Raw genomic sequence first — 288,358 nt, 5'->3', positions numbered from 1 at the left:
GGCTGATTTCTTTTCCTGTGATGAATAGCCTTCTCTTTCGACCGCCAAACCTTTCAGGGGAGCATTTGCAACCGTTTGGCACCATTTCTGAGTCAATTGCCGAAAGTCAGAATTTTGATGAAATTGTGACCCCGGGGCTTAGGGATTTATTCAAAAAAATATTTTTCTGCCGGTTAAGTTTTCGAAGGCTGATTTCTTTTCCTGTGATGAAAAGCCTTCTGTTTCGACCGCCAAACCTTTCAGGGGAGCATTTGCAACCGTTTGGCACCATTTTTGAATCAATTGCCGAAAGTCAGATTTTTGATGAAATTGTGACCCCGGGGCTTAGGGATTTTTTCAAAAAAATATTTTTCCGCCGGTTAAGTTGTTGAGGGCTGACTTCTTTTTCTGTGATAAAAAGCCTTCAGTTTAGACCCCCAAACATTTCAGGGGAGCATTTGGAACCCTTTGGCATCATTTTTGAATCAATTGCCGAAAGTCAGATTTTTGAAGAAATTGTGACCCTGGGGCTTAGGGATTTTTTCAAAAAAATATTTTTCTGCCGGTTAAGTTGTCGAAGGCTGATTTATTTTTCTGTGATAAAAAGCCTTCTGTTTCGACCGCCAAACCTTTCAGGGGAGCATTTGCAACCTTTGGGCACCATTTTTGAGTCAATTGGAGAACGTCATATTTTTGAAGAAATTGTGACCCCGGGGCTTAGGGATTTTTTCAAAGAAATATTTTTCTGCCGGTTAGATTGTCAAGGGCTGATTTCTTGTCCCGTGATAAAAAGCCTCTTTCGACTGCCAAACCTTTCAGAGGAGCATTTGCAACCGTTTGGCACCATTTTTGAGTCAAGTGGAGAACGTCAGATTTTTGATGAAATTGTGACCCCGGGGCTTAGGGATTTTTTCAAAAAAATATTTTTCCGCCGGTTAAGTTGTTGAGGGCTGACTTCTTTTTCTGTGATAAAAAGCCTTCAGTTTAGACCCCCAAACATTTCAGGGGAGCATTTGAAACCCTTTGGCATCATTTTTGAATCAATTGTCGAAAGTCAGATTTTTGAAGAAATTGTGACCCCGGGGCTTAGGGATTTTTTCAAAAAAATATTTTTCTGCCGGTTAAGTTGTCAAGGGCTGATTTCTTTTCCTGTGCTGAAAAGCCTTCTCTTTCAACCACCAAACCTTTCAGGGGAGCATTTGGAACCGTTTGGCACCATTTCTGAGTCAATTGCCGAAAGTCAGATTTTTGATGAAATTGTGACCCCGGGGCTTAGGGAATTTTTTAAAAAAATATTTTTCTGCCGGTTAAGTTGTCGAGGGCTGATTTCTTGTCCCGTGATAAGAAGCCTTCTGTTTCGAACGCCAAACCTTTCAGGGAAGCATTTGGAACCGTATGGCACCGTTTCTGAGTCAATTGCCGTAAGTCAGATTTTTGATGAAATTGTGACCCCGGGGCTTAGGGATATTTTCAAAAATATCTTTTTCTGCCGGGTAAGTTGTCGAGAGCTGATTTCTTTTTCTGTGATAAGAAGCCTTCTGTTTTAAACGCCAAACCTTTCAGGGGAGCATTTCAAACCGTTTGGCACCATTTCTGAGTCAATTGGAGAACGTCAGATTTTTGATGAAATTGTGACCCCGGGGCTTAGGGATTTTTTCAAAAAAATATTTTTCTGCCGGTTAAGTTGTCGAGGGCTGATTTCTTTTTCTGTGATAAGAAGCCTTCTGTTTTGAACGCCAAACCTTTCAGGGGAGCATTTGGAACCGTATGGCACCGTTTCTGAGTCAATTGCCGAAAGTCAGATTTTTGATGAAATTGTGACCCCGGGGCTTAGGGATATTTTCAAAAATATCTTTTTCTGCCGGTTAAGTTGTCGAGGGCTGATTTCTTGTACTGTGAAAAAAAGCCTTCTGTTTCGACCGCCAAACCTTTCAGGGGAGCATTTGCAACCGTTTGGCACCATTTCTGAGTCAATTGCCAAAAGTCAGATTTTTGATGAAATTGTGACCCCGGGGCTTAGGGATTTTTTCAAAAAAATATTTTTCTGCCGGTTAAGTTGTCGAGGGCTGATTTCTTTTCCTGTGATGAAAAGCCTTCTCTTTCGACCACCAAACCTTTCAGGGGAGCATTTGGAACCGTTTGGCACCATTTCTGAGTCAATTGCCGAAAGTCAGATTTTTGAAGAAATTGTGACCCAGGGGCTTAGGGATTTTTTCAAAAAAAAATTTTTCTGCTGGTTAAGTTGTCGAAGGCTGATTTCTTTTCCTGTGATGAAAAGCCTTCTGTTTCGACCGCCAAACCTTTCAGGGGAGCATTTGCAACCGTTTGGCACCATTTTTGAATCAATTGCCGAAAGTCAGATTTTTGATGAAATTGTGACCCCGGGGCTTAGGGATTTTTTCAAAAAAATATTTTTCCGCCGGTTAGATTGTCAAGGGCTGATTTCTTGTCCCGTGATAAAAAGCCTCTTTCGACTGCCAAACCTTTCAGAGGAGCATTTGCAACCGTTTGGCACCATTTTTGAATCAATTGCCGAAAGTCAGATTTTTGATGAAATTGTGACCCCGGGGCTTAGGGATTTTTTCAAAAAAATATTTTTCCGCCGGTTAAGTTGTTGAGGGCTGACTTCTTTTTCTGTGATAAAAAGCCTTCAGTTTAGACCCCCAAACATTTCAGGGGAGCATTTGGAACCCTTTGGCATCATTTTTGAATCAATTGCCGAAAGTCAGATTTTTGAAGAAATTGTGACCCCGGGGCTTAGGGATATTTTCAAAAAAATATTTTTCTGCCGGTTAAGTTGTTGAGGGCTGATTTCTTGTACTGTGAAAAAAAGCCTTCTGTTTCGACCGCCAAACCTTTCAGGGGAGCATTTTCAACCTTTTGGCACCATTTTTGAGTCAATTGGAGAACGTCATATTTTTGAAGAAAGTGTGACCCCGGGGCTCAGGGATTTTTTCAAAAAAAATTTTTTCTGCCGGTTAAGTTGTCAAGGGCTGATTTCTTTTCCTGTGATGAATAGCCTTCTCTTTCGACCGCCAAACCTTTCAGGGGAGCATTTGCAACCGTTTGGCACCATTTCTGAGTCAATTGCCGAAAGTCAGAATTTTGATGAAATTGTGACCCCGGGGCTTAGGGATTTATTCAAAAAAATATTTTTCTGCCGGTTAAGTTTTCGAAGGCTGATTTCTTTTCCTGTGATGAAAAGCCTTCTGTTTCGACCGCCAAACCTTTCAGGGGAGCATTTGCAACCGTTTGGCACCATTTTTGAATCAATTGCCGAAAGTCAGATTTTTGATGAAATTGTGACCCCGGGGCTTAGGGATTTTTTCAAAAAAATATTTTTCCGCCGGTTAAGTTGTTGAGGGCTGACTTCTTTTTCTGTGATAAAAAGCCTTCAGTTTAGACCCCCAAACATTTCAGGGGAGCATTTGGAACCCTTTGGCATCATTTTTGAATCAATTGCCGAAAGTCAGATTTTTGAAGAAATTGTGACCCTGGGGCTTAGGGATTTTTTCAAAAAAATATTTTTCTGCCGGTTAAGTTGTCGAAGGCTGATTTATTTTTCTGTGATAAAAAGCCTTCTGTTTCGACCGCCAAACCTTTCAGGGGAGCATTTGCAACCTTTGGGCACCATTTTTGAGTCAATTGGAGAACGTCATATTTTTGAAGAAATTGTGACCCCGGGGCTTAGGGATTTTTTCAAAGAAATATTTTTCTGCCGGTTAGATTGTCAAGGGCTGATTTCTTGTCCCGTGATAAAAAGCCTCTTTCGACTGCCAAACCTTTCAGAGGAGCATTTGCAACCGTTTGGCACCATTTTTGAGTCAAGTGGAGAACGTCAGATTTTTGATGAAATTGTGACCCCGGGGCTTAGGGATTTTTTCAAAAAAATATTTTTCCGCCGGTTAAGTTGTTGAGGGCTGACTTCTTTTTCTGTGATAAAAAGCCTTCAGTTTAGACCCCCAAACATTTCAGGGGAGCATTTGAAACCCTTTGGCATCATTTTTGAATCAATTGTCGAAAGTCAGATTTTTGAAGAAATTGTGACCCCGGGGCTTAGGGATTTTTTCAAAAAAATATTTTTCTGCCGGTTAAGTTGTCGAAGGCTGATTTATTTTTCTGTGATAAAAAGCCTTCTGTTTCGACCGCCAAACCTTTCAGGGGAGCATTTGCAACCTTTTGGCACCATTTTTGAGTCAATTGAAGAACGTCAGATTTTGGATCAAATTGTGACCCCGGGGCTTAGGGATTTTTTCAAAAAAATATTTTTCTGCCGGTTAAGTTGTCGAGGGCTGATTTCTTGTCCTATGATAAAAAGCCTTCTGTTTCGACCGCCAAACCTTTCAGGGGAGCATTTGCAACCGTTTGGCATCATTTTTGAGTGAATTGCCAAAAGTCAGATTTTTGAAGAAATTGCGACCCCGGGGCTTAGGGATTTTTTCAAAGAAATATTTTTCTGCCGGTTAAGTTGTCAAGGGCTGATTACTTGTCCCGTGATAAAAAGCCTCTTTCGACTGCCAAACCTTTCAGAGGAGCATTTGCTACCGTTTGGCACCATTTTTGAGTCAATTGGACAACGTCAGAGTTTTGATTAAATTGTGACCCCGGGGCTTAGGGATTTTTTCAAAAAAACATTTTTTTGCCGGTTAACTTGTCGAGGGCTGATTTATTTTCCTGTTATGAAAAGCCTTCTGTTTCGACCGCCAAACCTTTAAGGGGAGCATTTGGAACCGTTTGGCATCATTTTTGAGTGAATTACCGAAAGTCAGATTTTTGAAGAAATTGCGACCCCGGGGCTTAGGGATTTTTTCAAAAAAATATTTTTCTGCCGGTTAAGTTGTCGAAGGCTGATTTATTTTTCTGTGATAAAAAGCCTTCTGTTTCGACCGCCAAACCTTTCAGGGGAGCATTTGCAACTTTTTGGCACCATTTTTAAGTCAATTGGAGAACGTCAGAGTTTTGATGAAATTGTGACCCCGGGGCTTAGGGAATTTTTCAAAAAAATATTTTTCTGCCGGTTAAGTTGTCGAGGGCTGATTTCTTGTCCAGTGATAAAAAGCCTTCTCTTTCGACTGCCAAACCTTTCAGGGGAGCATTTGCAACCGTTTGGCACCATTTCTGAGTCAATTGGAGAACGTCAGATTTTTGATGAAATTGTGACCCCGGGGCTTAGGGATTTTTTCAAAAAAATATTTTTCTGCCGGTTAAGTTGTCAAGGGCTGATTTCTTTTTCTGTGATAAGAAGCCTTCTGTTTCGAACGCCAAACCTTTCAGGGGAGCATTTGGAACCGTATGGCACCGTTTCTGAGTCAATTGCCGAAAGTCAGATTTTTGATGAAATTGTGACCCCGGGGCTTAGGGATTTTTTCAAAAAAATATTTTTCTGCCGGTTAAGTTGTCGAAGGCTGATTTCTTGTACTGTGAAAAAAAGCCTTCTGTTTCGACCGCCAAACCTTTCAGGGGAGCATTTGCAACCGTTTGGCACCATTTCTGAGTCAATTGCCGAAAGTTAGATTTTTGATTAAATTGTGACCCCGGTGCTTAGGGATTTTTTCAAAAAAATATTTTTCTGCCGGTTAAGTTGTCGAGGGCTGATTTCTTTTCCTGTGATGAAAAGCCTTCTCTTTCGACCACCAAACCTTTCAGGGGAGCATTTGGAACCGTTTGGCACCATTTCTGAGTCAATTGCCGAAAGCCAGATTTTTGAAGAAATTGTGACCCAGGGGCTTAGGGAATTTTTCAAAAAAATATTTTTCTGCTGGTTAAGTTGTCGAAGGCTGATTTATTTTTCTGTGCTAAAAAGCCTTCTGTTTCGACCGCCAAACCTTTCAGGGGAGCATTTGCAACCTTTTGGCACCATTTTTGAGTCAAGTGGAGAACGTCAGATTTTTGAAGAAATTGTGACCCCGGGGCTCAGGGATTTTTTCAAAAAAATATTTTTCTGCCAGTTAAGTTGTCGAGGGCTGATTTCTTTTCCTGTGATGAAAAGCCTTCTCTTTCGACCGCCAAACCTTTCAGAGGAGCATTTGGAACCGTTTGGCACCATTTCTGAGTCAATTGCCGAAAGTCAGAATTTTGATGAAATTGTGACCCCGGGGCTTAGGGATTTATTCAAAAAAATATTTTTCTGCCGGTTAAGTTGTGAAGGGCTGATTTCTTGTACTGTGAAAAAAAGCCTTCTGTTTCGACCGCCAAACCTTTCAGGGGAGCATTTGCAACCGTTTGGCACCATTTCTGAGTCAATTGCCGAAAGTCAGATTTTTGATGAAATTGTGACCCCGGGGCTTAGGGATTTTTTCAAAAAAATATTTTTCCGCCGGTTAAGTTGTTGAGGGCTGACTTCTTTTTCTGTGATAAAAAGCCTTCAGTTTAGACCCCCAAACTTTTCAGGGGAGCATTTGGAACCCTTTGGCATCATTTTTGAATCAATTGCCGAAAGTCAGATTTTTGAAGAAATTGTGACCCCGGGGCTTAGGGATTTTTTCAAAAAAATATTTTTCTGCCGGTTAAGTTGTCGAAGGGTGATTTATTTTTCTGTGCTAAAAAGCCTTCTGTTTCGACCGCCAAACCTTTCAGGGGAGCATTTTCAACCTTTTGGCACCATTTTTGAGTCAATTGGAGAACGTCAGATTTTTGAAGAAATTGTGACCCCGGGGCTTAGGGATTTTTTCAAAAAAATATTTTTCTGCCGGTTAAGTTATCGAAGGCTGATTTATTTTTCTGTGATAAAAAGCCTTCTGTTTCGACCGCCAAACCTTTCAGGGGAGCATTTGCAACCGTTTGGCACCATTTCTGAGTCAATTGCCGAAAGTCAGAGTTTTGATGAAATTGTGACCCCGGGGCTTAGGGATTTTTTCAAAAAAATATTTTTCTGCCGGTTAAGTTGTCGAGGGCTGATTTCTTTTCCTGTGATGAAAAGCCTTCTCTTTCGACCGCCAAACCTTTCAGGGGAGCATTTGGAACCGTTTGGCACCATTTCTGAGTCAATTGCCGAAAGTCAGATTTTTGAAGAAATTGTGACCCCGGGGCTTAGGGATTTTTTCAAAAAAATATTTTTCTGCTGGTTAAGTTGTCGAAGGCTGATTTATTTTTCTGTGCTAAAAAGCCTTCTGTTTCGACCGCCAAAACTTTCAGGGGAGCATTTGCAACTGTTTGGCACCATTTTTGAGTCAAGTGGAGAACGTCAGATTTTTGATGAAATTGTGTCCCCGGGGCTTAGGGATTTTTTCAAAAAAATATTTTTCCGCCGGTTAAGTTGTTGAGGGCTGATTTCTTTTTCTGTGATAAAAAGCCTTCAGTTTAGACCCCCAAACATTTCAGGGGAGCATTTGAAACCCTTTGGCATCATTTTTGAATCAATTGCCGAAAGTCAGATTTTTGAAGAAATTGTGACCCCGGGGCTTAGGGATTTTTTCAAAAAAATATTTTTCTGCCGGTTAAGTTGTCGAGGGCTGATTTCCTGTCCTATGATAAAAAGCCTTCTGTTTCGACCGCCAAACCTTTCAGGGGAGCATTTGCAACCGTTTGGCATCATTTTTGAGTGAATTGCCAAAAGTCAGATTTTTGAAGAAATTGCGACCCCGGGGCTTAGGGATTTTTTCAAAGAAATATTTTTCTGCCGGTTAAGTTGTCAAGGGCTGATTACTTGTCCCGTGATAAAAAGCCTCTTTCGACTGCCAAACCTTTCAGAGGAGCATTTGCTACCGTTTGGCACCATTTTTGAGTCAATTGGACAACGTCAGAGTTTTGATTAAATTGTGACCCCGGGGCTTAGGGATTTTTTCAAAAAAACATTTTTCTGCCGGTTAACTTGTCGAGGGCTGATTTATTTTCCTGTTATGAAAAGCCTTCTGTTTCGACCGCCAAACCTTTAAGGGGAGCATTTGCAACCGTTTGGCATCATTTTTGAGTGAATTGCCGAAAGTCAGATTTTTGAAGAAATTGCGACCCCGGGGCTTAGGGATTTTTTCAAAAAAATATTTTTCTGCCGGTTAAGTTGTCGAAGGCTGATTTATTTTTCTGTGATAAAAAGCCTTCTGTTTCGACCGCCAAACCTTTCAGGGGAGCATTTGCAACTTTTTGGCACCATTTTTAAGTCAATTGGAGAACGTCAGAGTTTTGATGAAATTGTGACCCCGGGGCTTAGGGAATTTTTCAAAAAAATATTTTTCTGCCGGTTAAGTTGTCGAGGGCTGATTTCTTGTCCAGTGATAAAAAGCCTTCTCTTTCGACTGCCAAACCTTTCAGGGGAGCATTTGCAACCGTTTGGCACCATTTCTGAGTCAATTGGAGAACGTCAGATTTTTGATGAAATTGTGACCCCGGGGCTTAGGGATTTTTTCAAAAAAATATTTTTCTGCCGGTTAAGTTGTCAAGGGCTGATTTCTTTTTCTGTGAAAAAAAGCCTTCTGTTTCGACCGCCAAACCTTTCAGGGGAGCATTTGCAACCGTTTGGCACCATTTCTGAGTCAATTGCCGAAAGTTAGATTTTTGATTAAATTGTGACCCCGGGGCTTAGGGATTTTTTCAAAAAAATATTTTTCTGCCGGTTAAGTTGTCGAGGGCTGATTTCTTTTCCTGTGATGAAAAGCCTTCTCTTTCGACCACCAAACCTTTCAGGGGAGCATTTGGAACCGTTTGGCACCATTTCTGAGTCAATTGCCGAAAGTCAGATTTTTGAAGAAATTGTGACCCAGGGGCTTAGGGAATTTTTCAAAAAAATATTTTTCTGCTGGTTAAGTTGTCGAAGGCTGATTTATTTTTCTGTGCTAAAAAGCCTTCTGTTTCGACCGCCAAACCTTTCAGGGGAGCATTTGCAACCTTTTGGCACCATTTTTGAGTCAAGTGGAGAACGTCAGATTTTTGAAGAAATTGTGACCCCGGGGCTCAGGGATTTTTTCAAAAAAATATTTTTCTGCCAGTTAAGTTGTCGAGGGCTGATTTCTTTTCCTGTGATGAAAAGCCTTCTCTTTCGACCGCCAAACCTTTCAGAGGAGCATTTGGAACCGTTTGGCACCATTTCTGAGTCAATTGCCGAAAGTCAGAATTTTGATGAAATTGTGACCCCGGGGCTTAGGGATTTATTCAAAAAAATATTTTTCTGCCGGTTAAGTTGTGAAGGGCTGATTTCTTGTACTGTGAAAAAAAGCCTTCTGTTTCGACCGCCAAACCTTTCAGGGGAGCATTTGCAACCGTTTGGCACCATTTCTGAGTCAATTGCCGAAAGTCAGATTTTTGATGAAATTTTGACCCCGGGGCTTAGGGATTTTTTCAAAAAAATATTTTTCCGCCGGTTAAGTTGTTGAGGGCTGACTTCTTTTTCTGTGATAAAAAGCCTTCAGTTTAGACCCCCAAACATTTCAGGGGAGCATTTGGAACCCTTTGGCATCATTTTTGAATCAATTGCCGAAAGTCAGATTTTTGAAGAAATTGTGACCCCAGGGCTTAGGGATTTTTTCAAAAAAATATTTTTCTGCCGGTTAAGTTGTCGAGGGCTGATTTCTTTTCCTGTGATGAAAAGCCTTCTGTTTCGACCGCCAAACCTTTCAGAGGAGCATTTGCAACCGTTTGGCACCATTTCTGAGTCAATTGCCGAAAGTCAGATTTTTGATGAAATTGTGACCCCGGGGCTTAGGGATTTTTTCAAAAAAATATTTTTCTGCCGGTTAAATTTTCGAGGGCTGATTTCTTTTCCTGTGATGAAAAGCCTTCTCTTTCGATCGCCAAACCTTTCAGAGGAGCATTTGGAACCCTTTGGCACCATTTCTGAGTCAATTGCCGAAAGTCAGATTTTTGATGAAATTGTGACCCGGGGGCTTAGGGATTTTTTCAAAAAAATATTTTTCTGCCGGTTAAGTTGTCGAGGGCTGATTTCTTGTCCTGTGATAAAAAGCCTTCTGTTTCGACCGCCAAACCTTTAAGGGGAGCATTTGCAACCGTTTGGCACCATTTTTTAGTCAATTGGAGAACGTCAGAATTTTGATGAAATTGTGACCCCGGGGCTTAGGGATTTTTTCAAAAAAATATTTTTCTGCCGGATAAGTTCTCGAAGGCTGATTTATGTTTCTGTGATAAAAAGCCTTCTGTTTCGACCACCAAACCTTTCAGGGGAGCATTTGCAACCTTTTGGCACCATTTTTGAGTCAATTGGAGAACGTCAGAGTTTTGAAGAAATTGTGACCCCGGGGCTCAGGGATTTTTTCAAAAAAATATTTTTCTGCCAGTTAAGTTGTCGAGGGCTGATTTATGTTTCTGTGATAAAAAGCCTTCTGTTTCGACCGCCAAACCTTTCAGGGGAGCATTTGCAGCCGTTTGGCACCATTTCTGAGTCAATTGCCGAAAGTCAGAGTTTAGATGAAATTGTGACCCCGGGGCTTAGGGATTTTTTCAAAAAAATATTTTTCTGCCGGTTAAGTTGTCGAGGGCTGATTTCTTTTCCTGTGATGAAAAGCCTTCTCTTTCGACCGCCAAACCTTTCAGGGGAGCATTTGGAACCGTTTGGCACCATTTCTGAGTCAATTGCCGAAAGTCAGATTTTTGAAGAAATTGTGACCCCGGGGCTTAGGGATTTTTTCAAAAAAATATTTTTCTGCTGGTTAAGTTGTCGAAGGCTGATTTTTTTTTCTGTGCTAAAAAGCCTTCTGTTTCGACCGCCAAACCTTTCAGGGGAGCATTTGCAACCGTTTGGCACCATTTTTGAGTCAAGTGGAGAACGTCAGATTTTTGATGAAATTGTGACCCCGGGGCTTAGGGATTTTTTCAAAAAAATATTTTTCCGCCGGTTAAGTTGTTGAGGGCTGACTTCTTTTTCTGTGATCAAAAGCCTTCAGTTTAGACCCCCAAACATTTCAGGGGAGCATTTGAAACCCTTTGGCATCATTTTTGAATCAATTGCCGAAAGTCAGATTTTTGAAGAAATTGTGACCCCGGGGCTTAGGGATTTTTTCAAAAAAATATTTTTCTGCCGGTTAAGTTGTCGAGGGCTGATTTCTTTTCCTGTGATGAAAAGCCTTCTGTTTCGACCGCCAAACCTTTCAGAGGAGCATTTGCAACCGTTTGGCACCATTTCTGAGTCAATTGCCGAAAGTCAGATTTTTGATGAAATTGTGACCCCGGGGCTTAGGGATTTTTTCAAAAAAATATTTTTCTGCCGGTTAAATTTTCGAGGGCTGATTTCTTTTCCTGTGATGAAAAGCCTTCTCTTTCGACCGCCAAACCTTTCAGAGGAGCATTTGGAACCCTTTGGCACCATTTCTGAGTCAATTGCCGAAAGTCAGATTTTTGATGAAATTGTGACCCGGGGGCTTAGGGATTTTTTCAAAAAAATATTTTTCTGCCGGTTAAGTTGTCGAGGGCTGATTTCTTGTCCTGTGATAAAAAGCCTTCTGTTTCGACCACCAAACCTTTAAGGGGAGCATTTGCAACCGTTTGGCACCATTTTTTAGTCAATTGGAGAACGTCAGAATTTTGATGAAATTGTGACCCCGGGGCTTAGGGATTTTTTCAAAAAAATATTTTTCTGCCGGATAAGTTCTCGAAGGCTGATTTATGTTTCTGTGATAAAAAGCCTTCTCTTTCGACCGCCAAACCTTTCAGAGGAGCATTTGGAACCGTTTGGCACCATTTCTGAGTCAATTGCCGAAAGTCAGAATTTTGATGAAATTGTGACCCCGGGGCTTAGGGATTTTTTCAAAAAAATATTTTTCTGCCGGTTAAGTTGTCGAGGGCTGATTTCTTGTACTGTGAAAAAAAGCCTTCTGTTTCGACCGCCAAACCTTTCAGGGGAGCATTTGCAACCGTTTGGCACCATTTCTGAGTCAATTGCCGAAAGTTAGATTTTTGATTAAATTGTGACCCCGGGGCTTAGGGATTTTTTCAAAAAAATATTTTTCTGCCGGTTAAGTTGTCGAGGGCTGATTTCTTTTCCTGTGATGAAAAGCCTTCTCTTTCGACCGCCAAACCTTTCAGGGGAGCATTTGGAACCGTTTGGCACCATTTCTGAGTCAATTGCCGAAAGTCAGATTTTTGAAGAAATTGTGACCCAGGGGCTTAGGGAATTTTTCAAAAAAATATTTTTCTGCTGGTTAAGTTGTCGAAGGCTGATTTATTTTTCTGTGCTAAAAAGCCTTCTGTTTCGACCGCCAAACCTTTCAGGGGAGCATTTGCAACCGTTTGGCACCATTTCTGAATCAATTGCCGAAAGTCAGATTTTTGATGAAATTGTGACCCCGGGGCTTAGGGATTTTTTCAAAAAAATATTTTTCTGCCGGTTAAGTTGTCGAGGGCTGATTTCTTGTCCTGTGATAAAAAGCCTTCTGTTTCGACCGCCAAACCTTTAAGGGGAGCATTTGCAACCGTTTGGCACCATTTTTTAGTCAATTGGAGAACGTCAGAATTTTGATGAAATTGTGACCCCGGGGCTTAGGGATTTTTTCAAAAAAATATTTTTCTGCTGGTTAAGTTATCGAAGGCTGATTTATTTTTCTGTGATAAAAAGCCTTCTGTTTCGACCGCCAAACCTTTCAGGGGAGCATTTGCAACCTTTTGGCACCATTTTTGAGTGAATTGCCAAAAGTCAGATTTTTGATGAAATTGTGACCCGGGGGCTTAGGGATTTTTTCAAAAAAATATTTTTCTGCCGGTTAAGTTGTCGAGGGCTGATTTCTTGTCCTGTGATAAAAAGCCTTCTCTTTTGACCGCCAAACCTTTCAGAGGAGCATTTGGAACCGTTTGGCACCATTTCGGAGTCAATTGCCGAAAGTCAGATTTTTGATGAAATTGTGACCCCGGGGCTTAGGGATTTTTTCAAAAAAATATTTTTCTGCCGGATAATTTCTCGAAGGCTGATTTATGTTTCTGTGATAAAAAGCCTTCTGTTTCGACCACCAAACCTTTCAGGGGAGCATTTGCAACCGTTTGGCACCATTTTTGAGTGAATTGCCAAAAGTCAGATTTTTGATGAAATTGTGACCCCGGGGCTTAGGGATTTTTTCAAAAAAATATTTTTCTGCCGGTTAAGTTATCGAAGGCTGATTTATTTTTCTGTGATAAAAAGCCTTCTGTTTCGACCGCCAAACCTTTCAGGGGAGCATTTGGAACCGTTTGGCACCATTTTTGAGTCAATTGGAGAACGTCAGAGTTTTGATGAAATTGTGACCCCGGGGCTTAGGGAATTTTTCAAAAAAAATATTTTTCTGCCGGTTAAGTTGTCAAGGGCTGATTTCTTGTCCTGTGATAAAAAGCCTTCTGTTTCGACCGCCAAACCTTTCAGAGGAGCATTTGCAACCGTTTGGCACCATTTCTGAGTCAATTGCCGAAAGTCAGATTTTTGATGAAATTGTGACCCCGGGGCTTAGGGATTTTTTCAAAAAAATATTTTTCTGCCGGTTAAGTTGTCGAGGGCTGATTTCTTTTCCTGTGATGAAAAGCCTTCTCTTTCGACCGCCAAACCTTTCAGAGGAGCATTTGGAACCCTTTGGCACCATTTCTGAGTCAATTGCCGAAAGTCAGATTTTTGATGAAATTGTGACCCGGGGGCTTAGGGATTTTTTCAAAAAAATATTTTTCTGCCGGTTAAGTTGTCGAGGGCTGATTTCTTGTCCTGTGATAAAAAGCCTTCTGTTTCGACCGCCAAACCTTTAAGGGGAGCATTTGCAACCGTTTGGCACCATTTTTGAGTCAATTGGAGAACGTCAGAATTTTGATGAAATTGTGACCCCGGGGCTTAGGGATTTTTTCAAAAAAATATTTTTCTGCCGGATAAGTTCTCGAAGGCTGATTTATGTTTCTGTGATAAAAAGCCTTCTGTTTCGACCACCAAACCTTTCAGGGGAGCATTTGGAACCGTTTGGCACCATTTTTGAGTGAATTGCCAAAAGTCAGATTTTTGATGAAATTGTGACCCCGGGGCTTAGGGATTTTTTCAAAAAAATATTTTTCTGCCGGTTAAGTTATCGAAGGCTGATTTATTTTTCTGTGATAAAAAGCCTTCTGTTTCAACCGCCAAACCTTTCAGGGGAGCATTTGCAGCCGTTTGGCACCATTTCTGAGTCAATTGCCGAAAGTCAGAGTTTTGATGAAATTGTGACCCCGGGGCTTAGGGATTTTTTCAAAAAAATATTTTTCTGCCGGTTAAGTTGTCGAGGGCTGATTTCTTTTCCTGTGATGAAAAGCCTTCTCTTTCGACCACCAAACCTTTCAGGGGAGCATTTGGAACCGTTTGGCACCATTTCTGAGTCAATTGCCGAAAGTCAGATTTTTGAAGAAATTGTGACCCCGGGGCTTAGGGATTTTTTCAAAAAAATATTTTTCTGCTGGTTAAGTTGTCGAAGGCTGATTTATTTTTCTGTGCTAAAAAGCCTTCTGTTTCGACCGCCAAACCTTTCAGGGGAGCATTTGCAACCTTTTGGCACCATTTTTGAGTCAAGTGGAGAACGTCAGATTTATGATGAAATTGTGACCCCGGGGCTTAGGGATTTTTTCAAAAAAATATTTTCCCGCCGGTTAAGTTGTCGAGGGCTGATTTCTTGTCCTATGATAAAAAGCCTTCTGTTTCGACCGCCAAACCTTTCAGGGGAGCATTTGCAACCGTTTGGCATCATTTTTGAGTGAATTGCCAAAAGTCAGATTTTTGAAGAAATTGCGACCCCGGGGCTTAGGGATTTTTTCAAAGAAATATTTTTCTGCCGGTTAAGTTGTCAAGGGCTGATTACTTGTCCCGTGATAAAAAGCCTCTTTCGACTGCCAAACCTTTCAGAGGAGCATTTGCTACCGTTTGGCACCATTTTTGAGTCAATTGGACAACGTCAGAGTTTTGATTAAATTGTGACCCCGGGGCTTAGGGATTTTTTCAAAAAAATATTTTTCTGCCGGATAAGTTCTCGAAGGCTGATTTATGTTTCTGTGATAAAAAGCCTTCTGTTTCGACCACCAAACCTTTCAGGGGAGCATTTGCAACCGTTTGGCACCATTTTTGAGTGAATTGCCAAAAGTCAGATTTTTGATGAAATTGTGACCCCGGGGCTTAGGGATTTTTTCAAAAAAATATTTTTCTGCCGGTTAAGTTATCGAAGGCTGATTTATTTTTCTGTGATAAAAAGCCTTCTGTTTCGACCGCCAAACCTTTCAGGGGAGCATTTGGAACCGTTTGGCACCATTTTTGAGTCAATTGGAGAACGTCAGAGTTTTGATGAAATTGTGACCCCGGGGCTTAGGGAATTTTTCAAAAAAAATATTTTTCTGCCGGTTAAGTTGTCAAGGGCTGATTTCTTGTCCTGTGATAAAAAGCCTTCTGTTTCGACCGCCAAACCTTTCAGAGGAGCATTTGCAACCGTTTGGCACCATTTCTGAGTCAATTGCCGAAAGTCAGATTTTTGATGAAATTGTGACCCCGGGGCTTAGGGATTTTTTCAAAAAAATATTTTTCTGCCGGTTAAGTTGTCGAGGGCTGATTTCTTTTCCTGTGATGAAAAGCCTTCTCTTTCGACCGCCAAACCTTTCAGAGGAGCATTTGGAACCCTTTGGCACCATTTCTGAGTCAATTGCCGAAAGTCAGATTTTTGATGAAATTGTGACCCGGGGGCTTAGGGATTTTTTCAAAAAAATATTTTTCTGCCGGTTAAGTTGTCGAGGGCTGATTTCTTGTCCTGTGATAAAAAGCCTTCTGTTTCGACCGCCAAACCTTTAAGGGGAGCATTTGCAACCGTTTGGCACCATTTTTGAGTCAATTGGAGAACGTCAGAGTTTTGATGAAATTGTGACCCCGGGGCTTAGGGAATTTTTCAAAAAAAATATTTTTCTGCCGGTTAAGTTGTCAAGGGCTGATTTCTTGTCCTGTGATAAAAAGCCTTCTGTTTCGACCGCCAAACCTTTCAGGGGAGCATTTGCAGCCGTTTGGCACCATTTCTGAGTCAATTGCCGAAAGTCAGAGTTTTGATGAAATTGTGACCCCGGGGCTTAGGGATTTTTTCAAAAAAATATTTTTCTGCCGGTTAAGTTGTCGAGGGCTGATTTCTTTTCCTGTGATGAAAAGCCTTCTCTTTCGACCACCAAACCTTTCAGGGGAGCATTTGGAACCGTTTGGCACCATTTCTGAGTCAATTGCCGAAAGTCAGATTTTTGAAGAAATTGTGACCCCGGGGCTTAGGGATTTTTTCAAAAAAATATTTTTCTGCTGGTTAAGTTGTCGAAGGCTGATTTATTTTTCTGTGCTAAAAAGCCTTCTGTTTCGACCGCCAAACCTTTCAGGGGAGCATTTGCAACCTTTTGGCACCATTTTTGAGTCAAGTGGAGAACGTCAGATTTATGATGAAATTGTGACCCCGGGGCTTAGGGATTTTTTCAAAAAAATATTTTCCCGCCGGTTAAGTTGTCGAGGGCTGATTTCTTGTCCTATGATAAAAAGCCTTCTGTTTCGACCGCCAAACCTTTCAGGGGAGCATTTGCAACCGTTTGGCATCATTTTTGAGTGAATTGCCAAAAGTCAGATTTTTGAAGAAATTGCGACCCCGGGGCTTAGGGATTTTTTCAAAGAAATATTTTTCTGCCGGTTAAGTTGTCAAGGGCTGATTACTTGTCCCGTGATAAAAAGCCTCTTTCGACTGCCAAACCTTTCAGAGGAGCATTTGCTACCGTTTGGCACCATTTTTGAGTCAATTGGACAACGTCAGAGTTTTGATTAAATTGTGACCCCGGGGCTTAGGGATTTTTTCAAAAAAACATTTTTCTGCCGGTTAACTTGTCGAGGGCTGATTTATTTTCCTGTTATGAAAAGCCTTCTGTTTTGACCGCCAAACCTTTAAGGGGAGCATTTGCAACCGTTTGGCATCATTTTTGAGTGAATTGCCGAAAGTCAGATTTTTGAAGAAATTGCGACCCCGGGGCTTAGGGAATTTTTCAAAAAAATATTTTTCTGCCAGTTAAGTTGTCGAAGGCTGATTTATTTTTCTGTGATAAAAAGCCTTCTGTTTCGACCGCCAAACCTTTCAGGGGAGCATTTGCAACTTTTTGGCACCATTTTTAAGTCAATTGGAGAACGTCAGAGTTTTGATGAAATTGTGACCCCGGGGCTTAGGGAATTTTTCAAAAAAATTTTTTTCTGCCGGTTAAGTTGTCGAGGGCTGATTTCTTGTCCAGTGTCAGGGAACTTCCATCGGAGGGACAGGTGGTGGACAGGCTCCAGGAGAATAGGAGAGAATCTGCAGCAGAGGAAGGAACCAGCAGGGGGAGTGCAGGAGTCACAGCGGAGGGGAGGCTCTGGGATACTTCTAGTGAGAATAGCGAAGAGGTAACAAAACCCCCATTAGGAACTCCCACCCTTCGCCGGAAACTGTCACGCAGAGAGTCACGAAGGCGCATGTCCGTCAAACAGCTTTTATGTTGGCGTAAATTCCGTAGACGCCCACTGTCAGATTCTACCAGCGACTGACGGAGTCATGCTTTGGGGGCTCCGTTAGTGCCTCGGTTTGGATGACCAGCCAAACCCCAGAGGGATCAAGCTTTTACGCACAAGCAGCTCACTATCCCATCATAGCAATCTGACAGTCTTTGAAAGCAGCTTGTGCAAGCAGAGGGCATCATGAGCGAACCAGCCGGAACCGGAGGAGCTGGAGCAGGTCCAAGCCTGGAAGAAAGGTACAGGGCGTTGGAGGTCCAGCTGGCACTGCAAACGGCGAGGCTCGAGGAGAGGAGGGCTCAAGATGCGGATAAAGGGAAAACCACCCCACTTGCCAGACGGGTGCCTGGATTGGTGCAGAAATTTGGGGGGGATCCCAGGAACTATCAAGCCTTTAGGACAGAGATGCAATATGCTCTCAATCTACTGTTTGATGACTTCCCCGATGAGAACTCTAGAGTGGCGTACGTGATTGGCCATCTAGAGGGAGGGGCGAAGGACTGGGTTCGGCCCCTGATGGCAGCCAATAATGAAATCTTAAAGGACACTATGAAGTTTTTTCGCGCCATGGACTTGATGTTTTCCAGCGAGATCGAGCAGGGGGTGGTGCGCAGACAGTTAATGGCGTGTAAACAGGGGAGCCGATCTGTACGTGAGTACTGGACTGAGTTCACCATGCTGATTCATAGACTGGGGTGGAACCTTGCTAGTGAAGCTATTCAAATGCTATTTGAAGAAGGTCTCTCTCCGGCAGTGAAAGATGAACTTTCCCGGGCGCCTAGGGCGGAGTCTATGGATCAGCTGACTAAATCAGCGCTGTCCATAGGAGCACGCCAGGAGGCTAGAGCTATGGAAAAGCGGGAAGGAAAGGGGGAACGTTGGAAGGACTTCCGCATTCCAGAGATTCCGGAGCAGCCTTTCCCGCCAGCAGAGCCGATGGAACTTGGAACAGCGCGCACGCGCGCAGTTTCAAACACCAGTGAAGGGCGGAAGAAGGAGGGAAAGAGCGGCAAGAGATGCTATCTCTGCCAACAGCCAGGTCACTTTGCCAGAGTCTGTCCGCAAAGGAAGGAATGGCAAGGGATGGCGGGAACTGTTGGGGGGAAGGAGGAAGAAGAAATCACGGAGCAAGTAAAAGCCAACGCCTGGTTGCCAACATCAGGGCACAGCAGCCAGGCCAGGGAGTAGTGAATGTGCCCACGCCGGAACCTCCAAGACCAGCGCTTGTGATAGAGGTGTTGCTGGAACTGGCAAACGGACACCCACTGAAGATAAAAGCGCTATTGGATTCAGGTAGCTCATGTAATTTCATGAGTAAGGAGTTTGCAGCTGAACACCAAATACAGACTATCCCATTAAGTAAGCCTTTGCAGGTTACCACGATTGATGGGAGGGAGCTGTTGGGAGGAGAAGTGAACCAACAAACTGTACCAATGATAATGAGGGTGGCAAGACACACAGAACTGATAGCGTTTAACGTAGCCACCTTGGGAGGAGCTCCTATTATCTTGGGAATGAGCTGGCTGGCACTACACGATCCGCTAGTAGGCTGGCATCAGAGAGTGGTTTCCTTTGGATCAGCACATTGCCTAGAACACTGCAAGGAGGGAGAGGCTCAGGCAGGGGCCAGGGCCACTCTAGCAGGGATGGAAGTGATAGACAAGGGGAGGGTGCCACCACAATACGCTGACTTGATTGACGTATTCAGCGAAAAAGAAGCAGATAAACTGCCCCCGCACAGACCCTTTGACTGTCAAATTAACTTACTCCCAGGAGCACAATTGCCAGTGGGCAAGCTGTATGCAATGTCAGACAGTGAGATGCAGGAGTTAAGGGAGTTCATTGACAAGAACCTCAAGCGAGGTTTCATCAGAGAGTCACGAGCGGTGGGGGGCAGCCCAGTGTTCTTTGTGGACAAAAAAAACACGGGCAGGCCCAGGCTTGTATGTGATTTCAGGGCCCTAAATGCAGTGTCAGAACCAGTGACTTTCCCTATGCCTAGAATTGATGACATTCTAACACGGGTGAGAAAAGGGAAAATTTTTACCAAGCTGGACCTTAGGGGGGCATATAACTTGATACGTGTGAGAAAGGGGGATGAGTGGAAGACCACTATGTTCACCCCCTTGGGGGCTTTTGAGTACCGGGTTATGCCTTTCGGATTACAAGCGGGCTCCGCCTGCTTTCAATCATTCATGAATCACGTCCTGGGGCCACTGCTCTACAAGAACTGCGTAGCGTTCTTAGATGACGTCCTGGTGTACTCAGAGAATGAGGAGCAGCATGTGCGAGATGTAAGAGAGGTACTGAGCAAGCTGCGAGAAAACCGGCTGTGGGTGAAACTGGAGAAGTGTCAGTTTCATACCAGGGAGGTGGAATTCCTGGGGTACCAGTTGTCTGACAAGGGATTGGCCATGGATCCCAGCAAGGTTCAAGCGGTACTGGAATGGAAAACACCAAAGACCAAGAAGGACGTGCAAAGGTTCCTGGGCTTCGGAAACTTCTATAGGAAGTTCATCAAAAACTTTGCCCATTTAACAGCGCCCATCACGGATTGTCTTAGTAGCAAAAAGAAATTTGTTTGGACGGAAGAAGCGCAGCGGGCGTTCGAACGTTTAAAGCAGGCGTTTGCGTCGGAAGAGCAACTTTTGCACGTGGATCTACAACAACCAATGAGAGTGGAGACTGACGCGTCAGACCGAGCGGTGGGGGCCGTTCTTCTCCAGCCGGGAAAAGATACGTCTGAATGGAGACCGTGTGCATTCTTCTCGCGGAAGTTGAACAAATCCGAGAGGAACTACACAGTATACGACCGAGAACTGCTCGCCATTCATGAAGCATTCCGGAAATGGCGGCACTTGCTGATTGGGGCGCAGCACAAGGTTCAAGTCCGAACTGACCACAAAAATCTGGAATACTGGAGAACAGCCCGAGTGCTGAACCAGAGACAAGTGCGATGGGCCCAGGAGTTCTCCAAATTCCACTTTGAGATTCGTTACGTGCCCGGCTCCGAGAACGTGAGGGCGGACGCTCTTTCCAGGAAACCTGAGTACTTAGAGGGGGAGGGAGCGCCTGAGGCAAGGCATGTAATCCCTGAAGACCGCTGGGTGTGTGGGGCGGCATTGGTGGGGCAGAGGGAACTGATAGAGGGTACTGAGAACGATGAATACGCCCAAGAGAAACTCAGAGAGCTCAGGAGGACAGAGGAGAACACAGGGGGGTTTGAAGAAAAGAACGGGGCATTGTATTACAAAGGGGCACTGTACATACCCGATGGGGAACTGAGGGGCAGAGTACTCAAGCAGTTGCATGACAGCCCCACAGCGGGACATTTTGGACAGCACAAAACCATGTGGTTGGTTACCAGGGAGTTTTGGTGGCCCAAGGTGAGGGAGGACGTACGGGAATATGTCAGGGGTTGCGACAGGTGCCAGCGAGCGAAAGGAGAGAGGGTGGCGCCAGCGGGGCTATTACAACCCTTACCCACGCCAGAAAGGCCATGGGAGGCAGTATCCATAGATTTTATGACGGACCTGCCAAAATCCAAAGGCAAAACAGCTGTCATGGTGGTGGTAGATCTATTAACCAAGATGTGTCATTTTATAGCTTGTTCACATGCGGTCACAGCGGAGGAAACCGCCAAGTTGTTTGTAGAACATATTTTTAGGTTGCATGGCGCCCCCTTGAGGGTTTTGAGCGACAGAGGGAAACAATTTACTTCCAGGTTCTGGAGGAAACTTATGAGCTTACTGCACGTAGAACTCAATTTCTCAACTGCCCGGCACCCAGAAACAAATGGGCAAGCGGAAAGGGCAAACGGGATTTTACAACAATACCTGAGGTGTTATGTAAAAGACAGAGAAAATGATTGGGTGGATAAGTTACCTCTAGCAGAATTTGCCTACAACAACGCGGAGAACGTGTCCACAGGGATGAGTCCCTTTCTGGCAAATTATGGGTGTCACCCCCGGGCATTCCCAGGAGAGGGAGGGGAGAGGTGGAGCGTGCCGGCGGCGGAATATTTTTTTGAAGAGATGGAAGCGATCCACCGTCAGCTTCAACTTAACTTAGAGAAAGCCAAGGAAGAATATAAGAAGCAAGCAGACAGAAATAGGAGGGAAGGTGAAACTATAAGGGTGGGAGACCGGGTGTGGTTATCCACCCAAGGACTACCGTTCAAGGGCGGGAGTAAGAAATTGAGACCCAAAAGATTGGGACCCTTTGAGGTCATACAGCAGGTCAACCCAGTAGCATTCAAACTCAGGCTGCCCAGTCACATGAAATTACACCCAGTATTTCACAGGTCATTACTGTCGCCATACCGAGAGGGACGTGAGTGGGGGGAGCGTGAGAGAGAGGCCACCCAAACGCCCGTGATAGAAGAGAGAGAGCGCGACATGAACGTGGCAGGAATCATTGATTCCAGGTGGAAGGGGAATCAGGTGGAATATCTGGTAGAATGGGAGGGGGAAGTAGAGTCGGAAAACACTTGGGTACCAGCAGAGGTAGTCAATGACGAGGTCTTAATAGAAACATTTCATCAGCGTTTCCCAAGAAAACCGCAACCCGTAGCACGATTTAGAAGGGAACACTTTGGGACCACCGATGAGGAAGGAGAGTTTGAAGGGTTCCCAGAGTCAGGGGTGGGTGAGGAAGCCGACTCCGACGAAGAAGAGGAAGACGGGGAGAGAGACGGTACGCCGTGGCTAGAAGTGTTTGAATCCTCGGATGACGAGGAGAGTTCCTTCAGGGGCTTTCCACCCTCACCGCCAGTGGGAGAGGAGGCGGGAGGGGGTGAAGGGGGCCCTGGGGGGGAGGTGGATGTCAGGGAACTGCCATCGGAGGGACAGGTGGTGGACAGGCTCCAGGAGAATAGGAGAGAATCTGCAGCAGAGGAAGGAACCAGCAGGGGGAGTGCAGGAGTCACAGCGGAGGGGAGGCTCTGGGATACTTCTAGTGAGAATAGCGAAGAGGTAACAAAACCCCCATTAGGAACTCCCACCCTTCGCCGGAAACTGTCACGCAGAGAGTCACGAAGGCGCATGTCCGTCAAACAGCTTTTATGTTGGCGTAAATTCCGTAGACGCCCACTGTCAGATTCTACCAGCGACTGACGGAGTCATGCTTTGGGGGCTCCGTTAGTGCCTCGGTTTGGATGACCAGCCAAACCCCAGAGGGATCAAGCTTTTACGCACAAGCAGCTCACTATCCCATCATATCCAGTGATAAAAAGCCTTCTCTTTCGACTGCCAAACCTTTCAGGGGAGCATTTGCAACCGTTTGGCACCATTTCTGAGTCAATTGGAGAACGTCAGATTTTTGATGAAATTGTGACCCCGGGGCTTAGGGATTTTTTCAAAAAAATATTTTTCTGCCGGTTAAGTTGTCGAGGGCTGATTTCTTTTTCTGTGATAAGAAGCCTTCTGTTTCGAACGCCAAACCTTTCAGGGGAGCATTTGGAACCGTATGGCACCGTTTCTGAGTCAATTGCCGAAAGTCAGATTTTTGATGAAATTGTGACCCCGGGGCTTAGGGATTTTTTCAAAAAAATATTTTTCTGCCGGTTAAGTTGTCGAGGGCTGATTTCTTGTACTGTGAAAAAAAGCCTTCTGTTTCGACCGCCAAACCTTTCAGGGGAGCATTTGCAACCGTTTGGCACCATTTCTGAGTCAATTGCCGAAAGTCAGATTTTTGATGAAATTGTGACCCCGGGGCTTAGGGATTTTTTCAAAAAAATATTTTTCTGCCGGTTAAGTTGTCGAGGGCTGATTTCTTTTCCTGTGATGAAAAGCCTTCTCTTTCGACCACCAAACCTTTCAGGGGAGCATTTGGAACCGTTTGGCACCATTTCTGAGTCAATTGCCGAAAGTCAGATTTTTGAAGAAATTGTGACCCAGGGGCTTAGGGATTTTTTCAAAAAAAATTTTTTCTGCTGGTTAAGTTGTCGAAGGCTGATTTATTTTTCTGTGCTAAAAAGCCTTCTGTTTCGACCGCCAAACCTTTCAGGGGAGCATTTGCAACCTTTTGGCACCATTTTTGAGTCAAGTGGAGAACGTCAGATTTTTGAAGAAATTGTGACCCCGGGGCTCAGGGATTTTTTCAAAAAAATATTTTTCTGCCAGTTAAGTTGTCGAGGGCTGATTTCTTTTCCTGTGATGAAAAGCCTTCTCTTTCGACCGCCAAACCTTTCAGAGGAGCATTTGGAACCGTTTGGCACCATTTCGGAGTCAATTGCCGAAAGTCAGATTTTTGATGAAATTGTGACCCCGGGGCTTAGGGATTATTTAAAAAAATATTTTTCTGCCGGTTAAGTTGTCGAGGGTTGATTTCTTGTCCTGTGATAAAAAGCCTTCTGTTTCAACCGCCAAACCTTTCAGGGGAGCATTTGCAACCGTTTGGCACCATTTTTGAATCAATTGCCGAAAGTCAGATTTTTGATGAAATTGTGACCCCGGGGCTTAGGGATTTTTTCAAAAAAATATTTTTCCGCCGGTTAAGTTGTTGAGGGCTGACTTCTTTTTCTGTGATAAAAAGCCTTCAGTTTAGACCCCCAAACATTTCAGGGGAGCATTTGGAACCCTTTGGCATCATTTTTGAATCAATTGCCGAAAGTCAGATTTTTGAAGAAATTGTGACCCCGGGGCTTAGGGATTTTTTCAAAAAAATATTTTTCTGCCGGTTAAGTTGTCGAAGGCTGATTTATTTTTCTGTGATAAAAAGCCTTCTGTTTCGACCGCCAAACCTTTCAGGGGAGCATTTGCAACCTTTTGGCACCATTTTTGAATCAATTGGAGAACGTCAGAGTTTTGATGAAATTGTGACCCCGGGGCTTAGGGATATTTTCAAAAATATCTTTTTCTGCCGGTTAAGTTGTCGAAGGCTGATTTATTTTTCTGTGATAAAAAGCCTTCTGTTTCGACCGCCAAACCTTTCAGGGGAGCATTTGCAACCGTTTAGCACCATTTCTGAGTCAATTGCCGAAAGTCAGATTTTTGATGAAATTGTGACCCCGGGGCTTAGGGATTTTTTCAAAAAAATATTTTTCTGCCGGTTAAGTTGTCGAGGGTTGATTTCTTTTCCTGTGATGAAAAGCCTTCTCTTTCGACCACCAAACCTTTCAGGGGAGCATTTGGAACCGTTTGGCACCATTTCTGAGTCAATTGCCGAAAGTCAGATTTTTGAAGAAATTGTGACCCAGGGGCTTAGGGATTTTTTCAAAAAAAAATTTTTCTGCCGGTTAAGTTGTCGAAGGCTGATTTATTTTTCTGTGCTAAAAAGCCTTCTGTTTCGAAAGCCAAACCTTTCAGGGGAGCATTTGCAACCTTTTGGCACCATTTTTGAGTCAAGTGGAGAACGTCAGATTTTTGATGAAATTGTGACCCCGGGGCTTAGGGATTTTTTCAAAAAAATATTTTTCTGCTGGTTAAGTTGTCGAAGGCTGATTTATTTTTCTGTGCTAAAAAGCCTTCTGTTTCGACCGCCAAACCTTTCAGGGGAGCATTTGCAACCTTTTGGCACCATTTTTGAGTCAAGTGGAGAACGTCAGATTTTTAATGAAATTGTGACCCCGGGGCTTAGGGATTTTTTCAAAAATATCTTTTTCTGCCGGTTAAGTTGTCGAGGGCTGATTTCTTGTCTTGTGATAAAAAGCCTTCTGTTTCGACCGCCAAACCTTTAAGGGGAGCATTTGCAACCGTTTGGCACCATTTTTTAGTCAATTGGAGAACGTCAGAATTTTGATGAAATTGTGACCCCGGGGCTTAGGGATTTTTTCAAAAAAATATTTTTCTGCCGGATAAGTTCTCGAAGGCTGATTTATGTTTCTGTGATAAAAAGCCTTCTGTTTCGACCACCAAACCTTTCAGGGGAGCATTTGCAACCGTTTGGCACCATTTTTGAGTGAATTGCCAAAAGTCAGATTTTTGATGAAATTGTGACCCCGGGGCTTAGGGATTTTTTCAAAAAAATATTTTTCTGCCGGTTAAGTTATCGAAGGCTGATTTATTTTTCTGTGATAAAAAGCCTTCTGTTTCGACCGCCAAACCTTTCAGGGGAGCATTTGCAACCTTTTGGCACCATTTTTGAGTCAATTGGAGAACGTCAGAGTTTTGATGAAATTGTGACCCCGGGGCTTAGGGATTTTTTCAAAAAAATATTTTTCTGCCGGTTAAGTTGTCGAGGGCTGATTTCTTTTCCTGTGATGAAAAGCCTTCTCTTTCGACCGCCAAACCTTTCAGAGGAGCATTTGGAACCCTTTGGCACCATTTCTGAGTCAATTGCCGAAAGTCAGATTTTTGATGAAATTGTGACCCGGGGGCTTAGGGATTTTTTCAAAAAAATATTTTTCTGCCGGTTAAGTTGTCGAGGGCTGATTTCTTGTCCTGTGATAAAAAGCCTTCTGTTTCGACCGCCAAACCTTTCAGGGGAGCATTTGCAACCGTTTGGCACCATTTTTGAGTGAATTGCCAAAAGTCAGATTTTTGATGAAATTGTGACCCCGGGGCTTAGGGATTTTTTCAAAAAAATATTTTTCTGCCGGTTAAGTTATCGAAGGCTGATTTATTTTTCTGTGATAAAAAGCCTTCTGTTTCGACCGCCAAACCTTTCAGGGGAGCATTTGCAACCGTTTGGCACCATTTCTGAGTCAATTGCCGAAAGTCAGATTTTTGATGAAATTGTGACCCCGGGGCTTAGGGATTTTTTCAAAAAAATATTTTTCTGCCGGGTAAGTTGTCGAGGGCTGATTTCTTGTACTGTGAAAAAAAGCCTTCTGTTTCGACCGCCAAACCTTTCAGGGGAGCATTTGCAACCGTTTGGCACCATTTCTGAGTCAATTGCCGAAAGTCAGATTTTTGATGAAATTGTGACCCCGGGGCTTAGGGACTTTTTCAAAAAAATATTTTTCTGCCGGTTAAGTTGTCGAGGGCTGATTTCTTTTCCTGTGATGAAAAGCCTTCTCTTTCGACCACCAAACCTTTCAGGGGAGCATTTGGAACCGTTTGGCACCATTTCTGAGTCAATTGCCGAAAGTCAGATTTTTGAAGAAATTGTGACCCAGGGGCTTAGGGATTTTTTCAAAAAAAATTTTTTCTGCCGGTTAAGTTGTCGAAGGCTGATTTATTTTTCTGTGCTAAAAAGCCTTCTGTTTCGACCGCCAAACCTTTCAGGGGAGCATTTGCAACCTTTTGGCACCATTTTTGAGTCAAGTGGAGAACGTCAGATTTTTGATGAAATTGTGACCCCGGGGCTTAGGGATTTTTTCAAAAAAAATATTTTTCTGCCGGTTAAGTTGTCGAGGGCTGATTTCTTGTCCTATGATAAAAAGCCTTCTGTTTCGACCGCCAAACCTTTCAGGGGAGCATTTGCAACCGTTTGGCATCATTTCTGAGTCAATTGCCGAAAGTCAGATTTTTGATGAAATTGTGACCCTGGGGCTTAGGGATTTTTTTAAAAAAATATTTTTCTGCCGGTTAAGTTGTCGAGGGTTGATTTCTTGTCCTGTGATAAAAAGCCTTCTGTTTCGACCGCCAAACCTTTGAGGGGAGCATTTGCAACCGTTTGGCACCATTTTTGAATCAATTGCCGAAAGTCAGATTTTTGATGAAATTGTGACCCCGGGGCTTAGGGATTTTTTCAAAAAAATATTTTTCCGCCGGTTAAGTTGTTGAGGGCTGACTTCTTTTTCTGTGATAAAAAGCCTTCAGTTTAGACCCCCAAACATTTCAGGGGAGCATTTGGAACCCTTTGGCATCATTTTTGAATCAATTGCCGAAAGTCAGATTTTTGAAGAAATTGTGACCCCGGGGCTTAGGGATTTTTTCAAAAAAATATTTTTCTGCCGGTTAAGTTGTCGAGGGCTGATTTCTTGTCCTATGATAAAAAGCCTTCTGTTTCGACCGCCAAACCTTTCAGGGGAGCATTTGCAACCGTTTGGCATCATTTCTGAGTCAATTGCCGAAAGTCAGATTTTTGATGAAATTGTGACCCTGGGGCTTAGGGATTTTTTTAAAAAAATATTTTTCTGCCGGTTAAGTTGTCGAGGGTTGATTTCTTGTCCTGTGATAAAAAGCCTTCTGTTTCGACCGCCAAACCTTTCAGGGGAGCATTTGCAACCGTTTGGCACCATTTTTGAATCAATTGCCGAAAGTCAGATTTTTGATGAAATTGTGACCCCGGGGCTTAGGGATTTTTTCAAAAAAATATTTTTCCGCCGGTTAAGTTGTTGAGGGCTGACTTCTTTTTCTGTGATAAAAAGCCTTCAGTTTAGACCCCCAAACATTTCAGGGGAGCATTTGGAACCCTTTGGCATCATTTTTGAATCAATTGCCGAAAGTCAGATTTTTGAAGAAATTGTGACCCCGGGGCTTAGGGATTTTTTCAAAAAAATATTTTTCTGCCGGTTAAGTTGTCGAAGGCTGATTTATTTTTCTGTGATAAAAAGCATTCTGTTTCGACCGCCAAACCTTTCAGGGGAGCATTTGCAACCTTTTGGCACCATTTTTGAGTCAATTGGAGAACGTCAGAGTTTTGATGAAATTGTGACCCCGGGGCTTAGGGATTTTTTCAAAAAAATATTTTTCTGCCGGTTAAGTTGTCGAGGGCTGATTTCTTGTCCTATGATAAAAAGCCTTCTGTTTCGACCGCCAAACCTTTCAGGGGAGCATTTGGAACCGTATGGCACCGTTTCTGAGTCAATTGCCGAAAGTCAGATTTTTGATGAAATTGTGACCCCGGGGCTTAGGGATATTTTCAAAAATATCTTTTTCTGCCGGTTAAGTTGTCGAGGGCTGATTTCTTGTACTGTGAAAAAAAGCCTTCTGTTTCCACCGCCAAACCTTTCAGGGGAGCATTTGCAACCGTTTGGCACCATTTCTGAGTCAATTGCCGAAAGTCAGATTTTTGATGAAATTGTGACCCCGGGGCTTAGGGATTTTTTCAAAAAAATATTTTTCTGCCGGTTAAGTTGTCGAGGGCTGATTTCTTGTACTGTGAAAAAAAGCCTTCTGTTTCGACCGCCAAACCTTTCAGGGGAGCATTTGCAACCGTTTGGCACCATTTCTGAGTCAATTGCCGAAAGTCAGATTTTTGATGAAATTGTGACCCCGGGGCTTAGGGATTTTTTCAAAAAAATATTTTTCTGCCGGTTAAGTTGTCGAGGGCTGATTTCTTTTCCTGTGATGAAAAGCCTTCTCTTTCGACCACCAAACCTTTCAGGGGAGCATTTGGAACCGTTTGGCACCATTTCTGAGTCAATTGCCGAAAGTCAGATTTTTGATGAAATTGTGACCCCGGGGCTTAGGGAATTTTTCAAAAAAATATTTTTCTGCCGGTTAAGTTGTCGAGGGCTGATTTCTTTTTCTGTGATAAGAAGCCTTCTGTTTCGAACGCCAAACCTTTCAGGGAAGCATTTGGAACCGTTTGGCACCATTTCTGAGTCAATTGGAGAACGTCAGATTTTTGATGAAATTGTGACCCCGGGGCTTAGGGATTTTTTCAAAAAAATATTTTTCTGCCGGTTAAGTTGTCGAGGGCTGATTTCTTTTTCTGTGATAAGAAGCCTTCTGTTTCGAACGCCAAACCTTTCAGGGGAGCATTTGGAACCGTTTGGCACCATTTCTGAGTCAATTGGAGAACGTCAGATTTTTGATGAAATTGTGACCCCGGGGCTTAGGGATTTTTTCAAAAATATCTTTTTCTGCCGGTTAAGTTGTCGAGGGCTGATTTCTTGTCCTGTGATAAAAACCCTTCTGTTTCGACCGCCAAACCTTTCAGGGGAGCATTTGGAACCGTATGGCACCGTTTCTGAGTCAATTGCCGAAAGTCAGATTTTTGAAGAAATTGTGACTCCGGAGCTTAGAGAATTTTTCAAAAAAAATCTTTTTCTGCCAGTTAAGTTGTCGAGGGCTGATTTCTTGTCCTGTGATAAAAAGCCTTGTGTTTCGACCGCCAAACCTTTCAGGGGAGCATTTGCAACCTTTTGGCACCATTTCTGAGTCAATTGGAGAACGTCAGATTTTTGATGAAATTGTGACCCCGGGGCTTAGGGATTTTTTCAAAAATATCTTTTTCTGCCGGTTAAGTTGTCGAGGGCTGATTTCTTGTCCTGTGATAAAAACCCTTCTGTTTCGACCGCCAAACCTTTCAGGGGAGCATTTGGAACCGTATGGCACCGTTTCTGAGTCAACTGCCGAAAGTCAGATTTTTGAAGAAATTGTGACTCCGGAGCTTAGAGAATTTTTCAAAAAAAATCTTTTTCTGCCAGTTAAGTTGTCGAGGGCTGATTTCTTGTCCTGTGATAAAAAGCCTTGTGTTTCGACCGCCAAACCTTTCAGGGGAGCATTTGCAACCGTTTGGCACCATTTTTGAGTCAATTGGAGAACGTCAGAGTTTTGATGAAATTGTGACCCCGGGGCTTAGGGATTTTTTCAAAAAAATATTTTTCTGCCGGTTAAGTTGTCGAGGTCTGATTTCTTTTCCTGTAATAGAAAGCCTCTTGTTTCGACCGCCAAACCTTTCAGGGGAGCATTTGCAATAGTTTAGCACCATTTTTGAATCAATTGCCAAAAGTCATATTTTTGATGAAATTGTGACCCCGGGGCTTAGGGATTTTTTGCAAGAAATATTTTTCTGCCGGTTAAGTTGTCGAGGGCTGATTTCTTTTCCTGTGATAAAAAGACTTCTCTTTCGAGCGCCAAACCTTTCAGGGGAGCATTTGCAACCGTTTCGCACCTTTTTTGAGTGAATTGCCAAAAGTCAGAGTTTTGATGAAATTGTGACCCCCGGGCTTAGGGTTTTTTTTCAAAAGAATCTTTTTCTGCCGGTTAAGTTGTTGAGGGCTGATTTTCTGTCCTGTGTTAAAAAAGCCTTCTGTTTCGACCGCCAAACTTCTCAGGTGAGTATTTGCAACCAGTTGGAAACATTTTTGAGTGAATGGCCGAAAGTCAGATTTTTGATGAAATTGTGACCCCGGGGCTCAGGGATTTTTTCAAAAAAATCTTTTTTGTTGAGAGCTGTTTTCTTGTCCTGTTATAAAAAAGCCTTCTGTTTCAACCGCGAAACCTCTCAGTGGAGCATTTGCAACCGTTTGGAAACATTTCTCTTTTTTTAAATAAAAATTTTATTACATTTTCATTTTACAGAAAAGGAAGAAAGAACAAACCAGAAGAAAGAAAAGAGAAAAATAATCCAACTTTCAAAATGCATTTTTACGTTACTAACTGGACTTCCCCACATCTCCCTCACCCTGCGTTCTTTACAATAAACATATCAGCAAATTATTACCTTGTTTCGTATCTTTTTTATATCTTTCCAAATATTTTACTTCTAAATTTAAAGTACCTTTTGTCAAATATTTATACCTTAAGATAATACATAAAATAACTTAAAATTTCAACTTTTTCTTACTTATAACTTAACTTTCTATTTTCCCAATCTAGTTGCAGGAACTAAAATTTCCAAATCATGCAGATTCTTAACATTCGTGCAACTTATAATGTTTTTGTAAATAGTCCTTAAATTTCTTCCAGTCCTCCTCCATTGTCTCTTCTCCCAAATCTCGGATTCTGCCAGTCATTTCAGCCAGTTCCATATAGTCCAACAACTGCGTCTGCCACTCTTCCAGCGTGGGAAGAGCTTGTATCTTCCAATATTTTGCAATAAGTATTCTTGCTGCTGTAGTTGCATACATAAAAAGTGTTCTATCCTTCTTTAACACCTTTTGGTCCACAATGCCCAGGAGGAAGGCCTCTGGTTTCTTAGGAAAGGTGTACCTAAACACCTTTTTTAACTCATTGTAGATCATTTCCCAGAAGGCCTTCACTTTTGGACAAGTCCACCAAAGGTGAAATAATGTCCCTTCAGCCTCCTTACATTTCCAATATTTATTATCAGACCGATGGTATATTTTTGCAAGTTTGACTGGGGTCATGTACCACCTGTATATCATTTTCATAATATTCTCCTTCAGAGCATTACATGCCGTGAATTTCATTCCAGTGGTCCATAACCTTTCCCAGTCTTCGAACATAATGTTGTACCCAATATCCTGAGCCCATTTTATCATGGCTGATTTGACTATCTCATCCTGAGTGTTCCATTTAAGCAGCAAGTTATACATTCTCGAGAGTACCTTGGTCTTAGGTTCTAACAGTTCTGTCTCTAATTTCGATTTTTCCACCTGGAATCCTATTCTTTTGTCCAACTTAAAAACCTCTTGAATTTGAGCATAATGAAACCAGTCTTGCACCCTATTCTTTAATTTTTCAAAGCTCTGCAGCCTCCAATTGTCTCCAGTTTTATCTATTATTTCCCAATATTTCGGCCATCCAACCTCCATATTGAGTCTTTTTCGAGCCTTGGCCTCCGCTGGTGACAACCACCTCGGGGTCTTACCTTCTAGTAAGTCTTTGTATTTTGTCCAGACCATAAATATAGCTTTTCTGACAATATGGTTTTTGAACATTTTATGAACCTTTACCTTGTCATACCACAAATATGCATGCCATCCAAAAGCGTTATCGTGCCCTTCCAGATCTAGGACATCAGTGTTCTCAAGGAGTAACCAGTCTTTCATCCAGCAGAAAGCCGCAGCTTCATAATATAACCTTAAATCTGGCAGGGCAAACCCCCCTCTCTCTTTTGCATCCGTTAGTATTTTAAATTTTATTCGGGGCTTTTTGCCCTGCCAGACAAACCTAGAAATATCTTTCTGCCACTTCCCAAAACACTCCACTCTGTCCACGATCTGCAGGGTCTGAAACAAAAATAACATATTCGGCAATACATTCATCTTTATAGCTGCAATTCGACCCATCAAGGAAAGTTTCAATCTTGACCAAATCTCTAAATCTTTCTTAATTTCTGACCAGCATTTTTCATAATTATCTTTAAATAGATTCAAATTTTTGGCAGACAAGTTTACCCCTAGGTATTTTACCTTTTTAACAACATTTAACTCTGTCTCTTTCTGAAACCCATCTATTTCCAAAGGTGTCAAGTTTTTCTCCAGAACCTTAGTCTTTTGCTTGTTCAATTTGAACCCCGCTACCCGACCAAATTCATAAATTAGTTCTAACACTCTCTTCGTACTAGATTCTGGCTCCTGTAATGTTAAAACCAAATCATCTGCAAAAGCTTTCAATTTAAATTGTTTCATTCCGACCTGTATTCCTTGTACCAACCGGTCTTCCCTAATCATGTTCAAAAGCACCTCCAGGACAGAAATAAATAACAGAGGGGATAGGGGGCATCCTTGTCGTGTTCCTTTTTCAATTTTAAACTCTTCTGTCACCACATTGTTTACTATCAATTTAGCTTTCTGCTCTGAATAAATTGCCTCTATTCCACTCCCATCCCTTCCAAATTTTTCTTCATAAACCTCCAGGAGATGTTATCAAAGGCCTTCTCCGCATCAACAAAAATTAACACTGATTTTGTATTGATGTTGGTTTGCAAAAGTTCCAAAATGTCAATAATATTCCTAGTATTATCAGACAAATGTCTTCCTGGGAGAAAGCCTGCCTGGTCCTTATGGATTATTTCATTTAATACTTTTTTAAGTCTACTTGCCAAAATGTCTGCAAAGATTTTGTAATCCACATTTAGGAGTGAGATGGGATGGTAGTTCTTTAGTTGAGTCTTTTCAGTTTCCACTTTAGGGATCAATGTGATGAAAGCTTCTTTCCACGATTCCGGTGCCTTCTTCCCCTCCAAAATCTGGTTGCATACCTCCATTAATGGTTGTATCAAATAATCTTTCAATATCTTACAATACTTGGAGGTAAGCCCATCCGGACCTGGAGATTTGCCTAGTTGCATATTCTGGATGGCACCCTCTATTTCTTGTTGTGTTATTTTATGATTCAGGATTGTTCTCTTTTCCTGAGCAAGTTTTGGTAAACCATTTGTTTTCAAAAATTGGTCTATCTCCTTCTCCTCTTGTGGCCCTTGAGTGTAAAACTTTTTGAAATATCTCTGGAAACACTTCCTAATTTCTTCGGGTTTCTGGATATCTTTCCCATCAATCTCTAGGTTGGTGACTATATTCAATTTTTGTCTCTTTTTCAATTGCCATGCTAATAGTTTCCCACACTTATTAGCTGATTCAAATGATCTTTGTTTCATTTGTTTAATTTTCCACTCAACTTCTTGATTTATCAATTTCGCATACTGTGCTTGGTAAAATTTAATTTCTCTCAAGATCTCCTTCGATTTTGGCTTGGATCTCAACTTTTTCTCTCCATCTCTTATCTTCTCTAGAATCTTATCTTTTTTCCCATTCCAGAATCTTTTCTTTATCGTGTTCTGTTGTATCAGAAACCCTCTCATAACTGCTTTGCTTGCGTCCCAGATTGTTCTCCTTTCCACCGTGGTATTCAAATTTATTTCAAAATAATCTTTCAAAGTTTTTTGGGCCTTCTTCACAATCTCCTGATCTCTTAATAGGGTGTCATTCATTTTCCATCTAAAAGAGCCGATTGGAGTAAATCTTAATTCCATTTTCATAGCGTTATGGTCAGAACAAGTTTTTGGGCAGATTTCCACTTTTCTAATCATAGGTGCCAGCCTTCTAGTTGTCCATATTTGGTCTATTCTTGTCCATGACAGATGGGCCTCAGAAAAGAAAGTTCCTTCTCTACCTAAGGGGTTCTTTGTCCTCCAAATATCAATTAAGTCCATATTGTCAGTTAGTTCAAAAAAAGTTTTGGGTAGTCTGCCATCTTTTGTTAGACTTAGGTCTTGTGACTTATCCATATTTGTGGAGACCACTCCGTTCATATCTCCCATCATAATGATGTTGGTGTAGTCCAAATAGTCCAGAATTGTCTCATGCCGTTTCCTATAAAATTCTGATTTCCCCTCGTTCGGTGCATAAATTCCTAATATCAAAAATTTTCCTCCTTGGGCCTGTATTTCAATAGCTAAAATTCTTCCTTGCTCATCCTTGAATAAAAGTTTTGGTGACAGGCTCTCCTTTGCATAAATCACCACTCCTCTTTTCTTTACTTTATCCGATGAGATAAATTCTTGGCCTAATCTTTTATTAATCAAGACTTTTCTATGGAGCCTGGTCACATGTGTTTCCTGCAAGCAAATGATGTCCAATTGTTCTTTTTTCAATATATGAAAAATTCTTCTTTTCTCTGGGGAATTTCCGCCATTTATATTCCAACTAAGAAGCTGCAGAGACATTCTGGATCAATCTATTGGTCCTGTGGTGGCGTCCCTTTCTTTTGGTCCTCTGGTCCCGAGGGTATAGGTGCCGGTATAGGTGTAGGTAGTGGTGGTGGCCAGGCTCCTGTTGTCCCTTTCTGTAGATCCTCTTCGTGGTTGTTCAAAAACTTTTGTTGGTCTTCTGCTGTTCTGATTTTGACTTTCTTTCCTTTAAAATTAAAAGATAGTCCTTGAGGAAACTCCCACCTATAAGGAATTGAATTACCTCTCAATAATTTTGCAAGTTCTGTATACATCGCTCTAAGATCCAAAAGCTGTTTTGGTATGTCTCTGTAAATTTCAGCTCTGTTGCCCTGGATGTCAAGCGATTTTCCAAAATGAAGGCCTAATATTTTATCTCTCTCTTGCTTAGATCTTAAAATGATCAGACAGTCTCTAGGTTTATCCTTCCTCGTCACTCTTCCCAATCTGAAAGCAGTGACAATTTTAAAATCCTTATCCTCTTCAATACCCCAGAACTTTGAAAATTCTAATGTCAGATAACCAATCAAATCTTCCTGCTCAAGTTCTGGAATAGCTCTAAGTTGAAGATTGCTTTCCCGATTTCTCAATTCCGTCATCGACCAGTAGGCCTGCTGCTCACTAATCTGTTTATGCAACGGCTTCACCTCCACCTTTAATGCCTCAACTTTCAAGCTGGCTTCCTCTGCTTTTTGTTTGGCTTCCTCAGCCAGTTTGCGATTCTCTACCGTTACTTCTTGAAGATTCCCAATTGCTTGTGTGTGTTGAGCCACCTGGTCAGTCAATTTATTTATTGAGGATGTGGCTTGAACAATTTTAGTCGAATGTTCATCCGCCTTTTTATTTAGAATTGCCAGTTGTTCTAGGATCTGATTTAAAAAATTTTCAGATCCTCCTGAAGCCATATCCCCTGTAGATGTCTGCTCAACAGCCCCTTCTTGTGTTTCTAGAACAGTTGGGACAGATGATCTGCGTGGTTGGGAAGTCAAAGTTGTTTGTACCAATTGTTTTGCCTTTATTTTAGCCACCCTTGTTTTCCCTGCGTCACTCATTCCAATCCCGTCTATGTATCAAGGTCAGACTGTATGTGTTCCCATGAGAGAGACAGTTCCAAAGTATAAACAACCAGGCAGCAGAGAATCAAAACAAAATGTAGTTCCCAGAGAATTATAAATCCAAAGTCCTCTAGGGGGAGTAATAAAGTTCAACCAAAAGAAAGAGGTTTTTCCTTCTTTGCAGTCCCAGCAATCCAAAAAAGAAACAACTGAAGTTCCAAAAGTCTTTTAGTTTCTTTTTAGCATTGAGCTTTCCCAGATTAATACAAAGTCTCAGAAACATTTGCAACCGTTTGGCACCATTTCTGAGTCAATTGCTGAAAGTCAGATTTTTGATGAAATTGTGACCCCGGGGCTTAGGGAATTTTCAAAAAAATCTTTTTCTGCCGGTTAGGTTGTTGAGAGCTGTTTTCTTGTCCTGTTATAAAAAAGCCTTCTGTTTCGACCGCCAAACCTTTCAGGGGAGCATTTGCAACCATTTGGCACCATTTTTGAGTTAATTGCCGAAAGTCAGATTTTTACTGACATTGTGACCCCGGGGCTTAGGGTTTTTTTCAAAAGAATCTTTTTCTGCCGGTTAAGTTGTTGAGGGCTGATTTCTTATCCTGTGATAAAAAGCCTTCTGTTTCGACCACCAAACCTTTCAGGGGAGCATTTGCAACCGTTAGGCACCATTTTGAGTGAATTCCCGAAAGTCAGATTTTTGATGAAATTGTGACCTTAATGATGAAATTGTGGCTCAGGGATTTTTTCAAAAAAATCATTTTCTGCCGGTTAAGCTGTTGAGGGCTGATTTCTTTTCCTGTGATAAAAAGCCTTGTTTCGAGCACCAAACCTTTCAGGGGAGCATTTGCAACCGTTTGGCACCATTTTTCAGTCAATTGGAGAACGTCACATTTTTTCTGAAATTGTGACCCTGTGTCTTAGGGATTTTTTTCAAAAAAATCTTTTTCTGTATTCCAAGGTAAGCGGGTATAGGATTGTAGCTTAAATTCGTTTTCAAGGGGACTTTCATATCTCTTCTTTGTAATTTCAAATGTACCTTCCCATAATTGGTGTAAAATTGATTGTTAATAGGATAAAACCCACTAGATGCCACTTGCCATGGAAGGTTAAAACCTCTTTAAATTAGGGTGGAAGTGTCTCCTTAAACATCACAAGGAGCCTTCCCCACACTCTCATTATTACATTTGGTTTAGTTTTCTTGGCTATAATGAGATGGAAGAATATTGATGTATTCAGTTCTGGTGCATATGGTGGCTCCAATGCAATGTGCACACTAAGGTACTAAAAGAAAATTCTGTTCGTTTGCAGTAACCTTCCCCTGACAAGGAAGGCCTTTAAAATACAAACGTTTGAGTCCAGGGTCAGTGGCAAGAGCTGGGGACCCAGTACGGGATCCAGTCTTGTCTCACCTGTGCTGTGAAAGAGACCATGGACTGAGCGGGATCTTGGTTGGAGGAGCCAGTTCTTGAAATAAAAGTGGTCTGGCTAAAGCCTAAAGTGTGTCTGAACTGGTAAAGCAACGTGGCAGTGTCTGGGATATTTTTTTTGCTGACCTGAGGACTATGGATGGTCAAATCTGTCACATTTGGTTTTTTCCAGTTTCTCCTGTTTCCAGTCTCCATACATACATTAGCTCATGAATTCTTCTTTTTAAAAAGTCCTTATTGGGGGGGAAAATGAAGCCTCAAAATTCTAGGTTAAATTTATCCACATATACACCATTTCCATGCAAAAGAAACAATTTTGCAAGCCGTATTCACTAATATTGTGCATTATAATTATATTATAATATTTACATTATAATATTGTGTTATCATGAATATATGCCTTTTAATGCAAATTTGTACCTAATGTGTGCATTGTACACATCATGTGAGTGGAGGACTTTATTGCAAAATGGGGAGAAATGCCAATTTTGAAGGACAACCGTGTTCCAGTTCACATAGTGTTTCAGGAAGTGTGGTTTAGGTAGAATTGCCTTTAAATGTGAACTGAACTGAACTTCTTCCCTGGGGTAAATCTGTCTGTTCATTTAAGATGTATAAGTTCAAACAAACAAACAAAATTCGGGAGCATGGGGGACTGACCTTGGCCCTTATTTTTGTGGCAATTATTGGGCGGTGGGGGGGGGGAGCAAGACAAACACACACAAAATGTCCAAACCTTTCCCCCTCTGGTTGCCTAGCAACTGTAGCCCTTGCTTCACCCACTGATTTGAAAATTACTGTTCTTTCCTCCCTTTTCTCCTACTACCAGCTTTGTATGTACCGTATTTTTCCGTGTATAAGACTAGGTTTCCCTCCTAAAAAAGAATGTCAAAAATTTTGGGGCATCTTATACACCTCCCCCCATTTTCTTAAATCCGAGTCTTATACGTTGGGGCATCTTATAGACAGAAAAATACGGTATTTGCACATTACCGTTGTACCTTGATTTGAGGCCTGGATCCGTTCCAGAGCCCCGGCCACTAGCCGGAAAGGATGCAGGGCAAAGCGCCGTGTTTGCGCACGCACAAAGCGTGCTTTAGCGCTTCTGCACATGCGCGAGCGGCAAACCCAGAAGAAACTCATTCCGGTACTTCTGGGTTTGCTGTGGACGTTTGCCGGAATCGACGCTAGACAAGGCGGATGTTTGCGGAGGTATTACTGTACTGTATAAGCAGTGCTGAAGGAAACTTATCTGTGGAAGCTGAGACTTCAGTTGCCAACTAGAAGCCCAGCTCTTCAGGCTAAAGTGTGGCTGCACATGGAAAAGTCAAGTAAGTGACGCTGGAGGTGCCGTTTAAGACTCGGTAAAAGGATGGCTGTCCCTGAATCAACTCCTGAGCTCTGCTCTTGTGGAGTCTGCTGTCTGAGCTATGGACAGGGCTCTCCACTCAAGCCATGCCTTGCCTCTGTTCTGCTGAACAAGTCACTCAAAACAGAACAGGGACAACACTCTTCACAGCACCTGAGGGCTGGCCAGCCACTCTAGCAAGCAACAACCTTCTGCCTCTCTGCACTGGGCACCTTATTCTGCCTAATAGTCAGCATCCTTGGCAGTAGTTGTATTGGCACCACGCCCATCCCTTGTGCCCTTGCCAGGGAGATGTTTGCTGGTCCTGGCTTCTCCACTGGGGAGAGCCTCCTGTGCAACTAGACAGAAGTGGGTTTAGAATTCCTGCTCCGTGATTGCAGTCATGGGATTGTTGTCTATCACATGACGGTGTATGTTTTGACTCCACAGAGTGGGAAATGACGGAGACGGGATGTTTGTGTTACTGTGTTCCATGAGGTGGGACTATTGTCCTTTGTTCTTTCTCTCTGCTGTCTGATGCTAGAGAGAGAGAGCCATGTTGCAGTGCTCTGTGTATGTTTATATGTAAATAAAGCAGATTAGCCAAAATGCTGAGTTCTCTTATGCAAACTGCGAAGACTGTGGATCCCTAAGTGTGCCAATGTCTGTTGGCATCTGTCGCTGTGATGTTTGGGCAGAAGAAAGCTTTTGAAGCTCCTGAACGATTGACCAGGAGGGAGGGAACATGCCAGTCGGGCATGTGTCTCTGCCAGGGTCCTACTCGAGAGTAGGATGAGCTCCTGAGTGGGGTGGGGACAAAAGGAATAAATAGGAAATGGGAAAAGTGAAGAAGATGGGTGTCAGGGAACTGCCATTGGAGGGACAGGTGGTGGACAGGCTCCAGGAGAATAGGAGAGAATCTGCAGCAGAGGAAGGAACCAGCAGGGGGAGTGCAGGAGTCACAGCGGAGGGGAGGCTCTGGGATACTTCTAGTGAGAATAGCGAAGAGGTAACAAGACCCCCGTTAGGAACTCCCACCCTTCGCCGGAAACTGTCACGCAGAGTCACGAAGGCGCATGTCCGTCAAACAGCTTTTATGTTGGCGTAAATTCCGTAGACGCCCACTGTCAGATTCTACCAGCGACTGACGGAGTCATGCTTTGGGGGCTCCGTTAGTGCCTCGGTTTGGATGACCAGCCAAACCCCAGAGGGATCAAGCTTTTACGCACAAGCAGCTCACTATCCCATCACAGCAATCTGACAGTCTTTGAAAGCAGCTTGTGCAAGCAGAGGGCATCATGAGCGAACCAGCCGGAACCGGAGGAGCAGGAGCTGGAGCTGGAGCAGGTCCAAGCCTGGAAGAAAGGTACAGGGCGTTGGAGGTCCAGCTGGCGCTGCAAACGGCGAGGCTCGAGGAGAGGAGGGCTCAAGATGCGGATAAAGGGAAAACCACCCCACTTGCCAGACGGGTGCCTGGATTGGTGCAGAAATTTGGGGGGGATCCCAGGAACTATCAAGCCTTTAGGACAGAGATGCAATATGCTCTCAATCTACTGTTTGATGACTTCCCCGATGAGAACTCTAGAGTGGCGTACGTGATTGGCCATCTAGAGGGAGGGGCGAAGGACTGGGTTCGGCCCCTGATGGCAGCCAATAATGAAATCTTAAAGGACACTATGAAGTTTTTTCGCGCCATGGACTTGATGTTTTCCAGCGAGATCGAGCAGGGGGTGGTGCGCAGACAGTTAATGGCGTGTAAACAGGGGAGCCGATCTGTACGTGAGTACTGGACTGAGTTCACCATGCTGATTCATAGACTAGGGTGGGACCTTGCTAGTGAACCTATTCAAATGCTGTTTGAAGAAGGTCTCTCTCCGGCAGTGAAAGATGAACTTTCCCGGGTGCCTAGGGCGGAGTCTATGGATCAGCTGACTAAATCAGCGCTGTCCATAGGAGCACGCCAGGAGGCTAGAGCTATGGAAAAGCGGGAAGGAAAGGGGGAACGTTGGAAGGACTTCCGCATTCCAGAGATTCCGGAGCAGCCTTTCCCGCCAGCAGAGCCGATGGAACTTGGAACAGCGTGCGCGCGCGCAGTTTCAAACACCAGTGAAGGGCGGAAGAAGGAGGGAAAGAGCGGCAAGAGATGCTATCTCTGCCAACAGCCAGGTCACTTTGCCAGAGTCTGTCCGCAAAGGAAGGAATGGCAAGGGATGGCGGGAACTGTTGGGGGGAAGGAGGAAGAAGAAATCACGGAGCAAGTAAAAGCCAACGCCTGGTTGCCAACATCAGGGCACAGCAGCCAGGCCAGGGAGTAGTGAATGTGCCCACGCCGGAACCTCCAAGACCAGCGCTTGTGATAGAGGTGTTGCTGGAACTGGCAAACGGACACCCACTGAAGATAAAAGCGCTATTGGATTCAGGTAGCTCATGTAATTTCATGAGTAAGGAGTTTGCAGCTGAACACCAGATACAGACTATCCCATTAAGTAAGCCTTTGCAGGTTACCACGATTGATGGGAGGGAGCTGTTGGGAGGAGAAGTGAGCCAACAGACTGTACCAATGATAATGAGGGTGGCAAGACACACAGAACTGATAGCGTTTAACGTAGCCACCTTGGGAGGAGCTCCTATTATCTTGGGTATGAGCTGGCTGGCGCTACACGATCCGCTAGTAGGCTGGCATCAGAGAGTGGTTTCCTTTGGATCAGCACATTGCCTAGAACACTGCAAGGAGGGAGAGGCTCAGGCAGGGGCCAGGGCCACTCTAGCAGGGATGGAAGTGATGGACAAGGGGAAGGTGCCACCACAATACGCTGACTTGATTGACGTCTTTAGCGAAAAGGAAGCAGATAAACTGCCCCCGCACAGACCCTTTGACTGTCAAATTACCTTACTCCCAGGAGCACAATTGCCAGTGGGCAAGCTGTATGCAATGTCAGACAGTGAGATGCAGGAGTTAAGGGAGTTCATTGACAAGAACCTCAAGCGAGGTTTCATCAGAGAGTCACGAGCGGTGGGGGGCAGCCCAGTGTTCTTTGCGGACAAAAAAAAACACGGGCAAGCCCAGGCTTGTATGTGATTTCAGGGCCCTAAATGCAGTGTCAGAACCAGTGACTTTCCCTATGCCTAGAATTGATGACATTCTAACACGGGTGAGAAAAGGGAAAATTTTTACCAAGCTGGACCTTAGGGGGGCATATAACTTGATACGTGTGAGAAAGGGGGATGAGTGGAAGACCACTATGTTCACCCCCTTGGGGGCTTTTGAGTACCGGGTTATGCCTTTCGGATTACAAGCGGGCTCCGCCTGCTTTCAGTCATTCATGAATCACGTCCTGGGGCCACTGCTCTACAAGAACTGCGTAGCGTTCTTAGATGACGTCCTGGTGTACTCAGAGAATGAGGAGCAGCATGTGCGAGATGTAAGAGAGGTACTGAGCAAGCTGCGAGAAAACCGGCTGTGGGTGAAACTGGAGAAGTGTCAGTTTCATACCAGGGAGGTGGAATTCCTGGGGTACCGGTTGTCTGACAAGGGATTGGCCATGGATCCCAGCAAGGTTCAAGCGGTACTGGAATGGAAAACACCAAAGACCAAGAAGGACGTGCAAAGGTTCCTGGGCTTCGGAAACTTCTATAGGAAGTTCATCAAAAACTTTGCCCATTTAACAGCGCCCATCACGGATTGTCTTAGTAGCAAAAAGAAATTTGTTTGGACGGAAGAAGCGCAGCGGGCGTTCGAACGTTTAAAGCAGGCGTTTGCGTCGGAAGAGCAACTTTTGCACGTGGATCTACAACAACCAATGAGAGTGGAGACTGACGCGTCAGACCGAGCGGTGGGGGCCGTTCTTCTCCAGCCGGGAAAAGATAAGAGAGTCTGTGTACTGGTCCAGTAAATGCTTCCGCTGCGCAACCAGCAACAGTTCTCTTTGCAGAGCATTAATTAAATCCAGTGCAGAGATTCTTGTTGCAGTACAAGCTTCAGAGTCTCAGTAGCAAAGGAATAACGACACAGGGAAGCCTGTCTTTCCAAAGACAGGTTTATTGCAGACAGATAACAGAAACACCTCCGGAGCTTTCAGACATTTTTGCTTCACGCCCCGCAGGCAGAGAAAACAAACACTCTTTATATACTGAGCAACTTAACAACTTAACGAGCTTGACTACTTAAAGTCACATGACATTGCTAACTTGCCAGCGTCTTAGGTTTCACACCCTAACACCCCCTCTCGCTGGCAATACAAAAACAAAATTACTTCAGACCCATTTCTTCACAAAAGTTTTCATGCCGCTGAAACCCAAGCGGTTTTGTAAAACCATCAGCTTGATTTTCATGACTGGGACAGTAATTTAATTTAACAATTCCTGCTTTTACCGTTTGACAAACATTTTGAAAGCGGATATCCAAATGTTTTGTACGACCTTTAAACTGCCCATTTTGTGCTAACTTAAGACACGGTTGATTATCACCCCATACAGTGATTGGGGTGATGGCCTTTTCATACATCTCTTGTGCCAAGCATTTGTAAAATTCTAGATCTCTACATAACTCAGATAAGGCACAGAACTCAGCTTCTGTTGACGACAAAGCAATCAGGTTCTGTTTCTTGGATCTCCACCCAATCAGAGAGTTACCAAATTTTATTACACAGCCAGACACTGATTTTCTATCCTTTAAATTTCCCCAATCACTATCTGCCCAACAAGTAATCTGTGCTTGTCCTTCAGCAGATAATTCAAGGCAAAAATCTTTGGTGTATTGTAAATATCTTAACACTCTTTGAATTCCTTTCCATGCATTTACACTAGGTTTTGAAGCTTCTCTGCTGAGTAAGTTAACAGCGTAAGCAATATCTGGTCTACTCCATTGCGAAAGATGAAGTAAGCTTCCCAGTGCTGACTGAAAGATTTCAGCACGCTTGAATTCAGCACTATCCTTGAACTCATTGTCTTTTACAAAACCCATTTCCATTGGTGTTCTAACACCTGCACACTCTGTCATGCCAAACTTTTTCAACATTTGCAATATCTTGCCTTTTTGATTCAGTAGAAAACTGCCATTTTTGGTCCTATCTATCTGAACACCAAGATAGACCTTTACATCACCAAGATTCTTAACTTTGAAGTGTTTATTTAACTCTTTGGCTAGTTTTTTTACTTGTTCTTGTGTCTTTGAAGTATAAATCAGGTCATCTACATAAACAAGCAAAGATTCTTGAGCATCTCCTGAACCTCTGAAATATAAGCAATTGTCAGCCTTGCTCCTGCTAAAACCAATGCCTACCAAAACGTCATTCAAACACTCATTCCAATTATGAGCAGATTGCTTGAGTCCATAAATAGATTTATGTAGTTTCCATACCTGATTTGATTTACCAACTTTCAATCCTGGCGGAAGCTCCATATAGAGCTCTTCAGCCAAGTCTGAATGAAGATAAGCTGTAGAGACATCCAATTGATTCACTTTGAACCCTTTCTGAGCAGCAACTGCTAATAGTGCCCGTAGGGTTTCACTCCTTGAAGTGGGTGCATAGACTTCGGAATAATGTAACCCCTCTCTTTGCGTAAAACCTCGAGCTACAAGCCTTGCTTTGTACTCTGGTTTCCCCATCGCTGTTGTCTTTATCCTGTACACCCACCTACAACTTACTGCCTTGGTACCTTCTGGCAGTTTGGTGATGGAAAACACACCCAGTTCTTTCATAGAATTCAATTCTTTTTGCATGGCCTCACGCCACCTACTGGCCTCCTCCTGGGGTAATTGCTCAACCTCCTCAAAACTTTCAGGTTCGCAATTTGCCAAACCAGCCCAAACACTAATAGCTTGGTACCTTTCAGGAGGTATACCTTTGTTGGCACGCTTGGAACGCCTTAACAGTTCCTGTGATGTTCCTTCAGTTTCCCCCTCTGACCCAGAATCACTAGTCGTCACCTGTTTGTCACTAGTAGTTGAAGAACTTTCTGATTCTGACTTTACACTCTCTTGCTCTACAGGTGAGCTTTTAGAGCTAGAAGATTCTGACTTTACACATCTCTCTTGCTGTACAGGTGAACGAGAAGAGCTAGAAGATTCTGACTTTACAGACTTGGGTGAACTAAACGATTTCTCACCCTTGTCCTCAGACTCAAATTCCTCAGCCTGTTCTGGAACTAATACCTGCCCTGGGGCCTGAGTTTCATTGTTACTGTTCACCACGTCAAATAGTATGTCAGGATTTCCATGAATTTTATTCCAACCATCCTGTTCACAAATTTCCGCACTTCTGCTTATTGTGATTTTCGTTTGATTGCCTTCTACATTCACAAATCTCCAACCTTTTGTGTTTGCTTGATAACCACAGAAAAGCATTTCTTTAGATCTAGGATCGCCTTTCCTACGTTGTGCCCTAGGCACCAGCACATAAGCACGACATCCAAAAACTCTTAGATGATCAATTTTTGGTTTTTTTCCAAATAGCATGAAGTAAGGAGTGTTGCCTACTGTGCTATTGTACACTCTGTTAAAAGTATAATTCGCATACAGTGCAGCCTCAGCCCAAAACCGCTGTGGAAGTCCAGAATCAAACAGCAAAGCAGCAATGGCTTCCTGTAATGTTCGAAATTTTCTTTCAGCAACTGCATTCTCCTGTGGTGAATAGGGATTGGTAAGTCTATGAACTATACCTTTCCTTTTTAACCACGTCTCCAGCGTGTGGTTCACATATTCCCCACCACGATCTGATTGTATTTTACGCACCCTGGTGTCAAATTTACATTCGACTTCTTCAATCCAATCCATCAGGATGGAAGCTGCTTGCGATTTTTCTTTCAGAAAGAAAACCCAACTAGCCCTTGAAAAATCATCCACCAAAATTTGCATAAATCTCGCACCTCCAAGCGATTTGACTGGCATAGGGCCACACACGTCTGTGTGCACAAGTTCAAAGGGTTTCTTGCTTACTCTGTCAGATCTAGGATAGTTACATGTCTTAACCTTAGCATGTTTACAAGCACAACAATCCAGAAAATTTGGACAGGGTTTAATGTTACACTCCTCAGCTAAATCTGGCATCTTGCTTACATACTTAAAGCATATATGAGCTAACCTTCTGTGTAGTAGATGTGCACAACCTGTATGAGGAGCCTTATTTACACACTTAGCTTGCGCTTCACCTGTTGAACATCTACCTGCTGCTAACTGCTCTTCATCCAAAACAAAAAGCCCATCCTCACAGGGAATTTTAACTAGCTCCTTCCCCTGTTTCGAAATGGTGCACACATCATTTTCAAACTCAACCTTAAAACCACTTTTTACCAGGCATGACACACTCAAAAGTCCATTCTTCATTCCTGGAAGAACAAAAACAGGAAGGTTAGTTTGCAAACAATTAACATAAATTGTGCCTTTAAGGCTCATTTCTCGTTTACTATTGTCTGCTATAGTCACAGTTTTTGCAACTGGCAATGTCTTGCAGTTCTTCAAGCTGCCACTAGATGTCGCTGGAACTAAACTGTGACTGGCTCCACTGTCAATTATCCACTTCAAGGTTTGTTGGCTCCTTTTAGGACTCTGTTGTGCTGCCATTGCAGATAGTCCCTTATCAGCACCTGCTCCCCCTCTGGATCGTTGATTCTTGTAGCTCTCACGTCGTCTTCCCCTGTAGCTCCGGAAACTGACCTTGGACTGTTGAAATTCCTGTTGCTTTTCAGGACACTTTGCTATCAAATGAAACCTGCTGCCACATCGAAAACATGACTTGCTGGCCATAGCAGACACTTGTGAGGCTTCCTTACAGCTCTGCCTGCTAGTTCCCCCACGCTCTATGGTGGCTCTATGGTGAATTCGCCTAAGAGCTTCCCAAATTTCAAATGCAGAACTTAAATTTTCCACATGAGGTAATTGGGAATCGTCTATCGATACCATCAACATGCATCTAGCTTTAGTGTCCATTTTATCATGTTCCCTGTTCTGAGCATGTGCAGCAGCCTCTTGCTCTGCTGTGGCATCTGCTGCAACAGCCACAAACGGCTTTCGCCTCTGGACATAGTCAGCCCACACTTCTTTGGCTTCCAACCAGACTTGAGCCCTCTTAGACCACTGCACGTAATTAGCAGAGTTCAACTTTGTAAAGGGAACCTGGAAATTTTCCACTGCCATTCTTGGGGTCTGCTGCTACTCCCTCTGTGTGCCCTTGCTTCTCTTTCCCTTTGGGATTTGTTTTACTCACTTTTCAGACGCCTCCAGCCTCCTCTGAAGCCTTTTAAACTTTTTTCCCTCCGTCTCTTCACTAGCAACCTACCACCGTCCTCTGTTTTTATTAACAAAACAAAAACACAACGGGAGGTCAAGCTAGCCTTTTGCAGCTAATGAAGCTGTAAATCTTCACTTACGCAGCTCTCTCAACTTTCTGCAGCCTCTCAGTTCCTTTAAGAGCTGGATTTACGACCAAGCCGGTCTTCTCTCATCCGAAAGCTGCTTTCACTTTCTCTGCACACAATACAGCTGTAGAAACGTAGAAAGAGCCATAACCTAAGAGAGTCTGTGTACTGGTCCAGTAAATGCTTCCGCTGCGCAACCAGCAACAGTTCTCTTTGCAGAGCATTAATTAAATCCAGTGCAGAGATTCTTGTTGCAGTACAAGCTTCAGAGTCTCAGTAGCAAAGGAATAACGACACAGGGAAGCCTGTCTTTCCAAAGACAGGTTTATTGCAGACAGATAACAGAAACACCTCCGGAGCTTTCAGACATTTTTGCTTCACGCCCCGCAGGCAGAGAAAACAAACACTCTTTATATACTGAGCAACTTAACAACTTAACGAGCTTGACTACTTAAAGTCACATGACATTGCTAACTTGCCAGCGTCTTAGGTTTCACACCCTAACAAAAGATACGTCTGAATGGAGACCGTGTGCATTCTTCTCGCGGAAGTTGAACAAATCCGAGAGGAACTACACAGTATACGACCGAGAACTGCTCGCCATTCATGAAGCATTCCGGAAATGGCGGCACTTGCTGATTGGGGCGCAGCACAAGGTTCAAGTCCGAACTGACCACAAAAATCTGGAATACTGGAGAACAGCCCGAGTGCTGAACCAGAGACAAGTGCGATGGGCCCAGGAGTTCTCCAAATTCCACTTTGAGATTCGTTACGTGCCCGGCTCAGAGAACGTGAGGGCGGACGCTCTTTCCAGGAAACCTGAGTACTTAGAGGGGGAGGGAGCGCCTGAGGCAAGGCATGTAATCCCTGAAGACCGCTGGGTGTGTGGGGCGGCATTGGTGGGGCAGAGGGAACTGATAGAGGGTACTGAGAACGATGAATACGCCCAAGAGAAACTCAGAGAGCTCAGGAGGACAGAGGAGAACACAGGGGGGTTTGAAGAAAAGAACGGGGCGTTGTATTACAAAGGGGCACTGTACATACCCGATGGGGAACTGAGGGGCAGAGTACTCAAGCAGTTGCATGACAGCCCCACAGCGGGACATTTTGGACAGCACAAAACCATGTGGTTGGTTACCAGGGAGTTTTGGTGGCCCAAGGTGAGGGAGGACGTACGGGAATATGTCAGGGGTTGCGACAGGTGCCAGCGAGCGAAAGGAGAGAGGGTGGCGCCAGCGGGGCTATTACAACCCTTACCCACGCCAGAAAGGCCATGGGAGGCAGTATCCATAGATTTTATGACGGACCTGCCAAAATCCAAAGGCAAAACAGCTGTCATGGTGGTGGTAGATCTATTAACCAAGATGTGTCATTTTATAGCTTGTTCACATGCGGTCACAGCGGAGGAAACCGCCAAGTTGTTTGTAGAACATATTTTTAGGTTGCATGGCGCCCCCTTGAGGGTTTTGAGCGACAGAGGGAAACAATTTACTTCCAGGTTCTGGAGGAAACTTATGAGCTTACTGCACGTAGAACTCAATTTCTCAACTGCCCGGCACCCAGAAACAAATGGGCAAGCGGAAAGGGCAAACGGGATTTTACAACAATACCTGAGGTGTTATGTAAAAGACAGAGAAAATGATTGGGTGGATAAGTTACCTCTAGCAGAATTTGCCTACAACAACGCTGAGAACGTGTCCACAGGGATGAGTCCCTTTCTGGAAAATTATGGGTGTCACCCCCGGGCATTCCCAGGAGAGGGAGGGGAGAGGTGGAGCGTGCCGGCGGCGGAATATTTTTTTGAAGAGATGGAAGCGATCCACCGTCAGCTTCAACTTAACTTAGAGAAAGCCAAGGAAGAATATAAGAAGCAAGCAGACAGAAATAGGAGGGAAGGTGAAACTATAAGGATGGGAGACCGGGTGTGGTTATCCACCCAAGGACTACCGTTCAAGGGCGGGAGTAAGAAATTGAGACCCAAAAGATTGGGACCCTTTGAGGTCATACAGCAGGTCAACCCAGTAGCATTCAAACTCAGGCTGCCCAGTCACATGAAATTACACCCAGTATTTCACAGGTCATTACTGTCGCCGTACCGAGAGGGACGTGAGTGGGGGGAGCGTGAGAGAGAGGCCACCCAAACGCCCGTGATAGAAGAGAGAGAGCGCGACATGAACGTGGCAGGAATCATTGATTCCAGGTGGAAGGGGAATCAGGTGGAATATCTGGTAGAATGGGAGGGGGAAGTAGAATCGGAAAACACTTGGGTACCAGCAGAGGTAGTCAATGACGAGGTCTTAATAGAAACATTTCATCAGCGTTTCCCAAGAAAACCGCAACCCGTGGCACGATTTAGAAGGGAACACTTTGGGACCACCGATGAGGAAGGAGAGTTTGAAGGGTTCCCAGAGTCAGGGGTGGGTGAGGAAGCCGACTCCGACGAAGAAGAGGAAGACGGGGAGAGAGACGGTACGCCGTGGCTAGAAGTGTTTGAATCCTCGGACGACGAGGAGAGTTCCTTCAGGGGCTTTCCGCCCTCACCGCCAGTGGGAGAGGAGGCGGGAGGGGGTGAAGGGGGCCCTGGGGGGGAGGTGGATGTCAGGGAACTGCCATCGGAGGGACAGGTGGTGGACAGGCTCCAGGAGAATAGGAGAGAATCTGCAGCAGAGGAAGGAACCAGCAGGGGGAGTGCAGGAGTCACAGCGGAGGGGAGGCTCTGGGATACTTCTAGTGAGAATAGCGAAGAGGTAACAAGACCCCCGTTAGGAACTCCCACCCTTCGCCGGAAACTGTCACGCAGAGAGTCACGAAGGCGCATGTCCGTCAAACAGCTTTTATGTTGGCCTAAATTCCGTAGACGCCCACTGTCAGATTCTACCAGCGACTGACGGAGTCATGCTTTGGGGGCTCCGTTAGTGCCTCGGTTTGGATGACCAGCCAAACCCCAGAGGGATCAAGCTTTTACGCACAAGCAGCTCACTATCCCATCACAATGGGGAAATTGCTTCCCTGGGAATCCAGTACATGCTATTGACTTTTGTTTTGTCAGCCTGGCAGGTGACTAGCTTCTAGCTAGTGTGTTTCTGAAATGGAGTTCTTCGCATTAGGAATATATTTCCCATTAGGCGCTCCACAGGCAGATCTATCCTTCATTTATCAGTGATAGGGCCTCTGAGCGCAGTGTCTTGGAAACATTTTGTGTGAAATACGTATCTTTTCCCCCTTCCCCTCTCAGCCAGGCTGTTTAATTTAGTGAACAAAGCTGTCACAGAGAAAGGGAGAGAACGAGGGAGAGAGGAATCTGCCATTTCCCCAGCACACCCCAGGCAATGGCTCTGTGTGCAGCTAAACAAATAAATAAATAAAATATGCCCATGGTGTGTGGCTGCAAAGAATTATACAAGAAGCCTGTTATCAGGGTATCATTTTTTTAGTGCCCACACAACAAAGTGAGGGACCTCAGACCTGACACACCTGGGGGTGGGGTGGGGTGACAAATGATAGTATAACACCCACCCCCGGAAATTATACAAAAGTATTTGAAGCCCCTCTGTTTTCTGAGATGATGCTTCCCCTGAGGGATAACACTGCCTTTGAATTACTGTGCGCCTTCGGTCTGCTTGCCTGGAATATTGACAAGGGTATGTTTGCACCGTCCAAGAGAGTTCCTCGAGCTTATCTGGTTAGCAGCTTGTGCTGTCTCCACCTAATACCGTGATCTGTATCACTTAGTGCTGAAATTAATTGATCATCTACTTATGTATTAAAAGGCATTTCGATCCCACTGTCCTATCAGAATAGGTGTTTGAAGCAGCTAACCGTTCAACAAACAAATTGTTAACAGCCACAAACACTTCAGCACCATATACTGTACCTACAGACAATCTGACTTTCTGAAAGGCAATCAAGAGACTGAGTGTGTTCCACACCTAGGTTGCAACCACCAAAAGGGCCTTTTTTGTGGGTCTAAGTATACTCTGGGCAGCTCCCAGTCGAGTGTTAAAAACAAAACAGCATTAAATATTAAAAACTTCCCTCAACAGGGCTGCCTTCAGATGTCTTTTAAAAATAGGATAGCTGCTTATTTCCTTGACATCTGATGGGAGGGCGTTCTAGAGGGTGGGTGCCACTACTGAGAAGGCCCTCTGTCTGGTTCCCTGTAACCTCACTTCTCGCAATGAGGGAACCGCCAGAAGGCCCTCGGTGCTGGACCTTAGTGTCTGGGTTGAACGATGGGGGTGGAGACCTACAGGTATACAGACCGAGGCCATTTAGGGCTTTAAAGGTCAGCACCAACACTTTGAATTGTGCTCGGAAACATACTGGGAGCCAATGCAGATCTCTCAGGACTGGTGTTATGTGGTCCTGGCAGCCACTCCTAGTCACCAGTCTAGCTGCCCCATTCTGGATTAATTGCAGTTTCCGGGTCACCTTCAAAGGTAGCACCATGTAGAGCGCATTGCAGTAGTCCAAGTGGGAGATAACTAGAGCATGCACCACTCTGGCAAGACAGCCTACGGGCAGGTAGGGTCTCAGCCTGCATACCAGATGGAGCTGATAAACCCTGGACACAGAATTAACCTGCGCCTCCATGGACAGTTGTGAGTCCAAAATGACTCCCAGGCTGCACACCTGGTCCTTCAGGGGCACAGTTACCCCATTCAGGATCAGGGAGTCTCCCACACCCGCCTGTCCCCCCAAAACAGTACTTCTGTCTTGTTAGGATTCAACCTCAATCTGTTAGCCTTCATCCACCCTCCAACCACCTCCAGGCACTCACACAGGACATTCACTGCCTTCACTGGTTCCGATTTAAAAGATAGAGCTGGCTTTAGGCACAGAGAAAGGCTGTTTCATTTTCTCTGCCCTGATTGTGTTTGCTGTGATTGTGGGCTGTATTTTAGGGGCTCTCCAGATTCCTATTTAATTGCACATTTATAATGATTCGGGCTCACGATGCTGTCAGGGCAGTTATACACAATCCTGATTTCAATACTGCCGGTTCCCGCAAAAGTTCTGGGGCAGTCACACAGCTTCATTTTTAAATCAGTGCATATCCTGTAACTTCCTGCTGAAACGTTCTAACTTTTTTTATTGCCGTATACATTCTGATTTACATATGCCTCATTTTTATTGCACTACAGGCCAGCAATGATGTGGCCGACTTGGGGAAGAATCACAGAACAGCCAATAAAAGCAGGATAAATCCACCACTAATATACTCTTCCTGGCTCAAGAGCATGTTGCACAATGCACCTGCAATAAATCACTAGCTTGGAGAGGCCCTTACTGCTTTATTGTGTTTTAATAGTTACTGCAAACTATCCTAGAGCTTGGTCACGTGATTCTGCGGCAGGCTCTGAAAGAGCAGGTCCCTTGAGTGGCCAGTTGTGTTTCTACACGTGAGCACACTCTCTTGTTCTGTAACGCAGCATTCCGTCCAGGTGGTTCATATCTAGGTGTCTAGATAGTTGAGTAACTTTTTTGGATTTCTCCCCGCAACAGGAATGGAAGGTTCAGGCATAGCCGAAGAGGCAGTACTACAACCTCAAACAGTAAACGTTTTAACTTAAGGATCCTAATTCATCACTGATAGCCAGCCCAGGCTTGTTATTCTGGCCACTGAACGGCCATCTATTTTGTGTCCTGCTGTCATTTATACTACTCAAGTTGATGCTGTGTAGTAGTTCATCAGACACTTGAAAATATTAATTGCTGCGTCCTCTGGCAAGGACTGCAGTTCAGCTACATGTTCTGCCTGATTATAAAGGAACTGCAGTACTGTTTTAGGTTTTTCTTGCTATATACTTTGGCTTGTTGTGTTTCAGAAGTGAGTTGATTAAACAAGTAAAAAAACATTTTTTCTACATACGCCATTGGCTTATCACCTTTGGTTCCCATTGCTAAGTACTCATACTATTATGCTTAGGGTCTGCATATTTGGGAAACTGCTGAGGATCTACACCAGGAGTGGCCAACTCCCGAGGGACTGCAATGTGCTTTCAGAATTAAAATCCGGCAGTGATCTACCACCCTTTTTAGGGGTTCAGGTCAAAGTTGTTGAGCTTTCATTTAGGGAGGGGAAATGCCTCGTTTTATGCCCATTTTGTTGGGGTTCCACTTTGGGGAAAACTTTTAAGGGGGAAGGGCTGTGGAAGCATTTGGCTTCCACCAAAACAGCGCTGTGGAAACATTTTGCATCACAGCAAAAGCTCCGTCTTCTGTTACAGAGATCAGGAGAAAATCCAGGCAGGGGAGACGGGGCAAGGCCGGGTGCTCTTATGCAAAAGCAAAGGGAAATGAGCCCGTGATTGACAGCAATCGGCTGCAACCTTCCGGGGATCGACCAGTCGATCCCAAATGTCCTGTTGGACACTATCAGGGGGCTCACTGCCAAGAGTTCTGTAGATCTCTGCTGCTTCTTCACTGTTCTTTACAGTGAAGAACAATTGATAGTTAAACCACTTTGGGAATGACCGCTCCCCACATTAAATGGGGGGAGCCCTTTGCGTGGTCACACGCAGCCCCCTGGACCTTATGTGGCACCATTAGCACAGGCTCAGCTTCGCCTTCCCCAGGTGGGATGCCTGGAGGTCTCCGCCTACCTCAGCCAGTTGCCCAATCCCGCCTGGGGAGGTGTTGCCAAGGTGATCAGGCCAGGTAGGTCAGGTCCCCACACAATAGGGGGAGGATCTTACCTGGGAATCATCAGTTGGCTCCAGAGCAGAACAGAATAGGTGTCTCTGATGAACTCTCAGCACCCTTAACAAACTACAACTCCCAGAATTCAGTCGGGACTGTTTAGAGGGGTATCATAGTGCTTGTAATGTATGGAATGGATGTAATGTGTCTTTTATCATCCGGCAGACATGAAATAAATATATTCCTTACTGGAATATTTTCGGAGATTAAAAGAGTAATGACCCCACACCGCTAAGCAGTGCTGAAAATGTTCTCCTCTTTTAAACAGCAAATATGTTGATTGCGATGTTGAAAGACTGCTTAATGATGTCAATTTCCAACTCGGCTACATTAAATTTGCTTCTCCAGCAATCTGTCATGCCTTATGTCCTAGTTATGCTGCCACTCTGTGTCTCAAGGGGAAAGGATAACCTTTGTGCCATTACCATCTTTACACAGCTGGAACTACCACTCTGTGCCCACCAGGATTCTCAAACAGATGTCCACACGAATGTCAACACTCCACGCGTTAGATCCAAACAAGCAGATGGGTTATTTAATTGCAATGCTGGAAAGCAAAATACAGTGTTTTATTGCAATAGCCAGATTCACTGCACATTAAGTGCCCCCACACCCAATGGGAATGGCCCAGCTTGGTCTGGATAGTTGTAAGATGTTCAGGGGTTTAGCTAAACATGGGGAGACAGTCTTGGGTGTCCAAAAGACCTTGTATACCTGTCTTCTGAATTGCTCATTGCTCTTTTGCCCACCAGATTAGTATTGCCTGCTTCCTGTTCCTCTCTCTTTTCCTCTTTTGTTTGAACCATGTAACTAACCGCACGCACAAGGCTGGAGCTCGCTAGCCCAGACTCTGTGTTTGAAGATCCTTTTTGTATTTTGTAATGAAGTGGCTTTTGCCTGTGTTGTTTCTGCTGCCTGAGTGAGACCTCCGATTACTTTAAGTAGAGCATTTGTGAAGTTTGTGGTTTTTCAGAGAGAGGCAGAGGCAAGGGGAGCACATTGTAAGCACTTAATTCTGGGACATCTAGCAGATCTAACAACCTATATTTTCCCTGCATTGCAAATACTGTGTTTTAAACTTTACTGGGGGCTGTTTTGGCTAAAGACTGAGTCAAGCCCCACACAGTTTTTCTTTAGTTCAGGCAGTCAGCCGTTTGTTTTTTTCTTTGTAGCTCCCCACACATGTGGGACTTCAGGATTAATTGGTATTCACCGGTTATTTCCCAACAATTTAGCCCCCAAAATAGTTAGTGTAGGAGCCAGGAAGTACCTAGCTCAGACCTTGCCTGAGGCTGCTTACATACACCATACCTTTGAAGGACTTCCCCCACAGAATCATAGGGACTGTATTTGGTTAAGGATTTTGGAAACTGTGGCTTGGGCAGGGCGCATATGCTTAAATGTATGGTGTGTACACAGCCTTAGCTATCCCAGGACCAGCAATCTCTTCCTGCATGCATGAAAGTACATATTCATACAACAGACACACACTCTCACACACACCAAACATACAATAAAATTCCTCTAAAGCAGGGTTTCCTAAGCTTGGGTCTCCAGCAGTTTTTTGACTACAACTCCCATCATCCCTAGGTAGTCAGGGATGATGGGAATTGTAGTCCCAAAACAGCTGCAGACCAAAGTTTGGGAAAGCTTATTCTAAAGAAAGAGGAGTCAGAGGTATGTTTTATCTCTGATCTTTGCACTAAGCATCACAGAACTAAGATCATAGAGCTGCAGAGCTGGAAGGGACCTTGAGGATCATCTATTCCAACCCCCTGCAATACAGGAATATGTAGGTGTCCCATAAGGGGGGGTCAAACCTGCAACCTTGGTGTTATCAGCACCATGCTCTAACCAACTGAGAAAGCACATGCCTCCTTCTTAAAAGGCAGCATTTCTACCCACCCAGCAGTGGGGTAAGGTGAAATAATGCCTTTTCCTGTTGAGCTGGCAGAGGGCCTATCTCTGGTCTAAGATCAGAGAGGCCTTTGCTGCCTTTTCCTTTCGAAGAGGGCTTGTCTTTGGTTTTATGCTGCAGTGGTTAAATCAGAAACCAAAGATCACTTTAACTGTCCTGGGCCTGGCATCATTCAGCAGGTGGGTGTGATTAACTTAAAATGGCCTTGCAGGCCCTGGGGAGGCTAATTAGGCTTATGGGCCACAGGTTCCCAAGCACTGGCAAACCATTTTTATTTTCAGCACAAATTCAGCACAGATTAACGCTGAGACTCAAAACCTGCAAGAAACAACTCCTTTATGGTAAGATGGAAGTTAACTGATGTTTCCTTTCATGTAAGAGAGTAGCTTGAGTATATCTCTTAACCTCCTTTATCTTTGAAAATACACAGAATTTCAGCAAATCGTTTCTTTCATTGTACTTACCTCTGCAGGGATCATTAATAATGTACAGCAACGCTTCTCCTCTTTTGAATCTCTGACCTTATTACAATGCTGTGAAAGTTAAAAATTGGGAGAAAACAGTAATGACCTTCAACGAACTATCTTAAGAGAGAATCAAAATTGGCTGTTGGTATATTCAGGCAGAACATGCCCTCTTTATATACGATTACGTAGGCCTGTTCAGTGGGCTAACACCAAAGGCAAAAGCTACATAATCTGCTTTACAAATAGTTTGAAGATGCCATTTTAGATTCAGCATTATTTTGTCGCTTATCAAGGCTGAAGAATTCTCACTATCTTATCTGCCTTTCCCCCTGTTTTGATGAAAATAAATTTCCTGGATGCTTACATAGCCCCTGCATACAATTGCAACCTCCCCCCCAACTATTTGCATGGTGGTTTACAAACAACAACCACCATCAAGGTATGCTAGGCTTCTGCCCCAGGGGACTTACAAATTATAATGGAACAACACCCCATTAAATTCTCTCCCTCCACCCTCATCCCAGCCAACAGATTTGTCAGAAAATTTAATAGCAAATTATGTAAATAAAGGTAATTTATCTGCATAATTATATTAGTTGCTATTCCCATTGTGGTAAAAATTCCTGCATAATCACTGATGGAAAAAAAAGATAGCAAATAATTTGTCTTGGGTATGTTGCGGAACAGTTGCCTCAGATACTGCTTCCTGTGGTTTCATATGGAGTTAAATGGTGGTAGCTAAACTGAATTTAGCTGGCTATGTAAATTACCCGTCTTCTCCTATGTGTAAAATGCTATGCTGGCCTGGCTGTGAGATACGTGTTGGCTCAGAAGTGGTCAGACAACAAAAAAAGACCTTGTAACATGAGATGACTCTTGTATCCCCAAAATACTGTTGTTACATTAAACTGCTTTAGCGATAGAACTGAATACTGTACTCATAAATATTAATATTTTACCTTTAAATAAATCCCTTAAGAAGGACTTGGACCTGGCTTCCGGCTTACAAAGAATTTAATGGATCATTCGCCATCACGTAATCCTTCATGAGGTCAAATGCTTTTTTGGCACCTATCAGATAGGATTGACATTTGAGGGTTGAGTTATAAAGCCTTGATAATGGAGGCATATAATGGGAAAACTGACAGACCTTTAACTATAGCTGGGTGAATAGCACTGCGGTCTTACAGGGGGAGAGAGAGAATATCCCCCAACCCCCAACCCCCCCAGGCCAAACTAGATAATATGGCAGCATATAAAGTAATAAATGGCAAATCACTGAAGCAAAAGTCCATTTTCCCCCCTAAAATGGAGTGTAACAAATCCTCAGCCTGTAGTCGAAAGACTAAGATTTCCAAAATTTCTGGTGAAAATTGATTGCAGCAGAAGTATGTTTTTGATTGTTAGTACAATGCACTTGGGTTGTCACAGAAAAGTATTACTTGGTTAGCCTGGAAGCTCTGGATGTCTCAGAAATGATAAGCTGCTTTCATGGGCCGTCTTTCTATTAGAGCTAAGGTAGCTTTTTTTAAAAAAAGAAAACACCTTCTCAGGTTGAGAAGGCAGAGGATATTGCCTGCTTCTGATTGGATTTTGTGAGCACTGTCAACCCTCACCGAATCCATTGTGATTTATGACTCTTTCAACCCCTGCACAGAGGAAACCATTTGAGAGCCTGTGAGCTAAAGTGAAATAAATATTTGGGGTGGAGGAGAGTGAACGAATCCAGATGATTCCAGAACAGGATGGGCAATATGTGTGTATGTACTTGTAAAAACAACAACACCAAGCAACCCACTGTTGTGGTAATTTTGAGACTTGATTCTTGGAAGGGATCTATGTTCCTCAGATCACAGAGAAATATGTAGCCACACTGTCATGTGGTAACTTCCACCATTATATATTCATGTGACTTGAAAATCGCTTCGGTGGTTGGTGCTGGTTACAGAGCAATTGCTGTGGTGCATGAGAGAGAGAGACTAGAAAGTTAAAAGAATGACCATTACTGTTGGAGTATCACTGATAGTGCACTTTCTTTTTTAAAAGAAAGTCCTTTTTTCTTCTGTGCCCGTCGAGAGCTAGTGTGGTGTGGCCAATGTGGTGTGTGGCGTTACAGTGGCTATGACCAGGGTCAAATAAATATGTTTTACTGGTTATTTAGGCAGATGATACTACTCTGTGATGCTTATGGGTCCAGCACTATTACCATTGATGTGGTTTCATGTGGCGATGGTAGCATTACTGTGTGGTGGTTTTCTTCTTTTTCTGGATATGGTGCTTGGCTTCACTCTTTTTATTACTGATCTGTTAGCCGCCTTAAATCTTCTCAGAGAATGAGGAGGGCGGGTTGTTTTTTTTTAAAAAAAAATTACAATAAAATTTTTAAAAAGGCCTTTTGGTATAATCAGTGTTTATTTTTATTTATTTATTTTTAAACATAATTTTTAATTGAATTTTTCCATATTTCATTTTAATTCAATACACATATTCACAACATCTTATTTGCTCAAAGTGAGCTTTGACTTCCTTCTACCTCTCTTTCTGACATCTCTATAGCCTATAACATATCTTTCGCATTCCCATAATCACTTCTTTATCTATAATCACCTTAAGAAATCACATTCTTATTTATAAATCAGCATCATAATTTCACATTACAAAACATTTCATGTTAATGCTACAAAGGTTTTTAAATGAGTATAGCTTTCTTTCAAATAATAAATAAATTTGCTCCAGTCCTTTTGATATTTTTCTTCTGGTCGATTCCTGATTCTCCCCTCTCCTTCGCCAACTCCACAAATTCTACCATTTTTATTCTCCAGTCTTCCAATGTAGGGAGTTCTTGCTGCTTCCACAAATTGCCTATGTTTTTGAGGATGGGTTATTAATTTATTGGCTTTGGAGTCGCCTATTATACTATACTACTACTACAATTTGACTTGAAATGTTCTTAATGATAACCAGCTGTATACTGTTCATGTCCTAAAATTGGAAGTACTTCAACCACTTTGAGCACTGATGTTTTCAACCTTCAAGAAAAAGTGTTTTGTTTTGTTTCTAACTCTCAAGTGAACATCCATAATCTCCCCTTAAAATTAACCACTGGTTTATGGAAATCCCACACCATCTTCTAGTTCCACAGAAATTACTACTGTAATCAGAAATTCTCTTTAGAAAGAAATGTCAGAGGAGGAAGGGAATATTTCTCAGACATGCTAAATCAGATACTGCCTATCTCTCAAGCTGCTTGCTTTTGCCCACCAACTTCTAAATTTGCCCTTTCAAAAAACCACATCAGGATTCATTTTTAAAGATCAGGTGAAATGCAATAGTTGGCATCTGTCAGCCTTGAGAGACAATGGGGTGCACCTCCGGAGGTGAAGTCAACCTTCTTAGAAGACCCCACACCAGATTCCTGTAGGGTTTACTTCTTAGCTTTAGCTTTTTCTTCTCTTGAAGATTTCCTGCAAGGCGGTGGAGGTTTAAGATCAGAGTTTTCCTTCTTTTTTTAAAAAATATATTTTTTTATTAATTTTTTAAAATTGTTAAATTCATATGGCCATCCTGACCCAAGCCAAACTGAAGGTAGTGCAAGGTCCCATTCTGAACCAGAATTTGGGACCAACAAGTCTCTGCCTCTGAATGTGGCCTTAACCTTTTATCCTCCTCGGTTAGGTAAAGGTAGAGGGACCCCTGACCATTAGGTCCAGTCGTGACTGACTCTGGGGTTGCGGCGCTCATCTTGCTTTATTGGCCAAGGGAGCCGGCATACAGCTTCCGGGTCATGTGGCCAGCATGACTTAGCCGCTTCTGGCGAACCAGAGCAGCGCACGGAAACACTGTTTACCTTCCTGCCAGAGCGGTACCTATTTATCTACTTGCACTTTGACGTGCTTTCGAACTGCTAGGTTGGCAGGAGCAGGGACCGAGCAACGGGAGCTCACCCCCTTGTGGGGATTCGAACCGCCGACCTTCTGATCAGCAAGTCCTAGGCTCTGTGGTTTAACCCACAGCACCACCTGCATCCCTTATCCTCCTCGGTTATTGTGCCTCAAATATATCTTCCTTCTCACCACTTCCTCTGCTTCTGATGCCAGTGGAGGGTGAAGAACTGATAGGGGAGCAGCAATAGCAGGCAGTGCCCTCTGGGACTAGAATTGCTATCCCTCCCCAGCAAGGCAGCACCTCTGCCCTTAAGAGACCTCAGGGCTCTTGGGTCTTACGCAGCTGTGTAATGAGAAGAGTAAGCACAGTACCAGCTCATGCAGCTGTTGCTTTGAAGCCCTGATGATTCATTACACATCTGACAATTATTCCACATGATGCTTGAAACTGATATATTATTATTTTGCCTCTCTGCATTGCTACTCTTGTCTCCTGATAGCTTCCTGTTTCATTTCCTGAGTGGGACGTTATCAGTTTAATTTCAGCACCGCTTCATCGAAGGGCCCCTTCATGTCTTTTTGGAGTCACTAGAAAACTGATTGCTTCCTGCACTATGAAGGCCATGTCTGAAGGCCTGAACCGGGTAATGGGGTAAAGTGTTTTTCAGTTTGATCTTCCATTTACCGCACAGGAAATAGCCATGCTGTGGCAGCACTGACACCACAGAGTTAATGTGAGAAGGGATTGTACATTTAAGAAGGCCACTGCTGAAAGCTATTATTGAAGGCCTTTCCAAGATGGCTGTGATGCATGCTGGTCACATAAGCTTTGTGCTTCCTTACTATTCTCTGAAATCTATGCTGTCTCCCTGTGGATTCTTAGTGGTCTGTAACTTGGCTTTGGTTATGTACTATCATAGGGTTGCCAGGACACAATTGACTTGCCGCATTTCGGAAATTCCCCCCGGACATCAGCTACGCCTTTGAAATATGGACGTACCTCCCAACATTTCTCTAATGAAAATAGGGACATCATAGGGTTGTGTACTGCTGCAGGAAGCCATATTGACTCATTTCCTTTGTATTGTTCCAGGTGAAAGGAATTTTGGTTAGCAGTACATATACAAGACCTACCTGGATTTTTTTATTATTTAAAAAAGCTTTGGCTATAATTGGGAAAATGTTGGTATACTTTTAAAATAAAACTAGACCTGTATGAGTTTTGGTGGCTTTCCTCTCTTAATTTTCATCTCAACATTTGCATATTTAGGGGCTAAGAAACATAGGAGTTTGGTAACTGTTTCTCAAAATAAATGGTGGTTGATTTAAAACTACTTTCTTGACAGCAGTTTCCATCCTTCTTTGTGTTATCAGACCTTTGGTGCGTGCATAGCACATGATCTGGATTCACTGCCAGTTTGCTCACAGGCTAATTAGATACCATGTAGGAAAAGGGATCACACGCGCACACACACACACACACACACACAATCTGATATCACATAGGGAATAGGAGAACATTGTGTTACAAGGCACGGAATAATTATTTCAGTAGGCTGAGCATAGAAGTGTTCAATCAAAACTTGTGCTTTAAAAGAATGAAATTTGATTGAACTATTTAAAAGTGTCCTCGAAAGGGGAAGAGTGGACCCCTGTGGGGGGAAAAACTTGGAAAATGTGTAATTTTTACTCATCCCTACTTAAAACTCTGGAAATATCAGATCTCGTGACCTAAACCTCCATATTTAAGTATTACACCTAAACTGTTTTTAAGTCTTATATTGTTTGAATGGACTTGCTTTAGCACACATTTTAATTGTAGATATTTATTTTAATGTTTTGATGGAATTCTTTTATTGTGTATTTTAGGTATGTATATTTGTATTTCTTTAGAACTGGTTTTATACCTGTGAACCACTTTGAATCCACCTTGGCAATTAAGCAGGTAATAGTCATAATATGCTTATTATTGTGCTATTTAAGAAACAATGGGATTGACAAAAAAGCATATATCACAGTGATACTGCTCTCTCAGCCACTGCAGGCACTGTAACTATCCAACAGATTCATTTTACCCCTGATGGCACACTCTTCCATTGTCTCTTGAGACAGACGGATGCCAACAACAAATTATATTAATCTAAGATGTAGACATATTTAGAAAGTTGTGCACAGTTCTGATCACCCCACCTCAGCAAGGTCATAAGAGAGTTGGAGAATGTACTGAAAAGGGCAACTAACAGTTCAATCTTCCACATGGTTCCTCGGAAGTAAATCTCCGAGACTAACTCCCAGACAAGTTAGTAGAGGAAGGGTACAATTCTAAATGCACTTACTAGTGGGGAATACACCTGAACACACCTCTGAGTAAACATGAATGGGACTACACTGTAAAATTATAAAGGGACTGAAGTTGCAGAGAACAACTACCAGACTTTTAGAAGACATCTGAAGGCAGCCCTGTTTAGGGAAGCTTTTAATGTTTGATGCATTACTATATTTTAATATTTTGTTGGAAGCCGCCCAGAGTGGCTGGGGAAGCCCAGCCATCTGGGCAGGGTATAAGTAAATTATTATTATTATTATTATAGATGACCCTTGGGGTCCCTTCCAACTCTTAATATTGTGGGATTTTATGATGTTTCATTTATATACAGGTCATGTGTTTGGGATCTTTTATTTTAGAAAAGGAGAATGACTACCTGGTAACTGGGGAGGCAATAGGACTAAAGTTGATCAGATTATAAATGGTATGGAGAGAGAGCATAGACTGAAAATTAGGGCCATCCAATGAAACTGGCCAGCACTCATTTCATAATAAACAAAAGGAAATAGTACCAACATACTTAACTTTCAGAATTCATTGCTACTTGATGCGGCAGTGGCTATTAGTTTGGATACTTTAAAGAAGTTATCACACAAATGGAAGACAGGTCTACCAAATGACTTACTAGGTACTATGACAAGGTAAAAGTCGTCTCTATGATTAAAGGGCAGTGTACCTCTGATTGCTGGGGTTCCACACAAGCCCCACCTGCTACATCAGGGCACACTTCTGGTCTTCCTAAGGCATCTGGGTGGCCATTGTTGGAGATGGAATACTGGACCCATTGTCTGATCCACCATCACACTCTTTGTGGTGCTGGTGTGCCCTCCGGATGCTGTTCAAGCTCCACTAATCTCCAGCTAGCTGAGGCAATGGCCGAGCAGCCAAACAGTCTCGCAACATATTGGGTGGGACACAGATGCCCCATTCCTACAGCGGAGATTCTTGGGAATGGGTTGGCCAATGCATGGTGAAATTTCTGGAACGGGATTGCAGTGCTTTCCTTTCCTTTAGCCACAGCTACCAACAGTATTTACACAAATATATTCCGATCTGTACCAAATTCTGTAAGTCGTTCATAATTTGTTTGTGTGCCACACCTGGTATTTATTAGCCAAATTTCTTTCTCCCTGTACAGTCAGGTTAACTTGGCAAGGTCTGAACTGAGGCAACCAGGGCAGATTGTTACAATGCTTACACAAGGCGAGGATTTGGTTTTTTCCCCACAACGGGTAACTATTTGCATGCCTGTGATCAATTCTTTTAATGTTTTGTACCTTCCCAACACAAAAATAAAAGGGAACCTTCCCCACGACAAAATGTGATGCAATCCACTATTTACTTTGACTGATCATTCTTAGAAGAACATAAGGAGCATCTCTCTTCTGAATGTCCTGCCTTAGAAAGGGCACTTTTTCCCTTATGCAAAATGTATCTCTTGGGGTTCATTAGTTTTCCTTATTTTCTTTTATCAAATGATCATATCAAATGTTCCTTTACTGCAGTCACAGCTCTTTTCGACATAAGGAAAGCAGTTCTTTAATATGCAAATTTAAGTTGGGTTTTTCTTGTATAAACCACAGGCATTCATAAAAAAAGAAAAGAAATCAAGATCACACAGTTTTGTTTTCAGACTGTTTTCTTAACTGAGAGATAGCTGGGAGCCTGGTTTCTTTACAAAGGGCACCTTCACTTTCATGTAATCTAATAAACATTGCCAAAACACAACTCAGTTATAGGAACATTACAGTGAAATTGCAGGCAGTGTGATGAACGTTGTATCAGCTTCTTATGGTCCCATGAAAATGGTGTTAGCAGAATTAATGGATCACTGGTTAGCCAGCATTACCCTGCATATTCAGTTCTTAGCTTGCCTCTTAAGAAATCTCTGAATGTGCATCAATTTCATCCCACTTGTTGGAAAGACTTTTTTAGCTAAGATCTTCTAAATTATTTGAGCAATTAGTTCAGCCTTGTAAATAACCACTTGCCTATTTCCATTAGTAAATAAGAACAGTCACCAGCTGAGAAGTCAGGGAAGCTTTTGTTGAACTAAAAGAGAGTGGGTTCTTATTTTTCATGAAGGTTGTCAGTGAGCCGCAGAATTAGCAGTGTCCCTGACATTCAGCATTCTCTGCCTCACAATGTGAATCTCACAATTTTTAATCTTTGATTGCAGTTTCTGGCAAGAATTTAAGACCCCAGATTTCTTCTCCAGTCTGGGTTGTAATCTGAACCAGAGAAGTACTTAATTTGCTTTCCTATCCTTAAACTTCCTCATCCAACATTTCCTTTTTTTTCTTCCTTGGCTGCAGCAGGTGAGAGGAAACATGGGTCTGCCATTTAATAGATGCCATACTGACACACAATTTGCCTTTGAGCCACTGCTCACATTATGGGGAAACAGGAAGGAAAACCCTTCATGAAATCCACAGCCCCTAACTCACCCCATTTATATCCAAACAGTTTATTCCATAGCCTCCCCAAAAAGCAGTAGGTGAGGTTCCCCGCCCCACAAAAGGTAAAGGTACCAAGTACTGCTTGCCTTTACCCACTGAAATTCAAGAAATACATGCTTATCCTGTGTCATCCGTATCCTGCAACCTACCTTTTTGTTTGATCCTTACCAAGGTCTCTTTAGTTTTCACTAGGGATAGGAAATAAATTAATATTTGTTTTCATTTGCAAGTGAATCTATCAAACCTCCACTTTCTGAAACAATATGAGAACCGAAACAGCTAGCTTTTGAAAATTTCACTTGTCTGAATTTTGCGATGCAGTTCACCAACCAATGTTTATCAAAATACATATAGTTGGGTGAAATGTGCATAAAAATGAATACATTAGTAAAAAAAACCCCGTCATACAAAAATGTGTTGTATTGGGAGGAAATGGCTTGCAAAAATGTGTACTTTAGTCAAAACTGCATACAAAAATGTGTTTATTTAGAGGAGTTTGCACTAAAGCCCATGATGGATAGCTCAGTCAGCCTCTTAAACTGGGTTTGAGCACCACATTGAGTAAAACATTCCTGCATTGCTGGGGCTTGGACCAGATGACCCCCGTTGTGCCTTCTAATTGCATAGTTCTGTGATTCAGAAATGCTGATGAATTTTCATGAGGATTTTTTCAAACGTATTGCTGCAGAACTGATTTTAATATTGGAAAAATAAGAAAGTGGGAGAACCATAATTGACAGCTTCTTTCATCCCTGGTTTTGACTAAGTATCGCTCCTGGTTGTCACAGCCCCTGAATCCTAACTATTCTCTTAAAGACTTCTGTGATGCTATTAGTTCCCAGGTACCCAGAGGTGCAAAAAGCTTTTTTCTGTGCATGCAGAGGTAGCTGATGCTGATGCCTTTCCCTCCCATTGATGGGGTGGTTGATGGGGGCAGGGTCATGCCCACATCATTTTGTTCTATCTGTTTATCTGCTCGTTTAGATACAGCAGTTATTTTGTGTTAAGCCATATCCATTTTGTGTTGTCACACAATCCATGACAGCTATTTTGTGACTAGAACCCATGGCACATTTGCAAGTTTGAGAAAGTCCCAAAAGGACCTGTGTTAGATTTAGCACCTCCACATTTGCTTGCATACTTTCCTTCCTGCAGTTTGAGAAAGGCTGGTGATTTTTGCTTTGCAGGACTTCTCTTCATTGTCACAGTATATGCCTAAAAGCATATTGTATCTGTTGATAGATGTTCTGCAGCAGGAACATTTCCTGACGGGTTAGGCCATACCTTCACAGTTGTGTTGGGTGGTGGGCCAGGTCAAATGTGCTTCCCTTAGACCTAAGTAGAGTGAAAATACCTCCTGCCCCTAATTTTTCCATTCCTTTTCTCCTTGCCACAGGCTGGACTGGAAGCAGCTGGCCAGGAACAGCACCAATTCTCGGGATAAAATTTGCTCAGGGAGCATTGCTGTCCATGCTTCATTTTCAACATCTGCTGGGGAAGAAGCGGCTGGCGTCTTGTGTTCTGCTGTGTGAAACTGGGAGAGGAGCTGGCCTGCAAACACCTTAGCTGGGGGGAGAACAGCTTCCCAGAAGGAGCAAGAGGTAGGATAAAAATCAGGGTGGGTGGGGATAACATGTTTGCACTATAATGGCTGCTAGAGAGAACCCTAAAGTAAATGGAACAGTCTTCGTATCATTCTGACATATTCAGTATCTTGACCAATGATATGCTAGATTTCTGTAGCATTCTTTAGAACGATGGGAGACGTATTGGTGTTAATGGACTATTTAATGAGGTTGCATGAATAAGGGGCCAAGAGTTGATTGCCTAAGACAGGGGTAGTCAATTTACCCCCTCCAGATGAATTTAGATTGTTGTCTGTAGCTGATGGGAGTTCAGAAACATACAGAATGCAGCAAGCTGGCTACTTCTAGGGGACCTAGGAAGATTGGGGGTTTCCTGGATCATACATTTCGCCACTGTGCTACACCAGCATTTTGTGTGTGCATGTGTCCCAAATGTATGGAGAACCGAGGAGGCATGTCTTCTGTATATATTCAACACTGCATATATTCCTTCTTGCTTTTGGCTTTTCACATACTGCACTATGAACAGCAACTCTCCACAATACAGTAGTATTTATTGATAGAAAATCTCAGTTCAAGTTAGCTTTTGTACATGCTACCAACATGTACAATGAAAAAGTATAGTCTGTTGATTCTCATTACTAGTAGTAGTAGTAGTAGTAGTAGTATTTTGCCATTTAACTTGACAACATTTATTTTAACTTTTGGGCGTTTATACATTGCCAAAATGTACTTTCAATATTAATATAGTTTAAATAATATTTTACTTTGAAATGTCCACTTTTTAAGCTTAATATTGCTCATGGTAGTGCAGTTTTGTTAGTATTATAATAGCTCAACCATTCCTTTCAGACCATAAACAGCATCTTAATAAAACAATGAGCTTTTTATATAGAGATCTACACAGTTGATTAGGAGTCTAAAATGAAGTCTGTGTTTAAATCAAACATTTTTACAGTACAACAAATACATTTTATACATTTTTGGAATCCCTCTTTCTATGTGGGTTATTACATTGCTGGGGGGGAGGGGGAAACACAGCCAAGAGTTTGTGGTAACATTTGAAAAAACAACAGACCAACCAACCGACTGACCCACCTACCCATCTGCAAAGCCCCCTAAATACTGGGGAGGTGTGAAGGATTTATGTATGCCTAGCTGGAAAGTGATTTGGTATGTCACTGGAGTTTCAATATTCAAATATTACTCTTAAGTATTTGCTACTGCAGGACAAAAAATGGGCAAGGTGGAGGGAAATCTGAAGCCAATGATAATGCAGCTTTTGGCCTTTGGCAAAAAAAAAAAAATCAGTCAGGGAAACCAATAAAAAGTTTAGGGATTATCTAATCTACCTTGCGTAAGCTGTCCTTTTCCTATGGAGGGAGGGGAAAATCTACCCCTTTCCCTCAATAACTTGTTTAAATGTCCAGCTTTTTTCAGACTTGCACATTTTGTCCAACAGCTACATCTGAACTCTTCGGCTTTCTGCCCTTCCTGCACCAAACAGCTGTTCTCCCATCTCTCATTATTTTAGCATTTTAGTTATAAAAAAATCTTATTACCCACCCCCACCCCCCAGTATTTTATTTAGGGCAGAGGTTCCCCCTGCCCTACATTACTCTCTATTCTGCCTTTATTGTTTTGACTGCAAGGAATGCTTGAACATCTGTTGCACAACAGAACCACTGCATATTGCAGGATTCTGGAGCATGTCCTGCACTCCTTTTGTGTGGAGTGCTAGCTCAGCTCTTGGGCTCATGCAGACGGTGAGAGCAAACTTCTTAGAACGTGCCCAACACTCCTCTGATGGTGTTATACGACATAGGAATGTGGGCAATAGGCAGGTATGCCATCTTCCAAACCATTTGCCAATGTTGTCACCTAAAAGTCCACACCCGGCTTCCCAGAACCTTCAGGATACATAAACTGGGACAGTTTGAAAGTGACTTCTCTTTAGGCTACATTTGCCACGCTCTGTCAAGCTTGTATGTATGCTATGCATTATTAGTAATGATGGAACGAGACATGATGGCAGCATGCCCATTTGTTCAAATGCAAGCTTGTCCCAATCAAATGTTAAGGGTGAATGTGGAAGTCTAGAGCAAAAAGGTCCTAAATTTTATCTCATGGACCAGCAACCTGCATTCAGGTCCTCCATGTGAGATTGGAGAAGGTCCTCTTATTGGCTAGGGAAATGTCAGAGGTCCCTTTACACCCAGAGCCCGGAAATTCTGTTCTCTTGCCAACAGAAAGAGGAACAGCAGCTGAAATATATAACTGCTGCTGTTCTCGACAGTGTTTTTTTTAAAGTCTTTTGTTTATATTACTTAGCTTTTCATTGTAAACCACTTTACTTAATAAGCATTAAGATCTAAGCTTGTTTGAATTGGATGCCAAGCATAACAGCTTGCTTGCGCTATGCACAAAGCAACAGCTCATTGTGGTACATTACTCCTGAAGGGCTTTGGCATGGGAAGCAGCAAGACAGAGGTGGCTGTTGATTCTGGAACAAGTGGGAATCCCATCTTGTTGCACGCATGGCCATCTCAGGCCCTTAGCATTACTGTTTCACGTCTGGACATCAACACACACTCACCATCCAAAGCAAATTTCTTTCCTATGTACAATAGACTCAAGTCAAAATGTGATGCTCAGATCGCTGTATGAAATGTTACCAAAGACACTGCTATGCCGGATGCGAAGTAACATTCCGTTTGCTTTCTAAAACTGGATAATTTTTGATAACTTACATGCTTAAGTGCATGTTTAATTTCCATCCAGTTAATAATAAAGAAAATAGGAACAACTTGTATCTAAAATCATGGTGTGTGAGATATATATATATTTCATATACATATGTCCATTGATCCCTTCCTCCAACTAGATTTCCACATCTCCGCCCCCCCCCCCCAAGTTTACTACAAAAGGAGAGAGGGTTGCTTATTGTACATTGGAAAGGCGTGCCTGGAAAAGTTAACTACAGTGCTAGGATCACTGACAAACCATATCTACATTACAATATATAGCTCTGCATCTGTTTATTTCTGCTCTAATACAGGTAGCCATTCTGAAATATTTTCTTATCTCTGGTGATAAAATATCAGGCAAAGATGAAACAATTATCATTGATTAAGAATACCCAACCAGTCACATGCTTCTTAAACCTGACACCTCAACGGGTAACAAACTCAGGAGGACCCCCTCCTGAAAGTCCTATTACATGACCATCACTTATTAGAAACTCAAAATAATCCTGATTAATTTTATTTTGGCCATGTAGCTTCATGTTATTGTACGTTGTAGCAAATAGTAATGTAGTGTGTTCACTTCAACATCAGATTCTTCCAACTTTTTTGTGTTTTTAAATCCGTTTCAAGCAATTTGACTCAACAAGGATAACTGTATTCCAGTACTCTGGCCAAAGGCCATTTTCCTTCTGCGTTCAGCATTGCAGCCAGTACACTGCTGGTATTAAACGTTAAATTGCAGTAGTTGCGGTATAATTCCAAAAAAGGCTGTGCATTGCATCACTATGTAAATAATGATGAGTACCATACAATGTAAGGGGATGTGGGTGGGGCTGTGATCTATACCACTGAGCCTCTTGGGGATGTCAATCAGAAGGTCGGTGGTTCAAATCCCCGCAATGGGGTGAGCTCCCGTTGCTCAGTCCCTGCTCCTGTCAACCTAGCAGTTCGAAAGCACGCCAACGTGCAAGTAGATAAATAGGTACCACTCCGGCGGGAAGGTAAACAGCGTTTCTGTGCGCTGCTCTGGTTTTGCCAGAAGTGGCATAGTCATGCTGGCCACATGACCTGGAAAAACTGTCTGCGGAAGCGGACAAATGCCGTCTCCCTTGGCCAGTAAAGCGAGATGAGTACCGCAACCCCAGAGTCGTTCGCAACTGGACTTAATTGTCAGAGGTCCCTTTACCTTTACCTTACCATACAATGTAGAACTGCAATATTTTTATACTTACCAACAATTGTCAAATGATGGAGACCCAGGCCCCCCTCTTCCTCTGCTGCACTATTTCAAACATGTTATTTTTCATTAATTATATTACACCAGATTAAACAATGTACAGAAGTGGTCTATATTTTCCATGGGTTGTGATGGTGGATAGGATACTGTTTAGATATCAATTTACTGTTTGCTCTCTGAAATGTTATATACCTTTATTTCCTTTTCAGCCATGCATTCTGTCATATTGGTTGTTGCATTCTGACTTCTTCTGGGGTGGGGAATGAACACGGAACCTCACCTAGCAGATGGCCCAAGAGTGTTAACTCACATTTAGGGCAGTTACATTAATCTTGATGCCTCACAGGAGCGGAATCTGCTCTGTTGATTCAAATGCTTGACAAAGAACTGCTTAGTCATTTTCTCACACTGGAGTTTGTGGATGAATGGCTGAGCTTTCCCTTCTTTCCTTGGGGGAAAAGTAAGCAGCGTACTTGGGGCTGGATAACCACGTGAATCCCCAATGATGGTCAGTCAGCTCTCACTGCAAGGAAGGGGCGATACATACTGGAGTTTCCACTGTAGAGAAAAATTTAATATATACATATATAAATAAAAAAAATAACAGAGGCAATAGCAGATGGAACAGTGTGGCCAGATTATCAGTCCACAGTAGCACAGTCTCAAAACTCTTTGTTTTCTTCTTCTTCTTCAAAAAAGGACAGACCACATGTGGTGGGGAGGGAGGGAGGGAGGAGAGGAAGAACTCTCAGCTTGTAGGGGCAGTGATGCCAGACATTGCTCAGAAATTCCTCACCTCTGGCTATTGGGACCTAAGGATATTGGCTGTCCTTCGCACCTAACCAAAAGCAAAGGAGGATCACGATTTCTCCTCTTCTTGTACAATCCCCCAGTCCCTTACAAGTCCTCAGCAGCACTACTAAAGGGAAACAGCACACAATTTATCTGGATAAATGGGGAAGGAATCCCTTTCTGCTGTAGTCTGCTGCTATAGCTGCACTAGAGATGAAAATGTTGACCTCTAGCATACTCTCCCACTCATACTGTTGTATGAGATGTTGGGAACTGCTTCTGTGCTAACCCCACCCCTTGTTGGTCCGAAGATTACTTCTGCACTTAGCAAGCCTGAAAGTCTATGTATTTGTGTACGAGATTGCAAAAAAGGTCTCGTATCTTGTGGAGAGCCTCCCCCACCCCGAGTTTCGTAGGTAGATGAGAATTCTCTCATGTCTGGCAACACTGCAACAGAACACGCTTTATGCTTCACAAACATACACACAGAATATTATGCACACATGGGGGGGACACATACATACGCGCACAGACATACACACACAAGCAAGAATGTGTATTTAGATGGAGGACTCTTGGAAATAGACATTCTTAGCAAATATGGATGACAGATCAATTGTAATTTATTTTCTTTTTAACACTGTATCATCATAAAGAAAACTGGTATAAATGAAAAAATCTATTTCAAATATCTACATCTAAAATTTTAGGCAGTGAAAAAGCACTTCGTTGACAAGGAGTGTGGAATGATGAATGTTAATTGTCAGAAACTGCTGAATGCCTTTTTTTTTTTTTTTAGTTGCCACAAACAAATTCACATATCAGAACGAACAATACTGCTAAATATTCCGTTGGTTTTTTTGTTTTTTGTTTTGTTAAAACGCACTGGGGAAAAGAAAAGGAAGAAAGAAAGAAAGGAAGAAAGAAAGAAAAAAACCCCTTCCCCCCCCCTGGAAATTCATACATATTTCAAAGTTTTGAAATTGAAGCAATATTTAGAACCATAGATGAAGAAACACTGTGGCATTGGTGTAATATACACAATGCACTTCTCTCTCACTCTCTCTCTCTTTTAAATCTGTAATGTACATCAAATACTTTGCAACAATGCATTAACAAAAGGCAAGAAACATCTTGCTGTACAGAGGAAACCTCAAATGCAACTTGAAGCCTAGATTCACAATGGATGAGGAGAGGAAACAAAAGTGTGAGAAGCTGTCCCCCTTAAGGTTTTGTAAACTATTCGTTTTCTTGTGCTTAACTCTGGTCCTACGTCGGCTGTTGCACCTCCCCTCTTTCCTTCAGCCACATTCAATATACAGCACTATTTGTTTTACACTCTACATACAAGGGCCAACTGTAAAGCTGCCCCCCTCCCCACAATATATTTCTATATCTATATATATAGAGAGAGACGGGATTATATAGATACAGAAATACATATACATTTCCCCCCTTTCTAATGACACTCCCGTGCTTAATGTCCAAATCTTTTAGCCATCTAAAAGCATCTTAAAAGTTTTCCACACTTGGTTATCAGGGCCTTCCTATGGAACAGGCTTTTAACAAACTAAATTTGCAGGAAAAGAATGTCTTGTGGTATGCATGCACATGCACAGTTCCCGGAGCCGTTTTGTTTTTGTTTTTTTCCTTGCCCAAATCTCAAACCCAGGAATCCGGAGATGCAGGATAGTGGCTTGTTTCGTAATTGAGTTCACTGTAGGGCCGAGCAGCCGAGTAGAAGTCGACGTAGTTCCCGGTGGACTTAAGTCCCAGATGCATATTGTACTCGCTTGCAGGAGGACGGTGATGTACTTGGTCCTCAAAGAAGGACTCGTCATAGTTTCTTGTTGAATTCTGAAATGGCTGATATGGTTCATAATCTTTTCTAGTGGGCTCCTGTGGAACTGGCTGTGTTGAGACCTATCAACAGAACAATAAGCCTCAGCTTGTTAGGTATTAGTGCTGCGATGGGAATCAAGCTATCATTTAGGGAGGAAGATAAGATGCTTCCACTTTAACAATGCTTATTAGGGCTGGCAGTATGAATGCTCCCAGCATTTCAGCAGCTGCATTCATAATCTCTTAGGCCCCCACCCCCCCCACCCCAAATTAATTGCACTGTTTTGCTTGATCTTCCTAAATGGACTGCTTTGCACTTGCATTGATTACTGCTCCTAACAGACTTAAAGAGTTTTGCTTAAAGAGACGGTTAAAGAGCAAAGGGTCTGCTACAAGGGTCGCCAAGCTTTTTGGGACTGTGGGAACATTTGCAAACCAGAGAAAAAATGGAAGAAAAAGGCTTCGGAAATGTCTCATGGTACATAGCGTAAAGCTGATTCCCTTTCCCAGGCACTTTTCTGCTGTATCTTCCAAGCTCCAGTTAAAGCAGTATGAGAAATAAACTACCAATAGATAATTTTCAAAGTATTAAATTGGAAGAACACCAGAAGCTCAGCAAGATGACAAGGAGCTAACTTCCTACATTGTGCTTCCTGCCTCCATATTCAGGCAGCAAGCTAATTGAAATTACAATGGTACCTCAGGTTACAAACTTAATTCGTTCCGGAAGTCCGTTCTTAACCCGAAACGTTTTTAACTTGTGGCCCTGGAAGCAGATTATGTTCGTATCCCGGGGCAAAGTTCGCAACCTGGGACACCTACTTCCGGGTTTGTGGAGTTCATAACCCGAAGCGTTCGTAAGCAGGACTGTTTGTAACCCGAGGTACCAATGTATTGAACTTTTCAGTCCTAAGTACTTACTAAAGAACTCTAGAAGCAGGCACACTGACACACAAACATGATCCCTTCTTTTCAGCAGACACTAAAGACACTTTTTTTTTTGCTCTGCTTTTAATGACAACAGATGTATCCCCTGATCTCATGATCCTGCTGATCTATACTGCTGGTATGATTGATGGTATTATCTTGTTTTAATGTATTTTTGTGCAGTTGTAATTTAATTCGTTGCCCTTACGTTTGGGGACTTTAGGAACAAAAAGTGGCATACAAATAAATGTCTAATAATAATAACTATTATTTTTCCCCAGGATTCAATTTTGAGAAGCTCTTTTGATCTAAGATGTTTAGCAGAGTGCAGTCCAGAGGTAAGGATACTTTTTGGTGTTTGACTGGGGTAAAATATAGCTCATTCCACACAGAATGCCGGAAAAACAAATTGGATTGAAAATGTGCACTCTGCTGTGTAAGATGCTGCGAGTCGGATGCAGAAGCTCAGGCAGGAGGAATCATTGGACTGACCTCTGTTGAACTGCGGTGTCACCCATGTAATGGCCAGAGATTGCACTTCAGCCTAGCCAGACCACGGGCTCTCTCTATATAATTGTTGCACAAGCCTTGCTCCCTCAGCCTGAGCAACTTCTTGCTCAAGTAGCCAAGTAGATACTGCTTTGTCCTACTGTCTTCTCTGGAACCCGACCCTTGACCCTGATCACACCCTCCCTTTGGCCCTTTAAACCATAGTCTTTTGCTCCTGTTCAGACCTTACATGTTTGGATTATCTCCTGCATAATCTACTACCTTCAAACCAAGGTTTGCTCAGCAAGGCATGAGGTACCTCACAAACAACTCATAGCTTGCTCCTGCAACTAGTGGTTTGTTTTCCAGTTGCTCTTCTCATGTCTCTGCCAAATGTCTGGGGTGAGGTGGCCTAGCAAACCATGGTTAAGCAAGGTTTTTGAATTCAAAGATAATGCCAAACCATGGTAAAACAAACCATGATCTGTAAGCTATGGGGCTCACACTGTGGTTTGTTGGCAACAACAACAACAACAAAAACCACCCCAGCTAGTTTTCAAACAAATCATGGCTAATTGCCATGTGTCACCTAGACCACAGCTCCTCCCATTAGCAAAGCCCAGTGAAACAGCAGCAGAAGAGAAGCCATCTTCTTTTCCTATATTTTTGTTACAGAAAATGTCAGAACACCATTAACCAGAAATTCTTCAAGTTTTGGCAGGGCATCCTGACATTTACTAATACATCTCAAGACTAAATTATATTGGCCAGATGTAATCCTTTTTCCTTAGCCTTGAGATGACATTTACTTATTGTTTATGATGGCAGATTGGTAAATGCATCATAACACAGATATTTGTGACATTTACTGATGCTGCTCAAAAAGAACATGGTCTTCAGCAACTGCTGAGTTTTACACTCATTTCCATATTTGACCTGTAAATGTTGGCATTTCCCAGGGCTAGATTGGTCTCAACTAGGGCCAGGGCCTTTCAGTACTGGTCCCGACTTGGTGGAACGCTCTGTCACAAGAGACTAGGGCCCTGTGGGACTTGACATCTTTCCGCAGGGCCTGCAAGACAGAGCTGTTCTGCCTGGCCTTTGGTTTGGACTCAGTCTGACCCTTGTGTTTTTCCCCTCCCCTTATGGTTTTGATCTATGGGCTACTTTTAAAATGAGGCTGCATTTTAAATTGCATTTTAACCTGTATTTTAAATCCCCCCCATTATGTTTTTATTGTAATTTTACTGGTGTTAGCCGCCCTGAGCGGGCGGGGAGGGCAGGGTATAAATAAAATTTATTATTATTAGATGGGAATAATTAAGAAATGTGAAGCAGAGAACTGTTCTTCATATATTATGAATCCTATAGAATCCTTGCATGCATATTGTTAATACCCCTCCCCGAAAAGCATTAACAATTAACAATTGCTATCAGATAGTTTTATACAAACTTTGATCGGAAAAAGTGATTATATATTTCCTTCTTGCAGGAACACTGCTGGAGTGGTGGTGATACAGGCAAAGGTAAGAATACCCGAACTTTGCTTTCCTTATCGTTAAAGACTACATCATTATTATGCCCTCATTCCTGTGCTGGAACTAGTATAATACTAAGTTTATTGCATTGATTCTATATTATTTTCAAATGGCTTTGATTCTATATTTTCGAATTACACTGTGTGAAAATCATGAGCATTTAGGCCATCACTTTAATTTGAAAAATAAATAAATTTAATTTGAAAAATAAGTAAACCAAGAGTTTGGCAACAGTTTCACAAAAATGCCCTCCCCACAATTCATATTTTCTTTATGTGTTAGATTCTGTTATGGCTCAAAAACCAATGAATTGCTCTGGCCACATACCTGGTTGTGTTTAATATCTTCAGCAGGTGCACCATAAGAATTTCTGTACAAAGTAGAGATTCCAGTGTTCTGAGCTGAAGATGAGAAGCGGGGGGAGAAAAGGGAATTGTGTTACGAAACAGAAAGCCAGCTAGTAGCAAGTGAAAAGGGTAATTCGTGGTTTAAACAGGCAAGCATCATCATGCATTTCTTAGCAATCAGTTATGCAGGCACATTGAAAACACTGTACACAGTTCTGGTGATGGCCCCATTTCTGTTTAGGTTATTACAGGACTGGAGCAGACACAGAAAAGGCGAATTAAGACGATGAAGGTTTTGGAGCATTTTCCTGTGAAGAAAGGCTAACCATCTTGGGCCTTATTAGTTTAGGAAAAGGGCACTAAAAGGGGAAATGACAGAGATGTATAAAATAACCAATACGCTATGACAGAAGGGATTTTTCTTCCATTGATACACCAGAGCATGGAGTCACTCAATGAATTTGATTGTCAAGAGCTACAGGCCATCTATATTTGTTCACAGAACAGATAATTATAGCATGTGGCATTCATTACCCCCTAATGGCTCATTATCTCCAGTAGGATTGAAACCCAAGAGTCGGGAACATATCATATCATAGTCTAAACTGCAAATTCGCCATTTTGCATGTAAACAAACCACTTGTGGCCATATAGAACTTGGCTTTTAAAACAGCATGTGAATCACTTATAAACACCAAGGTTGCAATTGTTTAGGAAATCATAAGAAGGCAGTAGGAAAGAATGCACTCTTGTAGGCAGCCTCGTTCCAAGTGCTTCAGGGCTTTGTAAGTCAAAACCAAAACCTTGAACATAGTTCAGTAGCTGGCATGCAGTGCAATTTAAAAGTGTTGCAGCATGCATGTAGTAAAGCACCCCGGCACAGCTATTGTTGCATTTTGCAGTAGCTGCGGTTTCCAGACCAATGTCAAGGGCAGCACATTACAGTAGCCCAAGCTTGAGGTTACAAGTGTGGCCAGACTATCCCTTTGCTGAATGGGTCCTGGTTGTTCCTTGTGGCAAAGTCAGACAAGTGTGACATTAGCTGCTTGTTAGGTTTCTGAGCTCTTTATCTGGAAGTCATTCTGGGTTCATTGTTCCTCCTCCTCTGCAAGGCCACTTTATGTGGGTGCTTAGAAATTTGGAGTGAGGTGGCATCAAGCAGCTCAATCAAAAAGCTCTTTTTAAAAAAAATATCGGACACGGGTGTTGTAGTTTTGATTTTTGTAAGGAGGCACTTGATAATAGAGATTGCCAAGTGAAGCTGAATAATAATAAAAGCTCTGGTGACATGGGAGAGGCTGTATATCTGAACACATAATAGATACAGTATTGGAACCAAATCTTGTTACTGGTGGGGATGAAATGGAAAACTTAGGGTTTTTGCCCCACTCTTTAGTCCAGATTCCTTCAAGGGTCAGATCTGGGAGTAATAGGCTCATTCCAACAGGGAATTCTTGCTGCTGCTTTCTTCCATCATCTCCCTTCCCTGCTAGCACTTAAGCACTTATTCAGAGGCAGGATATGTGCACATGTGTTTGATATCTTTATGCTATTGGAAAACAAATATCTGTACCTGCAAAGCAATCTTAAAGAAGACCTGTGTACAATATCTGGCCAGGGGGGAGTTAAAAAAAAGAAAAGGCCCACAAAGCTGCAATTTTGTAGTATGTTTTATTGAACGGTTGTTAAGGTTGGCTGAGCCTGTTTTGTTTTCATGCCTGTTGAGGTTCTTTTTCAAGGTGATGTATACATTTCATACACAAAGAGAATATGTTTTTCTTTCATTTATTCTTCCCTTTCTCTTCAGACGAGGCTTCGTTTGATGTGGTAACGACGTGCCCCAAGCTCAGATGAGGTAACCTGAAAAAGCAAATAAGACTTGTGATCTCTGTTGTCAATCAGATAATGCAAACTGTTGCAGATCAATTATTTTTGGCTTTGTTGTCTAAGCTTATCGCTCATGATATGCTGAATATGACAGGGGAGCAATGAGGATATTACTTGTGTATATTTGTGCCCAATTGAAACAAGCGAGTTAGAGGAGGCATAGAGAAAATTGCAGGCAAAAGGGGGGGGGAGGGAGAGAAGGGGTTGGTGGTCAAATATGTATGAAAAAGCACTGGTGTAGATAAAGTGCAATAAACTTTTTTTGCCTTTACTAGGGCTTGCTTAATATGTTTTTAATAGCATGAAATTTATACACTGTTTGAGTGTAAAAAAAGCCCTTAAAGCAGTTTACAAGATGTAAATTTTTATTGATGCCATTAATACTTTCAAACAGTGAAAAAGTTAAGATTAAAATTCACAATGGCATTTCTAGCAGGCAGCAAAAAGAATACAGTGACGGCGCCTGGTTGATAATCTGTAGGTAGGGAGTTTCAAATAAGCTTGAATGTGCTGCAACTCCTATAAAGTCTTAATATATTTGTATGGCCTTCTGTGTTACCAAATTAGATTGTGACAAGCAAGCATGTCCTCCAAAATCAAGTCATCAACTTTAAGTTTTGGGGAAACATTTTAATGTAAAGTGTGAATGTGCAAAAGTTGCATTATACAGATACTGGAATTGGCCATGAGTAAATGTGTGAAGTGACGACCCTGGTCTCAAACTCTGCAATCCAACACCAAAAGCACAATACCTTGTTAGAATGTGGAAGCTGGTCACGAATTCTTGATGGATCAGAATCTAGCGAGGAGCGAAGGATCCCACGCTGGCTATGACATAGCTTTTGTCCATTTTGTTTCATATTTTGGCTCTGTTAGCTGAAATCCTGGTGAAAACCTGAAGGATTTGGCGATCAGTGGTAGCAAATTGTGTTAGATCCTCAATGTAATAGAATTGCTGTTGAATGAGACGTTTAGAATGGCAGCAGCTCCCGATTCCTGGTACCATTCTTGAATCTCAGCAAGGAAAGGAAGTACCACAGTCTAGAGGTTCTGTAGATTTCAAGTCCAATGCTGTGATGCAGGAATTCTTAGAAAATTAAGAAAGAGCCAGATGGGATCCCTACCACTAGAGTTTGGGATCCTTTCTCACCTCTGGGCTCCACTGTCTAGTTCCTTTTCTGTAATGTAGGGTTTCTCGTATCATCCTATGCTATTTTCCATTCTTTCCTAGGTAGATTGCCATTGGGCTTGCCAACCCAGAATTTATTCTCTTCCCTCTGACTTCCCTTGCAGCCCTCCTCACACTCACTAACAATCCTGTCCCCCCTGCCCTTTGGTCTCTTTCTGCATCTGTGCAGCCTCTCCCGCAAATTCCCTTCGAATTTCCCCCCTGACCCTCCAAGCATCCTGACTTTTTGAAGCTGCAGTAATGCCAGGAGGCAAAGGCATCTTCTTTCCTCCAAGCCTAGTGCTGTGATGGAAGGCCATTTAAAACAGCCTAGTTTGCCTGATATGGCCTGTGGTTTACCACCTCTGGAATTAAATATTACGAATGCTTATTATTTACTTTTGTTAATATTTATACATACAATTTCCCACCTGTTCTCTTGGTAGCTGAGCCTCCCTCCATCTCACCATGCTTGTATGTTTCACACCCAGGGGCCAAATGTTGCCCCCTTGGAAATGAAGGGGGAGAGAGCTTACTTTGACAGCCATTTCAAGAAAGTGAAAAGTGAACAGCTCTAAGTTTAAACAGGTTCTGTGCACAACCAAAAATATCCAGGGAAGCTGCAACAACACATTTCCACCTCTCTGTTGCCTTCTGCTTAAACTTTTGGTTAATATAGGGATTTGCTACAAATATAAAATTGTGCCTGTAGTGGGGAACGGAAGGTGAGCCGCCACCGTGCAAGGTGTCACAACTGGACAGATGCTTCAGCATGATAGCAGCACAAGCCCAGCAAGTGCTTAGCTTGGCAGATGGGTAGGTGCTGAGAGGGGAGATTGTCACCAAGCTGAGGCCAAGGCAGATTGGTCACAGCTACCTTTAGCCACCTGCAGTTGCATGGTTTTAAATGCTCCCAAATTACAGGACTAGTCAACATGCACAAGGCCTCTTAAGATGTCCTCTTCACAAGTGTCCCTGTTCAGGATTCTGTCAAGTCGGCTGATGCCTCCCTCTTGTGTGTGTATTTGGACAATAATTTTTAGCATGTAGTAAGTTTGTTCTCTCTCTAAGCCCAAATCTGAGTTGGATGGGTGGGATAACCAGAATGAGTGGACAAGCCTACAGTCTCTCTCCCTTTCAAGTTATTTATTTTGCCAACCATTTCCCACAACTGGCAGAGCGGGCCAAATTGAGGCAGCAGTTCCCAACAGCAGGCTTGGGTGAGATAGTTTCCCTACAAATCCACTAATGCACTTTATTGCCCCCCGCACAGCCCCCTATGGGCCAGATCCTTCCTGCTCTGCCCAGAATAATCTGGCCTCCGCTTGAGAGGAGTGGCAGCTCTTTCAGAAAGCAACACAAACATCCAGGTCTTAAATATCCAGTAGCTAACACCAATAAATAATTAAGCTGATTCCTCAAAGCTTTGGAGGAATGAGATATTTTTCACTGAGGTGTGCCTAAAGAGAGTAGGAAAAAAATTATAACCCCTTAGGATAAAACAGACAAAAAGATATAAATGAAGTCCTGGTGATTAGAGTACTCATCTGATGCGTGGTTATTCAAATTTCTGCTAAGCCATGTGATATTCATGCAAAAGCTATAGCTAGAGATCACGACACGTGCTCATCTAGGGTTACACCACAAAGCCAAAATGTGTAGTGCAAGTCACGTCTCTGCCCTTCTGTTTGGGTGGGGGGAATGTTGTTATAAAACCAGATAAAACCTCTTTTCCCCATGGAAGAAAAAATACAATTAGAATGCAAGCTTCTCTCCTATACGAAGCTTTATCACTGAATTAAACATTATGCTGCAGGAACAGAAATCATAATTTCCTATCTAACCCAGCAATGCTTTATTGCTTGCAGCTACAATACAGACCTGTTTAAATGTACGACACATACAAAATATACGGGCTCAATTTATGGCCACTAGTAATATCACAAGTACAAGGAAATGTCAGCTGGAGCTCAGATCGCAGCATAATGATAAACAATACAAATACACAGCTACATTTGGGAAGGACTCTAAAGATGCTCCGCAAACCTTAAAGCCTGCAAATGTGTTGCATACAGGTATATGCAATACTTTTGCTTCAATTGTTTTTGAATGTATAACATGCGACAACATCTGCCTCACCTGTCATTGCGTCTTTCCTAGAAGTGTGCTCTCCTTTATTTCCATAAGTAGCATTTGTTCCGGTTGATTCGTAGTCTGTTTTTCTTTCTTTTAAAGTGATCATTTCCCGAGGTGAGGCTGGGGCACTTGCTAGCAAACAAAAACAAATTTGGATTTTTAACCTCTCTCATCGCACAAGTACATAAAAAACCTACCGCTGGTGTAAATACATAAACAGGCACAAATTCTTAGGAATGATGCTACTTCAACCACTTAACAATAACCTTATATGCATCTACATTAAGGGTAATCCGTTTTGACAGAAAGGCTGGAATCGTTTAGCTCATGTGAAGCAACCAGATGTTATTTGAAAACCTGAAGCATCTGGTCAAAAAAAAAAGCAGTTAAATTTAACAATTGTCGTTCAAGGAGTCTGGAATTCAATGTATTCAAATACCTATACATAAGATACCAAAAAAAAGGCTATCTAGACATCGTACAGAAGTTAGTCTTATGCTAGTGGTATCTGTTTGGGAATACCCTCCCCCTTTCTGACCCCTCTGAAAAGGGACCACTAATTACACCAAAAGGCACATGGCTGAAACTTGTAAATGTAATAATAAACAGAACTGGACAGATTCCATCTTCCTGCACTGTAAATAGACATAGATTGACTGCTTTACAGGAGACAAACCCCAAGTCAGACCATTTAGCATGGCTGGAGACATCACAGTTTCCTCTATTACTGAAATTATGAACTCTCTCAGCAATAAAGTAAACGTAAACAGTTACTGCTTGCTGTAGGAATAAATACTTTTAAAATTTCTTTGTTTATCAAGTCATGAAAACAAGTAACATCCCAGTGCAGACTCTCTATTATCCTGTCATACTTAACCCCAAGCCACCCAAATTTCCCAATCTCCAGCTAAATTTGCAAGCTTGCACAAAGCCAATAGGTGTAACACAAAACTAATTAAATTATGAGCTTCCCTCCCTCACTGTCAATCTGGGTCATTTGCTTCACCCATTTGGAAAAGCAATTGTGTTCTTCAATATTTTATCCATTTTTTGACAACGGAGGCTTACTTTAGCCCTATTTGGGGTCCCACCACCTCCATGCAGTGCAAATAGTGTGAGGGACAATGGGAGTGCACATCCAAATCCTGCCCCCATAACACTTCCTCCACGTATCTATCTCTCTCTCTCTCTCTCTCTCTCTCTCTCTCTCTCTCCATGAGCTGAGAAGCTGAGAAGTAAATTTCTGCGTGGGGAGCCTCCTAGACACAAATCCAGCCAACAAATGCATGGCAATGGGGCACCTCTGTAGCACACACATTGAAAGCACAGCATTCTCATGCCTTCAGTGGCAGAGCCAGCAACAACCCAGGTATTGTCAGTCCTTAGGCATTCCTCTAAACAGGGTTTTGGATTTCCTTATGCTCCTCACGAGCACAACAAACAACAGGGAGGGAGGAAAGCCCACACAACACATCCCTTCTGCTCCAAGGGCTCAGAAATCCACCCTTGGGTTCAAAAGAAGCAAGCAACCAAAACCAGCAGAAAGGATTCCAAGCGTACACTAAGGGGGAACTGATGCTTTCACTTACCTTTGGCATCGCTTAAAAATGTGATGTCGGGGGGAAAAGAGAGGATGCTCCTGGGATTCAAACCCACACTGCAAAATGGCACAGAGCTGCTCCCTAACCTCTCAAGCACAGCAGCAAACAATCCTCCCACCCCAAACCCAGAGGCATCAAAGGGCACATATTTCTGTCCCCTGCCCCAACACCCAGACACAATGAACACAGGTATTGCAGAAGGAGACAGCTCACATTTTACACACAGAGGCTCCAGCACCGTATTAGGAAAAGCAGAGAGAGGAGAACACGATGGCTTACCTAAACCAATCAGGAAGGAGCACTACATGGGCCAATAGAATGGCTCCTGCATGAGACCAGCCCTCCCACTGGCAACCCATGTGATCCATCTCCCCTTTTCACCCCAGTATGTTGCCTCACGTCTTACCTGGCAAGCTAGCCACTCAACAAGATTAAATCTCCCTCCCCCTCCTCACGCCCTCAAATACAGCCTTATACACCCTAATAGCAGCACCAACCCCACCTTGTGCACCCCCTTGCAGTCTAGAGTACCTGAACAAATACAGAGAGGAGAGGCTGCTGAGCTCCTCCAACTCCCAGCTCACTGCCTTCAGAGACCCATCTGCCACTCACTAGCAATGAAGAAGCAATACATATGGTAGAGTCAAAGTCTTTATTGAGCAGCACTTGGACGTCAAGAAGAGATCCTGAAACGGAAGGCAGTGTGTACGGTTGCCACCCGGCCCCTCCAGCAGGGCTCCTGTGCTTTGGACAGTGGGCTTTGCAGAGCAGCTGCAGCCGAGTCTCTTAACGGCACCCGAACCACATCAGGAAAGCCACTTGTTGCACTATTGGCCGTTGTGGAGCCTGCGAGGATGAAGGTGGTGAAGGTGCCTCCCTGGAGGAAGCAGGTCAGCAGCCCTACAGGAGAACGGCTGGGAGCATCTTCCTTCCTGCTTTTGGGGAGACTGGGGCTCCCTTTTGGTTCATGTGGATCAGGGTGCAACCTGTACCTGTGGGAGAGCAGCCTGCAGAGAGGACACCAAAAGAGAGAGTGAACAATGAGCAAGAGGCAGCAGCTGGAGCAGGCAGTCCCTCTGGCTGCATGCGCAGAGAGGATTTATGCATTCACAGTGAGAGAGAGGTGTCAACGGAGTACAGTGCTTGTGGTTATGCACCAGTAGCCCACCTGACAGAGACGGCAGAGACACTGAATCCACTCACTTTTTCTCCTTTTGGAGGGGTGTATGTTTGATGATAGCTCTCTCTGCTCCTTGCACCTGGGCTGTGATCCTGTAAGACAAATGTGCGCGTGAGGGTTTGGCCAACTGTGGGAATGGCTGAAGTAGACTTTTGCCAACAAGCAGATTGTAGGCATGTGACGATGAGGACTTCCCCACCATCTGGGGAGCAGTGGAAGAGTTATAGAAAAGACCGTTCATACAAGACAAAGCATTCACATTATTTCAAGGTAGGTTATGGAATGCATGGCAATGAAGTGTTTGAGAGGGAAGACATAGGAACTGCACTTTGAAGAATGAGTTTTCCATTTCCTTTGCTTACCTCTGTGGGGTGCTCTGCCCTGGCAGCCTCAGTTGTTGGACAGAAGTTTGCTGTCGGATGCTTGTTTCTGAAGTCTCAGAAGTGAGGTACCTGTTAGGGATCTAGGTAGACAAGTGTTAGCAACGTGCTCAAGTTCCTACATGTGTGTTGTGAGACCAGGCTGTTTCATGCAAAGTGGGCACAGTGCCTTTTTCACAAAGCCCCCCTCCTGTAAGCTTCCAGTGTGCACAATATGTGGAGCCAGAGACCCATAGCCCAATGTTGTGTGCCTTGTCATCCAAATTATGAACTCTGTGTTTGATTACTTACTACCTGAGATATGCTGTGACTGGGAGCTGAGTTGTACCACATCCTGTGCTTGGTCATGTGACATGGATGGGGTAATCGGCAATGCAAGAGTGGCTATTTTTTAAATTTCCCTCCTCCCTTTGACAGGAGGGAACGGAGGTAAATTATACCTAGGACTGGAGTGGTGTGAAGTTGTGTCATTAAGAATGTATCGTTCAAGACCAACCATATTTCTCTGCTTGATAGTCTGGTAGATCATGGAAATGAATTTCAGCAAACTGTCTGACAAGGTCTCCCATGGTATCCTTGTTGATAAAGTGGTAAAATGTGGGCTGGATGAATCTTAGGATGGGGGCGGGGGGCGGGGAGAGAAACCTGGCTTGGCAGTAATACATGTGAAAAGGATCTAGGCACCTTAGTTGATCGGAAGCCGAATACATGAAGCAGCAGTGCGATGCGGCTACTAAAAATAAATAAAAGCTAATACATTTTTAGGCTGCATCAATAGAAGCACAGGATTCAGATCATGGAAAGTAAATAGCTAAGCTCTATTCCAGGCATAGGCAAACTCTGCCCTCCAGATGTTTTGGGACCACAACTCCCATCATCATAAGCTAACAGGAGCAGTGGTCAGGGATGATGGGAGTTGTTGTCCCAAAACATCTGGAGGGCCAAGTTTGCCTATGCCCGCTCTATTCCATATTCATCAGGTCACATTTGGAATACTGTGTCCAGTTCTGGGCACCATATTTAAAGAGAGAGACTAACAAACTGGGTCATGTGATCTGCAAACAAGGTCCTATCAGGAATGGTTGACTGAGCTTGGCATGTTGAACCTGGAGAAGAGAAGATTAAGGGATGACAGTGACCTTCAAATATCTGAAGGGCTGTCATGCAAAAGACAGAACAAACTTGTTCTCTGTTGTTCCAGAGGGAAAGACTAGAAACTAGGAGACAATTCCTGATGGCAGCAGCTGTCTGACAGTGGAACAGACAACCGTTGGAGGTGGTGACCTCTCTTTCACTGGAGGCTGGACAGCCAGCTATCAGGCATGCTAGAGTTGCACTTCAGATCCTACACTGAGCAGGGAGTTGGGCTCCAAGAATCGTGTGAATTCTATGATAATGAACTGCAACTACAAGCAGGAACAGGGTAGTTGTGGCCTACCAAATGTTGCTGGGATTACAACTCCCATAATTCCCGATTGTTCTTCCGATAAAAGTTGGGGTCAAAAATGTCTGGAGGACCGCAGGTTCTCTATCCATGGTGTAAAGAGAAATTAAGAATTGCAACCCTCATTTCTGCACTAGACTGCCCAGGTGATCATACAACTTTCCTGTTAACCTAATTCACTACACTTGGGTTCATTTTCTTTCTTCTCTGGCCAAGACAGCCATTATATTCTGTTCAAATAACACCCCATTCCTGCTGACACTGCTATAGGACAGCCGTGGTAGCTCAGTGGCCATTATTCACCTCAATATTGTATTGAAGAAATAACTGGTGTGTCTATATTGCTGCATTATGTCTGAATACTATGGAACCTAAGAGAGGAGCAACATAAGCAGTTATCAATGGCAAAGTTGGTGCTCCAACACTGGAATGATAGAACAGCAGTTTCAATTGTGCAAAATACTGGCACTGTGTAGAAAGGTGACTTTTCATAGGCGACAACAACATGAAGGAGCATATATTTAGACACTGAGTGCTTATCCACACATCCCCTTGTCCCGCTGCTTCCCCATCCTGGGGAAAACAACTCTATAGTGCTCAATCAGAGCAAACAGCAATTCCAAGTTTTTCCTAGGCTGCCATTTGTTCCAAATGATCGTTAAAGAGCAGGTTTTCCCTTGGAAAGGAGTAGGGCAAGGGGAAAACAGCTCAGACTCACACCTAGGAAATACAATCAAGTGGAAGGGTACCCGAGCCCCTAGACTCTGTATATGGATGTATTTGTGCGACATGGTATCTGAATGGGCTGGTGTGGAAACAGAACTCAACAGACCTAACAAAAGCTAATTCTCCAGTCTTACTCTGTTCCCACTCCCTACCCCACTCTTCAATAAAGCCCTATGCTTTACAATGTGTTGCTTTTGTTATTTAGACAAGGGAAATTATTAGTATGTTTTGGAACACGGGTGGCGCTGTGATCTAAACCACTGAGCCTAGGGCTTGCTGATCGTAAGGTCGGCGGTTCAAATCCCCGCAACGGGGTGAGCTCCCATTGCTCGGTCCCAGCTCCTGCCAACCTAGCAGTTCGAAAGCATGTCAAAGTGCAAGTAGATAAATAGGTACTGCTACAGCGGGAAGGTAAACGGCGTTTCCGTGTACTGCTCTGGTTTCGCCAGAAGTGGCTTAGTCATGCTGGCCACATGACCCGGAAAAACTTTGCGGCCAAACATCTGCACCCTCCGCCAGTAAAGCGAGATGAGCGCCGCAACCCCAGAGTCGTTTGTAACTGGACTTAACTGTCAGCGGTCCTTTACCTTTTTTTTTAGTATGTTTTAAGAGACTCCATTTATTGCAATGTCAACAAACGTAAGCCACTCTCTTACTATTAATTACTAAGAGGCTATAAATTAGATTGTAGTCACCAATAGACTGGTTATTTCATTTCCTGTAATTTCTGGCAAGATCTCTTAACTCAAGGGATCTGGAATTGTTTCCACAGTTACTGTACCTTCCACTCATCTCTCTAGCTTTGGAAGGACTTTGGGCAATGCATCTCCTTCTCAAATGAGGAGTTCCAGTTGTGTGGTTCTCAAAAACATTCCTACTCTCCCCTAAGCTATGGCCCAGAAGAAGCTAGTATTTAAATCATGCAATTTTTCACTAAGGAAAAACCAGTAATTTCTTTCTCTTACACTGGAAGCTACTTGACAAACAAACACCCTCTACAAAGAGAAAGGAACGTGAATTAAAAAACCCTTTCTATATTAATAAGAACAATGCTTTACCTTGTGCAGTATTTCAGGAAGGACTCCCCTCCCCTTAATTGGCATGGATTATAACAAAATTGTCCTTCCTTTCAACAAGGATGTTTTCCTTAAAAATTATTAAAATCTCTCTCTCTCTTCCCCCACATCTACCCCCACTCCCTTAGGAGACTTGAGAGAATAAAATTGCCTGGAATGAGTAAATTGTTGTAACAAATGTTCATCACAATGAAAAAAATTCTTAAGTGGCACCAAATCTAACCGGAATATGGTAGATAAAGGAAGGTCTCTCAAGGTTAGGTCCTTTATTAAAGGATGCTAAGAACATTTTTCTCCATTGATTCCAGTAACAAGAAAAAAGCTGCCACATTATTGTGGTGGCCTTGGCAATGTCTCTAGTAATAAAAGCCTTTGTGATTGCGAATGAATTCATGGCAAAGCTGTCAGCACCACCATCTACATCATTCTTGTTAAAATGAATTATTACTGAGCAGAAGACCTTCTGCTGTAATAATAAAACTGAGTATCTATGAAGTGCACCAGTTCTCTCAACCAAGTGACACTCACAAATAGCCCCAACAAGTTCCAACATGTTACTTTTTAAAATTGTTGTTATTTAGTCGTTTAGTCGTGTCTGACTCTATGGACCAGAGCCCGCCAGGCACTCCTGTCTTCCACTGCCTCCCACAGTTTGGTCAAACTCATGCTGGTAGCTTTGAGAACACTGTCCAACCATCTGGTCCTCTGTCGTCACCTTTTCCTTCTGCCCTCCATCTTTCCCAACATCGGGGTCTTTTCCAGGGAGTCTTCTCTTCTCATGAGGTGGTCAAAGTATTGGATCCTCAGCTTCAGGATCTGTCCTTCCAGTGAGCACTCAGGGCTGATTTCCTTCAGAATGGATAGGTTTGATCTTCTTGCAGTCCATGGGACTCTCAAGAGTCTCCTCCAGCACCATAATTCAAAAGCATCAATTCTTCGGCAATCAGCCTTCTTTATGGTCCAGCTCTCACTTCCATACATCAGTACTGGGAAAACCATAGCTTTAACTATACGGACCTTTGTTGGCAAGTGATGTCTCTGCTTTTTAAGATGCTGTCTAGGTTTGTCATTGCTTTTCTCCCAAGAAGCAGGTGTCTTTTAATTTCATGACTGCTGTCACCATCTGCAGTGATCATGGAACCCAAGAAAGTAAAATCTCTCACTGCCTCCGTTTCTTCCCCTTCTATTTGCCAGGAGGTGATGGGCCCAGTGGCCATGATCTTCAGTTTTTTTAAATGTTGAGCTTCAAACCATAGTTTGCGCTCTCCTCTTTCACCCTCATTAAAAGGTTCTTTAATTCCTCCTTACTTTCTGCCATCAAGGTTGTGTCATCTGCATATCTGAGGTTGTTGATATTTCTTCCGGCAATCTTAATTTTGGCTTGGGATTCATCCAGTCCAGCCTTTCACATTATGAATTCTGTATATAAGTTAAATAAGCAGGGAGAAAATATACAGCCTTGTTGTACTCCTTTCCCAATTTTGAACCAATCAGTTGTTCCATATCCAGTTCTAACTGTAGCTTCTTGTCCCACATAGGAGACAGATGAGGTGATCAGGCACTCCCATTTCTTTAAGAACTTGCCATAGTTTGCTGCGGTCGACACAGTCAAATGCTTTTGCGCAGCCAATGAAGCAGAAGTAGATGTTTTTCTGGAACTCTCAAGCTTTCTCCATAATCCAGTGCATGTTTGCAATTTGGTCTCTGGTTCCTCTGCCCCTTCAAAATCCAGCTTGCACTTCTGGGAGTTCTTGGTCCACATACTGCTTAAGCCTGCCTTGTAGAATTTTAAGCATAACCTTGCTAGTGTGTGAAATGAGTGCAATTGTACGGTAGTTGGAGCATTCTTTGGCACTGCCCTTTTTTGGCAGGCTTTTTAAAATTGAGAGTTGGAAAACATTTGAAACTCATATCCCTTTATACCTGCTGACTGTCTATCTTTATGGGCAACCAGAGAGCTCCTGGGGGCACCCAGTATTTCAGGGTTATCTTTCTTGTGAAGCTGTGGAGAGATGGTGGCTCTTCATTTCCTCTTATCTATCATCTATCATCTCTCTCTCCATCTAGCTACACCTAATTATTGACTTCCTTGCTCTGCTCACAATTAGATCCTATTTGCAAGCAAGTCTTTATTCATGAGTAGGACATCCCTTCTGGAGCAGATCTTGCTCAAAGTCATGGGAATAATTTCAGGCTCCCCACAGTGGTCATAACCAACTCCTGGGGACATCTGAGAGTGCTGTTATTCCAGACCTCCCCGGGGGGCTGGCATGCCCACTAGCTTCAGCAGTGATGAGCTGGGTAGGACACAGATGAAGCTGCCATGCCTATCATTCACAGTTAAGTAACATGGAAAATTGTAATTATTACTGATAATTACGTAGACAGAATTTCTTTAAAAGCATGTTGCTTCCGATGTTACTCTGTAGGGTATGGCTTGATTATCAACAATTTACAGTGGTACCTTAGGTTACATACGCTTCAGGTTACAGACTCCGCTAACCCAGAAATACTACCTCGGGTTAAGAACTTTGCTTCAGGATGAGAACAGAAATCGCGCGGCGGTGGTGCGGCGACAGCGGGAGACCCCAACAGCTAAAATGGTACCTCAGGTTAAGAACAGTTTCAGGTTAAGAACAGACCTCCAGAACAAATTAAGTTCTTAACCAGAGGTACTACTGTACAACTATCTAACCAAGCACATGGCTAAGTAGAGATTTAAAGCAAAGTTACTAAGGTTGAAGTCAAATTATCTATTGGCTCAACTACTTTCCTGTGTTGAATCAAAGCTTAACTTTTCCAGAAGCTCTGCAAATGCCATCTTGGTAGTCAAGATAACCCCACAATTAATTGGTAGTTGTAACAATGAGCTCATATATGTTTACATTCACTCACTCTGATATATGATAATTGGCTTGTTTTGATGTTATCCTTATCTTTGGGGGCTTGGGGTGCTGGGCTCTGAGCTCTGAGCTCAGAAAGGGGAATTACCTGTAAGACTTGCGTATTTGCCACCAATTCCCTCATCTGCTCAGGGAAGTTTCGGCCGAAGTGACACATACTGCTTTGTATATCTCTATCTATCTATCTATCTATCTATCTATAATGCATGAATGCTTGCTCGGGTGCGGACAAGTCATGATGACCTATCACTGTTGTGATGTCCATCTGGTGTCTGTGTTACAAGTTTATACCGTTTTTTAAGAAAGCACTAGAACTGGCCGTTCTGGAGTTTTTGACATCCTTCTTTGGTATCCCTGTATCAAAGCACTCTCTCAGGCCCTCACTTCGGCCTGTGGTTCAGAACACACAAACCCCCCAAAAGAAAAAAAGAAAACCCTCTTAGTACTAATCCTAAAGACAACTGTGACCCACTTTTGTGGTTTATCCTGATTGTTTTGCTGTCAGAAGAGATGGAACATCCGCAGAAAGTTAACATATACAGACTGGAAATATCTTCTCTTATGATGGGTTACTTCCCAGCTTATTAATAAATTTGGGCTTACCTGAACGGTTGTTGGGAGACATGCGCACAGGAGAGATGGAGGGCGTACGCGATGAGGAGTACGGCCTTTGCCGATCCCTCTCTATCGTTGAAGATGAGGCTACAAAGTGATACTGTGACCATCCATCCTGCACAGGGATAACATATGGGGGGGGGAATGACAAAATCAGCAAAAAAATATACTCACGTTCAATGTTTGAGAATAAAACTTAAGTAAGCCAAGTTAGGAATAAATAGTTTAATATGCTATCTTTTACAGACTGGTCTTGCTCCTCATCAACAGACAGATCTCTCGCACGATCCTTTTTAATATATCCTCTTTTTTAAAAAATAATGTTCGATTTCATGTATTATTTATCGCAAAATTCATATCCTGTCTTTCGTTGCCAAGCGATCCCAGAGCAGGTCACAATGATTAAAAACACATCATAAAGTCAGTCAAAAACCTTGCACCAGAATGACAATTACCATTCACAGATAGGTAGCCGTGTTGGTCTGCCATAGTCAAAACAAAAAAAATTCCTTCCAGTAGCACCTTAAAGACCAACTGAGTTAGTTCTTGGTATGAGCTTTCGTGTGCATGCACACGAAAGCTCATACCAAGAACTAACTTAGTTGGTCTTTAAGGTGCTACTGGAAGGAATTTTTTTTGAATTACCATTCAGTTTGTAAGTGTGAGCGCACTATTATGGGATTAACGACAACGCTCGCCCCTCCTGACCAATGTACACACATGCGGTGGTGGAATGAGTGTGTGTCGTAAGGCCTGCCACTCACACTTAGAATGCTGGAAAATATTACTCAGAGATGGGAAAATGTAATCTATCATTAAAAATAGCTTGGTGATCTTTCTTGGATTTTCAGTATATGAATGAGTATGAACAAGATTTTCTGTGTTTCCTATTTTAACTACTGAGTAGTATCCAGCTATGTCACACGCTCAGAGGAGAAATCAATGGACTTAAATGCCTATTATGTTCATTGATTTCAGTGGGTCTACTCTAGGTATGACTTTATTGGATATCACTCGGGGCCTTACCACTTTTTTTGTTCTGCCGCTGCTCCAGTATTTTTGTTGAAGGAATATTTTCTAAATTGGAACACCTACATCCAATTATGAATAAAAGGTTATGGGATGAACCTGTCTGAATTTCTAAAATTTTTAGTGGGAGAGTTAAGTACTTTCTTAAATCTCTGCCAGTGATATTAATGAGAGTAACAAGTACTTGATTGGATTGTGCACTTATTTTTCTGTACTCAATGTTGATTTTCCTTTCAAGAATAATGATTGCTAATTTGCAAAATATTCACATATATAAGTAGAGCAAAAGTGAAAATCTGTCTTTTCCCTTCACCAAAGTCAAATAGTGTAAATTGACTAGTATAAGAAATAAAAACAAAACTTTATAAGTGAAATCTAACATCCTTAAGGCTCAAGCAACTCAAACAATCTAATCTATATGTCCTTAGACTGTTGAGGGTTAGATAAGAAATTGCAAGAAAAGAAAACGGCTAATAGAAAAGAAATAACTAGTAATGACCATTAGTCCTTAATACTACTGATAAGATTGTTTAAACCCACACATTCTCTCTCAGGAGCCAGATAATTTGTCTAAAATCAGACAAAAGGTAATGCCAAAAATATTATCTTCAGCCACACAACTATTGATGTTTATTAAGTATTAACTGAGGTAAGAACATTTCATGGCCAGCAGAACTAAATACAATACTTCAAAGTCCTTGAAAAATCGTTATTTCTCTCACTTATCCATATTGAAAGCTAGATTCTACATGGCTTTTCAAATCAAACCTCATTCTTAATCCTTCATCAAATATACACTATAGCTCAGATTAATTTGGCAAGCAATAGATTGTCAACATAGTGGGTGGAATTCAACATCACACTAAGACAATAATTCAATCAGTGTGAGCATTCTTCCTGCCAGATGGAACAACCACTCCTTTCTTCTCCCCCCCCCCAATGCTGTTCTGGGTGTTCTCCTGATCCCCCCAAGAGTGGATGGAGCGGGGAGCCCCATTGGCTAGCACTGGATTATGCTAGACTGGATCTAGCTGAATCCAGCACTCTTTATTCCAAAGTACTCTATTTGACGTATGTATGGCTACTGGGCAGGGACAATATTTTGTAAAATCAGGATAACAAACCCATTTATATTTTTTATAAATAATATAATAAGCAGAGTTCTTTTGATTTTCAGCCACATTCAGGGGTTTTGATTAAACTGCAAAACTCAAGGGGGAATTGAGAAAGATACCTAATTCAGGGCCCTCTAGGGATCTAGACAGAGAACTTCCCCAGCTAAAATCCATTTGTCTAGGATGTTGTCCACAAAGAAAATGATTCCTTGTTCAAAGAAGGATGTTTAGCAATGTCTTATGGTGGAACACAGCCAGATTAACAAGCTTAGGTGTGAAAAGTCAATGTATATCTGATGGCTGCAGCTAAAGAAAATAAAACAAGCCCTAAGATAGCCTATTCTCAAATATAATAGAATGAACATGTCTTGAGCATCAACTTACTCCCCAGAGCTTCACATATCAACCTACAAAACCTAGTGACCATATGTCAGCTGCAGAGATTATTCTCCAACTTAGATATGAAATGGCCCTAAAATTTAGATGAAATTAAACAGAGGAATTGAGCTACAACAGCTGGCATTTATACAACTGTTTTTGATAGACACAGCAATTTTACGTGGCTAGATAAGATATAAAACACTAAGTATCAAGCTGTTTCAGTGCCGGAAGTAATTAATAGATTAAAAATTAAAAGGTGTGCATTTTTAATTACACGCAGTAATATATACCATCTATTTTAAATTAATAAGGCTACAATCCTCGAACTGCCAAGACAGTACAACTGAACTCGGTATGAGTGTTCTTAAATTAATGGCTTGAGGAATGAAAGCTTAACAACACTCGAATCACCTGATCACTTTGAAGTCAATGGAAGTCAATGGAGTTTCCCCCCTATGAATCTAGGCTTGTCCCAAAGGGCTCTTAAAAGCTTAGAGTCAGCTGCAAAGCAGCTCACTTTGTTTAATGCTGATCTCAAAATATCTTTGCTCCAAAGCATACACAGCTCTGTGGAAATGGCTGCTGCATGGTTAGAGTGAGAAAGGCAGACTTTCCCCACTTTGCTTAGAAGATTTCACACAATATTTTGACCTCTCTTTTTAAATGAATTGTTGGAATCCCAGTGGAATGTGAGTCCTACCTCTGACCATCCCTAGATAATCCAACATCTCAGAAACCAGCCAATACAATCAATGCTATAAGGAGCCTGAACCCCAAATGGGAACTTTACATCATACTTGAGACCCCAGAGGCAGCAAGGGATGGGACAGAGCAACTGCACCCTCTCTTTTAACCATTTGGAACTTTGGTGCTCTGACCCAGACCCCAATGCCATTACAAAATGAACTGGAATTTTTGGAAGAACCAGACACATTCAGTACATCTGAGAAGTCTCAGGTTGCATGCACACACTTTGACAGATGAGAGTATGTAAGACCGTGGAGGGGGGCATGATCCCACTGTTGCTTCAACTGCTCTGACAGGCACGAACCCGGAAAAGTTAGTGTCAGCTACCTAAATGCTAGAGGTGTGTTTCTGGTGCATCTTAGAAGCTGCTGTAAATGTGTGCATTCATCAATAAAGAATTAACTATCAGCCATTTGCCTTCCTTGGCTAGGTGTGTGCAGGGCAATGCCTTGCCAGAAAGGTCAGCTATGCAAGGTAAAACAAATAATCTACACAAATTGACTCTTAATATCATAGGAATTTACTGTAGGAAGTCATATGTCTACAGCTGGCGTTGATTCCTTGATTATATTATGTTTCAATCTACTCAATATGCAGTTGTACCTTGGATGACGAACGGCTCAGTTGCTGAACGCTTTGGCTCCCAAAGAATTGAAAACCGGAAGTGAGTGTTCCGGTTTTCAAACGTTCTTTGGAACCCGAACGTCTGGGGCAACTTCCAATTGGCTACAGGACCTTCCTGCAGCCAATCAGAAGCCGTGCCTTGGTTTCCTAATGTTTTGGAAGTTGAACAGACTTCCAGAACGGATTCCATTCCGACTTCCAAGGTATGTCTCTATTCTGTTTTAGCTATAATTTGGTTTTGCCCCATCACTATAATCTCACATCATGCAAAACAAGTTACCACATAAGCAACAGAAAGTTCTCTTTGGGCCAGTCTGTAATTTGATTTCACGCCACATGTAAATTTGACTCATCTGAAATAGTGCTTTGTCAGACCAAAGCAAGAAATAAGAAATAAATTTCACATTGCACTGATTCTTCATGGGCATGTCCAGTAAGACCATCACAATATTTTCTAATGTGAGTAATCAAAATATAACATTAGCCTGTCTCGGTTCCAAGAAAACAAGCACATTTTCCATTTTAAAGGTAAACTGTCAGTAACAAATTCATTAGCCCTACTTCATCAACAATTCCAAAAGCTATTAGTGTTAAATATTTAAACTAATTTTTAGAAGCCAAAAGGGAGTATTTCTAATTTAATGCAGAAATAAATACCACCTGATGTGCTGGCTGCTTTCATTAGTTTCTTTCAGCTCTAGTGCTTCTAATGAAATTTAATTAAATTGATTTGGATACTTAAAAGGTACTGTATATAACGGTCTCCTGCACAGAAAAAAGTAATCTCTCCAAAAGCAAGAGATGTACAAGTGCATTTCTGAACTCAATTTACCTGCCTACATCCTACTCTCGTTGAGCAAAATTAAGACAGAAATACTTGATATATTTAGAGAGACGTCACATTATGGGAGTTATGGCATGGTTGACTACTTCCAGTTAACAGTTAAGAACTGCATACCAAAAGGGGAAAAGGAGGTACTTATTTAATTTTAGTAGCATCTCCTGAAACATTTATTCACAACTATATTCTTGGCTACATCTGCTTAACAACTATCTCACCCCCCCCCCCCAAAGCAATTCTATAGAAAGATCTAAGAGAAATTGGTGGTGGTTGTTGTTTTGCTAGATCATTATGTGCACCTCTCTGATAAGTAGCCAGAGATGAAGTGGGGAATAGATTTTGAGATGGAAAGATATACATGGAGGAGGAAAAGCTAGACTTTCAGGCTTTTAAGACTTCAGCCACTCCTTCTTTGCTCTCCTTAATGCACACATCTCATACCATGTCATGTTTCCTTGAAATACCACAGGAGGTGTGGGCTGGATTTTAGGTGTAAATGTTAAGAAAGCAGTCCCAATAAATCTAAAACTTGTTGCAGTTCTTAAGTATAGATCATTCAGCTGCTGCTAAAAATAAAAAAGTAAAGCTGAAAGGAATTGGGCCATTTAGTTTTGATTAGAGAACTGTGGGTGTCCACTAATATTCTAACATCCCCATCCTGTTATTTATTCGTAGTTTTGCTGAACAGTACCTCAAGGGACGCAGGTGGCGCTGTGGGTAAAACCTCAGCGCCTAGGGCTTGCCGATTGAAAGGTCGGCGGTTCGAATCCCTGCGGCGGGGTGTGCTCCCGCTGCTCGGTCCCAGCGCCTGCCAACCTAGCAGTTCGAAAGCACCCCTGGGTGCAAGTAGATAAATAGGGACCGCTTACCAGCGGGAAGGTAAACGGCGTTTCCGTGTGCGGCTCTGGCTCTGGCTCTGGCCAGAGCAGCGATGTCACGCTGGCCACGTGACCCGGAAGTGTCTCCGGACAGCGCTGGCCCCTGGCCTCTTGAGTGAGATGGGCGCACAACCCCAGAGTCTGTCAAGACTGGCCCGTACGGGCAGGGGTACCTTTACCTTTACCTTTTACCTCAAGGACACTGCAAAAGTGATTACTTATTAATTAAGTTACTTATTATCATGCCTACAAGTACTAATCTCCAAAATTAGGTCATACCAACATGTATTTTGGTAGACATGCTTAGCATTCAATGATGGTTAATAAATATTGTCAAGACTATTTATTTAAAGAACTGTGGTCTTCAAAATCAGTAGTTCGATCCTTTCACCCTTATAGAAAATGCACTGATTATCTGTTAGAGATATTCTGAAAACCAAAATCCAACCCCCAAATTATTGAATAATCTGCCTGCTTTTCTTGATGAAAACTATTTCTTAAGAACTACTTAGAATGTTTTCCAAGTTGAAGACACACTTCTGCTCCCAGACTTTTTGCTAGTGCTTGATTCCAACCTATGGTACCATGTTTTAAATCACCACCACCACCACCACTTTATTTGTTGCTGATGATATAAATTTATCTCAAAGCAACGTAGAATTTTAAAAAACGCATATAATACCCATTTAAAACGCATAAGAAAACATTATTAAGCAAAAACTAAATGTACAACATCTTCATTGCTTTGTGGACTTCTCCTGATTTGTACTGTTAATTTGCTATACCTTTGCACATCACCTTGGGTTGCCACATGAAAGGAATCTTACAGGATTTGTTTTACTTTCAAAATCTGCTGATTAGGTGAGTCATAAGGCAAGAGAAACCTTCTTTCACCTATAAGCTTCTTAAACCTCCAGTTTTAGTTTTAAGGAGAAAGAAATTCAGGGCTACTTTGCAGAAAGTTAAGGCATATGTTGAGCTTTTTTAAAAAATAAAAATTGCCAAGGCTTACAACCTAGTTTCATGTGTTCTTGAGCAAAGTAATTGCATGAGCAGTGTATTAAGACAAAGAGCCATAGAACCAATTTGCCAGAGATACACATGAATTCCAGCTGTCAGCTTGGACAGAAAAAAACTGAGCCCATCACACTTCTATTGATTGTGCAGAATCGACAATCCAACACAAGTCAATTGCAAAGCCAAGCTCCTTAGGGTTTGGATGGCTAAGAATGACCTTGCAAGGTGTGAAGAGAATGGGCTTCGGTTTGCATGCTTGTGTTTTAGGGACAAGGATGAAAGATGAAGACCACATGATTAGAGACCACCTGGTAGGTCAGTGCAATAATAATCCCTGACCAATGGACATGATGGCTGGAGCTGATGGAGCACAGGAACATCTGGGGTAGACCCATAGGTTCTCCACCTTTGCTGTAGAGACTGTGGTTATGGGCAAGTCAGCACTGACCAATGCAGCAAGCTGTCAAGAGATTGATAGCTGAGATGGGCTGCAGGGCATATACAGAATTCAGGTCAATATAAGATTAGCTTTTAGCCACCAGCTGTTGAGCACAGTACTGTTCAGGATGCCAAGGGGAGACCAGGGCTTGGTGGAGGGCATCACCCTGCTCTGAATGCAGTTACTTATGGCAAGTCAATTAAGTGAAAACTTCTAGAGAGCAATACCCAATAATTTATTTCTAATGTGTGTCTACGGAGGTCTCAAAAGCAAGTCAGGCATTGCTTTACCTATCCATAATTAATTATTGATTTCCTGTGTTGTGAATGCAAGAATGACAAGACCTAATCTAATGAATAACAGAGCTGTAAGAACAGGGAGCAGTGTGTGAGACAAAGCATGAAGGACAGAACCTCAGACATAACAGGCCTCATTATTCATATTGTTGATGTTATACAGGGAACTAAATAATAAGCCCTATAAAAGCACCGCCATCAAATCATGTAGGCATTTTTTCAAAATAGTTCATTTCATGCAGGTGGCTTGTAAACCCATTCAGAGCGTTGTGGAACCTTGTGACCTGTTTCAAGTCTTTTCTGGGAGAAAATGTGGCTCGGAGGAGTGTGCAAATTTTGTGTAATTGTGGAATTACGATTAGACATAACATGCAAGGGAATTGCATGGTGCAAACTATGCTGTGATATCTTGTTTATGGGGTTGGCATCCAAAGAAATTATTGGGCATGCCAGAAGTATGACTACAGTCATTAGAGCAAATTGCCAGTTTCAGCAAAGTATACCGTGACTAGAAGCTGTTAGGATGTTATGAAAAAGGGGTTACGAAAAGGTTTTGAGGAGGGTATACGAGATTTCAGAATGGGAGGGTTCACTGCGAATGTCAAAGGCTTTTTCTTGGATATACTGAAGGTTAAATGGCAAAAGAGAGCAGTTTTGTGGTGTTTTTTTTTAAAAAAATCTTAGATGTACAATGGTACCTCAGGTTACATACGCTTCAGGTTACATACGCTTCAAGTTACAGACTCCACTAACCCAGAAATAGTGCTTCAGGTTAAGAACTTTGCTTCAGGATGAGAACAGAAATCGTTCTCCGGCGGCACAGCGGCAGCAGGAGGCCCCATTAGCTAAAGTGGTGCTTCAGGTTAAGAACAGTTTCAGGTTAAAAACGGACCTCCGGAACGAATTAAGTACTTAACCCGAGGTACCACTGTAGAAGTACCTGAGATATAACCACAACTAGTGACTGCCCCTTTCCTGCTTTCCCTACATGGCACCGCAAAGGAGAGATTGAAGCAATGAACATGCACAAGCAGGTCTAACCTAGATAACGCTAGTAGATGGAGGAAATGCAATGAATAGCTTTAATCAAGGCAAGAGAAATAAGACAAACGAGCATTGAAAAATGATACAATTATACCTCACTTCCTCCTGCCAAAACACATGACCGTACACCACACCCTGCCATTGACAATCCAAGTTTAAACTAGAACTATAAAACTAAAGTGACTCCATCCAAGACTTCCGTTGTGTAGTAAAATGCTTTAGTGTCTGTGGAAAACAGCCTGAATTCAAGTTATAATCATATGGATCTGGTATTTCTGTGCTTAATCTCATGGGCAACAGACCCAGAGAGGAGGAGGAAAGGCTGTAACTGAGCTTCTCATGGATACAGGGAACAGCCTCAGTCACCTCAATGATAACCTCAGTGATGGACTGTCCAGGATGTAACATAATGTGTTGACTGAGAACTTCATAAACTTTCCTCTTCACAGGTAGTGTTCAAGATTTAGCATTGTAGCTACTAATTCTAGATAGGTGTAAATATGAAATTATGGCTAGCCACAGCATTTGAGAGAGATCTTGGGAGAGATTTGAGAGAGGCAGCGTGCTGAGAGCAAATTATACTTCCATCACTTTCTGGTCAGTTTATGGTGGTATGATGCAACGTATTTTTACAGGCTCCAGAGGAATGAAATCTATCCCAAAAAATAACTTTCAGTTATCATGTCCTTAGGTGGTCCTGAGAAAGCCTGTATCACTTTGTTCCCCATTGATAAAATGGGAGTAGAAGGGAAATATCTCATAGAAGGACAAGAAAAAGATTATAATGAACCTTGCACAAGAAAAGCACTGTGTAAGTACAATCTCTATGAGGAGTTTAGAACTATGAACAAGAGAGGAAATATAGACATTGGATGAATGTAAAGACTGTAATAATAATAATAATAATAATAATAATAATAATAATAATAATAATAATAATAAAGTGTTACAGCTAAGTGAACTTGTTCCAGTTCTTTTTCAAGGTTCCAAATGTAGGATTATGCTATGTATGGAAGCTATGAATATTAGGCATAGACTGAGAGCAGCTTATCACATATAGAGATGACCAGGGTTGGAGTAAAGATTGACCTTCTGTGAATAGAAGGGCTCTTTTCTTTCTAGGAACTTTGATCTAGCAGAGGCTCCAGCTGGAGGAAGAAGGTTTTCACAGACTCCAACATCCTCCTGCAACCCCTACATCATTTTCCACAGAGGAATTGAGGGCATCTTGACCTTTCAAGTGTACACTTGGCATTCTGAGCAAGTAGTGAAAGGATTTCATTTAATGGTATCGCAACTGTCACAGATGCGCCTAATAAAATTTAAATTCTGTTCTACGTCAGAGGGAACAAAGCAGGGCTGCCAACCAGTTAGATATGTTTTAGTTGACTAACCAATTAAGTAAATTAAAGCTAGAGGGTGAGTTAATGCAAGTTTAATAAGTGTGCATGTTATCCAATGGCACAGGTGCATCTTTTGTGTATCTAGAGAACAAAGACCCATTTCTGTTAAGTGTTAGATAGCCTTTGTTTATTAATCTGATTATCACTCATTTTTGGAAGGAAAGCCCTTTTTATTATTAATCTTGGTACACAAAAAAGAGAGAGCGTGTGTTTTTGTGTAGCCTGCTCAGCTATGTGCAAGTCCACCTCCCCACAGTTTAATTCAAGGGCACAAGTTTAATCTGTGATTAAAATTTTAGTTGATTCACCTCTGATTAAATGAACTAAAGCAGCAGCCATAAAAACAGGATCACAAAAAAAAACTTCTGTATCTGTATTCAGGTAACAGCAGCCAGCTCCCCCCTCCCCCAAATTGTGAGCAAGAAAACCAATAAGCCATTATTCCCAGAGCTATTTCTTGAACAAGTGAGTAACTAGATTACACTGAATATGAAAGAACTGAAACTAGCAGCTTATCATTGACTCACTCAGATGGTTCTGGCAGAATTCACGTTCTCCAGCTACATGCACTGGTCACTTTGTTTAATTTCCCTTAAGAGCAGGAAATAACTAGGCATTATGCCTGGCTTTATTGTACCGTGGTAGGGGAATATCAGCAAAGGGAGCTGGAAATGATATCATGACAGCAATGCAACTTCACGTCTCTGAGTTAAGAGTACGACTTGAATGGCAATACAAGATATCTCCTCTGCTCCTACTGTGGGCACAGCCTTCTGCCAACTAAGGGGCTCTGCTTTTGTACCTGGGGCTGGCTCACAGGTCCATTACATGCAAAACCTTTTACAAGGGTCAGTGCATAAGGGCATATTGAGGATTCGCTTGTGTGATCCACTTTCGTGAGATAAAAAGGGGGGGCACAAGATAGCCCTCTGATGATCAGCTTTGGGAAATGGCCACAGCTGAGTAGCAGAGCCCTGGTATCTCCTGGCTTTCCAACTCCTGGGAAAGACTCCTGGCTGAAACCTTGGAGAAGTACTGTGAGTCAGTGGAGGCCATACAAAATTCACCATTTGCCCAGAGGGGGAAGCATTGTGGTGCAAGATGTTATTTGTACTGTGAAACCTTTGGAAAGGTTTGAGCTGGTGGGTTATGAAGGAATCATCGTAATTTGAAGGTACTGGCTGAAAAACATTAGAAATCTTTTCCAAAGGCACTGTACTTCTGAATGGACTAGAAAGTTAGAGCAGCCTTGACCTACACAAGCCCTTCAGAAACCTCTGACTCTCTCTCTCTCGTGCCTGGAGCAAGTTTTGAGACTTAGTTAAATAACGAACTTCAAAAGGAAGGTTGTCAGTCAGTTACTCAGACTGAGGTGCTGTGCTGTACAGAGAATTGTCTGTCTTTCTTTACAGAAAGATCAAAAGCTACACTACTGTCTGCAAAGATAGGACCTTTTTAATAACTAAAGCTGTGAAAAGCTCCCTGAAATTTGTTGTGGTCCTAAATCTGCATGTCAGCAGGCAGAATAAATGATGTGGCTTTCAGTATAGAAGTCACTGGAGATTATGCAAGTGAATTAGAAAATGTTCACTACAACTGGAGGTTTTTAAATAATACAATTTTTGGTAGTTGTTTGTTTTTTTTAAAGCAGCCTTAAAACACACTCGTAGCTTAGTTATTTAAATGTTCATTCTGAAGATAATATGCTATGCTATGTTAAGATAAGAAAAATAAATAGACATAATTATTAGGCTTGAATTTTCCAGCGTTTGTTTGTGAAAGAGCCTTTGATTAGTGATTTTGCATTCAAAGCAGAAAGAAATGTCTATGCATTCACTAGGTCAGATCACCCACTCCTTTATACTGTCAACATTTGTGTGTTGACTCACATTTGGGACAATCCGTAAAACCTGTCTCCAGGAAAAGGACTTCAATGAGATCTGTATGCCAGTAGCATTTTGTGGATTCTACCCATAATCACAATGAGAACCTATTCTGTTTTTAAGGGCACCCATACTAAATTGGTATGTGAAAGCAAGACACAGGGCTAATTCACGACAGTATGAGCACCACTTCCTCATCACCCAGCACCTGATGACTCACAACTTAATGTGTGACCCAACTCAACTGGAAAGCCCTGTGTCACAGTGAGGGTATGAAAATCCTGCTTTGGATGTTTCACCTGTGACGGCTCAATGGCATATGCAAGTAAATGGTGCAATTATTAAGCGATGAAGCTGCCCATAGATAATGCAATTCACATGGTTTTTGATAAGTGACAAGTCTAATTAAATGCCACCCTAGTGTGCTGATCTTTACTATATATGCAGCTCCTTTCTCAACACTGCCGCAACCTAGTTAGGCAGCAGAACAGTGTTGGGAAGGTAGGTGGGACTCTGTAAGCTTGACTCTGGCATAAACAGCCCACTCTAGTTGAGCCCCAAGTTTCCACTCTCAGTGAAACTAGGGCAGTCAGCCTGCAGGTTGGCCACCCACAGTATGGCATAACTTTTTAATTCACCTGGTGCAGGTGAAACCAGCTTTAGTCCAATAAATGGCATACAGGAGACACAAAGGGAAGTCTCCAGTTTTGCACTGTAAATCTTTTAAGTTGTGATAAATGTTCAAAAAGTGACAGTATAGTGTATCAGTTTTAAAGATTCATTTGTAGTGTTGTCATCCAGAATAAAAGATTCAAGGAGGCTGGCAGAATTATCACTTGGAAAGACCAACGAGTAATTGCTTATGCTATGTTTTAACATTCAGATAGAAAAATTTAGAGAGATGATCAGCCTAAATCATAATCTAGTTAAACTGAAGTACTGGGATTTAGGTTAACATGGTCTGAGTGAACTGGATTTTCAGAATGGAGACCTACAGAATATTTCCCTTATGTTATCCACTGTGGAGCATTTTTTTTAAAAGGGATCCCAAACAGTGACAGAGTTGGAGCTTTTGAATTTCAGTGGCACCCTGTGTGATGCCAAAATTCAGGTCCCCTCGTCTCTCACTCAAAGTCACTGTTGTAGTGCTCCCTGCAGTGGTCTCTTGGCTTGGAGTCCAGCGTGGGCGAACCAGTTGCTCTCCCCTAAATCGACCTCTGCCCCAAGAAAGCACCCTCTGCAAAAACTGAGGTTATCAATTTCTAGATACACTTTTCAAATGTGCAGTCACACAGAGTTGGTATTTGTGTAGTCACTTGCACCTGCTATTCTGAATATATTGGTTTCAATCAGTTATTTGCATTGCAAGCTTTGTGATATTCTGCCTACTGAGCTGTATGTTTAGAGACAAATCAGGGTCTGTTCTGCTTAATGTTGGTGTCACCGTTGCAAAGGCTGATTTACAAGAACACGATGCTGAAGATGAAACCAGGCTAACTACATACTTCTCCCCTGCCGAGTTATGATACAAGATGATTAAAATTGCTGTATTACAATATAGCTCCAGCAAACAAAGAAAATAATTAACTGTCGTGAAATGACGATAGAAATATAGGGTTCATATCTCTAAAAATTTAAAAGGCGTATCAATACACAATGAATGCTCTTTTTACTGAAAAATATATATCTTTGCTGCAGCAGAAAAAGTGTTCATAGTGCACTTATGGCAGTGTTCCATTCTGAATACATTATGTACACTGTGATGTAGACTTTACAACTGATAATTTAACACAAAACCACTGAGAGCTGTTCTCATTACAGCCAAATCAATGGAAGCATTCTTTGGTGAGGGCTGAATGTGTCTCATAATGAATAAAATAAATCAGACTTGCAACTTCTATTAAAAACAGAGTACTAATTAGCAGGACTAACTGGAAGCAAGAGAATTTAGTTTTTTGGGGAGGAAACTCAGTGGTTTTACTTTTCTTTAATATTGTGTGTGTTGTTGTTATTTACTATAAGAAATAGTACCTGCAGCTTTTCTGTAAGATGCTAGGAGAGTCTAACCAGGGACTCTGGGAGCAGAATCTGGCCCCTTATTCCTTGCAGTCCTATGGCAGCTCTCTGGCTGCTAGTTGGATCTTTGCTGCATTGTAAAATGTGTCCCTTCCACCTGCATTGAAGCTAATAGCCAAAGTGGAGTACTGTGTCACATCAGCCAGACCAGAGCTAATTAAGGGCTGGCATTAGGTTTGACTCATGGTTGAGCAACTCAAAGAGAGTAGCCATGGTCTACTTTTGAAACCTGGCTGCCTGCCTGACATTGAAGTGTTCCAATGCCCAGAATGGACAATGTCCAGGGATGACAGGGAGCCGCAGGTTCCTCAAAACTGACCAGGGTCTTCATGTTTGTAAATATCTATGTACAAGTTAGCTTCTTTCAGACTAGTCCTGATCACATGTTGCTGCCATGCATTCTAACTGAATGCTTGAAGAGGACAAGAGTGCCTGAGGTGACAAATACTACAGTTGCTGGCATCCTGTAGAGGGCCTTCTCGGTGGTAGTGCCCGCTCTGTGGAACGCCCTCCCATCAGATATCAAGGAAATAAACAACTCTCTGACTTTTAGAAGGCATCTGAAGGCAGCCCTGTTTAGGGAAGTTTTTAATGTTTGGTGTTTTTAATATTCTGTTGGGAACTGCCCAGAGTGACTGGGGACGCCAGGCCAGATGAGCGGGGTATAAGTAATTAATACTAATACTAATAACCACCTATCTGCCTTCCTGCTCTATTTGCCACATCACTGCTAATAGTGTATGTCCACTCACCTTTTTCGGTGGGCAGTGTTGCGGCTGGGCATCCAAGGGGCCTGCAGTGATCCGGCATGGGGGGGGAGTTGACGACCCTCTTGTGCCATCCTGGTTGCATGACTGGCACTGGGGTGGGGCCACCCACTGTGGCCCCGCTAGCCAATCAGCATTGATAGGGGCGTGGCCATGGAAATTTAACCACGGCCAGGGAGCCCTCTTCGCTCACCCTTTCGCCGGATCTCCCAGCCCACCCACTCTCTCTTCATGCTTTGCTCTGACACAATCTTACTATGGACAAATGTTGGCTGCCATATTGTTGGGGCTGGGTAGACATTTTTTCCACTTGGCAAATTGGCACCAGCCATTTGGTTTTCACCTTGTAGCTATCGTCACAACTTTGTGAGATTAGGCATTGGGTAAGCCTTTGGAGGGGAGGTTATAGCTTTCGCCTGCCTTTCCTCATTAAGGGTATCCTGCTAAAGGGATCGGGGTGTGTGGATCTTATCTGTCTGGACGTGGGCTGGGGCCATGCCACGACCCCAAAGGGGACCCCTCGGGGTGCCACTATTTGATGTAAGCAATAGGGCTCCCCCTATTGGTGGTTTAATCTTAGATGGACTCCCTGCAGATGGGTGGGAGTTGAGATATAGCCTGGCTTCACCCAATGCCAGGGGTGATATGATAGCCATGTTCAAATATATAGAGGAGGGAGAAAGGTTGTTTTCTGCTGCTCCAGAGAAGCGGACACGGAGCAATGGTTCCAAACTACAAGAAAGAAGATTCCACCTAAACATTAGGAAGAACTTCCTGACAGTAAGAGCTGTTCGACAGTGGAATTTGCTGCCAAGGAGTGTGGTGGAGTCTCCTTCTTTGGAGGTCTTTAAGCAGAGGCTTGACAACCATATGTCAGGAGTGCTCTGATGGTGTTTCCTGCTTGGCAGGGCGTTGGACTTGATGGCCCTTGTGGTCTCTTCCAACTCTATGATTCTATAATGCCTAAGCCAAACCGCTCACATCTGTAACCAATAAAGTTGTGACCTATTTGAGCTCATAAACCTAAATACTCCTGTCGGTGTGTTTATTAACCACTGGGGAACTGCGGTTCATGGGGCCTTGGCACGCAAGTCACTATTTATAACCCTGCCCCATGTTTTAGTCTTTATTGTATGTCTCAAGGATCAGATTAGACAAGGAAACTTTCTGCTCATACCATATTATCAAAAGGAAGAAAAATTCTAGTTCACAAAACAAAATGCTTGACTAAAATAATTTTCTCTGCTAACTAATAAAGCATTGAGTTATGAGGAAATTTCAGAATACAGATATACACAAATAACATGGATGGATTTCTTAGAAAAAGGATCTATCCCACCCTCTTTTTGTACTGTCTTCCTTTATAGTTAAATTTGCCTCACTGTCAGTAAACAATAGCATGAGAGTGGAAAATGCCACCGCCCACATGCATGAGATGCAAAAAAAATGGCCAGTGTTGCAAATGATGTTAAAAAATATTCTACACAATGCTTTCTGTATTTGCACTCAGGTTCATACTATTTAAATAAACTCTTCAGTGCTCTTTCAGATGCAAATCTAGGTATGCATTCAACATCATTTAATGTTTTAATTGTGTTAATAATTTATTTGTTAGACACTATGTGAGGCATTGTTGGTGGCATTTAAATTTTAGAATAAATAAATAAGTAAATAAAATAAGTACTTAAATTAAAAAAAAATCACAATTCAAGACTGGTCAGCTGACAGCCAGAATACCTGGGTTTGGGAATAGATTCTGGTTTCTTGATTCTGGGAGAGGGTTTGCTGAGCGTGCCATGACTCAGAATGATTGGTAGGTGAAAATCCTCTGTCCTCAGCCACTCTGAAGTCTGGGGCCACCCGCTGCCATAAATCAATCAGTCAGTCAATCAATCATTTATTTCAATGAGATTTTTTTTTTTTTACAGTGATATAGAAATATGGGATCTAGGCCACATTTTTTTTCCTTGCACAATTATAACACTTTTAAATTACAAACAGAAATAGATCCCATTGCTGCAGATGCACTTTTATGGCAGAAAAAAATTCAGTGCAGCCTACTCTAAAACATTATATATTCCAAGGTGCACAATCCAAACAATATATGCCTAAGGAATATTAGTCTTTTATCATAGGAATAAAATAGTTCTTTCTAGGCCTAAAATTGGATTGCTGTCATCTCTGCTCCTGGTCCACAAGAACTACATGCAAAGCTTTCTTCCCTTGTAGTTCTTCAATGAACATGACTACCATACCACAGAAGTAATGTATTAGCCATACATCTCATGGGTAATATTGTAAACGTGCCCACTGATGAAGTACATAGGTGAAAGACTTCACATGCTATGCTGCAAGTGTGATTTAAAAACCTGTGGGAAACAACTGAGATGATACCTGAGCTAAAATATCCCTGGTGTGTGAATGACGCAATTTTATCCCTACTTTTCAGTGGAACCAGGTGAGGCAACCACGGTTCTGGACGGTTCTGGGCTTAGTGATGGGCTTGATTAGGATGAATAAACTTAAGACCAGTCCAGACTAGAGAGAGATGCTGTTGGTGAGAAGGTCTGATTGACACAGTTGGTGGCTATACTGTTCTAAACAAGTGAGCACTGATCCCTGGATCAGCTGAACAGTCCTGGGTTGCTCCTATACCCAGCTGTGCTCCTTAAATCCCAAAAGGGAGTCAGTTAGGGATGCTTTCCCCCAACTTAGCTTGGAACGCTAGCCATGGCTGCTCCTGGAGAATGATGACCTTGCCACTAATGAACGCCATGGTAATGTCCAGGCTGAATTTCTGCAAAATATTCTACAGGACATAGCTTTTTTGAAGGTTGTTTGGAAACTTGAACTGGTTCAGAATGTGACCGTCCACCTATTAGCAGGTAGGACCTGTTGAGAGAGTGCATTACCTCTGAGCTGAAAGAACTGCAGCGTGTGGGGCAAATAAGGCCAAGCACCGTGAGGGAGGGGGGAAATGAGAAGAAAATTGTGCAGAGAAGCAGAAGCCAGGGGAACAAAAGAGCATCGAGCACCTTGAAAATCATATGAATGTTTGGCCAGGTAATTTTTCAGTATTCAACGGCATCAAATGTGCTACTTTTGAAGTGAATGTTCAAATTAGAAAATATTCAGTACATTCCCTTTTTTTAAAAAAAGAAACTATTAAAACATCTCTAACTTGGTCAGAGCTGACGACAATTAATGATATGACCCACATGAATAAATGGTATTCATCCAGCCTTACAGTCCAAATTATTTCCAATCCCCACAGAGGTATGCTAAGGGCACTACCCTGCCCAACCACCCATCCATATCTGAAGATACCAGGCATAACTCTTGGAAACAACCCCTGCTTCATTCTCACTCTGGGAGGCAGGAATTTATTCATCCTTATTTAATGAACTCTTAACAATATAGGGATCAACTTGAAGCAAAGGTAGTATTCTAATGCAAAGGGAACACACTGTCACTTCCAAGAACAACTGACCTGCTGGGTTAAACTTGCAGAGCAATCCTGTGCATGCCTACTCAGAAGGAAGTCCCACCGTGTTCAATGGGGCTTACTCCCAGGTGGGTATAGGTAAGGTAAAGGGACCCCTGACCATTAGGTCTAGTCATGACCGACTCTGGGGTTGCGGCGCTCATCTTGCTTTACTGGCCGAGGGAGCTGGCGTACAGCTTCCGGGTCATGTGGCCAGCATGACTAAGCTGCTTCTGGCGAACCAGAGCAGCGCACGGAAACGCAGTTTACCTTCCTGCCAGAGTGGTACCTATTTATCTACTTGCACTTTGATGTGCTTTCGAACTGCTAGGTTGGCAGGAGCAATGGGCGCTTACCCCGTCGCGGGGATTTGAACCGCTGACCTTCTGATCGGCAAGCCCTAGGCTCTGTGGCTTAACCCCCAGCGCCACTCATGTCCCAAAGTCAGAATCCTGACCCTGGTGTGATATGAACACACAGCCTTCTGATCAGTGGGTATAGGACTAAAGCTTAAATTTGGAGCCATCCCCTGCTTCTCCCCAGCACCTTACAATTGGAGCTGTCCCATCCCTGAGCATGAAGTTTTCTTGTAGCTATCTAGGCCAATAGTGGTACATAAGTCCATTACATTCCCAACCCTTTTTAAAAGCCACCACATATTCTGGCCGTGAATCCCACAAGGTAATTATGCATTGTCTGAAGAAATAATTTTTTGAGTTTACCCTGAACCTATTTGTTTTGTTCGATGAACCTGTATTACGGAAGAGCACTAATTTCCCTCTCTTCATTCTCCCCATGCCAATTATAATTTGAAAAGCCTCTATCATATTCTCTCAGTTAGAAATGTGACTTTTCCTTATAAGAATGCTTCACCTCTTGACTATTTTAGCTGCCTTTTCCCGCTTAGGTATGGTATCCTTTTTTAAAAAAATGGGATGACCAATATATTCATTCTACAATGAATGTATGCATCAGCAATAGGTTGCGGTTTTCTTTTCAACCCCTTTCATTTTAACTTCTGACACTGCCTTCTCTCCTCCTCCTCCTGCTGCTATAATGCAGTGAGTTTTCATTGAGGTTTCAACGAAAGCTGCAATTGTGAAGCTGCAATTGTGTTAACAAGCAAACCTGTAAATGTGCCTTTTGCACTTATTAACATGGAGTCTGCAAGAAGAAGAAGAGTTTGGATTTGATATCCCGCCTTTCACTCCCTTTAAGGAGTCTCAAAGCGGCTAACATTCTCCTTTCCCTTCCTCCCCCACAACAAACACTCTGTGAGGTGAGTGGGGCTGAGAGACTTCAAAGAAGTGTGACTGGCCCAAGGTCACCCAGCAGCTGCATGTGGAGGAGCGGAGACGCGAACCCGGTTCCCCAGATTACGAGACTACCGCTCTTAACCACTACACCACACTGGCTCTCAATTCTGCTGCTCATTTCCCTGGCTTGCATAAATAATTTTGGCCACTTGGATGCAATCCTATACCCACTTACATGGGAGTAATTCCCACTGAACTCTGAGTAGTCAGGTATAGGACTGTGCTATTAGCTGCCTTTAAAGTTTTCTTTTGACTGGTAGGATACCAGTTGTTGGGTTTTTAAAAAACTGGTATCATTGTGCCACTGTTATTCCCCTTGCATCGTTTTCTCATCTCTGGTAGTATTGGCCTCTTTGTTCCTAGCTTAATCCAATCTTGCCTTGGGAGAATGGAGGGCATCAGTAAACACAGAGGGTGAGCTTCCTCTCCAGTATATACATGTACACTGGAGAAAATATTGTACTGATTATGTTACTTTTGTGTTAAAGATCTTTTAAGGAAACTCATTGGTTGTTTGTTTATGCCCTTCTAATAGTGCATATTTATGAAACCAGGCAATCTCGCATTACAGTTCAGCATCTTATAAATGTGCTAATATAGAACAGAAGCAAAGCCCCTCTCTCTTCAAGTGCAAAAGTAATCCTTTCAAGCTGTGGATAATTGTTTTCAAAATCCCTTTTGTTTACCAACACTACTAGCACAACACACATTTTATTAAAGAAAAGCATTACTCTCTTGTGCAGATTATTAGACAACTGCTTGGTCTTATTTAGAGATGGGAAGAATGCTTGACTCCAGTCACCTCTGATGGACTTGGTAAGAAATTGAACTATTAAGAAAAAGCCCTGTAAACAATTCTTACCATTTTCTGAGCCAATCTGAGGCTCTAAAAACAGCCTGCCGGCAAAACAGTCAGTGGAGACATTTTCATAGCTTGCCTCCTCCCACCCCGGAAACTGGGGTGGCAGACAAAAGAGGGTCCTACAGGGGACCCTCCTCCACTTCTGAATGGTCTTAAAGAAATGCCTGTAGGCAAAATATGTAAAGGAGCATAGCACTTAAAACTGTTAGAAGTTGCTAATGGATGATGCCTCCCCCCAAATGGCTTGCTGCTGCTTCTGATTGAACTACCTGTAGCATGTGCTTTATGAATTTATTCCGAGCAAATATATGAGTTCTAAGCCACTTAGGACAATAATATGTACCGTATTTTTCGCTCCATAAGACGCACCCGACCATAAGGTGCACCTAGTTTTTAGAGGGGGAAAGCAAGAAAAAATATATTCTGTGCATAGCTTCTCTCTTGCTTTACGCAGCTTTCACTTTGCTTGCACATCCCTCCTTCCACCTTACTGTAAAGCGCAGCAACGCCAGAGCAAGAAGAGGAGGAGGAGACACTGGGACAGGTGCTTTGCTTGCTTTACAGCGAGGCGGGAGGAGGGGGGGCAAGCAAAGTGAGAGCTGTGCAGAGCGGGACAGAAGCCATGTAAGCAGCTCTTGCTTTGCTTGTTCCCGTCTGTCCCTCATCCCGCTTCACTGTGAAGCCAGCAGAGCAAGAGCGATAGCTGCGCAGCGCCTCTTGCTTTGATGGCTTCACAGCAAGCGATGGATGGGAGTCATGGCTCCGGCCACGGAGGCATCCCTCAGCTCGCGACTGCAGTGGTAGCTGGGGGATCCCTCTGCCGCCCAGTGCATTCGCTCCATAAGATGCACAGACATTTCCCCTTACTTTTTAGGAGGAAAAAAGTGCATCTTATGGAGCAAAAAATACGGTATTTGTCTCTCAGGAGTGCCCACACCTGGCCAACTCACTGGTTGTACAGACTGACAACAGAATCGCAGAATTGTAGAGTTGGAAGGGACCCTGGGGGGGGGGTCCCATCTACTCCAACCCCCTGCAATGTTTGAATCTTTTGCCCAACGTGGACCCATGACCTTAAGAGTCTCATGCTCTACTGACTGAGCTATCCATGGCTCGGTCCCTGACTGTATGATACTTATTTATTAAATGGGCCTGTGCACTAGGCAGGTACAGCAAAGGCTCTTTCCTCCTTGACCTCTCTTTTCTACAAGAGTGACAGTTCTGTGATTATAACATTCCTGCAGTTATTATGAACCGTAAGAATGTAGGACCATAAGGATAGCCTAACTGGATCAGACCTAAAATCCCATCTGTAGTGGAATATGTGATGCCCAGAAGCAGGACCCGAATGCAAGGGCACTCTCCCCTCCAAAAGTAGAGGCTGAACACAGCCACTGTGGCTAGCAAAATAAATGATTTAAAGATATGCTGCTTCTCATATAACTGATCTTCAAATGTATCGGAGAACCAGTCTTCGGACCTTAGAGAAATATCCTTCCCCTACTGGAAATGTTTTGCCCCACATCCCCCAGTGAAATTTGAAATGGTGCCTCTTGCATGATCAGCTACACACGGTGTGCAAAAGTAGGCAGAAACTTGTATTTACGCCAACATTTCCAATATTTGGCTCATTGCTGATTTTGCTCTAAAACGCAAACCCACCCCACCCCAAGAGATACTAATTTTAAGAATTTAAATAACTCTTACCTTCTTGTAGAGACTTCTCAGGTCTCTGTACTGCCACATGCTATTTAAGACCTGAGATGCTGCCTTCACTACTTTTGGTGAGTGCCTGTTGAAAAAAAGAAAGAAAAGGGAAGAGGAAACATACTTAGGAGTAACTGGAATCTCAAGGAAGCAGCTGATAATCGTAAATTCAGTCAGCACTTTATGAGAGGTATGGTGGACTTGGGTCTTTCAAATTTCATCTGAAAATAACCTACGCTTTCCCATTCCTGGGATTTGTACCTGACTCCAGTACCTGGCATAACCCTCTTTTCTCTTTTATAATCTATGGTGGGAGTGCGCTCTTGAGGAACAACAACTGCAATTAATTGAGAATGTACTTTCTAAACAATAAATTTGTTCCCATACTAGCACTTATAATCAGTTCATGTAATACTAGTGAGTGCAGATATAGGCTAAACTGTAAGCTACTTTTGATAAATAACATGCCTCAGATGACAACAGTCAGCTGCTTTGATATGAAATTATCCACCTACTACCCCCACCCTTTCCTCATCAACTGTCAAGCTTACCAACACATGATAAACGACAGTTCTCCAGGAAATCATTAGTGTAGACAAGCACTAATTAAATTATAGCTAATAGGCACGAGATGATTTGCAAAACGTACTTGTCTCCTTTACTCTTGGAAATGCCAACAAGCTTCTCGATTCCTCCTGCGTCCCGTAAGGCCTTGGCATTCTCCATGTTTTTCGTGATGACTTCATGCAAGGTGCAACAAATAGCAGTGACAGTATCATCAGACATGGCCTTGCTTCCTGAACTGTTGCTGTTGTTACCTCCTGGAAGCCGGTGAACCAGGTCCCGCATAGCATACTTCCCTTTTGGAAAGAAATTAAATGGAGGGAGGAGTCACATATCGGAAGCAAAGAAAGGAGGGGCAAATAGAAAAGAAAATCTGCAGTACAGGGTTAAAGGTAAAGTAAAGGTAAAGGGACCCCTGACCACTAGGTCCAGTCGTGACTGACTCTGGGGTTGCGGTGCTCATTTCGCTTTATTGGCTGAGAGAGCCGGCGTACAGCTTCCGGGTCATGTGACCAGCATGACTAAGACGCTTCTGGCGAACCAGAGCAGCGCACAGAAACGCTGTTTACCTTCCCGCCGGAGCGGTACCTATTTATCTACTTGCACTTTGACATGCTTTCGAACTGCTAGGTTGGCAGGAGCAGGGACCAAGCAACGGGAGGTCACCCCGTCATGGGGATTCGAACCTTCAACCTTCTGATCGGCAAGTACTAGGCTCTGTAGTTTAACCCCCAGCGCCACCCACGTCCCGCAGCACAGGGTAAGGGTTAATAATTCCATGACTTCTCCTGAGCTATGTGCTTTGCCTTGCAAGCTAGCATGAGTTCAGGTGACTGTCCCGTCCAGCCCTGTATCTATATTAGCAGCTGTTAGCAACCATATTTTAGCCTACATGCTCATTAGTCCTGCAAATCCCATTCACACACAATATATTGTCTATATATAAAGGATGGAGGAGGGCTAGACCCCTATGGATGAGGCTACATGAGCCATTTTGTGCAGGAGTCACACACAATATGTCATTAAAGTGTTAAAAACAAACACACAAAATTTTAAAAACCACAAAGTAATAGTAGGGTGAGAGAGAGGGACAATGTAGGTCACATGACAGACAATATCCTCATAACTGTATCTCACACATCACAAAGGATGAATATGCCATCTGTGGAAATAATTGCTTTCCCCCAGTTATGAAATACAGGTTATCCAGGGTTGGTAAAATGAATATTTATTTTACTTCAAATATTTATAAGCCACAGATTCCTATTGCAAGTATCAGAAGCAGCGGCATACCAATTTATCCCTGCAGCAGAAGTACACCTTTGAAAGACTACATCTGAAGTGCACGAAACAGAATGTGACTCGTAATAAACCGAACAATATTACTAAAAACAGATAATCCGTTAAACCCCCAATAACCTGCTAATCCCCAGTTTCAAGAAATGCCCCCTACAGTATTCACACATTTATTACAATTATATACTACCTTTCTGCCAATATACTCCTCTTGCCTTACAATTTGAAATGCTAAAGCAATATTTTTTATATATACTGTATTTTTCGCCCTATAGGACGCACCGTCCCATAAGGCGCACCTAGTTTTTTTGGGGGGGGGGGGGAAATAAAGGGAAAAGAATTATTTCCCTCCCAAGCACGGGGCTGGGGCGGGGGAAGCCCAGCCCCCAGAACAGGCAACTCTCCGCAAGCCGTGGGAGCCCAGTGCAGGGCTCCTGCGCCTTGCCGAGAGCTGCGCAAAGTCTGGGCGTGCTGAGCTCAAAACAGTAACAAAGAGGAATTATTGAAGGAACTTTCCAGGGGCTGATGGTTTAACCTGGGTTTATCCAATATTGCTGTCCCTTTAGAATATGCAATCTGTAGCCCCTAGAAAGGCAAGAATGGATTCCACAGCTCATAGCTCTCTGTACCACTAGCCTAGCACTTTTTAGTGGTAAAAAAACATTTTAAAAGCTATGGCTTGATCCAGCTCTGGCTATTTGCAATTGGTCTTATGCAACAATGAGCAAGCTCAGATGGAGATACACATCCATTTTAAATATCCCAACAGTTCAATTGGTCTTGAATTATAATTGCAAGGCAGATGTGGTCTGATGTCTGTCTTTATGCTCATCTGCAGTACAAGTGAGAGTCTGCTTCTGCAAATGGGTCTTCCTTGCTGGACTGGGGCAGATATGGGAAAGAAGCACAATTAATTTAGCATGTGGGAGATTCCAAACATGTTTTGCTTTGGCTAGTGCAGAGCTTTCCAAATTGTGTGCCGTGACACGCTAGTGTGTGGGCTGCAGTGTGTAGTTGTCTCATGCGAACACTTCCCAAAAGAAGGAATGAAGGGCTGAGGGGTGCGAGAAACTACCTTAGGAGGAAAGCTGGTTTTAGCAGGGACATAGCGCACAGAACATGTGTGTGGTTCAGTCCACTAGAGATATTGTAAAACCTTGATATAGGGAGGATTCCAAGATTAGATGAACTGTAATCTCAGTCCTCATGAGAAGAGAAGACTCGCTGGAAAAGACCCTGATGTTGGGAAAGATGGAGGGCACAAGGAGAAGGGGACGACAGAGGACGAGTTGGTTGGACAGTGTTCTTGAAGCTACCAACATGAGTTTGACTAAGCTGTGGAAGCCAGTGGAAGACAGGAGTGCCTGGCATGCTCTGGTCCATGGGCTCATGAAGAGTCGGACATGACTAAACAACTAAACAACAACAACATCTCAGTCCTGAGTGCTGAGCTCACCAGGAACATGTGAAGATATAAGAGACTTCTTGCCATTCTGGGGTCCTGGGTGATATGGCTTAGAAAAGCTCAAAACTGCTTTAAGCAATGACGAAGGAACAGATTTCCTTAAATTTGTGGAACTGCAGTAGAGTTACATTGGAGAAATTACGTAAGCTAACACATGGCCTCTATTCAGTAAGAAGAATTGGAATTAAAAATGGCCACTGCAGAAGAGGGTCACATTGCATCCTAGATGTAAGGATCATACACTGGAACCTTGCACAGCCAATCAAACCACCTGCATTATCAGGTCTGACAACCTGTGGCTGGATGATGACATGACTGGGAGGGAGGGTACTCAGACATCACCTTCATCGTTCTTTCCCCTGATGGGCCGTATTTTTCCGTCAAGAGCTGACAGCACTGTTTATTATTTTGGCCAGGCAGGGATGGGTATTGAGCACTGCATGAATCAAAGCCATAGTTAATTTTTAGGTAAATATTCCTGTCCTCTGCAAACAAATGCATACTTTCAGCAATTTAGGGCCCGATGACTCAACACATTCCAGAAGGATTTGTTTAAATTTAAGTCTGGGTGACATTCAGGAAAGCTCCTTTATCTGCATAGGTTTAATGGGGAAAAAAGCAAGGAGGAATTAGAAATGTAACCCCAGGGTAGCATTTACAGGACAGAATGCAGTTGGAGAGATGGGGATTTCTGATGGTAGAAAATGAAGTTATCCAACACTACCATTATTTCACTGTATTTCGGGGAGGGGGTCAGCATCAGCCTTCTATTGTCTCTCAGTTCTTGTTTCTTAAGTCACTAAAATCTGTTGCACTTTGTAGGAAAAGGTGAACCAAAAGTAATTGCATGTATGGATTAGAATCTGCAGTACATTTTCCAGGACACTGTCTCTCCCACGGCTATCGTTCTGATACCCACTCACTCAGATTATAACTTTTTTTTTAAAGCAAGAACTGAAGGTGACACTGACTTACAGCTGCCTTTGGGAGAAGAATACTAGAGAAAAGTTCTATTTCCTGTTAAAGAGGTGGGGGGAAACAAGTTGGCAGTTTTTACAAATTATGGTCCAACTAGAAAGTAAGTGACCTTTAGAATATAAGTGTCTACTGAACGAGGCCAATGGCCCATTGAGTCCAGCACTCTGATCTCACACTATCAGCCTGCCAGATGTCAATGGGAAGTCCCAGAGCAGCAATTGGGCACAGCGGCTCTCTCACCCCTGGTGATTCACAGGAGCTGGCATTCAGAGGCTTCAGACAGGGAAGGTAGAACCCAGCCACCCTAGTTAGTAGGCATTGATGGTGACATCCTTCATGAATCTGTCTAAATCCTCTTTTTAAAGCTACCCAATGTGGTGGTCATCATTGCCTCCTGATGGAGCCAATTCCATAGTTCGACTATGTTTGACGTATTTTTCACTCTATAAGACACACCCGGCCATAAGACGCACCTAGTTCTAGAAGAGGAGAACAAGAAAAAAAATGTTCTCTCTCTCTCTGCGCAGAGCCTCTCCAGCAAAGTGGGAGGAGAAATGGAAGGGGCTCTGTTTCTCCTGCGCAGAGGCTCTCCAGCGAAGCGAAGCCAGGAGAGCAAGAGGGATCGGTTCGCACCAATCCCTCTTGCTCTCCTGGCTTCAGCGAAAGCTGCGCAGCCTGCATTCGCTCCATAAGACGCACACACATTTCCCCTTACTTTTTAGGAGGGGGAAAGTGCATCTTACAGAGAGAAAAATACAGTATTTGCTTCATGAAGAAGTACTTTTCATGCATTACATGCAAGGGGAAATAGAGAATGAATGAATGAATGAATGAATGAATGAATGAATGAATAGGAAATATGTGAAAGGGCCATAGATACAGAGAAGCAATTACATACCAAAAAAAAAAACCCTGTGCTTTTACAAGGCTCTTATCAAAGTGCCTACTAGTGTTCTCATAGCTAAGTTGGCTACAATACTGGTAGCATAAATTCTGCTAGCATCATCTTGCTGGTCGATCCTTGCTTGTGTCTATAGAATGCTTCCTTATTCTAGTTCAAAATAATAATGACATTTCAGAGCCTGATTGGGAATGCACAGTATTTTAAATGGCTTTTGCTTTTAATTATTGGTACGGTCGTAATGTAGGAAAGCCACCCCACCCCCTTAATGGTTCTTGATCAGACAACATTTAATTTCAGCTGAAATGTCAGTATAGCAAACAATGTTTTAAATGCACTGTAATTTCCAACCAGCTTCTTCTATGTTCTATTTTGGCTGGTTAAAAGCCCACAAAAAATACAGTGCAGAAGGCCTTTATTATCTCTCCCGGTACATATCTCTCTCTTTCTAGATACAATCTGTATTACGGTAACAAATTGAGGCTATGAAGAAAGATCACATACCTATTTCGGCTCTGCAGATGTGTCAACAGGTGGGAAGAAAAGGTATTGCAAAATCGTTATGTTCGTATCACAGACAGTGACCTCCAGACACTAATTAGCTAGTATTGAATGTTTTGTATGGATCAGGGTATACAGGTGATTCCTGATGTGCATTTGAAATATAATAATGCATAAGTTCTAAAGAAATGTGTAAGCAGCTCTTCTGCTATATATGAGGCAAGCAGGGAGAAATCACAAAGTTGGCTGTGGTTCTAGGTAAGAGGGCAGAGACTGGGAAAGGGCAGAGACTGGGAAATAATGTTGCACAAAAAGTGAAGGGGATTCATAAATGGTCTCAAAGAGGAACTAAGTGGTTTTACTCTTAAAATGTGGACACAGCTCTAATGGATTATATCTCTGGTTTCAGAAGTAAACTTGCTATTCTGGTAATGTGGGATTGATGTGGCTCTTTTTTCTACACTGTGAATAAATGCAGGTAATATTGCAATATAGAAACATTACTGACATTCTATTTGTATGGACTTCTGTAAACCTTTTCTTCTCAGTTTGTCGCATTTTCCAATAATCTCAACAGAGAATCAATTTAAAAACAAACAACTGGTTGAATGCTACAAGAGCTGATAGCAAGATGATTAGGTAATATTCCCCAAAGTTTCATGACTTAATATGTTGATCTAGCTTGTCTTGTCATATCCTGACCTTGACACGAGTCCCATTAAAGAAAGGCAAGCTGGTAGTTTCAGCACCATGGAAAGCTCTAAGCGAACCACTTGATCTGACAAAGATTGGGGCTGGATTGAAGTCATTAACTGGATGGAAGATTTGTACATTTCCTTCCCACCAAAGCTTGCTTGCTTGAAAGAAACACCTATTATTTTGAATTGCACTTAATTTCCATGCAGGTTAGCTAAGGATTGTGGTCCTTAGACCTACTTGGTGACAAAATACCTTCAGTAAATCTGTCTGGTACAAATCAAAGAGAGTTTTTTTTAAAAAAATGTGTCAATGGCCACTGGATGATTTCACAAGCATCATTGAGCATCACAATTCCACTGACCAACTTTTTATCAAAAAATAAATGCATTCCCTGAAGTACAGGGAGAAGCTTCAATCTCCAACAGCTTCTGTAGATGTGCCACAGAGAGCCTATTATCTCATGAACTTCTCAGGCAGCTACAGATTTAAATCAATCCATGCCTATTTTTGGCCACGGTGTGATGCGATGAGCTAGTTGAGGGCATGCTGATGCCACATGCAGTACTCTCTGTGGGCTTTTAGCATGGCACTACTAATTCTCCAGAAACTACTCTTGCAGTAGCATGGAAAAAGCCAATTGGCTTTGAGTTCTATACATGGCACCGCAACAGCTGCAGCTGGTAATCGGCACAAACTAAATGAAAATATATCTGTCACATGCTGGGAAGGGCAAGAGAGGAAGCCATGCGCCTGCAACATCCACAGACTGATTAATCAGAGCTGAAAAGCTTCAATCTCTGCAGCATTATCTCAGAAGTGAGTAAAAATTTACAAGTGTTTGCCAGTACATGGGCTATTTAGCAGCAGGCAGAACGTGGGGCAGTAATGGGACCTCCTTAAACCAAAGAGAGTGGCTGGTGGCCTTATGGTCTTTTCGGATGATGGGGATTCTGAAGAAGCAGGGGACATCAAGAACCACTTCAGAAATGAAATCATCTTCCTTGCCTGGGGCAGACTCATCTGAGCCCTGGGTGACGACACAACCCTAATGTTATAGTAAGAGATGAAAAGCTTCCTGCTTTTTAAAAACATATGTTTTGGCATGTACGAATTCCCAATTCACAGAGGAGGAAACATAAAAAAACCACAACTTATAATAAGATGAAAACATTTGCTTATAAAAGCAAATCTCAATGCAGAAATATCTTTTTAAGCCAAGCCTCTGAAGACTTGGGGAGGGAAGGTGGGAGCGGGTTACAAGATAAGGCCATGGTATAGTGATCACACATTTCTTAATTTGCTTCCATGGAAATTATGCGTGGGACCATTAGCATGATTAATTTGTCTTTGGTGGAAAACAACTGTGCACGGAGACCACGTTGCAGTTTTATGCTGCTTGGCTGTCTTGCATAAATTAAAATCAAAACCATTTTGGGCTTGATACAGTCCTAGTACAGGTGTTGTGCTCCTGGAGGATTCCTTGGGACTCAGTAAAATCTTGCTTTCCTCAGCCCTTTGCTGATGGATTGCATGCTGAATGCCCAGATAACGGAAGGGATGGGAAGCCCATGTAGACCTCCTCCATCCTGCACAATTTAAAGATTTCATTTAGGTAATCTCCCTCGTATACAGATATCCTGAAAATGGAAAAGGCTTTTGACAGGTTAATGTAATGACACCTACAGTTAGTGTTTTGCTAAAGAATATAGGTTGGTGATTCATTTTCCCTAACGGACCAGCCAACACTGCCTAAGGATCTGTATTAGGACTGGTGCAATTTAACTTAACTTAACCTAACTTAACTTAACTTAATTTAACTTAAAAAAAATTCCTTCCAGTAGCACCTTAAAGACCAACTAAGTTAGTTCTTGGTATGAGCTTTCGCGTGCATGCACACGAAAGCTCATACCAAGAATTAACTTAGTTGGTCTTTAAGGTGCTACTGGAAGGAATTTTTTTTGTTTTGACTATGGCAGACCAACACGGCTACCTATCTGTAACTTAATTTAACTTAATTTTCCAGGATGCTGAACACCCAAGCAGGCTGGGAAGGGCCCCCAAACCAACTCTTCAAAGTGGGGGAATGCAGCCAAGGCAGCACAAAACTGAAAAGCTCCATAATTGAGAAGCTCCATTTGGGGGCGCTAAATATTGGCCTTGCACAGGGCTCCATATGACAAGCCCACCCTTGGGAAATGGCAATCAAGCAAACAGCAATAAAGTAGCAACTGAGAATTAGTGTAAGTGCTATGTTATGCATACATTTTGTGTTGTGTGCTAACTTCCCATATGCAACTCTGAATGGGCTGTGACTGCCCTGGAAAAATGTCTTAGACTATGGTGGACAACTCCCTGTAAATGCCAACTTGTTATACATGGGGGGGGGGGGGGTGAGCAAATCCAATGTTAGGAGTTATTTGAAGGGAGATGGGGAGCGAAACAGCCTATCTCATAATGCCAAGTGATGATGAAGCAACATTTGGAATATTGCATACAGGTCTGGAAAAGGTACAGGAAAGCACAACTAAAGCGATTCAATGGGTTGGAGTAACTTCCTTGCAAGGCAGGACTTTTAATTTTTCTTGAAGGGCTATGATAATAGGGCTATAAAATTATGAATAATTTGAGAATGTCAGAGAGATCGCCCTTCTCCAATCAAGCTGATGAGCAGCAGGTTCAGAAAAAAACAAAAGGAAGGCCTGCATAAAAATTTAACTAAGGGCTTACCCTAACTTCCATAAAAAACCCACTCTTTACAGCTGAATTGGAGAAAATAGCAATCTGCCACTTCAGGAAAACATGAATTGCTGTTTGTTCCGATTCTGTTTTAAAGAGTGGGGTTTCCTGGGGAGAGTAGCGGGGAAAACAAAGAAAGCGCTCAGACGCAGAACTTTAAAGTGCAGAGCTGTGCCTAGAAAGCACAGGGCAAAAGTTAAGCATGGATAAGTCCTGATGTTATGGAATTGAGCATGGCCACTAGATTTAGATGTCCTTAAAAACAAATCCCACAGGGTTCCTAAGTGGATACATCTAAAAATATATTTGGGAACTCCTTACTGATAGTATTTGGACAGTAATTACTTATGACTTGGTATTGAAATAAATGTTATAATAATAAAATAAGGCATGGGGAACAAGAAATGCCTAATTGTAATGTGGAGCAGATCAAAAACTAAGCTAATCTCCCATTCTTAATCAATTTTCTCCCTCTCATTTGAAGTGTGAACTCAAGGTGCAGTTCTTTTTCTCTCTCTCTCTCCCTGTAATCATTTTTCCTTTGCCTTTGAAGTTTATGGAAGCTGAGGGCAGCTTATCAGAGAAGTCCTGGTGAATGTGAGATGCTTAGACTGGGGGGTGGATGCGGGGAGTGAATAAGAGGAATTTCAATATCCCTAGGAAGAGGCTGAGCTCTTTAGTAAAAAAAAACAACAAAGCAAATACCTATTCAGTCCCACAGCAACAGAAAGCATTTCACTACAGTGGATAAAGTACTGAAATCCATCCTTAGAACCATCATCTCAAAAGGCTTTGCTTAAGATGTACTTTGTACTTCGAATTCTTAGTGACTCACAAGAGAGACTGAGATATCCCACCCACCCCTCCTGCCCCCCTTGGAACTCTGTATAACATATGATAATAGCTTTAACACCAGGAGACTTAATACCTATAGAGAGTTTATGCAGTGGCTCAACAACACATTTTATTGTATTGTACTCCTAAGATGTTGCATTTAGAATCGCAGGTCACTCGAAGCAGCTGTTCTTGACTATTGGTGCTTATATTTATATTTACCATAAAGGGTTCGCTAGGCTTTAGATGCAATGACGTAAGTTAAAATGACATTATTTGCCCAAGGAATTTCACTTGGTTATACAGTGAAGAAGGTATTTGAATGTGGAACTCCTGTGTCCCAACACACACAAATGCGCATTAAGAGAACACTCTTGAGCTCGCTTTCTCACGCACATGTAGCAATAGCATACCAGTGAATTACATAGCCACTGGCTGGATGTTCTGCTGCTGTTATTGCTGCTCCCACCTCTTCGGGAATAAAGGGACTGAGACAAGGAGGAGCACCGGCTGCTTCCATCTCAGGAAGTTGCGTGTGAGACACTTTCTTTCCTGGAAGCAGTGTTTGGAGCAGAGGTGCAAAGTGATATTAGGAAAGGAAGAAGGGGGCAGTGGCAGTTTGCCCCAGTAAGGGTGGTGGGCCTGTTTGGATGGCCCACTCTTGGAAACCAATGGAACCGGATGTGTTCCTGAATGCTCTGGTTGAGCATTCCAGTGGAGAAAGCTGGTGATCCGGTCAAAGCCCTGCTCTTGCTATCGAATGACATGATCACTCCTGATAATCTTCTCTGGTGTTTTGGAACTAAATCAGCTCCTTTGTACTCTGATGAGCTCTGGAGGAAATCATTCAGTGATGTGATTTCCCCACCTTTTGTCACAAAATGAGTTGTTTGTGTATATATTAAGGCTAAAATGTGTGAATTGCTTCTACTGAAAAGCACTGTGTTTCAAACAATGTGAGGCACTATGAAAGTTCTCTATATGGTGATTGATCTGTGATGTCTTTTCATGGGTAGGTGGGTCTCCACTTGAGGCTGCAAGCCGCTGAGTGATAAAGGGATGATTGACACATAAACGATCAGGTTTCACATCTTAAAAATGTGAGATGGGGAAAGCAGCATCTGAAGCAACTCTGAAAAGCCTTCTGTGAGCTCCTTTACTCTTTAATATTCTCCCCTTTCTAAACTGTAGCCAACATGACTGAAGATGGTAGCCCAATGGCCCTCTGAATATATATTTATCCACTGGAGAATTAAAACCAGTCAAGTGGCAGTCAAGGCAGCCTTTCATGCCATAAATGTGAGGACAGAGAAACCACCTTTAAAGAATGAGCGGAGAATTTGCTCCCAGAAAACACTTTGCATTTTGTTGTGGTGGCCAGCAAAGAATGCTTCAAAGCAGCCACCTCAAATGATAAAGTTTAGACATGGGCCCAAAGAAAAGTGACTAGAATAAGCATTTTGTATGGCGTGGTTAAAAAATAATAATCTCATGTCTCATGTTGAATCAGTTGACTACTGGCTAGGTGGTGAGAGACTTCATGGCCTAGGACCCTCGTACCTACGGGACTGCCTTTCCCATGGAGAGCCTCAAGGTCCATAAATAGCAGCACCCTAGTGGTCCCAGGCCCTAAGGAAGTTAGATTAGCTTCAACCAGAGCCAGGGCCTTTTCAACACTGGCTCCGGCCTGGTGGAACGCTCTGCCTCATGAGACCAGGGCCCTGCAGGATCTGATTTCTTTCCGCTAGGCCTGTAAGACAGAGTTGTTCCGCCTGGCCTTTGGCTTGGAGCCAATTTGATTCCCTCCCCCTCTTTCTTTTTCCTTTCTCCTTTCTCCTCTTGTGATGAGGCTGCATTTTAATAGTTTAATATTTCAATATTTTAATGTTGTATTTTAATCTTGTTTTAAGTTGTATTCATTCAACTTGTTTTTATTATTGCTTGTTAGCACCCTGAGCACCTTGGCTGGGGAGGGCGGGATATAAATAAAAATTATTATTATTACTATTATTATTATTATTATTATTATTATTATTATTATTAATGAAGTAAAAATGGCTTTTGGACACGAATGTCATTTCGACTGCCCTGCTACACCTCAAGTCTTTACCAGTCTTTTCCCTGCAGAACATAGCTGGCAGAGGCTGTGACATTCAGCACTGCCTGGTTTTCTTCCACATTACATACTGTGGACAGTACCTAGGAGACGATTTGTACTCCACCTGCACAACCATTTTATCTTGAGTCACACTGCATGAATAAAACCCAAATTGCTACATGTGGTACCTCCTGACAGAGCTAGCATTTGTTTTTGTTTTTCAGACAGTATCTCTTGAATTCTTTGCAGTCCCTTCTCAACTATTGTGAACAGCAGGTAAGCCTAACTCAATGGCTTGTGTAGCACACACTCACCAAAGCAACAGTATGAAAAATTTCAAAGTGAGGTGAATAGGAACAATAGAAGGAATCATACACATGAAATAAATGGTAACCACAGCTGGGATAAAACGTTCCCATTCAAGAGTAAAACTTGCACCGTTTCTATTACCAAAGAGTATAATTAACAAAACTCAACAGGCAGCCAGTGAACTTGGCCATTTTATAAGCAACCAAATTACTGATGAGCTTTTCAGTGCCAATTATCATTCAATAAAAGCAAGAACAGATTTTCAGTATGCTTCCTATATAAAGAATGCTTGCTTCCTAGTTTTCAGATTATGCTAAAAATAGCATGAGTGGTTCTCTCGTGATATGCTGGAGAGGCAACAGAAGTACGAGGGTTCTTTATTCCAAGTAGAAACTCCTCATATTCAGTCTAAATATATTAAAACTGCATATGGTTCTTTCTAAGTCAACTCAGTAGCCGTAACAATGCTTTAATTCCTAGTGGCTCAACCGCCTTGGGATTTTGATTTAAAAATAAAAATAAAAATACAGAAATCCACAAAAGGGCCAGGGCATGTACTCTGTTTTTTGTTTTTTGTTTTTTGAAGATGGGAGAAGAGGCATGCGCTTCTTTCACTTTCTCATACCTTCAAGCTTAACTTTGATAATTTAACCACACTGGATTAAGTCAGGGAGAAGGGGGAAAGCTTGGCTGAGCAAATGACTTCTGATCCCAGTCAGAAGAGACACAAGGCAAGAATGATCCTGGGTCAGGGCATGCATTCAGAGCTTTAGGAGATCATGCTAATGCTTTCTGTATTTTTATTTTTAAAGCATAACTGAATATAGAAGAAAATAATATAATATTTTAATGCTAAATAACATCCAGCAGTTATTTCTCAAAGAGTAGCATTTCGGGATCACACACACAAGCAAATTTGACGGCAGCATGCTGAGGTGAAAGGGATAAGAATGATGTTTTCCAACAAGACATAGCACAATATAAGCACTTACCTATTAACTCTTTATTTCGGACATCTAAGGCCATATTCCGTAAAGCTGTTGCAACCGCACATACTACCCGGTCATTATCTATTCGAAGCAATTCTACCAGTATAGGCAGGCCTTTCTCTTTCCGTACGGCAGCGCGGATATAGACTGACCACTGTAACAAAATATTGTATGAGGCAGAACGAAAAGAAAAGGGAGCTCTACAGATTGCAAGAGCAAGGCATTAATTACCATGACGTCTGCTATTTAGAAGAAGAAAATGAAGTTCATGAACTGCCAGATGTGATTTTAAACGACCCATTCCTGATCACTTTGATTTGAACAGGTAATCCAAAAGTCGAAGTTCCCAATTTAAAAATCATTCAGATAATTTATGCTTCATAAATATGTTGATGTAACTTTTTTCCACCAATCATGTGAGCCCCAGGTTTCATTATTTTGGACAGAAGCATATTGAGAAATATCTAACATACTTGAATCCTCTAGCAACGCCTCTCCATAACTTTCTTTATTAAACCCCCAAAATTTGTTCTAAGGAACGCTGAAGGGATACTGACTTCAGCCAGGATCTCCACAGCTCAGCAATGGAAACGACATCAAAACCTACAACATGTGGACTTTGACTACTACAGGGGAAATAACACAAGTAGCGTGTCTCCAAAGGTGTTTCGAACTTGAATGTGGAAAACGCTATTTTGGAAAAATTTGGTTGCCATGTTGTATTCCTGCGTAGCAACTGTCTCTTATTCAACAAACTTTGTTTTCTGCCCTGCTCCAGTGATTTTTCTGGCATGGTTTATATGTATTATTTTTTATATTTCAATAAACTCAGAAAGGGCAACCCCCCCCCAAAAAAAAACCCCCACTGTTGATGTACCTCTGATCACTTATCCATGGCTAAAGCTTGGGACTGGGCAATGAGATTGTATGCTTCTCACTTGTCTCCCACATTGGGTATTATTTTGGCACTGATTAATGCTAACTAGAATTCTCATCCTAAACCAGGACTGGAGGATGATAATGATATTGGTCTATGTTTCAGGCTGGCTGTAAGGATGACTAATAAAAGCAAAGTGTTTGAACCACTTAGGAAAAGTGCTATATAAATACTATTATTATATTATATAACCTAGTCTCTCTCCCCCCACCCGACCTATTGTCCCCACAACTCTCAATTGTTCCCTAGGAAGAGGGAATGTTTGTTAAATCACTCTGGAAATTGTAGCTCTGGAGGAAACCTGTGACACAAACCCCAGGCTCCAAAAGAACCACACAACTAATGGATGCTGTGTTTGTGTTTCTCAGACAGCAGGCTCCATTCTGTATGACAAATGAGTTTTGAAAGTGACATGAGTTTCAAAAGCAGTATGTGACAAGGCATGGAGGTCTGCTGCCCAAAGCAGGTGAAGCCGAAAGACTGGACAAAACGTGTAAAACAACAATTCTGTCCCACGTTTTCCCCAGATTGAGCAACAGTTCTTTAGCCCCCCAGAGAGAAGCTACAGAGAGAATCCACAAATTGTCATTGTGATGGAGGCTATAATCTTATTCATGCCTTCAAGTCCTGAACCATACAGGCACCTTTATTAATCACGTGAAATATCTCTGGGTACCTAACCTGTCAATTAGGATATATTTGCAAGCAATTATCTTGAGTGGTCCGCACTGCGGGGACACATTCAGGCTGAGATGCTGAAAGACAGCTTCTTCATCCTTCCCCAAGAATTGAGAAATAGATTCACTCTTGTGTGTCCTGATTATTCTTTCAGTTTGCCTAAAGCCATTGAGAAACATCCTTGCATTTCTAGATTGCGGGTCAATAAGCTTCCACAAATCTACTGAAGGATAATTTAAAAAAAAAAAAAAAAAAAACCACCATAAAAATGGGAAAAGACAAAAGAGGGTCTTTTGCGCCTTTTAAAATTAGATGGCTTGCCAATATACTTAATCATCCAGTTACTCCATAAATCAGTCTGACATCAGCGTTCAAGTAATTGCTCAGCAAGAAAAGGAAGGCAATTCCTATGGGAACAGCTTGCTCCAATTCATAGAGAGGTAAGCCAGAAAGCAAAATCCATTTCTTTTGCTTCCAGTGGCTGCTAAATTGTCAAAGGCATGCATGGAAGTTGCATTAAATTCTACGAGACTACTTAGAGATAATGGAATTTGTGGGGCATAACTAGCAGACACTGCTCTGTAGAACCGCAGCTCATCATGATATGCCCCTTCTTCATTGGAACTGTCCCTTCTTAGAAGAGTCAAGGTAATTAAAGAGGAAAAGACTGCAACATAACGATACCCCTTAGTTTTTAACTGCTATCATAAAACCTCAGTTTCTAAGGCTTTATCCTTTGGAGAAATTAGCCTGAGAATCTAAGGTGGGCAACTGCAAACTACATCCACGGCATGGGAAACAGCAGCAACTTAAAGAGGGATCTGTTCTGAGAAGGGGAGGGAAAGGGGTATTACCTCTACTCCATCAGCTGTTTGCAACCACCAAATTGTCTTTGGGGGCTTCTCCTGCCCCCTTGCAACACTCCTCCCCATTCTCCATAAACAGTGCAAAATGAGAAATATATTATCATATGGATGCAAATAGCAGAAATATATTGCTGTCTTTTGTAAGAGCATAAGTACATCATTTGGGAGTTTCAACACTTTCCAAATTAAACTTTACTGCTGCAATTTTTTTGCTGTGGAATTCTCTTTTTTGGGGTCACAGTAACAAGCTCATGAAACTCAGGTTCTTTGCATAGCTTAGGAATGGCACTTGGGGAGGGCGTGGACACCTGGGCTATTAACAGCTGCAGCGGGGAGAAATTCAACAGGTTAAGTATGATCTAAAATGGAAATACCACGATAGGCAAAGTATCACCTATTGTCATTCTGCGGTCCCTGATATTATTATTATTATTATTATTATTAAGTTCATTTCTATCTATATCGGGGACCCAGCCCTCCTGCAAAAGAGGACATGAACATGATGCATCTGCATATGATATAAAGCATGGAATATAAATTTTACACAAATTTGTGCTATCTTTTGTGGGTAGGGTAGAAGGCCCAATTCTGATAAAGTGTACATAGCTCAGAAAATCTTCCTAGCACCCCAGATGAGATGACACAGGAAGGTTGTGGGGTTTTTTTGTTAGCTATCTGGTAGTTCTAGACTCTTCTCCCTGAAAGAGACTCCCAACGTCTCATCTGTGATCTCTTCGGAAACACTGCGGGATTTGTTTGGCCTTTGAGAGATTGCTTTAGCCTACAGTACTGTTGCATACAACCCAATCTCCCAGGAGGCAAGATTTCAGGGGTCCCAGGTGCTTACCTAGAGTTCATGTTTGCTTTTGGGAATGAAGCACAGTGGGCACTGGTGTCTTTATGACATATGGGCTATTTACATACATACAGTGGTACCTCGGGTTACATATGCTTCAGGTTACAGACTCCACTAACCCAGAAATAGTACCTCGGGTTAAGAACTTTGCTTCAGGGTGAGAACAGAAATTGTGCTCTGGTGGCGCAACGGCAGCAGGAGGCCCCATTAGCTAAAGTCGTGCTTCAGGTTAAGAACAGTTTCAGGTTAAGAACGGACCTCCGGAACGAATTAAGTACGTAACCCGAGGTACCACTGTATATACAACCTGAGCCTATGAAGGAGGGGTTCACATCAAACTCAGCCTTTGTCCTTCTATCTATCTAAAACATGGGGGAGATGCCCCATCCATTTGCCATCTGGCACAGAGCCCCCTTTCCTTTGTTCTCTTTATGCCCCCCTCACCCAGATGATTACCTCATCAAGAAGCTAGCTTGGCTTGAGTAGCTTTTAATACTTGTTAGGGGTATAGGTGCCTGGCACACACAATAACTCATAACAATAATATATTCAAATTCAAAGTGTTGGTGCTGACCTTTAAAGCCCTAAACGGCCTCGGTCCAGTATACCTGAAGGAGCGTCTCCACCCCCATCGTTCTGCCCGGACGCTGAGGTCCAGCGCCGAGGGCCTTCTGGCGGTTCCCTCATTGCGAGAAGCAAAGCTACAGGGAACCAGGCAGAGGGCCTTCTCGGTAGTGGCGCCCGCCCTATGGAACGCCCTCCCACGAGATGTCAAAGCGATAAACAACTACCGGACATTCAGAAGACATCTTAAGGCAGCCCTGTTCAGGGAAGTTTTTAACGTGTGATATTTTAGTGTATTTTTGGTTTCTATGGAAGCCGCCCAGAGTGGCTGGGGAGGCCCTGCCAGATGGGCGGGGTATAAATTAATAATAATAATAATAATAATAATAATAATAATTATATATGTATGTGTGTGTGTGTGTACTTGAGTATTTTCACAAGCATATTGTTTGCTGTATATCACCCAAAAAAGTGATGTTATTGAGAGGGCATTTGCTGATAAGTATGAAGAAAGCTGTATTTGTAGTCGGGTTTTTGTGAATAAATATTTTCTCCATGATGAAAAGGCACCACCATTGGGCAAGCAGCAGACTAAATGACTTTGCTTAAGCAAAGGATATAGAAGGTGGATTAGGCACTTTTCTTTTCTCTTGGAAACAGTCTCCCTCCAGGGTCAAACACATTTGAGGCAAATTGATAGGGTAGAATGAAGAAGCTTAGAGAGCCACTGTTTATTCTATACAAGTTTTCTAGGTAAGCAGATTATTTCATTCACTGCTCAGCTGTACCAATTTTGTTTGCTGACCCCCCATTTCAAAGAGTGATTGTTTGGTCAAACATGCTTACCTTGGACATGACAAACCATGCATCTTATTGATATATGGGTTATTTTTAGCTAGCTCTGGCAGGATAAATCATGTCCTCTACTACCTGGTCCATATAGATTACTACACTGAATTAACGGCTTCGTAGCATAAATAAAACATGTTGGCATAATATGGAAACAAACGTATTAAATCACGTCAGTGTTACAGTACCTAATTAAGTTCCGAGGAAGGATTTTCTGCAGAATCAATCCTTGTCTCACAGTACGTCAATGGAGCAGCTACGGGTTGTTCTCCAACCTCAGATAAGGAGCCCCGTATCCTATGTATTCTCATTTATCCTTGGTCTTTTGCTAAAGTTGTCAGGAAGGATGTTAATGAGTGCCAAGTGGAACTGGATATCCCTGCAACCAGACTGCTTTGTTCAACTCAAACACGTGAGCAGAGCAAATGAAGGGGGAAAATCATTTTGGCCAGTGCCTATTTTCTAACCATTAATGTAGAGCAGGGGTAGGCAACCTAAAGCCTGGGGGCCGGATCCAGCCCAATTGCCTTCTAAGTCCGGCCCACGGACGGTCTGGGAATCAGCGTGTTTTTTACATGAGTAGAACGTGTGCTTTTATTTAAAATGCATCTCTGGGTTATTTGTGGGGCCTGCCTGGTGTTTTTACATGAGTAGAACGTGTGCTTTTATTTAAAATGCATCTCTGGGTTATTTGTGGGGCCTGTCTGGTGTTTTTACAAGAGTAGAATGTGTGCTTTTATTTAAAATGCATCTCTGGGTTATTTGTGGGGCATAGGAATTTGTTCATTTTTTTCTCCAAAATATTGTCCGCCCCCCCCCCCAACATGGTCTGAGGGACGGTGGACTGGCCCATGGCTGAGAAAGGTTGCTGACCCTTGACGTAGAGGCATAGAGTTCAGATAGTCAGATCTTGGAGCCAAACACATCACTTGTTTGCCTTTTTGTCCTTCTGTCAGTTTGCCACTTTCTTGTCCTGTGTGCCATTCTGGGGGAAAGCCTGAATCCAGAGCCTGACTACTTAGCCGCCTACTGAATCTGTTGAATTTCTGCCTGCATTTTGTGGAAGCAACGTGCAGGGTGGGGCAACCGGTAACTTAAGTCTTCTGGTGCCCTGGTACAAGGGAGTGGTGGCAGCAACTACCTTTTTGATGTGTTTTGTCCTGCAAAAAAGTGTATGTTGCCAGCCATCGTTCCTCTAAGCCTGCTTCCGCTGGATTGCAGGACAGGGAGGGAGGGGTGAATGGCAGGAGCATTACTACATGGTTGTTAGCTGCCCTGAGCCCGGCTTCGGCTGGGGAGGGCGGGATGCAAATAAAAAATTATTATTATTATTTTTGAAAGTGAGCGTTTCTTTTTTTAAAAAAACCTTTTAACACCAACAATTCCTGGTTTTGCACCCATCTTTCATGTACTGACTCAATGTACCTGTGGCAGGCTACTGAAGAATTTGACTAAGTAGAGACATAGGTTTCATACCTTCCAACTACCTGCGGCCAGATTTTGTAGTGCGCCAGCTGCCCCTTCCAACGTATCTGGATTTGAGCACTCAGAGAGAAGTGTGAGGTAGGGTTTGACTATGGATGGGTACCACAGCATCTGAATTCCTTTTGGTGGTTCTGCACAGTCGGGGAGCGGACCTACGCCATCCCACTGGAAAGACGAGAGAGAAAAGGCGAAATATCACTGGTTATGGCAATTACAGAAGAGAAGAATACTGAACTGAATATACAGTCATAGAATCAGAATCATGGAGTTGGAAGGGATGAGTCATCGAGTCCAACCCCCTCAATGCAGGAATCTCAACTAAAGCATCCATGACAGATGGCTGTCCAACCTCTGCTTAAAAACCTCCAAGGAAGGAGAGCCCGCAACCTCTGGAAGGAGACAATTCCACCGTTGAACACCTCTTACTGTCGGAAAGTTCTTCCTGATGTTCCGCCAGAGTCATATTATATACCTTTTATCTTTAACATACACTCCACATTCGTCACTTTCCAACTAAAATTCATCTCAAAGCAGCACACAATCGTAAAAGCAACCCAACTACAACGCTGGTAAAATGAAAGCATATAAAATTATTTTTAAATTGTCATGAACAAAGGAAGTGTAAGCACTAATTGGTACATCAAAAGGAAATAAAATTCTGGACAAATAAAAAGTTTTTAATCCGGCACTAGGATCTGTCTGCAGGAGGGTGTTCCAAGGTGTGGCACTGTCACTGGGTCGGGCCTTTCTCCAATTGCCCCCTGCCTCACCTCTGAAGGCCGGGGGACGGACGGACCCAGGTCAAATTGCAATATAATATGTCAGTGCATTGCACTAGAGGTTTTGGACCATCAGCAACTGTACTACTGATTAGCAGAAGTCTAAGAATACACCCTGAGACCCATCTGGTAAAAAGGCAGGGTATAAATAAATCAACAATAGTTAACAATAGTTATTGTTATGATTAGCCTAAGTTACACGGAAGAACTATGAATAGAAATTTTATTGTTGTTGTTGTTTAGTCATTTAGTCGTGTCCGACTCTTCGTGACCCCATGGACCAGAGCACGCCAGGCACTCCTGTCTTCCACTGCCTCTCGCACTTTGGTCAGACTCATGTTTGTAGCTTTTATTGGCAACAAGTAACTGGGTTAAACCACAGAACCTAGGACTTGCCGATCAGAAGGTCGGCAGTTTGAATCCCCGCGACGGGGTGAGCTCCCGTTGCTCGGTCCCTGCTCCTGCCAACCTAGCAGTTCAAAAGCACATCAAAGTGCAAGTAGATAAATAGGTACCACTCTGGCGTGAAGGTAAAAGGCGTTTCCGTGCGCTGCTCTGGTTTGCCAGAAGCGGCTTAGTCATGCTGGCCACATGACCCGGAAGCTGTACGCTGGCTCCCTCGGCCAGTAAAGCGAGATGAGCGCCACAGCCCCAGAGTCGGTCACGACTGAACCGAATGGTCAGGGGTTCCTTTACCTTTACCTTTAACTGGAATTTTTATCTGACAATTTTCTTCAGGTAAAGCAGACCTTGAGCTCTCCTTCATATGCAGTCAAAGAGGAGAAAGTTGCTTCCCTGTGGTATGGACTCAAATGGCCACACGAGCACTTTCTTGTCTTCGCCAAATTGCTATTGGCCCAGAAGGATGTTCACCACAATGACATGAGGCTGCATCACAGAGAAGCAGTTCTCATGCTGCTTTTTGGGGTATATTCTTAGTGATGCAGCTAGCACAGGTGCATCCCTGTCCAACAGAAAACCATTAAAATGTCCTAAAGGAATGGTATCGCTAAAGGGTGTAAAGTGAAACATTATCGGGCATGGAAGCTATTAAAAATAAGGACTGCAGTGAAAGGATGTCTAATGTAGCAGAGTGGCCAGGAGACTTGAGTCCCAGGTTAAGAACTGGGCACTCAATACATGGCTTCAAGAAAACCACCATCCTTTAGTTTCAGCTGCCATCTAGAATGCTGGGTAGATTACCTGCCTTCTGTATGTGCTAAGAATTACTGAGATAATAATATATGTGAAGCACTTTTTACCCTCGAAAGCTGTATATAATTGTTAATTATGATGATCATTCCTTCAGTAAAATTCAATGCTTAGACTAAACAGTTGAGATACCAGTGTGGTAAATAATGAATGGATTCCTGCTTTATACACAGTTTTTAACATCCGTAGGAAACTACTGGGGAAAGCAAAGGTGACAAAAGCAACAAAGTTTGCTCAACCTCTTATTTTCTCTTAATTTAACTAGGTCGTGGTTCCCATTTCTCCAGCCCAGCACGGAAAACAAGAGAAAGGAAAATAAGAGGAGGAGTAGATCACAACGGGGAGGAAATACATTGGGAGATATAAATACCTTTACGCATAATGGGCTCGTTGAGAATCAATTTGCATTTCTCAAAGATGATTCATACACATGCTGTGCATCACAGTAATTCAACATTTGATGACTCACATCAGAATGTGTGAACCAAATCCTCTGAAAACATGGAAGTTCAATTGATGGTGTTCCACCCAGAAAATTATTTTATTTAATTTATTGATTTATAGGATTATATTTGGCCCTTCACCATATGGTTTTAGCATGCTTTTCAATACATAAAGCAGCCGTACCTTGGAAGTCGAATGGAATCCGTTCTGGAAGTCCGTTCAACTTCCAAAATGTTCAAAAACCAAATCTCGGCTTCTGATTGGCTGCAGGAAGCTCCTACAGCCAATTGGAAGCCGCGGAACCCCCATCGGACATTCGGCTTCCAAAAATAGTTCACAAACCGTAACAATCACTTCTGGGTTTGCGGTGTTCAGGAGCCAAAATGTCTGAATTCCAAGGTGTTCCACAACCAAGGTACGACTGTATAAACAACCTCCCCCCTAAAAAATTACACAGCTGCAAATGACCTTTTAATGTAAGGATGGGGACGCACTTAATGGGACATCATACAACTGCCACTGTGTTTTGTACTATAGGCTCACTTTCAGTTATATAACCAGAGGTTATCCTAATTTTACTAGCCAGAAACGTGGGCAGATAAAATACATCAGCTGTGTACAATGGAACAACCCAAGTCTGCTATGCAAGGCTGGTAGCTGGAGGTAACAGGTAAGAGGTTTCATTAAGAAAACAACAACCCTGAAGGGAAACCTCTGGAAGAGCTGTGCATTCCTGAATCCTTCATGAAATAGATTAACAGTCTCCAGCCCTCTTTGGGCTGGCAGCATATTAATCAGCATGACAGAAATCTAAACTGCTGATGGTGCCCTGTTTAAACAAGGTTCAAAAACAAAAGCATCACTCCGCCATGTAAAATGGGCTGCTGTAATATTAAAATTATGAAGAGAGTCAAAGGAAGAGAAGAGAGCTGTTAGAGTTCATGGTGTCACCAGGACTCCCGCACTGTAAATATTAGGGAAATTTAGCCTTCAAAACATCACTAGCAGGCTAAAACCTTTCAAAGAAGTTAAGGGTGAAATCCTCGAAGCTCAAGTAGTGTTTCTATGGCTCAGTTCGTTGTTATCTGGCATATAAAAAAGCCAAGTCTCTCAGGAGGGTGGCACAGCAGAAAACTTCACAAAACCATCATTTGCTTTGAATCCAAAAGGCTGTTTGAAAAACAAAAGTGCTCTTTAGAATGTTTCATAGACTGACAGCGGAATACAAATACACATACTTCTGTTCCTTTGCTTCTTTATTTCTTTTAGATTCATTCTGAAGAAAACCTTCTGATTTCCTTTCTGGATTTGCAGTATTCTCCATATGGAAGGTTCATGAAGGTTTTTTTGGGGGTTCATGAAGGTGTTTTTTTTGGGGGGGGTGTTTTACTTTAACACATTACTTTGTTAAAGCCAAAAAATTCCCAATGCAATACAGTTCATGCTCTGATCCTAAATATAGGGGGGGGGGGCAACAATTCAGATTAGCCAAGACACATAATAACTTTCTCCAGGGCGCAAAATTATAGAAGAGGAACTCACCTTTCACTATGAAAGCAAGAAGTGATTTTTTAAAAAAACCCTCTCTTCCTGAGCTTAGGTAAGGTAATCTTTAAAAATTTAAACCAGGATGAAAAGAGCTACTATAGGCATACTGAGAGGGATGTTTGACTCGCCTGCTTTTCAGCAACAGACTCTCAGAAACAAACCGTTTCTGAAACCCACCTCAGTTTCAAAAGTGGCCTGAGCCTTATGTTATCTGAGGGGGGCATGCACTCTTGACTTTGCAAAATTTAACCCACACTGGTGGACCATAAGTTGTATTAAAGTAGCTTATCATACTCGCTTAGAGAATGATGTCCAAAGTTCTTTGCAGCAGAAACTAGTTGTATGATTCTTTGATCCTGGATTTGGGAGTGTGCCTATATAATGTGTGAGAGGCAGCTATACATTTCCACATGTACATTCCGTATAAAAGGGGTATGTAAACTAGAATCTAGTATCTGCTAATATTTGTCAGAGTCTGGTAGCAGTTGCACTTTTAACATGCATTTGCTCCTATTATAATGCATGAAACCATTATGTGATTTATATATTAAGCTACAATAGGGACGCGGGTCTAAACCACTGAGCCTAGGGCTTGCTTATCAGAAGGTCGGTGGTTCGAATCCCCGCGACGGGGTGAGCTCCCATTGCTCGGTCCCTGCTCCTGCCAACCTAGCAGTTCAAAAGCACGCCAAAGTGCAAGTAGATATATAGGTACTGCTCCGGCGGGAAGGTAAACGGTGTTTCCGTGCGCTGCTCTGGTTCGCCAGAAGCGGCTTAGTCATGCTGGCCACATGACCCAGAAGCTGTACGCCGGCTTCCTTGGCCAATAAAGCGAAATGAGCGTAGCAACCCCAGAGTCGTCTGCTACTGGACCTAATGGTCAGGGGTCCCTTTACCTTTACCTTTTACAATAGGGGCAATAGGTGGCAGAAACAAAGAACTGCATGTCAGTAGAGGCACGGGTAGATTGAGTGGATGAGACCAATAGTGGGTCCAACGATCAAGAAGGTGGTTTCTGCACAAGTTGTAGAGGGAAGTGTGGGGCAGATGGGGCCCGTCCACCTGGGAAGGCAGCCCATCTAGGAGAAGAAAAACTCTGATCCTAAACCTCCGCTGCCTTGCACGATGACTTTGGTAGAAGCAAAGGCCAAGGAGTAAACGCTACAGAAATTCAGAGCGGAGTCCCTAAGATGGTTGGTTGCTTGTACGCCTCTTTCCGGCAACTCCTGCAGCCAAGCTGGTGCCAAATGTATTGCTCTGCTTTCCTTTGGACCACGTCAGCAAGGCCAAGAGGGGAGTCTTGTAGTCTGGGCAGCCCAGAAACTCTTATTTTCTTCTACACATTCTCCCTTTCGCAGAAAAGATTCCTTAGTTTGGGAGTAGGCAGAAGTCAGTCCATCTATTGAACGGAATGCCTTGTCTGACTATAACATACTCAGACTCTTGTTGATCATCTGAGACCCTTCTTCGTGATCCTCCCTTGACAGAGGTTTGGGGGCTGATGACAAGGGAGAAGGCCTTTTCTGTTGTGGCCCATACCCATCTACAGATTGCCCTGCCACAACATTAGCATCCTTTGGGTGTTTTTCTTCCCCCAGGCTTTCAACGGATTATGATACAGTCATACCTCGGGTTGAATGTGCTTCAGGTTGAGCGCTTTCGGGTTACGCTCCACGGCAACCCGGAAATAACGGAGTGCTTTACTTCTGGGTTTCGATGCTCACGCATGCGCAGACACTCAAATGACGTCACGTGCATGCGCGGAAGCGGCAAAACGCGACCCACGCATGCGGAGACGCGCCATCGCGTCTTACGTTCCATTCAGGATGCAAACAGGGCTCCGGAATGGATCCCGTTCGTATCCCGAGGTACCACTGTAATCATTTTTACTGCAGGTTTCTGGTATGTTTATAATAATAATAATAATAATAATAATAATAATAATAATATCTTTATTGTCATTGCCCCCTCTCAGGGACAACGAAATTACTTGGCTGCTCCATCCACCCAGATAGGGCACTCCATTTAAAATCAAAACAACTATAAAAACACTGTGTTTGGGGAGAGAGGGTATGGTTTTAATGTGTGTGTTTTGTGTAAGCTGCTTGGAGAAATCTTGTATTAGGGTACTATTAAATAAAATAATAATAGGTTGCTCAGCTACATTAGGGGACTATATCGTTATAACTGCGTTATAAACATGCCAAACCAGATGGCGTTGTAGAGTTTGATCCTTCGTCAATGTGATTTTCCATTATAAGCTTTAGAATGCGTTTTCCTGTAACTTTTTTTTTTTTTTAAATGTGCTTAAATCCAGCCAGGGTCTGTGGGTAGCTGAGAAACTTACAAAGAATGCTTGACTAGATGGAGCCTTCTTATGCTCTTAAGCAAACTAAAGTGCATATGCAAGATCACTTAATGCTGATTAATTAAATGTTAAGACAATTCTGCGTATGCACTCTCGCTTTGCAAATTAAACACACATTAGTGGATAATGAGGACTTTGGCAAATATCCATATCTCTATATACTGGTAGACCATGCTTGAGTGACACCTCCATCTTAGTTGACCTTTCATGAAAGTAGTTTACATGAGATTGCTTGATGTTGGGCTTCTGCGGCTACAGTAGGGAAACAGAAAAGACAAGGAATCCAGCATTACCCTTCTCATCATACTGACAGGATAAAAAATAACAAGAGGAAGGGGGAAATGGAGACTGCAGATATGATGCTCAAGTCAGCTTCTCCATTAACATGCCAGAAAGGAGATAGTTCTGAAGCACTTCTGCAACGTATAATTCTTTCCTTAAAGAGTGAAGAGGGCATTCAAAAGTTAAGGCAATTTGAGATGTCTTCCCAGAAAGCTGCTATGATTTTGCAGCAAGAGAAATTCCATCATGAGCATCTATCAGACAGAAAAAGAAATTACTGGAGAGGATGAAAACAATAAATAAACACAATAAGCTGTAATAATATGGAACTATATGGATGGTTGGCAAAATAGTGACAATAGTTGGGTCTAGGCAGCAGCTGTGACCTAGGAACTAGAAAACAGAAAGCAAACAGGGGCGTCTTTCAGACAAGCCAGCTAGTGTTGGTATAGATCTATGCACATTTTTGAGTTATACAGAATTTCAAATCCTATAGAATGGATATATTAAGCCAGAGTGATATGCAGAGCACAAAGTTAGTTACAGATGAACATGTATACACTAATATTCATAGACAGACTGGACTGCTGTTAAATAACCGCAGATTAAAAAGAACCAACAGGACATTCTACAGATGCCATAAGCTGTTTCACTCATTTCCTCAGTCATATATTAAAACCACATTTTAACTGCTTTCCAATCTGTGAGTTTCAGCTTACTCAGTGAGAGAATTTTTCTATGCAACTTGGATCTTAATGCATTAGGGTTTACCGTCTCTTTCTCTCTAGCACGCTCAAGCATGATTTACCTGTCTATCAGTTGTGAAATGTTGCTGTTGTAGCTCATGATTGATGACAGAAGATAAAACAGAATGTCACAGTGATTTCAGGTGGGTCACCCGGAATGAAAATTCTATTTTGGATCTGATTCATCTTATGTCTATATTTAAGAGTAATGATAACCACAAACCTGGAGAAAACCAACAGATCCAAAAACTGTTTCCTTAATAGATAGAGCATATGAATAGAATAGGCAAGGGCAAATATTTAAGAAATAATAGCAGTTGCACTGCACGTTGTTAAAACACAATTTACTCTGGCATAACTTCCTTCATATTACGTTTTTCCATTTTAATACTGTCGAGTTTATCCATAGGATTTTGGGTTATGATTCTTGTATAATGGATCAAGACCATGATATCAACGAGATCCTGAGGGATCTTCATCCTTACAGAATCCTCTGAAAATATAACCCTTGGTGACTTCTCAGTGTCAACTATGACTATTGGGATGAGTGTAAGTGGCACCCTAACAATGAATGGAATGGTGTGATTTTTTTAGCCTAGTAGTAAAGCTATAGCATCTTAAAAAGCAGAGACATCACCTTGCCAATAAAGTTCCGTATAGTTAAAGCTATGATTTTCCCAGTAGTGATGTATGGAAGTGAGAGCTGGACCATAAAGAAGGCTGATCGCCGAAGAATTGATGCTTTTGAATTATGGTGCTGGAGGAGACTCTTGAGAGTCCCATGGACTGCAAGAAGATCAAACCTCTCCATTCTGAAGGAAATCAGCCCTGAGTGCTCACTGGAAAGACAGATCGTGAAGCTGAGACTCCAATACTTTGGCTACCTCATGAGAAGAGAAGACTCCCTGGAAAAGACCCTGATGTTGGGAAAGATGGAGGGCACAAGGAGAAGGGGACGTCAGAGGACAAGATGGTTGGACAGTGTTCTCGAAGCTACCAGCATGAGTTTGACCAAACTGCGGGAGGCAGTGGAAGACAGGAGTGCCTGGCGTGCTCTGGTCCATGGGGTCACGAAGAGTCGGACACAACTAAACGACTAAACAACAACAAAGCTATAGCATGGACTGTACCCACCAGACTATAGGTAGAATGGAATCTGATAAGCTTGTTTTTGTATGACAAGCTATCAATGGAACTATTCACGTCCAGAAATGTTTACGTCTGTGGTTTTGTGAAAATTAGGCCTTTGACACATTCTTTGCATTGTGCATATTGTGAGAGGCATAAGAGAAATCCTTGATTTATTTCACAAATAAACCGCGACGGACTCTTTTGCGGCCTTCTTGGAATGTCAACCATTTAACCATTATTGTTATAAACATTCTGAAAATAGATTGCCTTTACAAAATAATTGCTTCTACCCCAAAGACCCCCGAGCATGTGCAAGGGACTCCTCTTGGTGAACAGATGGCAGTTAATGGCATGCAGAGTGGCACTCGTCTTTCTCTGGATCAAATCCAGAGAATTGTCTTTCACTGGCTACAGAGTTAAGATGCTGCATTAGAAAAATGGTTTAGAATGAAATCCATGTCGCTCTGTAACATTTTTAACCAGCAGTTCAGGGATATTTGATATTGTATTCTGATTAAACCAGTAATACAGCTGCCATAGCCAACAGGAATCAAGGAGATTATAGGAGCCGTAGTCACAGTTTCTGCACATAGTAATTTCTGATCCTATGTCGCCTGCTGGATTATAATCATACATGGGGGTTTTAGTGCAGGAGTGAATCTGAAGTTGAGAAATATTACCATGGTTAAGAAACCCCGAGAAAAACCCAAGTCACATTATTAGAAATATTAAACATCAATCTAAGAGATTTGGGGGTTTCTATCGCTATACTAATCTAAAGTCTGAAGATAGTGTAATTTATCTTCATGCTGTATAACAGTCCAGTGAACATAAATTTAAAATTACATGCACAGTTCCATGCATACCTTATTCTAAGAAAAGGATATTAAACCCTTCAGACTGATGGACAAGAAGAGCTCTGCAGAGGCCTTTACCCAGCTCTGACAGAGAATGATTACAGAACTAGAAAAAAGTTGCCTCAGAGTATAATCAGAAGTATATTACAGAGGAATTACGATATCCAATAGGAAAATGTCAGAATGATTCTGTCTTCAGAAAAAAATATTAGCAGGCTGTACCTGGGAGTAAGCCACACTCAACGCAATGGGACTTCTGAGTAGATTAGAACACTATGTCAAAGATGCATAAAATACTGAGAATTAAAATAATACCATATAACCAAACAGTAGTAGTAATATATTACTTTCGCAGACTGATAAAATTCAGCACAGAATAAAGGCTATGCTACAACAGTTAAAATATTGCAGCAGATAAAACAAGTACAAATAGTTCTATGTTCTTTTCCTCTCTAGAAGCCAGCAAAAAGAATAAATCTTCTGATCTGCACTGATATTAAGAAAACGAACACCTGGCAATCCCCTCAGTGACATAGGAGGAAACATCCCTTAAGTACATCACTAGTAAGTTTGCAAGAGATCTTCCAGGAAAATCTATTAGTAGAGGGAGAATTAACCTCCCTCTATAGTGCTGCACTACTATAGTGCAGAAGGACATGTTGAATAGATTTTATTGCTTCTGCTCCAGACACAGCCGTTTATTAACCAGGATCTTATTAAATCAGTCATTTAACAATGCTGAAGGCAGCACATTAAAGCGAGCAAGAGAAAATGCCCTCTTATACTTTGAAATGGTTAATGTCTATAGATACCACAACTGTGGTGATTCCACAGTTTATAGGGATATTAAACAGTAATGGAGAACAAGATTTATTGGCTTTACTTCTTAGATAGCAGAAATCCAAATTTACTAACCTTTGGACCACAATAAGCTGGGCCTTCTTTAACCCACAGTCGTTCAAAACCTCAAGAACAAAGCCTAGAGTAAAATCTTCTCTATCTCTCTCAACCAATGACTAACTAAAGCGTCTGAGATCAACAGGGAGAGAGAACTACCATGAGATGCTAAGAAATGCAAATATAGTTAAAAGGTAAAGGGGTAAAGGGACCCCTGACCATTAGGTCCAGTCATGACCGACTCTGGGGTTGCGGCGCTCATCTCGCTTTATTGGCCGAGGGAGCAGGCGTACAGCTTCCGGGTCATGTGGCCAGCATGACTAAGCCGCTTCTGGCGAACCAGAGCAACGCATGAAACGCTGTTTACCTTCTTGCCAGAGCGGTACCTATTTATCTACTTGCACTTTGACGTGCTTTTGAACTGCTAGGTTGGCAGGAGCAGGGACCGAGCAACGGGAGCTCACCCCGTTGTGGGGATTCGAACCGCCGACCTTCTGATCAGCAAGTCCTAGGCTCTGTGGTTTAACCCACAGCGCCACCCACGTCCCTGTAAATATAGTTACCATTGGATAAATAACCGCCTTTCCCACACAAGGAGGTAACTCCAGTAACTTCCTAAGGAAAACAGAATGAACCCTTTCTACTTGGGAATTAAACCTTAATATACAAATGAGAATGCCATAAGGAAGCTCCCAAGAGAAAATCAAACTATTAAGAGTGAGGAGGTGGTAACTCCAATCTAGGTTTCCTGAGGAACCACTGAGGGGCTTCCCAATTCAGGAGACTTCTGTGGGGCTCCAATATTTGCAAAATGTGAAACTACCAAAAATGATGGCTAAAAAGGTGTCAGTTGGCTTCATTAAAACACACTAGTATTATGTGTCTTTATGGAACACAGATAATGTCTAAATTAGCTGAGGGACAACCTATGTGGGTTGTTTTTTTTACCTCATACAGATTCAAGAGAGTATGTACAGAATCCCACACACAAATTAGCCCTGAATCATTTCCCTAAAGGAATCAGCACAGCATGCCCTAATGTTTCTTTACAGGCAAATGTGTCAGTGACTCACAAATTATGGGTCAAGCAAAGTTTTCTGTACCATTTGTTTTATTGCATGCTGTGCAACATGCTTGGGCCTCTAAGCCCTTTTCATGTTATTTTTTTATTAAGTATCCTTAAAGAACCTTCACAAGTTAAAAAAAAGACATCTGAAGAGTCAGCGTGCCAGAGCATCTTTGTGTCAGGAAAGCACAATTTCTGTAAGCCACAGTGAATAAACTGAAAACATGGAAAGTACTCGGTTGCGCTAGTAAATGTAAACTGAATAAAGCGACAAAATAAAATTAAAGTCCTAACATTTTTAGCATAAAAAGGAAATAGAGCAGGAATACATGTCCCACTAAAATGAATTAAACTATGTCTGCTTCAGTGTCACTGGGGTTCTAGCAACACAATCGATTTAGCTGAAAATAACTGAATTCCAGCTGAGGGTAGAATTACAGGTGTTTGTTTACTGCATGTAAAATTTTGTTTGGTTGCTTTTCAGTCAGCTGTAAATACTTGCTTATTGTTCTGGTTTTTAGACTTCTATAGTGTTTGATAACTGGATCAAGTTGTATTTATATGTATGTATGTATGTATGTATGTATGTATGTAATATGTGCATACACAAATATAGCTATGTGAGCATCAGTTCAGCTTTCTTGAGGATTTCTGTTTACCCTTTCATAGATTTTGGTCCCATATGTTTGTGGATTCTGATTTTCAATTGCATAAAAGGAAAAAAATGGAATTTTCTAAACTTCAGATTTATTGCAAGAGGCAAATCAGAAGCTGAGGTAAGCTGAAAGCGAGTTGGCAACTCCCGGCAAGATCAGGAGCTCTAGCCTCAACCTATTTTTCTTCTTGAGAGAAGTAATTGCGTATGGATGGTCTTCCTAATTTCAATCAGGTTAACAGTATGAGAAACAGTCAATCTGCCATACAGAGAAATAATTTCAACATCAATTATGGAAGCAACTATTCATTCATTTAGAAAATAGATCTAGAAACTTATGTTAGACTGTAGCAAATAGAAGAGCTGTACTGCAATACCATACCATATGCTCTTATTTTTGAGGCTATTTGGACAAGTTTTGTTCAGAATAAATTTAATTATCCATGTGGATTATACACTATTAAAAATCCATGTGGATTTTTGCCTTCATGAGGAAAGAAGCATAAGCCTGAGATCTATCTTTAAAAGTTTATCTCCCTTGTTTGGAATTGAAAGCAAACTGCTCAATGCATAGTGGCGCTATGTGCTAGAAAATATCCAGAGGTTAATTTAATTATTCCTGAAATTTTAAAGATCTGTTCATCTAGGGTGCTTAGTCTTAACGCTGTTTCAAGTAATGTAAGGCTAAATGAAATATTCCCTAAATCAAGGCTGGCTAACTCTTTTTTTTGGCTTTAGGGCGTATATTAGCAGTTGTTGTTGCCAAAACTGGGTGTGACTACACCACACACATTCGTGCACTCTAACATGCATGCACACAAACAAACAAACAAACACACAGGCTGACACACACACACACACACACACACACACACACACGTACACAACTCCTGTCCTTGGCTGACCCACCATATCTCCATCTCCATCAGGTCACTGGGACCTGCCTATTTCCAGCACTGTATCTACTGTTATTCTATTTTCTGTTGCCCCCTCTGTCCTAAATGGACAGAAATTATAGTAGTACCAATATTAAACAATGACACTGGATCAGAACTATTTCCCCAGTTATTCTTGTCTTTATTCACTGCATAGTTTGGCTCTGGCGGAGTGCATTAGCACGACCACTAATCGTTTGCTACTGTAAGTCATTTTCAGTACCTGATCTTGAGATTTCTTTTTCTTCTTCTTCTTGCCCCAGCATCCCGAACTTTCTGCGTCTTTTCCATTGGCATCGCCACAGAGCAAGCCATCTAGTTCATCGGTCCCCATTTGCTGTCCCTGAGATGTTTCTGCAGCGAGTCTGTATGAGAGGTTCCTTAAAATGCACACACAGTTTTCAACGGTCTAAAAAGGAAGATAAAAATGAATGGAATTTTTTTTTTTTTTAAGTGCGGCTTAAATTCACAACCTTACTAAAACTGGCTTTTACAATATCACTGCTGAAATAGACATATGGCAAAACAGAATGGGTGTGAGTGCCTGCAGAATTTTAAGGGAGTCGCTTATATTCGGGTATTGTCTCTCCCCCCCTGTATGTTTTATATCTGGGTGCGGCATATATTTTGGCCAATACGGTACTTACTTATTTTATCTTCTTTAAACAATTGACATGCCGCTTAACTGCAAAGCAGTGTACAGAAAACTATGGATTTCATTGATCCAAACAGGTTCTGAAGACTCCCTTCTTCCTTATTCTTCTAAATGCTATAAATTAATGTGCCAGGCATGCTGTTCTCTCCTGTGTGCAGCTGGAACTGGGACTCTAGTTTACCTCATTTACAGTTTTATACTATAGAACACTCTTTTTCATTTACCCCAAAAAGGGAATCTTCTTAAGAATAGAAGACTCTGCTAAGGTTTAGAATACTTTCCTTCTCCTGGGTGCCTGGTAAGGAAATAGTGTGGATTTCATTGATCCGAACGAGTTCAGAAGATCCAGTTCTGAAGCATTTCAACGCCTCATTTTCTGTTTGCCAAGGTGATTCAAGAAGCTTTGATATGCAGCTACCGATTCAGCTTTTATGCAGCTCATGAAGACAACAGGAAGCAGGAGGGGTTTTTTGGGGGGGGGGCAGAAACGGCTTTGCATGAATTGCCTTCCTGACTACAATGATAACCTGGCAGATTAGAGTTATTTTAAAGGTAAAGGTAAAGGTACCACTGCCCGTACGGGCCAGTCTTGCCAGACTCTAGGGTTGTGCGCTCATCTCACTCTATAGGCCGGGAGCCAGCGCTGTCCGCAGACACTTCCGGGTCACGTGGCCAGCGTGACAAGCTGCATCTGGCGAGCCAGCGCAGCACACGGAACGCCGTTTACCTTCCCGCTGGTAAGCGGTCCCTATTTATCTACTTGCACCCGGGGGTGCTTTTGAACTGCTAGGTTGGCAGGCGCTGGGACTGAACGACGGGAGTGCACCCCGTCGCGGGGATTCGAACCGCCGACCATGTGATCGGCATGTCCTAGGTGCTGAGGTTTTACCCACAGCGCCACCCGCGTCCCCTAAGAGTTGTTTTACTACTCACTAATTGATTTTAGGCTATTATATGACATACCGTAATCTGCACACACATCAATTACTGGGCCATGCATATAAAATTTCGCAGAACAAAGATGCTTCAGCTCAGGATGTGCTGCTTTTTGCTGCCAAGTGTACTCAAACACAAGCGCCAGTTTTGCTTTTTCTAGCAATCTGAAAAGTTCAAAAGGTGAAAAGAAGCAGTCCTTCACACACATGTGAAGTGCAAAATATTCTGGAAAAGGATGATAGCCACCGCTAGTGCTTTGCTGTCTTCACTCTTCAGCCAGGGGGCTGAAATTTAATATTGGCAGCTTTGCTGTGGGAAAGAAAAGTGTCACACATATATTTAAGTTCTTCATACAAATAAACTAAGATAAACTTCATTACTGTAAAACAAGCTCTTCATTCTTGCCATGCAACCATGATTTAACTATCAGATAACGTGGAACCTCGGTTTTCAAACGTAATCCGGTCCGGAAGACCATTCGACTTCCGAAACGTTCAAAAACTGAAAACTCAATATGGAAGCCTCAAAACAATAGGGAAACTCAAAACAGAAGCTGTGTGGTATGTTCGGCTTCTGAAAAGCATTCAAAAACCGAAGCAGTAACTTCAGGTATTCAGCGTTTGAAAGCTGAAACGTTCAAAAACTGAGGTTCCACTGTACTGCTTAATGCAGAAGTTATTTCAAGTGCTAACTAATGCTTTTACACCTGCTGATCTGGGGTCATGTCTTCAGACCTGCCAGCGATACATGCATGGTGGGACTGCACACCATATCAATCTACCCTCCGCTCACATTCATCGTCACATCTACATGTGATGTCTTGGGTTGAATGTGCTTTAGGATGAGCGAGTTTGAGTTGCGCTTTATGAGTACAGTGGTACCTCTAGATGTGAACGGGATCCGTTCCGGAGCCCCGTTTGCATCTAGAAGCAAACGTAACCAGTATCTGCGCAGGTCACGTTTTGGCGCTTCTGTGCATGCGTGTGACGTCATATTGAGCATCTGCGCATGCGCAAGCGGTGAAACCCGGACGTAACACACTCCGTTACTTCCGGGTTGCCGCGGAGCGCAACTCAAACTCGCTCATCTTAAAGCACATTCAACCCAAGGTACGACTGTATATTGAAACGAGTTATCCCTCAAAATTTGGGTCCAGGTGAGATATACAGCTCATGTATTGGGTCATGTAAGTGTAGGGAAGTTGAGTGCGCCATACTTAAATACAGAGTCAAGGCAGATTATAACCTAGAGGGGGCATGAAGTTATGATGTTGACGAAACAAAGCTGTTAACATTTCCACCAAATTATTCCAATTGAGACTAATGTTCAGCAGGGGCTGCAGTTCATTGGTGGAGCATCTGTTTTGCTTATGAAAGGTCCTTGGTTCATTTGCCAGAATTTCCAAGGAGGGCTGGGAATTCCCCCTGCCTGAAACCCTGGACAGCTGCTGCCAGTCTGTGTTGACAATGCCATGCTAGATGGACCAAACTTGGAAGCTTCTGGTGTTCCTGTGGGAGTAAGTATTAGGCTTTGCCAATTTACCTTAGTTTATCTGTATGAAGAATTTAAATAAAGCCGTACAGAAACACTTGCCATTTTACAGGAAAAGGAATATGCAGCATTTTGTTTCAGCTTAGTTACTCCTCCGCCTTCCAACCCACATGGCGATCTTTTAAAAATTATGGGAACAACCGTAAATATTCACTGTATAAAAAACAGTATCATATCAAAGGTTAAGAAAATATAAACAATGAAAACCAAACAAAGGCAACACTGACACCTGTACCCTGTGATCAGCAGAGTTAACGTCATCACACAGTTTTAACACACATCAACAAAAGGAATGGCCATCTCTATAATTCAAGCTCTGTAGTCATTCATTAATGAAACACTACATTTAAGTTGTAAAAATCATCAAACAAAATCTCCACAAAAGCACACAACTCCCCCCATCCCAATATATTAGCTCCTACAGAGACTGCAGTAGGCAGACAAGGTAGCTTACCTTCATTGAGACAATTCAAGGTCCAGCACATCAAGTATATCTTTTTACACTTATTTATTTATTAGATTTATATACCGCTCTTCCTCGAAAGATCTCAGGGCGGTTCCCCTTTGTTTCCCAAAGGTTCTCCTTTTATACTCACACTGTGCACGAAGACCCCTTTGGCTTTGCAAGGCCCAAAATCTAAGCCTCTGGGCTTAACTGACTACTATGGCTGAATTTGAATGACAGACATATATCTCACATGAGCATACAGTAAGTGCAGGCTTTCCTTAAAGGCAAAGGATCCTGAAATTTAATTCTTACAACCTGAAGGGTGTATGACGTGCCTCTGTTAATGTGGGTTTCCCCCCCTTCAGAATACTGTTTCTATAAAAACAAAGATGGCAAACCTTGCTATCAATTTCACTGCTCCCTAGAGCAGACTGAATCACGTACAGCAATGCATCCGTAAGTCCATCACACTCTCTCATTCTTCTGCGGGCTTCTTCTCCAGCAGAGCTGACATTCCTAGGATAAAGCAACAGTGGTCACCATCTTCTCATTCCACTACTCATTCCTGGCAATGGACATGCTACAGTTTGTTGTTTTTTTAAAAAAAGATTATTGGCTGTGATAAGTTTATATATGTGAATGAATCTCCTCTATGCTCTTTTTAAAAGAAAAACACACACATTATGATCTTTTATCATGATCTCAGAGAACTTTTAAAATTGGGTTAACACACAAGGTAGAGCTTTGGAAGGGAACGCAAGTCTTGTTTAAAATAAAAATGCTTTTACAATTCTTACGTCAAAGCCTTGCCTTCACCAACCCCACCCCTGATGAAAAGCACAATGTGTGACACCTACAAATGTTCAAGAATGGTAGCATTTTCCCTGTATCTTTTCTCATTTCTAGCTTTGGAACAGTTTTTCACCTGAAAGTGGTTATTGCTCTAAAAACTCCTGGGCGCCATCTAATTGTCTTGAAAGGTATCAGTGTTTACGGGACAAGGATAATTGTGACTTTAAAGATGAATGGGAACCCTTTACAAAGTATTTGAAGACGCAACAAAGCGAACTGGACTCCTTGGCTGGTTTTGAATAAACATTCACAAACTTTTTATTGATAATTATCAGCTAAACAGTTGGAGGATCTATACAACTGTGTAACATGCAGAAAACAGCATTTTTAGAGAAATCAAAGACTGGAACTGAGGGAAGTCGGGGGTGGGGGTGGGTGGGTTCAGTGTGGGGAGGGAGGGGAAAAGGGGAGAAATAAGGATGATATGTTTCTTGATAATATGTTTTGTTTTAATTTTGAATAAAAAAGTAATAAAAAAAGAAATGTATCAGTGTTTCTATACAGCACCAGCCCTGCTTTTATGTTCAAATACCGTCAATAAAACTCAGCCTAGTAGATACCACTTTAAAATCTGAGTGCCAGAATCAAGGAGAAATATGGCACAGCACACTCAAATTAGCAGTAAATGACAACAGAGAATATAAGTCTAGGATTCCATTTTTGTGGCTGTTTGTCTCCACAGGCCCCCGTTATGCAGGTCAACGTTCTCCCTCCAGCTCGCTGACCCAAAGTCCTTGATGGAGGCCCTCCATTGCCCTGAGGTGAGCAACAGGCTGGGCCCTGGATTCCCTCCCCCTTACCTCCATGGTTTTCATCCCAACCAATGCTCCAGTAGTCAGCAAGTCCTACTCTATCATTCTTCATTAGCAACACGGGAACAATTGAGATGGCGGATGAATATTGTTCCCAGAGTTGACTTACCTGCCAGCACTAAGAGCAGTTCAGCAGAGATTGTGTCTTGGAATGTACTCCAGAATCTTTGGGACACATTCTAAGATACACATTCGTTTGTTGTAGTGAACTGGCTAAGACACATTGGCCCTGCCCTTCATTTGTTTGAGAACATGGCCCTAGGATTCATGATCCCACAGCCTGGAAGGACCATGAAGCACAGCTATCATGAATGAAGAAGGGTTTGCAGCAAAGAGCTGCAAGTACTGAAAGGGGGAAGGCAAGAAAGAGCAAAGCATTTTACTATACCTTTATGAATGAAAACATTTATGCAATGTGACCTTCGATATTTTGTAGAGAATTAAAACCAGGGTTCTCTTTTTTCTGACACCAGCCCATAATACCAAGTCCTCCAGTTTTTAGAGCAACTTTCAGCATAACTAACCCAGGCTACAAGGCTCACATGCAACTGGGTCATTCCATATCAAGTGATCCAACTTTTTTTTACCTCATGTCATCCAAATTTCTTAATATTCTGTACATTTGTTGAATGATCAAAACTAAGTTTGAATCTATACTTTTTTTATAACTCACCTGTTTGTGAGTTATGAGGGTCTGAAATTTCAAAAAAAATAATGACAATTTTGGCCTTGCTGGACTACACAAAAGCTTTAAAAGCTCAGCCCAGAATTGAGATATGTCAAAAATAAAAACACCAATCTCTTCAGGACTTCATGGGCTTTAATATTATATGTCACATGATGAACCTACTTTAATTTTTAAATTTAAGCTACAAAATTTTAAAAAGTGATTAAAAATTTAATGATTAAAATTTTCAAAAATTTGTATTGATTATGTAATATTTCTAAAAGCTACCTGCAAAATTTCATGTTGGGATCTCAATGGGATCACATATTTTGTACATACAGTTTTGTTTTGCAGCTGTGCAATTTGTATTCATATTGTATTGGTCCATTAGCTGCAATTGCATTAGCCCATTAGCTGCAAACAATAAAATCAATCAAGTCATTCAACAAGTGTACAAAATATTAAGAAAATTGGATGACATGAGGTAGAAAAGTTTGACCACTTGCTATGGAATGACCCAACTTGGTTTTAAAGAAATTTCTTTCTTGATAAATCTCTTGCCCAGTGCTTTATTCAGTGTGAACTTACATCAATGTAACCTCAAAGGAGAAAAATGGTGTTGGATTTTAGAACCAGGAAATATATACAGAAATGACTAACAAGAATGTCTACACCAGGAGTCAAGTTTTCTGTGTTGGAATCTTGAGGATCAGCAATAGGAAAACAAAAGAGTGCAACAAAAATGCATCTTAAGGAAAGTGGGCTGACCAGGAAAATATTTTCATGTGCCACCTGAGCTAGAGTAATGGGTTATCAAGCAAATAACAGTGCATTTCAGTTTGCGGAACAAAATATCCCATCGTTCTGTCACTTCAGGTAATTGTTACAGCAGGTTTCCTAACACTAATTGTTGCATAATTACAGAACAAGGGTATGCAAAATAGTTCTATATTTTCAACTGGTTGTAGCCACTTGAGGAGAGGAGAGAAGCCTATGCTCATTTCAAAAGTAAGCATTTTTCCTGTGAGAGAAAGCGTGAAGGCAGGATCCTACCTAACTGGAGAGGGGGAAAAGAAGCAGCAAACCTCACACTTTCATGAGTGCAGAGATAATAATAATAATTTATTATTTATACCCCGCCCGTCTGACTGGGTTTCCCCAGCCACTCTGGACGGCTTCCAACAGAATATTAAAATACAATAGTCTATTAAACATTAAAAGCTTCCCTAAACAGGGCTGCCTTCAGATGTCTTCTCAATGTCTGGTAGTTGTTTATCTCTTTGACATCTGGTGGGAGGGTGTTCCACAGGGTGGGTGCCACTACTGAAAAGGCCCTCTGCCTGGTTCCCTGTAGCTTGGCTTCTTGCAATGAGGGAACCGCCAGAAGGCCCTCGGCGCTGGACCTCAGTGTCCGGGCAGAAGGATGGGGGTGGAGACGCTCCTTCAGGAGACATGGGTTTAAACTGACAAAAGCACAAGGCATTTGTTTTAAAATGTTTTAAGATTAAATATTATTCCATTAATATCCAGCACAAATAAATAGGGCATTTTAGCTATTTCGCACCAATTCCCCCTCCCCGTGCTGAGTTCACCCTGGGAGTGTTTTCATACAAACTTTCTTACCATGGGTGTGCTTTGAAACAATAGCATTGCACCAGGCAGAACAGGAAGCCAGTAAGCACATTCATTCATTCATTCATACCCAGCCTTCTTGGGGAGAAGTAGCACATTTATCGTGCATTCACACACACACACACACACACACACACACACACGAACTTGTCCCAAACATACAGTGTAAATTTTCAGCAACCAATATCTGTGTAAGTAAGAGGAGGACTTCACATGTTCTAGAAGACCAGGGCATGTAAAGTATGGGGAAGCTGAGCTAAAATATAAAGAAAGATGAAAATGGTTTTTTGATCAAAAAGAGAAGCATATGCTTAATTCTCCCCTATTTAAATAAATTAGGTTGATGAGTACTTAATTTTGTTTGGATTTTCAAATAATATAGTTTGTTAAAAAAAAAGGGAGAGTTGCAATTGGTTTCGATTGTTTTGAAGGGGGAAAAGACTGTGACAGCATCAACCAGTTTTTTTTGAAAGAGTCATTACTGTATTATTTTTAGAACACAAACTATAACTAGATATCGATAAATCATGTCTTTGCTTTGTAAAACTGTTAATACTCAAATACATTTTCATCCACCCCATCTCTTTTTCTAGTCATTTGGGTGCTCTATCAAGAAGAAGAAGAAAGTTAATCAGATGTAATCTAAGTAAATCTCTGAAACTGTGTTAATATTTATTACATTTTCTTCTGATTATTTCCAATCAGGTACAATTCAACCATTCTGATTAGCTTTCTCTGCAATAACATCTTGATTGTCTTTGCATGTGTTATTCATGCTGAAATTCAGTTCTGTAAGTTAATACTGAAATTTCGGTATTATAAGTAGCAATTATATTTACATAAGATAATCGAGTATAGTGCATTGGCTTAGATATATTGACCTTTCATGAAGGTGGAGACAGGGAGCATTCATAGGCTGCACACATTCTGATTTTTCACACCAACAAGAGTGGGTGTGGAGAAAGAGGGATGGAGGAAATTGACAGAAGGCTTTCCTGAATGGCAAGTCATGCCACCTGCATGGTTTTCAAAATGGAGGCAGCCTCCAGACAGAATTATTTCACATGGCTGCTATGTTTATTCATCAGCAATCGGCCCCAGTACCGCAAGGCTAAAACTGGAACTTTCTTAATTCTTCAAGTCAAGAGAAGGATATAATGTACATCACAACAATAAATATATATATGAGTAAAGAAATGTGCAGTTCATCCAACCTACCGTATGTTTCGCTCCATAAGACACACTTTTTTCCTCCTAAAAAGTAAGGGGAAATGTGAGTGCGTCTTATGGAGTGAATGGCGCTTGAGCGAAGTGCCTCTCCTGCAAAGCGGGAGGAAGAACGGAGCCCTGCTTGCTGGGGTATAAAGGGGTATAGAGCTAGGTTGTCAGTATATTCACTTTCCTCATGCCCATCACCCTTCTCCAATCTCCGCCAGAGGGTTGGGGGAACCCCTATAACAGATGGGGGGAGGATAGAGGAGGGTTCTTTAGTGCTAGCAGAAATCATTTGTGCTGATGGAATTACTTAAGTAAGTGCTATGTTGAATACAGCCCATCATTTAAAGCTCATTCATAAAACATGACATTTCACCCTTCGTTTCAGTTAGAACTCTCAAGGCAGCTTGCAGTTCTGAAAAAAAATACTTATTCAAAACGCATTGAGAAGAAATAAATAAAAGAAATACTGGCTTTCTGCTGTGCTGAAATGAAAACTTACATCATGTCTTTTTTATGGAGCAAATATCTGGGACCTTAATAAATCTCTTGATTTATTATAAAATTATAAAATGCGTCCCTTTGAGCAAATGAAAGCTGGGTCTTAATGAAAAGGCTCAATTCCATTCCAAAGACTTCTACACCAAATGCAATGTTATGGTTGTTCCTTAAGAGTTTTTCCTAGCTGCAATGTGTTATTGCCCAACCTTTTCTGAGAATTGAACTAAATTTTTAGATCCACTCCTTAAAGGGGAAGCAAACTGGTCAGATATGCAGACAATTTACATTTTGTTGGCTTCTCATACTATAGCAACTTCTCTGGTCATGGCAAGATTTACTTTGCCAGCTACAGACCTCGAGCCAAATTTTTTACTCATTCATAATGTGATAATAACGGTTTAATTGTGAATATTATTTTTGCAACCACTGTTAACTGCTTGCCTTCTGTTGTAACTCAGAGTTAAAACACTGAAGATTCACTATTGCGTAATAATTTTTTGCACTGCGGCCTGGTGCACTCACTGGACTGCATTGAGCAGCAAATAACTGCAAATGAATTAAAAACGCAATAAAGTAAAATAGAATGTTTTGCACAGATGCAGTCCTTAGGGAGATTCCTGACACAGTTCATACAAATTTCAGAAATCTATTGAGGCTTCTTCCCGCCATTGTTACAAATATTCAGCACAACATATTTGATTTATGTTAAAAGTATGCCATAAGAACTTAACATGGCCTCTAAAATCTTTCCCATCCCAGGCCCAGGTTTTATGGTAAAGACATATAATGCTAGCAGACATGTCCTAGCTACACAAAATAACATTGTCTCTAGACTAATGCAAAATGACCAGAGCATCAACTAAAATTAGCTGTTAAAACGAAATAGCCAGCATGCGAGAAAAAAAACTGCTTGCAACTGCTCTGCTCTGTTGCTTCCTGGTCTTTTTCATAATCCTGTGGCACACTGAGCTAAGAGAAGGTTTGGCATGGTGTGTTGACTGAACCTTTGCCCATGGTTAAGCTCCCCCCTTGCTAACCATGATCTGTAGCCAAGGTTTCTTCTCTTCATTAAAAAAATATCTATTTACATATTTATGTCATTAGCTTGGTTAATTCACATTAAGAATTTTAGTGTTTGACAACTGAGCCAGTCCTGAAAGTACTAATCTAATCTAATCTAATCTACAACGTTTCAGGTCTGTGAAACTGTTTCTGTCTCTGGAAAGAAATGGGCAAAGTTCAGGGCCGGGCAATAGCCCATCAGCTCTTACCACTGAACATACTGCTTGAGGAGATTTTGTAGTCTATGACACCTGGAGGCTACTACATTGCCTAGCCATCCTCTAGAATGTCTAGAACATTTGGGGATATATAACATTTGCCTTTTGGTGCAAAAACAATGGAAAGTGGTGGAGAGCTAGGAGGTTGCTTTCTAAGTAGCAGAAATAGAATACACGTATTAATTAGATCAAATTCTGCAAGCTCCATAAACCTCACAAAATGGAACTTTTTTCAAGCAGATAAATACTCTTATCTCATTGTGGAGGCAATGAATCATATACAATTTGGTGTTGAAGATGTAAGTCTGGCAAGCTCAGTAACATATTTTGAGTCCTGCCAGGGAGTCTGTGAAGACACCTTCCAAAAATAATTTGAGAACTCCGACACCATGAAAGCACCCACCATGTTGGACAAGTGATCCCCTACAAAGCCTGCTGATTACAAATTATCTGACCAGAAATGTATGGACACAGTCTGTATGTTGTTTTAATATTGCATTGTAATAAGATGGAGTGAGACAATTCAACACACAATACATCAAACCTTCACTTTACCACTTGAAAACAATCTGATTCAGTTAGGAGTTCCAAATGAGTGTAACGTCTTTCACCCAGAACAACAGGAGCATCACATCTACAGTACAATTTCAGTATACTGTGTTTCAGTAAACTCCAAATCAACGGCTTGACCTTTAGGAGAGCATGATGGCTCTATGCAGGGAAGTAGTGCATTGGCGTATTGTACCGACCACCAGTGGGTGATATAGAATGTAGATACTCAGAATGTAGAATAAGGCATTCTGGTTACTAAACAGTTGTCTCCCAAAAAATGACGCTGCAATAGGATGACAGCTGCATAAATTAAGGACCACAACAGTTCCAGCTCCTTGTACCTGAAATGCATTATCACCCTGAGAACAGGGAGAACGCAGAAGATTCAGAGATGTTTACAACTAGCAAGGAACCTGGTATTTCTAGTAGCTCACAGCCCAATGTGGCTGATAGACCACTGCCACTTCACCAGCTACACCTGCATGTCCTCCAAGCCCATTAAACAAACTTTTTCAAATAAATTCCTTAAAGGCTGGCTTCAGAATAAATACAACTTTTGAAGACATGTACAGGTTTGTGCTACCATATTGCTACACTGTCTTTCTTGGTGTTCCAAGATCAAACAGCTTTGCAATGTACTACCAAGGATACCACAAATCTGGAAGTTTTTGGTGTGGTTTTAGCTGATCTTCAAACTAGTACGGATATGATAACTTTCTGAACATTTCTGATATCTGGAAATCAAGCCCATCATGTTATATTTTGGGGCCCATATTGCCTCGTGTACGTGTTTTGATGCTGTTTACAACACTAATCGGGACGCGGGTGGTGCTGTGGGTTAAACCACAGAGCCTAGGACTTGCCGATCAGAAGGTCGGCGGTTCGAATCCCTGCAACGGGGTGAGCTCCCGTTGCTCGGTCCCAGCTCCTGCCAACCTAGCAGTTCGAAAGCCCGTCAAAGTGCAAGTAGATAAATAGGTACCACTCTGGCAGGAAGGTAAACGGCGTTTCCATGCGCTGCTCTGGTTCGCCAGAAGCGGCTTAGTCATGCTGGCCACATGACCCGGAAGCTGTACGCCGGCTCCCTCGGCCAATAAAGCGAGATGAGCGCCGCAACCCCAGAGTCGGCCACGACTGGACCTAATGGTCAGGGGTCCCTTTACCACACTAATACCTCTTACTTGATCCCTGTCTAAACATCGCTACAGACATTCAAGGCTTGAGTTCATTATTTCCGTCTCATTTTCTGGGACCTGTTAAAACTGATGAAAATATTTCAGGAACCATAAAATTCTCCTTGGTTATTCATATGTTGTCTTTTTTGAGAACCAGACAGGTTAAAAGTTCAGTAAAGTGATATAACATGTCACAGAAATTATTGCTTCTGCAGATTTTCAGAAGCACACTTCACTTGACAACTAGAATAAAAGCATGAGAACAAGAGCAGCTGAGGATAACCAAGGCTCAACATATAGCCAAGTAATTAGGTTGATGTCAAGAATATTTAGTTTCAGATGACTTATATATTGCCACAATAAATCTATTCGTCTTTAAGGTACCACCAGACTCCTCGTTGTTTTTGCTTCAACAGACTAACATGGTCACCCCTGTGGGAATGAATATACTACACTACAGCATCTTACATTACAGATTTTGTATGTAATACACATCTGTTAGAGAGAATGAATATGGATCATTTGGCAGGAGCAGAAGGGGAGAAAGCCCCACATATTGGCTGTTTTTGTTTTCACCTGAAATCCATGACTGAATTCAAGTGCAAGCAACCTCATAAGGACAGAACTACAGTTGCACCTTGTTTTGCAACCGGGATCCATTCCGGAGCCCTGGCCACTAGCTGATAAGGACACAGGGCAAAGTGCCGCGTCTGCACATGTGCACAGAGTAGCTTGTGCTTCTGCGCATGCGCAAAGCACAATTTAGCGCTTCTGTGCATGCATGAGCGGCAAACCCGGAAGTAACCCGTTCTGGTACTTCCGGGTTTGCTGTGGACGTTCGCCAGAATGGATGCTGGACGAGGCAGACGTTTGTACTGTGTTTTAGAGAATGCAGGCACAAATTCTGCAAGCATCTCTGTAGCAACATGGAGAGAAACTCATTTTTTTTTAATAAAAAAGAAAAGATAAAAGTTTAGTTTCTCTTACAAAACATTTTCCAATGACCCTAAGTTCAGACCCTGCAGTGAGCTATCAGTGAAGAATCCCAATTCTTTATTCATTAGTGTCTAGGCTAGTGTTTCCTTTGCTAAGCGCAGAGAAACATAAAATGGTGTCCCATTGAGGCAATGATCACTGTTAGGCTTAGTATGTCATCTCAACCTCAGCTTGTGGTTTAGCGCTCCCAGACAAACTAAGATCTGTAAAGCATAGAACAAATCTTTGTTACAAATCATGGACTGCCTGCAGAAAGCTAAGCCATGAGCCCAGTTTCATATAATAGAATCATGAACCCAAAGCATGGTTTAATCCAGCATGACAGCAAAGCAATCCAAGGGCAGCAAACAGGCCACACTCTCCTTTCTGGGATACTGTGCATGTTTTCTCACTTGTGCTAAGTCATGCTTTGGCCTAGTATTAGGTAGACAAAAAAATGAAGATCATGGCCACTGGGCCCATCACCTCCTGGCAAATAGAAGGGGAAGAAATGGAGGCAGTGAGAAGTTTTACTTTCTTGGGCGCTATGATCACTGCAGATGGTGACAGCAGTCACGAAATTAAAAGATGCCTGCTTCTTGGGAGAAAAGCAATGACAAACCTAGATAGCATCTTAAAAAGCAGAGACATCACCTTGCCAACAAAGGTCCGTATAGTTAAAGCCATGGTTTTCCCAGTAGTGATGTATGGAAGTGAGAGTTGGACCATAAAGAAGGCTGATTGCCGAAGAATTGATGCTTTTGAATTATGGTGCTGGAGGAGACTCTTGAGAGTCCCATGGACTGCAAGAAGATCAAACGTATCCATTCTTAAAGAAATCAGCCCTGAGTGCTCACTGGAAGGACAGATCATGAAGCTGAGACTCCAATACTTTGACCACCTCATGAGAAGAGAAGACTCCCTGGAAAAGACCTTGATGCTGGGAAAGATGGAGGGCACAAGGAGAAGGGGACGACAGAGAACGAGATGGTTGGACAGTGTTCTCGAAGCTACCAGCATGAGTTTGACCAAATTGCGGGAGGCAGTGGAAGACAGGAGTGCCTGGCTTGCTCCAGTCTATGGGGTCACAAAGAGTCAGACACGACTAAAAGACTGAACAACAACAGATCAGGGGCAGGTGTGCTGGTGGGATTAGGGAGAAAAGTAACAGCTGATTTTTAAATTTTTCTTCTGGAAATGTTCCATTTGTGTTGCTAATCCTATCTACTTTCCTGCTTCTAAGAAAGCATTGAATTTTACTTGGCATTTATTAACTTCAGAATAAGAGTGCTAAGTGCATAATATATTTTGCTGCTGGCTTAAAGCCTGTTAGTAAGAAATCCAATATTTTCAGCTATGGATGACAATACTAAAAGAATCTAAATAACTATAATTGAATTTAAAAGCAGTGAGCAGCAGAGATGCAAGGGCAATAAAAATTAAATAACTGAAATTTGCCAGAATATAAGTAATTTCATAATTGGGCCTATTTTAAAGCATTTTATATGGATTTGCCCCTTGGGCTGTGTATAAAGTTGGGGCTTTGGCTGAGAGGTGCTCTATACAATTTTGGAAAACAAATAAAAAGAATAAACATGCAATGAAAATGGTAATTCCATTCACAGCACATCTTAAAATGTAAAGCACTTGTTAAAGTGCATTTGTTTTAGCCACGGTGGTGTTAATATTCATTTATTTTTACTTCTAACAAAACCAAAACTCTCTCCCTTTTACCCCTCCTTTCCCCCAACAAAATCTGAGCTCACAATATCATTGGAAGATAAAATACAGTATACAGCAGACCTGAAACTTGCATGCATTTAATTTGTGTTCATTCAGCTTTATTCAGCTGGTAATATTTTTTTTAAAAAGTGGGTCGGGCGTCCATTGGGATAACTTTAGCAATCCCACTCACCCTTGTACCCAATGTGTTTTAACTATACAGTCGTACCTTGGTAGCCAAACATAATCCATTCCAGAAATCCGTTTGACTTCCAAAACGTTTGATAACCAAGGCGTGACTTCCAATTAGCTGCAGGAGCTTCCTGCAGCCAATTGGAAGCCGTGCTGCATGTTTGGCTTCCGAAATTCATTTGAAAAACGGAGCACTCACTTCTGGTTTTCAATCATTTGGGAGCCGAAATGTTTGGCAACTAAGCCGTGCAAGATCCAAGGTATGACTGTACATGATTTTGGCTTTAGGTGCTATCCTCTGAACATAACCCAGTGTAAACTGTGAGTATGCTGTACAGTAATCTATGTGAAGTTATGAGTTGGACCTCTTTTTCTTTTCAGCCATATGATGCTAAAAGTCAGAGGGACAGCTTCACAGAGGTAACTCGCAAATATTCAGTGTCTTCACTGATCTAAGCTAAGAAGATGATGGACCTGGCACAATGGAAACCAAGTGCCTGTTCATTCATCTCACTCTTAAAAAAGAATCAAGAAAAGGGTAAATCTGGAGACCAGGCAAGAAGAACACCGTTTAAAGGAAGCATCAAGGAGCAGCAGTATGTGACAAAGGGTGGTATCTAACAGTTCTGCTACTGCAAGGACTTTCAGCTGTGCAATGAAACTTCCCTGCCCTCTACTTTTCCTGCAGACCCCCTAAATCTTTTCTGGGCGGTTGGGGGAAGCTCCAGAGCAGTTTTAGGGGTCATGTGGGAAAGAAGGCAGCGGAATTCGACTGTGCCATTAAGAGTGCTTGCACTAATAGGACGATTTGTTGGTTTAATAGTCTTTATAAAAGAAAACTGATTTAATGTGCTTAGATTCAGTTAAGATACAGTATACCTCTGACTTGAATCCAAAGAACTGCGCATGGAATTCTGTGCATGCAACAGAGCTTTGGGGCTCCCTTCCTGCCATAACCACACACCCCCCTCCATAGTATGGGGGGGCCTTCAGCCAGAGATGAACTCAGCAGAAACTAGCATCCCTCCTCCCCCTGAATATCAGCAAGCAGAAGTGATATCTGTTCACATGGGGCACTTGGCATACAAATTAAAATGCAGTAATTGCTAATCCTTATGAAAGGCATAACTTTGGGTCACCTTAAAAAACCAGTAGAATCAAGTAGTACAGCTTTTCCTGGACTGTATTGCTTCAGATTACACTGCACACACCTATTTGTACTTGTGTGTGTGAATAAGGGAGTTTGAATTGCACACACAAATAGTTTTGCCAAACTGGCTGTAGCCATCATTGCCTAGCTTAAAAACAGACTGATTTTGAATGAACTATACAGGAAGTTACAACACTATGCAGCTCACTCCATCTTTTCCTGATGGGCAACTTCTGTCGAGCATGCCTGAATATATTCCGGGTGCAGGCTTTTGAAGATGGTAGCCTAAAGCCATCATCCAGGGAGGTTCAGCTAAGGGCTTGAGCTTGCTCGACAGGGCTTCAACTATTTTGGTCTTTGAGCAGCAGCATCCCTGTGCATCACAAACTGTTGTCGAATTCTCTGCAGATATAATGAAAATGTTTTGGAATCTGAAAGAGGTATTTACCATATAGAATCGGGGGCTTCTGTTCTTTAAACAAACAAACAAAAAACCCAGAGAAGGGAAAAACCTTGGTGCTTGTTATTCCTGTGGCTTTCTGGATCGTGGCCTAAATCTTGAAATGCTTTTGAAATCAATGAGCATAACAACCCACTGAGAAAAAGTCTCTAAAGTGTTTTATTTAGAAGCCACACACAATAGAGATTTGAAAGGGCAGAAAAGGGCCCACAGCATTGGCATTCGCCAAGAATCAAAACCTGCAGACACTGGTTTGCTACAAACAGCCATAGATAGATAGAAAACAAATACAGTTTTAAATATTTTATGTGTCCCATAACTTTCCTCTACTTCCCCATTACAAATAAAAGATAAAGTTCCACATATGACTGTAACCAGTATTATAGATTACATTTTGTTGCCTTTGCATAAAATTAGATCTGATATTTTTGTAAGGTCTAGGGACGTGGGTGGCACTGTGGGTTAAACCACAGAGCTTAGGACTTGCCGATCAGAAGGTTGGCGGTTCGAACCCCGCAACGGGATGAGCTCCTGTTGCTCTGTCCCAGCTCCTGCCCACCTAGCAGTTCGAAAGCACGTCAAAGTGCAAGTAGATAAATAGGTACCACCCCGGCGGAAAGGTAAACGGCATTTCCGTGCGCTGCTCTGGTTCGCCAGAAGTGGTTTAGTCATGCTGGCCACGTGACCTGGAAGCCGTACGCCGGCTCCCTTGGCCAATAAAGCGAGATGAGCGCCGCAACCCCAGAGTCGCCCACAACTGGACTTAACGGTCAGGGGTCCCTTTACCTTAATAGGTAAGGTCTACATTTTTAAAATGCATCAATACAAAAGGTAGTCATTCCCACCAGATCAGGACACATATCCTGGATACCAGGACTGAAGAAGATATGAACAACCTGAGAGGGAGGAATGAATATAGAAATCTGCCTTACACCAAATCAGAAAATTGATCCATCTGGCTCAGTACTGGCAGCAGTTGATTGGCAGCAGCACTCCAGGGTTTAAGGCAGGGTTATTTCACAGCCCTACCTGGGATTGAACTTGCGACCTTCTGCATGCAAGGCAGATGCTCTACCATTGAGCTGTGGCCCTTCCCCAAGGGAACATGTGAACCCCAGTTAAATTGCCAGGAAAAACCAATAGCATGCAGGTATGTGAAAACCTCAACAATGCTTTTAACTCAATAGCAACATGTTGGATGCAGGATTACAACTGGTTGGAAAGTCATATTTCAACAGAGGACCAATACTCAAGGAACTGAAGTTATTGGCCTGGTTTGCATGCCACATTAAACCATAATTAAAATAGAGTTACGTGTGAACACAGGCCTTTTGCTCCTCCCACCCGACTTCTACACTGCTGGGAAACAGTCTGGTTTACTGTGACATGTGAACCCAGGGCTTGTGGTTTGTTCCTCTCCAAACAAACCATGAGCTGTGCATGAGTGTGAACTAGCATGCTTTCCCACTAAGCTCCAGTTCATTCTAAGCATGGTTCAACATTATGAGTGAGCCAGGTCATTGTCCAGCACCCTGCCTTTGTGATACTTATCTTTTTGCCATACGAACTGCACATTCATCAATTATAAAATACAAACACTAGCACATGATATATTTGTAATGCTGAGGAGTAAATCTAAAGCAATCTACTACTCTGCTGCCCTTTGCTCCCAGTCACCTGCCCACTGGATGAAGTTGCATGGATTATCTAGCCAAAATCATGGGGAGGTAGCAATCTAACCGAGGTGTCTCATCCAACCCGTTTGTAAGAACAAGATTAAAGGTTTCACCCTGAATTAAGTAAATTTGCAATCTCAGTTTTGTTATTCATCTACCTGATTCCATTTATGAATCACTACGCATAAAACATATTGACGTGATTACACTAAAATGTCACTCGTTCATAATATTTTTACTGCTTATACACCAGATCTTATACACACCTGTTCTTTTCTTGTGCAAACATTGAAGTTGATTTGTACCCAAATTCAGATACATAACAGGAATTTTAAAGCAAGTGACAGTAATTTTAACCCACAGGCCTGTGCAGGTGTTGTTGTTTTTTTTAACCCACTTGGTCAAACACAACCCCACCCATCAACCACGGATGGTGATCTGTCAGGTACTTTTGCTGCTGCTCCATTCCATGGCAAGAATGTGGGGAATAGGATTATTAAATTGTTGGGTTTTGTGCTTCGCAAGTTGTACCCACTGTTGTACCCGCAGGTTGTACTCACTGTAGACCCACAGTAGAAAACCATCAGTACCACATACTACAGCTATTGTTTCAGAGCACCTCTAAATACTTGGTTATGGCACGAACTGTACAATTCTACTATGACATTTCAACGAAAGAGTAAAAATGCTACAGACTTTTGTGGAATGGATGGAAGACTGAAGTGATAATATTGATTCTATGGGTGTAGCCGACTAAGTCGTACTCAGACTATGACTAACTTAAGTCCGTTAAGTAAGGCGGGTCTACTCTGAGTATGACTTACTTGGATACCACCCAATGTCCCTGGGAGGCTAAGGGAAGAAGAGAGAATTCAGCATAAGAACATATCCAATGCTTAAGTTATCAGAACTCACCTTAGGCACCCAGTGGCATTGCGCAGCACCTGTGATGAATGAAGCTGTATTTTGTGGTCATCCTGGAGTGGGGAGTTTTCCCATCCTGAATGAGGAATGATCACTGCATTGGTCAACACTGCAAGGGCATCCTGGATAATTGGCATTTTTAGTGCATCACAAGATGACAGATTCCAGAGAACTCCTAAAAGCAATTATCAATCAAATAAACAGTTGTTGACATTACTTAACAGAAAGAAATGCTACCACACACAAGTAAATTAACACAATCATCCTAAGAACATAAAAGGAACCAGGTGCTTCCAAAAAGCCCACAAGCAGGCCATGTAAACAACAGGCCCACCTCTGCTGTTTGCTCCCCACCCACCAGGAACAGTGGAGGTTCCATTAATGTACTGTGGCTATAACCCCCCCCCCCCCCAGAAGCATCATTAGAATGTAGCTTGTTGTATTCAATGACCTATTCTTCTGCCACAGAAACTGAGGGCAGTGCAGCCAGCGGTCTCCCATTCAGGCAAGGGTACTGCGCTGTATACTGTTTGAGGAGGCTCAACTAATGGAAAATGTGCAGCTGCTACAATAACTTGAACAAGCAGAGGACACAGAGCTTCTTGATGGCACATGATAGTGCAGATTTTTTTTGCAGGGGTGGACTCTGCTATGGGAAGGGCCAGAACCGGCCACATCAGACCCAAATCCTGCTTACACTGCTTTTGCTATTCCTTTTGCCAACTACTTTTGTAGCTAAATTAATTAATTTTAATTCAATTCATTCTTTTGCTGGCTTTACACCCAGGGAGTGTTCAAGGTGCCTTAGAACTGTAAATTCTGCAATCTCACGTTATCACATGCAAAACAGGGGATAACAATAGCGATAAAAGAACACTTAAAGAATATATTTCACACTTAGAAGAATCGGGCAAGGCTGTGAAATGTATTTTGCTACAGGTTATTGTCAAACAGTTGTATTTAGAGTCACCAGCTGAGGGAGACTTAAGCAGGAAAGACTCCCTCTGGAGTAATTCTGCTGATGTCATCTTTTCACAGAAATGATGGAGGTCGCCCTTTCTCAAATAATTAAGATCACACACAACCCTAGGCAGGGGGGAAAACCATGCACACCCTCAGAAACAGAATTCCAAATTTAAAATGTCAGTTCCAGCTCTCTGTATCTGTTTATCTTTGGAAGAGAGTTCGGGCAAGTTTACTATTCAGTTGCCAATGCCAAAAACATGCACATGATAAGTAAGGAGTGCATAAGAATATTTTCCTCATATTCAACTACAAAATTGTGTGCTATAATGCTGAAAGTTTGCTTTTAAAAAAGCCACAAGGAAGCAAGCAAGCAAGCAAGCAAACAAACATACATACATGTTTATCTCAGGGTTTTCCAAGTGTTTCAGCATGGAAATTTGTTTACAGGGAGGTGTTTTGCATTCTTAAGTAAACAAAGGTGAACTTTTAAAATTCACAATTTGTCTAGATGAATTCTAATAGAAGCTTGGTCATGAATATGGACTTAACAGAAGTCCTGTATCTTTAAATACAGTTTACTTGAATCCAACTTTTCAGAGATGCCTTCTACGAAGTCAGATCAATGGTCTATCCAGGCCTGTATGGTCTATTCGGATTGGTGGGGGTTCTCAAGGGTTTCTGACACAGTATTCTTTCCCAGCTATTAACCTGGAGATGATTTTGAATGCAGAACATGTGCTCAGCACATGTGTGTACTGAGAGCTAAAATACAAAGATCCTTTTCTTCATGCAGAATGTGTCCCTGAAACCAGGTCCTGCATTCTCCAAGGGCAGCTTAAGCCCCCATCCCCAGCCATGCTCTTCCTACTTACTTTTTCTCATATAAGTGAATACTATCTAGGGAGGAAAATAACATGCTGCACTTAAACGCAGCACTATGTGGTAGTAGCGAGCCTTTCCGCCACTCCTGATGCAAGATGGCCCATTCTCCCCCAACAAGACAATGTTCTCTTTCTCTCAGGTGGGTCTGCTGCAATAAATAGGCTCTCCTTCCAAAACACCTTGCTCACCATAATGATAGTAATTTTGCCACTTAAATAATGTCTATGAAAGCAGTAACAGAACATATTGTGGTACCTCCACCCTAAGGATTTGTGTGAGCTCATCTGCCCGATTTGCCGCTGCAGCCTCCCGTGCCGTAGTCGGATCATGTTTTCTGACCACCGACGGCATCGTAGTTGCTTACACGCTGCCGGTGCTTATGAACAAGTAATGAAACATCTAATGGAGCTATCAGAATTTAAAACAATTCCTCTTACACACTGTCTTCTTTCCGTATGAAAGCCTTTAGGCCTTAAAAGTTTGAGGCTACTATAAATAGCTGTGCCACCGTTGATGTTGCAGTAAAAATTACACATCTGTGTTTATGCACTTCAGTAACTAAGCTAATGTCAAGGGCACTTTTGCAGAAACTTATTAAGTTGATTAAGTGATTAAAAATCCGGCATAGGAGATACCCTCCATTCAACCATAATTCTGTTTAAGCGAATCTGAATAACCATCCTACACTAAATGTCAAAATACTTTACGAAAAGGCACTCGGCAAATGGGACTGATGAAAACATTACATCATCTTAACTGCACAAATACTCTCCTTGAGGAATATGCTGCCTTTTATATTCCCCACCCCCACCCTGGTGACCTTTCTTTTCATTCTGAGAGTTTTAACTGAATGAACAATCGGTTTGGATAAGGAAATGTGGCTGTAGCAGTGTGCAGAAATTTCAGCCACATTTGCAATTACTACAAATGAATTCAGAACTAGGAATTTGGCAAATTCTGTCTCCCTGCCCCCAGTTATGAACTGGGCCCAAGTCTCTTCGAACTCAGGCCTTAGTCCTAACGTGGTCTTGCTCTTACTGCTCCCTGCCAGTTTCCCCACCCCTTGAGGAGATTTGAAGGAGATGGCTCACGGATGGGGCCAAGAGAGCCTTTGAAGGTCTCTGCTCCACCGTAAATGGAGAAATGCCTTATCAATCCTACTGGGTCTCATGGGATTTGTATTTTCCTATGGCTCCCAATTCAACGGATTTTGATTGGAAGGGTGTGAAAGAAATGGGCATTGGGGGGGAGCAATACTTTCACATTTTGTTTTCCCCTGACATCTCAGAAGATGCATAGGTAGTACTGAATTTTTCACTGAGAAAGCAGAAAAATGAAGAGGGAAAACTTTTCATGGTGACATTTTCTTCTGCCATGCTCATTTACAATACCTCACAGTTAAAAGCAGTGGCAGTTTCCTCGTTATGTGACAAGAAGTACTACTAGCTGTGTCTCGTATTTAAATTTAGAACACAGTAGTAGGTCATGAGAGAAAGATGATGCCCATTCCCTTTCCTCTATAGCAAGCATGGCCAAACTTGGCTCTCCAGCTGTTTTGGGACTACAACTCCCATGAACCTCAGCTAACAGGACCAGTGGTCAGGGATGATGGGAATTGTAGTCCCAAAACAGCTGGAGGGCCAAGTTTGGCCATGCCTGCTCTATAGTGTGCTTCTCAAAAAAGTAAAGGAGTTGGCAAACCGCACACCACTGATTGCTTCTCTATACTCACCAAAATATCTATCTATCATCTATCTATCTATCTATCTATCTATCTATCTATCTATCTATCTATCTATCTATTGCACACACAGAACTAGACAATAATGGTGAATATTCCCAGCCTAGCCTTCTACCTAACTGTGTGCTAGTCAGCTACATCTTGTGATTTCTGCTAGTCAGTTATGCATAGGAATGCAAATACAATATGCTATGTCACCATGCAAAATCCTACGCTATTTAAAATGCTTTGCATTTTATTCCAGTTTGTGGCAAGGGAAGTGTTGAAGCTGAAGAAAATGAGGAATGAGAAACAGCAAGAAAAACCACTTGATTCACAAACTGAAGTCACTCTAGATTTCCCAGAGCTTGTTCTCTCCTCCCCCCCTTGCCCCCACAGGCAATGATTAGCAATCAGCATGCCTTGTTTGAAGAGGATAGATGCTGTCATTTCCCCCTTTCTTAAAAAAACAAAGTTTCAACCATCTTGTAAACAATGACTTCTTAATTTTAAATTTCAGATGCAGAAAGCGTTGTACCCCTAAATCATGTTCCTCAACGATAGTAGGAGCTCTACCTCGACAGCACAACCATTATATGGTGACCTCCCTTGTTTCCATGTTTGGGTTTTATTCTCCACAAAGGAGTTTTAAAGTTTGCTCTGAGCACTTTCCCCCCTAGTGGGTTCCGATATGTTACAGAGTGAAACTGCCTGGAAGGTAGCGTGGGCAGAACAAACTGTTTCAGATTGGATGCTGGAAACAGGACTGTGATTTGCGATTACTAGAAGTATGCTGGTAGGAAAAAGCAACAACATTGATTAATCCCAGTGAGATTCTGTGTGCCTCCTGTGGGGCAGGCAGTTCTGCAGAATGTCTGCAACAGGAGCAACTGAACATTCAGTCACAGACAATGCAGCAATATGCTGGAATTGCTTTCCCTCAGAGGAGGTTACCCGCTTTACCTCTGTGAGAGTCACTGCTCTGTGTGGGTTTTCTTCCAATCTTCTTGGGTGTTAAAACAAAATTTTAAGTCACATTTTACTCTAACAAAATAACACATTTTAAAATTATTATTATTATTATTATTATTTGGAGTAATGCTAACAAATTACACACAAAACTGCTGCCCTCCCTCACCCCCTACATCCGATTTACAGCTCCCTGTCGAAGCTGCACTTGGAAAACTCTGCAAGGGAAACAGCAACCTGGAAGGGAAAAGTTTGGAACAGAGAAGAAGCCAGTCTCTGCTCCAAATGTAAGATGTCTCTGCTTGTAATGAGTAGATATGGGGTGAGAAATCAAGTAAGGGTACTACTGTAATTCGCTCTACGCGGGGCTGCCCTTGAAGCTGTCCCAGAAACTCCAGCGGGTGCAGAATGCTGCAGCGAGGCTCCTCACGGGGTCTCTGCCATGGGAGCATATTCATCCAGTGCTTTTCAAGCTGCACTGGCTCCCGGTGGAGTACAGGGTCAGATTTAAGGTGCTGCTTTTGACCTTTAAAGCCCTTCACGGCCTAGGACCCTCGTACCTACAGGACCACCTCTCCCAGTATGCCTCATGGAGAGCCTTAAGGTCCATAAATAGCAACACCCTAGAGGTCCCGGGCCCTAAGGAAGTCAGATTAGCCTCAACCAGAGCCAGGGCCTTTTCAACACTGGCTCCGTCCTGGTGGAACGCTCTGCCTCATGAGACCAGGGCCCTGCAGGATCTGATTTCTTTCCGCAGAGCCTGTAAGACAGAGTTGTTCCGCCTGGCCTTTGGCTTGGAGCCAATTTGATTCCCTCTCTCTCTCTCTCTCTCTCTCTCTCTCTCTCTCTCTTTTTTCCTCTTTCTTTCCCTTCTCCTCCTGCGATGAGGCTACATTTTAATATTTTAATGTTCTATTATTTTAATGTTGTATTTTATTTTTGTTTTTAAGTTGTAATCATTCATCTTGATTTTATTATTGCTTGTAAGCCGCTCTGAGCCCGGCCTTGGCTGGGGAGGGCGGGGTATAAATAAAAAATTATTATTATTATTATTATTAACATAAGCTAAGTGTCAGACGGCAATTTCCCCAGTAGAAACGAACACAAATAGCGTAATTTCCCCAGTAGGGCTGCTTGGACCAGTCCACCTGCAGGAAGAATAAAACTTACCTGCCAAAGGTAAGCTTTCTTCCCCCTTGGGATAGCAGGTATAAACCAGTGAACCCTGCCAGGTCTTTCATGAGTGATTGAACAAAGTTTGAGCTTTTGCAAGAACTTAACCAAGTGATTGCAAAATACTTGACCTATTTAGGAAAGAGCTAAATGAGTTGCCAAGAGACTCATTGAGTGATATTTTAGCCCACTGCCCTCTCTCAGCTTCAGGTTGTTGTGAGGGAAAGGCAAACTACGTTTTCTTGAGTTCCATTCTACAACTGGAATAAACACACATAATAATAATAATAATAATAATAATAATAATAATAATAATAATTTATTTTTATACCCCGCCCATCTGGCTGGGTTTCCCCAGCCACTCTGGGCGGCTCCCAACAGAATATTATTGAGGCTTCCTAAACCAGTGGCTCTCAAACCACAAGTGTGGCTATAAAGCACACGTGGGATTCGCGTTTGTGTGCCCCCCCCCCCCGGCTGCCTCCATCAATGACATCTGTGTGCAAACCTTTCCTTATAAGCTAATGGGTGGTGGTCTTCCCAAACATGTCAAATATGCTAGGATCAGGGAGCTGAAAAATGGCCAGTCTCTACCATTGTTTCCCAACCTTGGGGTGCCCAGCTGTTTTTGGACTACAACTCCCATCATCCCTAGCTAAGTCAGGGATGATGGGAATTGTAGTCCGAAAACAGCTGGGCACCCCAAGGTTGGGAAATACCGATCTAGCCTATTATCAGACTAACTAAACCATGGACCAAACTAATTCTCAAGTGTAAATAGCAACAAAGTCTTTGTCAGGCTCATGCCCTTCAGCCGTTTACGAGCCAAGACACAAGTAATAGAAGTGAGCAGCTGAAGTATTGTGGGATGGGGTGTACCCAAGTATTTTGTTGCCTTTCAAAGTTGGGGAAGAAGGGCCATTTGTACCCAGGCTCACTTGGGAGTATGTCAGTTGGTGCAGTCAGACGCTGGCCCTTCTGCACTTGTTGGCCCTTCTGCAAAATGCTGGCCAAAGGCCAGGTGGAACAACTCTATCTTACAGGCTCTGCGGAAAGAAATCAGATCCTGCAGGGCCTTGGTCTCATGAGGCAGAGCGTTCCACCAGGACGGAGCCAGTGTTGAAAAGGCCCTGGCTCTGGTTGAGGCTAATCTGACTTCCTTAGGGCCCGGGACCTCTAGGGTGTTGCTGTTTATGGACCTTGAGGCTCTCCGTGAGGCATACTGGGAGAGGTGGTCCTGTAGGTACGAGGGTCCTAGGCCGTGAAGGGCTTTAAAGGTCAAAAGCAGCACCTTAAATCTGACCCTGAACTCCACCGGGAGCCAGTGCAGCTTGAAAAGCACTGGGTGAATATGCTCCCATGGCAGAGACCCCGTGAGGAGCCTCGCTGCAGCATTCTGCACCCGCTGGAGTTTCTGGGACAGCTTCAAGGGCAGCCCCGCGTAGAGCGAATTACAGTAGTCAAGCCTGGAGGTGACCGTCACATGGATCACTGTGGCCAGGTCGGGGCGGGAAGACAGAGACCTAGAGAGAGACAGCCGGTCACTGAGCTAGAAAGACCAATGGTCTGTCTTGGTGTAAGCCATTTTCTTACATCCCAGATGTCAATAGAATATTAAACTGTTACAGGCCTTAATGTTGGCAGCCAGATGAATAGGAACTATTTCTCACTATCGATAAATCAAGGTGGATGAAAGCTCACAGAAAGTGGATTTCAAACTGGCTTCTTTAATCTCATAACATTCAAAACCCTAAAATGTATTTTGCATAATTGACTTTTTATTTCTATTCTTTGCATATCGTATTGTTGTTTTATTGCTATGGCCGAAGGCTGAGGCAAATAAAGATTCATTCATTCATGACATTAAGAGGAGTGACAAGTCTCAGTCATCCATTGCTGCATTTGCCATTTTCTCTGCCTGGATTATTCAATTTGCCACTCCCCTCTCTTTGATCTAAGTGAGGGGAAACACTGGACAAAGGCCACCTGGCTACAGGTTTGTCAGGGGAGGCCTGATGCTCCACGTCTCAGATGTGCTTTCTATCTGCACTAATTATTCTGAGCCGAATAGTCTTCATGCTTGTTTATGTTAATTAGAAACCTTTTAATGATGGTGTAATTGCCATAACCTTGCTTAGACATGTAAATTCACAGAAAAATCAAACTTTTGTGGGCTGGATAGGAAATGGGTAACCTGAGCTCTATAAACTATTTGCTGTATTTTGTGAGGTATTTGTAAAATACTCAAACGTTAAGCGGACTGTATTACTTGACTACATGGAGTCACCCATTAAGATGCCTCCACAAGCTTGGCCGCAGCTGGCAAGTTCCACAAGCAGAGGTGCTCCCTACCTGAGAACAAGACTGAGGAACCTTCGCCCCTCCGGATGTTGCTGAACTACAACTCCCAAGCATGGTAAGAGCCAGGGGTGATGGGAGTTGTAGGGTTGGAAAACCCTAGCAAGATGCTGGAGGGCCAGAAGTTCTTCACACCTGGCTTAGACCATAGATATGTCACCTACATGGAACTATTTGTTAGTTTGCTTTTTGGAAAGGTTAAGCACACCTGAAGCAGAAACATCACAAAACTTTGCGTTATTTTTCTTCTGTGCACCGACTGCTGATTAGGACTGGGCAATAGCAGCTTTTCAACGTTGCTGTGTATTGCCAGCTAAACATTGTGGTTTGGCGATATACCACAATGTTGAAAAGAAAACATTGGCCTCTGCCCACGAGACACCGGGTGAAACTGCCTCAGCTCTTATCCTGAGAGCTGAGGCGGTTTCACTGAGGCTCACAGGCTGGGACAATGCAGCTTGTTTTGTGCAGTTTCCTAATATACTTAAATGTCCATGTGATTTATGCTTCAGCCACTAACTATTGTATACTCTGCCTCATTCTGTGACAGAATGTCAACAAAAGCATAATACAATTTAAAAGCAACTAGTTTAAAACATTATTGGCTGGGATTTTTTCCCTGCATTAGTTCAGTATGTTTCAAGAATACAACATATATTGAGAGGGAAGGACATAAAAAATGCCTTTTTTTAAAAAAGGAAAAAGGGTAAAGGGAACTCATCTCTCACATCAGCAGATATCCACTGTGCAAGTTGGATGTAGTTGATTAAGATGATTAGCAGCCTGCTCCTCATTTGTTCATAGTAAGTTTGCATATTACTCCCTGAAGGCAGGGGGCAGATAACACAACCAAGCACTGAAGCAGTACATTGACAATGAACTACCAGTTTTCACTTTACTGGGTCTGCCAGTAATTCTGTCACTCATTAGGAACCAGCTCCTGAACACCATGTAGCACAGCATCCTTACGACAAGAAGAATCTAATTAATTCTGCCCAACAGGTAAGAGATGAAAGGCCGGATGATTAAGACATGGAATTCAATGTACGTATGTTTAAAATTCTGCATTTAGAATCCATAACCATGAGTCACATAGCCTGCAGTGAGGGAAAAATGTGAGCAACTCATGATTATTTTCTTGGGACAGAGGTATTAAAAGAGGCTTAAATCATTTAAAAAAGGGTCCTGAAAGTCTTAAAATAGAATGTTAAAAAAAAACAAAAAAACAACAACCCAACCACCACATTACATGTTTTGAGGGAGTTTAATTCTGCCCCACCAAGCCTGCCTATAGTTTTCAATTCAGTAACTCATTAGAAACAGCAGGAGCGTGGAAAAAAATTGTGGCCGAAACAACGCACCATTGTACCACTTGTTTTTCCACACATTGCCCAGTATCTGCCACTGAAATTATACCTGACAAGAAACCTGGCTTCCTAATGAATACATGTACAGTATATGATATACATGTTTGCAAGCACAAGATTGCCCTTAGCCATTTCTCACAAGTACATTCTTAAAATAACTTCACCACAATTCACCAGGAAACTTAGGCCTGCTTAACCTCATTGAAATGTCTTCCTCAGCTAAGCAAATGCAGAAGCGAACTGCTAATCCTTAGCACACAGTACAATAAATGAAAAGATAGTCAAACCTGTGACTAGTTCTCTGATTTCCAAATCTGTAGTCTTGCGCAGTAATCGTACTAGTGCTGGAATACCCCCACAGTTTTTCAAAGCAATTTTGTTGTCGTCGTTGGCTTTCCCATACACCAAATTCCTCAGCGCTCCACAGGCACTACGGTGGACTTCTGTCATTCGATGGTCCAATAGGTCCACCAGTAACTGTATTCCTCCTTGTCTTCTTATCTGCAACATTAATGTTCAAATTAAATTCAAAATCAGTGGCTGATAGTCAATGAGAGTTTTAAGGTATCAATAGTTTTTAGATAGCAGTTAGAAAGGAGAGAGCACATTAGCCTGCTTTATTTGCTTTCAAAGGAACTATGGGAAATAAAAGCTCTTGACATGGGAAGAATAAAATTCCAATCAAATGATATTTCGTTAGGATGGCTGAGAGTAGCGTATCCCAACATGCCTCTTTCATTTGACAAATGTTTTTGTGTCACTGGGAAGGCGGTAAGTCTGTATTGATTTGCTATGGATGTTTGTATGTGATGCCAATAAAAGGTTTGATGGTGATGATGAAATTCCAATCAAAGCAGCTGGACAGGTGATGGAAGAGAAATTCCTCCCGCCACCACTTGGAGGGAACCAAATAAGCCACCTTCAGGGACATGAGGCACCACCTGCACTTACGAATTGATTTCATGGTGTATGGTGACAGCTGTCATCAGAATTATTGCCCAGAACAATGACTGGAACACCAGTTTTGAACTGCTCACATTAATTATGTATCAACACTGTATAATTCAGCTATAGCAGTTTCTAGATTGCCCGGACAAAGGTATCAATAAATACTCGGTATCTGCAGGAGTTACAAGGAAATTGGCAAGTTGACAATACTATTATTCCCACTTGCTATGGAACTAGGCAGAAAAATGTGGTCTTTTAAAACATGTGTATATCTGGAAACTGATGCGGACATGTGAGAAAACTTTCAAGAAGACAGCAGACTCTCCGCTGCCAGACAAACAACACCAATTGTATTGCGGTGCAGACTTCAGGTGAGAGAGATGGGTACCACTCCATGGGTACAAGTCCAGGCAGCTTTTCCTCCTCTGGCTGGGCGGGTAGTGTTTTGTTATGAGTGAATGGCTTAAAACGGATTAACAACATTTTAAAAAAATACTATAAGCCACTTTGAAAAGTGGAAAAGCAGGATATGAATCCACTAAATGAAACAAGCAATCGAGAAGAAGCGACAAAACACTCTATACTGCTGCACTTAAAGACAGTGTTAAAAGGGCAAACTTCTACAGAGGACACGTTGGTTGCTGTCAGGTTCCTATCACAGAAGGAAAGGCAGCCAAAGTCCCCAAAGAGGAGCAAAGTTGAGGAAAGGAAAGCAAGTAAGAGAGAACAGGAGATAACAAACGAAACAAATAGAGGCCATTAAGCAGGGAATGCAGAGAGTATCTTCGGTGCTAGTGCTTCGAACTAGAGGTAGGAGCCCCAGTCAAGGTTTCAGGGTTCACGAGCAAGGCAAGAGATACCTAACCAAGTGGAAGCTGCTACAAAGATGCCCCCCAAAGTTGACTCGCCAGTCATCAAACTTTTAAAGTTGAGGCAGGGAGGGCTCACTCATGACACTCTCTCACCCTACAAGTTTGCTGCATGTGAAAACCTAAGAAGAAGAAGAGGAGGAGGAGCTTGGATTTGATATCCCTCTTTATCACTACCTGAAGGAGTCTCAAAGTGGCTCACAATCTCCTTCCCTTCCTCCCCCACAACAAACACTCTGTGAGGTGAGTGGGGCTGAGAGACTTCAAAGAAGTGTGATTAGCCCAAGGTCACCCAGCAGCTGCATGTGGAGGAGCGGGGAATCGAACACAGTTCACCAGATTACGAGCCCACTGCTCTTAACCACTACACTACACTGGGCTCCTTTTCGGTGAGTGCATCTGATCCCACCTCTGAAGGCAATGCTGAGCATGCAGAAACAAGACTATGTCCTGCCCCTCCAACTTCTCTTATTCAACTTCTCCTTCCTCTGGTTGGTCAGAGCACCCTGCCCAGCTAATGGGTCTCTGTGCTCCACAGGAGAGGGCTTCCACCTCTCTTAATTTCTAGTTCCAAGTGAAGGACCTGCATCCTTGATCCCCAAGTGCCTGCCTCCTATCTGCTCCATCTTCCTTCCTACTCCATCTATCTGGGGCTGCCATCTTATACCTGAACCTTATGGAACCAAAGGGCCCATGACAGTTGTTTACATTCACCCTGTGTTAAAGAGAAAGATGCAAAAATTTTGGAAACATGTAGAGGAGATAGTTCTTTTCTTCAAGTCTCCCTATAAATCTGTAAATTGGAGAGGGACAGGGAGGGGGAAGCTATTTGAAATAACTAGGGGAGCAAAGCTTAGGTGCACAGAGGTTTAATCGGGAACTCCACCCCCACTGTAGCAGATTTTCTGGTTAATACTCCACTGATGTTAATTAGCACTGTGCATCATGGATATGCTTCACTAAGTACTAAAGTCAATTAATAATTAAGATTAACAGCGTAGTGTTCTTATGTAGGCGTTTGTGATAATGTCATAATATTATTATTATTTTCCACACAGCTGTCCAAATCTGAAGCTTGAAGCACAACTAACAAGCTCAAAGTTGGGACCAAGTTATGTAAAAACAAAACAAGCCTAACAAACAAACAAACAAACAAACAAACAAACAAACAACACCTGGGTGCTAATCTGACCAGAATGCAAATAGAAGCTCCTTCCTTCACAGCTGAAACCCTACACTTTCTCCCTCTTGCTGGGCTGTAGCTCTTTAGACTGCAATTGGTGGATCACATTTTGAATACTCTCCCAGATTAAACATTCCCATCATACATAATATGAGCACATCAGGGAAATGGGTTTAGGGTGTTGTTTCCCCTAACCTGCTAGAACTGCTTTTGTGACTAGTGTACAGGTGATTGAATCTTACTTATTGCCAAATAAATGAGAAGTATTTGGGGCTCATCCACACTCCCATTTCTCCTGTGATTTCCAGGCACAGACCTGAGAAGTTTTTTCTTTTGTGTCACCACTTCCCCCAGGAAAACCCACTGCTTGCCACTGAATTGGAACAAATGTCAACTGGGTTTTCTACAGATTGCCTAGAAATCTCGGGACAAATGGAAGAAAGCACAGGGCAAACAGAAACGTGGATGAGCCTCAGACAGCAATAATTAAATGTCCTACACCAAATCTGTAATTCAACAGAGGGCAGATTAGCCTCCAAGCGCAATGAAGCATTTGGAACACAGGATGGAACAGAAATTTTTTGCCTTAGGAACTTAGATTGAACAGCTTCTGCAGATCCAAGGTGAGTGGCTGTCCAAATCTGAGCCCCATATAATAACTGTGTTAGCTTTAAACACTTCAAGTGCTGAAGGCATGTGATTGCCACCTTTTGTATGGAAAAAAGTGTGTCAGAATTTTGGCGCTGGCTTTCAGACGCTGTTTCCTTTGCATATTTCTGATGTGCTCCCCATGACCCTCTTGACTGAAAAAGAAGGCCAAGATATTTAAAGACTTTAACTTTTTCCATCAACGGATTAGACTGTAATTCAAACTCCCCATTTGGGGCAGATGGAGTGGACTGGATGGAGGTCTTTCTGCTGGGCTCCCCATTGCTGATGGCTGAAGGTCCACTGGTGGCATGTATCTTTGCCCCCAAATGAGGCATCCCAAGGGAGGAAGGGAGCGGATCTGGCCTGGGATCCACAAGACCTTGAATTGCTCTCATAGCCAGTCACACCTGACCTGGGTGATTGGCCCTGATCTGCCTGCTCCATCTTCTGCCACCAGGAATGGCCCGGCTCTGGAAGTAGCTCTGCAGAGCTGTGGCTTTGGATTTCAGTCTGAATTATTTTCCTTCTCATCAAGGCACAATTATCTATTGTGTCAGTGCTTGCTGTACTGCTGCACTGAGCAGAAACCGGGAAAAGCACATAACTGCTGATTGCCCACCATCACTAAGGATTGAAGAGGTGAAGGAGGCCCAGACCCCATGGAGATAGGAAGCAGATGCACAGTCCTACTTGTCTCAGCTGGTACTGCAGTATGAATAGTTAATATGCACACTGTAACGTAGAGTAATAGTTATGCTATTATGCATCAAGTAGATCCAGAATGCATAATATGCAAAAGTATGTGTGCCACATTTTGAGGTCTTGGGCTTTGGCAACCTCTTTCAGGCGCACTCTCTCAACCTTTGCTTGGATGACCTTTGCAGATCAGGAAGCTGGAGACAAGGAACAATATCCTAGCCACTGTTACAGAAGTGTCACATCCATGAATCTCCAATACTGCAGAGCCAACCATCTTCAGGCAAGAGTTAGACAGAAAGCAGCGTTCGTTCTTGCAATTAAATGAAACATTGACTGACATGTACTGATGGGAGTGAACCCCACGCAAAAGCATACTTGAGGCAAGGATCTGATTAAAATAACACATATAACCAGGACATGATCTAACCTACACACATGCAGAGTTATAAAGCAACTTGATATTTTAAAACAATATCTATGCCTGATTCTAGCTCGTGAGTATCTCTCCCACTGCCTGTAAGGAAACTCTAAATAAAAGGATCTACTGAAAAACATATTGAACAAAAGATAGATGACAGATGAGGGAAAAGAGGGGAGAAAACACTGTTAAGACTAGTATTATGACCTTATTCAAAAGAAATGTCCAATTTCTTCTTAGCAATGCTTCCCCAACGTGGCAGATGCCTATGCAAGCAAAGGAATAATTTCACACTGCAAGTGGTAAACAAATTGCATTCACCTTCTCACTTTCACCTTTTACTGCCTGTGATAAGTACCAGCCAAGGCACTTACTCATCCTAACTGCCTGAGAATGAATTACAGCCAGGTATGTAAGTGGTTGAGCAGCCCGCAAGCCTACTGCCTCCATTAATGCTCAGTTACCTGTCTTTGAGTAAGCTCCAAGGTCACTCGCTCTAGCATTTTCCCCATTTAGAAACTTAAGAGGCCTTGAAAGTCTTTGTAGTTCCATGCAACCATTTTAACCACTGCAGTGAAAGGGCAGGAACATATACCACTGTTACAGAGCATCACTTTGCAATTTTTGTGCTTCTGAATTATTATTTTTTTTTAAGTATGAGAAACATAAATTTTTAAAAAATGGCAATTTGGAAAGAGCCAACTTCGGCAAAGAGCCAATTCCAGTGTTAGTGAATGGGAAGCTCATGGGGGAGTTTGCCGCCACACTCCCCACAAGTGTTTATTATCTTTGGTTAGTAAGCAATTTGAGAAGGGCTGCTCCATGACCAAAACACATTCCCAAATACACAAACTTGCTTTAAGTAGCAGCCTGCAAATGGAAAATTGACCTCCGTCAGTTAATCAAGACCAAGTTGATTAATCCTAAAAACTGCATTGCTGGCAAGTTTAGCTACAACAAGCCAACTTTTTAACTGCAGTTGCTGCTTGAAACAACAATGTGAATAGAATTTCATCATATGCTCCAACTACGCTTCTTACCAGGGATAGCACCTATTTTATGGACACATCCCTGGCAAATCAGCAGTTCTGTCTTTGTCACAGAATTTTATCATTGTGCCTTTGTCAACATTGTACTCTATGGTTTTTGATTTTGTTTGTACTTGTTGCGTGGCGATTCCCTCCCCATCCCAAGAAGAGTAAATAAAGACATTGGACACCAAATTTAAGGTTAATGGGCGAAAATGGCCACAACTTTATTGATTACAGGTAAGAGCGGTATTGGCTTTAGGCATTGGCCCTACCAGACTATCCGGTCTAACCGGGAAGGGTTAAGCACCAACCGGGGGAGCCCCCGAGATGCACATCCCAGGGCGCTCCCCAGGGGGTTACCGCTCGGGAGCGCGCTTTAGGCCCTAGCCTCCGTAGGTTTCGGACGAGGCGACGCCCCCCGGAGTCCTTTAACAAACTACCCTTCAAGCTTTGGGGGAGGTGATGGCGTTCCTCCCCCCGACCTCATTTCCATAACAGTACCCCTGCCAATGCCTAACCGCCATAAGAGCCAGGCTCGCCGCCAATACCCTCAAACCTGTAACCAATCCCTGATCCCATTGAATATTTCAGCCAGCCAAACATCGTTACCATCATCCGACAGATGCACGCCATCCCCGCGGTAGAGTGCCTCGTTGCTAAAATGGATGCCAGGGTGTTCGATGACCCGCCCACCCATTGCAGTCACGCTACACGCCACCGAACGCTCAATAATGCCCCACGTCATTTTGAGTGTCTGCACATGTGCGAGCGGCGAAACCCGGAAGTACAGTGGTGCCTCGCAAGACGAAATTAATTCGTTCCGCAAGTCTTTTCGTCTTGCGAGTTTTTCGTCTTGCGAAGCACAGTTTCCCATAGGAATGCATTGAAAATCAATCAATGCGTTCCTATGGAAACCACCTTCAGACCAGGTCCGGGGACAGTCTGTCCCCCCAACCTCTTCTGAAGGCCAGCGGGGGGCGAAAGTCTTTGCTTCCCCCCCCGCCTGCCTTCCCGGGACAGCGGAGACTTCTCCGCTGTCCCGGGGTGATTTAAAAGCCCCCGGGAAGGCAGGCAGGGGGGACAAAGACTTTTGCCCCCCGCCAGCCTTCAGAAGAGGTCCTGGACCTCTTCTGAAGGCCGGCGGGGGGCAAAAGTCTTTGCTCCCCCCTGCCTGCCTTCCCGGGAGAGCGGAGAAACGCAGCGCGTTTCTCTGCTGTCCCGGATGGCTTTTGAAGGCAGGCGGGGGGGAGCAAAGACTTTCGCCCCCTGCCCGCCTTCAGAAGACCTGAAGACCTGCTCCCCCCTGCCTGCCTTCCCGGGAGAGTGGAGAAACGCAGCGCTGCGTTTCTCCCCTCTCCCGGGAAGGCAGGCGGGGGGGGGGCAAAAGTCTTTGTCCCCGCTGCCTGCCTTCCCGGGGGCTTTTAAATCGCCCCGGGACAGCGGAGAATTCCTCCACTTTCCCGGGGCGATTTTAAAATGCTGGCGGGTGGCAGAGAAGGCTTTGCTGCCGCCTGCCAGCATTTTAAGATCGCCCCGGGACAGCGGAGAAGTCTCCGCTGTCCTGGGAAGGCAGGCGGGGGGGGGGAGCAAAGACTTTCGCCCCCCGCTGGCCTTCAGAAGAGGTCAGGGAACAGACTGTCCCCGGACCTGGTCTGAAGGCGGTTTCCATAGGAACGCATTGATTGATTTTCAATGCATTCCTATGGGAAACCGTGCTTCGCAAGACGAAAAACTCGCAAGACGAAAAGACTTGCGGAACGAATTAATTTCGTCTTGCGAGGCACCACTGTATTTTGCTACTGTGGCTTTGGCTTTTTCCTGCTCAGCTTTTGCTTATTCTTTTATTTGTGCTTAGTATTTTATCATTTTATGGCAATGTCATGTTCTACACAACTCTGAAGGTGTTGAGAGTAGAGCAGAGCATAAATATTAATATGTGCATAAATAAATAAATAAATAAATACATAAAACAGTGCAGGCAAAAGATCGGTTATTTTTTCCACTGTATCACAGCAAGCCTATATTTGGGCTAGCAGCTCTAATTAACATTACCTATAGTGGGTATGGTAATTCTGTAAAAGTATCAATCGGAAACATAGAGGCATGGTTTTCTGGAAAATTACTGAGACATTTGTTCACATGCTGCGTACTCTCTCTGTCTCCCAACTCTGATTAAATAAAGTCGCTGAAACTGTGAAAGCCTATCAGTGCGTCCCAAAGATCTTTCATTATAAGTCCGTCAGCATTGTAGCACTTATGAAAAGGGCATAATAATAATTGGCGTTGTCGCTTGCAGAATCTAGAAAATCTTCCTTAATTGCTAACAGCAGACACCACAATATTCCATAATAAGGGTTTGATCTCTGCAATCATGTTTCTAAAGCAAGATAGAAAAGAAGCAACACAAAGATCTCCCGTGAATAAATCTAATATACTGTGTTTTAATTATGGAAACATGAACTATTCTGCCCCAAACAGGTTACCTCCATTCAGTTCATTTTTATGTGAAGTGGATCTCTATAAATAGGTATGTGGTAGCGCGAAGGGAGGCATCGTTCCTGTTTGTTCGTTTCTGTGCAACTTAACTGGAGACTGAAAGCAAAATGGCACGTCCTCTGCCAAAATAATCACTAAGAAGGGCTTTAATCCTTCCAAGCAAGAGGACCAGAAGAAGAAGAAACTCGACATATTCCATGTGCTTTTCTTCTTCCTGGATGTCCTTCCTTCATAAATCACACCACATCCTCCTTTTCCTTTGGATATGCCTTTTCAGAGCGAGAGTTACCCCTGTATTCTTGTGGCTGAAACCCTGCACATGGCATCTGGCAGGTACGAAGGGACAAGGAACCAGCCCTTCCTACATGGAATTTCTAATCCCCATTCCCCCCACCCCATTGGATCCTTTGACCCTTATCAGACACTACTTTTTAACACAGTAGCAGCTATGCACTAATTACTTGAATGCTTCCATTGTTGTGTTCAATGGGGTGTACTCTCAAGTGTGCATACAACTGCAGCCAAAAGAGAAAGACCAAGTCTTGGTGTCATGGTCACCAAACACGCCATGTTTTATCAATACAGTGGTACCTCGGGTTAAGATCTTAATTTGTTCTGGAGGTCCGTTCTTAACCTGAGGTACCACTTCAGTAATGAGGCCTCCTGCCGCCACGCAATTTCTGTTCTCATCCTGAAGTAAAGTTCTTAGCCCGAGGTAATATTTCTGGGTCTGGAATCTGAAGCATCTGTAAGTCAAGGTACCACTTTACTCAGGATCTCCCTCAGCCTGTTCTTTCAAGGGAAGGACAGATGGGAGATTCTGGAATATCCCTAATATTGGTAAAATAATAATAATATAATAATAATAATTTATTATTTATACCCCACCCATCTGGCTGGGTTTCCCCATCCACTCTGGGTGGCTCCCAATCGGTAAAACTCTGCTACCGTCTGGGTCAAATAGGACATTCTAAAGGGGAAAGAGCTTTTCTGCCCTCAAAACTCTTTTTCTTTCAGAACATTTTTTAGGCTTCCATGCCTACTTTTAAAAAGAAAACCACATAAATGTGTTAGGATAATCCATTGGCCATTCTGATACCAAATGCACAGCTTCTGTCTAATTGTATGTTTTTCTTCCCATGAAACACTACGTGTGTTCTGTTCTGCAATGTTTTCTCTTCGGTTTTTCATGAAAAGCAGCCGCAGCTGGCTTGGTGGACTCTTTGCCCAAATGCCCCAGCCCCAACCTGTCTGTTTGCTGAGAGAAGAATCCACACATTTTCTTCAACACGTGAGGAAGTAGCTCAGAGGGGTTCAGAGTACAAATGTACAAATCAAGTCAGATATCACCCCGGCCTCCAGCTCTCTTTCTTAAGCAGTACCTTGCACGAGGGGTGAAAATCCAGGAGATGGGTAGCATTATAATCATGGGGCTAGATCTAATATGTAGTTGTCTTCCTACCAAAGCTTACTTTGCCAACCTCCTGGCTTAGATACATGACAGAGCCAAGAGGAACAACAACAACAAGAAGAAGTGGTAAATTAAGAGAAAGCATTAAAAATAATAATATTAGTCTGGCCCCTAGAATTTAAGGAAAACATATCCTAATTCTAGATCTAGAGAAGCATAGATAGGAAAGGGAGAGGAACGGCCCACAATGCGATCTCTTTGAGGAGAAAATGTAGGTGAGATTTATTGGAAACCCATTTATCTGCAACATCATGACTTCATTTAGCTTCATTAGTATAGTAATTTGTTGCAGGTTACAAAAAGTGCTGGATCAATTTAAGCTCAAAATAAGAGGGGAATGGTATGCAAATTACTGCATTAGTTCAAAATGTCTAATTTGTTTAGGAAATCTAAATTGGGATTTGAAACCCAGATCCCATTTAAAAACAGATTTGCAAAACTGTAATTAAGAAGGCATTAGATTAGGTAACTACACTAACACTGAAAACAATTAATGCACATAATTTAAATGAATCCAGCTACTGCTTTATATACAATATTTCAGTGAAGTTTAAAAACAATTGTACTTTGCATGCTGAACCTGTCCAGAAAAATACGATGAGCTCTTTGTTCTTTAATGTGTAGCCTAGGAAATTTGCATATTCAGGAGCATGAGTTATAACTGATGCTACATATAAGTTATGTCTAGTGACCAAAAGCTGGAAGGGATGTGGAAGGGATGTGGGGAGAGAGACTATTTGGCCTTGTTTGTACAGGCAGCAGTTGTTTTAGGCGTGTCTGATATGTGCACGACCACATACATGCTCCTCATGCCAAACCCAGATGTGACTCAAAATTGTCACAAAAGAAACACCAAAAGGGGCAGAACAAGGTATTTGCAGGCTTTTGCAATGGGTGTTCCAATTATCCACGATTTCACGTAAGCACGTGGTGCCTTGAAATATAGTAAGGTAAAGGTAAAGGGACCCCTGACCATTAGGTCCAGTCGTGGCCGACTCTGGGGTTGTGGTGCTCATCTTGCTTTATTGGCTGAGGGAACCGGCATACAGCTTCCGGGTCATGTGGCCAGCATGACTAAGCCACTTCTGGCGAACCAGAGCATCGCATGGAAACGCCGTTTACCTTCCCGCTGGAGCGGTACCTATTTATCTACTTGCACTTTGATGTGCTTTTGAACTGCTAGGTTGGCAGGAGCGGGGACTGAGCAACGGAAGCTCACCTCATCGTGAGGATTCGAACCACCGACCTTCTGATCAGCAAGTCCTAGGCTCTGTGGTTTAACCCACAGTGCCACCCGTGTCCCGCCTTGAAATATAACCCCATACAAATTGGTCGCTGCTTGTATGCAACACTAATCCAAATCATGGCTTAGCCCTGTGGGGGGCTTGCTTCTCCCAGGGTTTTTAGGTCAGTTCAGGATGCCAGCTAAGGCAAGGTCTGGCTTAGCATGTTGTCCAAACCTGGCCTCTCCTCCTTAACCACAAACTTTATGGGCAAACTTTGGCTACAGATTAAGGAGGGAAGACCTTAACCACTATCCTAGTTTCAGACAACATACTAAGTCTAAGACATACCTTGGCTTAGTTACCACACCATGCTGACCCAAAAAGCCCAGGAGGTAGCAAAGTGGGCACGAGCCAGCGTGTTTGCATGGCCATACTCTGACTTACCCAGGATAGGCGAATGAAGAAATAAATTTCATAATCCACAAAAGGAAGCTGTCATGGACTAGCTGGACAGAAAGGAATGGTGAGAGGCACCAGCTGAGGAACCCAAGAGAAGAAGGCTGAGCCTGGGGATTGGTGGTGCTACAACAATGAGCGGTCAAAGGGAGAAAAAGGAGACAATTTGGTGGAGGACATGTCTGGTGCTGAAGAGGTAACAGCTTTTAGTGCACAGGGAGAGTCTGTGGCAGAGACAAGTCCAGAATCAGAAGCGGAAGCAGGAGAGAAGGGAGGCCAAGAGGCAGAGATGAGGCAGACTGGTGAAGAAGTCAAGGTGTCTCCCCCTCCTGCTGCAAAAAGCTCCCTACCCCTGATCTCCTAGGACCAGGAGAGGTCTGAAGTGGGAAAAGCAAAGGCAGGCATGCCACAGTAGTCTCAGATTGCTTGGGAAGGACCCAGGAGAGGAGGAGACTTAGGTTGTTGTGAGTAGACAGGGACCTTCAGTCTCCACAACTGTCTCGTTGGGGTAAGACCTACTAAGAAGAGTTGCTGGGCTCATTAGGCCTGGCATTTCTGAGCAGACCTTGTTTCTTCTAATAAAGAGTTACTCCATGTGATTTATTGCTGGCACACTCCTGACAGCAGCCCTGATGCAGAACTCAGTTCCTTCCATTCCTAAAGCCCAAAGTGAAGAGCAGGCATAGGCAAACTCGGCCCTCCAGATGTCTTGGGACTACAACTCCCATCATCCCTAGCTAACAGGACCAGTGGTCAGGGATGATGGGAACTGTAGTCCCAAAACATCTGGAGGGCCGAGTTTGCTATAGAGTATCCCCACCTATAAGCATTCTAAAACCTGGTTGAATACCTAACTACTCTTTATTCAACTCAGCTATGAAGGAAATAAATTCTAATTGAATACACCTGTTTATTTTTATATTCAGCTCCCATTTTCATCTGTTACTATTTCACTTACATAGATTTATTTGTTCGTATATCTATAACCTTAATATCACTGCCTAATTCCACAAGGATGCTGCATAACTTAAACAAATCACAATCTCAAGTGACAAATGATTTTATAAACGCTTAATTGATAAAATGTTGATCACTGACATGGCACGGAGAATGAAATATATATTCTCTTCAGAGATATAATGTTTAGATTTTGTCTACACTACACTGCACATGATGACATTTATTCGTTCTCAAAGTTGAAGAATGTAAAGGTCACACATGAAATGAAGTATTCACTTTATCATCATCTAAGGAACCAAATGTCACATAATTGTGCTGCATGAACTAATTCACTAAGATAAATGAGGAATTACACTCCAGGCTCTTGGAAGCGTTGCTAAATGGTATGCTCAAGGTGCCTTGTTTCATGATGAAGTCCACAAATAATGGCTTTTCCTTGGAAAAATATTGGCAAATGATGCAGATTAATGCTCTGCAATGTTATAAATATAGTGAATAATTCTAGTGGAATTGCAAGTGCTATTTTGAATTTGAGAATGTATTGGAAAGTGCGGCTTGAGTTGTTAATAAAGTATACATCTAATGCAACTATTGAAGTAGTCCCCTTTGTGTAAGGATTTCTGATTGCATAACAGAACCACCCCTCCCTCTCTTTGTGCCCCCCATTTGCTCCAGAGGGTTGGGGGAAAATCCAGAACAGAGGGGTTCTGTTGCACAGCCAAGAGTCCTTGCACTTGCAGAATGATTTTGTTGGATATCTCCCATAATACATGTGCAATTCATATACAGTTGTGCCTTGGAAGTTGAATAGAATCTGTTCCGGAAGTCCATTTGACTTCCAAAACGTTCAAAAACCAAATTGCGGCTTCTGATTGGCTGCAGGAAGCTCCTGCAGCCAATCAGAAGCTGCGGAAGCTCTGTCGGACATTCAGGTTCCAAAAGAACATTTGCTACCGGAACAATCACTTACGGGTTTGCGGCGTTTGGGAGCCAAAACGTCTGAGTTCCAGGGCGTTCGAGATCCAAGGTTCAAGTCAGTTTCAAGATCTAATTCATTTTAACCGCTATGAATTGCAAAATTGGTTCTTCCATACCTTTAGAATTCAAATCACACCAGCTAATATAATTCTGGAACAGAGCTACAGCAAATTATCTACACTCAGAGAACTAATCTGGCAAAACTGTTATTGATTATAATCAGTGTCTGATCTGGCAGTTGCTAGGTCTGCAAAGAGCTGAGAGCCTCACCAGAACAAACAAGGAGTTTTGGTTCTGGTGATGGAAAAGCTGTTTGGGCACAATGTACAGGTGAGGTAAACAGGAGAAATCACAATTGATTTCCTCTTTCTGTAGGGTAGAGAAGAATGCACAGTTTCAAACTCAGATAACATTGCGAAGCACAGCTAACAGGAACTGCACATCAATAGAGAACGATAAATAATCATTTATTTAACTCTAGTTTTAAGTCTTCCACATACATTATCATAAAAAGCAACCCTCCAGGTTGGTATCGTTATCTGGATTGTAAAACCACTTTGGGAAATGTTATATTGGAAAGGGGGTGGGAGAGAGAATGGCGTGGTTCATATGACATGGTAAGCCAAACTATGACTTAATGGATTGTGAGAATATTCAGGTCCCAGTGAGTCATTCACAACAGCTTTGCTCCTGAAAAGTCTCTTTCAGGTATTTGCTGAGCTGAGCTAAAGTAATGTTTGGCTTAATGTTGTCTGAACCTGCCTCATGGCTAAGCTCTCCTCACCAGGACTTTATTTGGTGACAGAACTCACCAGTATAGAGTATTGGCACCTCTCTCGTCTCTCTCTTCGCTGCCCTTGACAGCCATTTTGTGCTGGCACCTATGAAGTTTTATCGATATATAAGTAGTAGCACCTGATTATTTATTTATTCATTTATTTTACAAAAAACAGTGCTCCTTCATAATCTCAAGGTGGGATCAAAATTTGTTCCTATCCAGGGGCCTGTATATTTCTGCAGTCTTGGCACACGACAGTTTTGCTTCCCAAGACGTGCAACTGAAGTCCAAGAGAGACAGAAGTCTAAGACAAAAATATGGCTTAAGAGTTTGAATAGTGTGCTTTCATAAAACAAGCATAGCTAATTTCTCTACAAGAATCTCATAAAAACAATGGCAAAAAGAAGGTATATGTCAGCCTCAAGAGGCTCCAAGATGACAGTAAAATCCTGGAAGTTAAAACATTTTTTCAATTAAAAGAAAATTGGGGGGGGGGGGGGAATCAACAGAAATAATAATGATTATAATTAAAAATAAGCATGCTCCATGGGCTGACTTTTTAGGACAATCATTCTGGGGGGAATATAAAACAAATGATCTGGAGAATGAGAACCCTGCAAAATCAGCAAATCTTGTAATGAGATTGTTTAACGTTGCAATCGTAACAGAGCATTCAAAGGAACGAATAGTCTCATTCATAAATAAACAAAGAAAACCTGAAGATCGTCAACTTTTATAGATTGTTGTGGGTGGGCAAGTTATAGGAATACACATTTTGTTTACACATTGGGCTACAATCATTTCATTTTTATTACAGAAGACTCGATCTTGCTTTTTCCAAGATTTAAGAAGCAGTGGTGGAGAAGTGTCGCACGTAAACTCCTTAGTCAAGTTAGATGGATGAAGGAGGGGAAATCTGTTGCCATGACGATATGGACAATAGCCATGCAACTGACAGGGCAAGGAAACTTGACTGCTCCTACAAGGTCCCTGGAAGCTCTAATGCTGCCCCTTCCTTTGAAGGAAAGGCCTCATTGGGACCCTCACTGGGTTGACAAGGAGGCAAAGGCATTCTCTTCCCTTCCCTCAAACACGGACATCATACATGGCGTACCTTTAAAGCACATTTGAATCACACACACACACCCCAGGAATTCTGGTCGCTATAGTTTATCCTTTAAGGTAAAGGTAAAGGTACCCCTGCCCGTACGGGCCAGTCTTGACAGACTCTGGGGTTGTGCTCCCATCTCACTCAAGAGGCCAGGGGCCAGCGCTGTCCGGAGACACTTCCGGGTCACGTGGCCAGCGTGACATCGCTGCTCTGGTGAGCCAGAGCCGCACACGGAAACGCCGTTTACCTTCCCGCTGGTAAGCGGTCCCTATTTATCTACTTGCACCCGGAGGTGCTTTCGAACTGCTAGGTTGGCAGGCGCTGGGACCGAGCAGCGGGAGCGCACCCCGCCGCAGGGAATCGAACCGCCAACCTTTCAATCGGCAAGTCCTAGGCACTGAGGCTTTAACCCACAGCGCCACCTGTCTTTACAGGATTACAATTTGCAACAACCTTTAAATAACAAGTACCCCAAATTCTTCAATGGGAAAACTGTTCTTTGTATTTGCCCTAAAGGTACATATGCGGCCTGCACTTCTGATGAGATGTACCCACTAAAGAAAAGTCTCCGTATTCCCAGAAAAAGATGTTCAAGGAAGGTGGCTTTTGTATATATCATGGGCCTATGAAACAACTGTTCTCTTTCATACACAACACAGCTTGGGAAGCAGACATTTGCCAGAAATCTACGCTCAAATTTGATGGTATGTGTTTGCTGGTTTTCCATGGAAATCCAAAACTGCTTGCAACCCATCTCCAAAATATAGCTAAAACTCATTTTAAAACCATGACTCATTTTAAACACAACATCCCTTCCTAGTTTTACTTGAATCTCTATAGAAGGTCTGAAGAACTCATTGCAAACTTCTTTTTTCCTATCTGCATGCAAGTATGAAAAATGGGGATTGAGATGTATCTTGCAGACCCTTCATTGCTAGCGGGCCATGTTTGGCTTTGGGGGCAACAAATTGTGCCAACCTACTAGAGTAAAAATAGCAGAGGCTATATTTTTAACAGAAAATGGCTAGAGGGAAATGTTTCCAGTTTCCATCATGCATTCACTTGATTTTAATGATATTGCTTGCATTTATATTGTATATGGCTTACAGATTTTTAAAACATTAAGTAGTTTATAATGAAATAACATGACATGACAACCAAAAAAGCATGAAGTGAATGAAACCACTACTGTCACTTAGAGAGGTGTCTGTTAAGGATGTAAGGAAGCCAAAGAAATAGGATGAAGAGTTCACTGGGTACTGGACCCTTATTCCATATCCTTACCCAAACTGCTGGTATTGCGGCTTTCAAAGGTGAAATTAATTTTCTAGCATACAGGAAGCCAAAACCTTATGTGACCTGCTGTATCATTGCTACCAATGACAGGCTGCCATTTTCTTTCAGAGCAAAATGATATTGGCATGTGAAAACTGAACAATTCAATTCTTTTGTTGGGTGACCTCATACAAAAGACTTACATGTCTTTAAAACCACAAGGAATTGCTTCAGAAGAATGGACCTTGTTTTTAACAAGAGTGGAAAAAAAGAGTTATGTATTAAGTTTTCTAAAATACATAGTGCCCTTTCCACCACTCCCCATCTCTCCTTGCTTTTCCTTCCTAGTAAGAAAGATTTGAGGCATGACAAGAATTGTTATTAGGTGAAGCAACTTTTCCTGGGCAGCTAACAACCTCCTCAAATAGCCTGTCATTTCACCAAACCAATTCTGTTCGCTTGCAGCCCTTCAGCTGAAAAATCTCTCATCCGTTCCCTTTCAACACTAAACACTGTATACAGGGCTACCACGTTATATGAAAATCAGTTATTGTTGTTGCTGTTTAGTCGTTTAGTCGTGTCTGACTCTTCGTGACCCCATGGACCCCATGCCCTCAGTCTTTCCCAGCACCAGGGCCTTTTCCAGGGAGTCTTCTCTTCTCATGAGGTGGCCAAAGTATTGGAGCCTCAGCTTCACGATCTGTCCTTCCAGTGAGCACTCAGGGCTGATTTCCAAAAGAATTGATAGGTTTGATCTTCTTGCTGTCCATGGGACTCTCAAGAGTCTCCTCCAGCACCATAATTCAAAAGCATCAATTCTTCAGCGATCAGCCTTCTTTATGTTCCAGCTTTCACTTCCATACATCACTACTGGGAAAACCATAGCTTTAACTATACGGATCTTTGTCGGCAAGGTGATGTCTCTGCTTTTTAAGATGCTGTCTAGGTTTGTCATTGCTCTTCTCAAAAGAAGCAGGTGTCTTTTAATTTCGTGACTGCTGTCACCATCTGCAGTGATCACGGAGCCCAAGAAAGTAAAATCTCTCACTCCCTCCATTTCTTCCCCTTCTATTTGCCAGGAGGTGAGGGGACCAGTGGCCATGATCTTAGTTATTGACTACAGTTTAATTGTGTGTGTGTGTGTTCAAATAGACACAATATACAAAACTAGGGAAATGATGTGTAGTGCTATTTTTCTAGAAAAAGAAGTGCCAGAACTCACCATGTGAGTTGCGGACATATCCGGAATACTGCAGCCTCAAGAGGTGTCCGGGTGAAAATTGGCTAAATATGCAGGGAAATTCAGACATATGGCAACCAATGTCAGCGGCGTCGTTTTTGCCAATTTTTAAAAAAGTACTGGCAATATTTAAACATAGCAAAGGGGGGGCACCCTGGATCTTCCTAATGCAGTTGATCCTAATGGTAATCATTTAGTTCACTTAAATTATTCATGCTTCATTGTAAGAGCTGGAAAGGAAAAATTAAAATCCTTCCAGATGAAATCAACAAAAGCAAACATGAGGGGTGTTTTGTGGGTAAGCTAATGGTTTTTGACACCTAAGGAACCCGCTTGAGGCTCCTGCCCAGGAAACAATCATCATCTCTGCCAAGTGTCCTTTTAATATATTGGGATCCAGGAATCTAACCAGACAGCCAAGAAGTCACCCAAACAGGGGCAATGTATTTCAAGCTTCACTCTCTTTTCCTTGTGTTTGTGTGTGGGGAGGGTGGGGGAAGATTACGAACACAATTTTACCTAAAAGAGAAACCAGCAATTTACAAATTGTACTGAAGTGCAAAGAACTCTTACTGCTTGTTATAGTTGCACGTTAACAGCTTGAATCATTGTTACTGATTATAGACAAAAAAAAAAAAAAAAAAATGATTTTCTACTTATTTCCCCCTCCAATTGTGATTTCAGAATAGTCATTTGCTGCAAACTGCACTAAGCAACTGAGTAGAGAAAAAGCATTTTAAAAATTAGGAAGTATAGGTCCAGAGGGGCGAAAAAAAGAGTCTGCAACCCATATGTGGGTTCAGCTAGAATGTTAGGATTAAAGTCATTTTAGTGCCATTGAAATTGATTTCCAGTGGGACTAAAGTGGCCCAAAACCAGGGCATTGTGCATCGGAAGCATAGTACAGGTCTCAAAAAATGACAAAGGGCTCATACATAATGGCAGAAAAGCATGTACAACTGCAGGTTATGGTTAGTGAGAAAGATGTTGTATCAGCACATAAAAAACACATTCCACAATGTTGTGTTTTACTCAATATATGCAAGAAATGGCTTCACAATTACTGGTTCACTGCAGCCAAAGGAAGGAGCAAGTAAAACCACATTTTCTGACCTTGTAGACACAACTCTAATTGCTATGAAGAATCTTGTTTACGTATAAAAAAATCCAATAAGCAGAGTGGATGGGTCAGCTCATCAAAAGCTAGGATCCTAAGGGACTTTTTGAAGTTAGTTGACAAATTAACAACTTTCCATCTGTATACTTGCTAGTGCTCAAGGGATTCCATTCTAACTCTATGATGTGAAGACTTAAAAAAAAATACAATCCTTTTAGTCTTTCATCATTTGGTCCACATAGGCAAATGGCTCCGTGCCTAAACACACACAACCATCCTAAATTACAGGGATCAACTGGAGGTCCAGAGACATGTTCCTCCTACAATTCTATGGAGTCAGAAAGTGATGAAAATTCTCAAGCCATCATTATGAATGAAGCCAGGCTAAAGGCAAAGATGCATCTTTTAAGAAGCGTCTATGCTAAGCAGAAACGTTAAATGTTGGCGGAAATGAGGTTGTAACACATTTGACCCTGGTGCAAATCCTTTTTTTAAAAACAAAACAAAACACTAATTTCTTTCAACAGAGATATGAGAGAGCAGGGCATCAGGCTAACTATAACTTTCAATATAACTATATTACGAAAAGTATCACTGATTCAAATAATTTTGTGTGAACGCGACCATTCCTAGGAGGCATGACTTGTTGTAGTCCAACCAATCAAGGAAACATTACTCTTTAATAACAATACACATGTCTGTAATGAGAGGGAATACATATATGATCAAGAAATTATTATTACAGTGCTCTGCTCATCTGCCTCCCTATGCTCTGGAAATAGCTATATGAACAATAGTTCTGAAGCTCCCTTTTCCTCTACCTGCCTGTAACTAAAAGCTTTATGTAAGGTGATATCAAAAAAGTTTAAGGTACTTCCACAACAGAGAGAAATCTGAAATTTGGTACACAGCCCAATGACAGAATAAAAAGCCCCCCCCCCAAAAAAACCCTCCGTTCATGAAGTGTGCTGCACAAAAAGGCAACAAAGAAGAGGAGGAGGAGGAGGAGGAGGAGGAAGAGTTTGGATTTGATATCCCGCTTTATCACTACCCTAAGGACTCTCAAAGTGGTTAACATTCTCCTTTCCCTTCCTCCCCCACAACAAACACTGTGAGGTGAGTGAGGCTGACAGACTTCAGAGAAGTGTGACTGGCCCAAGGTCACCCAGCAGCTGCATGTGGAGGAGCGGGGAAGCGAACCCGGTTCACCAGATTACAAGACTACCGTTCTTAACCACTACACCACACTGGCACGGAGTAAACCACAGCACAGATAGGAAGTTCTCCTGGAGTTCTCCATAAAGAAAAAGGCAGCTCAGAATTTCAACAGTGGTTTAGCATACATATGTTGTACAACACACATACGCACATGTTTTAAACAACTAATTCTCTTACCTCGGCTTTTATTTTATTGTCTCCAAAGCAGAGGTGCTGTAAGTAGGCAGCAGCATTGGATTGTACTGAGGGGAACTGATGCTGTAACATCTGAATGACTTCTGGAAGTTCCGGGTCTCTCCATCCAAACTCTCTGTGCACAAAGAAACGAGAAGGGATTTAGCAGTTGCTCTAATGACGACAGCAGCACCTATACTTGTTCATGCCCATAGTTTTAATGCACCAAGCTCAGGAAATGTGTAGGGTTTTTTGTTGTTGGTATCACTGCCATAATGAAGGTAGACGGTAACCAGTATCATGACTACCCAGAAATTTAAAAACCACTGTGATTAGAGAAAGGTAACTTTGGCTAGATTAGTTTTCTCAAAGTTCTATTATTCAAAAATAATAGAAATGAAATGCACTATAGGAAGCCCTGATAAAGATTAAGAAAACAAAAAAACATACAGAAACACAGCCATTATGCACAACCATGCTTTCTCACTGACGATGAACAGAGCCTATCCCAAGTACCAGAGCTGGGCTGGAAGTTGGGAGAGAAGCAGTATCAGAGGATGGGCATTACCTAAAGTGCTTCACAGGACTGCAACAAATAACTTGGGCTCAACTGTGGGTTGCCAGTTCTCCTTAGTTCAGAGCCTTGAGACTGGCACTATGCCTACAAGCATGCAAAATCCTCATGCTCCTTATCTTAAATTAGATTGGACCAATGCAGTGTTCTTACAGGAAAATATCCCAGGGTGGAATCAAGTTTGGAAACGTATCCAAGTTACAAATGTGCTCACTGTTTTCTCATATTATCTACCTGGATGCACCATGAGCACTTGGTACAGTTCATGACATTGTGTGCCAACCTATGCTCAATATCCATATTTCTATATCACAAACCACAACCAAACACTTCATCCCCACCACCATTTGCTTGTTGCTTGTGTTATAACCCCACCCCTCACTACCTCTAGTGAGGAGGAAGGGGACACGGACATGGCACTGAGCCACAACGAAGGATGGAGCAATTGTCAAGAAGCGTCACAAAATCAAAAGTAGGTGAAGCATCTATCAGAACCTGATCTATCACTAACCTCCAGCTGCACCAAGAAGTGAGAGCTGTCAAAATGTGTCTGATTGAGAAATGGGTTTATGTGCATGGATATGTGCAAACTCCCAAACTATGAAAACCAGGAAATAAGTTCAGAGAATGATGACTGTCTGAGGAAGAGTTGGACAATTACTGCAACAACTAATTTGAAGATGAGCATGCAAGACCAAAGGTGCTCAGGACAAAGGGCTGGATCCCGACTTAGTCAAAATTAGAACAGAACTCCCTGAAAGCAACTGGACCTAAGTTAGTCAGAACCACCAAATTCTGTTGATTTTAATAAGTCTACTGAGTTTGGACACAGCACAATATAACTAAACATCTATTTCAACAAACCAAATGGATAATCGTTCCCCAGAATTGCTATAAAGGCTGTTAATTTTTGCTTGTGTGGGATGTTGAATGGGAAGTTTAGAACAAGTATATCAAAGCAAACCTATAGGGTCATATTGAGTGTTGCTGTTCCCTTAGTGCAGCAGACTTCTACAACATAGGGGGTTAGATTAGATGATCCTTGTGGTCCCTTCGAACTCATTCCCATCCTCTTCCCTTCCAAGCACCTCATAATCTGCTCCAGAAGGTTGGAGGATGCCTCTGAGCAGTTTTTGAGGCCGTGCGGGGAGAGGAGGGGAAGGAGAGGTCCTGTTACATGAACAGAATTCTGCATGTAGTTGGATGCAACCCAGAACATTTTATTAGTCCCTTAATTAATGCTTAGCCTCTAGAAAAATGTATATGAACAATATGTATCTCTTTTTTGAAGAAATCAAAAGTAGCCAGACTGCAGAAAATTCTTAAATCTCCTTTGCAGAAAAGGATGAGATATGTATTTGACCCATATTAAATTTAATAATTTCTCATGTTCTCTATCACAGAGTTATGTTTGCACTTGTGGTTATCTTCCATCAAACATCCACCTCCCAAACTTTGCAAAATATTTATCAACAGCAATCACACATAAAGAAATCATGACTAAATAAAGCTAATGGGGCGTGTGGTTAAAGTTGCGATTACATACAAAACTGCATGATTGCTGCAAATCTGCTGCCTGTTTTCCTACTCCTGAGGTACAGAACTTTCCAGAAATCATAGTCAACATTATTCACCACAAGGACTAACTGGCCACTCAGGCTGACAACTGTTCTGTTGTTATAATCTTACCAGAGACGAAATTTCAGGCCAAGTTTTCAGTCTGAATATTCTGCTTTGATGCAATTACTTAACTTAGATTTCTCCATGACTATGTACACATTAGCGACTGAAAACGCAGTGAGGTGGTTCTCCTCCACTGAGTTTCAAGTTGTTGTACACCTGCGCCTGAGCTGTCATCCACACACGTACAATGACTTTCTCAAATGTACACACCTCAGCTTAACTGCAAAGTGAATGTAGCTCAAGTTTTCCTTTCGGATTGAAGTTTACTTTGAGGGAAAGTGCATCAAAAATAGCAGTATTTCTCAAGAAACTACAGGAGAGCTCTGCATCATCGATTGAAAAGCCAGCAGCGAGAGCGCACTGGAGCCAGAGTAAATGGGCATGCGTACACAGCCTGTGTCTCTACTAAACAGTGATTTTAGCAGCTGACAGATTTTGCGTTTCAATACGAGTTTAGTCTAAATGAACTGACAACTTGCAAACTCCTACTGCATGAGTAACTCATACATCTGCATCTCTTCAAATAGAGGAAATGAAGTGGCAGTTTCAACCATGAATGTTTAATTAAAACTGAGTAGTAGAACCACTGTTACATACACACACACACAGCCATCTTTATTTTCCATTCTGTTTTATTTTAAAGCAAAACCTACAATTTAATTTTGTTGTCTTTCCTCGCACTGGTGTGTTTTAGCCTCAGAACAACCCTGTGCGGAAGGTTAGCCACGGAGGACTCAAACTGGCAATGTAATATCTGAAAATAACATACTGATGCACGTTCATGGTTAACTGGATTCCTTGCTTTAAACCACAATAATCTAGTCACTTCACCATGCTAGTGAGCTCTTCCTGTCAACATGTTGCTAGAATCCAACCCAGAATTTACAAAAATTGGTCCAGTGGCAGTTTAATGTATCTTTTGACAGGTTTAAAGTACTTGGTAAATTTGCATGAAACTACAGAAGCTTGGCACTTAAACTATTTTTTAAAATGTGGCTGTACCGATTGGGTTGGAGCAATAGAAATGCATGTATAATATAGGGCTGGTGAAAGGTGGCCATCCCCCCCCCCAAAAAAAACCCCACCCCGGAGAAAGGTAGGGGACCCTCATGTATGGGATGGGCTTTGGCATGGTGGAAGACAGGGTTTCTGGGAAATTGGTGGAGGCAAATACCATTAGCAGGAGTCATCAGAAGAGGTTGCCTGTGTCTGATTTTTTTTGGGGGGTGGGACCTTTCCCTCAGACCCCTATTTCAAAGCCTACCCCATTCAGTAGAGCCCCTGAACCTCCTGGCTATTAGCAGTGAAGGCTGTGAAGTGGTCAAATCAGCTTCTAACAGCAGCGTTAGACACTTTCCCCCTTTGATCCAAAACATTTCGAAGAACCTTCATGCAAGTTACATACAATGTGATTTCTGTTTTAGCTGTTTCCGGGTTACTGAGGGAATAAAAGGAAGCCAACAGCAGGAGTACTTGCACAAGAAGTAGCACAGATAGTCAAATTCACAAATTTCATGTGGAGTCATGAATGCAAGCTAAAGCTTTCCAAATGCATAGGACGTCTCTTTGTTTTGAATTTTTAAAGAAGACCTGTATTATGCATTTCCTCTGTGCTGTTATGAGAAGAATTTCATAGCAAATGTTTATGCTTGCAATAAATCTGTTTTTATTCTAAAACATCAAAGCAGGTAAGAAACTGGTATGTGATTGCCATTTTATAAGCAGATGCTCTGCAAAATTGTTAAAATTTGTTTTTAGCCGTTGCTAAATTTGCAGCTAAATGGCTTGATAAATATGTTGAATTAAGCCACTCTAATGACTCCCCCATACCCTAGGCGTATGAGATTCTTATAATTTTTAAAAAACAAATGTTTTAAAATAAATCTGGTGAGCATGATCTAATGAGACTTAAGGGAATATATCTTTGGAAAATGACTATTTTCAAGTACTGCAAATATTGATTGCAATGGACTATTCTGGCTTGAATCCAGTGTTTGCATGAGCAGAAGCCATTTGCTCAGCTACGCTTTCCCACCTCTCCAGCCCACTAAAAAACCTCTCTCAGAGGGTGGAAAGGCCTGAGATATGATATGCTGGGGCTGTAGCAGGAAGGAAAACTGGAGAAGACTGGGTGGAGGCAGTTTGCCTCTCAGTCATTTCCTGAAGGTCTCCTAGTGTTTGGCGGAGGGGGGGAGCATTTGTGTATATGTGTATGTGTGTGTTTTCAAGTGGGAGGTGAAGTCTTGCAAATATCTGGTTTCTGGTCATACAAATTCTGGATCAAAGCCTCTGTTTAAACACAATACGCTTAACTTAATTTTGTTAAAGATCTAACAGAATTCTATTGAATTATTGCTCAGTCCAGCATCACAGCAATTTTTCACATTTAGTTTTAGTGAATCACGTTCAACTGTCACTGACAGATGTAGATACTGGTTTTTTTTACTTAATACAAATTTACAGCGTGGGTGGCGCTGTGGTCTAAACCACTAAGCCTAGGGCTTGCTGATCAGAAGGCATGTGAATCCCCGCAACGGGGTGAGCTCCCATTGCTCGGTCCCTGCTCCTGCCAACCTAGCAGTTTGAAAGCACATCAAAGTGCAAGTAGATAAATAGGTACCGCTCCGGTGGGAAGGTAAACAGCGTTTCCATGCATTGCTCTGGTTCGCCAGAAACGGCTTAGTCATGCTGGCCACATGACCCAGAAGCTGTACACTGGCTCCCTCGGCCAATAAAGTGAGATGAGCGCCACAACCCCAGAGCCATCCGCGACTGGACCTAATGGTCAGGGAAACGCTGTTTACCTTCCTGCTGGAGCAGTACCTATTTATCTACTTGCACTTTGACGTGCTTTCAAACGGCTAGATTGGAAGGAGCTGGGACCTAGCAACGGGAGCTCACCCCGTTGCGGGGATTTGAACCGCTGACCTTCTTATCGGCAAGTCCTAGGCTCTGTGGTTTAACCCACAGTGCCATCCGTGTCCCTCCTTTACCTTTACAAATTTACTAACTGTGCTGAAAAAGGCACCAGGCATTTACAATAGCTGTTTCTTTTCACTTTCCATATTGCATATTACCTCTTCATCATATTACCACACAGTAGCTGGGTTCAGGCTATGGGACAAACAGACCAGAAGACTTAATATTATTTTTTAAAAAACATATTCATGATATCATGATTATTATTTTTTAAACAGCCAACGGGAGCTCACCCCGTCGCGGGGATTTGAACCGCCAACCTTCTGATCGGCAAGTCCTAGGCTCTGTGGTTTAACCCACAGCGCCACCCGCGTCCCATATATCTATATATCTATATATCTATATAGATATATATATAGATATAATATTCTACAGTTTATAACGGACCGAGGTCGTTCATACACACACACACACACACAGACACACTCTTTCTACAGTTTATCCACACTAGCAAATTGGAGTGGGGAGCTCGGGAACACCAGAGGATCATTCAGAGCTCCTGCTGATACTCCAGATTTTTTTTTGGGGGGGGGGGGACATTTATCCTGCAACTTCATTTGTGTGGGAAATACCAGCAAATATTATTTGCAAAAACGAACAAACACCCAGGGGCAAGACTGAGTATTCCAGCTGCCAGTAACGTATCCCTAAAAGGTGTGAATGAAGGAGAGACTCACAAATTAAAGGGCATCTTGGTAACTAGTTGTGTTTTGCAAAGGGCTTCAGTGTCATAGAGCCCTAAAATGGCAAGCCACCTAAATGGTTTTTGACATTATATCCAGAGCTGTGGAGCCACACAGTGCCAGATTTACGTATAAGCTAAACAAACTATAGCATAGGGCCCCACTCTCTTGGGGGCCCCCAAAAAAATTAAAGGGAAAAAAAAACTTGGGTGTACATCTCCAAAATATAAGATAAAAAACAAATAAAATAAAACCTACATACAGCAACAGTGTTTTGTAGGCTCTTATGATAGCATCGCTGATACCAATCCAGCGCATGCACAAAGCGCTGACCTGACTACCCCCCTGCCCAGCCTAATCCATGGCTCTGTCCCTGCCCCCTTCACTGGCCACTGCAGCATCACAAGCGTTAAAATATTACACAGCCAATTGTTATCTCATTTGTTAGATGCCCACCACCGAAAAGTTGTGAGGCGTCTTACAATTCAAAACGTATGAAAGACACGAAACTCTAAATTAATCACAGTCTAATTCTGAGAGACAGAAGCCGGCCTCAGTTCTGCAACATAACACCATAAACTTGAGCAAGATTCAGATGCTACTATGAACATACATGATGACACTGAGCTAATTGGGAACGAGTACTTAAAACTCCTGTTACTAGGCTATCCTTTTGATGCTAATTCTTATGATATATTTTGAGTTTCAGGATGAGTGTTTTTATAATCATCATGACAGAAAGTATCAACCAGCTCATGGAAGTATAGTTTGATCTAATCTTCTTCACTGGATTCAACCCAATGATATTTTTTTTGGGGGGGGGGAGAAAAAAAAATCAGCTTTCAGGGGGCAAAGTTATTGAACTTTTTTTTAGGTTTGCCCAAAGTTGTGGAGATACTTTTTTTTTTTTTTTTTTGCAAATAACCAACATTTAGACATTTAGCCAGTTTCTGCAGTATTACATGTATGTCTGGGAAATTCCAGACATGTGGCAAGCCTACGATATAGCTCAGTAGGGGAGCATATGATTTGCACCCAGTTAAAATGTGATTTGGTAGCTGATGGTGTGGAAGACTTCTGCCTCAGACGCTGCGGAGCCACTCTCAGAGTAAACAGAACTTAGCTAGATTGACAGAATAGTCTGATTCAATATTAGGCAGCTTACTATGTTACACTGATTGTATAATGTATTTTACATGTATTCATGCCTCATTCTTCAACCCTGAAGGGTTTCCAGAGTGCCGCACAGTGAATTTGAAACAAGTAATCATCAATATTGAAACTTCAGTGCATTGAATATGGTAAAAGTCACGAAAGAAGTATACATACATATATAATTTTGTTGATATGCGGCCTTTCCATAGTTCAAACCATGCTCAAGGCGGCTTAGGACACAACAAAAATATGCACAATTACAACAACAAAAGTAGCCATAAATAAAACATCAAAAAATGCACCAACCAAACAATTTCCACAAAAATCATAATTAAGATCTACAATAAAGATACAAAAAATAATGCCTATAACATCAACAATCCTCAGTTAAACAATACCCCAAAGTACACAAATGGCACTCCAGATTCAACATAAGACTAAGTGAACTACAGCTAAAGCCAAATCTCTCTCTTTATTTCTTTCTTTTGCTAAGGAAACATTCTCACTGGAGCAACAGCAGCCATCTACCGTATGCCTAGAAACTGAGAAGAAGAATTTGCTCATTTCCCTGCAACTCTCCCCTTTCTGGGTCAAGTGTTATGCACCAAAATGAGAGAAGACACTTGACAGTCAAAAGCGAGAAAATGAAGTCAGTAAAGTTATGTTTGACGTTCTGCCCCAACTCTTTCCACTGAACGCTGGTCTTAGTAGGGAACTGTTTAAGGAAGGATAACAGACCCAGCATGCCTCATTGTCGGCAAAAGCGAATTACTTTAACAGCATGTTTTTGTAAGTGCCATTGAAGCCGTTTCCTTCTGCTAGCAGCACACCTGCGAATACTAGACAGCCCAAGTGTTGACTGAGTACGCAGCTCAACTATATGTGTACACAGATTGTGTATTCATTGAATGTAACCTTATGTGGACTCCCCTGTAGCTGGGTGGTCATTGACCATATTGACATAAGTGGCCAACCTGCAATGTGGTAACAGAGCTCTAACTGCTAGCCAAGATAAGAAGATTCCTTCCTTACTGCCTGCTCTTAAGCTAACTTGCTATCTGCTCTAGATTCAAACTATACCTAGACACTGGGTGGGGGCTGTTGGAGGGCTGTGGTGTGCACTGGCTTGACAATAATAACTTCAGAGTGACACCACTGGTATGGACTAAGACCGCAATACTGCAGCACTGTAGCAACTGGAGTGAAAATTCCCAATGAAATTGAAATATGATTAGTGTGTAAAGCATGCAACCTCCCTTTCGTATTTTGGCAGGTGAGTGTACAATGTTTGAAAGAAAGATTAAAACACGAATAAAAACGTGAAAAGCCCCCCACCCCCAGCAAAATTACCAGCAATTTGTTGGTCGCCTGAAATGCTGTGGGAGAAGCATTTATCTTCATTTGCATAGGATTCTGACGTTTACTGCTTCAGAGAGGAACTGCTATAAACGAACATGTGGTTGTCGATTAAGAGAACACAGGCATTTTAAAGAGCGTATGTCTCACCATTTGGCATCCCAAGGATACTTTTCCAACACCAGTTTTACGCTGAAGCTGTGAGGGCAGTTATGACAAAGGTCCCTTATTTTCAATTCTTGCAAGGGTTAATTTTCAATGTGTTAGTTTCTAGGGCTAATTTACGTTATTAGAGCAGAACATTCGCATCTGATCAAGCAGTTGGCATACAGAAACACAGACACCAACATCTACCCCTTTCCGGGCAATGCTGCCTGAAAGCAACTTTGGAGAGAAGATTTATGTAGGAACCATATGTTGAAAAATGACACCAAACATTTATCATAAAAAGAAAAATGCTTCTAAGTCTGCTGTGACGAATAAATTTTTGAAATGATTTTTTTTAAAAAAAACAAACCCTGCTTTTTTCTTATTTTGCTTTATTGTTAACGTGGTTTTCGCTAAGATTTCTATTTTCGTAAGTTTAATTTTATCACAGAGAAGCAGAGCAAAAATAGGAATGCAGGGCAAAAGTATCAAAACAATTACAGTCATACCTCAGGTTACGAACGCTGCGGGTTACACGTTTTCGGGTTGCGGACTGCCCCTAACCTGGAAGTACTGGAACGGGTTACTTCCGGGTTTTGGCACTCGCACATGTGCAGAAACACAAAATGATGTCACACGAATGCACAGAAGCGCCGAATCATGTCACGCATGTGTGCAGACACGGCGCTTCAGGCTGCGAACGCTGCGGGTTGTGAACGTCCCTCCCAAACGGATCATGTTCGCAACCCAAACTATGACTGTATTGAAAAGCTTTCCAAACCACAGTTCTCGCAGCTGCTTGATTATCTAGCAAGTTCTTAAAGCATTAAAGCCAATTTTTCCAACTGGCATAGCCTTTGGAAAAAGGAAAAGGAAAAAAAGAAAGAAGGGAAATTAAAAAGATGCTAACCCACCCATGAGTGCTGCCAAAGTAGAAGAGCGTTGCACAAGTTTGCTTGTATTAAGAATGCAAGAAGAATCCTGGTGGACCGGATCATAAAGCTAATTTGAGTCAGCTGAATATTTCTGGGAAGGCATAAAAGCAACACCCTTCATCTTTTACCTTTGACTACCTGACATTCACAGGTATACATGGAGGCTCTGATTACTAGAGCCACCACTGCTCTCTGTCCGGGGGAAGGGAAATACAGTCGTACCTTGGTTTTCGAACAGCTTAGTTCCTGAACATTTTGCCTCCCGAATGTCGCAAACCAGGAAGTGACTGTTCCGGTCTATTTTTGGAAGCTGGCAGGACTTCTGCGGCTTCTGATTGGCTGCAGCCAACCAGAAGCAGTGCTTTGGTATTCGAACGTTTTGAAAGTCGAACGGACTTCGGGAACAGATTCCGTTCACCTTCCAAGGTACAACTGTACTGGAATGATTACAACTTGCACCCCGCCACACAGTAACCTATGTGCTGTTTGGTCAGTCCTTAGAGCCGTGGAATAACTCTGCATTTATTATTTCTAATTCTTAAACCACTTTGCATCAAGGGGTTTTGTCAGGGAGTAGCAAAAAGGATTCTTGCTAGGCATAAGTTGAGACTTAAACTGCTAAAGCCAATTCATCAAATTAGACTGAAAGCAATTGGCACAGAGTAAGCACAAGACGCAGCATAATGATTAATAGAGTCTGAATCAGGCTTTGTTTTCAGAGCAGTTCCTTGTCCTGCTTTTTATATAAAAAATAATAATTCTAATTTAGACTGCAAAGTGTGGGCCATTTAATTCCCAGTGGAAAATGAGGCTAGACTTAACGCCTCACAGAATGCAGGATCAATGTTTGAAATCCATGCTTCCGTTCTTTAATCTGCTTCATCAAAATAAGACTCGTGAAATATTATGCGGCCATGAAAACATTAACGAAATATAAGCAGTTAAAGGGCTGTTTTCTCCTCCTTACATTAAATCTTTCTATTTTTATGTACATGCCCTGCATCTTAGTAACCTAAAAATGGCTATTTGAACATGCATGGGATATGGTCTATCTATCCGCAAACTGGAACAGACACTGATGATGTACCAACATTAACATACTAAATCATTTTTTATTTTCTCTCCCTGCAAGAGTTTGTCGTGATGCATATTGCAGATTTAAAAATGCTTTGAAATACACCGTTCTCCTAAGAGCTTCTTTCTCAAGTCTCAAAATAGGGTGGGATAGAATCCTGGCTGCGGACTACTGTTCATCCTGCAGGAGCTGGCAGAGAGGACAGCTTGCTGAAGAGAAAAAACCAGAGCTAAATTCTCTGCAGTTTGTGGCAGCTGGTGATAAAGAGAAGCATCCTTTGCGCCTTTCTGCTTAGAGATTCTTTGCCTTGTTGCCTTTGGGGGACTGGTAGAGACATCACCTTGCCAACAAAGGTCCATATAGTAAAAGCTATGGTTTTCCCAGTAGTGATGTATGGAAGTGAGAGCTGGACCATAAAGAAGGCTGATCGCTGAAGAATTGATGCTTTTGAATTATGGTGCTGGAGGAGACTCTTGAGAGTCCCATGGACTGCAAGAAGATCAAACCTATCCATTCTTAAGGAAATCAGTCCTGAGTGCTCACTGGAAGGACAGATCCTGAAGCTGAGGCTCCAATACTTTGGCCACCTCATGAGAAGAGAAGACTCCCTGGAAAAGACCCTGATGTTGGGAAAGATGGAGGGCACAAGAAGGGGATGATAGAGGACGAGATGGCTGGACAGTGTTCTTAAAGCTACCAGCATGAGTTTGACCAAACTGCGGGAGGCAATGGAAGACAGGAGTGCCTGGCCCATGGGGTCACGAAGAGTCGGACACGACTCAACGACTAAACAACAAGAAGGCAGGAAGAAGCTCAAAAGCCTCAGGCAAGAGAAAGAACCATATCTTGCTTTGTCCACATAACATAAAGGACACCCTCGCATCTTCACAGGATCTCAGTCTCATCCAGTGGCCTCATAGGTCATAAAAGGATGGGGAGCAATTCTACAGCAACAGGAGTCAGTCTCTTTGATTAATAGCCAAGGGAAAGAAGCAGCAGCTCACAACTTTTGTGGGTAAGGTGAGACGTTTATGCACTCACTCTGTTGTGATTTTGGTCTTGTTTTTATGACCTCTATCCACACTGACAAGTTCATAGTACAGTGGTACCTTGGTACTCAAATGGCTTGGCTCGTGAACAAATCGGCTCCCAAACGCCGCAAAATGTTCTGGTTTGCAAACATTTTTCGGAAGGCGAACATCCAACGCGGCTTCTGCAGCTTCCGCTTGAGTGCAGGAAGCTCCTGCAGCCAATCAGAAGCTGCGTCTTGGTTTTCAAACCATTTCAGGAGTCGACGGACACCTGGAACGGATTAATTTCAAGGACCAAGGTAACCAAGGTATTTTACATTTCCACTCACAGAAGCCGACCCTGAATAACTGATGAACAGCAATGTTAAACACACAAAATGGTGAGAAGTCACAGAAATACAACCAGTTACAATTTCTCTGTAACAATCACTACATACATGTTCTTACCCCTAAACAGAGACTCCTAAAATCCTACGTGCTCCCACCTAATCAGATTCACTCTTATTCTGGTTATCTACTGTTTTCCAGTGGTAATCTTCCACTGAGCCAGTTTTGTGGGGAAAAAAGAGCCTATATGCTAGGTTAGCTTTGGGAAAAGAAATCCTTTGGAGATTGAAAGGAGGGAAGAAGTCGGTGCATTTATCACGCATGTAAACAATTCTGAAGGGGGCATGGGGTGTTAAGGGAGGGGTAGTACCTCTGTTGGGGACATGTTGTGCTCCTTCTGGGATAGTTTGTCCATCTTTGGTTCCCCACCCTGCACTCAGCTCTCACCTATGGCTCCTAGAAGCTGTCAGCATGTGACAGTGGCCACACCTTGGGAATGGCTTTGACTGGTTGTCTAAACCAGATGAGGGTAGCCAATGGGTCTCAAACCCTTGAGTTAGAGAGTTCCTTAGCAATGCAGAGAAAGGTTCCAGCCATTTGAGCAGACTAGACAAATAGTGGGTCCCATGACCAAGAAAGCGGTCTTGTTGTAGAGGGAAGTGAGGAGCAGATGGGGCTCGTCAACCTGGGAAGATAGCCCATCCAGGAGAAGTAAAACTCTAATCCTAAGCCTCTCCTGCTTTGCAGGATACCTTCAGGAATAAGCCCTAAACAAATCTAGAGTGCAGTCTTCTCAGGTGGTTGGATGGGACGCTGTATGCTTCCTTACAGAAACTTCTGCAACCAAGCTTGCGGCCAAATATATTGTTCTGCTTTCCTCTAGACCAGGGGTCAGCAAACCTTTTCAGCAGGGGGCTGGTCCACTGTCCCTCAGAACTTGTGTGGGGCCGGATTTTATATATATATATATATATATATATATATATATTTGCTTTCGTAGATTTTCACGGGTACAGGAATGCAGGTTTTGGTGTCCTCGGGTGTCTTCCCGTGTAAAAGTTGGGGTGTCTAGGCGACGTTTCGACGAGGTCTCACTCGTCATCTTCAGGCTGGTGCTTTCGGCTTCTTGTTACTGGAACAGAGCCCAATATATATTGGGGTGTGTGTGTGGAATGAACGAATTCCTATGCCCCACAAATAACCCAGAGGTGCATTTTAAATAACAGCACACATTCTACTCATGTAAAAACACCAGGCAGCCCCCACAAGCCAGAGATGCATTTTAAGTAAAAGGACACATCCTACTCATGTAAAAACACGCTGATTCCCGGACCAACCGCGGGCAGGATTTAGAAGGCGATTGGGCGGGATCTGGGCCCTGGGCCTTAGTTTGCCTACCCATGCCCTGGACCACATCAGTGAGACTGCGTCTTGTCGTCTGGGCAGTCCAGGACCTCCATACACACTGCCTAGGCTTGCACCCCGGGGAGATCACTTTGGTGGTGCTAAAGCAGCTTTTTTGACTTCACTCTATTGTCTCTCAAGACAGATGAACATCAACAAAAACAATTCTGAATGCCATTTGTGGCATGGCATAAAACAATATAAAACCCCCATGTATTCCTCCACAGGTTCTCTGATCTGGGTAAGATGACCTATTCTAGGTACCAATACCAAGAGGGATTCCATATGGGGGCGCACGAGTTAAATTATTGTTTGGAACATTAGACTTCTTCTCCTATGGAGTTTCCCTTAAATGAGTAAGGCTGTTTTGCTTTTAAAAGCATTTCCAGCTGAATGTGGTTAAAACTGATTCTAGCCTTAATGCCGCAGTGTTTACTATTCTTTCTGACTTTACCCATGAATGAAAACAACATACATCTACAACTGTCGCCACTGCATTAGATGCACTCTCCTTGTTGTGATGTGCAGAATTACAGTCAAAAGCTACTCTCGTAAAAGATGCCTTTTCTAAAGTCTGCGCAGCTTGAACCATTTGAAGCAAAGAACCCACCCAACCTGTGTCTTCATAATGGTACCTTCAACCCATTTAAAGGTTGAAAGGAGTGATGCTAATTGCCTCACGTTTATCGCATTCTGCCGGCGCTGTAAGCACCAGCTGCTTTATCAGCCAAGACTGGCACATTAACAGTCCCTCCTTATCTTCAAGGGAAAGAGAAAAAAGGCAAGACGGGGGAGAGAATGGGCTACAATGAACAACCAGAAATGGATTGCAATCTTGATCAAACCAAATCCCGCTGGCAGAAAATATGCGAAGACACTTCTCGGTTATTATATACAAAGGAATCCCCGAAAGGCACCGGAAATCAGCTACTACTATACCAGTCCAATAGAATCACAGAATCCTAGAACTGGAAGGGACCACGAGGGTCATCTAGTCCAACCCCCTGTAATGCAGGAATCTTTTGCCCAACGTGGGACTTGAACCCACAGGCCTGAGATTAAGAGCCTCGTATTATGGATTCAGAGGTGTTTTCAGAAGAAGCAGCTCTTCTACACAGCATTTTTTTTTTTTTTAAAGAGATGAAGGTGGACATTTTAAACCACCTTAGAAAGCTGCATTTTCTTTCTTAGATGTGGAAGAGGAAGAAAATGTGACTTATCAAAGTGGTCAGTGCCTGACAATTGCCGATATGGGCTTCCTTGAAGATAGTGGGATTAAAGTAGCTAGAAGGTTACTAGGAGCAGGGGGAATGTGTTCAAAGCATGGCTATTCCTGAGGCCAAATTGAGGTTTATAGCACAATCAAGTGAAGTTAAAAGGGAAGGTCTGTGTGCGCAGCAAAATCACCCTTCATAAACAGCATCCCAGTGGCATCTTCTGCTGTTTGAGGGAATAAATTCAGTGGATCACAGTTTGGATTTCCACACAGAAGAGGAGCACGGAATCTCCTTTAGGGGGACACGCTTCTGATTAATGTCACAGGCCTGAATAAAGTTAGCCATTTGAGTGCTAAGGCATCAGTAGTAATGTTTAAAATCTGTCTTTAAAAAGTGTACCTTTAGAACCTCTGGGGAGCTAAGTACGAAGACTGTCTTACCTGCCAACAACACAGATTGATTTCTTTTTATTTATTTGATCCTCACTTTCTCTTATTTTATTAACACTCTATTCTTCCTTCCAGAAGCAGGTATAATTGTCTTGGGCAATACATCCCTGTCATGTGCAATGCTATAGTGCTCTCCTTCTGATCATCCTTCTTCCCAAAGGGAAATTAAATTGCTTTGAAATGTGGCCTTTTCAGTAATTGCTCTCCCATTTAGTGAAGATCAATGATCATTCTCACCTTCCTATTTACTGCATTATAGCTTTATGAGAAAAGGAACTGTTCCTAAATGCAAAGGGGAGGTGAACAAAGGTCAAACACCAGGTGAACAGGCTACAAAGTTGGCAAACTAGTGGAATTCAGAGGAGGTTAAGACCCACATCATTCCACTCTAGCCTCTCTTTATCCAGACTAAATATATTTCAACAATTTTTATACCGCGTTACACTTCGGGGTGAGGTGCAACTAAGGAGTCCCACTAGCAGAAGCCTATGCAAGGACTTCCGCTAGTGCAATGGGGTCTCTGCCCCTCTCCACCCTACTCCCCAGTTTGCTGGGGGACATGACCCCCAGCATGTAGGGAGGAGAGAGTGGAGATTGTCCATCTGGCAAGCTGAAAGCTTGCACTGATGGAAAGACTGCTATAGTTCTACACCATATTCCCTAAGTCTCTACATGATAGACAGTAAGATTGAAAAGATAAAGGTAAAGGTAAAGGGACCCCTGACCATTAGGTCCAGTCGTGACCGACTCTGGGGTTGCGGCGCTCGTCTCGCTTTATTGGCCAAGGGAGCTGGGGTACAGCTTCTGGGTCATGTGGCCAGCATGAATCGGCCGCTTCTGGTGAACCAGAGCAGCGCATGGAAATGCCGTTTACCTTCCCGCCGGAGCGGTACCTATTTATCTACTTGCACTTTGACGTGCTTTCGAACTGCTAGGTTGGCAGGAGCAGGGACCAAGCAACGGGAGCTCACCCCATCATGTGGATTCGAACCGCCGACCTTCTGATCTGCAAGTCCTAGGCTCTGTGGTTTAAACCACAGCGCCACCCGTGTCCAAAGATTGAAAAGATAGAATAAAGATAAAATCAGTTTAAACAAACGAGAACTTCAGAAAACCTACTTAGGATGTCTGTTGAAATAACGGTCTTCGTCCTCCCAGCCTTTCTCATCTCAGCTGGGATGGAGGTTCAAAAGAATTGGTACCACCACACTGAGCAGTAAATATACCTCCAATTTTATTTTGCAGGTCCTTTCCTACTTTTTATCTTCGTTACAATGTCTCTACCATATCATTCCCCCTGTCTCCTTCCTATTATTACATCAACATGGAAGAAAATGCTGTTCACCTTAATATTAAGATAAAGGAATCTCACCCACTCTTGGTCTGACAACATCCACTCATCCCAATATTTCTTCACAGTGCTAAATTGAAGGTGGTGAATGGTACAGAGAGAGGTAATAGGGATAAACATTTCTCTCTCTTTCATCCCACCCCCCAACAACTGAAGAGTCAGCCTAAGATATTAACTGGCAATCAGCTCAGGATAAACTTAATTAACTTAATAGGCTAGCTGAATTTAGGTTTCCCCAAACTCAGTGGGACAAGTTAATCATTACCTGTTCCATTGATTTCAAAAGGAACTAAGTTTAATTGCCACAGCATGCAGTGATGATCACTAGCTTTTGAGTTAATAAACTTGTTAGGCAGAAGCACATTTTTGATACAACAGCTAAGAATGGTTCCCCTGTGCTCCCAGTAAGTAGATCTCTGGGGTTACCAGATGCTAAAGACCAGCAAAGAAGGGTGATATTCATCATGTCCTGCTCACGAACTTCCCAAGCACATCTCAGCAGCTACTATTGGAGGCAGAATGCCAAACTAGATAGGTCTTTTGTCTTACCTATGAAGCCAAATTTATATTCACCTGGGTAAAATTATGTCAGGTATTTCAATGAATTTAAACTGTTCTTTTCTTGTTACACCTGTGTACGTGTGCTCAAAGGCAGTGTTTCCCAACCTTGTGCCTCCAGATGTTTTTGGCCTACAACTCCCATCATCCCTAGCTAGCAAGACCAGTGGTCAGGGATGATGGGAGTTGTAGGCCAAAAACATCTGGAGGCACAAGGTTGGGAAACACTGCTCAAAGGTACTCAAAGCTCTCTGGTTTATGTGGATGGGTGCTTTATGGGTACAAGTAGGAAACAACGGAATAAAGAGAAAACAAGAGTTATATCAGGAGATGCAAACATAAAACAAAATCAAGCTAAAGTTAAAAGGGCTGCTTCACAGATTTCCAAAAGTGTCCACAGTCACCCGATATAATGAAGGCTGTAACAATGGAAACATTTTCAAACAAGTCGAAAACAAACCATATCAGAGTGAACAAACAATGTGGAGAACAGATGAATGCACATTCTATTCGAAAGTTCTGCACTGCCCAGGAGGTTCCATGCAAAGCTTCAGATAATTTGACCCCCGCTGTAACTGACTCTGTTCCGTTCAAAAACAAGCTAAATACAACAGCATTCATTGCACAAATGGCTTACTGCACATGATTTATAATGTGTAAATATTGCTTTAGTATGAAGAAGCATTATTGCGGTGCATGCTTGGAAAGGTCAGTTGGGGAAGAACTGTTAAAAAACGAACACACATGATTTCTGCATACTGAAATCACTGCATGCTTTCCATTGTGTTTGTATGGGAAAATTTAGTCAGTGACTGATAACTGAGAATGATCAATTTCTGAAGACTGAACCATGGTAACACTGGATGAAAGAGACCTTGCTTTTTAAAATATATATTTTTTTCTATATATTACACACTAAGATACACATCTCTAGGCATTGTTGCTCCCCCACCATACACCCTTCCTTCCCATCCTGCAAATATACATTAAGCTGGAATAATACCTCAGAACAATGGAATTAATGAAGTATGAGATGCAAGACAAGAAAAGGTCTTCTCAATTAAGCCATGTTTACCAGACAATGATGTCTGAAATATTTCATATTTAGTCACTTTCCTATCAGCAGGGAGCATGTAAAAGACATACACACATACCTTGTGTATTGTAGATTTCAGCTATTTATGACGGAAAAAATTACTTTTATTTCTACCAAATTAGGTATGTAATTGCAAATATGCCCTGCTTCTGTAGCACATTTAACTCTCTTGTACAAGAAATGTCATAAATGGAAATAAAGTTAAATGGGTTAATTAGTCACCACTGACCATTTTAATTACAGGATGGGGGGGGGGAATTGGAGACAGATGTCAGGAAAATACTCATTACTGGGATCCTGATAGAATATACTTTCAGTTGACTGAGCAAGCTTTGTATAACTGATTACATCTCTCCCCCCTTACCTTCCCTGAGTAAATAGAAAAACTAATTATCTGCACACTATTAAGTTAATGCACATTTATCTACAACAATTCAATTCTGACTGTGAAATAATCTTTCTAGTCTATAATTACACTCCAGATAGATTAGCATAATTTCCGCAGCACATACTTTCATAAAGAAGCTGATACTAGGGTTGTTTTTAAATGCCAAGGATATTTTAAGGCAAAGAGCACAAAGTGTGGTGTGTGTTCAAGACTGTATCTCACTCACTACACTGATGCATCTTTAGGAATGGCTACTGTTGCTCATACCTGAGAGGAAACACTCAGACGCCCGAAGATTGATTGGGAAAAGACTATGCATGAAACAGCAAAGTCCCTAGCCTGAAAGAAAAGCTGAAGGTGATAACCATGACTGTGGCACTGCTCCGATTCTTCACCTCTTTGGAGACCTGCACACCACTGTCTTTTATGGAGCATCTTGGCTCCCTGCCTTGCAGGCCTTTTCCCACCTGGCCTGGGGAGGCGGGGCCCTGACTGACTCCAGCTACGAAAGCCAAGTCTGCTGACAAAGCAAGAGACCATCTTGGCTGCCTCTTAGTGAAGAGGCTGCAACAGCAGCAGATATGTTCTACGCTTGATATTTTAATTATGCTGTTTTAAATGTGAAAGTAGGGACCTATGGAACACCGGATGTATCTTCATGCTGTCGGGCAACTTGAGTTTAAATGCCACTGGGTTGACCAGCAGGACTTATGAGGCTGAAGTAATTCTGTTAAGTGTTGTGAAAGATTAATAGAAATCCAGGTCAGCCCAAATGAAATGTCAGCCTTTAAGTTCAAGATTGATTCTGACTGCCTTACACACAAGTTGACACATTCAAACTGCGTGTCTTCAAGCAGATTAGCAAACAACAATGTTATTTTGGTTTTTAAATGCAGGTGGATATGATGGCCTGTGGACAGATGTACATTAAACATCACAAAGGATAAAGCTAACTAACTGGACAGAAAGTCAACACAGGGTAAGACAGTTCCCTGTGGAATTTTTTAACCTTCTTTTTAGGTAACAAGGGTCAGGATGCTTAAGTAACTAAAACACAGATGGCCTTACCTTCCATGAGTATCTGAGGACTGCTGAGAAATGTTTTGTGAGAGAGGATGCACAGAAATAAATCGTGGGCAAGAAGTCCCGGCTCCTTCCTATGTCAAAATCAGGCGCAACCCCTTCTTTCCAGAAGTGTGTACTACTGCTGAAATTCTTCACTTTGCTTTCTTTCTGCAGACATGGAGCAGATTCAAAACTCCCAGCTAGCCCATTAACCAACAGAGCAGGACAGCAGAGGCAGGAGCTATGTTGTCTTAAGCTAGTAGGCTTGTAGCAAAATTGGCTTTCATCCTATTGAGATATGGGTTGGCCCTTATTGTTGATGCTCCTGAATTTCAGGCTCTGCTCAGATCACCAACCAAAAGCAAACAAACAGCACGACAGAGGAAATAAAATCTTTATTCCCTGCACTCCCAGTGTTTGCCGCACAATGCTCACAGTTTCCCTTCAGTATATTATCTTTCAGAATATGTCCTAAAGGATTAAGGCGCTAAATCCCCACAATTTTCAGTTCCACACTAGCTAACAGAGTTGCCACATATACAATCTCTCAATTTCTTTCATTTAAAGTTTTTTGTCACTGCAACTGGCATCGCAAAACAAAAAAACCAGGCATCTCTGAATATAAGGTCTTCCTATGTTTTGCAGAGATCCCTGAGTAGGGCCAATATTAGCAATAGTATCAATAACACATTTCAGGCCTTTGAGGGCCAATTGAAATTGTGCTGCAGTAAGCACATAAAGTCCTACAAAATTACATAAATTTGAATTTTGATATTGAAACAGAGAGGTTCTGTTGCCATTAGAGTTCATCAATATGCACTGTGCTCCTTCTCTGAAGCAAAAGCTCCCCCCCTTCTGTTGTGAACCCCCCCTGGGATCTTTGGATGAAGGTCAGTATGCAATTTTAATCAATCAATCAATCAATCAATCAATCAATAATAAGAGTCAGTGTTCTTCTATAATAACACTGCTTTGCTGCTGTTCCCCTTGGTCAACCACTGGGGAGAAAACCCCCAGACGAGTCTGTGGTATCTCTCTACCGCTTCCCTTTTTTTAGCCTTATTGGCAGAGCCTGCCAAACCATCTCTTCAACAGCTCGATTACAATCACTGCAACCCTCCTCTACTTCCCAGTTGTCCCTTTCCCCCTTTCCTTGCTCTCTGTTCGGCACACTCCCAGTCATCAGCAAATCTCTTCTGCCCCCACCTTTGTTACGTCACTTTCTCAGCTGTATCCTCTTAAAGCTCCAAACACACACAAACAGATCTCCTTCCTGCTTCCCTTATACTCTTGAGTTCACTTTTCCTTCCTTCTCCCTTTCCCGCTCACAGAGTTGCTCCTACGGCTTTCCCCTTGCTCTGTCACTTCTTCTCCCTCTGTGGTCTCACCCTCTTTTGCCTGCCCGTGACCATAGCTGTCAATTTACAGATTTGAAAATAAGGGGCCAGCAGCCTCGAAAATAAGGGATCAGCAGCCAAAATAAGGGATTTTAGTCAGCCATCAGCCAAACGAAGCCTCAAGCGGTGGTTCCCACAGTGCAGCAACCTGGCAAAGGGGATGCAGCAAGGAAAACCACCGTCACCTCTCCGCTGGGAAGCGCTGAGCAAAGGCGAGTCCCCAGGCAACACGGCCAATTTGATCGGCACAAAGCATGCAAGCTCCACCCCCCAGTTGTTCTTAGACTCCTTATTGGGTGAGCAACACAGCCAAGCAACACAGTTGGAGCCTCCCTCCTCTCTGGCCGGCAGGGAGGGAGGGAGAGGAGCTGCTTCCTTTGAAGCCCGGGAAATTTAAGGGACATCATCAATAAGGGACAGCAGCGGGACACGGAGCTGGGATAAGGGACTTTCCCGCCAAATAAGGGACGGTTGACAGCTATGCCTGTGACCCCTAACACTCATGCCCTCCCCTGCTTTTTTTATCTCTGTGTTTGTGCATTCCTTCCATGGCTGTAACCCAGGCATCCCCAACCTGCGGCCCTCCAGATGTTTTGGCCTACAACTCCCATGATCCCTAGCCAACAGGGCCAGTGGTCAGGGATTATGAGAATTGTAGTCCAAAACATCTGGAGGGCCGAAGGTGCCTGCTGTAACCCCATGTCACAACTGCCCCACCACGGTACCCCCAGAGAACAAGCATGTATAAAGAGTTCTCCCACCTGCAATATTTCAGATCCAGGAAGAAAAAAATCTAATAGTAACGGAACCGCTGTCTGGCAATATATACAACCAGGTAGTTTTGTAAGACTTGGTGTGCTTATTGCAGCACATTTTCAATTGGGCCTTGAAAGGCTGAAAGGTGTTCTTGGTACAGTGGTACCTACGGTTGCTTACTTAATCCGTTCCGGAGGTCCGTTTGTAACTGGAAACCGCTCGTAACATGAGGCGCACTTTCCCTAATGGTGCCTCCTGCTGCTGCCATGCTGCCAAAGCACGATTTCCGCTTGCATCCTGGGGCAAAGTTCACAACAAGGGGCATCTACTTCCAGGTTAGCGGAGTGCGTAACCAAAAGAAGTCGTAAGGGGAACTGTTTGCAACACGAGGTACCACTGTACTGTTATTGTTCAGTATTGTGCTGAACAATACTGCAAGTGACACGATGTGTCAAGAACTACCTATTCCAGAGGAAAGACTATGCAAAGAATCTATCCTTGGGGTGGTTGACCTCTTCTTGTCCAATCAGTCTTAAAAATTAGCTATGGACACAATAAAGCAGTTTGCAGACATGATATTTTTCCAATAGGTGGTGCACTTAGATACCATCTTGCAGTGATAAAACTCTTGTCAATAGATATAATTGACAGGCATACTATATTTTCAGCATCCCAAGATGTGTGTCCATAGACGTAAGATCTCAAGGAGCCCTTTGGTTATCATTTAGAAGTAGCTTCTTTTCACAGAATGAGTGATGGGTTACTGTCAAAGTATTGTTGGAAACAAGCCACCTCTCTGGATTCCATTTATGGGCAACACCTATTACAATTATCACTACACTATGAAAAGGCATAGATGCACATAGTATGATAAAAGCTACTTCTACCTCTCAATGCCATGTGCAGAGACATGCTCTACTCTCTTTTCTTGCTGAAGTAGATGTCTGGTAAGGCCATTTATGTCATGAACCTCAACAACAACAACAACAACAACAATTTTATTATTTATACCCTCCCCATCTGTCTGGGTTTCCCCAGCCACTCTGGGCTGCTTAGAGCATATATAAAACATAGTAAAATGGTTCTGGGCTATTGATTTGTTTAAATCTAAGACTGCAACGTAAGAACAAAAGTGGAAGAGTTAAGTATTTTTTGCTCTATAAGACTCACTTTTTCCCTCCTAAAAAGTAGGGGGAAATGTGTGTGCAGGCTGCGCAGCTATCCGAGAAGCCAAAATACCAAGAGGGATTGCTGCTTTCGCTGCGCAGCGATCCCTCTTGTTGTTCTGGCTTCGGAGATTCAGAATTTCCCCCCCCTTGTCTTCCTCCTCCAAAAACAAGGTGCGTCTTATGGTCTGGTGTGTTTTATAGAGCGAAAAATACGGTAGTGCCTTCAATCACCAATGTGTGACATTTAGAGAGAAGCTGGGATAACTGAGCAGCAGCTACATATTTATGCTTGTCCCACAAGAAACCCTTTAAGAAACATTTAAGAGCAGCAATGTTATTTCAAGGCATTTGTTATCGCCTCTCTTCACCATTCCACCTCCCTTTGTTCCTCTGTTCCTCCTGGGCTTTAAAAACAAATATGTAAAGATTCCTTGTACCCCGAAGAGTTAATTAGCCTTCATGCAACTGATGCTACAGAAAACCATGCTCATTTCTATCTTAAAACAACTGAAGAGCGTTTACAAGCACCACCGATCAAGCAAGGGTCATTATAGCAAAAGTTAACTGGGGAAAAACAACAACAACAACAACTCAGCTGTTGAGAAATCTAATATCCAAAGAAACCTGCAACCAAGTCTCATCAACCAAAGCAGGTCACAGGGACAGACGTTGGATCCCTGCTGCTGTCACAAAGGTACAAACGGCATTCTCACGCTGGAATCGGGACCCATCTCCATTCACATGCAATAGCGACAGCAAGCCATAGTGGCGGCTGCTTTTGTGGGATTAGGGACTATGCATTTTCTGGAATCATATGGCCCTTTCCTATCAGGCAAAAGCTGCAATGAGTAGATTTAAAAATCTTCCCTCCTTTATTTCAATACCAAGACGACTTACAAGACAGTTGTTATGTGGAAAGAAAAAGTTAATGAGGTTTCCTGAATTCCTGTATGAAGATATACAAATATCATCTTAATTACAGAACACAATTGCATAGTAAAGTTCCTGTAATATTAGGTGCAGGGACGCGGGTGGCGCTGTGGGTTAATCCACAGAGCCTAGGGCTTGCCGATCAGAAGGCCGGCAGTTCGAATCCCCGTGAAGGAGTGAGCTCCCGTTGCTCGGTCCCTGCTCCTGCCAACCTAGCAGTTCAAAAGCACGTCAAAGTGCAAGTAGATAAATAGGTACCACTCTGGCAGGAAGGTAAACGGCGTTTCCATGCGCTGCTCTGGTTCGCCAGAAGCGGCTTAGTCATGCTGTCCACATGACCTGGAAGCTGTACGCCGGCTCCCTTGGCCAATAAAGCGAGATGAGCACCGCAACCCCCAGAGTTGGTCATGACTGGACCTAATGGTCAGGGGTCCCTTTAGGTGCACTTATCTGAAATGTCTACATACGTGCATTCATCCTTGCCTGTTTCCCACTCCAAGCATTCCCACCCCCCTTCTGAGCTTGTCTCCATTCTGCTTAGAACCACATTTCAAGTTCAGTTTGAGGCAGGCAGTTTTCGTTTTGTTTTATTAAGTTTATAATGCCTTTTTGTTCCTCTGCTGTCACAGGGAGGTCTGCAGAGTAGAGTAGAGTGGGATTCTTGGGATCACTGACAGCTAACAAGGAGGATCTGCTGGGCCGACAGAATTCAGAACACACAGTTTGTGTACATAATGTAGACAGACTGCACTACTAAGCAATCCTACCGTTATTTTATTTTATTTTTACCCTGATTTACTTTAGGTTAACCTGACAACTATTCTTCACCCTTGCTGTGAGAGCTACAATGCCTCCCACAACAAAAATGTTCAAATGTAATCTCTGCACATAGCAGAACATGTGAGGCTGGTTTCTAATCATGGAATTCGGTACTCACAGTGTGAAGGCATTAATGTTTGTCTCTGACTCAAAACACAGCTTGCCTAAGTGTTTGCCATCGGATTGGTACAGCTTTCAAAATCAACTGAATTGTATTTATAGGGTCTAAGTCTTCCCCCACCCTCCTCACAATATCAATCCTTAGTGAATAATTCAGAGATGAACAGACTATCCTGTTTGAAACTTTGATCTCCTGTAAAGTTACTGTACTGATTTTATTCATTATAAGTGAACAATCGTGCTTTTAAAGGTGGGAACATCCTCAGGAAAAAGCAGATGAAACCACAGCGCATGCTGAGCCCGTCATCTTTGCAACACAGGCGCATGCTCTGAAAGCAGGTACAGAGTGTTCTTCTTCTTCTTCTTAATTAAATTTATATACTACTCAAGGATGACAGGGCGACTTACAGTGTACAGGTGAAAAAGTTTCACAGGGTTTAAGAAGAATGATGGAGCATATTTCTACAGAAATGAATAGAATTATACAGTAATAAATGTCAACTCAACAGAATGAGGGCATATGGTAGACCAATCAATTCCAAGTCCAATCCAAAGGGCTCAAATGTTTAAATCCCCAAAACTATTTAAGCCCCAAGTACCTAAAAGACCATCTCTTCCTCTAAAGATCCTCTCAGGTGTTAAGATCAGCAGAGGGGATTGGTCCTCTTGATAATCCCTCTGAGTAGTTCTCAGAAGTTCAGGAGTGTTTGACCTGGAAGTGGTATTCTTTGTAGCAGATCCCAAATTGTGAACCCCCACCCCCCATAGAAGTTTACCTGGCACTATATACGGACGAGGCATCTCACCCGAGGAGTATATTTTTTATGATCCACTCTATTCTCTCGATTGCAATTTGTTTTAAACCGTTTTTAGTTTTGCGTTTCAAATTGCACTTCGATACTGCTTTACCTTAACGTTTCAGGGCGGTTTACAATGATAAAACATAAAACACCATAAAATACAATACAAATAATTGTTAGAGTGACTGGCTAAAAAAATAAAAAAAATAAATAGTTGCAAAGGCCTATTGGCATAAAAAATACTTGCAAGAGGTGCCCGAAAGTCAAAGTGAGGATGCTTACACTTCTTTTAATGAATTTATATTGTTCTGTGTCATTTGTAATGGTTTTATTTGTTTTATAATTATAATGGTTTTATCTGTTTATCTAATTGTGTATTATATTGTAACCTGCCTTGGGACCTTATGGTGAAGAATGAGAAAGAAATCTTACAAATAAATAACAACCAGATATAAGCTTTCCATGTTACTACTAGTTAATCACAGGGGCCTCATTTCTGTTTTAACCAGTTGCTTTGGAATCAGGTACCATCATTTTTCCATACAGGTAGGTAACAGCCCTTTGCCATTCTACCGCCATTCCACTTCATTTTTTTTGGCAAGGAACAATTTCTACATAACAATTTGCCGGTGGAAAAGTGACATGCTGGATCCAAATTTAGCTTTCCACAGATGAAAGAGTTCTCTCTATTCATGGAATGCCTTTGACCTCATGGAGGCACTCCCTGGAAGAAGGGAGGAAATTTATGCTGGTCTCTCCTTCTTCTGTGGGACGCGGGTGGCGCTGTGGGTAAAACCTCAGTGCCTAGGACTTGCTGATCACATGGTCGGCGGTTCGAATCCCCACAGCGGGGTGCGCTCCCGTCGTTCGGTCCCAGCGCCTGCCAACCTAGCAGTTCGAAAGCACCCCCGGGTGCAAGTAGATAAATAGGGACCGCTTACCAGCGGGAAGGTAAACGGCGTTCCGTGTGCTGCGCTGGCTTGCCAGATGCAGCTTGTCACACTGGCCACGTGACCCGTAAGTGTCTGCAGACAGCGCTGGCTCCCGGCCTATAGAGTGAGATGAGCGCACAACCCTAGAGTCTGGCAAGACTGGCCCGTACGGGCAGGGGTACCTTTACCTTTACCTCCTTCTTCTGTAGCCTCCAGTACTGCCAATGACAATCCCCCCCCAAGAAAATATGGCAAATGACTGGAACATTGAGGGAGGGGGTACGTGGGGAGGTGGGAATCAGAAATGATCACCCAATGCCCCACTCCCAAGCTGAGCCGATACTTGCTCATGGAATGTTCCTGCTGGTGGAAGCAGAGTTGGATTAACTATTAAGCAAAACAAGCACATGTTTAGGGCATCAAAGGAAGAGAGGCACTACAGAGATTTCCCATTGCTGAATTTACTGTATGGTGCAGCTGAATAAAACATTATTTATAAACATTATTTATACAACTACAGTCGTAGCTTGGTTCGCAAACGCCTTGCGAGTCTAACGTTTTGGCTCCCAAACCTGGAAGTGACTGTTCTGGTTTGCGAACGTTCTTTGGAACCTGAACGTCCAACAGGGTTTCCGTGGGTTCCAATTGAGTGCAGGAAGCTCTTGCAGCCAATCAGAAGCCGCACCTTGGTTTTTGAACGTTTCCGGAAGTCAAATAGACTTACGGAAGGGATTCTGTTCCAGAACCAAGGTACGACTGTTTAGAAAAATATACATTATTTTCCATCTGTAGGTCTCATTTCATTTTGAAAAAATCAAAGTGTATTTTATAGTTTATTATTGTTTGTATTTTGAATTAGATATATACGAGGGCACCAAAATCTTTAAAGTGCTTGGGGCCTCTAAAAATCTTCATTTGGCTCTGGGTGAAAGTGAAGCCTATATTCTTTAAAATAGCTGTTTATAATCGATCAGATTTCAAGAGCAACCACTATATGTTTTTCAAGTAAAACTTTATTCACAAAGGGTAAAGGATTTGGAATAGCAAATGCCACTATCTCTTTTGTAGGATTTTTAAGCAACTAGCTTAGTTAATACTTTTCCTCTTCTCATAATTCCATATGGAAAATTGTTAGCGAAATATTGTTAGAGGATGTATATATGGAAAAACCACTTAGAAATATATTTTTTTAAAAAATACTTTCCCTCTTCTCCATTAACAAGTTTGTTTTCTCTGCAATCTGCAAGTGCATGTTGTGAAGCCAGTTTCATACTAACTGCATTATCATTATTAAAATTAGGAAGTATCAGGGGGGCAGTGAGGATAAGAAATGCATGCGGCAGTGAGATTCTATGGGGAGTACAGATACCCAAAGATGATATTCTTGTCATTAGGAGATACTGAGCCTCAGATGCGCCAGGCTCATTATAACCTTTGATTCTGGCTCTCTGTTGAGAACTGGAAAGAGAAATGGGAGAAAAACACACATACATCCTTAAAAAGCTTAAATGGATAGAATTGAACACAGCAATTGAAATGTCAGATCTTTAGTTTTTAATGCTTAAATTGTCTATCCTTGCCTCTTTATCTCTGTATCTGATGACAGTTGTCCGATTCCCGGAAAAAAAATGTGATGAAAGATTCACACCTGACACCACCAGATATGGATAACAAACAGATTAAGTGAGCAAAAACACCATGGGCCAAATGGGGAGGTTTTATCACACCATATCATGAGGTGTCTTACAGAAACTACATAGAGGTAGATAACACAATCATACAATCACAGAATCATAGAATTGTAGTGTTCACAGGAACCCCAAGTGTCATCAGGAACCAGTGTGGTGTAGTAGTTAAGAGCAGTGGACTTGTAATCTGGTGAACTGGGTTCGATTCCCCACTCCTCCACATGCAGCTGCTGGGTGACCTTGGGCTAGTCCAGTGTTTCCCAACCTTGTGCCTCCAGATGTTTTTGGCCTACAACTCCCATCATCCCTGACCACTGGTCTTGCTAGCTAGGGATGATGGGAGTTGTAGGCCAAAAACATCTGGAGGCACAAGGTTGGGAAACACTGGGCTAGTCACACTTCTCTGAAGTCTCTCAGCCTCACTCACCTCACAGAGTGTTTGTTGTGGGGGAGGAAAAGGAAAGGAGATTGTTAGCCGCTTTGAGACTCCTTAGGGTAGTGATAAAGTGGGATATCAAATCCAAACTTTATTTTATTTATCAAGTTTAACCCCTTGCAATGCAGGAATACAATGCAATGCACTACCCACCTTATTCTAAGGGAAACAGTTGGCGCAGGACTACTTTCCAGTGGATTGGGCTCATTTTAGTTTCCACTAACACCAAGGTCTGCCCCAATAGCCTGAAGGGCTTTGTAGGACTTGGTAAAATCAATTAACAGGTGTTGCTCTGTACAACAATTTTAGGGATTGCATTGATATAGTGTGAGGAAAATCTACATCACAGACACCTTCTCCCTCTCGTGTGTGTGTGTGTGTGTGTGTGTGTGAGAGAGAGAGAGAGAGAGAGAGAGAGAGAAGGCTGAATTGGACAGCATGAACCTAATTGCTATCCTATTTGTGGTAAAGATTAAGAGCAACAATAATAGCGCAACTCACATCCTATGCACGGTACCTGACTTGTCTCTGACACCACTGGCAATCTCAACAGGTAGACATCTTTCAAATTGGATAGAGGTGTTCAGGCACATTTCCCAGGTAAAATTTCCCAGATACAATTGTGGAATCCACACCCACAAAATCACGGCTTTTGAGCATAAGCTTTGTTTGAGGCTTATATTTGATGTGCTAGAGAAATTGTGGGCATAAGAGAAATATAGTGGTACCTCTACTTACGTTCACCTCCAGGTACGTATTCTTCGGGATACGTATGTGGCAAACCCGGAAGTATTTTTTCCGGGTTTCGCAGCGTGCGCATGTGCAGAAGCGATCCCTCCAGTTGCGGAAACCTCAGGATCTGACCGGAGCTCTGGAACGGATTCCACCCACAACTGGATGTACCACTGTACGGTGTATATCTGCCAGGTGGGCAGGAAGATAAGGTGCTCACAGGGGAGAGATCCAGCCTTTTATGGTACTTGGACTTACAGCAAGAGATGTTGCCAAAAGGCATAAGTGCAATAAATGGGCATATATTGAACCATGCCTCTCATTTAAGTCCTTGGGGTTTCATTTTTGTGAAAATACCCTATGGCACACCCATTTAGAGGCAATTAAAACTTGAATCTGCTTGTTCACTGGGAGTTATAAGACACTTTATTATACTAACGATCACCTCATCCATTAGAATTAATGTTTTGTTTTTTTTTATCTTGCTAAAATGTATATTGCTTGTTATTTGGTGAAGCAAGCACAGTTCTGGTAGACAACTTAGATATAATGCAAAATGAGGCCCTGAGTTTGCTGATTGGAGTCCTACAAAGTACACTTGGTGCAGTACTTCAGTTAAAGTGTTTTTTTGTCCAAAAACTTCAGTTGTGCACTGGGGGGAAACCTCTCACTAATGCCAGTCCAACACTTAGCAAAACTGCCCCCCCCCGACCTGCAAGCTAAACAGAATGTTGTAGTAGTTTGATGTCAATCAATCATATTATTCCTGTAATGTCACCTCAGGATATGCCTGACCATAAGAAATTCGACGTAACCTTTGCTGAAGATGCCAAATGGACTCTGAATAATTCCAACGCTCAGTTGGCAATGTTAAAATTAAATCTGACCATGAAAGGGTTGCTTATCTGCAGGAATGATTTCGCCCCCCCCCCCCCCCACCGGTAGATGTGCAGTCACTCAGCTCAGATTTCAAATAAAGCCCAAAATATCAAACCAGCAAATTTATTAACAGGACGACAAGTGTGATTCTTTGTGTGTTGGATTATAGGCCAGATCACATACAGTGGTGCCTCGCAAGACGAAATTAATTCGTTCCGCAAGTTTTTTCTTCTTGCGAGTTTTTCGTCTTGCGAAGCACGGTTTCCCATAGGAATGCATTGAAAATCCATTAATGCATTCCTATGGAGACCGCTTGCCAGGCTGGCGGTGCGGAGAAGGGCTTTTCTCCCCACCGCAAGCCTTCAGGACAGGTACGGGAACAGAGGGAAAGGCGCGCAGCGCTTCTCCTCTGTTCCCGGGGCTTGCGGTGGGAGGAGGGTTTTTCCCCCCCACTGCCAACATTCAGAACAGCATTCTGAAAGTTGGCGGTGGGAAGGAAAACCCTCCTCCCACCGCAAGTCTTCAGGACAGCCATCCGAAGGCTGGCGCGGGGAGAAGGTCTCTCCGCCCCACTGCCAGTCTTCGGAGCAGCCTTCCGAAGACTGGCGGCGGGAGGAGGTCTCTCCGCCCCACCGCCAGCCTTCGGAGCAGCCATCCCAAGCCTGGTGGCAGGAGGAGGTCTCTCTGCCCCACCGCCAGCCTTCAGAGGAGCCTTCCGAAGGCTGGCGACGGGACGAGGTCTCTCCGCCCCACCACCAGCCTTCGGAGGAGGTCCGAGGACAGTGGGGAAGACGCGCTGCGCTTCCCCGCTGTCCCGGAGATTTCCCTATGGGCTTTCGTCTTGCGAAGGAAGCCCATAGGGAAATTCGTTTTGCGAAGCGCCTCCAAAACGGAAAACCCTTTCGTCTAGCGGGTTTTCCGTCTTGCGAGGCGTTCGTCTTGCGGGGCACCACTGTATATTGTGCACAGTATTCTTTATTGCCCCTTATGCAATACACCTAGGGATAGATTCCAGTATGAATTCCAGAATTTTTAAGACAGAATCTGACTCAGATGATTTCAAAATTAGATGGTTTCTGGCTGATGCAAATAAATTTGTTACACTGGGGTAACTATATACATGCTAGCAACCAAAAAGAAAAAAAAAGTTATGGGTGCAATCAGCACCTATAACGGTGTTTTGGTGTCAGGTAAAAATGCGGCTTTCAGCCAAGCATTGCTAAAAATACGGGGATGCCTCTTGCATGGCTGACGTTGAACAGTGTTACCATTTTCAAGTGCATCTACAGCATGAGTTCCTTTCTCTTCCATCTAATAAAACAGGACATGATGAATACACGTTTCTGGCGCAAGACTAGCTATATTGCCAATATTTAAACTCCACAAATCCACCCCTGTCCCTGCTTTTCACATCACAATAACGGCTGCTTTCTTATTAACTTCTAGCTTTTTCTCCTTTACACTGTAGGTCATAGTACCACAGACTGTACTGCAACAAAATTATATTCCATTTTATTGAGACAAATTATTAACACCTTTTTACTCACAGTGAGGTCATTCTTTCCTTATAAGTAACCAAAACAAAAACAAACAAACAAACAAACAAACAAACAAACCAGAAACAAAATTCTATTTTCCCTGAATTCATTGTGTCAAACAAAAATGCATAAATGAAATATAGGTAACTATTTTCAAAATGTCTACCAGAGTTAAGCGATTTTTGTTTTTGTTTTTGTTTTGCTATTGAGCAAAAACAGGGTAGCTAGCATAAAACTCATTTTCAAGTCCATTCTTCATCAGTGTATATATGTATTGCTGTAAGGCCAAACACACAAGCCAATAATTAATATGTTATATCAGAAAATACTCCAAAAGCTACTATGGCCATAATATAATCACCTGAGATAATAAAGCACATGACTAGCTATTGCTTACCAATCTTAGGATAATACAAGCCTTATTGGAGAAAAAAACTTTCCTGATGCCCTGATCTTAATGCCAAATCCTACACTATGTCAGTTGTACTAGCACACGAGGTTAATTGCCTGTACCTGAAATATACCATAAAGGTATACTGTTGCCATTCATACTAAGCATGTTGCCAAATAGCCAATATGCAAATACCAATGGAGGGAAATGATTTTAGAATGTGTATCATTTTATTGTTGTTAGCCGCTCTGAGCCCGCCTTCGGCTGGGGAGGGCGGGATATAAATAAAATTTTATTTATTATTATTATTCTCTTAAACAGGACATTAGCAAAGCAAATTACGATGTACTGTATTGATCTTATGAGACAAACTTTAAAAATAAGAACTCAGGTGAAGGTGTGAATTTAGACCTGAAAGGATAATTGTCTTTAAAGATGTAAAAAGCTTCCCTTTGCAGCAATCTATGAACAATATCTATAGGGGCATGTGGTGATGATGTAACTAGTTCGATAACACTAAATCTGACATCAGTGTCTTTATGTCCCACGTTTAAAAGATGCTCTACTAAGAGAATCTCTCTGTTCCCCTGTCTAATTCTGGATCTATGTTCGTTAATCCTAATTTTGACAGCTCCAGTTGTTTCTCTCCTATATATTTCTTTTTGAAGGGACAACAGATGAGGTATATAACCCTTGCACTAGAACAATTGGGAAAATGTTGAGTGTATTGTTTAACATCTACTTCTGGACAATCAATTTTGTTTGAATAGCCAAGGGACACTGTTTTCAGCACTGAAAGGGGGCAAGGGCAAAATGGGGCAGACCGGACAGAATGGGACTTTCCCGCACAATGGCTGGGAACAAAACTCCCACATAAACAGGAATTCCCCCGTATACTAATACATTAAACTAACCACTCAGAGAAATTGTTCGTACACCTGATCTACTAAAAAAGAAAACCAATGAAAAGGAAATACTATCTAGTAAAGTTTATATTGGTATATTTTAATACCAGTTGTCACCAAATAACAATAAAAATAGTGTTTTATTGTCCACTGAAATCAACGGACTTTATAATTGCTTTTTAAAAATTAAAGTACATCTTTGCCTGGAAAAAAAAAAGAAACCCTACTCGTAGGAGTAGTCATTCTTTTTTAACCTCTACACTCAGTCCCATATAACCAAAATATTACCCAGTAACTTGGGGATTTATGATTACAATAGACTGCTGTGGACATTTTATAAATATACAGGTGGTACTGAATTATGCATACATATCCAACACTGAACTGAGCAGAAGTTAATTTCCCCCCCCCCAAAAAAAAAAAACCACCCACGCTTGTGTTATCATTTAGTTATCTTACAAAGTTGTCCTCTGAAATATGGAATTGGTGTTAACACAGTACTTTGATCATGTAAAGCAACCAAGTATTAAATTTTCTCACTTAATACCAAGACTTACAACTCTCAACTCTTATCAGTCTTGTCCCTTTAGCTCTAGGCACCATCTTTCTGTGTCAGCTATGATTTCATTTAAACAAAGATATTGCTTATGGAACTCCAATATGCTTTTCTGGAGCTCTAGACAGAATTAAATGAGAACTGAGCTAGTAAACAGACTCAACACACAGCATAATATGGCAGGAATGAAATTGTGGGTAAACAGGACAGGAAAAAAGAAAAAAACATAAGTAGCAAGCAGAGGTGTCAGCTTTGTAGAAACCTTGTGAGGAACCAATGATGCATAGAACGTGTCATATCACTGTCCGAGATTAGGAGATTGCACATCTCACGATGGAGGGAGATGCAAAAACTCTACTTTAGAAATTAAAAAATTAGAACAGGTCATGGTAGTTACTTGCACTTTCCGTTCCAATTTGCAATGAGGGAAGTCCAACGTCATTCCAAGTTATCACTTGATAACTTGAAGAAGACATTAAATTGATAACCCTCTCATGCAATTACCCAACAATGTTATCCAAGAGCCTTCTCGGTAGTGACGCCCACCCTGTGGAACGCCCTCCCACCAGATGTCAAAGAGAAAAATAACTACCAAACTTTTAGAAGACATCTAAAGGCAGCCCTGTTTAGGGAAGCTTTTAATGTTTAATAGGTTATTGTATTTTAATGCTTTGTTGGAAGCCGCCCAGATGGGCAGGGTATAATAAATAAATAAATAAATAAATAAATAAATAAATAAATAAATAATTGTTGTTGTTGTTGTTGTTATCCAAGAGGGGGTATCACTTATGTTGCATGAGTGAAATGTCCTCTAAGAGTTTATTCTGAATGTTTAATTTGAGGCCTCTTGCATTCTGTCTACATGTGAGGGAAAAGCGAGATTAAAGGGGAAAACACTTCTTTTCTCCAGAAGATCGTTTCAAATCGTTTCAAGGTTTCAAATCCTGGCTCAGCCATACACTAACAAGCAGAGACACTAGGAAAACCACAACATCTCAGCCTCATATTGCCAGTTAAGAAAGGGAGAAATGGTTGATCTGCCTGGCATGTTTGTTCCCAGGCAGAATAGGTACAGGGTTTTATCAGCCAGTCAGCTGAAATTCTCTTTCCCACCCCCTTGGCCCTGGTTTCCAGGGTTGTTGGGTGGTGGTGGTGGTTGTTTTTTGTCTCAGTTGGTTAGTATTTCATGGCCATGCTCATTCCTCATTGGGCTGTTTCCTCCCTATTTTTGTGTACTTCTGGTTGCGAACGGGATCCACGTGCGTGGGTCTCAATTCGCTGCTTCTGCGCATGGCGTCATTTTGAGCATCTGCGCATGCGGCGAAACCTGGAAGTAACCCATTCTGTTACTTTTGGGACGCAACCTGAAAAGATTTAACCCGAAGGGTCTTTAACCCAAGGTATGACTGTACTTGGAGAATTATGTCCTATACAGTGGTACCTATACAGTGGTACATACGCTTCAGGTTACATATGCTTCAGGTTACAGACTCTGCTAACCCAGAAATAGTGCTTCAGGTTAAGAACTTTGCTTCAGGATGAGAACAGAAATTGTGCTCAGGCGGCGCAGCAGCAGCAGGAGGCCCCATTAGCTAAAGTGGTGCTTCGGGTTAAGAACAGTTTCAGGTTAAGTACGGACCTCCGGAACAAATTAAGTACTTAACCCTAGGTACCACTGTACTGTATGCTAGTAGTGAACCCAAAGCTTAACAACAGCAGCCAATCCATTTGGTAAATCTTCTGAGGTATTAATATTTTATTTTGAGACTTTTTTTTAACCAAAGCAGTTTACCTTTTAATAATATGTTTCTATCATTGCTTATTTTTCTCACAGACTGAGGTGTGGATATAGCAACTGTGCTCAGGATGTCTGTACTATTCTGGCAAAAGGAATTGCTGTCAATGTTCCATCCCCATGACTGGCAACTTACACTTGCAGGCATAGAGCTGCTAAGCTAGGTAAATAAATGCACCCACCTGAGAGATTCGTCAGTCAGCATTTTTACTCTACCTGAGACAAGTAACCCAATTTAAGTCCTGGTTCCCCCCCAAAAAAGCTGTTACCATGCTGACTTAAATCAATAAGGCTTCCGTGTTTTTAATGTTTTCCTTTCAATAATATCAGCTAAGTGTAAAGCCAACTAGATTCCATATCTATAGGCTCCATCATCATTTTATGGGAGAATGGAGACTCCTCTCACAGGCAGTTTATATCCTTTGAACTCATATGTTTTACAGCCCGATCTCTTTAATGGAGAATACATTCTGAATTATTTTGAAATAGCATTCCTGACTGAGTAGCATTTGAAAGAACTGGTTTTATAGGTCACATAAAGTGCAGAAGAATTGACCTGATCTTCAGTTTTTCTGCAATCAATCTGAGATACCATTTTTCGGAGCTTAACTAGTCACTGAGAGTGTGTTATCGAGTGGAAAGCATTCAGTAGTTGTTGATTTTAATTCTCTTAACTTGGTGAAGATAATATTTATTAAGAACCTGGTGTTCATAACTGTGTAATAGGACAAAGAAAGCAAACAGCCTTCTATAAACATGTTGTTTTTCACCTGAGAGGTGCATGAGTGATTCATTATCAGCAGTTTTCCTAACTAGTTATCTGTGCATTCATAACTGAAAGTCCAAGAATTTAAGTTAATCCTTTTCCCTGAAAGCTCATACGGACCATTAAGCACACAGAATATGGTATAAAATGCTGCTCTTTGTCATGTAACTATTAGCTATTTAAACCACGTTTGCAAGATTTGTTTTACGGGGGCGGGGACGGGGACTACGGAAAAGCCTCTCACCTTTGGAATGGTGATTTTGGATTTCTTTATTGCCACAGTAAATGTGGCTTCAGAAAAAAAACAGATACCTAGTTAAAATTATGGATTGTGTATAACCTATGCTGCTGGGACAATGGCAGTATTTGCATAAATTGGATTTCCAACCACACCAATGACAGAAGTGGCTACAATGTATCCAGATAACGACCTTTTTCTATGTAAGTCCAGAAGTGCTCACTTACATCCAAAACAGCAACAAATATTTTACCCTCCCAGAACATTTCCAAAGTAAACTGCATTTATTGACATAAAAGAGGATCCTTCAGGCATGCAAAAGAGATTTCTTGCATCCCTTCCCACAAGTTCCTTCCATTGTTGTTTGAGAATGTTCCTAAAGCTGTCCAGCTTTCAGAATTAAATTACCAGACGGAAAAAGCTGATGTTATATCAGAATGAGAGAGCTGAAATTCTGGCTCAGCATGTAGCTCCTAAGATTACTGCCTCCTAAAATGCAATTGTGTGGTGAGGTTCAGGTATGATTCTTTGTTTTCAGAAAACTGAAATTTCAGACAACAAGCATTCTACTAGTGGGACGTGGGTGTAGTTATAATTCTTACTAGAACAGGAAATACAAAATGAAGCTTCTACAAAATTCAGAGGATGCTGAAATCAAATGGCACCCAAAAATTTAAGAGTGAGATATAATGAATTGTTCATGGTCACTCAGTACACATTTAATTATAAATAGTATTATAAAGCTTAACATATTTTGCTGCTAGACACATGTACTCATAATAAACCGGTGAACTGATAAACCAGTCTTCTATGCTAAAAATTAATAACATATTCTACCCTGCATTATATGGCCTTTCCTTTTTAAAAAACAAAACAAAAACAAAACCCTACTTTCTTTCTAATACTGCAATGGGAGGAAAAAAGTATCATTTATTTTTGTGAATCCTCTCACTTATTGAGAAGGCCATTTTTACAAACTGGTTAATTATTTGAAAAATTCAGGTTAAACACTACCTGAGTCGAATTTACTGGTACCAGCAACTGTTCGATCATAACTTTTTATTGGTACTATTGGTACTATTTACAGGGTTATAAATCGCTACTGACAATGGCTCTTGACTAGCACATTGTGGATAACTGAATAGCTATGCTAACAAGCAAACCATATAATATAGGGCCATAAGATCATAACGGCAACTGCATCAAGCTGTTTACAAAGACGGTTCTAAATACATTTTTAAAACTCAGTGTATTTCATCTCAGGCTACCCTTCATCAGGAAAAGCATCACTAATTTTGTGTCAGCGATGAAGAAATTAGAATAAATTCTAAACGATTACATGATTTAGTAGTTTGGCTCACAGTCAAGGTAGAGACCAGAATAATCTGTCTACTAAATAAATAAAACTATTGGACAACACTGATTGTTAGAATGGTGATTTGATAAGCCCAGCAATTCTTATGTGGAATCTTTTTGACTTCAAGGGCTCTAAAATTATTTGTAATTTAAATTATGAACCAAAAATTGAAATATATAATTAGTCAAGCTTAGAGTCCAAGATGGTGCATACACTTTCCTCTTGTGCAGAATTTCTCCCCATTTCAAATCTAGTTTGGAGAAGTCAATTTATGTTTCAGTCATAATACTCAACATCCAGGTAGATACTTGTATGGTGGAATGCTCCCTTCCTGGGGAAAATAAAATTCTTACAGATAGGAAAGTAATATCCCATAGAGGCGGAAAAGCTATAATAAAGCCGGGGGGGGGGGGAGAGATATCCATTTATGTGAGCTTTCTCCTCACAAACCCAACAAATTTTGAATGCATCAAAATGCACCAAAATTACATTTGGCCATCACCACTCCAAGAGAAAATGAGAAGCTGACTTTAATCAGACTGGTTGAAGTGAATTTATGGGCGTACTTAGGTGGCTTGGTGATAATTGCATGTAATTGCCCAGCAAGAGTAGGGCAGAGAAAGAGTAGGGCAGAGTAGGGCAAAAGAAAGGGAAAAATGCATGTGATCCTGCAACTTTCTACTACGCCCTAAACTCTGGTTACCATATATGCATGCATGAGGGATCCAGGACAGTGGACACCAATTTTGGGGGAGCCTAGGGGTACATTGGGAACTTTGAGACGCTGCTGAGGGCACCAGCCAGAAAATGGTTGTCCCTGGGTTTGCAGCCTAATGCAAAATGGCTGCTGCCTCCAGAAGAACAGAAAAAGAAATGAGACAGAAATGTAAAAAGGGTCAGATATGGAACAATCTAGTCCATATTTCTGTGTGTATATAGTTTGAAAAATCCTCTTTCCCCCCCCAGAGACTGTTAAGCCTTGGTTGTTACCTTGTCTGGTGATGGTGTGCTGTTGTTGATTAGCTAAAGAAAGAAAGATAGCTGAATCCAAGAACAATTCTGAATTGCTACAGCCAGCCATAAACATGCTTAAAGGTAAAGGTAAAGGTACCCCTGCCCGTACGGGCCAGTCTTGACAGACTCTGGGGTTGTGCGCCCATCTCACTCAAGAGGCCAGGGGCCAGCGCTGTCCGGAGACACTTCCGGGTCACGTGGCCAGCGTGACATCGCTGCTCTGGCGAGCCAGAGCCGCACACGGAAACGCCGTTTACCTTCCCGCTGGTAAGCGGTCCCTATTTATCTACTTGCACCCGGAGGTGCTTTCGAACTGCTAGGTTGGCAGGCGCTGGGACCGACATCGGGAGCGCACCCCGCCGCAGGGATTCGAACCGCCGACCTTTCGATCAGCAAGTCCTAGGCGCTGAGGCTTTAACCCACAGCGCCACCTGCGGCCCTAAACATGCTTAGTCGAAGATAAAAATTAATTCATGATGGCTGGCAAGTTGTTATTATCACATCATCATCTTCATCTTCATGGAGTAGGAAAAAAATAGAAATACAAGGAAAATACACAGAAAAATACAAAGAAAGCCTTACCAAAGTAGTAGTTGAACACTACTGGCCCAGACTCATGTAGACTTTTGAGGCTGAATGCCATCAAAATCAATGCTTCTTAAAATCAGGAGCATGTTGAGGAGATGATATTAATAATGTTTCTCTCTTTGCACTGAACCCTGCCCACCCCAGACAACTTGAGAACAACCTCTGCTGTGTACCAGCCCTGTGATCTTCGGATAAAGGGTGGTGTGTGTGTGTGTGTGTGTGTGTGTGTGTGTGTTGCGATGATGCCTCTGCACTGCCCCTCATCGACAGATTGGGAATAAGCAAGCAAAAGTGAGCATTATTACCACCAAAATAATTATGATGGCTCTAAATTTGCCTCCTCTCCCCCCCCCCCCCCGGTAACAACTTTGGAGCAATTGCCACTGTCGGGCACCCAACAGAAACAAGAAAAGGTTGCAGTCTCCTCTTTCTTACACACCCATAAACAACTGAAGCCTCCCTCAGGCGGCTCCTACTCCATGTGCAAAACAAATACAACAGCAACAGGAGGATTCCCGTGTTTCTCAAGCAGTTAGTTGCCTGCCAACTGTTCAATGTGTCCAGCAGGCATGTGAGTGGTTTCTGCGCTTCTTCCCCTACCGCAACACACACATTTTTTAAAAGCTTCTTAAGTAGCTGTCTGCCAACTGCTCCATGTGGCTGGCAGGCAGCGAAACAAAAACAAATAGAGCAGCAAATGAGGAGGCGGAAACGGCAGCTCTTTAGGACCCTGGGGGTTCCCTTCTGCCTAGTGAACAACTCACGTATCAATCACGGCTCTGACTTTACTCATTGGCTAAATACACCGATGGGTGGGAGCAGCCAGGGTGGATCGTTTAAGAGAAATTGCTTAGAAGGGAACCTACATATTTTGCTTCGTAACTGGCATCACGGAGCCAGCCAGTCAGTAAATCGCACAGTCCAAAGATGGGACTGACTCTTTATTAGCGAAGCACAATCTTCACAGACTAGACAGTGTTTCATGCTTCATGAGCACAGCAGTTCATGCCCTGTAGGTCTTACTCCAGGAAACAAAAGGACCCTGCCTCCCAGAGCCACCTATATCTCCTCCTCTCCAGGGCTGCTTCAATAATAATAATAATAATAATAATTTATACCCCGCCCATCTGGCTGGGCTTCCCCAGCCACTCTGGGTGGCTTCCAAAAAAATATTAAAATACTGTGATACATCAAACATTAAAAGCTTCCCTAAACAGGGCTGCCTTCAGATGTCTTTTGTCTGGTAGTTGTTGTTCTCTTTGACATCTGGTGGGATGTCTCTTCTAAGCAATCGGAGACTGCGCCTGCATGCAGCCTGTCTTTGCTCCTCTCTTTTCATGCCTCTTCTGATTCTGAGAGACTAGGGCAGAGGGGAGCTTGTTGCAGCAGGAGGAGGTTACCCATGGTTCATCACCAGCTTGACTAATCTCTGCCTCTTGGTGTCCTTCATCCCACTCGCCTGCTTCAGCTTCTGATTCTTGACCCTCTCTGCCAAAAATTATCTAAAATCTCAAGGCACTAAGTCCTAAGGCACTAAGTCCTGTTAACCCTTTAGCTTCTGACACCTCTTCTCAGTCTTCTCCCTCTTCTCTCTGTGGCCACTCACTGATGTTCTACCACCACTGCATGGGCTCTGAGCCTTTTCCCCTTGATTGTTCCCCAGCTGATTCCTCCCACCATTCCTTTGTGTTTAACCAGTCCAAGACAATTAGATAATTGGTTTGTTTTTTTATAAAAAAGATGAAAATGAAAGCCCTGCCTGAGGGCATCATTGAAAGCCCGTGGATACTGGGTTGATGACTCCCAGTTAGGAATTAACACACAAATTCTACTACTTTCACTTGGTGCCCTGGAAATATATGAATATATTTATATCCTAGCCAGATATCACACTAAAAATTGAGTTATAGTAGAATACAAACTCCTGTCTCTATCATCTGTCCTTGTTCAACAGCATGTAATATTAATCTGTTCTTCAGTTTGACAGGTCTAAGCAATCACTGATTTTTTTCTCTTTGAATAAGAAACAGTTTTATTATATCACTGTCTTATTGAATTACTCTGTCAAGACAAGTAATTATGTATATCTTAACATACATTACAAATCAGACTAGAAGCAAGAAGGCAGAGATGCTTCAGGGTTGTTTTCTGTTTGGTAAATTTCAGTATTCCCTTTAAAAAAACTAAACCAAACCCACACACCATTTTTAAAAAATTATCTAAAATCTCAAGCAAATTCATAATTGAGGCTGAACCGCAAGAACTGAGAGTTCTTAGTAAATGAGATTAATTCGACCTTCATGTGGCTGTGTTGAAATTAATGAAGTCATTAGTTTTGTTACAATCAAAGTACATCCCAAAACAAGGTGACATACGCTATCCTAGTGCAATCAGTATGAGGAAAAGAAACAATCTAGTCGTAAAATATTTCAGAGATGCTGCTACAAAAGTGTACCTGATAAGTGACTTGCAGAAAACTATTTATTTCAATCAGAAATCAGAGACCACATCTAAATGCATGTTTAGAAAGCTCTAAAACCTTTTTGGGTAAACAACTATGTTGGGCAGATGTTATGTCATTCATGACCCCACTGCTTACCTGTATAGCCTGTTAACCGAGTGCCAAGGTGGCACTCAGTTTGAGAAAGGTCTCACTGATTGTTCCAGGATAGAGTCAACAAACCAAACAAACTCTTATCTCACAACAAAAAAATTCCTTCCAGTAGCACCTTAAAGACCAACTAAGTCAGTTCTTGGTATGAGCTTTCGTGTGCATGCACACTTCTTCAGATACACAGTGTATCTGAAGAAGTGTGCATGCACACGAAAGCTCATACCAAGAACTGACTTAGTTGGTCTTTAAGGTGCTACTGGAAGGAATTTTTTTTGTTTTGACTATGGCAGACCAACACGGCTACCTATCTGTAACTCTTATCTCACAGTCCCCCATGTAAGAATCAATCTGCTGAAATTTGCAGCGCTAGATCTTGGATGGATGGGCAACTAGATTTTCTTGCAGATAGGCCCTCAGTAAAGTTTAGCCTACGTGAGGTTTTTAAAAGAAAAACAGTTCTTTATTTGATTTGTGCATCACTTTCCACAAACAAAGAAGTCCAGGAACAAAAGTCGACACTACTTTGTATCTGTGGTGTGGGAGGACTTTAAACATTTGACCCCACCAAGGTCCCAATGTAAAGACTACACCTAAATATCACAGGATGAAAGTGTCCACAGTCCAGCTTGGCTCACTCTTCTGTATGTGCTGTTTATTACAAAAATAAACAACTAAATTATCACAGAAGCATTTACGGTGTGATCAGTATGAAGTCTAGTGTGGCCTTGAATAGCACTATTATGTCCATGTACTAGGTGGTATTTGGTTACCACCTCCTCAGTGCCACAACTTGCAGTCCATCGTAAAATGTGCTTTTGATTGCAGATTCACAAATCCATTCCCCCACCCTTTCTCTTTCCATTTCCTTTTCTTTAGGCAATCCAGCTAGGATAGGTTTGTGTCATTTTGGCCTTGTAAGCCATCCTTTCCACAGAGGTCCTTCTTGTACGTGACAGACTTAGGAGATATTCATCAAAAAAGATTTTCCATATACAAATACATTGTATGCAACGGAATTTCTTTCCTCCTCAATCCCAGATTGTCCTCCCTTTTATCCAAACTTATACTATCTGTGTTTTACCTCTGTGAAGTGCCATGCCATTTATACTACTGAATAAATAAAGAAATACTGCCAATCATTCCAGAAGTTTTTTTTTTAAAAAAAACCACAACATTTTTTGTATCACATGTTTTAAAATTTAACATGATAAATGATACTGGACCCTAGAATACAACATACACAGCGTGAAAAGCACAAATGTTGTAATAATTTGCAAGCATACACAAATGAATTCTTAAAAAAAATAAAAATCAGTGCTCCATATAGTGCCAAATGATTATGCCCTTTGAAGAAAAAAGTTCTTCAATTACCAAATCCTGCATATATTTATATCCACAGTTTTAAACCTCTAGGGTTTACAAACCAAAACTTTAAAACAAACCAGAATACTTGTTGACATTACAACAGTCCTACATAAATTGCAGGACATTATTACTAAAGCTTCTGCAGACAAGTGAAAATTGTACTGCTTAAACAAGGCTTTTGGTCATAGCTTGGCAGAGCTTACATTGTCTAATGCTTTTCCCCCTTTCCGTTTGTATAAAATTAGAAAGAAAAGATCAGGTGTTTCAGCACCCAACCCCTAATACTCCAGACCTGCGTCCCCAGATAAGTTCCTGATCTTAAGAAATAAAAATAAAAATAAAAATTGGTGTGTGCATGCAAGGAGTTACTGTGATGAAAGGGAGCCTGAAAAGCTTCACTGTGTGCAACGCATACAACCCTTTGGGTCTTAGCATTATTTTAAAGGTATTTTTACCGTGCTTTGAACTACTTGAGGAAGGAGTATATCAGTACAGTTGGGTCAATTAATATGTAGTAAAAAAAGTAGGCCTACATGCGTATGTCAATTGGGATGTGATGCACTGTGCAGGTGGGATCCTATTGCAACCTGACCTCTTAAAAATGTGTTAGAAATGAATCAATCATTCAAGTACATACACATTTGAATGCGTATTTGAAATCTTATTGGAGGCAACCTTCATCCAGGTAAAAGGGTTCATGAAAGATCTGGAGAGGAACAGAATTGTGGAAGTTAGCAGAAAAAAACAAATACACTGGTTCAATCAGTCATTAAGAGAAGAATGTGCACTTCTAATATAATAGTTGCAATTAAAATTAGTTGTAACGAGTGTTGTTATATTTTAAACAAATAAGGCAGTTGAGCTTCTTTGCATCATTTTAACTTATTGGGGCAAAAATACATATACAGTATATGTTTTCAAATGACTGTTCCACGTTTAAGACACTATTCACCTTTCCATTTTTGCAGTGGCTATGAATTTAACTGTACAGGTACTAGAAGCAAACCTGTCATAAGCAGAAATAAAGGTAACATTTGTGATGATTTTATCAATGTGGTTTGTTCAGTGTCAGACCATTGTTTGGACAGTAAGGTTGACAGAAAGAAGATAATGTTCAAAAGTACAACATATATAGAAAAGAAGTCTTCTATCCAGTTTTAACAGCTGCAACTAGACACTTAATATTGAGTAAAAACCTGAACGCAACAAACTGAATGCACCAGTCCTTTGCTGGAGAAGTCACTTTAGGCAAACCTCTAAACTGACAGAACAGAACAAAGCTCTAGACTGTGATCCCAAGGTCTAAACAAAGTCTAATGTGCAGAGAGTGCAGCAAGCATAGCTTGCCCTTTCCCTGCAATGTTGGATTTAATCCACCACCACCACATGTGTGTGTGTACATGCGCGCGCGCACACACGTGCACACAGACAGATCCAATAATATGCACACGGAACTACCTTGGATGTTGCAGTGATAAAGAAACTCTTGCATGTATTGGAGGACAATGTGCACACATGTCCAAGAAGCCTATAGATCAGTCTGCTGTAATCTGCTTTCCTAGAATGATCAAAGCTCTTCCGTATCCAAGGGATATAAAAATATCTCACTAAATGTCAAACAACAGGTAACGGAAAAGAGACAAAGTGGATATTCAGACAACCAACAAGGTAAAATAAGAAATAATTCTGTACGTTTCCTTTTTTATGTAAGGGAAAGCCAATAAATCCCACCGAACATTTTTTATGTCAACCAAATCTCAAAATCCACTTGGTACTGTACAGCATACCATAATTCATGGTTATGTGAAAATGATACCAGATGAGGCCCATCTTGACTGAAACCCATATTCTGCAGTTTAGGGGTCAGGTCTCCTGCAAACGTTGAGCAAGCCTCATTTTTCTTGGGGTTGTTTAGCTTCAATGATCATGTTCAATTTTAGTTGAATTGCATTTTTTTAAAAAAATTAGAAAGTTCCATAAAACACTTTATGGTCCCTTTCCCACCACAAACCTTTCTTCACTAACTAGTATCACTTAGAAATAAAACACTTTTATACCAAATAGTGTCCTGGCTCTGACTGCAAGGGTAAAACTACACATTTCATGTAGTTCCACATTATTTTTAGGAACTTTTTTTTAATACAGCCTCTAAACTGTTTTACCCCTTGGCGGCAAAAAATGTATGGGTACAGGAATATTAATTTTATCCTGCTGCTGTGGGGTGTGTGACCAACTGTGTGTGGGGGGTGGTACAAAAATCCTTTAAATCCACTTTCATGATACAAAATTTCCCAGGATATGTGACTGATAGCTGAGAGATTTGGATGTGGTTAGGGACAGAATGACGATTCCCTGCATTAGTCACTACTACAGAGCTACTAAACTGAATCTCAATGTTTCTTTTCCAAACCAAGTCAATATATGACCAAGCATACATATGGTAATCACACATTTCTCTCAAATTATTCAAGAAATGAAAGGGCATATGTCACTTTAAGTTTAAATATTCTGCACTGAAGGTATTTAACCCACTGTTCTCGACTCAGAAAAAGAGCCACTTCAAGGTCTGGAAAACTACACAGCATATAATGGCACTGCGATAAATTATCTGGCACCATCAGAAGGATGGACTTTTAATGGCTCCAGTGGCTCTCAGCTGAAATCTTGATAACTCTGCATTGCTCTCTCTTGGGTACCAGATAACTTCAGGATTCGCAATGACTTTGAAAGAACCGAGTCCCTTTCTCACATTACTCTTCCACTCACAGCCAATCTGCATATATCAACCCACTAAAATTTAAATCATCAGATTCATGTCAATTGAATTTGGCTCTGGAACCACCGAAAAGTGGCCAGCTCCTTTTGTGTCTGTTTCGGGTTGCTGAAAGGCAATGTGGCCTTTCCTACAAAGGATTGGGTTTTTTGTTTGTTTTGCATTGCCATTTATGCTTGAATACCTTAAGCTTCCTGTGCCAATTTATGCTTGGAAAGCGCCACACACAGTGCTTTGAAGTTTCACACGTTTCTCTTAGTTCTAAGTGGCTCAGAAAGATGCACAGAATATCAGCAATTTCATCAATGTATTTTCCATGGAGAAGTTTTTTTGGGGTGTGTGTGTGTGTTTTAAATACAACAACAAACGGGGAAAACAGTACCTCAGAGATTTTCCATTAGCATGTGCTCTCTCACTGATACATGTAAATCAGAATAGCGCATTTTCTTTGGTTAACGGATGACAGGTTTACTACACTCAATCATTACTAATGGATTAAAAATGAGGAAATGGAATCAAAACTTCATTTAACACCGCAAACGTCTGTGCCTAATCCTGCCTAAGTTTGAGAATATGTGACTACACCATAAATCACTTTCTCTTTCATGTAAAGTGATATACCTTCTTCTGAATGCTATAGTGTGCAAGAAAAAGGGAGAAAGGATGCCGATTACACAGAATGCCCCTGCCCCTGGCTTTTGCCCATCATTATAGAGGACAATGAAATAGTTGACTTGTCAGCATTGTCTACAACTTCACTATTGATCTCCTCCCCAGGCAGATCTCCACAGTTAATTTGATGGATTCCTGACATTCCTTCTCCAGAGCCTAGCTGGATTTGAAGTCTGGCTACCTGCCATTGTTCTGACTGCCAAAACCACAGAGTGTTAATGAGGCTGCTGATTTGCTAAGCTGTGACAGGGCTCTCAGAAAGGGAGGCTTTTTGGTGGAAAACCAGGACAGTCACCCACAGGGAGGATGTTGCTGTACCCACCCAAGGCTGTTCATGGATTCCACTATTTTCCTGCTTCCACTCTTTCCTCTTCTAGAGCAATCCACTGAAAGCAAGAAATGTGAATACCCAGGCAAAAATTGCAAAGGTCTGCATGTACAAAAAAAGGGGAAAGGGAAAAAAGAAAACACTCTTATATGGAATATTTTATAATGGAATGGACAGTGAAAATGTGTTTATTCTGATACTAACCAGTAGCATTAGTGGTGCAACTCCATCTTTCAAAATGGCTTCTAAAAACTTTTCCAAAAGTGTTTGCCTCCTGCCTTTCCCCAAATGGTGCTGAAGACAGATAACAATAATAAAACAAGAACAAACACGATTAAAAAAAAATGAAAGTGAAGCTAGTTAAAAAGCAATGGTCTCTGCCTGCTGGTAGGTCGTTAGAGATAGGGCAAGCTGGCAATCCTTTGGCAAGGAGTTTCGGAGAATGAGATCAGCCACTGAGATGTTTTCTGAAGTTCCTGCCAAATGCACTTCAGATGTTGGCGTAACAAAGAAGAGACTCTTCAGTGGATTGGAAAACCTGGGCCAACCTGTGGTCTTTCAGATGCTGGCCCCAAGTCATGTAGGGTTTTGTATATCCTAACCATCTTTCGGGTATGCCTAGGCATATAGAAGAAGCTACAGTACAGAATTACAGGGTGCAAAACTGTGCAAGTATTTACCATCGTTAGCAGAGATGCAGAGGAGCCTGGCACTCTAAACCACAAGAAGATTTTAAAAGCTGAGTCTTCTGTCTCCTGAATGGTGCTAGTGAGCAATGATGAGCCTAAAAAGGGTGAACTGCTCTTATCATGCAAAAGCAGCACAGCGGCAAGGACCTTCTTCCCCGGGCAAGATGAATAATCATACTTTTCTGGGCCGTGGTCCATATTTAACCTGGTCATCCCAACCATTAGGGCTTTTAATCTATATCAGAACTCCAGTTTCAGCTCCTTAGCTGCTTAAGAGCCAACTGCCTCTTTGGGCCCATAATGAACTTGCCTGCCCTAACACGATAGAAGGTGTTAAGAAAATGTATAGGAAAGTCGTTCCTAAGAGAAAATGGTCATGTGGCTGAAACATCCTCTCTCATATTAGGGAACATTTCCACCTTAATTTCTCCCATTTGGATCCAACCATTCTGTGTAGCACCACCTTAAGGTGAGGTGCCAGAAATTCCCCACCCTCCCTCCCCAAAATCTGCTTCCATTGGATACTGTCTCTTACTCCCGGGAGCTGAATGGTCAGACTATTTCCGCCTTAGTCCCACCTTCTCAAAGTGGCAAAACTATCAAACTTTAACTACAAGGGATGCTCAAGAAGTCATTAGGTTCCTCCCTGGCACTAGTAGCAGGTGCTGGTGATTTTGGATGGGATCACAGCAAGAGAGAAAAGAGTTAAACTTCTTCTCATTTCATGCTGAGGTCCTAACAAAAACTGATCTGCTACTCTGCTACTTTTTTAAGATGATGGAGTTCCTAATGACTTGTTTACTGTCACATGTAGTTTGGCACTGAGTTTCTTCCAGGCAAACAATCAAATCACACAACAGACACGACAACTCTTATGAGATATGAAAAGTGGAGCTCAGATGTACTGAAAACGGAGGTAGGTCAAATTCTGTTCCAACCTATCTAGTCATTCTCATGATGAATTTTGCTAAGCATCTTAGCTTCATATGGCCCAACATTCAAAGGAACTGATATACATAATACCTGGCTGTTTTTTACTTTCTCAACCTTTTGTAGTACAATTAAGTGATTGACGGATTTAAGCTGGCCAAGTAAGATGTTATGAAAGTAGGACTTAACAGTTTTAGGAAACAGCTGAAGTTTGGGACCCTCAGATTGCTATTAAAAATGTAGCCAAATCCTACAACTCGCAGATAAACTACCATGATGAATTAATTTAGAGTAGAGCTACATTATCAAATGTATCACATGGACAAATCCTTCCTAGTCAGCACATTTATTAGATACAGGTGGGAGACAGCATATTTGAATTGCCCCAAGTGTAAAATATTGCTTGAATATTGAATATTGCATGTCAGAGAGAAGGGTTCATCTTAACAGACTGGTTTCTATGTGAATGACTTTTAACACACACATATACAGGTGAACAGAATTGTTATTCCAATTCACTGACTTTAAAACAAGAAGCATGACAAATTATTTGAATTAGCAATTGTAAGGGCTGCTGCATCTATGGATTTGCTGATTTCAATGGGTCTTACACATTGGTTCAAAATTTAAAGTTAAGCTCTTCTATTAACTACATCTCTTCAAAGGTTATGTAAAATAGCAGGTGGAATTTTAAAGATGTTAACGGCAGCATTATGGCAATAAGTGGGTAGCTACTACTGATAAGGAAGCAGCTCATATAACTTGGGTCAACAGCAGACAACCTTAGCTGCAGGAAATTAGAGTGAATATTGAGAAAGTTAGAAATTAAAGCTCAAGAAGCACCGTGCTGCAAATTAAGACCTCGAACATTTGGATAATGTTACTTCATGTGCTGGTGATATTTTCATAAGAGATGTACCGTATTTTTTGCTCTATAGGACACACTTTTTCCCCTCCAAAAATAAAGGGGAAATGTGTGTGCGTCCTATGGAGTGAATGCAGTCTCCTTGGCTTCAGCGATAGCAACGCGAAGCCTCTGAAGCGCAGAGGGAGCACTCCCTCCGCGCTCCGGAGGCTTCGCATTGCTTTCACTGAAGCCTGGAGAGCGAGAGGGGTCAATGAGCACCAACCCCTCTCGCTCTCCAGGCTTCAGGGATAGCCGCCTGAAGCCTTCGGAGCGCAGCGCAGCGCGAGTTCCCACTGCGCTCTGCAGGCTTCAGGTTCCTTTCACTGAAGCTAGGAGAGCAAGACTCTCCTGGCTTCAGCAGAGAGGGAAAGCTGCGCAGCACCCCTTCAATCAAGCGGGAGGAGAAATGGAAGGGACTCCGTTTCTCCTGCCGCTTCACTGAAGGGGCGCTGAGCAGAGAGGGGGAGATTTTTTTTTTCTTGTTCTCCCCCTCTCAAACAAGGTGCGTCCTATAGATCGAAAAATACGGTAAGTGCTGAAAATCTAATCAGTGAATACTTGCCATTACTGATATGTGTATGCTAACTGAACATTTACTTGCCCAAACTTCATAGAAGTCCAATGTAGGCATTTCTCACTAACAACTGATTCAATATTCAACTTTATTTACTAAAGATAACTTACAGAACAAGGGAGCATACCTGCCTTTACTACAACCAGAGATTCTGTGACAGAGTGGCAACCTAACAGCCAAGTAATAACCTACTGTTAATGTTTCATTCATGTTTCAATAAAAGCAATACTTGCCCTTCACATTCTTTCATAAATATGTTATATGTTCATAAATGCACAGAAAGTCTCACTTTTGTACATATTCAATATCTTCGAGTTGTAATGAGATCTCTTCCACAAACCGGCAGGCTCACTGAATTTTGAATTCTAATTTGAACAATTAATAGAATTCATTGTCGTAGTCATCTTCACCCAAGAAATCCACTAATACTCATGAAATGCTTCAAAGAATGACTAATTTTCTCACATCTCTTTCCTCTTAGCCTTCACATTTTCTCAGAGACAAAGAAACTGGAAGCAATTAACAACTGGGGTCATATAAGAAGCAGCAATGCTTTTCATCACAAGGAATATAAATTCATATGATCCAAAGAACAAACCTATACAGAAGTCCCAATGAGTTCAATAGGGCTTACTTCCAGGTAGGTTTGTATAGGGTTGCAGGATTTTTATGCTTCATTTTTAAAAGAAATGTATATGCACTTGAGTGGAATGAGAAGTGTACACTGAGGTTTGCAATTTCCCTGTCTATACACCAGTTCTAGAAGGAAAAAAATGCAGTACCACATCTGCACAAAGAATATTGCATTAAGTGTGACTTATCTTACATATCAAAAGTAAAAAAAGACCATACAAAGTCCCTACTAATACAGCCTCCCAGCTGTTCCACAGCTTATTCCACAACATTACTGAGCAAGATTTGGTTACAACATCTGAAGAAATTGGAGTGGGACTCTCTAATCAACAGTTAATAGAAATGTTATGGGGAAATGACAGCACACCGGCTGCCAAAAGCAGAGAAGGAATATGTGACAATAATGTTTTAGGGAATTACTTATTATTGGTGTGGTATTAGAAGCAAAGTTTGGAAATCTATGCTTAAGCTCAGAGTTATGTGTCAAAAAAGATGCTCAAAATGGTGTATAGTCAGCATCTTTGCTTGATCAAGTAATGTAGCTCTGGATCTGGGTACCAAACATGAATGCCACAGATACTGCCTTGAGTTTCATGATGGGAGAAAGGCAGGGTAAGGCATCAGGTACGAAACAAAACTTAATAGCCAACACTTAATAGAAGCTTATTTATTTACATTAAGTGTTGTGTAAAAGAACATTTCCACCCTGACATCACTTAGGGCAACTCACAACCATTAAAATCACCACGCCATCATAAATCCACAATATTACAAATCCTGTGGCTGTATTCCAGCAGCAGTTTATTCAGCCTTTCTAATGTTCTGCACACATTTCTGTGTTTTTTGCTTTCAGGGGAAAAAAAATCAGTTTGTAGCCCCTTCATAACCATGTCTTGTGTTGACAAAATTTGGGTACATCCCCACCATTTAAAAATTAGCGTGACTTGCTGATGTATCAGTTCAAAAGCCATGGTTCATTATTGCGACAGGTACTGCCATGTGGAAGGAAAGTTAGAAATCAAAAGTAAAACTAATGCAATAAACCCCATGCCGCCTTAATGCTCATGTCTGAAGCCTAGCTTGCAATGGGAGCCCAAAAAGAGCAGATCAGTGTGCCTCTCTGAGCAGTGCTGAGCAAGCCTTTCTTCCAAGACCCCACACAGCTTTCTATCTACCCCTTCAGTTACTCCCCCCTCCTCATTTTATGCCTCATGGGCTTGCTTCTTTTGCATATGGTGTGCATATGTTAGTTTAGCCTTGGTTAGAATTACTGAACTATTCCCCATTGCCACAAAAGATGTGCATATCTCACGGCAGTATTAAACACAGATATTTTTTATCATGTGTGCATATTCAGTAAACATTATCCCCATTTTGAGATCTGTGAGAGCTACTGGATAATTCTGCTAAAATGTACTATTGCCAGTGTCCAAATGCCTTAATATATCTCTGTTGTCATCCTAGTGGTGCTGCAATAAAACGACTAGCACATCTGAAAAGCTAAGGTAAGTCTGGTGTGGTTTCAATGGGAGACCGGCTGTGTGTTGAGATTCCTGCATTGTGGGGGGTTGGATCACATGACCCCTCAGGGTACCTTCCAATTCTTGCAACAAGTTTATTTATTTAAAATAAGGACCCCCCCCCCCAGATTGCATCTGTATTAGAATTATTTTTAGAAGTTGTTCTGTATTTTCTGCCCATGGCTCCTTAGGGATGAAGAGGAGAATAGAACTTAAATAATACACAAGACCCTTCAAACGTATGTGAGTGAAACATGTATCTGCTAACAGAAGTTTGCTAACAGAAGTTACAAGAATTCCCTGTACTGTATCAAAGAGGTACAAGCTTTTCAGTACTATGTTCTTCCCTGAATTTGTAATGGAGGCTGGAGAAGTTGACATATAAAACTGGAAGTTGACCTTTGTCTGTATATTACAGCTCATCCTGAGACCTCTTGAGTTTCCACTTTAATTGATACCAGTGGCCTTCATAAGAGTCTTGCCCCATGCCAGGTGGCCTACTAAATAGCCTCAAAGGGTCAAGACATGACAAGGCAAGGTAAGGTAACAGATATCCAAGAGACTATGAAGTGGGTGCTTGTTCAGTAACAAGACTGCAGCATCTAAACTGCTCCAAGATCTCAAATAAGCTCTTCTATCTCCTCAGCAAGCCTAACAACAGCTAGAATCTCAGCCTCCAAGCTTTTATTTGCTTAAACATTTATAAACCAAAATGAATTCAAAGGGACTTTTCAAAGCTGAAGGAGTATCAGGAATGTAAAGATGCAGCTTTCAGTCTTGGGACTACTCATTGGACGGCCTCTGCTTGTCTCTCTTCAGTCAGTGACCTCTAAGGGAACTAACAGGCTCAGGTGATTGTAAGACCATTTAGCAGGCATTTCAGAATTCTTACCTGAAAATAATGTGAACAACCAGTATCTGGCTCAGTTCGTTCAAACACAGAGAATCTAAAATCTTCCAGATGTGTAGAGATATAAAGGCTGGCTCCCTATATCCCCTAGAACCACTTTGGATAATTAATCGGGTCCTCCATTAAAGAGGGCACGTATTGTGGTGAGATCTGGAAAACCGACACCCTGTGTTGTGGGTGGGTACGATTGGTCAGCTACAACACCCGAATGGTAGGTCCCTCGTAGCTGGGTGCAATCTGGCCAATGGGACGCAGTCTAAATGGTTCGAGGGACCTATTTACGCCCATGCATGTGACTCAGAGCTTCCTCTTTTGGCGCATGCATTCAGAACACCCACCCACCTCTCCCTACTTTTAGGGCTTTGCGTTTGACCTTGCTATACCGTCGTCTGTCGTTGGGACGGGTACGGCAGACATTTTCCCCACTTGGCTGATTGGCTGTTGCCATTTGGGTTTCGCCTGCCGCGTAGCAAATCATCACAACTTGTAAGGTTGCAAATAGGCTCTGGTTCAGGTGAAGGGTATGTGAAGGATATTCTGTTAAAGGAATCCAGGGACTTGATGGTTTGGTCAACCCCTGAGAGGGGGTTGTGCCCATGCCTGAGTCCAAGGGGACATTTGGGTGGCAGAGTTAGCCCGTTCCCGGCTTTTCGCCTATCCAGGTGTTTACTCTTGGCTGACCTATGCTGGAACCCTGGGCTAGTGCTACCTGTATGGCAGGGAGCTAGTCAAACCAGAGCCTATGCAACCAGTCACTTTCTGTAATCAATAAAGTTGTGGCCTAAATTCTGCCAAAAACCAAACCAAAAATTTGAGTCAAGTGTGAATTTATTTAGGGGGGAGGTTTCTGGGTCTGAACACACAATTGCCACTGCTTTAGATGCTGAATGCAAATAGCGAAGGATGTACAAATGGCCTTACACACATATCTCTTTCATGTGAGAATGGTCCATTGCACAGCTAGCAAGCTAACTTGTGTTACTTTTAGAGATGCTTTTAGACAAATACCTGCTTGCATTCATCTCAAAAAATATACATGCATGTATACAAATTTCTGTGGGACGCGGGTGGCACTGTGGGTTAAACCACAGAGCCTAGGACTTGCTGATCAGAAGGTCGGTGGTTCAAATCCCTGCGATGGGGTGAGCTCCTATTGCTCGGTCCCTGCTCCTGCCAACCTAGCAGTTCGAAAGCACGTCAAAGTGCAAGTAGATAAATAGGTACCACCCCGGCGGAAAGGTAAACGGCGTTTCCGTGCGCTGCTCTGGTTCGCCAGAAGTGGCTTAGTCATGCTGGCCACATGACCCGAAAGCTGTACGCCGGCTCCCTCGGCCAATAAAGCGAGATGAGTGCCGAAACCCAAGAGTCGGCCACGACTGGACCTAATGGTCAGGGGTCCCTTTATCTTTACACAAATTTGTGCGCAGGAGTGGGAAAGGAATGGCTGTTTCTTTTCTATGGATTATTTCAGCCAAATTCTCTAGGAACACACACCTAAACATTGTTATTATGCTGAGAACGTAAATTGCCCAATACTCGGAAAAAACCTTTGAATAACGTATGTCGGGGGGGGGCGGGGCAGGGCGGGAATTCAATGAAACATTTGTATATTTGAAGTCACCAACAGTCTTGCAATTTTGTTCATTGCTGTGTGTGCTGGAAATGGAGGCTGCACATCTCCGTTTTTATTTCTGGCAGGCCCTTGTTATTCTTTCACATACAAGTTTCCTTTGCAAGACATTCAAAGTTAATGAGACATTAGATTTTATATAACCTGAAGCAAGCACCTCAAGTGACAAGCCAATCTGAATTCTGGAAACATCCATTAACCTTCTGTGCTAGCAGAACATTTCAGAAGCATGTTTTCTCCCATGCTATTCTATAGCAAGCAGAGCTAGAAAAATGAGTGAAATAAAAGGGTATCGACCCATACTGTACTTGCCTAAATTTAATCTTGCTCTCTCTCTTTTTTCTTTTTTCTTTTCTTTTTCAAACTAACAGCTACCCTGTTAGTAACTTGGAAAGAACATTTTGTTATAGGTAGTGAGTTCTGTAGCTGTCGGGCAAAAATAGTTCCCATTTCTCACAGGGGAGGTTACAGAATCCACTTAACACTAGTGTAATCTTAATGCGTATATGCTGAAGTACACCATGGGATTCTCCACCCTGCCTTTTATTTGCAATTCTTTCATCTTGGCTTGTCTCCTTTTTTGAAGGGACAATCCCTGAAGCCTATTGCACACAAAACTGTGCATTGGTAAGGAGGATTAGGTCCTGGTTAACATTGGGCCATTTGTGGTATTTATAAACCAAAAGCATGCCTTAAAATTATACAAATTAAGAGATGCAGTGAGGAAAATTCCTTTAAAAACCCTACACAGAACCTGGATTTTTTATTTTTTATTTTACATGGAAAAAGAAACGTAACAGAACTCTAGAAGCACAGCTTATCGGTACTGTTTTTGTATGGCTTTACTGTATTTATTGACATTATGCTTATTTATCATTGTTCTGTTCTTTTTTTTAATTGCTATTTTTACTATTGGTCATTTGGTATGTTATGAGCCACTTTGAACACTATTACATGCAAGTGGCATACAAATAAACTGGTGATTATTGTGATTAGGGCTTTTGTTCAGCTGGAACTCGCCGGAACTCTGGCACCTTTCAGGTGAGCGCCATTGCCAGAGAAGGTGTTCACGGTGAGTTCCGGCACTTCTATTTCTAGAAAAACAGCACTGATTGTGGCGGTGATTTAGCAACTGACAGATGTACTTCCTGGGAAGTTCACAATAAACCTGGATCCCAAATTCACTACTAGAGTCCAAAATTGCAAACGCTGAGGTCTGCTTTTAACAATTTTCTGCACAGGATTAAGTAATCTTTCATCTTTCTTTTTTTTTTAAAAAAGTAATTTTTATTAAGTTTCCATTTACCAAATTAAACATATCATACCAATTAGTCCAAATTGTATCAATACACATCATAGAGTCCAAATGTTTTCCAAATTAAATTTTTTTGTGGGTGGTACCCATGCTTCGCAATCGTCAGGAGTCCAATCATCCATATTTCTGCTGCTTTCCTATTTACAATGATGTTTTCAAGTCCCATCTTCTCAACTCTTGTCGTACAGTCTACTTTCAGTCCACAAGTAGACTGAAAGAAACAGTCTTATTTATATCTCTGTGTGGGCTTTGTAATGCTCACTCGTAATGCTCTCTCGTAGATCTGTCACAGAAATCCAATAGTCCAGGCTTTCATTTTGAGAAGAAGTCCTTCTCCTCCACCAAAGCCAAAACAGGTTTGGTTCTCAGGGCACAGTAAGCTAAACTATGGTTTACTGGTACTGAATGAGCATGCAGACTCCCAGAGAAGAACCTCACAGCTGAAGGACCATTAGCCATGTAAGGAGATTAGTAAATATTCCTGCTTTTGCTGCCTGTTTGAGAATGGGGGGGGGGGGAGTGTAGGAGAAAGCTGTGGGGGCAGGGTGACTAACAGGCCAGAACAGATGCTCAGCAGCTTTTAGCTTGTTGGATCTTAACTTATGACATGCATGGAATAGCTGTAGCTCATACAGGTGTATTTAGTCTGCAACCCAGGACCGAAAAAGCTTCATCGCATTTCATACAACTCAACACCCTTGCAAATCATTCCAAAGAAATTACTGTGACACATATCTAGTCTTCTTTCCCTGCTATACTTAGTGGATAAGGCACATGCCTTCTAATATCCAGAAGTTTTCTTTATTAATTCCTGTCTGGTAGGAAAATATTAAATTATACCTGGTGGGAAGGTCAAGAAATCCTGGCAAAGCTTATCACCAAGTAGCCAGTATTAGAAACTCAAATATACAAGGTAGGTGCCAAAGGACACTTTAAATCCAGGTTACGGTCACCACAATGGATTGGACTGGATGACCCTTGGGGTCCCTTTCAAACCTAAAATTCTACAAGTCTATGATCTCAACTACATTGTCTGATTGTACCTTGCTCTTACAATAATTCATTTGTCCCAGTATGCAAGGAGGAGAAACATACACAGTGGAAATGAAAATGGTACTAGCTATGTACTAAGGAAGAGGTTTTTAAACTGTGGTCACCAAACTGGCACTAATAATAAATAAAATAATAATAATAATAATAATAATAATAATAATAATAATAATAATAATAATAATTTATTTGTACCCCGTCCATCTGGCTGGGCTTCCCCAGCCACTCTGGGCGGCTTCCAACAAATATCAAAAATACATTAAAATATCACACATTAAAAAACCTCCCTGAACAGGGCTGCCTTCAGAAGTCTTCTAAATGTCAGGTAGTTGTTTATCTCTTTGACTTCTGATGGGAGGGCATTCCACAGGGTGGGTGCCACTACCAAGAAGGCCCTCTGCCTGTAGCTTTGCTTCTCGCAGTGAGGGAACCACCAGAAGGCCCTCGGCACTGGACCTCAGCATCTGGGCAGAATGATGGGGGTGGAGATGCTCCTTCAGGTAAACTGGGCGGAGGCCGTTTAGGGCTTTAAATGTCAACACCAACACTTTGAATTGTGCTCGAAAATGTACTCAGCCCACAAATCTCTGCCTAGTCACAACTGGACCCATATCAGTAGCAAAACGTGCCTGGCTAATTTCTAAAACTGCAGATAGCTGCAACTTTTTTGGATCTGAGAAGGGGCTATCTTCCCGCACCAATGACAGTTGTTCAAGGAAAGTCATAAGCAGACTCTCCGAGCTTTCTCCTTCCACAACAGTTACTAACCTACACATATATTTTATTGTTCACTTGCTTACACACAGCTGTGCTAATTTGCATGGCCTGAAAAGGGCTGGGGTATATGTGCAGGTTGGAGAGAGACATTTCTCAGCCTGGTTGCCCGGAGGCAATTATTTCTTGCTAGAAGCATCTGGCTATTCAGAAACCTACACTTACAACATAAAGAGTGCTACCTTCAAAGCGTGTTAATCTCTAGGGGGCAATTGTAACATTTAAAGAATGTCTGTTATAAAGGGCAAATGCTTAAACTGAGAAACGCTTGAGAGGGTGAAATCAAAAATTCTAACAGGCCGGAGGGTAATTTTAACTTCCAAGACACCTAATATCAAATTAAATAATGCAAACTAGGAAGCAATGAACGTTCTTGCAAATTAAAGCTAGGTGTAAATTTTAGTGGACCTTTTCCCTTCCTTCCCTTTCCCTTGTGGGTCTTATCTTTCTACTTTGCAAACCTGATGGCAGGGCCTGTCTCTCACTCTTTTATTACTGACGTGCGGCACTTTGGGAGACAATTGTCTGAAAAGCAGGGTAAAAAAAGTAAACACGTAAGGAAATTTGCTCAGGAACGTACTGACATTCTTCTACAGTGAAACGTTTGTCTCTTTGTTTAGATGTACTTGAGATGAAATGTTCCATGTCACCATCTCAATCACTTTATGACTACAGTTTGAATACCGATTCCATTCTAAAATATCATGCAACTATATCATGTTAACACTTAAAGCAAATGAAACCATATACTGTACAGTTAAACCTTAAACAGATCTCTGTCCAGAAGCAAGTCATACACACCCACAGCCTTGCATCTAGGGAACAGGGTGACTGATGGTTTTCAAAAGAAATTGCACCAATGGCTGGGCCGGAACTTGACTTTTGGGGCTTTTTATCACTTTCATCTCCTTCCCCTCCTACATTTACATAAACTGACACTCCCCCCCCCCCCAGAACAACACATGAAATATGACTCTCAAATAATCTCAAGGGGATTCCACCAAGGCAACTTCAACATTACCCAGTTGGCATGATAGAAGATTGCTGGCTGAATGCTGACATCTGTGGCAAAAAAAGGGGTCTCCTAAGATTTCAGCACCAGTCCCATAATTGCATTCAAGTACATATACAACGGGATGAGGGTGGCGCTGTGGGTTAAACCACAGAGACTAGGACTTGCCGATCAGAAGGTCGGCGGTTCGAATCCCCACAACGGGGTGAGCTCCCGTTGCTCGTCCCTGCTCCTGCCAACTTAGCAGTTCGAAAGCACGTCAAAGTGCAAGTAGATAAATAGGTACCGCTACAGCGGAAAGGTAAACGGCGTTTCTGTGCACTGCTCTGGTTCGCCAGAAGCGGCTTAGTCATGCTGGCCACAACCCGGAAGCTGTATGCCAGCTCCCTCGGCCAATAAAGCGAGATGAGCGTCACAACCCCAGAGTCGGCCACAACTGGACCTAATGGTCAGGGGTCCCTTTACCTTTACGTTACATATACAACAGGTAGATGAGGAAGAACCTTTACTGCTGCTGTTGCAATTTTCAAGAAAATGAACAGCATAGATCGAACAGCCCACTCCCTTCGGCTGCTCAGCCCCATTCAGACAAGCAATAAACAACACAGCAATGTTGAGAAGGCAGCTCTGCCTTACCAAGCACAGTGTTACTGGTATTCACTAGTATGAAAAACTAATTGCTACACATCTTCTCCCCTTACTTAATTTCCCTTTTTAGTGAAAGAGAATTTACACCAAGGCCTTCCCAATTTAAAAAACAGAAAAAGTCCTGGAGACTTTTTAACCTCATCTATTTGATTCCATCAACACAGTTAAAGAACAAGAATCTATTACTCAATATGTCAACACTTACCCAACCTCAATTAAAGGGCTGACCCTACAAATCACCCCCTAGATGGAATTTTAAAAATGGCTGCAAAGGCAATGCCAACAGCTTTATGTTTCTGTATTCCATTGTCCGATTGTTCACCACTACAATTTTCTCAGAAAGAGACCCATATATGCTTCTGAAATGTTTCTAACTACAAGGTTTACCCTTTCCCCAGTGTGTCGCTCATACTCAGTTCCCTAAACCTCCCATCAAATGACCTACAAAAGCTACCATCTGGCTAGTTAAGAAACAGCAGCACCTGAGTTTTACGCACCCACAAATTTATCCACTTAGTGTGCTAAATGAATGGGAGTATTAATTTAACCTTGGTGTTTTTTTTAGAACTCTGAAATCCCTTGCTAGTAAATTTGCAGGGTGAATATATAATGAAAAGCCAAAACGGTAAAAAGTCTTAAAGTGGTTACTACCAGGTAAGTAACATGAAAATAAACAAGGCCCTTAGTGCAGGAATCCCCAAACTCGGCCCTCCAGATGTTTTGGGACTACAGTTACCATCATCCCTGACCACTGGTCCTGTTAGCTAGGGATGATGGGAGTTGTAGTCCCAAAACATCTGGAGAGCCGAGTTTGGGGGTGCCTGACTTAGCGCATCAAGGAAGTCTATTTAATTTAGTTTAAACAAGAAAACATATTCATTTTCCTCTAATGTTTTTACTGTGAGGAACTCTTGTTACGCTGTGAACCAACAGACAGATGTCAAATGGACATATGAAGACTGGATACCAAACTCTCATCATGCCCACAGTCTTTATTAGTGGCTTTCTTCATCTATAAATGTGATCAACAAATTGTTTGAAATATGTTGTGAGGACAAAATTAAAACACACACACACACACATTTAAAAGCACTTTGAAAGTTAAAACATTATAAATTGCGTTGTACTATTCAGTGGACTTTTGTACCCTTGGTTTATCAATATGAAAACTTTCTAGCTAAGGTAAGCCTATGTTCTCTATTTACAAGAGACACTGGAGGACCCTGAACACTGCTTGTGCCAGCTGGTAAGGAGAGGAAAATGGGTGGTTTGTCCTGCATTTTCCTCAGCTCTCAAACATGAAAGGGAAAAATGGGTGATTTTATTTCAACAAATTCAGGAGGCAAACCAGGAACCCAGCATATGAAGAGTGAGCTTACTTAGTGCTGGGTTTGGATCTTTAGAGTCTAAAAGTTCAGGTGACTTTGAAGCAGACAATATCTCCAAGTACCAAACAAATGATGAATGAACAGACGAATGTAAATAAATGGGTTTGGGATTGTGTGTGTGTGTGTATCTTCTGCAACCAATGTCTCAGAAGTAGTTAACCATCTATACAAACCACCTATACCACCATTTTCAAGGCAACTCTTGTCACAACAAGCCTTGTACATCTGAAACTATACTTGATAATCAGATAACGCTAATATTCTTTACTTGGGACTTTTGTTCTTTTAACCCATGTGCACCTATACTCATTCTACACACCTATTTATAGTTTTGGTTTTCATTTTAAATTTTCATCTGCCATTAACCATTCTCTCAGCTTTATAGACATCATGAAATGAATTTAAAAGACTTTGCTAAAAAGAAGGAAAAAAAGCAGCAGTACAGTTAGCCAGGCAGCTAGTTAGAGTGCTATTTTCTCCTAATGCAAATATACAGAAACAGATAAAAATAGCTGAAGCTGCAAAGTCTGCTATCTACACTATAGATTTGAAACAGCATAACAGGCATTCCCTCTCCCCGGGAAAAAACTATTAATTGGATGATTTGGCATCTAACTTTAATTGTTAATGGACAAGTGGCAAACCAGAAGGAGGAGGGAGGTGAGCAAATTATTTGGGCACAGTGTAGCTTGGGAAAACTTTGATGTGGACCAGTATTTTTTACAGCGCAGTCCAAAAATATGGATCTGCCAGCAATGCTGTAGTGATATTAATGTAATGCTGGCATGATTTCATGTTCTGTGATGCTGCAGTTAGACAAGTCAATACACTCCAGTCTAAACACACGTTTAGATTAGACATTAACTCATTGGTAATATGAAGAAAAGGCCACATAACTTTAATAACTGCAGTGGCCCTGTAATGGGCTGATAGTTGCATGAGAAGAGGTCCTCTCATGGAATAGGACCTTCCCAACCCTGGTCCCCAGAACAGCATTCAGTGCCCTCCAACTTGTGCAAGCACTCCACCCAATTTTCACTGATTCCATCATTCCCTGAATATCATTTGTCCCAATCAAGAAGTAATGAAGTGCTACTAACAGGTGACCCAGGAAGCGAATGTGAATTTCCAGAAGCATCAAAAGAGGCATCCAGAGAGTTCAACAGGGCTCAAAGGAGTGTCATAAAGCAGTTAAGGAAGTGTGTCTAGATCAGCACTGTTGGAAGAGGCTGCTTATGCCCATCTGCTACTTGGGGAGTGATAAGACTATTCAATGAACACTACAGGAGAAAACTTCAAATTTCCATGATTAAATTCAGTAGACTATTAAAGGGCTTCCAAGGATAGCACAATGTTTGCTTTACAGGGTCATAGGATTCAATCTAAGAAAGTAGCCTACAATGAAATGGTCCACAAATGTGTTTTTTATGTGCACTAAACAGATTTCTGAATTCCCTTCAAAAATTCAGACCAAATTTACTCTTTTCAGTTTTTGGTCATCAAAAGGGCATATAAAGGAGAAGTGGGAAGTCTCCTTTAGAGAAAGTACCAGGCTGATATGCAGGTAAAGGCAAGGCTTGTCTAAAAGGGTGGGGCTCACCCAAAGCCTGCTTTGTGCAGCTTCCAAGGTAGCCAACAACCAGCCTTTGAAGCAGGAACCCAGTGCTAAGCCGATACAAAGGAAGAGTGAGTTTGCTTAAGCTTTGGGTTTGGATCTTTAAAGTCTAAAGAAAGCAGGCTGTGAACAAGAAATCAAAAGGCTCAGCAAATAAAGCAATGCCACTACAACTGAGGACTTAAGGAAGTAACTGATCTTTTCACCGTAGTACCTCTGAGAAAGTTCAGGCTTAAGGGAAGGAGAACCTTCAGAAGTTACAGGATTCTTTCTATAGGCTTTAGAAAAACTGTGACCCCAAAATTTAGATCCTACAGAAAATCCTAATGAAATCTTCTGGCAAGGGGGGAAAAATCCATAGCACTGCACTTGATTAAAACATATAACAATCACATGGAAGGTGAACACCTACCCACAATGTTACTTTTTAATTAGTGTTCCTGGCCTCTTAAATGTTTATCTTTCTAGCATATTATTTTCTAAATTACTTTCAGGAAAGTCATTATATTGGGAGCTTTGGTTTTCCTATATTGGCTTTGCAAATACAACACTGATTAAGATTAAATCATCATATGTTGGTTACTGCACAAGCCAAGTTAAGACTATAGAGTATGGCAGGCAATGCACATTCTCTTTTACAGAAGATGGAGAAATGTTTCCTAATTTGCACATTAGGCATTTCCTGCTTATTTATTATGATTTTCATCGGTGAAGAAGTTCACCTGGGAGCGCTCCTTAAATTGTCAAATTTACTTTCCTGGCATCCCAACTTGTGACATATTTTGAATGCTATCATGAATTTTGCATATTGTTAATATTTAAAATTACGATTTCGTTATAAAATAATGACACGGTTGTTGTTAGTAATGAGCCCACCTTTGCTACATTTACAGGTTTAAAACTCTCTAGAACTCATTGTTAGCACCTTTGTAAATTACACTGGGCAACAATTTTTTACTTTTTGAATGTTGTCTAGATTTCTATAACTGATTTAGGGTATTTTTGCACCGCTGAATCAGGAAATGGCATCCGTTTCTCTCCATCAGGTCAGGTTTACTGTAAACTGAATGGTGGGCATTGATAAAGGTAAGTACACGTAAATTGCATGTTGCTTCACCATTTTTCAAACTTCAGGGCTTAGAATCATAGAGTTGGAAGAGGGCCATCGAGTCCAACCCCCTGCCAAGCTTGAAATTCCGTTTCTTGGAACTCCTGGAATGCTTAGCGGCAGGGAGGTCTCTCTTCAGAGTCCAACAGTAGTCAGCCATCATGACTGCGACCCTGATACCTGGTCTCCATCTCTTTCATGTCGTGATGGAATCTCTCCCCCTGCTCGTCACTCATTGAACCCAGGTTCTCAGGAAACTGGTCCATATGTGAAAATAGGTAGTGCATCTTGATGCTCATGTTGCAGCCCAGGTTTCTGAAAGCAGTCAGCATGTTGTTGACAAGGTCTGCATAGTTTCTGGCCTTATTGTTGCCAAGAACGTTCTTCACTATCAGAACAAATGCCTTCCACGCTTCCAGTTCCACTTCGTTCACTGAGTTTCCGAACTCTGGATCTCTGATGAGCTGACAGATCTGAGGACTGTCAAAGATGCCAGCTTTCAACTTCTCCATGGTCAATCCTGGAAAAGCCTGGCACAAGTAAGTGAAGCAGTCACCATTCTTGTCCAGAGCCTTGGTGAACTGCTTGATTAAGCCAAGCTTGATGTGCAGCGGTGGGAAGAGTATTCTGCCTCTGTCCACCAGAGGGTTGTTGATGACGTTCCTTTCTTTGCAAGGCACCAATTCCTCCCGCACAGGCCGGTCCTTCTTCGTGCAATGCTGAGCACGGTCCCTACTATCCCACATGCACAGAAAACATGGGTACTTGGTGAAGCCAGGCTGTTGTCCCAACAAAAAGTTAACCATCTTCAGGTCAACACAAATAAACCACTTATGCTGATCATGACCAATTTTCTCCAGCACATACTTCACCGCTTTATAGTTCTCCTTCAGTGTAGTCGAGTGAGCCAGGGGTATAGAGGCAAACTGGTTGCCGTTGTGTAGCAGAACACATTTCAGTGATCGCTTGCTGCTGTCAATGAACAGTCTCCAAGCTTTGGGTTCGTACTGTGGCACTCCAAGCTTGAGCAGAAGCTGCGTGATATCTGCACAGTACACCAAGTCCTTCTCTTCCAAGAAAAAACGGATGTTTTATGACTTCAAACTGATCCCTTTTTGACATAATCACCCAGAACTATCGGACCTGAATACTTCTTGTCATTAAAATAATCATTTCCAATCAAAACAATTATTTGACATGGCATTTTACCCCCACCAACTTCTTCTAAAATGCTCCACACAAGCTTACATGTGAACAAAAACGTAAAAAAAAGACATGTGGCCATAGCTTAAAAACTTGACCTGATTGAGCAAAACCAATGTGATTTTTGGATTCAGTGCATCAGATTCGTCCTAAATCAACTGAAAAAACGCAGACAACAAATGTGTTGTTGACCAGTGTTATTATCTCTGTTATTTTTAAAATAAAATGCTTTTGGAGGAAAAATCTCTCTAAAGATATTTTTTCTATTTAGGTTACATTTTAGTCCAATGGCTATTCATCAGGAAATAAGGATTTGTTTTAAGTTTTTCATGTGTGCTAAAACTCAGTCTAAGTTTTTTCTTCTTTTAAGTTTGACCACATCAGTTAACAATCATGGATACATATGCTATAATGTTATTGCTTTAGTTAAATAAATTGTTTAAATTGTTATTAAGGAAATGATTATTTTTCTCCTTCCAATAAAGTAAAGCAGAAAGGTTGTCCAAATATAAACAGTTAACTTATTAAACCTCACAATAATTTCATAATAATCCATCTATGTATTTCTAATAGTATAACCAAATCAGTAATTTTTTATATAACTGTAAAAACTACTCTGAAAATTTATTATTCCAAAAATGAAACCTTCATCTAGTTGTAAATATTAAGATGATACCAGCAAGAATAAGTTTTTCTGTTAAAATAAATCAAGTCTTACTAACTAGTGATTTAAATCAAGTCTTACTGACTACTGATTTAAATTGATTTGATTTACATCAAATCCACCCTGATTTTTGACAATGTCTGCTACTCCCCATGTAAGTATGATCTAGCCAAAAGATACACGTAGCAGAATTGAAGGAGGGAATATACATAGGAGAGAATTGGACAAGTTGTCAGGAAACTCTACTGTTGTTTTCACAGCTATATATTTAAATTGGTTTGTTTTCCCTCCCAGCCTTCCTTCATAATTATGCCACCAAATAAGTGTTTTGGCTGGGATACACAGCTGCTGCTTCAATGCAATGGGGCAAAACAGGATATTACATGTTGTTGAGCTGTTGCCTTGGCACAAACGGTAGGAATACAGTGCCAAATTCCTTCTAGCATTCAGTGACTGGATAAGTACTGATAGGTGCCTGTAAAGCTGTGCAGACTCTACAGCATTAAGAACAAGTGACAGCATAAGAAATATCTACCCTGAGGGAAGAAAGAAAGAAAGATGCAGCGAATAGCTGTTAATTGCAAAAAGGCTATTTTAAGGCTGGTGCAGCCTTGATCTGCCAAATCTGTCAGTCTCCGAAGGACATGATGGGCAACAGCAGAAAAGTAGGAGGGACCCAAAAGCCACAGAAGAAAACTACCTCCTCCCAAGATGACCTGTTTCGCCATTATTTATGTCTATCTGAATCCTCCTAGAATACTGTTTTAAAATTAAGCAAGTAGGAGACATTATGTTCTAGTTGATCTCATAATGGTCTCCCATATTATTTCCCTATAAACCAAAAAGAACATAAAACAGATATATTTTAAGGGCTCCCCGGAACATCTCGATTTATCTTAAAAAGCAAAGCCTTTCGCTCCATATTTTAATCTCACGTCACAGTCATGGCAATAAAGGTGTTAATTGCTGTTTATCATAATGAATTCCATTTTTTCTATGAAAAATAATGAAGTGGTGGATAATATACACTGCTTTTTTTTTTTAGATAGCAGCAATACAAATGTAAGCATTAATGGTCCGCAGAGAATATAGGATATTTATCTCCTTTCCCCTTAGAGACGTAACAAAACAGAACACAGCAAGGACTGAATTTTATACATGAAGCGTTGGTCACACAAATACTTCTCAACATAAAAACTATAAAGTGATCACATAAGGGTTTCACGTCAACAAATGAACCAGCCTTTAAAATAATAGAAGAGACAAGAACTATCTGAATTAATACCAAACCTCTCTTAGTTGTTAATGTAGGTAAAACTTTACCAAAGCACAAAACAGAACAAGGATCTTTCAAAGTGGTGTTACAAATATGAGTTAGCTGCAACCATTTTTCAAAAGGTCATGTGTATCTGCGCAGGTGTGCAAATTAATTTTCATAAACTTTAGCACACTGTATTATTACTTACAAGAAGTCGTTCTTTATGGAAAGAGTCTTATGAGCAACATAAAAAAGTTACCAGGAAAGGAAGAACTATGCAAAAATTAAGAGAAATATGAAAAAAATCAAGGAACACTGTAAAATAAAACAAGGAAAATAGTACAGAGACACTGACCTTTTCTATTTAACAATGCCCTAAGACAATGTTGGACGGAAATAGGAATGCGCATTGTAACTTGACAGTTCTCTTTATGCATTGCAGCTAATATTATTCTCTCTCTAGTGTCCAAAATATTTTCATTTTTCACTTTTAATTTGTATACCATCTTTCTATATTACTATACGCAAGGCAGTTTACAATTTTCTAACAATACAGGCAAGCTGTTAGTTGTCAAGAAGATTTCTCCTGCATGCAAAGATGCATTTTAAACAATACTGAGCCCATAACTGTGTTCAGGCATTCACATGGACATGAGGACAGGGCAGGGGCATACATGAAAACTCCACCTCAAACTCGGAGGTTTCTAAGTGTGCTCAATTGAATGTGCTTAAAAAAATCCCCTTCAGACCTTTGCACTAACCATGCAAAATTCAGAAAAGAAACATGGGGTGCTGGGGACTGGCTTGCATGTGCACCCTTACTCCACCTACAGTTTCATTCTACCCACGTTCAACTGAATCCCGAAACACGGCTAATAATTATGCGTCTGAACTGTTAAACACTGATCCATTCACAAACCGAACATGAGAGACATCAAGAGCAAACAGAGGTGAAATATCACCATAAGCTATGAAACCCAACTTTTTCAGATTCGAAGTAGAAACACAAGCTACTAGTCTACTGAATTTGCCATCAAAGTTTAAAACTTTGAATGCATCAGGGTTTTTTTTAATAGTGAATGAACCTTTTTGTGTGGTTTTTTACCCCTGCATGTTGAGCTTTTGAAGATTTGTTCTGTATAAAAACCATGAAAGTCACACCAACTGCCAATGGAAGTAAATCAGTCACATTCTTTTTGAATAAGGGTCTTTTGCACATACTTCGGTAATCCCAGCTCAAACATTTATACACTGAATTAAATGTCCCTATGATAATAGAAACATTCTCACTTTCTTTACTCCAGCTGAACAAGTAGCTTTTTAAAAAAACAAAACTATTAATCTTTACAGACAACCAAATAGTAATTTTCTTTGTTAATGGGTAATCATTAAAATAATCCAAAAATAGTAATACAAACTCCTTTAATTATTAGATCAAATGCATGCAATGTGTTTGTAAAAAAGCATTTTCACAGAAGATTTCACAGAGGAGCACCAAAACACTTTTCCAATTTTTATTGTTAAAGAGGCGACTCTGTTGCAAAAGTGCTAACCAAACAGCAGTCAAAGCAAGAACCTCAAGCGAACGGTTGGTTTATCCGATTGAATAAAACAACACAACACAGCACACTTGTAAAATATGAAACCGGTTGCCACTGCAAACCTCTTTATGACTTCATACAGGTGTAGATAGAAGTAAGGTTTTACCCACCTGGGATCTTTCTGAATGCTATCAATTGAAGGTGACCTAGCCAAGGTTCCCTCAGGTGGGATGGCTGGTCCAGATTTGCTGTATGGTGATTCAACAGAAGGACAATACTGCAGCTGTCGGTAGGGGTCTGCGTAATTGGAGGCTGGGCCGGCTGCATAGCTGGCCCTCTGGAAGGTCGCTGTTGCGTTCTGTGAGCCGTGTTGACTGCCTGTGCGCTGTAAGGGTACGGAGTCGACACCAGGGGAAGATGGGGCTACGACAGGAAAGTAGGGACAAAGTAAAAAATTGAGGACCTGTTCACAGAAATGGTTAACCAGGTCTAGGCAGAGGAAAAAAATACACACATATAAACAGGGGTTTGAAAAGAACGAGAAAAAAAGAACATTGTCATTCCTGAAATCATCATGAAACACAGTTCAAATGAAAAGATTTAAATGAAGCGTCACATTTATTAGCCAGAAGAGTAACTGCTTTATAGCATGTTCAAGAATACTAGCCACAGGTAAGTACGTACACAAACAAAACCCCTAGGCATCACAGTGCTACTTTATCAGTTGCCAAACTTGGAACACTTTAAAAAAAGGCAAAACTGTAGGAACTGTAGCCCCATGCAGATCACCTGCCATTACACAGGAATAATGAAGACAATGCATATAAATTGCATTAACAGTGTTTCTCCATATCAAACCTTCAAATGTCCCAACACCGTATTCAGATTATCTGCCTGCATTAGAAGTGAAATGTAACCCATTGGTGGTTATTAATAACCACAATGTAATCAAGGAGCTGCTTATTTTTCAAATTAGTGAAATAACACTCGGTCTTTTATTACTCATTTTCCAAGTGAAGATGTTTGAGGCAAGATCAAAATTGATTCAAAATACGGGCCAAATCCTAGGAGTTTCTTTTCTGCCTACAGTGGCCAGATTTTTGTCACTACAGTACGATCGTGTCTTATGCACCATTAACTAGTGCAATTTCAACCTTGCATGGTTGAAAGCTGGCAAGCTGAAACTGCAGATTTAATGAACGTAGGGAGGAGACAATAGAAGCTATTTTTGCACTCGGTGCAAGCTCTCCTCCTTGCTTACTGGGCAAGTCCCTCTCAGAGTGCAGACTCCGGGATGATCTCCCAAGATCTTGCGGGAACTTGGATGGTCCCGCAAGATCTCATAAGAGCACTTCAAAGCCTGCACACTGAAAGGGACCTGCTTGGTGTTTTTGCATATATGTGTCATGCCTGGACTGTAAACTCCATGCAGAATGCAATTGTACTTTATAGAGTAACAACATTTGTGATTAAAAAAGGTCATCGTTGACAGAAAAAAGCCCAATTATATTGGTTCTGGGTGGGTTTGATATGGTGGTCTTAAAATAACAGGCTAGCATACATTCTGTACTGTTTAAAACTTCTTAAACTTTTCTAAAAACTGCAATTAACCAAGACTTTCCCAGTCTTCGAACCTTTCCCAGTCTTCGAACATAATGTTGTACCCAATATCCTGAGCCCATTTTATCATGGCTGATTTGACTATCTCATCCTGAGTGTTCCATTTAAGCAGCAAGTTATACATTCTCGAAAGCACCTTGGTCTTGGGTTCTAACAGTTCTGTCTCTAATTTCGATTTTTCCACCTGGAATCCTATTCTTTTGTCCAACTTAAAAACCTCTTGAATTTGAGCATAATGAAACCAGTCTTGCACCTATTCTTTAATTTTCCAAAGCTCTGCAGCCTCCAATTGTCTCCAGTTTTATCTATTATTTCCCAATATTTCGGCCATCCGACCTCCATATTGAGTCTTTTTCGAGCCTTGGCCTCCACTGGTGATAACCACCTCGGGGTTGAAATTCCGTGCATTCTGACTTCAAAAAAACCCCCATTCAATGCATGAGGCTTATTTCAAAGGAAATATTCACAGGATTGTAGTTCTTGCCACTCACCCTGCCATTGACCTACCACTGCACAGCAAGCTCTCCGGGAGGCCAAACCACAAGTACAACAAAGGGGAGAGAAGGGAAAGAATGATGTCTGATCAAATATCTTAGAGGTTTCCCAGTAATTTCCTCCCTTCTGTTCATATTAACCTTACAAACAGACTGAACCTTTGGCGAAGGAGCCAGGATTAGGAACCCAAGTCCCTGACAAATGCAAACTGTAATGAAATGAGGCCGTTGGTTTGGAAGGATGAAGGAAGGCTGATTAAACCTTTCCCTGCCAAACACCTTTCCCTTAAACTCACCTCCTTCAGCAACTTTTCTTACAACAGAGAAGTGTTGCTGGCAGTAGAGAGGAAAAACAGTTGGGGAGCAAGCGTACAAGGGAGATGCAGCAAGCAAGGAAAATTAAGGTTTTTTACTTCTGCCCTCCTCACCAATTATTTTTAAATATTCAGCAGCGATTCAGGTCCACTGAACTAGTTTTGCCCTTAGTGAATAGTCATCCCAAATTGGGAAATCAAGGTAACATCAATGGGCTTTTTTCTTCTTTCCAAGTTACAGAGAAAATCATACGACCTTCAAACTGGCACAACTTCCACTTTATTCGGACAAACATTTCATAATTACAAGGTAAGTAAAATGGGTAAGCAAAAGTATATGTATTGTCTTGTTACTGTCAGCATCAACAGAACATTGGGGATGACATTTCTCGGGGCTTTTTTTTTTGGGCTTTTTGTTCAACTTTATAACTGTGTTTGCCATTTCTCTTGAAAATATGCATTTAGGAGATGCATATCAATCCAATCAAATGACAACTGCTATTTCATTAAAGAGCCGGAATGGACTGAGAGAGCTTTATGCCAAGCACTAAAATAATTTACAAGTACACTTCATGTCAATGTTTCCTGAATATTCCATGTGACTTTTAGAAATACCATATACCAATTAGGATTCAAGCACATTTTAAACATCTTCACCTTGAAATTAAGAACAGCATTTCAATCTATTCTAGTTTGGATTTGATATTCCTTTTCTTCATGCAATTTTCATTTGGGTGTATATGGAACAGCAAGCTGAACTACAGAATGTAATTGTTAATTATGACAATGGTTATGATGGTGCAGTACCGAAAATTTGTTGGTTAGTAGACATTCAAAAAGAATGCAATGATGTAAAGTAATATTAGCCCACATGGGTGATATCAGGTATTTAATCTTAAAAAACATCATACACACTAACAGCAGCCTTGTGTACCTCCCCTCCCCTTTCAAAAGTTCTACGTTTTGGTTCGTATTTCAATTATTTTCACATTTATTGTAAGCTGTAAGAACTTTTATGTTTCAGGCAATATACAAATGTCATTAAGAAATAAAAAAATAATGTAAATAATAACTGGTGATCCATGACTATCATTAGAGTAGCAAAGTTGGGCCACCGATCCACAGAGATTTCTGCACTAGGGTAGTCTACAGGTACACTGAAAACTATGTGTTTGCAAAAACACACACACAGAGAGGAATGGTTTGACAAGTCTTTCGCCAACTGTGAATCACAGCTGAACATCAGTTGGGAAAAAGTAAAAAAGGGGGGAAGGAGAAAGGGATTGCACTGGTCAAAACCCTAGTAACCAACAGTATTGGGGAGAGGTGACTGGGGTTGTAGGGTGTCTGCTATGAAGCTAAAAGAGCCTGGGGGAGAGGGGTTGGATAGGAGGGAAAGACTGATTACCCTTTCTTTGTGGAGGGGACAGTTGTGGCCCGGCCCATCTCCCTGGACAGAGGATAAGGCAGACCCTGCCTCCTTCGTGGCTGGCCATGTAGAATGACAGGATACCCCACCTAAACTTTGAATGCAAATTAGCCAATTAGCCAATGAGGGCCCCTCTGAGAAGCAGGGTTTCAGCAGCAGACCAGAAGGAGCAAGACTTCATTCTGGTCTGCCTTTGGGATAGTTAAACTGGCTGTGCAGGGCACCCACAAGGCAGTCAGTGGGAGATCAGCTCTGCCTGCCCACCCTATACACCCTTTGCTCTTGAGCTCAGGGAAAACCTTGCTGCAGGGATAATCAATCACCAAGAAGGCATTTGCCTGCAAACAAACTGAGCTCGTTAATACCCTCTAGGACTCTTTCATCTGCAGAGGGAACCTAGCTCATAAAAGCTTAAAATTTAAAATTAAGAGTCTCATGCTCCAAAGACTGAGCTATTGTGCCATTATGAATGGCCTCTGTGCCTACTTTGCCTACATGTAAGCATTAATAAAATTTGAAGACTATCCTTTGCCATTTTGACGCAATTGTTCATTTGATAAAATTTCTAGCCCACCTTTCATAGTTACTGATCCCGGGGTGGGTTACAATAACCTAAACCTCAAAACAGCAACACTCATCAAATTCTTTTTTCAGAACAAATAGGAACAGATTTTAAGGATACCATAATTAAAACAGCAATTATTCAACAATCGCTAAAACTATATTTGACACCACAGAGAGGCCAGCTTCTTCCTATATGTGGCTGACTAAATCAACATTCAACAGATGTTTCAGAGAACAATTATGTTTTACGTTAGCACTGAAAATGAACGAATGCCAGCCATACCTCAGAGGTACAGTAGTTCATTCTACACCCATGTGTATGTACACCTGTCAACTTCAAACTTCTTGCAAAGTTAATTCTAATCCACAGAAGCTTATGTTACAAAAAAAATCTGTTAAGTCTTTAAGGCGCTAAAAGATTCTTCATTGTTTCTTTGACTCACATTAGCAAACTACATTCAACAGCCTATGGGACAAAATTTGAACCATTACGCAAACTGTCAAGCAGCTTTTATAGGAGAAACAATAATATTTTGGCACCTGGATTCATTGGAAAATATAGTAAATGTAGAAATTAGTCAACAGGTTGAAAGCTCTAAGTACATCTATCATGGAGCGGGGAGATCTCCATTCATGCATTAATACACATTAGATTGTGTGTGCCACCACACAATCTACTGAGAGTAACAAACTTTATTTCTTAACATGTTAAAATTTGGCAAAGGGATATGAAATCTGCTCTGTAGCAGCAACCATAAGTATGAAGTGGGTGGAAACATTGTTGTGTGCTTCTCTCCTTATAGCAACCAGGCATTTAGCTAGACTACAGCTGTGTTCACACTCAGGTTTACTCACTGCTTTTCCAGTGCTGGGCTTTTAATCTGTGTGTTGACACTGCATTATCCAAAATGTGCATGCGTTCCGTAATTTGTTATAAGATGCTATTGTTTGATGCGCTGTTTCACATGGCTGTGGAGTCCCTTAAGCCATTTTTAATGTGGAACCAGCCAAGGGGTGAACATCATTGCTTAGGGTAAAGACACCCACACCCTAAATGCCCCCTGGTTTGTACACATAGAGAAAGGAATGAGGGCACATGGGAAAAGAATCAGCTTCACTGCTCTCTAAAGGCAGCAATGTGAACCCACCCTTAAAGAAAAGAAGCTGAATTTACTTTTATGATTATCTTTGTAGGCCAGCTAAGTGGATAAAAGATGCATGCCATCTTTTTAAGACACACGAGGATGCTCACAAAATCAAGTTTTAATTAAATGCGCTAATAAAACAAAAGCTGCAGAACAGACTATAACACCTACACAATTCCCACAAGTTGTGGAAATTATGGTAAACGGTGGCATTGAAATTTCAAAAACCTCAAAAAGAACAAATTATGCCAGTAATTAATTTGTACAATGAGTTTCTTCTGCATCATTCTAGCACATCTCATTCGAAAGAACCCTTAACAAAAACGTATGTCCATCATAAACGATGCATCAACACCTAAATCACCCCTCCTCCCATCCCCGCTGCCTCCGGTTTATTTAATTTGCATTGGAATATTCCATTTATGTCTTTAAAAGAAACCTGACTTGAAATAACCAATGGCCAACTAAGGGCTCAATACAATTCAAGCTGTTTTACTATTTCCAGTTCCTTCCCCTATCACCCTGTCTCTTCCTTTTGACAGATCATTTTGTCCTTGTCTTGAAAGAGCTACTCCCATGTTCCTCAACATCTCAGCTGTGGATTTTTCCAGTTTCAAAAACCTGCAAGAAGCAGAGACATGCTGCCTGTCATTTTATTCCCTCTAAGATTTCAATTACAATGCATTACCTTATATTTCCTTTTATTTGCTTTAAAGCTATTCTTTGTCATCTTATCCCACCAAAGAAGAGGGGCAAGGAAGATGGAGGACAAACCTAACTTGGCTTTTATCTTTCACAGAAACAGGAGACACGTCTGACAATCCGAGGCTTCGTTTTCATGGGATTACTGGGATATTACCTATTTATCTGATTGGTATATTCATCAAGTATTTCAAAATTTAATCAAACATCTTCTTTCAATTTCACAAAAAATTGTGTTTAAAAGATATCTGACTGAAACTAGGGTAGCAATCTGCATTCAATCACCGTATTTTTCGCTCCATAAGACGCACCAGACCATAAGATGCACCTAGTTTTTGGAGGAGGAAAACAAGGAAAAAAAATATTCTGAATTCCAGAAGCCAGAACAGCAAGAGGGATCGCTGCACAGCGATCCCTCTTGCTGTTCTGGCTTCTGGGATAGCTGTGCAGCCTGCATTTGCTCCATAAGACACACACGCATTTCCCCTTACATTTTAAGAGGGAAAAAGTGAGTCATATAGAGCAAAATCAGTTAACAGAGCTAGGCTGCAATCCTAAACATGCTTTTCTGGGAGTAAGTTCCACTGAACTCAGTTGGGCTCCCTTCCAAGTAGACACAAGAAGTGAAGCTGGCTCAAAAAGCAGATTCCCAGCTCAGCTGGATACCATCGGTTACCCAACCCTGGCTCAGCTAAATATACAGGGGTGCAACTCCATCATCCTGGCTCAGCCAGCTGAGTCAAGACTGGTGAGCTTACACTGGTGTAAACTCTGATAAATGGGTGTTATGGGAGGAGCATGCTGTGGGAGGGGATTGAACCAGGCAGGGGTCACTTACACTGGATCCTAACTCTGTACAGCTTGTTCATATGTCCTGGCAAACTAAAGCCAATTAAAAGGGTGAGGCAAGTCAAAATCTATTTTAAAGGCTTGCTTTCCTCCCACCAGGCTTAAGTTGACTCAGTCAACAGTAGCCCCCCTGCTGAATGGAGTTTGGCTGAACTTAAACTGGCACAAATGATGCAGACTTTACCCATTCTCAGGGTTGCTCCCTGAGATTGCAATCCAAATGCCACTTCCCTGGGAGTAAGCCAATTGAATCCAATGGGATTTACTTCTGAGTAGACACTGTTAAAGACTGCAGTCTTACAAAACCTTTGGGTGGGAGTAACAGTGTTAGAAAAGGCACCCCCTGCTACTCTCCTCAATAAAATGGAACACGTCTTCTAAGACATGGCATGATCCAATGTGTGTAGCACTGAATGAGCTCCCCAAGGATTAATAATCTATAATTAATAATTAAATATTCCCTTAATCATGTGATGGCCCCAGCTAAAATATATACATCTTGGGCTCAATAATTTACTCCCGATGTACCAATTCAGAATGCGTTATTTATAGCCCGCTTTTCAAAGTAAAATCTTTGACAAGTATTAAAACATACTTTGCAAAGGAGACCAACAACATTCCGTGTCCAGAAAGAGAAAGCATCTAGCTAATTATCAGAAGAGCAGCACTGATTATTGTCTGAACCAAAAAAACAAACAAAAAAAACCATATGCCCTTGGTCAGCAACTGGTTTTGTCAGAGGACCGCTTTATAACAGACCGAGGATCAGAGGGACAACTGTCCAATTTACACACATGCGCTCAACACACCATACCTCCATAACCAGACTTCTGTCATATTGACGCAGGCGATACTAATCCACACGCCTCTGCTTCTGGAGAGAAAAAATGGAACCACCTGCATGCAGATTTGGCAGCACTGAACATCAGTGTCCATCAATCTATTAAAGCCAGGCCTAAAGTTCAAAGTGATTGAAAGGCAGAGTAACACATGGGAAACAAGGAGACTAGGCATATAAAGACCCTCTTCTGTGGCTGTTCTAAGGTGAGAGATATAGGACAACACAAGAGGCCACAATACTAAGAACTGGTGCCTGAGTTTGCTTTCCCTCCTCTTCCCTCTCCACCCCCTTTCCTTTTGTAGTATGTCTTTTAGACTAAGACTGTGGGCAAACACTGTTTTGTTTGAATGGGTCTTGGGACTGTTCTTGGGACTCTTTTTTGGCTGAAGTGCAGGGTAAAAATGCTTGCTTTAACTAATTAAATAAATGCTATTGTGTAGTGGATTTTAGCTCCAGACACTTCATTTTACACCCTAGCTCAAGCATAGTGATATATTGGTTGCTGCAAGAACCTGTATGAATGTGCACCTGAGAATGCTCATTTTAAAAAAAGAGGCCAACATGGAACAACTCATCCAGAGAACATGCTGACACTGAGCACTGATAATAATAAAAAAGTTGTTAGCCCAAACTTGCTCATGGCTAAGGATGAGCAAATATACTAATTTTGCCTTTTCTTAGGTTGATCATTATACATCTGTGATCAGGAGTGATACTCCTTGAGTGAAAAACAATGCTATACTTTCTCAGCTTAATAGTTTCTTGTGGTACTTTCACCAATGCAGCTTTTTATTTGATGTTCTGCCGTGTTTCCAGGAAGCAGCCTCAAGTATTTCCCTTTCTCCGATGACGCTCTGGACCTTTAGGGCACTGATTTAGCTTTAACATAGAAAAGACGTTTGAAAGTGGCATTTTTCTGCATCTCTGTCTCTGACTTTTCTTAGTTTGGTTCAGACTTTTGCTTATGGATTGATACTGCTAAAATGAGTCTTGATAGATAAATGTTCCAAAATTTGATACCCTGATAGTGTGGTTGAAGTTGTTTCTCAGCTTGCAGATTCAAAGATGCTGCTTTTTTTGAGAATTCATACAGTTGAGAACTAACTTTATGTGTGCTTAAACAACAACAACAAATTATGTACTACAGAATTAAGTATCCACAAGGAATTTCAAGTATTTCATAGCAAACAAAAATGAATACTTGAAAATGAAGACTAGCATTTTAAAAGCACAATCTTTGTCAGATCAAGTAATAAGGAGAGATGCATAAACAGGTCCAATGACTGATGTTTTCTGTCCCTAAGTGATGCTTTCCTTTTAGAAGAGTTTGGATTTGATATCCCGCCTTTCACTCCCCTTCAGGAGTCTCAAAGCGGCTAACATTCTCCTTTCCCTTCCTCCCCCACAACAAACACTCTGTGAGGTGAGTGGGGCTGAGAGACTTCACAGAAGTGTGACTGGCCCAAGGTCACCCAGCAGCTGCATGTGGAGGAGCGGAGACGCGAACCCGGTTCCCCAGATTACGAGACTACCGCTCTTAACCACAACACCATACTGGCTCTAACCGAATTTCGTTTGAAAATGTCTTCTTTTTGATTTCTTCAAAATTTGTTTCAGAAATGCCCACGTCCAGAATTTTCCAGCCAGGCACTGAGGCACTGCCTCTTCAACAAAAATCCTGTGTGGCTTATATCATCCACAACGTTTTGTTTTTTAAAGAAGGAATGCTGCTGCTGCTAACAATTATTCTTAGTTTCTTCCGGTTCTAAAAGTTTGTAGAAATTGGATAGCCTTTCAACACAAAGCTCATTGGAACATGTAGAAATAGAAATTCCTAATACTTAAGTGTGTTTAAACACCATAATAAGGCAACTGATAAAATGGGTAAATCAGCTCTACTGTGGGTAGATTACACCCATATTCTCTGGGACTTGAGAAAAACTGACAGTATTCTAGAGGCTCTTGTGTTCCTGAGCACAGAAGGAAATCTCAGTTTATGTATGAAATCAATACTATAAAACTGGCAGAATGCTGGAAGCCGTATTTATTTGAACGTATTTATGCCACCTGTTTTAGAGGATATCCCCCACAAGGTGGTGTACAACGAGATGAGATACACTTCCGTACATTTTCTGAAGCATTAAAAACCAATGTAGGGAAGCCTAGAGTCTCAGAAAACAATGACAAAACACTGTTTAGGAATGGCAGAGTGGCTTTTAAGACATGCTTAAAGGCCTGCACTGTAGGGGCCATGTACAGGGAGTTCACAATTCCAGAACCATGACCGAAAAGAGGCCCTCTCTCTCATGCTTGCCTCCTCTCTTACTGGTGGGAAGGAGAGGAGGGCCCGCCAATGCATATCTTAACAATTAGGCATGGTCATTGGGTGAAAATGGTCCTTCAGATACCTAGCTTTTCTGTGTTCAAAAAGACCACATCAAATTTGTTGGCTAAGGGACTTTTTAAAACAAAAAGTCTGGAGTCTACCACCACTGTTTTCCTGATGACTGCACCTCTCACTGGTTAAAGGAACTCTCAACAATGCTTGCACTCAACAAAACCATCAGCTAGGCCAACGGCAAACTAGAAGTATGCATACGTACAGCTCTAAGTAGGGCAGAAAAGGCAGGAAAATATACTTTAAATGCCTTCTGTCCAGCAAAGTCAATATATGAAACCCGGGAATAGAGCCACCACCTTCAAGGAGACAAAAAACTGGCTTCCCTTTGGGCACACTATTTTTTTGTGCATACCAGGTGACTGCTATGAGAGGCAATGACAGAAAGAAGAGAACCGCAAGCTGCTCTCTTTCAAGGAATCTATTTGAAACAAGATTGTGAGTGTAAAGATTTGCCGAGCTCAACCACAAAATTAAGCAATTTCATTCATAATAATGCAACATTATTATTTGCTGCTTAGTGAAGGCAATCTAAGCACAAAGGCACCATCAGAGAGGTACTGATAAAGAAAGAAAAAGAAAATGAAAACCAGTGGCAACTCCTAAATTTTAAAAAATGGCTGCAGTAGGGTGGTGTGGCTGGTTCCCTCAATCCTGGGGTAATCTTGGTCACTGAATTCAAACAAGAATTCAAACAACCTGGGGAACCAGGGAGTTACGAAAGAGGAGGGAAGTCAGCAAAGAGCCAGGAAAACCAAATGCCCTGGGAGCCTCAGGAACCATGAAGAACAAAAAGAGACAGACAACTCCAGAAACAAATGATTAAACAGCCTCCTCAGCAGCCTTTTCCTGCTTCCTTTGATAAAGGCTTTTGCAAAGGAAGGGCCAATAAGAACAGGCTGTGCATAACTGATGTCAGCAGAGCACAATCAAGGGCTAATTTTTGACACAGCATCATTCACAGCACAAGCTACATACAGGACACAGCTATCTTGACTAGAAGTGTGTACCACTATAGAACAGATCCTTCACTTCAATCTCTCTCTCTCTCTCTCTCTCTCTCTCTCTCTCTCTAACTTTTCCCGCTGCCTTTAGTGGACATAAGTGATCAGCGTTTATGGATATGCTTAAAGCATTTGCTCGGGCAGTTTAACAAAAACAAGTATATGTTGCGTTCGTTGGCTCATTGGCAGGATTGAAGTCAGTACTGCTGCTTAATTTGGTATTATCAGTGTCTACAGCGCAGAATTGAAAATGTGGATGGCAAATTTCCCATAAAGGGATTTGATTCGATAGCAGAGGAACATCTTGCATCTATACCACAGCCTATAACCTCCCCCACTTCCAAAAATTACAGTAATAACTTGAAAAATGAACGCAACATTGGCCAGGTTTAGGCAAACAGTTCCCTCCTTTATTGTATCCTTTTAAAAAAATGTTTCTGCATAAAGGACACCACCCAATGCAGATCTACAGATTATAAATCGACTTTAGGCCTGCAAACACAACACCATCCTTACTCCTCTCGTTAACTACTTACTCACTTTGCAATCTAATTATTGTTGTAGCATATTTGCTCGTCATGGCCATAAGCACAACTCCTTTCCAAGTCTTGTTCTTTCCTGATACTCTGTTGGCAGTCTTTACTACCAGCACCTGAGTGCTTCTTTACTGACCCTCTTGTTTATATCAAATTAAGCAGCTAGCTCCTTCATATTTGGTTGACTCTGACATATCTGGGTGCACAGAGGATGCAAAATTAAATTACCCCCAAAAGAAAGCAGGCAATCTCCAAAATTCAAAATATGACTATAAAAAGACATAAAGCAAAATCAAACCAGTCTTCTGGCAATGCAAATTGTCTTTTTTTGATTTGAGGAAATTCTAACTCCTTCTCTGTACAAGATCAACAATGCAAATAAAACATCCCATAAATATGAATAACGCTGCAGTAATGTCTACTCTTTGTTCTCGATGTGTCTGTCTGAAGGGTATTTTGGTTCTGAACATGCTGGGTGCGGGTTCCTTCATAAATTAATTGCCAGTACTGACTTGGTTGCTGTTCACAGGTTTCCAAATATAGAGCTATTTCACACAGCTGAAACAACCTCCCCACAACTAAAAATTGTACACCAACACATTTGATGTATGGTCATGCGCTCTTACCATTACAGATGAATCAATGGAGCTGATTGGTTGAAATGCAGCCACAGACACTGCTACTTTAACATGGAGTGACATATAGTGTTAATGAGTGAATGAGCATGTGCATACACATACGAAGTGAGAATGGAACGTATGTTCCATGTCTAATTAATTCCCCCTTCGCCATCCCACCTGTATTAAGCTACCCAGTTGTAAATGGCCTATTCATCATAGGAGAAAGTCTCCCTGTCCCTTTTTTAGTAATATACATCCTGAGCGAACAAAGGAAGCACAGCAGCCAGGGGTGATTTCTGAGCGCCGTCATATGATATTTTAGCTCAAAAATGAAGAAGTAAGTGTGCAAGAAAGAAACTATGAGAAAGGGTGGGGTGGGGAATAAAGACGTTATTTATTTATTTAGTAGCATGCACAAATTTCTGACCGCAGATTCAGTCACTGTGTTTCTAACAGAATACAAAAACGCAGAAATTTATGAATTAAAGCATCATACCTACCCAGACAGGAAGGGGAGGGAGGGTGGAAAGAGAATGTAGGTTGTTTTCACCTACCTGTGCTAGTGCGATATGTGCCTGTATGTGCTGGTTGAAGAGGGTCCCCTTGGCTCTGGCTGAGACTCCTCATAGGGGGCTTCTGATATACTCTGTCTTCATAAATAGGATCTATGTGGTGCTCTGGAGACTGTAGTGCCCTTAGCTCGGAGCCCAGGTGGCTATGCTGGCTAGTGTAAGAAGCCCGGGATCCAGCTGCAACATAAATTGATATGGGAACATTAGGGGGAACACCAAAACCACTTGTGAGGAAACAGCACTCGAAAAGGTACATTGAAAAACAGAAATGCAATAATTTATATATCCCGATTACCTTGCAAGCAAAAGAAAGCAGCTAACAAATTGGGGGGGGGGGAGACCTTAAACAAATCAAAACTACTGAAAAAATTACAAAGAAAGAATAAACATGACAAGGCAGCAGTGGCTCAAGTTAGTCACACTCTCTGTCTTCATCCAGCCATCTGTTGCTGCTGCACAATCTGATTTTCTCAAACGTGAGGGAGATTCTTCAGCAATGCCAGAAAACACACACACACACACACGTTTCCAAATATATTTGCTTTATCTCAGAGAAGCCTGTTGGCAGATGGGGGAGTAAACATTCAAACGAGTACCATAATTTGTGCCCACATCTTCAATATTAGACTGAAACCAAGTTACAAATATCAATTATTCTTCAGGATGAACACCAGAGTTGACCTAGTACATCCTCCGTTTAAACAGGGCAGGATTTTGTGGTTTGTCAGCTGTTTTGTCATGTGCTATATAGACGCCAGATTGCGAGATTTCATAAAACCGAAATCCCCCAGGGCACATATATTAAAGCTATCATTAGGAGATAATGCGCATACTCATGAAAAAAATTGGGTTGTATCCAGAATAGAAGAGATTGCAGTAGAATAAAGGCTCCTGCTAGAGAACAGAAGAGGGAGAAGGTGGTTTTCTCAAATTTCCCCTTACCCACACAGCCACCCATGCGGATACCTTATTTACATGTTTTAACTTAAAGCATGTTTAGTGCAATTTTTGTATCTTATGTATCTCTTCTGGTAACCAAACATAAGAGTTATTTTCTGTTGACTGAGAAGAAAACTAGGAGTCTCTGTAGTTATGTTGCTACTCCACATTTTAGTCAGCTGAATATACATTGTTTTCCACATGTTACATTATGTCAAAAAGGGAGATAAAGTCCTCTCCCAATAGAGCTACCACAATATCCATATTATAGCCAAGCATAAATAAAAGACCAAAGACAAGGATTAAAGCTGTGAGGTGCTTGTATTAACCGCCATAGCAGTTAAGGAGATCTCACCACTTAACCTCTACCACACACAACTACTTCATTGCTACAATTTCTTGATATCGTTTTGCAAGCAGATGATGGAATAACGTTCACAATATGTTGACACCCTGGGGAGCTAAAACATGAGGAAAAATCTGTACTAGCCCAAGCAAGCAAAAATGTATTTGTAAACATTATGTAGCAGATGGCTAAATTAAGCTTTAAGATGTAACAGGCCATATGGAAAAAACTGGTACACACCTTAAACGCCATCACCTCTTAGACTCAAACCAACCCAAGATCTGTGCTTGTTAAATGTTAATCACATGGTCCTGTGGTATCTTGTTAAAAATACTGCATTTCAAATGCAGACGAGATGTATCTTCTGAACACACACTCACAAATTCTGGGAATATATTCCTGATTTTGAAAAGGAACCACTGAAACACCGCTTGTACAGTGAATATTCCACTGGCTTAACGATTTCATCACAAGCAGTGCTGCAGGACAGTCCTGTTCTATCCCCTTTCCAGAGCTGCTATGCTATATCAGATGTGTATTATTTGATACTAGAAGTAAGGGGATGCTCTCACATTACAACTCGCAGATGGAACAGAAGAAGGCCAAGCGAAGGAACTCTGCAGTTGCATTCCTTAAAGGTAAAGGTAAGGTACCCCTGACCGTTAGGTCCAGTCGCGGACGACTCTGGGGTTGCAGCGCTCATCTCACTCTACAGGCCGAGGGAGCTGGCATTTGCCAGCAGACAGCTTCCGGGTCATGTGGCCAGCATGACTAAGCCACTTCTGGTGATCCTGAGCAACACACGGAAACACCGTTTACCTTCCCACTGGAACGGTACCTATTTATCTACTTGCACTTGATGTGCTTTCGAACTGCTAGGTGGGCAGGACCTGGGACTGAACAACGGGAGCTCACCCCGTCGCGGAGATTCAAACCAACGACCTTCTGATCGGCAAGCCCTAGGCTCTGTGGTTTAGACCACAGCGCCACCTGCATCCTCTGCACTCTGCAACTGCATTCCTTAGGAATGCACTAATACTTTCCCATTTTTTTTAAAAAAAACCCTCCCTTAATAAAACATAATCCCTGTATACACGAGATGGAGGCAACTACCAGTGTTGAAGCAGAAAATAAATGAGGTGCCTCCAGAGTCTCCTGCAATCTTAGCACTGGAATCTTATTCCTTACTGTCTGGTTTTTGCAGAGGCAGGGTACTACAGGCTTGCACACTGCATGAGGTTCAGCTTCCTTTGCAGCTCATTTCTCAGTATCCTGTAAACTAATGCATTATCCCCTTAATCCTGGTGGTGTTAAGCCCTTGCAAGGCTTCAGATAAAACCCACAAATAGGACTACAATGCAGTGGAGTAAGTTAACACACTGTGTAACTGGCGCTCTCTAAACAAAATGAAAGCAAACAAAGGGAGGGAAAGTATGGTGCTAACCAGAGAATTTGCCAAAGCCTGCCCAGCATTTCACTACCTTCGGAAGAGACGGGTGACTCATTCTCATAAAGCTCACAAGCTGCTTGGCAGCAAGAGTGCCAGGCAGCTTTTTAGAGTCCAAAGGACCATGTCCTTCATCCATGCCAGGATCAAGCATTCCAATCAGGCAAAGCTGGATTCAGGGCAGGAGAGATGTCAAGCAGCGTAAAGGGATTGGTTAATCCAGGGTTTCCCAGACTTGGGTCTCCAGCTGCTTTTGAGCCACAATTCCCATCACCCCTGACCACTGGTCCTGGCTAGCTAGCGATGGGAGCCGGAAGTCCAACAGCAGTTGGAGACCCAAGTTTGGGAAACCCTGGGTTAGCCCTTGTGAACACTTGAGTCATGAACACATCACTCCCCCTTTGAAAAAAGCAAAAAGAAAAGAGGAAGGTGTTGGGCAGAGATGCCAGATGCCCAGGAGAAACGGCCTACCCTGTTTGGTGTATCTTTAAATACAGCTTGATATGTGGGAACCAGCAAACAGCATCATCTACAGCTAAAATAACCAGTGGAAAAACAGGTGAACCTAATGCGGAGCCATGAATCACAGCTTGATGGGCTTCTGCTTACTAGCCAAGCTTGCATCTTGCCTGTGCAACCACTTCCCGGGCTTTGAAATCACACATTCCGATCAAAGGGGTTGACAATGGATCACCAAAGAAATATGATATGCAGTGAAAATGATTATTAGTGGACGCCACGAAAGGGAGGATGGAAGTCACAGAATTCAGAGAAATCTATACTTTTGGATTGTATTTTTCCTTTTTGTAAATGGAAAACTAAATTGCAAAAACAATACAAATTATTATAAAAAGACAATGGATCACGCAAGTGCCTTTTGTCCTGACCCAATAAGTGAGGACATCCATTTAGGATTCTCCCTCTCTTTCCTCGGTGGGCTCCTTTGCATGGCTCTGCTGGGGAGCGGGAACCCTCCCCACCCCCAGCAAAGCCATCCCCGGTACTTCCCCTACTTGCACAGGAGCCAGCGCCTGGCTGGCAAATTCTTTAACTGCTTGGCTGAGGGGAGTAGCAATTGCACACTCCTCAGATGAGCAGTAAAAAAATGCAGAGGGAGGAATAAGCCTATTGGCGTCTCACCGATGACAGTATATCAGGGCAGATTGGGGTGGCGGTTTCACTCAGCTGTATATCGCTGATGAAACCGCCTGCTCCTGAGTCCCCGAATTAAGTTCTTAACCCGAGGTGCCACTGTATTATCCCTCAGGGTGGCAGCTGCATCCACAAGGGGAGCCAGAGATCTGTACCAAGTGGCCATACAATAATTTTACCTTGACTGGGTTGCAAATGATTTATTTTGCCAATTTTCTTTTTCTTCTTTGGCGGAGGCCTCTTCCTTCTGTGGGGGCTCACATTTCCCTCATAGTTAATGTTCCAGACTAATGGGGGGGAAATGGGCAAGGCTACCCACACATAAGCTCATAAACACACACGTGCACACTCATTCATTCATTTACACACATTCATTCATTTTCTCACTCTCTCCCCCCTCCCCACCTGCAATTAAGCTTGAAAATTAAGCTTGCCACACAATTAAGAATTGCCTTTCCAGGAGCGCACTGACTCTGTTTTCTGTGACTAGGTGTATTTCTGCCTCTCATCGCATTTTTGGGTCTCAGTCTCATTTCTCCTCACCTCCACCTGCCTCTTGCTTCAACTTTTGGTGCTGAAATTCCATAAGCAGGTGAATGCTTCTGAGCACAATGAGGACAGTTGCCAAACAAGAAAAGCTGTAGTAGAAAACATCAATGCTTTGACTGGTCTGTTGAAAGTCGTCGTCGTCGTCATCGTCCCCCCCCCCCCGCCCTGCCCTGATTTGTTCCATAGCAAAACTTAAAAGGCATTAAAAGTTGTTAGTAAGAAAGAACAGAACGAAACGTTTGAAGCTGAGGGGTGGAAAAAACAACAGTCTTTGTTCTTTAAGCATCAAGGACCAGAATTGTGATTTCTGGAGAGAACCAATTTGGATGAAATCATAAAGAGCTACCTGTGTCACGCAATATCCAAAACAGACATTCTTCACTTTGCATATTCATGATAATTGTGTGCGTTTTTTGGCTGTTCTTGCAATAAAAGGGGGCAGTGTTTCTCAAACTGTTGGGATCCCCTTCTGAACATACGCTGTCTTCTGGGGCCCCATGCCAGTTACCTTTGCTGTGTGGAAATTCTAATGGTCAGGTATGTGCATTGACGTGAACACAACCCTGTGGACAGTGGTAAATACTCTGCTAACGGTTCTTTAAGCTGGAGTCCCCTTGGTCCCATTTTCTTGCCAGGTGATCCAAGGCATTGGAGCTGTGCACCTTTCCAGCTGTACTCCAGATTGCCTTGCACAGAAGATTCCTGCATTGCAGGGGGCTGGACTAGACGACCCTTGTGGTCCCTTCCAACTCTACAGTTCTCTGATTCTATGACCTCACATCCAGCAATTTTCATCTCAAAGGGCTACATCTGGGCAAAACTGGTGGGGGGATGGGACCATCTAGGTGACAAGCACACCCCAATCCCTACTAAAATGAAAGCAAAAGAAGAGAACAAAAATCAAAAACTATTGCTGCATAGCAGGAAAAACAACCCCAACCCCATTTTGCACCCATTTATCATGATGAAAAACTGAGTTTAGAAGAAGAAACAGCTATTTTAAAAAATTGCAAACAACCGGACACACAGACAGACACCAATTTCTTTTGATGTAAATGACCACATCTAAGTTTCTTTTCATTATTAGACTCTAACTCAAAGCTGAGTGCTAAAGCGATAGCATGATGTTACTAGGCAACGGTGCCAGGCAACGGCACACAGTCTGGGCGGCTAACCACAGCTCCTTGACAATTCCCAAATTCAAAACAAAATTGTCTGGAACGGAAGTGCCTTTCGTAGCTTTGATTCCCCCCCCCTTCTTCAAGAAAATAAAATAAACGAAGCAGAAAGAAGATATGACTTTGTTTATAAGAAAACAGCAAAAGTGTTTTCAGGGAGGGACAGCAGAAGGAATAAACATTTATTTTGCAAACTCTTTTTATATTTGCTCTTTAGAGTGGGAGTGGTCTGAAGATCAAAAGAACTGTGGTACTACCAGAGAACCAGACCACACACCCCTCTGGATCTACAGTATAACTAGGGTCACGGGTGGTGCTGTGCTGCTCTCAGTCACAATATCCATAGAGGAATGTTGCTCAAAACAGGATAGTTTCTTTTTTGAATACTGATTTCTGCCTTTCTGATTTTGTACTCAGGTGTGCTCAGTGACCTGGTGCTGATGTTTACGAGATCCCTTCCCTTTCCCTTACTTCACCTTTCCTGGTTTTTACCTGGGGCAACCCGGTCAGTTGGGCAGGGTACAAATAATAAAATAATAATTATTATTACCATGTTTTACATGGTCTTTGCAATGTTACATACATGCAATTGTGTTAACCGTGGCCAATTATCAAGACCAAGTTCTGGAAACTAGACTCAAGCCCCTGTTTCAGAGTGCTTTATATCGCAAATGGATTGTTCAGATGTGGTTTTTATGTCCACATATGACTGACTCTTGAGAGTCCCATGGACTGCAAGAAGATCAAACCTCTCCATTCTTAAGAAAATCAGCCCTGAGTGCTCACTGGAAGGACAGATCCTGAAGCTGAGGCTCCAATACTTGGGCCACCTCATGGGAAGAGAAAAGACCCTGATGTTGGGAAAGATGGAGGGCACAAGGAGAAGGGGATGACAGAGGACGAGATGGTGGGACAGTGTTCTTGAAGCTACCAGCATGAGTTTGACCAAACTGCGGGAGGCAGTGGAAGACAGGAGTGCCTGGCGTGCTCTGGTCCATGGGGTCACGAAGAGTCGTACATGACTAAATGACTAAACAACAACAACGATTGGCTTGTTAGCTTCTACATATCCTGTTTGGATATTTGACACTATTCTGCCACTTGTCATTTTGCACAAGTGTGTTGAGCTTGATGGAGAGGGTCAGGGCCGGGCTGCTTTGTCCCCTCCCTCAGTTACTCTTCCCTCCTGCCCTCCCCCGTCTTTTCCATTCTGGGCATTTGTGCAGGTATTTCTGTATCAGTGTGTGCACACCTTTTCAAAATCCCTCCCCAAAGTACGCAAGAGCAAATTTAACCAGCCCTTGCCCTTATATAAAAACTTCTCATTAAGGAAAGTGGAAGTTTGAAGTATCATTTCCAGTCAGCATTAAAAACAAGCAAATAAAAAACACACAATACTGAGGCAGTGTTAGAAACTGAAATATGAAAGTTAGGAGCTAAATGGCACCCTAAACCTAGGTTATGGGCGCAGCACACTTTTTAACACACTGTTAGCCGCTCTGAGCCTGGCTTCGGCTGGGGAGGGTGGGATATAAAATTATTATTATTATTATTATTATTATTATTATTATTATTAACAAGTATACAAAGCTGAAAATGAATGAACTGCAGCTAAACTCTTATGTTCTTTTTTCACTTGGTCTAATCCGCATCTGAAGACGGCAAAAAATAAAGCCATGCTTCCCTTGCCCACCGCCCTAATATTCACAAGAGGGTGTCTTCTCCAGTCTTCAGTGAGTAGCTGGAAGTAGAAAGGCAGAAAAAGATCCTCCTTTCCTTCCACTCTGCAGACAAGCCTTGGATTCTCCCTACACCTCCTTTCCTTCATAAATCTTTTTGGCACCACAATTAGCACATATTACAGGCCTATACAACTGTTGGCAGAGACACCCACTTTGAGTGTCCAGTTCACAACTAAGACTTAAGGGTCCTTCAGTGACCCCACTCCAAAAATTGTTTTGATTTTAAGCATCACTGTGAGAGTCTGAGGTAGACAACACTTTAACATGCACTACTTAAACCATCATAACTAACTGGCTAGTATATTTCAAATAAATGTACTTTTAATGTATGATATGCTTTTAAACAAGACAACTAAAACCTGAACAAAACATGTTGGGTTTAAAAGAAAACAAAAAGTTTTCAGGTCCTCAATCCACGCATGTTTTACCTGGGAGGAAACCCAATTGAACTCGGTTGGAATTTACTTCCGAGTAACAGGCAGATCCAGATTGAAAACAACCCTTCCCCCCACCCAAATGGCTTCTTGTTTCTTATATATTGCATTTTATTGTAATACAGTTTGAATTCCTTAACATTGTAAAGCACAGTGCATTAGAGTTGCTAAACAGACAGAAAAATCATAAAGTGGTCCACCAAGATGCTCAGCGGTTTTCAAATGGACTCTGGATGGGAAGTTCAGAAACCACATTCTGCCTAGTTCTCCTTCTACGTCCCACATGTGTGAAATTCCACCCAAGGTTTAATTTCTCCTGTGCAATTAATTACCCCTCCCCCCTCCTTGAGAGGGAAGGAAGAAAGCAAGAATAGAACAGAGGCAGGCGCATGGGCCAATCAGGGCTGGCTGATTTCAGGGCGCTCCAGGGGCAGGCTGGCAGCGGGTTAAACTCCCCTTACCCAGCCCCTTATTGGAGCCTCCCCTTCTGCACTGAGGATGAGAGAGAAATGCAGAAAACGGAACTGTGTGCTCTCTATCTCTCTCTGCAAGCATTCACTGGATTTCTCCTCCTCCTCTCCTCTCCTCTCAGGATGCCCCCTCCTTTGCAGAGCGTCCCTGTCATTTTCAGAATTTGCTTCAGGAGCAGACAAGCCCATTCCTCCAGCAGTTTCAAGGAGGACTGCCATTATCTTTGTTTCCTGTCCCTTTTCAGTGGGTGAGACTGGTGGGGGAGGGAGGGAAGATGCAGCTGTATCCCTAGCATACAATTTCAGGCTGCCAAGAGGGAAACTAAGGCCAGCTGAGAGGTGGCACCTATCAATTTGCCTGATGCTGCAGAGATCTCCTGGAAGTCTCATGGGGAGGAATTTCTCCTTCCACACCCTCAGCACCAGCAGTGCTGCACCCAGAGCTCAGAAACTGCTCACGCTAATGAAATTCCTTGTCGCAAAATGCACCTACAACAATGGGAGTTTCCAACCCTGTACTGAGGTCTTAAACAAGAGTAATATTTAGCTATATAAATCTGTTTGATTGGTGTATGTATATATAATACACAATTCCCATAGCCCCTGTAACTATTAACAGTATAGCCAGGCATTTTATACACACACACACACACACACACACACACCAAAGCACCAATGAACTACAGTACAGGAATTCTGATAGAGAGGCCTTGCTCAAAACCTGCAGTCTCGGTCACTTTGTGAGAAGATGCATCTTGCAGCCTAGCTAAGATTGGTCTCCTCCAAACATAATATCCAGAGCTGGACCAGAAAGAAGGCTGATCTTTTGAATTATGCTTTTGAATTATGGTGCTGGACTGCAAGATGATCAAACCTATCCATTCTGAAGGAAATCAGCCCTGAGTGCTCACTGGAAGGACAGATCCTGAAGCTAAGACTCCAATACTTTGGCCACCTCATGAGAAGAGAAGACTCCTTGGAAAAGACCCTGATGTTGGGAAAGATTGAGGGCACAAGGAGAAGGGGATGACAGAGGACGAGATGGTTGGGCAGTGCTCTCGAAGCTATCAGCTTGAGTTTGACCAAACTGCAGGAGGCAGTGGAAGACAGGAGTGCCTGGTGTGCTCTGGTCCATGGAGTCACGAAGAGTCAGACATGACTAAACATCATCAGCAACAACAAATCCTAAAGGTGTGCTGGCCACTATCCTAAACATAATTATATATATGTGTATGTGTATGTGTATGTGTATGTGTATGTGTATGTGTATGTGTATATAGAGAGCTCTCTCTCTCTCTGTGTGTGTGTGTATATGTATGTATGTATGTATGTATGTATGTATGTATGTATGTGTGTGTGTGTGTATATATACATATACCGTATTTTTTGCTCTATAAGACTCACTTTTTCCCTCCTAAAAAGTAAGGGGAAATGTGTGTGCATCTTATGGAGCGAATGCAGGCTGTGCAGCTATCCCAGAAGCCAGAACAGCAAGAGGGATTGCTGCTTTCACTGTGCAGCAATCCCTCTTGCTGTTCTGGCTTCTGAGATTCAGAATTTTTTTTTTCTTGTTTTCCTCCTCCAAAAACAAGGTGCTTCATGTGGTCTGGTGCGTCCTATAGAGCGAAAAATACGGTATATATATGACAGATTCATGAAGGATAGAACTATCAACAGCTACTAGCCTCCAAAGCTAAACATAACTTCAACATACAAAGGCTGTATCAGATGCTGAGGACAAGTAACATGGTCATTGCATTTATGACCTGCACATAAGCTCCCAGACATACCTAGTTAACTGCTGCTGGAAGCCAAATGCTGAACTAATGTGGACCTTATTTTCATCTAGTTTTTATGTACACACATATAATAACCAGGAAATATATATAAGGGAAAACCATTCCAGAGCTCACTTTTTGCATACACATTAGCTCAGTTCTGCAGAGGAAAGGCACTGAATGTATGGAGGTGCTCCACATTCATTACAAGCGAAGAAGTCTCTAGGCAGAGCCCATAATGAACTTCTCCTTTTAAAAGATTAATTCTTGGGAATGAATGGATGTGCTCAACCATAGCTAGGTTTCCCGCCCCCTGCAGGTGGAAATATTCAGCTGGCTGAATCCCAATAAATCCTATGCCCCAAGGAAACATTACAAGCCAGGTCCACAGAATATATGACCCACCAAGCTGAATGTGGCCCACTAACTATTAATTATGGTCCACAGATGCTTGGCAAGCCCCATCCTATTTTTCCAATCCCAAACAAGCAGGCAGTTTATGAAATCTCCAGTGAATTAGTAGATCATGTGCTATGCATGCTTGCTACAAACTCCAGCAACAGTAGAAGCTTTGAAAAATTGGGCATCATGTTGACTAAAGTGTCCAGAAACCCATTCTTCTATTTAAGGAGAGTGGACAGCATCTGTAGAAACTCCAGAATTATTCACCTTCTTGCCCAACGTATCTGTAACAGATCTCAGAACTGGTCAAACCCACAGAAATAAGCAAAAGGATCAATTTCTTTCACCTGCTACACAGAACTCTTCAACAACCATCTTTTGGACCTTTTCCTGCCACTTTCTGAGTGGAAAAAAAATGGTTACAACAAAAGGAAGAAGAGTCATTAGTGGTATGGAGAAAAGAGAGGCAGCTCTTGTGAGGAGGGATGTATGTGTGAAACCGAGTGTTGCAGTTTGACACTGATCTGTTTGCCGGGGGCGGGGGCGGGAACTGAGTTAGGCCTCGTCCACAACTCAATTTGCTTCACTGTTTTCCACTAAATCAGACAAGATGGCAAATGGGTTTTCTATGGACTGCCATTTGTTGTGCTAAAATGATAGAGAAAACTTTGGTGATGGTCTAATGAAAAATACAAATAAAATCTATGAGGAGAAGGATGCACAATTTTTTGTGCAGCTTCTTTTCCATGAATGCTTTGACTCATTACCTGTTATAAATTCAAATTATTTTTTTTTAGGGGAACGTTAAACTAATCACCTTCAATTTACATGCAGTCAAGAATCCAAATACAAAAATCAGGTAAGTGTAACTTAACACAGAAGTAATTGTTGAGGCAATACAAATTACGTTTCCTATTACATAAAGCCATCTAAAAACCAAATGTTCCAATGACATTTCAGATTTCTGTGTTTTACTAAAACTGCAACCTACACTTCTGCTACTTTCTAGGGAAAGCTTCATTAACTTTCAAGGCCACGTTCAGGCCAAAAGAAAACAACATTTTCTTCAGAGATCTACTAATTATTTCCATAATCATGCTAATGCTGGTTAATAGTTGGAACAGAAGCTTGTGTGGCTCATTTAAAACATAATGGTTGTGATTCTGCAAGTCAATTAGCAGTCTTGTGCATCCAGCCAAAATATGGGAAAACAAAATCCACAAGATTTGTAAAATATCACATTACCTGTAAGGCATGGTCCTGCTACCATTTCAATCCTCATTGATTTCAGAGAAACAATTTAAGGTAATGTTTCGTTCTCACACTGAAACTATGGGATTGGAAGTAAGACTATCATCAAATTAAAGGACTCTCAAGTCAGTTAATCATACTAGTTTCAGCCAACTGAATTTGTATATGAGTAAGCAAAATAGAGGTGGGGACGCGGGTGGCGCTGTGGGTAAAACCTCAGCACCTAGGACTTGCCGATCGTATGGTCGGCGGTTCGAATCCCCGTGGCGGGGTGCGCTCCCGTCATTCGGTCCCAGCGCCTGCCAACCTAGCAGTTTGAAAGCACCTCCGGGTGCAAGTAGATAAATAGGGACCGCTTACCAGCAGGAAGGTAAACAGTGTTCTGTGTGCTGCGCTGGCTCACCAGATGCAGCTTGTCACGCTGGCCACGTGACCCAGAACTGGCTCCCGGCTTATAGAGTGATATGAGCGCACAACCCTAGAGTCTGGCAAGACTGGCCCGAACGG

The 288,358-nt window shown here is 42.1% G+C and overlaps 2 protein-coding genes and 1 long non-coding RNA gene across 12 annotated transcripts; 1 reads left to right on the top strand and 2 right to left on the bottom strand.

The window, feature by feature from the left end:
• Positions 1–53,232: 53,232 nt before the first annotated feature.
• On the bottom strand, positions 53,233–57,437 carry LOC310848448. The gene is made up of 4 exons (XR_014566406.1): positions 57,285–57,437; positions 56,802–56,913; positions 55,840–55,908; positions 53,233–54,004 (listed from the first exon to the last, which is right to left on the bottom strand). It is a non-coding gene; the product is annotated as an uncharacterized lncRNA (long non-coding RNA).
• On the top strand, positions 55,414–126,407 carry LOC310848408 (uncharacterized protein). 5 transcript variants are annotated; one of them, XR_014566326.1, is made up of 5 exons: positions 55,414–55,554; positions 65,908–66,112; positions 73,924–73,980; positions 75,624–75,657; positions 77,824–78,138. XR_014566326.1 is itself a non-coding variant. In XM_083747468.1 (4 exons), exons 1-4 carry the CDS (start codon positions 73,017–73,019, stop codon positions 77,868–77,870), a joined length of 315 nt encoding a protein of 104 aa, XP_083603594.1. In that variant the 5' UTR covers positions 72,808–73,016; the 3' UTR covers positions 77,871–78,138. The 5 variants fall into 5 exon arrangements, 1 of the variants encoding a protein (XP_083603594.1); XR_014566327.1 differs by lacking the exon at positions 55,414–55,554 and adding an exon at positions 55,561–55,716; XR_014566328.1 differs by lacking the exon at positions 55,414–55,554 and adding an exon at positions 57,506–57,602.
• Positions 71,479–276,338, bottom strand: LOC310848310 (catenin delta-2). Of its 6 annotated transcripts, none has more exons than XM_083747179.1 (17): positions 276,146–276,338; positions 263,246–263,564; positions 238,571–238,639; positions 194,679–194,811; positions 174,664–174,877; positions 164,933–165,116; positions 149,555–149,672; positions 145,790–145,975; positions 132,638–132,811; positions 126,415–126,565; positions 113,691–113,901; positions 113,042–113,126; positions 107,410–107,535; positions 91,121–91,247; positions 81,211–81,339; positions 75,997–76,070; positions 71,479–72,796 (listed from the first exon to the last, which is right to left on the bottom strand). In XM_083747179.1, the coding sequence occupies exons 1-17, from the start codon at positions 276,216–276,218 to the stop codon at positions 72,536–72,538; spliced, it is 2,634 nt and encodes an 877-aa protein (XP_083603305.1). In that variant the 5' UTR covers positions 276,219–276,338; the 3' UTR covers positions 71,479–72,535. The 6 variants fall into 6 exon arrangements, with proteins under 6 accessions (XP_083603305.1, XP_083603306.1, XP_083603308.1 ...); XM_083747180.1 differs by having other exon boundaries at positions 263,246–263,498; XM_083747182.1 differs by lacking the exon at positions 107,410–107,535.
• Positions 276,339–288,358: the final 12,020 nt, after the last annotated feature.

This window comes from Podarcis gaigeae (assembly GCF_964106915.1).
Source record: "Podarcis gaigeae genome assembly, chromosome: 7".
NCBI classification, from domain to species: Eukaryota; Metazoa; Chordata; class Lepidosauria; order Squamata; family Lacertidae; genus Podarcis; species Podarcis gaigeae.
Note: the sequence above shows the minus strand (reverse complement) of the source record. Positions and strands in the feature narration are given on the sequence as shown.

Bases quoted from the DNA above. Each gene is read 5' to 3' on its own strand.
- LOC310848408 (XM_083747468.1), top strand. From the start codon at position 73,017: ATGGACTGCTTTGCACTTGCATTGATTACTGCTCCTAACAGACTTAAA. The intron at 73,194-73,923 runs GTACATAGCGTA...ATTTTTCCCCAG, and splicing joins GGCTTCGGAAATGTCTCATG to GATTCAATTTTGAGAAGCTC. The intron at 73,981-75,623 runs GTAAGGATACTT...TCCTTCTTGCAG, and splicing joins TAGCAGAGTGCAGTCCAGAG to GAACACTGCTGGAGTGGTGG.
- LOC310848310 (XM_083747179.1), bottom strand. From the start codon at position 276,218: ATGAGGAGTCTCAGCCAGAGCCAAGGGGACCCTCTTCAACCAGCACAT. The intron at 132,812-145,789 runs GTACTGAAAATG...TCGTCTTTCCAG, and splicing joins AAAAGAAATCTCAAGATCAG to TGGGATGGCGTAGGTCCGCT. The intron at 72,797-75,996 runs GTATGTGGCCAG...TTCTGTTGATAG, and splicing joins AAGATATTAAACACAACCAG to GTCTCAACACAGCCAGTTCC.